At 35.2% G+C, this 288,358-nt stretch overlaps 2 protein-coding genes across 2 annotated transcripts; one reads left to right on the top strand and one right to left on the bottom strand.

Moving 5' to 3' along the window:
• Positions 1-712: 712 nt before the first annotated feature.
• Positions 713-164,128, bottom strand: LOC150098284 (uncharacterized). The gene is made up of 5 exons (XM_090406320.1): positions 163,263-164,128; positions 32,451-32,558; positions 21,271-21,364; positions 10,941-11,025; positions 713-7,078 (listed from the first exon to the last, which is right to left on the bottom strand). Exons 1-5 carry the CDS (start codon positions 163,917-163,919, stop codon positions 5,824-5,826), a joined length of 2,199 nt encoding a protein of 732 aa, XP_090262446.1. The 5' UTR covers positions 163,920-164,128; the 3' UTR covers positions 713-5,823.
• A 52,337-nt stretch (positions 164,129-216,465) lies between these two features.
• On the top strand, positions 216,466-269,112 carry LOC150098285 (cytochrome c oxidase subunit 6A2, mitochondrial-like). Its single transcript, XM_090405955.1, has 3 exons — positions 216,466-216,617; positions 255,303-255,457; positions 268,902-269,112. The coding sequence occupies exons 1-3, from the start codon at positions 216,527-216,529 to the stop codon at positions 268,986-268,988; spliced, it is 333 nt and encodes a 110-aa protein (XP_090262081.1). The 5' UTR covers positions 216,466-216,526; the 3' UTR covers positions 268,989-269,112.
• The last annotated feature ends 19,246 nt before the right edge of the window (positions 269,113-288,358 follow it).

Raw genomic sequence — 288,358 nt, forward strand, 5'->3', positions numbered from 1 at the left:
GGCTCCAACTGCTTCATCTGTTCATAAAACCGAAGAGCTTTTCGTTTAATTAAATAACCACTTATAGGAATTCTTCTTTGAGTCAATTCTTCAATCCAAATTACGAGCACTCGTTCCATGTTTTTTAATAAAGCATCTCTTGAGTACGATGATAATTTGGCACTTATTTTTGTGCCAGAAATGACAGATTTTCTTATTGCGACTTCATTCTTTTTAATTGCTCTTATAGTAGATTCGCCTAAATTTTGCTAAGCGATCTAAAATTGCAATTTTCATTTCCAAAGAAAAGCAATTTCTTTGGTGCTTTCTTTCTTCATTGGGCCAAATTTAATTATTAATAAAAAATCAGCTAAATTAACAATTAATTATTAATGAATACATTACAAAATAACCAAGGTGTTACATGAAAATTTCAGGATTTGTGAAGTGTTTCCGTCGTAGGAAGAAGTCGTTTGAGAAACTCTGGATTACCCTATTGTCGGAATGGATTCTCCTTCTGTTGACATGCGCAGAATTGTCGAAATCTGTGGGCGTGCATCGCATAACTTCAAATCCCCATAAAAAGAGACCCGAGTGTATATATATTATTTTAGCATATTAGTTATTTGCTTCTTTTCTTTGTAAAGAATGGAAACATCCATTTTAATTCCGACTATTCTTTATTTTCTTGTTGAATGAATGTGATTCAGTACTTACAAGAAACTAAACAAAACATATTTTTTTCTTTATTTCAGTATGTGCAATGAGATGTTACAGTAAGCCAAGGGACAAGTACGTACAACATATTTATACACTAGATAATTCATTAACAGTAACATTAAAAATATCGTAATTATGCAAATTACCCGAAAATATACGCAATTTTTTGACTAGGTGTCTGCCGACAGTCGGCATTACAAGAGCAAGTGCAAAATGCTGGATAGACCAGTGCGAATACCATTAAGGCGGATCATTGATGGACAGATTTGGATAGCACGTGTAAAAGGCGAATTGTTTACCTTTGAATTTCAGTTTTCAATGGACATTCCACATCCAACTAGAATACAAACGCATCAAAACTCTGTACTACAACAGTGTGGTAAAAATGCATCTTTACCGAGAAGACGATAACAACGAACTTTTTTTTTTTCTTTTCGTTAGTTTATTAATTTTTTTTAACCAAATAACGTTATGAAGTTTTTAGTATTAAGCCACAGTGATGTTTTTCATATTATCACTATCGCTATTTGTATCACATATTTCTTTTCGTTTACACAAAGCAAATGTCAATATTCCATCTTGCCCGATTAAATAACAACTTTTATGTAATAATCATCTATAAACGCAATAGAAACATCATCGTGTCTTTCTCAAAATACTACTTTTTGAGAGATTTTTTTTTTGCTTATCTATCTCAACTATTGGCATATGTTGCCGTTGTGCAGTCTCTCTCTCACTCTAATTCGCCCCCCCCCTTTATATTTTATATTTTTATTTTTCATGTTATCTAGGCATGCACAGCCATCATAATCCCCTCTTCTTTTCCCTTAAACACACACACACACACACACACACACACACACACACAGAGTTTCTTCTCATTTCACCCTTTAAAACTAGGACTAACACTTTTCACAATGATTTTCGTGATACCCTACTAGCACTTAAGGGAAAAAATTCACCTTAGGGGAATCATAAATAAAGTCAGTTTCCTTTCCCAAAACTTTAAGATTGATTTAAAATCGTTAAGATTTATTTATTTTTGATCAGTTATGCTGAATTGATTTCTTTTTGATTACTAATACTGCGAAAAATGATCTTCAAGAACGTGCTATGATTACTAACACCTCAATGGCAAAAGCAAGAAGTGAAATTATATAGCTGCGGAACAAAAGCGGGAAGTGTTTTTCATCTGTCTAAGAAACATTGTGGTGTGAAATCCTGCATTAAGATGCCGTACTTGATATTCAGGCGAGATTGCTATTTTTTCCCTCCATTTTCTGTCATACGAATGCACGCATATTACTTAGTTCAGTTGATACCGATGTCATTACGTGATGTGGCCAGATTTCTATTCCTTCTAGTCTTGGTGATATATCTATAGAGAAGAAAAACATATTTTCGAATAATTATCTTGCTAGAATGTACAAGGCGAAAGCAGACTTATTTTTGATATGTTCTACACTATTTAATGGAGATCTTTTCATATTCATGAATTACTTTCAGTAAGAAGTCTTCTTTATTCCTGATGCAAGTCTTTTATATATTATTGCTTATAATTTTCCTTTCAGAATTGAATACTCGAATTTCAAATTATTCAAATCTTCTATAGTAAGAATCGTCTGTATTACCCCTTGTTTGCTTGGTTGAAGAAATTGTGGCATAAATACTTGGCAGGAAAAAGGCAAATAAATGTGTGTGTGCGTGTGTGTGTGTGTGTGTGTGTGTGTGTCTAAGAGATCGGGGAACCTAGCAGACAGAATCAAAATAGTATTTTGAACCTAGGAAAGATGCTACGAGAATATTTTACAACCATTTAAAACTCAAGTATGTTTTAAATGGCTATTCACATACAGTACAATATCAAGATACAAGTCGACGTGTTTACCTGGGATACACCCATAAACGTCCCCAGAACAGGTAATAAGAACATTATCACAGTAAATATGCGAGTTTCAAGTGCTGTTCTATACTATATTGTATTAGCATATTCTTGTTTTTTCTGTTTATTAACAGGTAATTGATATGCAGTCGACTCTTATTATAGCAAACACCGTTATTGCAATTTCGATCACTATAACAAACTACTAAAAAATCCTGACGAAAGTCTGACAGACACAGTACTCTTACAGTCGACTCTCACTATAGAAAAACATCTATATCAAATTCGCTCACTATAACAAGCTACTGAAAAGTACCAACCACAGTCCATATGTACTATATCAAACTATTTCTGGACCCTGCAAGTTTGCTCTAGTGAGAGCAGGTTGTGTAAAGAAAATTCACTATAGCAAACTACCCGCTATGATAAATTACTGTAGGTCTACTGACTCTTCTATAGTAAGAAGTATTACCTCTGTATTACCTCTTGTTTGCTTGGTTGATGAAATTGTGACATGAATGCCGCGAAACGCGTGAGCTTATGTGGGTAGATATTATCATAGTAAATATCCGAGTTTCAGGTGCTGTTATATACTATACTGTATTAGCATATTCTTGTTTTTTCTGTTTATTAACATTAATTTTCAATTCTAAAAAAAATCAACTATTTATACTAGATAGAACTCCAATATTCACGAGTTTTGTTGCTCTTAATTTGACAAGTGTTACAACAAACTTAACAGTACCCTTTTTATACAGTAGACTCAGAATTAGCCGGAAGCAGATTATCCAGGGCCTTCGTTTAGAAAATGGACCTTGTACCCAATTTACAATGTCAATGTTAACTTCATGTGGAATTGCTTGAAAAACAAAAGAACAAATACAAAATAAGGAATTTTATTTCGCGTTTGAATATTTAATGGAAGAAACTCGAGAGGACTTTTTTCCCATTGCTTGTTAGGCTCAATGGACTGTCATAGTGTTGGCTTATTTGAAAAATTAATTCTCTAATAGGACAGTTTTTGTGGAATAAAAATCTACCGCCTCCTTATGAGACCGGCTACCTCACTTTCAGTTGAAAAGGTCCTGTTAAAGCTCTTCCCTCTCGACGCGAGATACGAACCAAGGTCTTTCGGACCAAAGTGTATGGAGAGTTGGGGGGGGGGGGGGTAAAAGTTCTGATAAACACGTCGATCGAGGTTCTACTTCAATTCCTATGTGGTTAACACAACTTTTCAGCACACCTTCGTATCATCGAAACCGATTGAGCTGTAGAGGGTCTGAGACGGCTACTCTGAGAAGCTAAAGAAACTAATGCTAATAGCGTTAGTCTTTTTTTCTACGTTTAGAAAGAAAAAAAAGTTATTTCAAATAAATAAAAACTTCGAGTGATTGATTACAGTGGAAAAGGTGACGAAACTATGCAAGGTGTAACTAACAAAGAAAGAACATTCAAATAAAAAAAAAAAGGGTAACAAACCAAATATGTTACAGTGCAGTTGCGCATCATTTGAATGCCTAATGGACTACATGGAAGAACAGGAAGAAGGAGCTCTCCAGGGGAAAAAAATGAAGCTTCGAAACTCAGGGAGGAGTATCCATAGGAAGGCCAATCAAGGGATCAAACGGATTTTTTTTACTTTAATTCTTTCAAAAACGAATACTGCATTTCCGTTTCTTTTTTTATTTTATTTATTAATCAAGGGTTACTACTACTACTACATGCATTATTGTTCTAATCTACACTTATAAATCTACGTGCCGTTCCATAAATCCAAATTCAGAAGTTATTTACATATTGCTTTTACTGCTTATTATTTGGAAGGGGTTCGGATTCTCCGCGGAAATTCATTTCCTGTTTCACATTTCACTACGGAAATGTTTAGGCTACAGAAAAAAGTGCACAAATAGGGAGAAGTGCAAAAAACTACTTTGCTAAATCATTTAGAATTTCCATACGGAAAATGCTATTGACAACATACACAGTCTTATAAAAAATTAAAATATTACATAAAAGCCCGTGAAGCTATTTTTTTTTATTCTTGTAATATTAACAGAAATTACTGTGCAATTCTAGGAAGTGGTAATTTTGAAGTTTCTTGTGAATAATGTTCATCGTTACTAATTTATTTTTCATCAATGCAATTAATTGTATTAATCTTCTTTAACTGTCATAGTAATTTTCGCTCAATCATTCTAGCAGCTTTGCTTTAAAAGAATTCATGTTGCTGTTATTACTTCGTTATGTACAACCCTCACGAGCATGGACTACACGGAGGCTCTCAATGTTTGACTGTATTCAGACATGACTTGCAAATTGAACCACAAATGAATCTGTTGTGTTTCGATACCAGTTCCAGATATCACATTAAGTACCTTGGGCTGTATAACTGTAAATCAAAGATATTCGTTTAAAATGTCTTATTCATACATTCAAGCGCGTTATAAAATATATTTTTCCTGTATAAGGAAATAAAAAAATAAACTTTTTAGGAAGTGTGAATTCTAATTATGAAACATTCTTAAGGAGTAAAAAGACAGTTGAAGACACGACTTAAATTAACGTAGCACAAAATACAGTCTCGAACAAGTATATTGACCTTTACATTTAACTCGAAGTACATTAACCGTACTTTAAATATATCATTATATGAACTGAAGCTAGAACCAAACACTGATGATCTGCTATAAAAACTTTAAAGAATTTGCTTTGAGGAAGAAAAGTAAAATTAAATACAGAACATGCGTCAGATATGGCTAGTTCAAATTTAGCCATTAATAATTCAGGTGACTAGCTTTACGAAATTTGAAAATTAAATTGTCTCACAACCTAAAAAATTTCTAATTTAAAGATTTTTTTCAACACTTTCTCCACTTTTATAACGTAATTAAGCAACGTAATTGCGTTCTTAAGTTAGAAAGGAGAACTTGGAATGCTAACATTCAATTTTATCACCTGAGTAACATACTCTTCAAGTCCTATGAGGGATGCAGTTTTTTCATACAATCCCCTTTTTTTCCCCCTGGTGTATTTGGCTGCAAGCAGATCACAGATATCAATGATGAATATCAGGGAAGTTAACTTTATAACTATAAGGATTTGATTTTGTCGAGGAGGCATCTGACAGCTGTAACCATTATTTTTCTAAATATATTTACATTTAAGTTTAGAAGTTTTTTTTTTCCACTACATAAACCATATTGTGCTAAAAGAAGCTCCGTGATTCCTCTGTTAATTCTATTTTAGTCTTTCCACTGTCTAGTTGGGATAGGTATTTTAGATGGAGAGCCACAATAAAAATCTTTCCTGAGTCGGTATTTTAAAGGACTGGAAGTAGTATCGGAAAAAGCTCCTGGCGAAGTAGGCCATGATCTATCTCCTCCCGAAGACTTCTGATTATTTGACTCATTGTTTAGTGAACAACGACGAGTTAGCGTATCCGCATATGGTACATTCCAATCTTCTTCTGGCAATGGATCGCTTATCACTGGCGACAAAGGCTGCCTATTTTTTTGGGAAGCGATATTAAGAGTCCTCGAAGGGGATCTTTCACTAGAATGTATCTTCAAGAGGTCATTTACATTTGCAGATATCCCTGAAGATTTAGGAGGACCTGACCAAGTGTGACTTCTTCCTCCTGATTTGCTCTTGCTTTCTTCTGTAAATGGTTTACAGTTTTCCGAATCGCTTGTGTAAATTGAAAATCGTTTATCATTAGTTTCGCAAGTTCGACTTCGACGCATTCCGGCTCTAGCCGATCGTTGTCCGCTTCTCCCAGCTGAAGGATTAGGCAGACTGAAGCGAGGACTGTAGTTTGAAAGATAAGCTTCCGATTTACTGGAGGACAGTTTGGAATTGGACAAGTCTTCCGTACTTCTTGTCGTCTTAATTCGGTCAAGCCTATTCAGATCAGCTAGCAACCTGGAGAATGGAATTCTACTACGAGTTGGTGGTGACATAACTCCTTCATGTCGATATCTCCTGATATCCTTTTGCAGATCACCTGAATCGCGCCTCTTTTCACCTTCCTTGTTCACTTCAAGACACAATGAGATATTCTGCTGATCATCACCATGAACAAAGCTTTCAAGTGAAGTAAATTCTTCTCCAGTTATCTCACTGTCTATAGAATGTAAAGGTGGAGGTGATATCATATAATCACTTTCTTCGGAATCTTCCCCTATCCTCATTACTTTACGCGGAGAAGGCCTTCTTTGACGACCAGTTCTAGACCCAGTCCTTATTTCACCTTCAGACATTTCTGAAGAACTATCTGCAGAGCTAGGGTGACCAGTTTTTGTAGGTGACTGGGATGGTCGTCTAGTCAAGTTTCCATCTACCAAAGAATCGTCACTAATTACAGAACACCTTGAGGGTCCCCTAGTGTCTTGTCCATCTGAGTTCATTCGTCCATAGTCCAAGGAACGCCGTCTTGACGGAGGTGATGTAGGAATACTGGACGATCGAGACGAAGCTGGAGTATCTGTTGATTGTGGTCTATAAAATAGAAATTAATTATCAGTCAAGGCTAAGACTCAAGAAATAATGCATTAATACAAATGACTAAAAATCATGTCTGCATTCTACAGTGAATTAAACTATAGAAGGGTATTTGATATGCAAATTGTATCAACAGGTATTTTTCCATTTTTATGGATCTGACTTAACCTAACAATGAGCAGCAGTAGCTAGTAGCAGCCTGTTCTGTGATGTTATAACATGTAAGCGTATCTAAGGATAAAATCCTTAGATAATCCTCCATACCTAGAAGCATTACTAATTCATCTTTTAAAACAATCATACACTTGCATTATAGAAAACGAAATGAAAGTGCATGCAATTTCACGATATTAGCTTATAAGTTATAGTGCGAATGGTGAGTGAATATTAACTACTATTCATTTTTCTTACCAAATCTTTTTTTCATTTTTTCTTTTCATTTTTTTTCTTCTTTTTGCTCAATCCTCATTACTTATACCGGTGGAGAAACTGCGCTTTCATGAAGTCATTTCATATATATATATATATATATATATATGCGCTTTTGATATACAGGGTGTTCGGGATAAATTTGACAGTTTCGTAAGGAAAAAGAAAATCTTCTTTGTATCTATTAAATTTAATGAATTGACAAAAAAACATTACAGGCAGAGTTAATTACAATACTATCAACAAGATTTACTCAAAATAACCACCATTAGCATCGATCACAGCTTCAATTCTGCTTCGGAACCTCGAACAAGCTGATGCTACAGTCTCCCTGGGAAGGGCCGCAAAAACTGTTTTAATTTTATCCATTAACTGGGCTTTTGTATTACTGGAAGTGCGATTGGTGTCTTTTTCAACTGCGCCCCATACAAAATAATCCATGGGGTTAAGGTCTGGGGAGTTTGGAGGCCAAACATTTGGACTGGTGAAGTCGTAGAAATTTTCAGACAACCATTTTTGACTTTTCCCAGAGGTGTGGCAAGGGGCCGAATCCTGCTGCCATACATACGGCCTACCATTGGCTACCCTTGTTATCCAGGGCTTGACTACAGTTAGCAACTCCACGAACAAAGCCCGAATTCCAATGCCAGGGTTCTTCAACACCTGTTCCTGCAGATTTGCGAGGAATTCTGCTGTACGAACGCAATCAGATCGTCTGCTAGGGATCTTTCTTCTTGCTACATCCTCGTAGTTACCATTGCAAGTCTCTAGTTCATGCCTGATTGTTTTTACTGTATTCAGGGAGCATTGGGCAGCAGTCGTAATATCCTTATTTTGATGGCGGGCACGAATCATCATGATACAAGTTATTCTCTTCCATGATTCAGGTGGGTTCCAGCTATCCATCCTTTCTGACATCTTGTATGTGAATGAAGAAGGGTCCAAACTTTTAAATGAAGAGAAGTGTGTGTTAATACATGTAACTTACGGAAAACTATAATTAATTATAAATATGTCAAATTTATCCCGAACACCCTGTATATTCAAAATTTGTTTGAATATATATCACTTGAATAATTGAACTCTCAATTATTCAAGTGATAATGCATGCAATTTAGTGTAGAAGGAAGTGTTCCTTCCTTCTATACTATTAATGATTACTTTATTGGCATTTGTTATTATTATTTGTTAATATTATTATTAAACATGTATACAGGATGCGGTGCGACTTTTGTCAATACCTCACGATATTTACTGATCAGGCTAATCATAGTTAGATCTATCATGTGAATATGGGCCTATAAATATTTGAAATGTACTTGACTGACTAATAAAAAACAGAATTACCTGTTGAAATGATTAGTTCAATAAATATTCAGAATGATTGCCTTCATTTTGAATGCATCCTGAGTAGTTGGATTGTGAAAGTATAACTTCACGAAGAGCTATGGCGTCATAAAAGCATCTTCCAGCATCAGAAATTCATTGAATTAGTTCGATATAATGTCGACCTTGCGTAAAATAACGTTTATGTACTCCATACATGGAACTCAAGCAGACGGAAATCCATTGAATGCAGTGAAAAATTTTGCATCTGAATGTTTAATTCCCCGACCAATTCATCGGTGAGGGAATTGCACATTCAGAGTGGCTCATTATTCTAGTAAAACATTTTTATTTCTTTCTTTAAGAAGATTGACAGTCCATTTACCAGATATCGATGTAAATATCACCTCTTAGACGTTGCGGGAGGGTGGATAGTGCAATGAGCTGGTCACCAACGTTATGACATTCTTTTACAGACAATCAGTGTCGAAAGTTACTTTCTACTGTTCTGTGTATATTATTATAAGTCTATCAATGGGTGTTTCTGGTAGTGTTAAATTCATCTCTGAAGTGTGCCTCGCAATGTACAAAATGTACTGATGCAACAGAATGTTCCACAAACCAACAGCAAAATTTCATTCTCCCACTCATGTCATTGGTTTCAATATGCTGAATTCGCTGGATATGTTGGGAATAGAACTCTTTATTGGATGTGTAACGTGCTTGGCCTTTAGAATGATACTTTCTTCATCGTCGACTGCTCAATGTCATATTAGACATTCAGCAGTCGACGACAAAAATAAGCCACTTTCTCCCAATTGCCAGTGAACAAACGCTGGCCTGAAATAATTCCAGGCCATTGACGAATATCAATCGTCATTTATATTCGTCAATGACAGCAGCCACGTTGATATTATAAAACATGTGTACACAAAATGTATATCAGTATTTGTTTAAATATGTAAATAGCATTGTCACAGTTACTTGCTGTAATTATGGAACATTCTAATATCGAACCCATGTTTAAATGACTAATATAAACGCAACTATTAAGACGACCTAGCAAAAGTAAATAGTGATTTTCAAGTGGATTAATGGAAACATCTTAAGTTAATAATGATTTAATTTGGTCTGAACTAGTTTATAAATTAATAATGATTTAATTTGGTCTGAACTAGTTTATAAATTAAAAAAGAAAACAAATCTTAGCTTTTCAGACAGACAACTAACTCTCAACTATATATAAATCCCAAATCCACCCATGTTTAGAACACTGCTCACATATTTGGGGGTGATGCACCTAAAATGTCTCTTAAAATCCTTGATGGCATCCAGAGGAGTGCAATTAGGCAAATAGATGATCCATCTCTTACAGACAAGACTTCAACCGCTATCTCACAGGCACAGTGTTTCAGTACTGCGTAAATTGTACGGGTACTTCCATGATCACTGCTACAGTAAATTGGCAACCATCATTCCTCCACTTTCTGTTGCCCTCTGTTAATACAAGAGTGCAGCTGTCTAGCATCCCTTTACTGTGCAACTGCAAACACACCGAACCTGTTTCTATTCATCCTCTTTTATTCCGTCCACCTTTATCCTCTGGAACAGCCTTCCTTAAGAAGCATTCCCAAACTACTACAACCTGCACTCTCCAAAAGAAAAAAAATCAAATTTCCTCATCTGCACCCCTACACTGCGCGGGTATGTACGGAATCAACATATTAAAAAAATCTTCTTCAAGTAGAATTTCAATTATCAATTTCCAACACTTTCAGTATTAGGGAATTGTATAATATTATGATGTTTATGCTATTTTGAGTGGTTTATGAAGAAAACCCGCCATTATTTTAAAAAAATACAAGTAAACAGAAATGAAATGAAATAAATAATAATAATGAAGATTCTTTAAAATTTATACATTCAATAAAAATACATTTAATTGACTAGAGAGCTTAGAAAAGAAAACGTAATCCTTCTTAGATTAAGATATTCATTAGAGAGGGGGGTATGAGTATAATGTAAAGCAGATATAAGGGGAAAATAGTATTTGTTCCACTTATAACTTATAAGTGGAACAAATACTTACCTAACAATTACTTACCTGTTATATGTCACTTGCATTTGTAGAGTTCCTCTTTTGGTAGACACCACAGACAACTTGGCTGAAGTGGAAGGTCGATGTCCCACTACAAAAACAATATTCTTTTATTATTATTATCTCAACACAGGAGACTTCAGAATGAAATTCATGTACAGCAAGACTTTCTTGAAGCAATACCAGAGTTATTTTATAAAAACGATATGTTGTAACTAGACATTTTTTAATGTATAGTTTTAAAGGATTAGATATTTTAAACTACGGAGTGTATATACTGTAGAGGAATGTTGCAAAAGTAAAATAGCTGAACGAATTATTTGAATGTTGAGAAACATGCTAAGAAGTTAAGATAAGGAAGTTATTATTCCTCTTTATAACGCAATGATTCGGTCACATCTTAACTGCGCACAGATTGGTCACCTGAGTTTCTTGAGTACCAGGAGGTTGTCGAGAGAATTCAGAGACGAGTGATCAAGATGGTGACAGGTCTGTGGAATACTCCCTACGAGGATAAGGTGAAGGTTTGTGGGTTACAAAGTTTAGTTGATAGTTGGAAAAGAGGGGACATTATAGAAACTTTTAAGTTATTACATGGGTTTTATAAAATTGATGCAAGTGAAATTTTTCAATATTATTATTATTATTATCTAAGACCTCCAGAGAGTCAAGAACTCATCGAGGGAGGCTGTAAATTACCCAACCCAGCTATCATACCTACCCTTGAATTCATTCACACTGGATGCACTCACTACCCGTAAGGGCAAATTATTCCACTCACTCACTGCTCTCTGGGAGAAAAACCTAGCTCTTAACCCTTTTTTCACTGAGAACAACCTTAACTTCCATGGATGCCCAGTGTTCTCTCCCCGCCTTCCATATAACGAAAAAATTCATCAGTTGAAATGCTATAACATCCATTCAAAAGTTTATAGACCTCTATCATATCACCCCTCTCTCTCTCCTGTTAATCAGAGTCTGTAATCCACATATTCGCAATCTGTCCTCATAATCTAAATCCCATAATCCTTGTAACTCTTCTTTGCACCCTTTCCACAGCTTCTTTATCCCCTTGGAACCCGGGAGACCAAATCTGTGCACAGTAATCCAAGTGTGGTCTTATCAAAGCCTTATAAAGAGGCAAAGTTACTTCTTTATCCTTACATGCCAAGGTTCGCTTCAACATACCAATTATCCGTTGTATCTGACCTTTGAACTTTAAATTCTTATCCATCAATACACCAAGACCCCTTGCTTCTTCAATTTCTTGTAGCATAACCCCGCTAATATATGACAGTCAGAGAACTAGGGGCCATCCGTAGAAGTTGTGTAAGAGTATGGACCAGATTTCTTGCATGGAGAGTGGTGAGTGATTGGAATGGATTACAGAATTAGTTGTGAGTTCCCTGATGGTGAATACATTCATGGAGATATATAGGATTTGAATGTATGATGGTTGATTTGGGTCTCCCGCGATGAGTCTCCGGACTCTATGGAGATGCCGTAAAAAATAACGCGCGCACACACACACACACACACACACACACACACACACACACACACACACACACACACACACACACACACACACACACACACACACACACACACACACACACACACACACACACACACACACACAGGAGAAGAAGTGTTCAGATCCCTGTAGCTAAAAAATGTATTCAACGAAATTCAACCATACTTGGTGTAAGGACACTCTGAAACATGGGTTTTTAATTTACAAAAAAAAAAAAGAAAAAAAAAAAAGAAAAAAAAGTACAAAATTCTGTCACCACCGGACAATTGACGCTAGAATTGCGTGATATTTTCGTAATCTCACTATTTCTACTGACGAGTTGGTGGATATAAGGAAGACCGAAATGGATTTGCGTCATTCTGATAAGACTGAAGTGCTGTGAATCTTACCTTATCGGAACCTGTGTCGCTAGTCAGGCTTTACTATCAACAACTCGGTAACGCTCGGTCGCGCTTCGAGATTTCCGGCGTTTGAAGGATAGGAGAAAAGGTCCAATGACAATAACAGATCTTAGAAAAATGATTTTACGATTTGAAAATAGCGAATTTTTTGTAGTGAAGCTAGAACGAGGGCGCAAACGGATTATTCCTCAACAAGTCGACGCAGTTACAACTGTCGTCGTGGAACACGGAATGAATAATGCATAAGGGTCTAGCAGTGCTCGGGCAATATCAAGGCAACTCTACATACCATATTCAACTGTGTGGAAAAATCTGCATCAAAAGCTAAGGTTTTTCCCCTACAAGATCCCCCATACTCAAACTTTGCTTCATGATGATGAGGAAACTCGACTGAAGTTTGCCCTGTTGTTCTTAGCTCGAATGGAGGTGGATAATGGCCGTGGAAAATCTTGTGGAGTGACAAGACACATTTTTATCTGAACGGTAGTGTTAGCTCACAATTGCGAATAGCTCTCATTGTATTCTCCTAACCTGATCATAATTTACTACTTTGTAGTTCAGCATTTAATATGTTCTAATGGGAACATCAATATAATTAGATACTTCCCAAGAAAGCACAGCATGATCACTCTCATCAAGTAGTGGTAAAATAGTCATATTCTTAACAGAAACCCCCTTCTGACACACTTTGACCTAACGTTCCTTCTTTCACATGCTGCTTGAGAAAGTTGTCTCGCAACAATTCAATAAATTCCTCTTCATTCTTATTATGCGATTTCTCTTCTACCCAATCAATGTTTGGATAATAAAAGTCACTCATAATGATTACTCGTTTAGTACCCGGAAGGCTAAATTGGCGATGCGTTTCTTCCTATCCTGCAACTGAGTCACCAGGTCTGTGTTCGAAGCCATTGTGATCATGTTCAAAGCCATTCTGTTAGCCTCCACTTCACACCAGAAAGCATCGAACTCACCGCTACATGGCACATTGTTATCATCATCATTGTTTTCTTGCTTTTCTACACTAACTGGACTTTAGTCATCTGATGACAGAAGAGATAGGAGAATGATTTCTAAAACTAGTGTATCCCTTACACTCGATCCTAGTTACCATATCTGATTCTCATTACCAGGTTTCACTGATGCCAACAATCGTCAGGCACATCGTATTCAATAAAGCAACGAACTTAACTCCTTTGTTTCTGATGCTCCTGGCATTTACGTATAGGGATAACAAATTACCACATAGCCTATTCATATAATTAGATGTGCACTCCGAAGGTACGAATACAAACAGTATATTTCCGCCCCTTCGCCAGATGCATAACCATGTTCGAAGCCATTCATATCTTTATCAATGGCTTCGACCAAAGATGAACTTTCACACATTGCTTCGTTCATGATCTAGTTTCCCTGACTGTCTGCATTAGGTCTCATCCCAATAAGTAATATTTCCAGGCTCTTGATGCCAAATGAATTCAAGTCTTTTCTGCCATCAAGCACAATCCACACATGTAAAAACTCGCATCCATTTCTTCTACGCAGCCTGCACAAAGAATCATTTGCTCTCATTGTCCTCCTCCTTAACTTGGTACTGCAGTAGCTGGGTAGCAAACCTAAAATTTTTACTCTCTCACATTTCTTTTTTGCTTCCTCCAACATACCTATCATATTCTCTCTCATACTATATTTGTCGTTACTTAAATTATTAGTTCCTACAAGAAACTCCACCTATTTTTTTTCTCTTTTCTGTTTTTTGATTACGTTTGTCATATCTTTAATTTTCGCACCCAGGAAACTAGAAGTAGTGACTCCCTCGGCAAGCGCAAATTTTATGATTGAATCACCATATCATATCACCTCTTTTTTCTTGATTTTAATTAACTTACCTTATTGTTATTATTATTCTGATTACCAAGTTCGGTGCGTTCCTGCCTCTTCTTGTTCTGATTCTTTTTCTTATCTTGTCTTAATTTCCTTAAACGTTTTTCCACTTTTTTTATTTCCTGATCGATTTTCTAATAATTTCTTTTAATCGGGATACTTCTAATGTCAGATTATCCTCGGATATATTATCATCAGTGCAACTATGCTTCTGCTCATCGGGACAAAGGTTCACCTAAGCAGTAACAACTTTAACTTGTGCTTTAGTCACTGTCCTGCTGTGTCGAGTTTTCGGCACCGTTCTTAGGAGTATAAAAACTAATAATATTTCTACAATTATGTTATTAGATGCTATAGTACAATAAATACACTAAATATACTAAAAATATAGAAATAATTCTAAGAAAACACTCAATAAATCAACAAAAAATCACCGATCTCTCAGTAGACTTCTAACAGCACGTGTTTTCATCAGATACCCAATTAAGTTTAGGACGCTCCCAGAGGAAGCTGCCAAATCACAGGAATTAAGTCTTTGAATGATTTTAAGCAAAAAAAAAAAAAGTTGACATATGGTTGCTTCGGGCCAGGTGGTTAGATGCCCTTTCACGATTCGGCCACTAGCAACTCTGAATGCAGGCATCGTGGTCGAAAACTGTTCCGTTCTGTATTATTATGCGGATGGATTAAACTGTGCTTGTGGAAACTGATAAGAGACAAGCTAAGTTTTCAAACAAGGAGTGAGATGATATTTAATCCATTTGCAGTTTTTGTAAAAGCAACGAGAGAGTTGCTATTGAGACAGCGATTTTCCCACTACATTGTTCCTGTGTCAACAGATTTTTCTTAAAGGAGATCTGCATCTCCGGAAACTGAATCATTTAGTGTTGTATTCTAACCTGACTAATCAGTAAGTGCAAAATAACGTACTTTGTATATGCAACTTAGTCCTGAAAGAATTGAAACTTCTTTCAGGAAGTTTCTAAAACTACTGTTTGTAGAATGCTAAGAAAAGAAGATTTATATCCCTTTATTTTGCAAGAAATATGACAATTTTAAGAGGCAGATTAAGAACATCAGGTGAGCCTTTGTAGTTTGGAACTCGCCACTCTGAAATGTGCTACTACGGTTTATTCATCGATAAAAAAACCATCAACTGCACATGGTGTAAATAATACTCGTAATGATCACTAATGGCTGATAAAAATCCTCAGATATATTTAAAATTAGTTTTCGATCGGTCTTCGGTAAATGTATGGTATAAAATTCTGAGAAATCCATTAACTAGACTAAAAATAACTGCACGAATGACTTGAAAGGTGATATTGTATGATAGTAGATGTGAAAGAGTTATTGGAAAAGTAAAAGAGAAGGGCGAGAAAAATGAGGATTGTAGCGTGCTATCACACTATGACAGAGGCAAATTGAGGAGAAGGGGAATGATTAAAAATAAATAATTTTGTGCATGTTGTGGAAAAAGGAATGGTGTGTGGAGTTGGTATATATATGGACTGAATTAGATGGATGGAAGGACTTATCTAATGCTGATAGACTGCACTTAACTGTATTCGGAGTTAGATGTCTAGAAAACGCTTGGGTGGATGAAGATGAGTTTGTGAGTGTGTGTGTGCAGGCCACGAGTGGAGGAGTGTGAGAATGGCGAAAAAAATATGGAACCTAGTGTCTCAAGATACATCATCGAAAGGAGTTGTCAATATAAGGTGTAAAAAGAAATAAGGGTCACAAGGGGATTCTACAGTTTATATATACCACTGCTAGACATATCAGGAATAAGAGTTAGGAGGTTTTGGCATTGTTAGTATATCCCCTCCAAAAGTTATAGGAATAAGGGAGCCTTGGCTGGAAGCAGATGGTGTAGTTATAGGAATATACTGTAATGCGAGGGATGTAGTATTTTCAGGGAGGGAAAAGATAGTACCGATACCTGACAAGAACAGATGAATTATAGTAAAAAAATAGGAGATCAGGAAGATAGGCCGGTGGATGGCAGTTGTTTTGAGACAATCTGGTGTGGGAGACAAGCCAATAGGACGAAGTTTGCAGCTGCTGCTATAAACCGGGGAGATATACGGAAGACATGCATCAGCAAATTAGCACCATGAGTGCAAGCCGAATAATTATGATGGGGGACTTTAACTACGGATACAAGAAGCAAGATCACATGGTCGAAAGGAAATGGAATTTCTTTACTTATTAAGAGATAATTACTTGTTGGATCTGGTCACAGCATCAGAAGATCTGTCCCAAACCAAGGCGGTCACATTGCCTCAGATTGAGGAGAAAGATCTTGCGAACATCTTGACTTGGGAGGTTGCGAAGCGTGAAATTTTTAGTTAAGAAGAATTACAAGTGGAACTACAGAAGAGGTGATCATGATAACCTAATAAGGAAGATTACTTAACTCTTCATACATCGCTTGCTTGATCACCAGTAAGCCATCCTCTCCCCTTCGTTCTGCATTTCATCCCAACTTTCAGCATTCTAATGCAGTGTCTCTGAGTTCATCTCTACACCTTCTCATTTCCCTGGTTTCTTGCATTCAACTTCTCTCACCATCTCTCGCAGTACTACTCTTTCCATTCAGTGTCATCCTTTCCACTTTTATGATCTCTCACCTCATATCATTGATTGCACTTTCTTCTAGCAACAATCGCTCTCTCTCTCTCTCTCTCCTCTCTTGGAAAAAGAAACCCTTGTGACTTCGCTCATTGAATACATCTCTAATAATGGAATCTTCATTTATCGCTATACTCGAGTCATTCATCATCTTTTTTTCTCTACTTTCCTTCCTATTTTTTGTACTCTTTCATTTCTTTTAATGTTTAATATCACTTACATATTCCAGATTTCGTTTCTCATTCTGAACAACTCGTTCTTCGAATATTGCATCCCCAAGATTTCACTCTTTGTCGCTCCCACAGTCTTACTTCCTCTCGTTGCTGATTATTTTAAAATCAGTTAGCGTGTTACGGTTTTGCTAGTGAGGAAGGCAGAAGGGAGTTAAACATTATGGTGCCTGGAATTACCGCCGAAGCAACTAAGGACAAATGAGGCCAGTGTGTTATATCAAAAACTGTGTGTTCTTTTGATCGGCTTACTGGTTTGCGAGATGAAAAACCCAAGTTTCCGAGTGGAAAAACACTGGCACCATACTATGAATGAGGTAGGCTACTCATCTGCAGATGAAAAAAAAAATAAAAACATGCAGTGGAGCAAATTTTATACATTCCATTTCATCTATTTGCTTATTTTTCTCTTCTGTAATAGTGTTAATATTATAAAAATATGAAAAGCATAACTAGTTACGTAACTTTTTCATAAAAGTATTTTAAATATTATACTTTTTTATTTTCGCAACGAAAACTACTTATTCTATAAAATTTTGTAAAATTTTTATTACATAAAATCTCGTAACATACTAACTGACATTTTTGAAAATTATGGAGATAACTACCGTGTTTGAATAAAAACTTTAGTTTAATATAACTAAAATCTACATTCGACGTTTCGACCTTTATGTCAAGGTCATTTTCTGGAGCATACAACTATACACAGAAAAAAAGCTACACTACAATCAAACTGGTTTGTTACAGACACTGACCAACCGCTACAATAATTGTTGGCCTGACCTCTGGTGAAAAAAAAATAAAAATAAAATATATACATCAACGCTAGAGTCCTATTATTGGTGTTATCTGTTGGTTGTAGAAATACATTGGGCACAACAACAAGTGTCTATCTATATACATATATTAACATCATGTACATTCCAGCCAGTTGGTATGGAATGGTGTCTAATACTAGCTGAAGAAGATTGGCTAGGGTCCTGACTTATGCTGGATCTTATATATTAGGTAGGCTGAATGTGTGCCATCCAGATCCTTGGAATTTTCATGCCATCTTTGTTTGATATTTGGGTGGTTTATCAGGATTTCGCAGGTTTCCTTAAATTTCCTTTCGTACCAGGTTTTTGTGCGGTGTAAAGAGCGGGTGCTTTTCCAGTTGATTTGGTGTAAGGTGGTGAGTGCGTGGTCTGAAAGGTCTGCTTCACCATAATGGTTATATTTAATGTGTTCTTTCATGCGTATAGGGATTGTCCGTCCTGTTTCACCACTGTACGGTAAGTTATCTACCACATTGAAAGAGGCATCAGGTCCCTACCTAACAATATAGCAGATAAAATACGACTAGAAACTAGTAATGTCCTGAACACTAAGAAAACCATACAGAACAATCTCACAAAAACAGAATTAGCAGCAATTAAGTCATTAAAAGCCAAACAAAACATAAAAATAACGAAAGCGGATAAAGGCAATGCCACTGTTGTCCTTGACAGGTCAACATACGTACTTCAAATGAATCAACTAGTAGCCGATAACAACATATATAAAATGGTAAATTATAACCCAACAAAAAGGATAAAGGATAAAACAGAGAAACTACTCAAGTCAGTCACTTCTTGGCCACCAGACACGGTTAAAAAACTCAAACCCCACTACGCTCCCCCCCCAGAATATATGGGGTTCCGAAAATACACAAACAAAATGTGCCCCTCCGACCAATCGTGGAAGGAATAGACAGTCCCAATTACTTACCACTTAGCTAAGAAATTAGCGGCAACACTCAAGGAGTTGGTAGGTCATTCCCCCTCCTACATAAAAAACACACAACACTTTATAAGCAAAATTAAAAACATAACACTCAACAAAGACGACGTGCCCTTTTCACTAATGTCCCCATCAATGATACAATTCTCCTATTACATAACAAATTTCCGCCCGACATTACGGCCCTCTTTGCCCAAGTACTACAGTCCGGTTACTTCGTGTGCAAAACAAATAATTTTACCTACAAAAAGAAGGTACAGCAATGGGCTCACCACTACCCCCCCCAATCGCTAACTTCTACATGGAAACTTCGAGCAAAGGACTCTTGATTCCGCCACGCTAAGACAGACAGTCTGGCTTAGATACGTTGACGACGTGTTCGCGATCTGGCCGCACGGGCGACATACGATAAACACATTCCTTAGCCACCTGAACAAACAACACGAACGCATACAATTTATTTACCATTGAAATCGAAAACCAAAATTCCCGTTCCTAGATCCACTAGTCACACGTCTTCCTTCAGGCAGTCTATCCTTCACGGTCTACCGAAAACCGACACACACCGGCCAATGCATACATGCTAATTCATACCACCACCCATCACAAAAATATGGAGTCATTAACACCCTTAAAAACAGAGCTACGACAATTTGCTCTAACCAGCAAGCCCTGAAACAAGAACTAAAAATCATCAGCGACACATTCATAAATAATGGCTATAACAAAAATACTATTAATAAAATACTTCATAAAACAACAACAAAAACGAATCTAGATTACAGTAAAACCATAGCCATCCCATACATTAAAGGGTTATCGGGAAAAAATCAACAGAATCCTACAACATTATAACCTCAATGCCACCTTTAAACCACCCACTAAACTTAAAACCATATTCAACTCCTCTAAGGATCCTCTCCTCCCATTAGCACATCCTGGAGTCTATTGCATCCGCTGCACCTGTAACTTACCGTACATTGGTGAAACAGGACGGACAGTCCCTATACGCAAGAAAGAACACATTAGACACATTAAATATAACCATTATGGTGAAGCAGGCCTCTCAGACCATGCACTTAACACCTTACACCAAATCAACTGGAAAAGCACCCGCTCTTTACACCGCACAAAAACCTGGTACGAAAGGAAATTTAAGGAAACCTGCGAAATCCTGATAAACCACCCAAATATCAAACAAAGATGGCATGAAAATTCCAAGGATCTGGATGGCACACATTCAGCCTACCTAATATATAAGATCCAGCATAAGTCAGGACTCTAGCCAATCTTCAGCTAGTATTAGAAACCATTCCATACCAACTGGCTGGAATGTACATGATGTTAATATATGTATATAGATAGACACTTGTTGTTGTGCCCAATGTATTTCTACAACCAACAGATAACACCAATAATAGGACTCTAGCGTTGATGTATATATATTATTTTTTTATTTTTATTTTTTTTTCACCAGAGGTCAGGCCAACAATTGTTGTAGCGGTTGGTCAGTGTCTGTAACAAACCAGTTTGATTGTAGCGTAGCTTTTTTTCTGTGTATAGTTGTATGCTCCAGAAGATGACCTTGACATAAAGGTCGAAACGTCGAATGTAGATTTTAGTTATATTAAACTAAAGTTTTTATTCAAACACGGTAGTTGTCTCCATAATTTTCAAAAATGCATTTGGATCACCGTGTAAGCTTAAGAGAGAGGATACTAACAGACAGTTTGTTTCGCATACAGTCTAAGTCAGCAAAGGTGCCGGTTACATTGATTTAATCTTTGAATACTCGATCGCAGATAAAAGTTACTTTATCTTTGCTTGGGATAACTACGTAGCACAATCAGGCATGCTACTGTTTGAAAATGAAAATCAATACTCACCAGATTTACATCGGCAGGGATCGTGTTTGTCCAAGTAGTGTTCGAGTGTATCCCATCCTCCACCTACTCGAACCATTACATGGTTTCGAAGAATCTGGAAAAAGACAGGAAAATTGTCTTATATTACGCGAAAAGGGATGCTTTACCAAGTAACAAATAAATGAAATGACACACACACACACACACACACACACACACACACACACACACACACACACACACACACACACACACACACACACACACACACACACACACACACACACACACACACACTCATAGGTTAGTCGGTTTCGTCTAAACTTTACCATTTGGTTGGAAAGATCTGGGTTCGAATCCCGTCTGAGACGTACAAAATCATTTTTCAGGATTGTCAAATAAAGGAACGGTTTTTCCTACCTGACATTCGGGTTTTTTCATGCGTCCATATAAATTGTATACAGGAGAACACGCGCAAAAGTATATATTTTTGAACATGATTAATCGCCTTATTCTAAATTTACGGTTAAGAAAGCCATTCCGGGCATGTTGTGGAGCTGTAAGTACCACAGAATGTTATTATTAATTAACGAATATATTCAAATTAATATGGCGATGCCGATACTCACTAAGTTTGACAGCATAAATACATCAACTTTATTTGTATATAAACCGAAATGTATATTTCAATGTTCAGATAATTAAGGTGTACAAAATTTGAAGCCTATTCTTCCTCTATTCTTCCACTCATATGTTCTGACAAAACTTTGTTCTCGAACCTACCCAAATGGCTTTGCAAGTACTTGTTTGAAGCTCTATAGGAAGTGCTATTGATCTGTAGTCTAAATATCCTATAATATGATGATACCATAAGTAATGTTTACTTAAAGATCACCGAAATTTTACCGTAATAATAATAATAATAATGAACTTTATGATTGAAATGAGGATAAAAATAAGATAAGTAAAGATGAAAATTTTCAGGCTTGATTGTTTGGTGTCTATAATGGTGCACTGATAGATAGCTGTAAAAATAAATCTCATATTTAACTGTAGAGAGCATTTTCACATTCTAGTCGCTGACTAGAATTAGAATTCTTTCGCAGGCAGGCAAGTTTTTTTTTTTAGTAAAAAATATCCAAATAAACAAACTGACATGTGGACCTACGCTGAGGCGGTTTTAAATGAAACGGCAAAACACTGAGGAACAACGACCTTCTTGCATATGAATGTGATAATATCCTGTCTTAGTGCAAAGGCTATAGCGATACGCTTAGAATAGGAGTACAGCAGTAATCACACGCAGCACAGAGACCCAATCTGTCCCTCATAGAGTTTCTTTCCTAAAAGTTAAACTTGGTTGAGAGCAAAACCAACATATCATTAAATGAAGTGCCATTTAGATGGAGGAATGACACAAAATAACCGTTTTTCTTCATTAACACTTAGTGGAAAGACGATCCAGTAAAGTAGTCTTAAACGAATTAGTCTAACGCTTTATTCAGGATCCAGGTTTGTGAAATAAGGGGTTTGCCAATGATTAGTTTTCAGAACATGGTGTGTACTGTACCCTATAAAATAATAAAGCTCTTCCGTGAAAATTCATAGCTGACAGCGATCCATGTGTCGCAGAAGCTCTTGTAGAATTGTTTGTAGTAAATATATCTCCAAATACAAATGCTCTAGGTGGGCGTCTGCAACTTATTTTGAGTACAGTAATTTTTGATGTAATTCACAAAATAAAATAAAATAAAATATCCGCATCTCAGCTCAATCTGGTAGGAAGAAGGGAGTGGGTAAGATTTTTAAGAAATGGAAGAGTGGGAAGGTATTTTATTAAAACTACGTACTTTTGAAATACTATTTATTAATGCTGAAAAAAACGTAACAACATTACATACGAATTAATGTGACTTTTGTTGCTGAGAGTTCTTCAGCATCAGGCGAGCATGACCCAATTTTCATCTTTAAATACATTGAGACCATTTTTAGATGGTTTCTTGATTGTTTTTTTAATATAGTTCATGTTCGAAAATATTTACTCGCAGAAATACGTCGAAACAAAAACTGAGAGAAGTTCAAACGCAAATATTTTCAAATTTATATACATGTCCCTTAAGCCACTCCACACATCGTAAACACGGATATTATTCGTTCCTGTGTATTTTATACTCGCTACCACCGCATCGATTAAGCTTCGATACTTGCAGTTCGTATGTTCTGCTTGCGATGCCCAGACAAACTAAAGTGAGAAGTCTTTGCTGTGTGCGCTTGTCGTAGTTGCATTCACTGAACATTTTCATGTTCAGTGAATGAAAATCTTCAATATCAACGATCTCAATCATTTATTTTTTGTCACGAATCAAAAATGCAAAATTTGGTTGAAGTAGTTCAGAAAACAGGAAGAAAAAAGAGAGAAATAATGAAAGAAGCTAAAAAAAAAATAAAAAATAAATAAAACGAAACATAACAACAAGAAATCGGAATTAAAATATAAAAAGAATAGAGGTAAATTCTATGCCCGTTCATTAATATGATTGCTTAAATAGCGTGGAACTTATCATGACCATCGCTTTGTATTTTTATTTATTTATTTCTGCAAAATCTTTCGGGAATTTCCAAGTATTTCTCAGGGTTTTTGTTGGCAGTGCAGTATCTACGCTATGGAATTTATTTAATTAATTTATTTTTTATCCTAACGAAACCAAGGACATATAATTTAAAAGGGGCTTGAGAGCATTAGCTGGTGTTGTAGACTTCGCCATGGCAGGATCTTCTTTCAGCCGTGTGGTTGAAAGCGTTTTTTTCTCTAATATTTAATACTTAGAGCACAACTAAAGAAATAGTTCATATTCCCTACGCCAGTCGAAAGCGATAAAATTAAGGGTTTCGAGTTTTTAAAGGGATTGTAGGTATAAACAGGATATTTTCCGTCACGCGTTATGACGTGGGGAAATACCTGGTAATAGTGAAGGACATCAAAACTGGAGTTAACTGCTTCAAAATATTGAAGCACTTAACTCCAGTTAGCTTCTTGCTGTTTGTACTGATTTTCATGTCTTTTTCATGAAAAGCTGACAATTCTTATTCCATAACCTTCAATTATGGGGCGGGGGGGGGCAGCATATGTTCAGGAAGTAGTAAGTATTGAGGGATAATGATTCTGTTTTCACTTTTCTGAGATGCTTTTATGGAGTCAGTCAATTAACAGCCAACACTGACAAAATGAAACTCAGAATTTATGGGAGATAGAATCTCAGATAATCTCTTAGGGGAAGGGGTTAGAATCTCTAACCTTCAAAGTGAAGCTTCTTACTATGTTTGGAATTTCTTTCACTACATGCCCAGTATTTCTGGTTCAAGAAGCCATTCAGATTGAAAACCTGGAGGATTGCAGAGTAATTTGCTTTCCTTATCCTCCAAAGCAGTAGTTTTAAAAATTAATTTCTCTTCACACTGCGTAACAATCCCACAAAAATTCCACCAAAGTTTTGGTGGGACAACCAATTTAAAGACATTAAGAAGATATTCCTGCACCTGCAAGGAAACAACGAAGTTCTTGGTTCAAAATTTGAAAATAATATTGTACTTTAATTAAGCGCCAAGTATTACAAAAAATCCACGTGTGGGGATATTCTCCATTGTTACCTATGCTTTCATCTTAGATGTTCGGAATTACAAACTGCAACGGTCCAAGCGATGAACATCCCAAAATACTGTAATGGTTTATGCCAAATCATGAAGCAATTCGTTTATTCTCGTACAGACATACCCAACATAAATAATAGTAAATCCTGGTAAAGTTGCTTTTTAATATTTTCCGCAATGAAGTTCCTGAATTGGACAATGACACTGACACGCGAACAGAGAGAACACCGGGTTGCATGTTGTCAAAATTTTATCCACGCAGTTGATTAAGATCGTGATGTTTTGCAAAGAAGTTTCACCGGTGATGATACTTGGTGTTTTCAGTTTGATTCGGAAACGAAACGCCAGAGCATCGAATGGTGCGGAACGTCTTCCTGGGCAAAGTAAGTCATGTTTAGAAAAATCACGTGTCAAGGCAATGGTCATTGTATTTTTCGACGCTGCTGGTATTATCCACCGCGAATTTATTCCTGAGGGCACCACAGGGAACAGTCAGCATTATTTAGGAGTAATGCAACGCCAGTACGCCCGCATGCGACGTATCAAGAAAGAACTGTTACATAACCATTGGTTTCTGCTGCACGATAACGTGCCAGCGTAATGCGCTGTCTGTGAAGACGTCTCTGGCTTCGAAATCGATCTGTGTGATCGAACATCCCCATCCATTCGCCAGATGTGGCTCCCGCAGACTTTTTTCAAAGATGAAGTGTGCCTTGAAAGGGTAGTGCTTCAGCGGCATTGAGGACAACTAACACGGTGTGAGCGACACACTGAAGTTCAGGTTGTGTAGAGTTGGAAGGAGATTATTTTGAATCTGTGTAATTGAAAATTCCAAATATAGTTCTTTATTTTGATATGATAATTGTTGTCTCATTACTTAACGGGTACACAGTGTATGTAGTATAGCAAGTGGTATTTGATTCATTTTTTTTTTTTGATTTCTTATGTATCGTAAAAGATTCCTTAGTTTCCTTTCTGTGATTCTATCGTTTTGCATAATGTTAAAATTACCCTGAACTGGTTTCTTTATAACACATCGTAATTGCTTTGGATAAAATATCAGGATTTAGCCTTAACAAAGTCGAGTTGAAATTTGCTTACGAGTTTTATTTCCATCTAAATATTTTTATAGGCTATTTTTAACTGTTGACTGTCATTTTTAAAATTAACACGGAACAGTTTCCGATGATGTTTTAAAGACTTGAATAACATTTGCACATTTACACTGAACCGAATTCTAACGAGGACTTCATAATTGAAGCTCTCGTTTTATTTCATGTCTTGTTTTAATCCTGCAGTGTTGCAGGATTAAAAAACACGAAATAAAACGAGGCGGAGGATACTATCAAGGAGGGGTGGATGGATGTTTCAGTTCTTTTGAATAAGCTGAAGAAACGAAGGTTTTGAGGCCAGTGCGATGTCTGTTAATTGGGTGTGTTATCCAACCATTTCTCTTTCATTTGAAAAGCCCTTATAAGTATATATCCGATTTCAAGGTATATTCACGCATATTTTCTTCTTTTCAACCTTTTAGTACTGAGCTGTCAAGGAGGACGAGGAAAATACTGGTCAAATGATTTCAATCACAATGACTTGCAGAATAGCACTGTGTGCATTCTTTATGGTATCTCTCTGATTCTGTAATTATTCACGAATACTATTAAATTAAACATATACTGATATTCATTTTCTCATTTTCTACTGAATATACCAATTGGAATATGAAAATCTTAAACTATTAAAATAATATTATTTTAGAAATATTAAACTAAAATAAATAGTAATAAAATCTTAAAATAAAAGTTGCATTGTGCATATGATTTATACGCAATGCCGAAAAAAAAAAAAGAGTGCGATTTGAAAAACTGCGAAAATCCAACGCAAATATTAATAAATTTTAAATTCAGTTATATAACAAAGGCCATTAATATTATTTTTTCTTCTTTTCTGCTAGTATCTATCCATCTTCTTCTTGGATTTCCTTTTAATCATTACTCTTGAATATTTAAATTGTTGTACTTGATCGATTTCAAGGTTCTCAATTATTACTCTTGTTAACTGATTATCCCGGTATTATTCAACTTTTAGTTTTTTGTCGATTATTTTTTCCCCTCTATCTCGTGTGCTAATTTATGCAATTACAGATATGTTTCTTCTGCTTTCTATATAGTTTTTGACATGATGTCAATGTCAACTGCATATTGGATAATATATTCTAGTGGTAAGTAAAAAGAACTAGAACTACTAGAACTAGACCATCTCCTTGTTTTAATCCTTGAATTATTGTAAACGAATCCGTTAAATCATTATGCATTTTACTATCTTATGTCTCATTTCAAAGTATATCATAATCTCAAATAATTTTTTAATCTATCAATGCTGTCATAAGCTGGTTAAAGATAAACAAAAATCGGATGAATATTTATATCCAATTTCCAAACGTTCTCCTTAGAGAAAGTCTAGAAATCATACTGTTATACTGTTTGGTTGTTTAACAGTATGTATTCGATCCATTGTCGATTTGTCTTTCTTGGAATTTGCTTGGTCGACAATAATTTTCTTCTCCATAAATGGTTTTAATTTGTTCTTCAAAACAGGAGTAAATACTTTGTATATAACACAGTAATACATATATAATTTTCAGAAACCGTTTTGTCATTAATTTTATATATTGGGCAGATTAGACTTTCTCCATTCCTTCGGCATTTCTTCTTTGGTATTCGTATGGTTTAAATAAATTCACGTATTTTATGTTATAGTTTCTTTTCTTCGGTTTTCAATAATTACAAGGATACTTTGGACTTTTTGTTTTAAATTATTTATTCCTAAATGAATGTAACTATATCGCTAAGTTCTTGCTTGATGGTAGCTCTACAGATTATTCCTCCAGCAGTTGATTTATAATTTTGAGTTGCAGAAGCGATGGTCTTATTCAATAATTCATGACATATTTTCTCCATTTTTTTTCTTTGTTAACATATTTCCTTATATATATATCTGCATATATCTAGCTTAGGCTTATATCTTCGTTTAATTTGGTTAATAATGTTATCTACGATTATCTTTGCTTTCATTTTTTTATTTTATTTTGACTATCATTGCATTAAAGGCAACTCTTTTCTTCCTTCCACAGATTTTATCTGTCTCTTTTGTCAGTTCTTTATATTCTCCTTCTTTAATCCTAGTTGGTGCTGCAGTAATTTATTTGCATGCTTCATTCGTTTCATTATTGCTAGAACACATTCTTCATCAAACCAATATCTCTTTTCTTTTGCTTATTTTTTATTCTAAAGTTTCTTCTACGGTATCTGGAATTTTTAATATATTATTATGATTAGCCCTCCAGGAAGTCAAGGACTCATCGAGGGAGGCCATACATCACCCACACCAGTTGGCCTACCCTTTCTTAAATTCACTCACAGTACTGCAGTCACTGCTTCAACAGGCAAATTGTTCCACTCCCTTACAGTTCTATGAGAGAAAAATCTAGCTCTTACCCCTTTCCTAACTGCACACAAACTTACCTTCCAGGGATGCTACCTTGTTCTCTCCCAAACTTCCATATAATGAAAATTGTATCAAACGATATCCTATAACGCCCTCTTAAAAGTTTATAGATATCTATCATATCGCCCATCTGTTCTGTCTACTAGTGTTTGCAGTCCACATGCTCTCAATCTGTCCTCATAATCTACATTCTATAATCCTGACATTAACTCTTGTTTGCAGCCTGTCCACAGCTTTTATCCCCTTTGAACCTAGGAAACCAAATCTGCACACAATAGTTCAGGCGAGGTCGTATCAAGGCCTTGTAACGAGGCAAATACTTCGATATCCTTACATGGCAATCGTTTCAAAATCGCAATTATCCTCTGAGTGTTATGCGACCTTTGAACTTTAACTTTCTATCCACCATAACTTCAAGATCTCTAGCCTCATCAGTTACTCCAAGCATTAACGCCGAAGTGCATAGCTTTACACTTACTAACATTGAATTGATAGCCATTATCGTTCGTCCACACTTCCAGCCTATTCAACTCCCTTCCTGAAAATTTATTGTCCTTGCGCCATTAAAACCATAAGTCATCATCACCTCCTGAAAATGATGTATATCAGTAGCATCTTTGATTGCCTTGCCTATTTTGTATCATTAGCAGACAACTGCAAATCTCCTTTCAGTCCCATTACAACATCATTAATGAATAGATGTTGGAAACACATCTTAGAACATATCTTTAGAATACATCTAGAACACATCTTTCTCGTTTCTTCCATCAAGTCCTTCATATCCTCTCTCATATTATATTTTTCACTACTTAAATGCTTTTGCATTTTTTTTGTTTTACAATTGCCTTTGTAACATCCTTTATTTTAGCTCCTGGAAGCTCGATCAAGTAATTCCTTCGTCGAGCGCAATTTAATTATCGAATCACTGTACCATTTGACGTCCTCCTCCTCATCATCGTCATAATCAACAACAAAAACAGCAACAACAATAATAACTATTATTGGAGCCTCCGTAGCTCAGTCAGTATAGATGAAGTCTAGAAGCGCTTCGGTCGGAAAGACCTGGTTTCGAATCCCGTCCCATGACACGAGGAACCTTTATCAGGTCTTTATGACTAAAGTGAGATAACCGGTCTCATACAGAAGTGAAGGGCTTCCTCCAGGCAACTCGGGTTTTTCATCCCTCAAAACAGGCAAACCAGTCCCGTGAACATATATCATAAATACTTATGGTATATGGCAAGGAGGGCAACGGAAGACCACCTTGCATTATAATCATCACCCTAGTATAGTAGCATATTGTTACCCCACCAACCATAAGGTTGCAGGGAAAATACACATACACATTATTATTATTATTATTATTATTATTATATTCATTGATAATTTACGACGTACTGTGCTTTCCTTTTTGTTATTTTTTCCTCAGTTCCCTTTTCCTATTACTGTGTTTGTGAACGTTTTTCTGCTTTCTCCTACTCCCTGGTCTATATTCGAAACCTTTTGATCTTGAAATTTCATATGTTAATTTTTCTTCATTTATATCACCAATATAAAAGATGCTATTTACTGGGTTCCACGCTATCGTTATCCTTAGCTTTCAACACTGATCTCTTGTTCTTCGGGATTCTACACACATAGTGCCATTTTTTTTAAAATTATCATCATTTAATAATATGTCTTAAAAGATATCAGAAACTGTTCTGAATACAATAAAAGCAGTGCAGGACACAATAATATAATAAAAATACACTAAGTATTTTTAAAATAAGAAAATAGAGCCAAAGCTTTTAACCAGTGTATCATCCCATTTATGATATGACCTATGGATTAGAGAAATGGCCAATAACCAAACAAATACTGAACATAATGAGGGAAAATGAGCGTAGAATGGGGAGAGCCATGCTAAATATCAAGCTGCAAGAAAAAATAAGGAATGAAGATATAAGGAGAAACAAAAGTGTTTGATATAGGGGAAGAGATTTTAAAACTGAAACAAAGATGGCAGGACATATGCATGGATAAAAAGTGATAGATGGACAAAGACAATCACCCAGTGGCATCTAAGAAGGATGCACCTGGTGGAGATGGCCGAAAATGCTGGCATAGGAAAGCCTTCAACAGAGAAAGATGTACACAAATGGGGAAGGCCTATAACTATAAATGGTTATAAAAAGGGGCTAGAAGAAGAAGATACTAAGTAATCTTAAAATACTCAATAAATCGAAAAAAAATCACATCACCTAATGAGTTTCAAATTACACACCTCCTTAGATGGAATAGCCTCGAACCAGACTCAAAATACGTCCAGCCTCTTTTCTTTAATTCTGTGTGGAAATTGGTTTTAACTTAATCTTCTGTAATTAAACTTTGGTACTTTTTCATTTCTTTCTTGTTTCTTCAGTGAGATTCTGCATCATCTATAATGAATTTTGACTAGATAATGATCTGAGTCACAGCAAGTTCCTTTACAAAAGCTTACATCCATAATGCTTGATGCAGATCTTTCATCTATAAGTACATGATCAGTCAGATAAGGTTGTACCATCTGGGTATATCCATATTTTATTTATTTATTTATTACTTTTTAAATGAGATAAACATGCAGAGGATACAATCATATTTTGACTCACAGCAAAACCTCTTTCTCTCTTCATTATTGGTGTGAATATGCAGGATAGTTTTCTGGCCATTCTTTATATTCTTCATCCAACTTTGGCAATACATCTCCTATAATGGCATTAGATGGATGGTGCTGAATCATACAGCTTCTTCATTTTACAGAAAAAAAATCCTTTCTTTCCATCTCATGCTTTTCTTCTGATGCTGCATGCGCATCATAATGTAGCATTAATAATCCATAAATTAATATAATCCACAGTATAATTCATAATATAATGAAATTAATATAATCCATAATTAATATAATCCAGCATAATCCATAAATTAAAAAAATGTTCTCATCATTATTGGGTATACTCTTTCGATCACTGGTGTAAAATAAAAAACAATCTCTTTATTATTTCTATATGCTACAACGCTAGTTCAAATTATGCTTCCCTTGTTCTTTTCCACTTGAAAAAAACAAACAAAATTTTTCGAATTTTGGATTTCTTTCCAATCAGTCTTGTTTTTGGTACTGCCACTAATTTAAATCTATATCGATGGATTTCTGATACGAGTACTGCTGTCCTATAATAATTTCCTTGTATTTCATGTCGCAAAATTCTAATCCAGGAGCCGTTTCTGTGTATCTTTTTGGTCTGTCCAGAGACTTTTTCTTTCCAGGTACCTTAACGAGTAATATTCCGGAAGTGGGTTCTCAGCCCATTGCCGAATCTCCCAACCGGGGACTAGATTTCTCTATTTATATATCTCAGAAATAGAGTGGGCTAACTCCACTGGCACTGAATCTACATGGTTATTGCTCCTTATTGAATATATTCAGAGTAACCCCTTTGAACAGGCAGATGGAGGAAACCCGGAGGGACGCGCCTGGTAGATTGTAGCCAGCCCAGACCATTCATAATACAGTTATACTATTCAAAATATGTGAAGTAAGAAAATATATAAATAAATAAAAATAATAAATTCATTAATGCCTTTTATCTCCTATAGGGAGTTGGCGAGGTCGTTTTAGCCCATCTATCTTTTCGAGACTGAGGGGCAGTTCAATCTTCACCGGAAGCCATTCATAGATAGCTACCCCAAGACTAATTATAAACTGCATTCCATGAAGTAAAAACATTATTCTTCTTATAAATACATGACCTTTAAATTTATGAATACATTTTACATAAACAGCTGTCTCAAAATTATTATAAGTATTCGTAAAAATTATTTCGATCAAAAGCAAAGTGAAAGCAATGAAAATTATTCTTAGGAGTGAGGGCAGAGTGAAAACGTTCCGAAATGTAAATATTAATCAACTAGAGTTTAATGTTATTTAAACTTAAAAACCTATCGATACTACTATTTAATTAAAGATTTTTCGCATGATTAACAACGCTATATAGAGAAATTCCACCGTTTATTCTGTTACTTACCCTAACAAAAATTAGAACCTGCGTGTCTCCAATTCTGTATTTGCCATCAGCAACTCGTATCATAGGGAACTGCGAAGGGCAAGAACATCGGTTCAATAGGTCGACAACCTGCGGGAGAATAAAATAAATATTACCTCGGGAGTAATTCAGAAATACGTATAAATAAGAACCCCAAGGTACGTAAAAAGTAATTAGCCAATCAGATGCAAGAGAGAGAGAGAGAGAGAGAGAGAGAGAGAGTAAATATATTACATATCCGAGTGTAACAGAGTAAATCACATGATGAAGAAATTTATGATGAAAACTGGCATTATCTATGACCAAAAAAAAAAAAAAAAAATGCAAATACCTACAGACGACAGGGTAAATGCAATAACAATCAAATTATTTGATATTCAAATTTACTGATTTATTATTATTATTATTATTATTATTATTTTACTGCTGAGAACAGCTGTTCATTACGCCAATCTAAAACTCCCTACTTGAAACATAGTTTGCGGATATATATAATGTAGATTAGATGACATAATGCCTAACAAATGAGATTCCAAGTATAATTAGTAATTATCTTTACGTTGATTGAACGAGTGTTTCAGGATTTAGCAAGGACTGAATGCTAGCAAATAGGATATGACGCTTTTTCTTTCAGGCTATTCTACTTTCCTCTCGGATACAAATATCGGCACGCATGTTAAAAGGCAGTGAGGTGGGGGGGGAGGAAGAAAGGCGGACATTTAAATCATCGAGTGTTCGAAAACATGTTGGAACATTATGGACTCTGAATAGTGTCACATTACCTGATGCAGTAGGTGACTACAGGTCACTTCACCGCCACGTAAAGGGTGTGGTGTGAATGCATCAAATCAATTGTGATTTTTTTTCTTTGTATATTTCGACATATCATGGGATGAACACACACACACTGTTATATTGAACGTCAGTGGCGAACTGTAAACGGAGAAAAATAAAACTACTCACGTCATGTGCGCGTGCCAGTCTCTTTAACCGACTTTAGAAGTGCCAGCCAAAGGACGTGACGGCTTCGCTTACCCATTTGTTTGTGACCCCATTATAGATCAGCATTCTTCGTTCACTCTCATTGTAGGTGGTGTGGGAATAAAAGTGGATAAACCACAGACGGGTCCGTTCGTATTTGGCTTTATCAAAAATCTCCAAGAAGTGTTTGCAATATTTACACTGGTACATAAACATTTGTAAATGTATTCATAAATGATAAAACCTTTAAAACATTTTAAAACTCGTTTAGCGTGTTGTAATTGTCTTTAATCGATATTATTGTTTTCACCCATTATATTTCGAAACGGCTTAAGTGTAACGAAGTTAAACTGTTCTTCTGATATGTAACTTTATCCATATTTTCGTTCGCTCTGGGATTCCCCCCCCCCTCCGAACCTTTCTTAATACAGTCGTATCTCGCTAATTCGAAGTAATAAAAGCCGTGCTCGTTCGGATTAGCGAATTTTCCCCCAAGAGATAACAATAACTAGCGTTTAAGACAAAAATAATGAGATTCTAATGGTACATCGATTTTAATTCTGTAAATAAATGAAGTAACTGATAGAATAAAAAAAGCTACTGTACTGTAATGTAAAACTTAATAAATAATACAGTAAACAAGTTTATTTTAGTAAAAAAATTAGTTTGTATGTACCTGTATTGTTGAGGATTCTGATTTAATAAACTTACATAGTTCAATAGATAACTTAATTTGCATAAAAAATATCACTTTCTTGTTAACACAAAAGTTTTTTTATTTCTTCATAAAAAAAGTCACTGACTTTCATTTGCTTCTTGGAAGCTAAACTTTTTTCGAATGCTTATTCTCGGAGCTGCATTAGCAATAAAATTTTGTGTAATGGAATACCATTCTGCTGAGCCCATCCTATACACATTAAAACTGTCAACTGACTTTTCATGTTTTACTTTTTTTTTTCTTCGAGTTCTTTATCGTCATCATCATCATCTTCTAATTCATTCTGTAGCGTCATATTTATAATTTGAGCATCTGATTTGATTTCGAATTCACTTTCGGTTTTACCTGTAATCCATTCCGTAACATCTCCTTGTGAAATTTACGCAGTATAAAAAAGTAAACGTGAACACACAATAAATCAAAATAGGCCTACAGTATAACCGTATAATCGACAGTATGAAAAAAATACCGTACTGTAATAATAATAGTTAAAATAATAATTATTAAATAAAAATAATAGCACACAAAATAATAATGCGTAATAAATAAAACTTCTTTCAAACCGCAGTTCGGATTACTGGAGGGTTAGGACTAAAGAGGTTCGGATTAGTGAGATACCATTGTATATCTATGTTATTCCATGCAACTGTCCAGTTGTTATACTGTAGGTAGTATGTGTTGCAGAGAATTTAAACCATAAAACAGTAAAACGAACACTAAAAAGCTACAAGAAGAACAAAAAAGTTTTTTTCTTGTAATTTTTTTTAATTTTTAATGTGGCTCTCATCCATGATGAAAGGTTTCTATAGTATACGAGCACCTTATATATTCGCACCTTGGGTGGGCTAAGGATTTTTTTTTCTATTTTTGCTAATTATATATATACACAGTATTTTTGTTTATGTTTTACATAGTCCAGAAACCCTTCTCTAGAGACCAAACGTAGAACTTTTTCAGGCCACTTGATGCTTCCAATAAGCAGGGCGGTGTTCTCAACACTGGGCGATGAAATTCATCACCTTCCTAAAGACAATTACAAACATCCATACCTAATGTGGGATTCGAGTCCGCAGCCTGTTGGTTGGAGAGCGGATACGCTAACCACAAGACTAAATAGGCTGACAAAAGAAGTTATTTCGAATGAAAAACTGATTATCTTCATAAACATCTTTTTTCTCTAAAACGGTCTCAAAGCAATCGAAAGCTCTGGTTCACTGACTTGCAATAATTAAACCTAAACAGTGTCATAGGGTCCACGCGGTTAGCCGAGTGGCTATGCGCTTCTCAACCATGCCTGGGGAAGGAGTGTCCTAGGTTCGATTCCCGACGACGACGACGACGTTAGGAGCTTAAGGATCTTTCTCAGTCGTAGTCAGGTTAGCCAGACGTGGACAGCAGGGTTTATTTCACCAGTTTATCTGGGGTTTTTCATCCCGCAAGCAGACAAACCGCCCCGTGAACACACAGGCTACAGTCATAGGATATAGTACGGCAAGGAAGGCAACGGTAAACCACTTGCTCATAATCATTTCCCTAGTATGGTAGAACATAGCTACCCCCACCAGCCGTAAGGGTGAGGGAATAGAATAGAATAGGTATTTGCCATAAGCTTATGACACCAGTTAAACTATGTACAGTTTCTCAGCTAAACTATGTATAGTTTGATTAAATATCCAATTATTGAAAAATAATTAGTTAATTTGCAAAAAACTCATTTATTAGTCTCCTGTTAAGAGCAGCAAATAGAAAATAGCTTTAAATATCACAACATATCTTTCCTTGTCTCCATATTAACTAACGTGTGTAAAATGATAGTTAATGATTATTTAAAGCCTACTGTGAGAAACATTTTTGAGTCTCCTATTTTCCTATCATCAGAAACAGAACAAAATTCTCCGTCCTGTTCCTGATGTTCTACTCCTCTAGTTTCAAAATCTGCCAGATTTCAACTAGTCATTCGTTATGTACACTCATGAACAATGACTAATGTGCCGAAGACATGACGCAGCTAATATCTGTACCTGATGAATTTGCAGCTATCAGTATTAATGTATGACACAGCATAACTGTCCAAAAACAAACAATCTAAATCTTTTTCTTTACTTCCTATTCCTTCCTTCCAGCTTCCCCAAACCATTGCCAAACCACTGATTGAAGCTAGGAATAGTTTCACGATTCCTAATTACGTTTAAATATTGTTGTACCAACGATGAATCAGGTAGTTTATCGTAATACTATTCAAACATTTTAAATTATGTTCTACTCCTCTAGTAGGATTTCATAACTGGGATCAAATTTTTAGAAGATTAATTTTCAAATCTATTACTTTCGATTTCAAACCTAATTTTCAAGTCTATGGATATGTGTGTCTCCATTAAGTGTAATTTTAATTATGCAGAGTCAACGCATCTTGCAAAAATTGTGAATCATGTGTCATAACTAAAATAAGCTACTGCGCAATGTGTGATGGTCTATGAATTAAAAGGTGAAAAAAGTTTAAATGGCAAAGCAAGAATGTTTGAGATTCTTTCTCATTTCTTCTACTTGTTTTCTTTCGTCACAAATAGTTTCCTGAAACACACTGTTCCTACACTGCAGGAACAAATAGTTTGTGTGTGTGTGTGTGTATGTTCCTGCAGTGTACTTATTATCTGTTATCATCTCACAGTAATATACGAGAGCACGTGAAGAGTGTATGAAAAGGTACTAGAGAGAGAAGAGTGAATAACCTTTGTTGTAAATAGAGGTTATTCACTGTTAATCTCTGATATGCAACACAATTCAGTAAAGGAAGTAATCAGTTTTGAAGAATTATGAAGAATAAGTGCACACCTTGAATTTAATGGAGAGTATATTAAGTTTAGGAACCGAATGATTAGTGCTTCGGTTTTAATTAAAGCATGTTTTAGTAACTCTGCTAAGGTTTCTTATCATGCGATTTTTGGGTTGTAAAATGGTACAAGGAAACTAAATCTACTGACGTACTCTGACTGAAGGTCATTTTACTAGTATGTCAAACCCGTCACAATTATATCGTATATGTATTGATATTCGTATTTTCAAACTAAAGGAGCAGAACATCAGGAACAGGACGGAGAATTTTATTCTGTTTCTGATGAGAAACAGGTACATTACATGGCATCTTAATCGTTTCGCTTTAAACAAGACCGAAGAGTACGAGAACGATTAACAGCCAATAGGGGTGAAGTTATATTTTTATAAATAATACGGATCAAAATTATTTATTTCGACAAAGATAGCGGAATACTAATAATAATAACGTATTACGTATGTGTATCCTTCAATTCAAAGAAGCCAAAGGTTCAAAACATCCAACAAGGGGGGGGGGTGATTTCATGATAATAACATAGAAATGGCTTCAAAATGCGTTTTTGTGAACATTATTATTATTATTATTATTATTATTATTATTATTATTATTATGTAAGCATACGACCGTCTGTACAGTGATATCGCTGCTCTCTTTTTTTAGTTTTAAAGTGATTCTAACTCCCGATTTTAATTTAAAAGTGTCATTATAATATATAATGTGATATATAATTCACAGAAATTGGCCAAGTAGAATCCTAATTTTGAGTACTGAAAATTGAACAGAGTTCACCGTGTCACCAACGAGCAAAGAACAAAGGACGTCATCATCTTTATAGTTGCTCAAGGGAAGAAAGGTGAGTCATGAAGTGCGACAAGTGCCTGAAGGATTTATCATCCGAAGGAAATCATATAACCTACAGGAAACGGCTTAGGAATCTTCACTTTACATGTTCCATAATTTCAGAAACAACATGGCAACGCAAATCCTATTCAAAACGAGAGGAATGGAAGTGCCTATACTGCATAGAGATCTGGTGTCATCGGATGCGCCACCCTCGGCGAAACCTATTACACCAGAGGCAGAATCAGACAATAATCTGAACAGACAAAAAAAATACAGGTGAGTGTTATAATTTGAATTCCGTAAATCTATTACTAGAAAAAACGTTTAGATAATATAAAAGCCAGCTTAGCAGATCTGTCCAAGAACTCTTTAATAAATAGAACGAACAAATAACAAAAAAACTGAGCGAATATGAGGATTTTGTTAAATATAATAATTCAACAGTCGAAGAAGTTTTACAAACGGTAAAAGACATTAAAATCAATATTAACGTACTAACTGACAGGCAACACAAATTGATGAAAGAGACATCCGAACTCCGTCAAGAACTTAATTCCCTAAAACTAAAATACGAACTTTTAAATGAGCAACAACATAAAGATCTTGTCATAAATTGTATTCCTGAAACTGCATCTACAGAAAATATTAGAGACGTACTTTTAAAGTTAGGCCATACAATTGACATCCCCTTACACCATAATGATATTAAAACCGTAAATCGGATGCCCAGAAAGAACAAGAAAGAAGGCTTGCCACGCACCAGTCATAGTCACGACCCGCACCAGTCAAGTTCAATTAACCAAGAGACAATCTCATAAAAGCAAGCAGACAGAAAAAACCAGATGTCAAGGACTTGAACAACACAAGACAATACACATCTTTCTATCTGAGTATTTAACACCATTCGACCAGAATCTGTTCTACCAAGCAAGAAAAGCAAAAACAGAAAAAAATTATCAATTTTTGTGGATCAAAGATATTCTTGAGAAAGTCACAAATATCAAAGTCGGTACAAATAAAAAGCTCGGAAGACATAGATAGGCTGCCAGAGTGAAACAAAAGACTCCTAACACCAGAATACATCAGCAAGCAACTGTACTTTTGACTCGCTCGATGCATGGAAACAACACACAGTACAAACATCCTGTATATTAAAATCAAAAACATCCGAAAACATTGGCCATTGTTACAGGCTTATCTAAGAAATTACACTGATATTATTGATATATTGGTCCTAACAGAAGTATCAATAACTAATGACGAAGCGACTGCTTTCCAAATTCCATGCTTCCAACAATATAGATCATGCCGCTAAATAAAAAGAGGGGGTGGAATACTAATATTTATCAAACATCAATTAATAGCAAAAGAAGCCGTTTACCAGTTTGAAAATGCTGCAACCCTTTGCATCGAAATCATTAATACCACCAATCGACAGCATCCCATAATAATAAATGCTATTTACAGGCCACCAAACTTAAACGTGATAAAATTCATACGCGAACTCAATTCTTGGCTTTCACGGCAAGAAATATGCTCAACCGAATACCGAATGATAATTGGCGACATAAACATAAATATTACAAACTAAAACCAGGACAACACTGTGCAGTACCAAAACCAGCTATTCATGTATATCCGAGCACAACCAAACAGTTACACTGCATCAGTCATAAAATGCAAAGTATCGGACCATTACTTCACGGCTCTAAACCTGCACACTAAGAAAATATCCATGCAATGTCCCAGAGAAGAAAAGCGACAGAAAACAATAATAGACGAAGAAATAGTCAAGCACGAAATAAGAAAAACCGACTGGGAACGCATGGCAACACCAAATTCAACAGATATTTTATAAAACAACATTAAACTCACACTGGAGGAAATATATAAGAAAGCTGCAAAGAAAGCCAGAATTCATTCAAGAACAACCGAATTTCCTTAGATAACAGGAAACTTAATCCTAGAAATACACAGAAACGACGCTTTATGGAAAGATTAAAGCGATATCCAAATAACGCAGCTTTAAAAACCGAATATAAGATAACAAGGAATCCCCTTACAACACGAAACAAAATGCAAAAACAAACTACAGAGAAAAATTAAGCTCTGCACAAAACAACATGAAACATTCTGGCATCTGATCAACGAGATGCTAGACTTTGTCCCCAACACCACCGCCTCCGAAACCATAAATACAGCTTCATGCAAGACGCAAAACCTATCCAACAACTAGCAAATGACTTTAACGAATACTTTGCAGACTCCATCCAAGAACTGCACCGAAATATTCCTCAATCACAAAACTTGATCCTCAACTTGGACCACAATCAAAACAGACATTATGGTTACCAACAATACAAGAAGCAGAACTTCTCTCTATAATACATCAAATCAAACCAAACAAAGGCATAGAAATTGATGGTATCAGACCTAAAGATATAAAGCAACTAGCTTAGGCACTATCCTACGAAAATTAGTAAATATAAAATTGAAAACAGGTCAGATACCAAGAATGTTAATGACTGTCATAATCACATCCATATACAAACAAGGAAAAAGAAATTTAATCAGCAATTACAGACCCATAGCAACATTACCAATTATCAATCAAATTATGGAGCGGATCGTACTAAAGAAACTCACAGCATATACAGAGAGCTTTCATATTATCCCCAAAACACAATACGGTTTTCAGAAAAATAAGGGAACAACATCTCTCTTGGAAGACTTTACGGACGTAAAATAGACCCATGAAATATCAACCTACTTCCCAACACAGCCAACAAACCAATAAGCTTCGAGGATGAAAGCTGAGAAATTACATCTGAACAAAGATCAACAAAAAAAAAAAAAAAAAAAAAATATATATATATATATATTACGTTTAAGTGCAGTAGTTGCAGCGCTTAAATATATTAAATGAAAATTGTAAATATATATAACTCATTGTTAATTGTATAAATGCTGTAAAAAAAAAAAACAATATTATTCAACGGCAGAAACAATAAATTACCAATTACAGTAACTATTGTTAATACATTATACAGAAAAAAAACCAGAACTAAACCTGTTGTGAATATGTAATCATAATTTTAATGAAAACAAAATATTGTGTGTATGTATGTAATTTATCTGAGAAATAATAAAAAGTTAAAAAAATTATTGGAGATATACATGACATTTGGAGGGTTTAGCGCACTAAAACCACTAATGTAATATTTCTCATATTAATGTTCCCCTTTTTCCCTTCCAGCTATATAACCTGAAAAATTGCGAGCACTAAATTAATTCACTTAAATACGAGTATCTACAAAAATTCATCACCGTTTTCATGAGTTCAAGCTATTGTACTATATAAATAGTTCTATACAAATTCTATACAAATATATCTCTGAAACTTGTTCACGTTAGCGTCAGTTCGCCCACACGCCGGCTAAAAGTAACTAAATTAGTTAGAGTATTCAGTTGGAATAGGTTCGAGTAATATTGGAGTGGTGACTTTTGGAGAAATTATTAAATGAACTAAGTAAAAAGTATAACTTATCACAGAATTAATTTTTATAGTATGTTCAAAAATTATTGATTGTAAATTATAAATTCTGAAAGCAAAAATTTTGTGTGCACAGTTACTAGGCGTGTGAGCTCTTCTTTTTTTTTTTGACCAGTACGCGCGAGCACACACTTTTGCTATTGTGAGCACGGTGAGCACATTGTCTAAGACTGGAAACTTGGGCACAAAATATTTTTCATGCGCAGTTGGGATGGTAAAAATTAGGTGGCATATTGATTGTAATGTACCTAAAGTAGAAATTATTTTGCAAGAAAGGATTAATTGAAATGGCAAATGATTTGGAAGCCAAATCCATAATTAATTCACGCTCTTATTAGTTCTTACTGTTTCAAACTAAAGGCCTGCTGCTCATTGGAATATATAAAGATACGTGAAATTAATATTTTTAATTGAAAACTACAGCATAACTATTTTTGTTTAACTTTTCCCAGTTCTTATCTTGTAGAAACTGGATTCAGTTCGATTCATATTAATAATTTACTGAGAAAAACAAGCAAAAGACTGAATATATCAGAATAAGGGCACCTATCGATAAAATGAGCAATCGGATACGGCAGATACAGCACACCTAATAACTCAGATAGATACGGTACAGCGTATTGTGAACAGAGGCGTAACTATCCCATTAAAGTGGATATGAAACGTCCTGCGTTTTTTACGAGACTAGCGTAAGAGTTAAGTGTAAATCAAATAATAAACAAAGTAATTGTAATTACGAACTCACTTTATAATAAGTATTTTATGTTTTTAATAAATAAATAAATACATGTATACGAATGAATTTGTTATAATCAGTCCATTAAAGTTAAATGTGTGTATTTTTTATGAGGGGGTCAGCGAGGGAGAAATGCTTTTATGAAGTAGTAGATAGCTAAAACCCCTGTTCTAGAGTCCTCGGATTAGGCTCGTGTTTATTTCAATGTGGTCCTCACAGCTGTTTCACTTCCTGCTACAGTTGTGTTTAATTTTCTCGAAATTTACTATTTCGAATTTAATGAGATAAAGGAAAAAAATGGAACAAAGGGGAATAAAACTGAACAGTGTAATTATATACATTTAATACAATTTTATACATTACTTACATTACATTAATTTTATATATTAAATACATGTAATACAATATATTAAATGTATATTGTGCTCAGTTTTGTGTACATGGGGTTAAATATAGAGAAACGTATACAAAACATTTCACTCATGATACCAGCACTTCATCTGATTATTTCAAGTTACAATGCTTATGATATAACACACCTAGTTTCAGAACAGTTTGACGTATGCTATATTGTTGTCATGTTATTTATGATAATAATATACATTGTAATAGACTAGTAATGCACTTTTTAGTGCAAATAGGTTGAATATTAAAACAATAATACTGCACAGATTTTTTTTAATTTTTTTTAAATTTAACGTTTTAAGCTTTGGAATTTACGTTTCAGAGGTTACTTTTACTTTATTTGCTATTTACTTTATTTTTTGAAAGCTAGTCTGAAGAAAATTCAAATTTCAAGTATTGAAATTTTTAATAAACGTTACAGAGAAATGCTGTATTCTGTTAGTTATACATCATATCCCTTCATACATTAATCAAATTCAAAATGCCGTTCAAATTAATTCAAAACTTCATAACTTATTTTAAACTCTCTCTTCCTGTAAATAAATAATTATTTAAGTAAAAAAGAAAAGCAATTTTACAGTAGAAGTACATGAAATTTTCGATATACTTAGTATGTAAAATGAGAGGTATTCCGATCTTTCACCATAGCTGGGGTCATCCACAAAACAAAATTATTAGAGTGAGCTGAAAGGATTAGATATTACGTTACCTATTCTCCTCGTTTGGTGTCATTCAGAACATAAAACAGACAATATGACACCTGCTAGGAGTTCACGTTGTACATACTTGCTAACAGCAAATGTTTTTTGAATTCCGTACAGTTATAACTCAGCTATAATTTACTCGGTTAGCCAGGTCAGTCATACTGAACTGGCTAACATAATTTATAATTCATCAGGAACCGTGCAATTTTCTACATGTGTGTGCTTTAGAAAGGTGACAGACCTCTTCAGGGTTACACCCGCATGGTGTAATAATCCCTCATCTATTTACAGTGCATTAGCAACATTCAGGAAACACACAGCTAACGTTCCGCTACACTATCCACTTTAAAGCACTCCACCCACCCACTTGGGTTATTGTAAAGCACCACGATGACTTAACACGAACAAAACCTACACGAAGTTTCTTATAATCAACACCAAGATCTGAATTTCGAAATCTAGGGCATCAAAGTTGTAGGTACCCCCTTCAAGAGGTCGCCTGAGCAACTAGATCCAGTTACTGGCCCATTGAAAGCGCAAACCTAGGAAGAGACAGAAACACATCCACTTCCTACACTCAAGAAGCAGGGGCATTCAAAAAGTGGAGTCTAATAGCAACGCGTTAAAGAGCGTTCACGGAACGAGCGTGATAGGAAACTCAATAAGAGATGTTTGGCCATTGACCGCAGTCGCCATTAGGGTTTAACGAGGTGAAGGACTTATCAAATACTGGCCATCTATAGTAATAATCTCCCTAGTGTAGTTCCGGTTCCCACCGTTAACATACTTTGGATATTACCGGGAAGTTCGTCAAACCTGTGTCCGTTAGCGGGAGATAGGTCATTATACACACTCTTGATGCTCTTACCCGTTCCGGTGGCACCTCACTGAGAAGCCAGCGGAATAGATATGCATGTTTTTGTTCCCTTTGCAACACTTGCCATTTGAGGTAACCTGCAAATGCGCTTCTTTTATGAAAATTCTCAAGCGTATAATATGTTGCTCAATAACAGCCAAAAGTGAAAAAAATAAAAATAACAAACTTTTTTTTTCATTTTTTTTAGAAAGGGAAAAACCGTTAGCAGATGATCTCTCTTTATTTTATTTAATGTACTAGGTAAAGTAAAGATCTCTTTACTTTATCTAGAAAGGGAGAAGAACTACTCCTGATAATTAGAATCCTTTTCTTTTCTGCATCACTGTTCCTTAAAGAATTAGATTATTATCGCGCAATGAAAGAAGTATTAATCTTCACAAATTATTAATGATTTTTTAAACGATAAGCGATGAAATTATAATTAAAAAATAAGGTAAAAAAGATGGGTCAAAAATAAATCCCACATTATCATATCCAGTTATTAGAAAAATATTACAATTTCTGAAAATCAAGATTCAGGAGTGAAATCTTGATTTATCTCATTATAAGCTGTACATATTACACGAAACTGACAAAACGTATATATACTTATATATATATACATATATATATATATCTATATTTTATTTATATATATATATATATATATATACCGAGGTAGTGACCCCACCCATAATGCATTGCAGTATCCATCTTCTAGTGAGATGTGCTTTACATTATGGGAAAATACTAAGAATGGTGATCAGAGCTTTATCCACCTTTACAATGAATTGCCCTGGTGTTGTACCATCTTTAGACTTGAACTTTGTTTCAGGCGAAAACTTAACTGTTTGCATACTTGGGATTAGGAGTTAAAATAACCAAGTTTATAAAATAACTTGGTTCTTGGTTATCCTAATATATATATATATATATATATATATATACTAAAGATACCAAGAAATTTTATACTTGGTTTTAATCCTTTTGCCAAGTAAGCAAAACAAAGTTTTGGCGTGAAATATATTCACGCCTGAGCTACTTGTATATAGAAGCTAATGACTTCATATCACTTGCCGTTGTGTCCACGCGGTTAACCGAGTGGCTATGCGTTTCGCAACCATATGCCTGGGAAAGGAGTGGCCTAGGTTCGATTCCCGTCCCTGACGTTAGGAGCTTAAGGATCTTGCTCAGACATAGCCAAGTTAGTCGGTCTTGGGAGTGGCAGCAGGGATTTTCTCCCCAGTTTAGCTGGGGTATAGCTGAATTGTCAGCTATGCTGGTCCCGAGCCCGAATAAAAATAGGGGGGAATGAGGTGGTGCCGTACCTCCCCGTAAAAGGGGCTCTCGACCGTTGAATCACCATACAAAATAAAAAAAACAAACATGCATTTATATATATATATATATACGAGTACAGTATATATGAGTATATATACATCCCACCAAACACTATATACAATAGTGTTTGGTTGGATGATGCAGAATTTTCCACTGAGGTGATTTCGTTGGACTGTTGTATTAGAGTTCTGTAGATTTTCCTTTTATAATGGGGTGTAAGTCTCTCCCATGCATTGTTGGTTTCTATCAAAAAGAGAGACACCAGATCTTCTGCGTCAGGAGGACTGAGCCCCTTCTTCCGTTATGCTATCAGACATAGCAGATTTCTCAGTGTGTATCTTCTGGGCTTGATCCCCATATTCCAAGTTCGTGAGTCATTTCAGAAAGTGCCAAGTGAAGCTCGGAGAAAGAATATGATCCAAGGCTCTCACTTCTCATCAGCTCCATGGAGGGAAAAAAAACTATCTCTGAGTGATGAGGGTTCCTTACCATCGTGTTGTTGAAGATGGGTTCCATGAGGTTTGTTAGGCAGTTTTGTCTTCACTGTGTGCTGTAGGTTTAACTTCTCCTTTGAAGGGCATATTTGTAGAAATTTATTAGGATCACTGGCACGTGCTCTCTTGTCATTCTTAAAGTTGTGGATAAACAGACTCCTAGTGTCAAAACTGAAAGTATACTCGTTTGTGTGCTATTTCCAGTTGTAGGGTATTAAGGAAAAAGCGTGTACCGGACGTTGTTATCCTGTGGTCGATAGTGGTCAAGTTTTGTTCTTGTTCTTTAAAAGAAGTACTTAGCAGGTAGTAAGAAAGACCGTTTGTTTGGTTCCATATGAATCGATAGAAGATTGGCTATATTTGTTTACCAAATTGCACTAATGTCGTGAGAAACTTTAGTATATGCCAAGGGACTCTGGTAGCTGTTTGGTTAACAATTATTGATCCTAATCTTGTGGAGGCAGAGGCTCGTATTACTGCCCAATATAGATAGACATACAGATAGATAGATAGCATTGAACACTGGATATCCTGAAAGAATTTTTTATTTATTTTTTAAATGGTGTTCTCTTTTTCGAAAAGAATCAAAGTCTTGGAATAATCAGTGAGACTTTGTGGTTTATTCACTGTGTCCAGTAAATACGTTAGATCCACATTCTCACATTTTGAACTCTCTCTCTCTCTTTCTCGAGAGAGAGAGAGAGAGAGAGAGAGGTGGAGGGAAATGTAAATTTTTTAGAGAAGAAGCATAAATTGTTATGCCTCTTTGTCAGAAAAGAATAGTCAGCTTCCTTTCATGCCACAAGTGCACAACAGCAGTAGCGCACTCATGATTTAATATTGGGGGGGGGGGGGAGGGCGAGTTGAGTAGACGATTTGAGAATACACACTACGAACCGCATACGACCTATGACTGCATCTGCAATGATCGCTAATTCATAAGTAGTATAGAAATAGAAGACACGACACAACATAAATAAAAAAAATCAATTTTAATTAGGGAAAGATTTTTGGAAAATTGTCTAGTGTTTAATATAATTAACGGCTATTTTAGCCTGTTTTTGTTTAGGAGTGTCCCTTATATTTAATACATTGACTAACATAACTCAAAAAGGGTATATATATATTTTAGGGCATTATGGGCGAGTATAGAAGGTAATTATGGCAGAAATAAAAAATGTGGAAAAATTATGTACATACCTTGTTTTTGGTTTAAAGATGCCTTCTAAATCCAAGCTCTTGTTGAAAGGTTGTATGTAAACGGGGGGAGGGGAGAGGGAAAGAACATGGGGATGTGTTTGAGACACGGGAAATAAGTTTGGGAACCCGGGTTACTATTAATAATATATATATAAATATATATTATTTTGTTGTGGGGAGAGGGGGGGGAGGAAAAGAAGGGGAAGGGTATCCTTATGTGGAAACTGGGGCAAGGGTTTACGGGGTGTGGACCGTTTCGGTCATCGTCTGACCATCGTCGGAACTTTGTGGGAATGACTGTAGGGCTATGTCAAGGCTGTCTAGTGTTTTTTTTTTCTTTTTCTTTTTTTTGGGGGGGGGGGGAAGAGAGGCCCCCTCTGGGTGCGCCAGTGCACCTCAGATCCGTGTCACTCTTTTCCTTTGTTTGCAGTTAAGTCAACGATATCTTTGGTGAAAAATAACCAGATGTTCGTATTTACATAAAACTTTACCATCTTTCAGAGCAGTTATAATGCTGTATAACTGAATTAAATACAATCCATTTATAAAAGTCGGATTCCTTTTGCTGAATTATGTGCAAGAACGTGACTATTAAGTTCACAAATACTTATTTATTTATTTTTTTACGATCGCTTTGCAATAGGATCAGTCTCATTTAATTTTTCTCAACTAAGAGCACGTCTACTCTGTGGACTTCTAATAGATTGACTTCTAAAGAAAATCCAAAAAGAGCGTTCCTCGAGACATTAAATATGAGGCATTAAAAAAAAAAAACACTATAAATTCTGTTCTCTTCTATGCAAAGAGTTTAATGAGTCAACATATGTGTTTTAATGCAAGCAATGATATGCGCGTAGCCCTTTCGAAAAAGGAACCTCGCTTTCAGAATAGTATTATGAAAAAGCAACAACAAATTAGTCATTAAAAATTGATATGTTATTTTGATTTTATGTTGATACATATATGTATATGTATTTTTCAATAAATTGTTTTGCAATAAATTTTCTTTTCTAACAAATAAATTTTATTTTCTAACAAATAAAAAACACATTTTTCAAGGGGATGCGATAATATAAATTGAAGTTCACTGGGGTAAGGGCCAGTGAAAAGGTTAAGAACCACTGATATAGAGGATCGTTATATAGTAATTCTCTAATTTGTGTCAATGTATTCATTTATCATGAACAATAGTTATTACACGATTCCTGTCATAATGAAACTATTTGGGGATTTAAATTGTAAACTCAGCAATGCCATTTCCTACATGGCAGACAATATGAACTGCATAATAATAATAATAATAATAATAATACATCCACGAAGTGATGTTGACCGGTTGTACCTACCGAGGAGAATAGGCGGACGGGGTCTGCTGCAGGTGAGACAGGTTGTGGAAGAAGAAGAAATTGGTTTATGAAATTACATCGACAATAGCTCTATGCCAATGCTTCAAGCAATTACACAAGCGGGCCTTCTAAAAGCAACAGGGAACAAATCCGATTACAAAAAGGAACAACAAAATATCCGATATGTGCGCTGGAAAAATAAACCCTTGCATGGCCAATTTCTTCGAGATACTGAGGACAAAATTGACGTGAACAAGACATGGCAATGGCTTCAACACGGATACATTAAAAAAAGAAACAGAAGGATTTATTCTAGCAGCTCAACAACAGGAATTACAAACTAATGCAATCAAAGCAAAAATTTTTAACATCAATAATAATAGAAAATGCAGATTATGCGATCAGAAAGATGAGACTGTAGAACATCTAATCAGTGCCTGCAGCAAAATAGCTCAAACTGACTATAAATAGCGACATGATCAAGTGGCCAAAATAGTTCATTGGCATGTATGCAAAAAATATGGCTTTCCTACTTCTAATAACTGGTGGCAGCATAAAATAGAAACAGTATTGGAAAACGAAACAGCAAAAATTCTCTGAGACATTAGAATACAAACTGATCGGCATTTGGAACACAATAGACCTGACATCACAATTATCGAACATCAACAGGTTTGGATTATCGATATTGCAGTACCCAGTGATAACAACATTAATAACAAAGAACTGGAAAAAAATAATAAATCTCGAGATCTGGCAATCGAAGTTGGCCGACTGTGGCTTAAACACACCAAAGTCATCCCAATAGTTATCGGTGCATTTGGTGCAACTTCAAAGATGCTGTCTATTTATTGCAATTAAAAATCAATGAAGTGACCCCATACGACCTACAAAAAACAGCATTACTTGGAACAATCCATATTTTACGACGCTACCTGACGGACTATTCTTAGATTCTTGGGTAGAATCTGAATTGTTCTGAATCACCAGTCAAATTGTTATTTATATGATATCTTGTTTTGACTGTGTATCAATAATAATAATAATAATAATAATAATAATAATAATAATAATAATAATAATAATAATAATAATAATAATAATAATAATAATATTATTATTATTATTATTATTATTATTATTGGATGGAGCTCACTTACATTTGACCAAACATTAACAAATATTCGCTAAATACTTGTCATACTTAATTAACTGCGCCATAAAAATCAATGTTATAAAATTCTTTGTTATGAATATCTATTCATAACAAAGAACTCACAACTGACTCCGTCAACCTTTTCGGTAATTCACTGGTCAACAAGCAAAATATCATTTAAACCATAAAATGAAGATGAGATGAGATGTCTTAATCATATGAAGCCAATTTTTGAAACCAATAAATGTTCAAGCTGTTCTCATAAGGAGACATTTCATAGACTTGCCATCATTAACAGGTCTTCTGCTGGACTCTGCTCCTTAAATCGTTTGCTTAAAATGAGTTTTTATTCCTTAAAAGACGCAAACCTCCAGAAGAAAACATGCAATTAACAATGTACATATATATATATATATATCAGTCGGAAAATATCGGACTTGTTCTTCCTTTGTAAGTCGATGCGGAACGGTATATGTCGCCTTGTTAGACCCTTTATTTCCATCTATCGGAAAATTGTTACGATAAATATGCAAATCGCCCATACTTCTAGCCAAGAAAGTTAATATTAGCCAAATCGTGACCTTATCTTCCAACCCCTTGGAATTGGACCCACATCAACCTTTTAAAATTAAAATAACAAAGAATTATCTCCTGAAGTTTGGCAGATTCTTTTTGGGAGGCACTTCATATTGACTACAACCATTTTCTTATATTAAAAACATCGAATTAATATTTGGAAGTTCCTGATAAAATTAATAATATATTAAATACAAAAATTATAACAATTACTATCACTAGTTTATCCTAGTGTCGTTCTAGGATCCAAACTTCAATACATATATTGAATAAGTAAATAAGCAATTTAAATCTAACCGTTGTTTTGCATAGGAGAAGAATTACATACTTTTATCTACTAGCAAAGTTCCCGCAAATTAATGAAATATTCTCATTTTGAGGTTCTGGCTGCTTTCTTTTGTTTAGAAAATACCGGCCAGAACAAGAGTTTTTCTCATGCCCATTTCTTTGTTAATTTTAACCATTTCGAGTTGATAACTTCTCAAATTTTGTTGGTTTACCTTTCTCCTCGGCAACTTGAGTTTTCATCCCTTAAAAGACGCAAACCTCCAGAATTAAAAATGCAGTTAACAAACAAACATAATCCTGGCCTCTCAGCATCACATGCTTTAGCCGTAATTCCAAAACAACAACCTTTCCTTTTATTAAATATAGAATATGTATATAATTCCATCTTTCGCTCTTTCGTCTTCTAGTCAAAGACATTCTGTTAAACTGAAGAAAGTTAATCTTAAGGTTTTTATTTTATTTTATTTCTTTAAAAAATTTAAAGCAGCGGATAAATAATATTAAAAATATTCAGAAATATCATTTCATTCGTTTTTCAGTTGGAATATTCTTATACTGCAATTTCAAAAACATTTCATGCAGCATAGTCGAACTTTCATTCAACACTGCTATTCTTCGATTTCTGGATCAACAGTTTTTTTTTTTAATTCATAGCCTTTGCGAAATTCTTTATTAAGGCAGTTTAAGTGTACTGCCAGGTAAACATTTTCTCCCACTGTCCATTTACAGTGGTCTTCACATCAGTAAATTTGTTGGCCTATGTACCAAGGATGACCGACTTCAGAGAAAAACATAAAAGCTGATCATTATCCACATACCCTAGAATTAATATATCCAAATAAATATATCAGTCTGTCACGCACAGAAATGTTTGGTATAATAGCAGCAGCAATAGTTCATAAATGCATTATTTGTCATTCTGTCGTGTCAGTTAAAGTAATCGCATTTATCTCACAATATTAAGTGTATTATGTTTGATCCGCTGAGCAATTCGACCTGAAAATATTCTGAAATAAAGGAAATGCGTGGTGTGAGATAAATAGCGTGCGGATACAACAGACGGTCAATGTAGGTTTAGGGAAGTTTATGAATGTTTACACTGTAATAATAATAATAAAAGTAATAACAAAGCCCGGCATATCACTGGTATGTTTCTATCGGTGACCTTATCCATTAATCTCGTTTTTTTTATTAATTACTTTTAACTATTATGATTACAATTCGCTTCTTTAATTCATGAGTCATAGTATACATCAATTCTGCCAGTAATGCAGGGCATGATAATCTAAAACACGAAAATAGCTCACTGCAGCTGCCCGGTAACATTACGTGCACTATCCTATCACGACAAACTTGAACAGCGGCTATTGTTTAAAACTGTTTCTGAATCCTTTATTTCCTGTACACTTCTTACTTTGGTTAAATGCCAGTATGATATTTCGAGATTATCGAGCGCACATCGTGATCTCTTTGCATTCTCAAATATTATATACCAAAACCCAGTATTTTTAACAGCTATATAAAACAACTAAGGAAATGATCGTAGACGTGTATTTCCTAATCCTCTTCTTGAATTCCCCTTCTATACATTATCACAATTGAAACCTAGAACTGCTTTTGGCATCGTGGCGTAATGTCATCTCAATTGTGCCATTAAAATAGCATCTCCGCTTTCCAATCGAATCCCACTCGAATCGAATTCGAATACCATCATAGGCATGGATATTTGTGAATGTCTTTAAGCCATTGCCTGGTGTGAAATCACAGCCCCACTGATTTGAGGTCTGAAACGACTTGAAAGAGTTCATGTTCAGTCTCTAAGAATTATTTAATAAAAGATTATTTTATTAAATTTAATTTTATTAAAAATTATTTAATAAAAATTAGAAGAAAAATAAAAATTCTTTTTCTTCTAATAAATTAAAAATCTGATTTGTCTTACACTTACAATAGATAATTCGAAATCCTCCCTTAGCGTGTGATGGTACAGTAGCCGTGAGTCCCCTTTTTACGGGGGGTACGGCACCATCTATTCCCCCTGGAAGAAACAAAATGTGAAACTGAACTGTAGAAGAACGAAGAAGCTATGAAATGTTTTTACAATCAAACAGAAAAACGGGGTTTTGGAAAGTGTATGCACATGATTTGGAAACAAAAATTTCCAGAATCTGCAATAACAGAACAAAGCAAAAGAATTTCATTCTCCGAAACAAAATATTTACTGAACTTGAGATGCAATATTTACTTAATAAAAACCAACAGCTCCAGTAACAAAAAAATCATCAGGAGGTAGCTATATCTAATTTCAAAATTCAACTCAGTGTGCAATAAGCTGACGATATACTTCAGAATGTTTGACAGAAGCACAGTGTAAAATGAAGTCGGGGATATTGGAGCATATGAATTCCATAAATGACCGTATAAGATTCCCAACAAGCTAAATCTTTAGCTTAAAATAGCTCCTCTTAGGCGCAAATGCTGTGATAAAAACCATCACCATCACAACCAACAGTATAAAGGAAACAAATCAGCTCATATACAACACTGCTTATATCATTACAATTAAGCTTAGTTACAAATCGTAAGAGCAAACGCCGAAGATGAAGCAATCTGTACTATGGAAAATGGTTTAAACGAAAAGTCAACACTATTAGAGCTGATCTGAACAACTTAAAAAGTCTTAAAGAAGGACGATTGAAAAATAATAGCATCAAAACTCATAAATGCATATAATTTGGCCAACAAACCAATTGCTGAAGTTACCGAAGAATAAAGCAAACGATTATAGCGACTACAGGGAAAATTGAAAGATATGAAGCAAGAATCAACCAATATGTACAAAATATGCATTTGCGCCTGAATTATCGTCACTTCTTTCAGTCTATCCAGAGATATACAAATGCAAATAATTATTCACTAGAAAAAGAAGAAGAAATGTTCGAATTTTGCAAGTCAGCCTGGGATAATCCTATTGAACATAATTAAAATTCCTCACATATTAAGGAAATAGAATTAGAATTGAAACAAAAATAAATGCAAAATGTCATTATTACTAAAGAAATGACCAGTATCCAAGCTAGAAAATTAAAAAAAAAAAAGAAATCTGGAACCCACCTGGAAAAGACGAACTACATGGATTTAGGTTGAAGCATCTGAACAGTTTACATGGTCGAATAGCAGAATAATTTAATTATTTGTTGCAGTCAGGCTCAGTGGAATACTGAATGATATTTGAGCGTAGTTTTCATGAAAAATAAGGATAAGAATGTACTTTAAATAAGTTTGACGATAGTTACCCAAGTAACTATCGTCGATTATCATGCCTACCAAATGAACAAAAAGGCAATTTTCAAAAATCTAGAGGAACAAAAGAGAAGATCCTGATTAATAAATTGATCCTCAGAAATTCAAAAAGATGAAAACTAACTTAAACCTGTCATGAATAGACAACATGAAAGTATTCGATTTCCTCTCACACTCCTGGATCTTAAAATCGCTACAAATATTTGGAATTAGCAAAAATATATGTTCGTTTCTGGCTGCTGCTATGAAATCATGGAAAACAACATTAATAGTGAATAATGAACGATTTGGAGATATCAGCATTAAACGTGGAATTTTCCAAATACTCTTTTAACATTTCTTTGATACTTTTGTTTATGATTTTAAAGAAAACAAAACTTAGATACGAAATTCCTAAATATAAAATTAAAATTTCCCGTCTACTCTATGTGGATGACTTGAAGTTATATGGAAAATCGCCACATCAAATAAACTCATTACTGAACACGGTTCGTATTTTCAGTCAGGTCATCAAAATGCAATTTGATTTGGAGAAATGTGCAATTTTATCCATTAAAGGAGGAAAAATTAATGATCCTAGCAATTTTGATCTTGACTAGGAGAAATATAGAAAAGCAATTTCAGCTAACGAACACTATAAATTAGAAGCCAGTGATTTTTCTACTCGAAATTTAAACAACAGGCAGCAACAGAATACACCAGAATACAAAAGAGTCAAAGTATTCTGAAAACAAAACTTAATGGATTAAACCCAATTAGTGCAATGAACTCTTGGACTATACCAGTGATCCGATACTCATCTGGCATAAAGACTGGACCAAAGAAGATCTGGACAAAAACTGGACCGCAAAACTAGAAAATTAATGACTATGCATCATGCATTCATGGACGAAGTGATGTTGACCCGCTGTACCTACCAAGGAGAATAGGTGGATAGGGATCTGCTGCAAATGAGACAAACTGTGGAAGAAGAAGAAATTAGTTTAAGAAGTTGCATCGACGATAGCTCTGAGCTAATGCTTCAAGGGATTACACAAGAGGGCATTCTAAAAGCAACAGGAAACAAATCAGATTACAAAAGGGAAGAGCAAAGCAACCGATTTGTGCGCTGGAAAAATAAACCCTTGCATGGCCAATGTCTTCGAGATACTGAGGACAAAATTGACCTGAACAAGACCTGGCAATGGCTACAGTATGAACATATTAAAAAAGAACAGAAGGATTTCGTCTAGCTGCACAAGAACAGGCATTACAAACTAATGCAATCAAAGATATTTATTAAAAATATATTTATAAAATATATTTTTTAAATCTCATGTTTACTCATGTTTTTCGACATTACATTTGTTCTGCGTTATTTTGCTGTGTGAATTTACATATTCTGTAATCCAGATGAGCTGTTCCACTTGGTTTATATAGGCATTATATTATACAATTTTTGTATTATTTTGAAAAATACAAATTTGAATTTGGTCATAAGGTCAAGTTTTCTCTGTACTTTCCCCTGATATTGGAGATCTTCAATCACCCTGATTGACAAGCGAGTCTTGTAAACAGCAAACAGTTCCAAAAATGAGATTAAAGTAGGCTATGCAGTTAAGTTTTTTTCTCTCCCGGTTGTTTCTGATGAAAATTGTTCTATAAGCTTGGGTTATTGTACTTTGCAACGATACGAGCTAGAAGTTGGAGTCAGAGGGGATTATGGTTTTTTGGTAAAAGGAGGTAGCACAAAAGTTATTATTATTTGTTTTGGTCGGCATCTTTTTATTAAAAATTCACAGTTAAACAAGATAATCTCACTAACCCACAATCGAACACTGTGTACAAGCTCTAGACTACGTAATTAACTAAATAAAACGAAACAATGTCTCTCTGACGGCCACTTGGCTGATCTACACATACCGGCCACTGAGTTAGAAACTTCGAAGAAATCAGTGGTATAGCGATATTCTTCAATCTCCCTGAGCATAGTTAGATAGAGCATAGAGCAGGAACAGCTTTCATTAAATACTTTGGTCAACTTCAGCACACAAGGTGTTCCATTTGTCCGGTTTCTAATTCAGTAACTAGTATGAGTATAGCCTGGAAGCTGTCAGTATCATAACTATAAAAACGAAATTATAGGACCGATGAAAAATAATTGTAATGTACAATTAATTTAAGATGAAGAAAGCATTACACATAAGGAATTTTCACCTTTGTCATAGATCTGTGTTGTCTATTAGCCGTATAAAAACAAATATTTGCTGTTTTGGTTTTCTATACCACATGCAAGTCATTTGGTGTCATAATTCACGAATTATTCGATAAACATTCCTTTCGTATACCGCTATTTTTTCAGCTTTATTTAGCGAAGAATTAAGATTGTTGGAACAAATTCGCAAGAAATTCATTCCTTATATTTAAAGATGAAATCGATGATTAGAGAAATTTTGATCCGAATAAGAAGATGAAAGAAAAAGTGAGAAAGTGACTTACTTCTTGTCTCTCAAGAAGAAGAATAAAACCAAATTAAACAAACAAACAAAAGCATGTCGATTAAACATGTTCTGTTTTAGGCGCATATTCAGAGAAGGACGAGTTAGGTACCAACCACATAATGCGTCATCCTTCAAAGCTTTTGTGTCTATTGTAATACTGTAGATCCAGTTTAAAAAAATCTGGTTCAGAAAAAAAAAAACTTCGTCAATCTAAAAAATCTAAATAAACTTTAAATAAATAAGTATTATATAAATAATTCGTAACTCCTTCACACAGATGTTTAGCATGTCTTCAGTCTATAATATTTTAATAGTTTTTCATTTATCTATAAAAAAAGAGAGAAATGTTTGATATTTGAGTGAAATACTTGAAGATTTTCGTAACTTGAGCGTAATGCTGAAGATGACTAGAATATTGCTAAAACATAAATCCTAGTGATTCCTTTCATTTATTACAGAATTCTAAATTTATCCAACTATGAACGTCCAAAGGTACGGAAACAACTCGTATCGTATTACTTGGATCATATGTTAGTGACTGTAGGAATTATTTTCCACGAATTCTTCATTGTCATAAATAACAAGGAAGAAACCATAACGACATCTAACTGCGTAATCCTTCTTTATAGAGGGTGATAATTTTTTTATTCACGCCAATCCGGGTAGTTAAAATCTTCTGATTGAAAAAAAAAAAAAAAAAAAAAAAAAAAATCATGTCAATTTCCATTTTGTTCTCGTTCATCTTGTTCATTGGAATTTTTTAGATGATCGTTAACTAACTCTTTGTCTGGCAACTCTCTTTCGTCAAAACATTTCCTTGAAAAAAAAAATAAATAAATAACGTCTCGTATCTTTCTAGTCAACCGCATGTTTTAATATATCCCATTTGAAGTGCTTCATCTAATAGAACTATTTCTCTGTAGTTTTAAATATCGCTGCAATCGGCGAAGTTCACGAATTGTTCAACAAACTATTATTTGTTTAATTGATTACTGTTCTATTAAGAACGTAAATACAAGACAAACATTAAGAACAAAATTCGCATTTTCAAATAATATTGCCGCCAATAGATGACGACAACTTAATTCAAAGGACGAATTATACAGCATTTTTATGAAAAAAAACGTCGTGTATAACATTGTTTTAGGTGAATGCAGGAGAACTGACATCTCGAACACTATCTCGTACGAACACTATCTCACAATTTTCGCATGAGATTTTTTTTTTTTTTTTTTTTGGTGGATGTCAGTTGCATTAAAAGAAAAGGAAAGGAAAGATTAAAAAAACAACCACCATTATTTAAAAGCAGTACCGAACGATAAAACGCTTTTGTAAGGCTTTTGCAATATATACGTATGATTATTGTGTTTCAAGTATATGGATTAACTACACTAAATTTTACCATTAACTTTAAAGAGGAAAATGTAACTAAGTAATGTAAAAAGAAAATCCTAACTAAGGCGGTTGCAAATATCATGATATAAATTTTACATTTTTAGAAATATTGAATATATCATATTTAAATATCAAATATTAAACATATAGGCAAAATATTACATTGTTAACTACTCTTTAAATAACCTCTAGAATCTACAACACCCCTCAGGTCTTATTAACCTCCGTTATCGCTAGTTTTCGTGTGGATATTATCACTAGCGTCTCATTACCCATTTCGACACGTCATCTAGTTAACGACTCACAGTACCGTGTGTCAACCGCTGTTGGCGACAGTAGGACTTTGCGTGAAATGCTAAAGTCCTACAGTACTTTCTAAACTTCTGAAGTAATGCACCGCGTAGATAATATACCCTTATAGAGGAAGGGTGACCAATTATACCTAATACATTGTCCCACTAGTAAATGTCCGGATTGCGAGTAGTCAATATCTGATTTTGCATACAGCTTCCGATCGTCCAAATATAAAAAAGTGAGATATCTTTGCACTTTTTTGCGCAGTTTGATAACCATGAGCAGTTTTATTTAAAATTCCAGTTAAGGGGATCAATGACAAGATAAAAAAATAGAGGAGATAACGAGTCTCCTTGAAAGATACCCTTTTTATGCTTACCTCCCGAATTTCTTCTCTATTCAGAACCAACGTTGTGTTTCCAATTTTTCATCCTGGTTTGCGAAACGTTTTGTACGTTTTTGCTAGAATAGTTCTGTGCATTTTAAAATCCAACTATGAGGTGCTGAATCAAACGCTTTTTTATAATCTATCCAAGCCATTCAGACTAGTTTTTCTACGTTTGCAAATTTTCAGAATCATTTTGTCACTTAGCAATTTGTTTTTTGTGCCTCTTGAATTTTTGCTGCTACCTTTTTGTTCAATTGGAAAAAGAGAATTTGCTTTAAGAGAGCTGTATATTTTGTCAACTAGTATGCCTGCGACTAGCTTAAAAGTTGTTGGCAGGCAAGTTATTGATCGGAAGTCTTCTGGCTTTGGACCTTTTTCTTTATCCTTTATGATCAAAAACGTTTTGACTGATGTGAGCCACTTATCTTTGCTTTGTCCTAAAACATCGTTAAATTGGTTAGCAAGTCTTTCGTGTAAGCCTGTCATATATTTCAACCAATAGCTATGTAATTCATCCTTCCCGGGTGATGACCAATTTTTTATCCTTTTAGCTTGCTTTTCAACCATTTCAGTTGTTATTTTCAGTTGGTCCATTTTTCGTTCTTGAGATTCGTTCATAATTTGTTCAATCCACTTTGCCTTATTATTGTGCCTCTTAGGGTTGTCCCATAGGTTTTACCAAAATTTAAGTGTATATGGTTCGAAACGTTTGGTAGATTTCCAATAGACGGCGATATAATTCGTTCATTCATACCAGTGTCGACACGTATCATCTTTTTCATGACCCCTGGCAAAATTTTAGCCAAGTGCAACGCGTAGTTCTTGTTTGGCAAACATTTAAAATGACCATGTTCATATTTTTCATAAAAAAGGCGAAAAGAGAGTTTCGTGCAGTTATAAAACACTTTTATTTGAAGAAGTGGACGGGCGCGCAGATCAAAGCAGAGTGAAATGTAGTTCATAGAGATTCTGAACCAGCATTAAACGCTATTTATTTTTCGATAAATGAGTTTAAACGTGGTCGTAAGTCCATCGAAGATGAAGCGAGCTCCGGTGGTCCGATTGAGGTCACTACGAACGAAGTCGAAATGATTGACAAAATCCATGGTATCGTTATGGAAGACCGTCGAGTGAAAGTGCGTGAGAACACTAAGATTGTATGTATCTCAATGGAAAGGGGTGTGTAATATCTCGCACGAAAAATTGTACATGAAAAAGCTGTGTGCGCGATGTGTGCCTCGATTGTTGACTGTCGATCAAAAACGAATGCGTAAAGACATTTCAACGCAGTGTTTTGGCGATGTTTAATCGCAATTCGCAGGATTTTTTACATCGATTTGTGACTGTAGACCAAACGTGGATCCATCGCTACACACCTGAGTCCGAGCAGCAGTCAAAACAGTGGACAATGACCCAGTGAAAGAACACCGAAAAAAGCGAAGACCATTTAGTCAGCGGGAAGGTGATAGACACAGTTGTTTGGGGGATTCTTGATGAATTATCATGCTAGGCTATTTGGAAAATGGTAAGACAATAACAGGAGTCCATTATGCGTCATTGTTGGGCCGTGTAAAAGAAGAACTGAAGAAAAAACAGCCAAGATTGGCGCACAAAAAAGTGCTCTTTCATGAAGATAATGCACCGTCCCACACATCGGCCGTCGCAATAGCAAAATTGCACGAATTGTGGTTCGAATTGGTTCCACATCCACCGTACGAGTACTCGAGTACCATTGAGTACTCGTATTCTCCGGACTTGGCCCCGTGTGACTTCGTGTTCCGAAACTTTGGCTAGGAGGGAATAAATTTTCTTCTAACGAGGATGACTATTTTGTACAATTTGACAAATCCTACTTTTTAGATGGGATGATAAACTTGGAAACTCGCTGGACCAAATGCATAGACCTCGATGGAGACTGTGTTGGGACATAAAGGTGATATTTTCAAAAAAATGTGTTTAACTTTTTTTTTACCAAACTTTTTACCCCTGATATTTTCTTTGTCTGTAGTATTTATATTTATATTGACATCCTTTAAGATTATCATTCCTACAGCAATCAGTTTTCTTGTAAAATTTGTAGTGATTCACTGCAACTATTTTTTGCTTTAGTTCTTCTAATACTTCATCAATAGGTCTTGTTCCAATATTATATGAGTTATTTCGGGTTTTCGGGTTTTTCAGTTTCTTTTTCTTAAGGTTTCTCAAATTGCTCACGTCTGCTCTGAGTTTATGAATTTTATTCTCCAGTCGATGCTTCCACTTTGGTTCCTGAGCCTTACTGCTTTTGGGTTCACTAATCTTATAGCCTAATTCAGATGTTACTATGTAGGCTATTGAGTACATAAGTTGATTCGTTTGTCCAATAGTTCCAATGGCAATAGCGTTGTAGCTTTATTGGCTATATTTACTGATTAATTATATAAACACAGATGTAGATAGATATCCCTCAAGCGGCGTTTAATTTGTTTTATTGTAAGCTGTAGAGTTGTATAAATGCATACTTGTACAGAAGCCTTCCACGGCGTGAGATTCTTTGCATTTCATTCGCCTAAATCCATGAATCTGCAAAGCTCTCGACTACAGTGTTACCCCTCGCATTCATGTAGTCTTATCCGTCTTTCTCAAAGGTAAACTGATAAATTAATTGCGAAATTCAGTTCTGTGAGCTGTTACTCTGATGAGTAATTCTCTCAACTATCAAGCATCAATGTTTTCCAAACTAAGAAGTTGATCATTTTGAAGAAGAAAAAGGAGAAAAGTAATAATACAGATATCGCATTTTACACATCCTATATATTTGTATCATTTTGAGTTTTAAACCAGAAGCCATTAGTGATTTTATATATCCGCTTTTTTTCCCACCTTACTGTATTTCAATGTCATAATTCCTCAATATACGAGGTTGGTCTGAAAAGTTCTCGGCCTCGACCATAGATGGCAACACTATCGGCAAAAACGTTTTTCTAAGTCGGTACATCTGTCATAAGAATCCGTGTGAAATTGCAAGTCATTCTATCAAGTAGTTTGTTTAATACAGCTGTCTGAAGCAATAGCGTTTCCTGTATCCCTTGAAATGGATAAAATTGAGTATCGTGCAGTTATAAAATTCTATGTAAAAGATGGTTTAATGCCAAAAGAAATTCATTCGAAGTACATAAAAATTTATGGGCACTCTTCTCCTTCGTTTTCGACAAGAAAGGGGCTGCCGAGTTTAAACGTGGCCGTACCACCCTTGAAGTTGATCCACGTGAAGGACATCCAAAAAGTGCAACAACACCAGAAATCATTGATCAAGTGCACGATATGGTATTGGATGTCTGGCGAGTCAAAATACGTGAAATTGCTGAGACTATAGGCATTACAAAAGAATGTGTAGGATATATTTTGCATGAAGAATTGCAAATGAAAAAGCTTTGCTCAAGATGGGTGCCGAGCTTGCTCACAGCAGATCAAAAACGCACTCGCATGAAAATATCTGAACAGTGCTTGGAGCGTTTTAACGAATAAAACTGATTTTGAGCGTCGATTTATTACTATGGATGAGAATTGGATTCACCCTTATACACAAAATACAAACAGCAGTCATAATAATATTATTATGTAATTTGTTGTTAACATATTATATATGTTAACAACAGTATTTGCACATCTAGTTCTGCTAAAAAATGCCTTTTAATTATATTTCTAGTGTCGAGTGGGGCTACTGCCTGAATGGCAGCACCTACTGTTCCTACTGTTCGGACATGCTTTGAACGTTGCAACAGGAACAGTCGTCCATTCCTTGCGCGAAGCTATCCCCATTGCTGATTGTGATGACGGATGCTGTGGTGTGGAGCGAAAATTCGGCGTTCTAATTCCTTCCAAACATCTTCGATGGGGTCTGGACTCTAACCCGGCCAGTCGAACATTTCAAAGCATTTTGGGCATCCTCCAATGGACCAAGCTCCCATCCAACTGAAACACCCCAAATACCATTACTGAGATTCCATCAAATTCCACAGTTGGAATGATGCAGTCGTGATAGAACTGTTTCCAGGGTGATCTCCAAATCCAAACACAACCACCAAAGTGAAACATTTGGAAATGTGATTCATCACTCCACAGAAATTTTTTCCAATTATATTTGGTCCAGGATTATGCATTAGATTGCCACTGCACTGCATTCCATGGTAACCGAAGGCATGCAGTTCTCTGCGAACAGTTTTGGTGCTAACAGATGTTCCTGCAGCATTTTCCAGGTTGACTGCGAGGTCTTCCGCTGATGGTGACGTGCGGGATGCTCGAACATTATGAGACAGAGCTCGTCAGTTTTGGTCAGTGAGTATCGCTGTCCTTGCAGGGCGTTTTCCTACTGTGATCACCATCAACTTTCCATCTACGGATGACACAAGCAATGGTGGATTTCAGTGGACACTCCCTGAATATTTGCATGTGGTAGAATCCGAAATCTGCATGGCAAGTAAGGTGTCCAAATACTTTGTCAACACAGTGTATATTTAAATGTCAGATTGAATTACAGACTTCTCTAAAAGATGATTAGCTTATCTTGAGCAGAAAAGCCATTGTGAATTTTAGACGATATGTTATTACTGAAGTTTTTCATGAAGCTTCTCTAATTTCAAATCAATAAGACAAAGTGTGCTTATTTTGTTTAGGAGCATATAAATGTTCCTGCAATTGTCTGTAATATAACCAAAGATATACTGTAAACTAATCCTCATTTTTGTGTCAAACACTAGATAATGAATTAATTAATATCTCATGAACGAATAATTCTAGTGTTATTTCTCCCCGTTCCCTTTATGAGAATTTTCACAGAAATATAGAAAACGAGACTCACGATTTTCAGGGTAAGAAGCCAGTTAATGATATAAATAGAGCGATCTTTGTGATGTGTTCTTTTTTTTTTTTTTGCAATAGCTATTCTAAATATTATTCTAAAAGTGATTTTCTGTTTGTTATTTTTAAATTGATAAGAAGGACTTTTTGTTCTGTATTGTGGGAGAACTGTTGTTGCATATTGTCGTTGAAGATCGTAAAATAGTGATCTTAAAATCTTCCTGATCTTATTATTATTATTATCATCATGTGACGTAATATCATCGATAACTCATACACTAGAAAAGAAATAGTCGAAAATAATATCAAGGCTTTTTACGCCGTCTAAATATGCGGCAACTACCAAACAGTTACATAGCAACAATCATAAAATACAAACTCGCAGATAATTCGTAGTCCTAAAGTTGCACAATAGAACACAAATTTTGCAATGTTCTGAATCTGAAAGATAGTACAAAAATTGATAAACTAGGAAGTAATTAACTAAGAAATAAGAAAATTGACTGGAAACGAATGGCATTACCGGATTCTACAGATAATTTATACTTAATATTAAATTTATATTAAAACTTATATTAAAAAACTTATATTAAAACTTACATTAAACTTAATATTTTACTTTATACTTAATATTAAACTCACACTAGAGAAAATATATATAAGAAAGATACAGAGAAAATCAAAATACGTATATAAATAAGCCAAAATGATGGGACAACACAAAACACAATTTTAGAAGTACAAAGAAAGGAAGCTTTATGGAAACACCTAAAACGACACCCAAATAACACAGCTTTACTAACTGAGAAGAAACAAGAACAATTAACAACCTTACAATGCAGATAAGCGATGCAAAACGAAACAATAGAGACAAATTAACCTTTGCACAAAAAACGATATAAAACAAATCTAACCTAGCGTCTAATTAATGAAATATTAGATTGTACTCCTCAAGCCGCTGCCCTTTTAAATAATAGAACACAATCTCATGAAAGAGGTCAAACCTTCCAACAGATGGCAAATGGCTTTAACCAGTATTTTGCAAACTCCATCCTAGGACTACAGACCACAGAAAATGATCTCATCACTCACATTGCTTCATTTGACCCACAAGCAAATCAGACATTATGGTTTCCTACCACAAGAGAAGTGGAACTGTTTTCTTCCATTTAATCAAATCAACCCAATCAAGGGCCAAGGAATCGATGGCATCAGATCCACAGATATTAAACAAAACTCAGCTTATCTAGGTTCGATCACATTACAACTACTAAATAATATACAGTTGACCATTGAAAAACGCAGGTTTCAACTGCGCTATTCCACGTGATTTTTTTTAAATAAAGAAATTGGAAAATATTTGGAGATTTGCGACAATTTAAAACATTTGCAGACGAACTGTAGCCTAGAAATATCGAAAAAATTAAGAAAAATGTATGTCATGAATGCATAAAATATATATAGAAACTAGTCTATTTTATCATTTATTAGCATAAAGTATATTGATACAAATCTATTATAAAAAGTTAAAATTTATCAAAACTTACGCACGCAAACACATACAGACTAATCATGGCAATTTGCAGTAGAAAGAAATGTAAACAAACATAAAGATGCAGTATTAAATCATAACTGTATAAAAGTAACTGTTATTAATAAGCATAAAATAAAAATTTTATAACGATTCATTCATTAGTGTATAACCTAGGCTACCGAGAAGCAATCATATCGATTGTACTAGGTTACCATAAAGCAATCGCATTGCTGCTTCTTCGTTATCAATGCATGAATCGCTATACCTGTAAATTAATATGAATTTCTTTTTCGCATTATCTTTCATTTTTGATGTCTAGTGTTGGTATCACGTATAACATCTACAGTGTTTTATACCATATGAGACAACATTGATATAAGTAATAACAGACATGATTCATCTTGTAAACAGACAACGTAAACTTATGATATCGATAAATACAGTACAGTACTGTAAATGTAATTTCACTTCCTTATGATTTTCTTTAATAACATTTTCTATTCTCTAGCTTATTTTATTGCAAAAATATAGAATATCATATATACATACCATACAAAATATGTTAATCGACTGTTTCCGGTCAACAGTAGGCTATTGGTAGTTAAGTTTTTGGGGAATCAAAAATTATACGCGAATTTAGAACAACACGGGAGGTCGGAACCCCTAACCCCACGTTGTTCAAGGGTCAAGCATATTTGAAACAGGACATATATTTAACAACACACAAAAACCACTCTAATCAAACCTGTATACAAACAAGGGAAAAGAAATTCGATACGCAACTACAGACCTGCTATACCAGTTATCAACTTATTAGCCAAATATCTATCTAACTATCTACAGATATACTACACGAGCATCACCACCACAGACAGAACAACACCTTAGATCTTTCCCACCAAGACTGGAATCCATGGAATCCAGTCTTGGTGGGATCATCCCCCCCTCCCAAAGAAAGGGGGAAGAAGGATATTTGTGTTTAACAGTGTGAATAATGATCATCTCTCACTCTCATGTAAATAGATAATAATGCCCTAGAGCAACTGCTATGTTCTTATACAGTATCATGTAAAAATAACTGTTAATGGCATGAAAAAATGTAATTCACCTTACAATAACTGATATTCCTATGTAATATACCTCAACAAAGAATGAGCATGTAACCTCTCTATAAAGTTTGATTCTCTGCCTGACTGCAGAAAAACCAAAAGCCGGTTAATCTTTTACATAAGATTGTTATGTTTAAAATAAAAAAATCTCTCTCTCTCTCTCTCTCTCTCTCTCTCTCTATATATATATATATATATGTAGAAAGTATTTTACCTTGGATATAATAAATGTTAAAAGATACCAAGCTATTTTAAACCTGGTTTTACTCCATTTCCCAAGTAAGCAAACAGACAAACAAGTCAAGTTTGTGCCTGCAAGTGTTGCAAGTCTATTATACTGTATATATATATATATATATATATATACAAACACACATTAGTTAGTTAGCGCGGCTGACCAACAGTGATGTAATCATAGGCATGGAAAGTGATGGTAATAGCATTTTAGGGCAGTAGAGCAAATACCGATGTGTGTGTGTGTGTGTGTGTGTGTGTGTGTGTGTGTGTGTGTGTGTGTGCGTGCGCGCGTGTGAGTATTACTGATGATATCAGATGAGTTTCAGCCTAAAAGGGTGCTGGTACAACAGGAAATCGGTAAAATGGAAAACAGTGCTTTGTAGATAGTTTTCGCATTTTAGTGTGGTGAGATATAAGCCAACATGAATAAAGTATTTGGTTGGATGCTGCTACGCCGGGGAATGCAAAAGATGATGTGGGTGATTGTATCAGAAAATAAATTCAATAAGTAGAGGAAGGGTAATTATTATGGGTGACTTTAATTATAGGGATATAGACTGGAAGGAGGAAATGTGATATAGGTGAAAGGAAATGGAATTTATGCAACATCTTAGGAATAATCACCTAAGGTAGCATGTAATGAAACGTACATCGGGCAACGAGAGCGCTGGAACTTGTAATTACGTATAACGATCTGTATTTATAAGATGGATATATTGCCGGGGGAGATCGATCATTCAATTTTGACCTGGGAGATGGGTAAACATGTGGAATTTTATGTCATTAATAAGGCCACATCTGGACAATTGCGCACAAATATGGTAGCTTGGATGCTTTGGTAATGAATAAGTGCTGGAGAGGATCCAGAGGCAAGTGACAAAGATTGTGGCAGGTCTGTGGAATGTTTCCTATGAGGATGATTTGAAGATCTGTGGACTCAAAAACTAGCTGATAGGCGTAAGAGAGGAGATATGATAGAAGCATATACGTTATTAAGGGGTGTTTATAGGATTGATTTTGATGACTTTTTTATGTGCAGGGTAGGAGGGAGAGAATCGAGAACAAGAGTTCATCCCTTAAAATTTTGTAAGAATGAGTAGAAAGGAGTGTAGTGCTATAATTTTTGCTTGGAGAGTAATGAATGGATGGAATGGTTTTCCAAAGTTGGTTGTTGAGTGCTTCCAGGGAATGAGTTTAAGGAGAGGTATGATAGATATTGTGTGAATAATGAGTAGTATGTGAACACTGGATCGCTGACGATGAATCTTCAGACTCCACGGTGATACCTAAATAAAAATAAAAATTTTTTTTTTTTTTTTATTATCCCATGGTATTATTACACCAGATCATAGAGGTCAAGTTCATGTATTTTATACAGCACCTTTTCTGGGTTGTTATAGAGTTCACATTTGGAAATATTCATACAGTTTAGCAAATGCATTGGTGATGCTTTCTCGATGTTACAGATTTTGCAGGTGGGGAAGACTTTTATGCCATTGCTAAACTTGATTGGTTTTGTGTGGCCGGTCTTGAGGCGAGAGATCATGGTAGTGGCACTGCGATTAAACTTGGAGTTGATGGTAGCTCCTGGATTTTCTGCTGAGTACCAGTGGGCGAGTCATGTCCTGAAGAATTTCTTTTTATGTTTTCTTTTTGGGTGGTTTTAAAAAGATCGAAATCTGTGGTATCACTTGATGTTGCGACGATTTTTGCTACTCCATCTGCAGTGTTGTTTCCCTTTAACCCCAGATGGGATGGGATCCATTGCAAGATTATTTCGGAATCTTTATGTAGTTTGTTTATGTTTTTGCTATGTCTCTAAGTATTTCTTGATGGCTAGTGTAGCAGTTCTTAATAGCCTGAAGGGCTGCTAAGGAATCTGTGAAAAATATAAACTCCTTCGGGTTTTGTTTGTTCCAAATATTGCAGTGCTGTGTTAATGGCTATTAATTCTGCATGGTATGAGTTGGATCCAATACTATTAGTTGTATTTAGTTCTATATTATGAGAGCCATAGATCAGTATGCCACTCCCAGAATTGCCATTTGGATTTTTGGAGCCATCTGTGTAGATCTTTAATGAGTCAGGTCCATATTCCATTAATTTTGAAAGGGATAATGATCTCAAGATTTCAGGGTTTTCTTGGTTTTTTTCCCCCTCATGTTTCCCTATTTCAGAGTTGATAACTATATTTTTCCTGTCTTGATTTGGAGAAAATGCTGAGTAGTCGGCTATTTTATTTGGACAAACCAAGGGAATTTTATTTTCCATGATTTCATGCATTGTTGATTTTTTCTTTATTCTGTTTGTTGGTTGCCAATTTTTAAAAAGTTCACTTGTTCTATGATGTGCAAGGTTGGTTCTTTTTTCTACAAATTTAGTAAGATTTTCTTGCCACCTAATTTTAAAAGGAACAAAGTTGGATTTCAATTCTGCTATTTTTCTAGCAGTTGTATTCCTTAGTCTACATATGATTTTAGCTGCATTTCTCTGAATTTTTATAAGCTTGTCTAAATGGTTTGTGATGTTTGCATCCAGATTGGCGAAGCATATTCCATTATGGGATGGATAATAGAGGTATATGTGACTTTTAAGGTTTTAGCATCGGCTCCCCACTCTTTACCTGAGATACTTTTCATGATATTTAGTCTTCTTTTTGCTTTGACTGCAATATTGCTGATATGTTTATCGATGGATATGCTTAGCGATGGATCCAGAGTAACTCCAAGGTATTTGAGGTTTTCATTAAATATAATTAGTTGACTGTTAGCTTAATCTTTGGTCTCCACTTTCTGAGGTGGTTATTAATAGTAAAAACACAGATTTCTGATTTAGTAGGGTTAATTTTGATTTTTTGGTTTTCACAGTATGCAGATAAACTTTCAATGGCTTTGTTTAAGTGACCTTATGCTGTTTCTAAATTGTTGTGAGCTGAGAATAGGACGAAATCATCAGCAAAGCTATCTTTGTTTTTTATTTATATTTTTATCAAAGTCATTTAAGTAGATGAAAAAAAAGGACTAGGCTCAAAATGCTACCTTGAGGGAGTCCCTGTCTTATTTTCACTTTATTGGAAAAGGTATTATTTATTCTAACTCGAATTGTTCTATTTCTTAGAAAGTCATAGATCCAGTTAAGAACTTTCTCTTCTATTCCAATATGACAAAGTTTGGAAAAGAGTTCCTGCCTCCACACCTCGTCAAAGGCATTGATAAAATCTATAAAAGCTGCAATGGTGGATTTGGTAGGTTTGGTCTGGAAGTTATCTTGAATTGTCTGGGTTAAGTAGAAAAGCTGATCAGTTGTTGAGTGATTTCCTCTAAAGGCAGCTTGAAAATGTGGTAGTATACTATTTTTGTTTAGATAGCAATTCAAACATTGGAGTATCATTTTTTCCATTAATTTGCCTGGAATTGAAGTCAGTGAAATTGGTCTATAACTTTCTGGTTGGTCTTGCGGTTTGTTAGGCTTTAAGATGGGTATGCTTATGGCAGTCTTCCGGTCTTTAGGAACTTTTCCTTGTTTTAGGCTATTGTTGTATAGGAGAAGTAGCCAATCTAGGGCTAGGGAAGGAAGATGTTTTATCATAATTCATAATGGTGAAAAGTAAGAAGAGATCCATACCAGATCAGTCGACGCCCGGGTCATCAAGGAGTGTGTCAGATGTTGGGGATCCTGGGCATCAGGCGACAAGTGGACTACAGGACCAAGCTCTCTTTGCTGGGCAATCAGGGCAAGAAGCTGAAAAGCGACTGGAAGAAACCAAACGTAAAAAATGGATTTTAGAAGAAAACAGAGAAGTTGTGAAATGTTTTTTACAGATCAACGCCAGAAAAACGAGGTTTTAGACAGTGTATGCATGTAATTTGGAAACAAAAATCCCCAGAATCTGCAATAACAGAACAAAGACTTATGGATCAAATAAATTTCATTTTCCGTAACAAAATATTTACTGAACTTGAGCTGCAAAGGTTACGTGATAAATCAACAACTCCAGTACCAGCAAATCATGGAGGTAGCTATATCTAATTTCGAAATTCAATTCAGTGTGCACTAAGCTGACGATATACCTCAGAATATTTTGACAGAAGCACAGTGTAAAATGAAGTCGGGGATATTGGAACATATGAACTTCATAAATGACTGTATAAGACTACCACCATTAAAAGCTTTACATAAATCTATGCTAAAACAGTTCCTCTTAGACGCAAGTACTGTGATTAAAATCATCACAACCAGCAGTATAAAGGAAACAAATCAGCTCCTGTACAGCACAGCCTATATCATTACAGTGTAGCTTCGTTGCAAACCGCAACAGCAAAAGCCGAGGATGAAACAATCTGCACCATGGAAAATGCGGTTGAAACGAAAAGTCAACAGACTTCCAGCTGATTTGAGCAACTTAAAGAGTTTTAAAGCACATATAATTTGGTCAACAAAACAATGCTGAAGAGCTAAAACAAAGAATTATAGCGACTGCACAGAAAATTAAAAGATATGATCCAAGAATAAACCAATATGTACAAAATATGCAATTTCGACAGAACCAACGTCAGTTAGTTTAGTCTCTCCAGAGAAATACAAATGCAAATCATCATTCAGAAAAGAAGAAACACTCAAATTTTGGAAGTCAATCTAGGATAATCCTATTGAACACAATAAAGATGCCTCATGGATTAAGGAAATAGAATCAGAAATGAAACAAAAACAAATGAATAATGTCATTATCACTAAAGAAATTGTCAGTGCACAAGGTAGAAAATTAAAAAAACTGGAGTACACCTGGCAAAGACGTGGATTTTGGTTAAAGAATCTAACCACTCTCATGACTGAATGGCAGAACAATTTAATTATTTGTTACAGACAGGCTCAGTGGAAGACTAGATGATATCTAGGCACACTTTTCTCTTCATGAAAGATAAGGATAACGGTGAAGACCCAAGTAACTATTGTCCAATAATATGCCTATCAACTATGCTTATGCTGTTCACTGCAATCGTAACAAATTCCATATACCACTACTTATCTAATAATCAGAATTATCCGATTGAACAAAAGGACAATCTTCAAAAATCTAGAGGAACAAAAGACCAGATCCTTTTGGGTAATATGATCCTCAGAAATTCAAAAAGGTGAAAACTAACTTAAACATGGCATGTATAGACTACAGGAAAGTATTCGATTTCCTCTCACACTACTGGATCCTAAAATCACTACAGATATTTGTAATTAGCAAAACCATATGTTCGTTTCTGGCTGCTGCCTTAAAATCATGGAAAACAAATTTAATAGTCAATAATGAACGATTTGGAGATATTAGCACTTTACGGACGTAATTAATATCGCCTTAGATAAAAACAAAATTGCCATGGTTGTCTTTATCTATTTAACTAAAGCATTTGAGACACTCGCACATCAAACCTTATTAGAAAAGCTGAGGCATGTTGGAAAAGACGGGCCTCAGCACAGGTGGTTTACAAACTACCTTCAAAATAGAAAGCATATCACGTATAGGGTCAAAAGGAAGTCGAGAACTACGAATTACCTGTGGAGTGCCACAGGGAGTTGTACTCTACCCAACTCTATTCAACACTTATATGCACGATATTAACCAGCTACCTCTCAAAGAAAAGATCTTCCAATACGTAGATGATACAGCTATAATATCAATCCATAATAACGCAAGCATAGCCCAAACAAATATGCAGCATGACATAAATATGCTCATAGACTGGCTCACCAAAAACTCCATACACCTAAACTCAGGTAAAACAAAATTAATGATATTCAGAAATCCACTGCCTCGATCAGTTGATAACAAATATATAACCATCCAACATCCACTCATCAACATAAAAAAACACACAGAACAGTAAAACCACTACAATCACTCAGGTTGAAACAATACGATACCTTGAAATTTACTTCGATGCAGATATGAACTGGAATAGACACATGAACCATCTACAAAACAAATTCCGAACAATAAGTGGCAAACTCTACAGGTTAAAAGACATAGTTCCCACACAGCTAAAAACACTAATATACAAAGCACTATGCCAAAATATACTAAGATACGATACAACAACGTTGCTTTCTGTGCACCCTACAAATTAAATAGATTAATGTCGTTACAGTACTTTGTTTCCAAAAGATCAGTTTATCACTGATCTTTTGGGAAGAAAGAGCCAATATCGACTTTATATACACTGCAATGTCAGAACACAAAATACTGACAGCAAAGAACTCATGTCATTATGCTATTTTGCTAAAACATTACTTCGATGCCAAGTACATCGAAGTAATGTTTTAGCAAAATAGCATAATGTCAGAAATACATACTGACAGTCAGAAATACATACTGTATAACAAGACCTCAGACTACTAATTATATCTCATATAAATACAATAATCATTACGGAAAGGCCACACGAAACTTCTACATCTCAGACATGCTAAATAAATTACCTTTTGAATACAGGACCCTTACAAAGTACAATAGCCTGAAAAGAGCATTAAAGACATATTATGAACAAGAAACACGCACCCTACACACCTTACGACTTAATGTTTCATTAAGTTCGTAACTGAATGTAAACATTAGTGCAGGCTTTCCAGTTCAGTGATGCGTCAAGACATTCCAAATTATCCTGTGTGTGTGTGTGTGTGTGTGTGTGTGTGTGTGTGTGTGTGTGTGTGTGTGTGTGTGTGTGTGTGTGTGTGTGTGTGTGTGTGTGTGTGTGTGTGTGCGTGCGTGTGCGCGTGCGTGCGCGCGCGCGCACGTGTGTGAATTTCTCAACCTATGGCTGTACTGGTAATCAAACCTATCAAACTTCAAGCTTACTTCCCTACACATCAAACAAACCAATAAATAATAACTACCCGGTGTCATCCTGAGATAAGTTTAACAAATAAGCTTCGAGGATGACAGCTGAGAAATTACATCTCAACCAAGATCAACAAAAAAAAGGAAAAAAAATCCATATATCACATTTAAGTGGTGTAGTGACAACACTTAAATATATTAAAATCAAAATTGTAAATATATATAACTCATTGTTAAATGTTTAAATGCTGTAAAAAAGTAATATTATTCAACTGCAGAAACAATAAAATCCCAACTTCAGTAACTATTGTTAATACACTATGGAGAAAAAAAATCCATACGACTTTCAATGTTAAAAAAAACAAAAAAAAAACGAATTAAACCTGTTGTAAATATGTAATCACGATATGTAATCATAATTCTAAGAATAAAAAGGGACTGAATTAAAAAAATATGTAATCAATATATGTATAGTGAAATGTATGTATGCAAAATAAAATTATTTCATAATATTATGTACCTGTAAATATCTGATATGCACATTTGTGTTCATGTAATGGATTATAAATATTATGTATAATAATGAAGATTGATCGAAAATAATAATTATTATTTTAATAATAATAATAATAATAATTTATTATTATTATTAAATATTGGTATAAGGAAACCAGTAATACATGAAAAATACCTTGGCCTTTACATAGATTGCCACCTTAAATAAACAAAACATATAGAATACCTACATACTAAACTCTGCCTCATTGAAACCAAACTTTTACAAGTAAAAGAAATGATGCTATATCAAGATATTTGCGAATCTCTACTCATGTACGGAATAACAGTATATACTCGTAGATACACACCAAACAGTCATCTAGCGAAAATAGAAACATTACATAGTAAAATAATTTCAACAGTGATTTGGAGGCTTCAGATACAACAGCCAATAATCGAACCCTTTATAGCAATGCGCAAAATCCTGAGTATTAAAAATCTGAAACAGTACATAATGTTACTAAGGAATTACTTCAACAACAGCTGTCATAACAACAGGAACACGTATCGCACATTACCCGCCACAACTCTTTATTCCCCTAGATCCTTCAACAAGTCAGCTCACAGTGAGATCACATCTCATAATCAAGTTACTTAACAACCTACCACAAAATTATAACTCGGTTAACATACATATTTTTTAAAAAGAATTGAATGACTAGAACCGAGATTTAAGTAAAAAGGTTTTAATATAAAAACACGACTAGTTTGGGCTTGTAACAGCCTTCATCAGATGACATTATAAAAGAAAGAAAAATGAAAAAACACTAAAACACTGAAGCTTAAATAAACTATGAACATCATAGAGAGTAATAACTTGAGCTACAACCTCCCAGATAATCATTCAGCTGTAATCAATCATGTACTGGCGTTTACGAGATGCTGCAAGTACGCACTCTTCCAACAATGCAACAAACGAAAGAACAGCTTTAAATACAACCACAACGAATTGTCAATTATGTATAGAGACTCTCTATGATGTTCATAGTTTATTTAAGCTTCAGTGTTTCAGTGTTTTTTTCTTTCTTTTATAATGTCACCTGATGAAGGCTGTTACAAGCGGACTCTAGTCGTGTATTTATATTAAAACCTTTTTACTTAAATCTCGGTTCTAATCATTCAATTCTTAAAAAAAAACTAAAAATAATATATATATATTATTCGGTTATATATTATTCTGTTGTATGATTAACTACATTATAAAAATATTAAGAATGAAAAGTTTGAAGTATGAATTTATAGCAATGTTGCCTAAATATTATAAAATATATGTTATTTCTCTTAGAGGTAATAAAAAAGTGAAAGTAAAGTGATTTAAAATTTCTAGCATGACTTCCGCACCCCCTATCCAAGCCTTTCCTCGGCAGCCATCCCACACCCACTCTACAAGACGCTACACTTTGTTCTCTCTAAATATAACTTGGCAGGCCAAGCAGTAAAAAATTCGCTAGTTCATCATCTGGAAGCTTCCAGAATAGTTAACTAGAGGTTCCATATATGCACTACCTGGATGCTGACTGCAAAAACCGCTTTACTGCTGAATCAGAGATTTTTTTTTTTTTTTTTTTATGTTGGGCCCATATACGAGAGGTTATCTGGTCAACCTATAGTACTTTAGTACAGTATATGGGTAACGGGATGGGAGAGGAGGAACTTGTTAACATTCGATTTAAAAGCCTGTATATTGTATTCCTTGGGAAATACTTCAGGGGAAAGATTGTCCCAGAGTACAGCAGTAGCAGGGTTGAAGGAGGAGGAAAAGAAACTTGTTCTGTGGGTTTCGAGGTGTACTGTGAAGAGGTGTTCCAATGGGTTTAGTAGAGAGTGGGGAAATTATTGATGTTGTTTCAGATGAGCATTTTCCATGAAAATATTTGGAGAATGTACAAATTGCAGAGACTAAGCATCTATGTGAGAGTGGGCGGGAGTGAGTCAGTATGAGATGGATCATTTATCAGTCTAATTGCTCTCCTCTGTATTGAGTCAAGCATTTTGAGGGAGCGTTTAGGAGCCCCACTCCAAATGTGAGAACAGTATTCGACAGCTGGGTGGATTTGCGATTTGTATAGAGTTAACAGTTGTTTTGAGGTGAAGTAGCATCTTGAACGAAATAGGAAGCCTAGTTTTTTGGAAGCTGAGGATGCAATTGTTGTGATGTGTTTATGCCAGGAGAGGCTTGATGTCATGGTAATTCCGAGAAGAGAGATTTCATCTTGTCTGGGAATTTGAGTGTTATCGAAAATAATACTGGGGGAAAAAGGTTCTTTTTTTCTGTGAAATAAGACAGAACTAGGTGTTAATAGCGTTGAAGTTGACGAGGTTATCTGAGCCCCATCGGAGGATGTTTTGGAGGTCTGCGTTGAGGAAAGTTGTGGTTGATGTTCTGTGGGTTGAAGTGAGTTGTACAATGTGAGGTTTATCAAATGAAAGGGAGGAGTGCAATGTGCTGTCATCTGCAAAACTGTGTGTTGGGTTGGAGGTCAACTGAAGTAGATCATTGATGTATAGAAGGAAGAGGGTCGGTGAGAGAACCGAACCTTGTGGGACCCCGGCATTTGTTGGATAGTAGGAGGATAGGGAGCTATCTACCATCACACATAGTGTTCGTCCAGACAGGAAGTTGGCAATCCATCTGCAGAAGTCCTGAGACAGTCCAAATGATGGGAGTTTGCTTAATAAGCCTTTCTGCCAGACCCGGTCAAAGGCTTTTGAGATATCAAGTGCGACTACTTGGGATTCACCAAATTTTTTCGTGGCATATGTCCAGAGATGGGTGATATATGACAGCAGGTCACCTGTTGATCGGCATCGACAGAATCCATACTGGCAGTCGTTTAATAGCTGGATGCCTTCAAGGTAGAGTAGGAGTTGAGAGTTAACGGTTTTCTCCATCACTTTAGATAGGATTGAGGTGAGTGAGATAGGGCGGTAGTTAGATGGCAGCGATTTGTCACCCTTCTTGGGAATGGGTTGAATATAGGCCAATTTCCAGGCTTTGGGATATATACCGGTGGAGTAGGAGAGTGTGTATAGACGGCATAGGATAGGAGTCAGTTCTGGTGCACAGACTTTCAGGACAATTGGAGGAATGCCATCAGGGCCAGGGGCTTTTTTATGTCTAATTTTGACAACAAGTTTATGATCTTTTCTTGGCAAAAGGATATATGGGGGCATTGTGTGTTGGGCAGTTGGAATGGGACATTTGCAATTGTCGGTTATGCGTGCATTGGAGGCGAAGTGTGAAGCCAGGAGATTAGCTTTTTCTGCGGGTGATGTTGCAATTGAGCCATTCGGGTATGATAGCGGGGAAGGCAGTGTAGGGCAAAAGTTTGGCGAGAGATCAAAAGGCATGGCTGCCGCTAGGACAGGCTGCAAGCTCCCTGCTTTTTGCCTGTTCAAATTCTGTTTGGGAATCATTGATACTTTTTTTTTTTCATCTGTTTCTGGCTTCAGTATAGGTACTGAAGGAGGTTGGTGTTCTTAATTTGAGCCAGTTGTGGTATGCCTGATTTTCTGTTTGCACAGCCTTGGTACATTTTTCGGAAAACCAGGGTTTGGATAGAGGACTGCAGTTCAGAGTGGTGTCGGAAATGTATGTTGTCATGCCAGTGAGGATTATTTTGGTGGTGTGTTCGGTGCATATGTTAGGATTGGAAGACTGCAAACGGTAGTCCAACCATGGGAATGAAGCATAATAGTCTCGGAGGCTGTCCCATTTAGCACTGTTGTAATGGCAGACTACTCTTGTGCAGGTGTGACTGTGTGAGCGTTGTTGCATTGGTCTGGAGTTGAGCACTAGGTTGTGGTCAGAATTACCCAGGGGGCTCACTACATTCACTGTATATTTGGAAGTCCGTTTGTAAGGAAGAGGTCTAGGGCATTTGGGGGAGTGATTTGGGTTATCTGGTATTCTGGTCGGCTTGTGAACAATTTGTGTAAGGTCAGTTTTCTGCGCAATGAAAAGTCTCAAGTTTGAGAAAAAGTCTCAGCAGGCTCATCGTAGTTTAGAAATTGGTTAAAGTACTTCTTTTTTTTAAAATTTTGTTTCGTTTCTAATTTCATAAAATTATATTTGGTATTTATTGTAAAATGTTTCTGGAATTTTTCTCTCTGTTCATGTAAAACTTTTTTTGCTGATTATTTTATTGATATTCTTGTGCTCGGTTGGAATCTCAGAGTAGCATGAAATATAAGAGATGGGTTATTAGGTCAATTCTTCCGTCTATCTTTCTTTTTTATTGCCATTTCACATTCTTCCTTAAACCATTTTATGCTGCAATTTACTCTGGATTTCAATTGAGTTTGCTACTGCTGCCATCCTTGATATGGTTACAGTACGTTTTCTAAAAGCTTGACAATATTATATCTCTGCTAGTTCGCATATATTAAAAATGTTTACTACAATGAACCTTACAATGGCGTCAATTATAAAAATGACCACTATCACTCAGCTTCTCAAAATATTGTAGATGGCATTTCTTCAATTTCTGATGTCTTTTATACAATACAATATAATATACCTTACAATATGGTCTGTTTGGTGATTTCGTGTCTATTTTCTATCAGGTGATTTCCATTAGGTGCATCATCATCATCATCAAACTCTCCAGGGAGTCAAGATCTTAGTGAGAGTGGTCGTAACAAAACAAGATAAACAAAACAAGATACCCTCTCTAAAATTCATTCATACTGGATGCACTCAACCCTTCTGTAAGCAAATTGTTCCATCCACTGTTCTCTGAGAGAAAATCTAACTCTCACCCCCTTTCTTAAGTGCACACAAACTTGTTAAGTGCACACACATTTTATTACTATTCTTTGCACCCTTTATACATATTCTTTATCCCCTCCGAGACAAGTCAAATCTGTACACAGTTCAGGCGCGGTCGCATCAAGGATTTGTAAAGAGACAAAATGACTTCCTTATCTTTATACATAAGTCAATGTTCGTTTCAACATCCCAATTATCCTCTGAGTTGTATTAAAATTTTTGCAGTGTGACCTTTGAACTTCAGTTTCCTATCTATCTATAACTCCAAGATCTCTATCCTCATCAGTTTCTTGTAACATAATACCGCCAACATAATATGCCGTTGATGATTTCATAGCGTTGAAGTGCACAACTTTACACTTACTAATATTGAAATGATAGCACTATCATTTTCCCGATGTTCCAGGTTATTGAAATCATTAAGTGCTGTATATCAGTAACATCCCTGATTTTCCAACTCATCTTTGAATCATTAGCAAATAATCGAACATATCCTATCAAATCCTTCCTCATATTATTAATCTATGCGCTAAACCACAACAGTGCAAGCACTGATCCCTGGGAAGGAACACTTGTCACTTTAAATCCGGTAGATCCACACCGATAAAATACTACTTCCTGATACCTACCCGTCAGCTATCCACTTATCGAAGTCAATAATTTATATCCCAAACCCACATTCTCCAGTTTTTGCAACAGGCTTTCATGTGATACCTATCGTATGTCTTACAAATGCTAACAGTACTGAAGTGTATCTATTATCTCCAGTTGAGCCGAAACAAACATCATTACTAAATATAAGCAAATTGCTAAAACATGACCTTCCTTTAGTAAATCCGTTTTGTTCTTAGCAAAGTATACATCTATTTGGGAAATGTTGAGCAAGTATCTGAGAAAAAACTATTTTAATACCAACTAGTTTCACCAACTTAAGCTGTTGGCATCTCAAGGGTACAGGACTGATGATAGGAACTAAAGCTAAAAAAAACATGTTACAGACTAGACATTAACAGAATTTTAATTATAAATTACAAAACAACACTGAACGTGTGCAATACACGTGTGGCGCGTACATGATTTCACTTGTTGTTGTTGTTTTATAGTTGGTACTAAAGTTAATTTCTTGTGTGTTTAGAGATCTAATTAGGGTCTTCCAGATCTCGGATAAGATTAAACCTTGGTTCCTATTAAGATTTTCTACAGAACGGGCGACTGTTGTGGCTTCTTTAAAAATACGAGAGCGGTAATCCTCTTCTATGTAAGGAGTACAGCTTTTATCCCACTCATTGACATGGTTGGTTCTGGAGAAATGGGAAGATAATCAGCACAGGACTGATGATAGGAATATCAGTTAAAATCATCAGTCCTGTACCCTGAATATGCCAACAGCTTAAGTTGGTGAAACTAGTTGGTATTAAAATAGTTTTTTCTCAGATACTTGATCAACATTTCCCAAATAGTCAATTTACATAGCTTCTGTGGTCAAGAAAAAAAATATTGTTTAATATGAAAGTATACATTGTCTGTCAAGACATTTCTGTATGCGAGTTCTTACCAACTTCTCTTTAATCCTCACTACCACTCCAGAAATACTGATAGTTTGATAGTTGAACACGTTGATTTTTGCAACCCCAAATATCCCCCCCTCTCTCTCTCTCTGTCTCTCCCCCCTCTCTCTCTCTCCACTAGTCTCTTGAATTACTGCTATATTCCTTTTTGATATCCATTTGATGCGCGAGTTCCTGAAATGCTCCAGCCCTATAGAAAATTCTCACATTTCATTACTATTCGAATTTCTTACTACAAGGCTCGGGTTGATAAAGCTACATGCATCTAAAGTACATTCAAATCGCCTTTGCATCTCTGATTTACCAAGTTGTATAAATAGTTTAAAAAGGGGTGCAAATATGAAAAAAGAAACTTTAATACCTGTAATAAAAATAAATTTTATTAAAAAATACCTCTATTTATGTATATTGTTTTTCAGCAGTACAACAGCGTGAAGACATGTTCGAAGAAAAGTAAACGATAATGTTCAGTCTGATAAAAGTTTTAGCTCACTAGAGAAATGCAAATATCGTCACTTCTTTTTCAGCCAGCTATCGGTGGGACAGCATGTACTAAATTAAAACAGCTTCCATAGTATAGGTGAGTTACAGGTATGCAAAGAGATAGCTGTGAGATTTCATAAAGATGAAATATTTCATTAATTAGCTATTTGCTATTAGTTAATAGCAAATTATTTCATAAAGATGAAATAATTTGCTATTAACAAATAGCAAATTATTTCATCTTCAAAGATCATTTTTAGTTCTCATTAAAACATTAAAATTCCGATTAAAATGAACTGTTAAAATTATTAAATCATTAATTATTAAAATATTGAAATATAATTTAGAGGTGATTTATTCTTTGTTGTTGTTGTGGTTTTATAGGCGGTTTTACATTTCTTGTAGTATGACGAAATCCTGTGATTTATTTTCGAAGTACAACAGAAATTACTAGTAGAAACATTTCTCTTCCTCGCTTCACTTGTCTCCTCCCTCGCAAATGATCCTAACAGGCTGCATGTTTCTCTTTCTCCAGTGAGATATAAACGTCGTGACAGAATTATAGTTTCTCCCCAAATACACCTGTCGTGCGTGATCATCTTATTGTAATATGACTGGAGTATTGACCCCCCACACGACCTTGACCAAGGTGATGCGAGGAATGAAAGTCTCCAAGTAGGTAGTGAAGTTTTCTTTGATGATGAGTCAGCCATGCATTATTGTTATGACAATTGCTAAAAATCTCACTGGTTTGAGATATATTTTCTCACAGAAATTTAAGATAGAAACTATTAAATTTGTTACACGTTTATTAGATATGAATATAGATAAAGTTCGCTATAATTAAAAATTTAACTTGCTTCTTGAAAGTAGTAATATGAATGTAATAATATGAAGGAAGAATGATCAGGGATCCAACGATATGTAAGGTAGAGAGGTGACTGACTGCTCCTTGGCTCCACTTGAAAAACGCGTCCATTTTTATAAATTGGAACATTATCTTATTATATGATGAACATTAGCCTCCATAGCTCAGTCAGTATAGACGAAGTACTTTGTTCGGAAAAAAATGGGTTCGATTCCTGTCAGTGACATGAGGAACCTTTATTGTCTCTTTCGACTAAAGGAGAGTTAGCCGGTCTCATACGGAGACCGGCTAACTCTACCTCATACGGAGGTAGTGATATCCCTATGAGGTAGTATGAGGTAGGGATTTTTTCACCAGGAAACTCCGATTTTTCGTCCCCCAGAACAGGCAAACCGGCACCGTGAACACACGCTTCTACAGACATAGGACACCTCCTGGAATAAGGAGTAACAAACGTATTCCGTAGGATTTAGGTTTCGAATACCTAAAATGTGTAGGTCTACACTTGAGCGTAAATTAGGATTAGGATGATGAACATAGTAAAAAGCAAAATTCGCTGAAGCGCTTAAAAGTGACAAACTGTTCCGGTTACGTCCTTGTTTAAAAATTTATTCATGGAATTCACAAGCTAGTGAAATAAGGAAGAACACTTATAGATTCACTAATAAGCTAGTGAAATAAAGAATAACCATAAGTTTTTTATGGTTATTAATTTTTCAAGGTTTCATTTATTTTGGAAAAACAAACAACGGGGCATTCTGGTTAACTTTTTTCAGTGTCCTGCTGTATGTGTTTAGCAGTTTTGAAATTTGATCAGCGTGTGTGTGCGTGCAAATTAATTGAGGAAGTATAAGAATTGTTAATTGTTTTGTAAGTTGTTTAGAATGTAAACTTAAAACAGCGACTAACTAATAATTAAATAACAGTAGAAATGATAAGAAAAAGCCAGCTATGATAAGTGCCCTCCCCCAAGAACAATTATTTCCTTTCAATTAATGTCTCATAGCGGAAAATACCATGCTAATATCCAATCCTTGAATTGAATATAATTTAGAAAGCAAACCGCTCTAGTTGTCTCTCCGAAATAATGACGCAGTGCTTAAAACAAGTGAGGGAATGGAGAATGAGGTGAATCTCGATTTCCAAACATAGAACAATTCATTGATTCACTGTTTGGAGACTGTGAACCAGCTATGCCCAATATGCGTTCACAGTTCTGCGTGTTTTTTTGAAGACGTCTTCTAGTTTGTTTTTTTTTAAATGAAGAATGAAAGGTATTTCTCACGACTCGCAGTGATAAATTAGAGAGAAAGTAGGCTACTCAATTACAGAAGGTGGAAGGTAGACCAAAGGAGAGCAATTTATTGAAGAGGCCATGATACTAAACTTAATCTACGCCTTTTGAAATGTCAATAACAGCAGTTTTCCACGTCAACTGTAGTGTTGAGTGATGTAAGCTAACAGATATGCTAGTTATAGAATGATGGAATTCACTTATGTCACTGATTAACTGGTGGGCTTATAGGTAGTGACTATATAAGTGGGACTATAGGTAGTACACACACACACACACGCTGATCAAATTTCAAAACTGCTAAACACATACAGCAGGACCACTAGCTTGTGAATTCCATTAATAATTTTTTAAACAAGGACGTAACACTATTTTCGAGCACTGAGGTGAGGGTGGGTAGGTAGTTTTGACAGGTGACGTATCTTACTTGTTTTTGGAATGGGTTGAATAAAGGGTGTGTAGAAAAGGTTGTAAAGATATACAACGGATGTTACTTTTATATACAACTGGGAAGAAACATCAGAGCCAGAAATCTTTTTTTTTCATCCTTGCTACATAAGACTATTTTATATATTTTGCAGCAAGACCACAGGAAGTATATGGTAGCATATGGCAGGAGGTACTTTGCCTTTATGTAGATGCAGTCTAGCGTGTATTCTGACGTAAAGTGCATACAGAAACAATATGCAAAAAACAGTAGGCAACAATGTGCAGGAGGAAATTTAAATTTTGTTTAGCTAAAAGTATTATACAGAATATAAAAATAATTAATTAGCAGTGTGATTTGGAATTTTGAAAACTTGTGAAAAGGAGAAAAAAAAGTTAAAATAAAGTCTGGATGGAACAGAAGGCAAAACAGAAATTGCTCTCAATGGTCTTTGCTGTTACCCCAGAATGCCTTTTGACAGTTTGAAGAGGAAGCCAGTTTTTCTCTGATAGCCAGTCTGATTTGGATTCGTAGATGGCTATTAGGCATTGGTTATGTGCTTCAGTGTAGACCAAGTATAGAGGGGTACGCGACAACTGGGCGATAGCCAAGTGGGCGACCGTCATGTGGGAGACAGAAACTTATAAATTTTGTCCGCTTAGCAGGGATACGATTTGGCGGATTTTTTTATTCTTTTTTTTTAATAAATATTGGTAAAATATATATAAATATAAATATGGTTAAGACTTATGAGGGCAGTTGATCAGTAGAAAATGGTACTCTGTGCCGATGAAATCAAGGTTCACCTGTTTCTAGTCCGATGGCAGGGTGCGGGTGTGGAGACAGCCTGGTGTGTTGCCACAGTGTGTTGTACATACAGTAACGTTTGGTGGTGGAGGAGGAATGGTGTGAAGCGCATTGAGCTGGTTTGGAGTGAGACTACTAGTCGTTGTCCGTGATTCCATGAAGACAACTCAGGTGTTGCCTATACTGTGGAGTTTTTATGGAATGGACTCGTGTTACTCTCAAGATGACAATGTCTCATGCCACAAAGCTACAGCTGTTATGGAATGGTATGAAAAGATGGGTGTTAAACGACTGCCCTGGCCTATGCAGAGTCCCGACCTCAACCCCATCGAACACCTGTGGAATGAATTGGAGCGGCGATTGCGATCCATAGCAGCACGTCCTCGATGTGTCGCTGAAATCAGTTCTGCTTTTATCGAGGAATGGAAACAAATTCCACGCTATAGGAGAAGTTTCATATATATATATATATATATATATACATATATATATATATATATATATATATATATATATATATATATATATATATATATATATATATATACATATATACATATATATACACATATATATATATATATATATACATATATACATATATATACACATATATACATATATACATATATATACACATATATATATATATATATACATATATATACATATATATATATATATATATATATATATATATATAGTCCCCGTCAGTCCCCGTGAGTCGTCTATTCCTATCTATCTCGCAGAGTCTCACTTATATATATATATATATATATATATATTAGGATAACCAAGCAATTTTATATATATATATATATATATATATATATATATATATATATATAAGTGAGACTCTGCGAGATAGATAGGAATAGACGACTCACGGGGACTGTACCCCAGGTTGGTAGCTCGGACGTATGTATTCAGCGCCTAAAAATTTCACTTAATCATTCGCTCTATAATTCCTAAAGTACACTTTAAATTCTGATATTCCTATTCAACATTTTCTTTCATTGTCGCACCATTTTGTTATTCCGGAACACTATCTGAAAACCACTAGAGCATAAAATCTACTGGATATTAACATTGTCAAAATAGTTTGTGCGACTTATAAGGGTTAATAATTAGATTCATGCTTAGTGAATTCTCAATAATTATAATCTGTGTAATTTACGAAGTAAAACCGTAACGTAACACTATCAATATTTTATTGTATTCTGTCACAGATATGCGACGACCCTTGACGCTCAAGCAAAGCCTGTCACAGTTGTACAAAATCGTGTTCATTGTTAGTACAGATCATGTTCGGTGAAGCGCTGCATTCACATTTCTAAAGAGCACATGCTCATAAGCAACAAACACGGAATTATTTTTATTCTTGGCTAAACTAGAATTGTTGGTATACCTATGGCAACGTCTGTGAATTTTAAATTTTAAAACACAAGTACAGCTTAGATCGACATTTCCCAACGGAAACCACACTGCAAACTAAGGATCTCGGACTACATACGTGCGACTTTTTTTTATAATAACATCCATAAAAATCGACAAATATAATAGCATATTGATTAGAGCATTAATATTTCTTAATATAATTAAGTTTCTACTACAAATTTGGGTTCGATTCTTGTTATGACGCGGTCATATAATAATAGCTTTTTCAACCGAAGACGACTTATTTGGTCTAATACAAAACTAGCAGGATAATTCCTCTCGCAAAACCCGAAAACCAATCGAAGAACGCAAGCAAATAATAGACCAAAATACATTTGACAGGCATGGATGGAGACCTCCGGCATCGCCTTCTAATGAAATGATAATAAAATTATTAATGACTAATGAAAGTAATAGAGCTCTTGTTTCAGAGTAATTTATCTTCAGAAGAGTTCTCCTCTTCTTAAATATGACTGAGGTAAAAACCAGTCGCTATGTAATGTTTGCAATGTTTGCAATAATGTATAATGCAGAGTGCATCGACCTGAATAAATCTGATCCAATTTACAACAATTTGCAGCAATAGACAATTAGGTTATATTAGGCTTCTTCGGGGGAAAATAAAATTGAGGAAAATACTTACATCTTAAGAGAAGAAAGCCGTTTACATTTTGAATGCTTGACAAATACTGATTTGCGAAACTTTGAAGGAAATATTCAAAACTCGCTCAATCCTCTGCCACAATTCCCTTTCGAATAGCAGTCATGCTTCAGTAAGAGGTAGACGGCTTCTTTCGTCCCCCCACCCCCACCCCACACAATACTTGAACATGCCTAGTACACAAAGTCATTTAGACTGTCTTATTATTAAGAATATTTACATTTCTATATAAGAACCTAAAAATCTATTCACTATGTCGAGTAAGAACACAAGTGTGTTATTTCTATATTAAATTTTTATCGTAAATCATTTGAGAATTTGATATATGCTAGAATACTCCACTACCAGCATTATGATCTATAAGTAAGGCTGACGTCTGGCATACGAATTGGTCTCACTAAAGGAAGTTAAAATATTTGTAAATTAAAACTAATTTAGAGAAATCAGACTTCATATGTCAAAATTAGCGTTTTTTGTGTTTTGTTTCGGAAACTTTTACAAGTTTCACTATTTTAAGGTAAATTTTACACTTTATACAAAATATGATTCTCTTAACTCTATTTAAAGCAATAATTTTTAAATAGGAGAGGTGTTATTTATTTATTCATAATTTGAATATCAAATGCACGGATTCTTTACTAATCCAAGTATAAAAATAATGTAACATTTAATTCGAATTTTATTTCTTGTGATCTTAACCACCACAGTGGTTTGTCGTCGAATTCAGTTGCAATCAAACATGCGCTCAGCTATTTCCCTTACAAACAGCATCATGATAATTATTAACTGTTTTGTGGCGGGGACGAAATACTAATCAAGCACCTCCATCATAATTTGCGAAGGAACACATTATTTATTCCCCCACATACATCAAATAATACTTTTTATTTTATAATATTTCTTCAAAAAGAAAAAAAAAACTTTAATATATAAAATAACGAAAAAAAAAACAACAATAAAAATACAACAATACAGCAAAACTGTACTGTTGTATTATTTTGCTACTATGACAGAGAAAAATTTACCAACTAGCAAAATATAGAAATAAAGCAGCAAAGGACATCTTACATGTGAGGCAGATCAAAGACACTGAAGGAAGAGTATTATGGAAGGGATGTGGACATAAGAAACAGATGGAGAATATACTTTGAGGGACTTTTGAATGAGGAAAATGCGAGGACTCACAGAGAAGATGGGAAGCCTTCTGAGGGGATGGTGCAGAACATCAGTAGAGTGGAAGTGAAGGAGGCCATGAAGAGGATGAAGAATGGAAAATCGGTGGGCCCAGACAGGATTCCAATGGAGGCATGGAAGGCACTGGGGGTAAGAGGGAATTGACCTGCTGTGGGACCTGTTCATGAAAGTTCTCCCAACAGGAAAATATACCCGAGGAATGGAGGGAAAGTACTCTTGTCTCCATCTGCAATGGTAAAGGGGATGTACAAGACTGTAAGAATTACAGAGGAATAACGTTGATGTCCCACACAATGAAAATCCTAAAAAGAGTTCTTGATGGAAGATTGAAGAAGGAGGTGGAGATTGCAAAGGAACAATTTGGCTTCATGCCTGGTAGATCAACGACAGATGATGGACAAGTTTCGAGAGAAACAACGGGAGCTACATCTGGTGTTCATTGATCTGGAGAAATCATACGATAGAGTGCCAAGGCAAGAAATCTGGAGGTGTCTGAGAGAGAAGAAGGTACCGGAGAAATATGTCAGGTTGGTGTAGGAGATGTACAGAAATGTGAAGACAAGAGTTCGGGACAGACAGAAAGTTTTCAAGTAACAGTTGGCTTGCATCAAGGGTCAGCATTAACTCCGTTTCTGTTTAATATTTTGATGGAGGTGGTGACGGAGGAGGTGAGATAAGACGCGCTTTGGACAATGTTGTATGCAGGTGACATCTTGCTGTGTGCAGATTCAAGAGAAGAAGTGGCAGCTAAACTGGAAAGTACTGGAAGAGAGAGGTATGAGACTGACGGCGGCCAGGAGACAGATCTGGAGCTGGAAGGAAATGTCATCAGGAAGGTGAGGGCCTTTAGATACTTAGGTTAAACAGTGGAAAAAGATGGAGGGACTGAGAAGGAATTGGATGCAGGATACAAGCGGGTTGGAGGAACTGGAGAGAGAGAGAGAGAGAGAGAGATGGCTGGAGTGCTATGCGATAAGAGGTGCCGATCAATCTGAAAGGCAAAATCTATAGGACAGTAGTGAGGCCAGCTATGATGTATGCTATGGAAACTGTGGCCCTGAGGAAAAATAACATCAACAGGATGGAGGTAGCAGATGTTTGATGAGAATGCTTAGGTGGATGTGCGGTGTGACCAGAAAGGATCGTCTGAGAAATGACTGTGTAAGGGGAACGGTGAAAGTTAAGAACTTAGCAGCAAAGATACAGGAGGCAAGGTTGAGATGGTTTGGTCATATGATGAGGAGGGAGGACGAATATGTGGGAAGAAAGGTCATGCAGATGGATGTGCAAGGAAGGAGGAAGCGTGGGCGGCCAAAGAAGAAATGGAGGGAGATGATAGAAGAGGACTTGAGGATGAAGAACTTGGATGTGGTGACAGCCCAAGACAGGGGGATGTGAAGGAGACTCATCATTAACAGCGACCCCACTTAAGTGGGACAAGCTGCAAAAGAAGAAGAAAAAGATAGCAAATGATTCCATGCGCAAGCGGTGTAGAAGAAATGATTGTGAGTTCATAAATAAGTGGAGAGTGTTTGATGGCAGAAAAGATTTGTATAAGAGGAACGGTCTGCACTTGAGCCTGGAGAAATTACTTATTGGGATGAGATATAATGCAAAGAGTCAGGGAAGCTAGATCATCAAGAGAGCCATGGGAAATTTTTGTGTGAAAGTAAAGCTATGGTATGCAATCGTGATAATGATATGAATGGCTTCGAGCATGGTTACGTATTTGGCGAAGCGGTGAAAATATATGCTTTGGGTTTGGAACTTTTGAGTATGTTTGAGGAGGGAAAAGAGACCAAGACCAAATAGATGGCATATCGAATTACAAGAATAGGCTGGGTGATAATTTATTATGTCTATACGCAAATGCCAGTGGCATCAGAAACAAAGGGGTTGAGTCAATTGCTTTATTCAATAAGATGTGGCCTAAGATTTGGCATTAGTGAAACCTGGCAATCAGAATCAGATATGGCAAATGGGATCGATTGTAAGGGGTACTACTAATGATATCAGACGACTTTAATCCTGTTAGGGTAGAAATGCAAGAAAACAGTGATAGTAACAATGCCCCATGTAGCGGTGAGTTTGAAGTCGTATGGCAGTGGTGTTCAACCTTTTTTACTACGCGAGCTACTGTTCTATAAAAAGTTATTCGGCGATCTACTCTCTTATATAGATCACGTTCCCCCAACCTGATATCTGATTACGCACAAATAAACAACTAAAAAAAAATACACAACTAAAAACTTTATTTGTGTATTTAAAAATTTATTTATCACTTTTAATTATTTTAATACAACAAATATCTTAATACAACAACAACAAAAAATAAATATATTGGAATAAAATATTTATTTCTCTATTTTGGAAAACCAAAAAAACAACAGGTTGATTACAAACTCACAAGTTACAGGAAATGCTGGTTGATTAAAAAAAAAAAAAAAGCTAATGTGAAATTTGGCATTGTCTGGACCACGCAATATTTTCATAGTCAAGTTGATATGAAGAAGTGTCCAATCGCAGACAATCATCCAAATGATTATTTGCAATTTGGTTTCTTAATTGATTTTTTATGACGGTCATATTTGAAACAGCGGATTCTGACAAGTATGTCGATCCGAAACACAACAGAATTTTTCGCGCAATATCAGTTAATACTGGGAATTTTTCATGGTCATACTTCCAAATGACTTCATTGTTTATTCATTTTAAATGTAAACTATTCTGAATGTTTATTATCTCAAGTTCTACTTCAGCTTGGTTTATATCAAACAGCCCACTAATTTTATTTGAAATTTCTGTGATGTTCAAGTTTTCTTGAAATGCATTATTGATAAAAGATACAATCATTTCAGTTTCATTAAAATCTTTAAATCCCGAATTTATTTCTTCCTCAACTAATTCTATTTCACGAATAAATTCTTTTAAATCATAGCGAAGCGTTTCTTGATTTTGTTCAAAAAATTTTAATAAATATGGGAGATGTCTAAATTCACGGTCATTTATATTTTTCTTTAATAAAAGTAAGTATTATTGGAAAGTTTTTATTGAACTTAACATGTCAATTAAATTTTTATCTCTACCTTGTAACTCTAAATTTAAATTGCTTAATTTCGTACAGAAATCTACTAAAAATGATAAGTGTAACAACCATCTTTTATCACTCAATGGACAAATATCTCCTTTTTCATCAAGAAAAATTTTTATATCATTAATTAATACAAGAAATCTTTCTAAAAATTTACTTTTGCTGAGCCAGCGAACATTATTGTACAACAGACGTTCCCTATCTTTAAATCATCCCTGTAATTCAAATAACCGCTGTTGCAGGGCTTTTCCTCGAACAGAATTTACGATTTTAAATGTAATATCCAAAACAACTTTTGTGTTTAATCTTTTACTACACAGTACTTGTTGGTGAATAATACAGTGGTACGTTAAAAATTCGGGATATTTGTCATCATTTTTACATAATGAAATGAAGCCTGATTTATTACCTATCATTGCAAGAGCACCATCAGTAGTAATAGACACAAGTGTAAAAAGCGGAAGTTTGTGTTGTTTCACAAATTCATCAAATGCCAAAAAAATGTCTTCTTCCCTAGTCCTTCCCAATAATGGTATAATTTTCAAAAGTTCTTTACTTGAATAATCTTGAAATACCATGCGAATAAATACCATTAACTGAGCAATATCAGTGAAGTCGTTTGATTCATTAAATTGTAATGAAAACGCAACACACTGGTGAATGTCTGACATTAACCTGGCCTGGAAACGTTTCTCTGGCAATTGGAACTCTTCCTTTCGGCAATTTGAAACCTTGTCTACGGCCTAGAAGTAGTCTCTCTCTCTAGCGACGTCTCGAACCGAGAAGCTCCTTTCTGGAAGTGGGAAACTCCTTTCTCTAGCGACGTCTCGAACCGAGAAGCTCCTTTCTGGAAGTGGGAAACTCCTCTCTCAAGCAACGTCGATCCGGACAGTCTCTCTGACGGCGACTCTGAACAGGGCGGTCTCCTCTCTGACAGCAATTCTGGAACCTTCTGCTTGCTTCAGTCCCTTTTTATTAGGCCTCCTCTGAGACCTCACATGAAGTTTCGCAACCGCCAAAGAATCGGTATGAGTCTTTCATATTAGGTTTCAAGTTCGGCACGCCTTTTGTTCTCCTCCTCTTTCTTTTGATTGTAAGTTGCCGGCAATCGGAAAGTTGTTTGAACTCTTTCTGATTGACTGACTTCGGAGATGTTTACACTTAGAGCCTGCAAGCCTTTCTCATACATACAAGTTTCAATAACAATCTTTCTAATGCCGCCATGTACAGCTTCGGCGACAAAAACATTGCCTTTGTTTTTAACACTCTAACATATTCTTAGTAAAGCAGTGTATACAGTTAGCTTCAAAAGAGTTATTTACAAAAACATCTAATACAAACTATACCGAGACAAACAAAGTTTATTTTTTATAATATTCACATGGGACTTAACCTAAGTAAAAAAATCGATGTATGTGCTTTGCAATATTTAATATTTAAGCTACAATCGAGTTTTTACACTTTGCTTATAATCGTATTCACTGGGCTCGCTGTTTGACTTCCACTGATCCAAATCAATTCATTTACCCGGACTTATAAGAAATTTACTGATTTGACAATTTTAACGAAAAATAAATAAACAATAGCAATCAACTTAAAGCGAATTAAAAATAATACCAAATAATGTTAAATAAAATATTATGTTTTCAGTTTTAATTAAATTTGTAAGTAAGGAGGAATACACAAGAGATCGACCAAAAATCGCTCCGCACCGGTCAATCGCGATCGACGGGTTGAACACCCCTGCCGCATGGTATGAAGTGGAGGCCAACAAAATGATATAAATGATAGGGTGTTGCTACACACCTGGCGGCTCAGTTGCAGCAGACGAAGAAATACATCGCCAATCTCATGGGGTACTAAAAGAGTGATAATTATGGGTGACTTTACTTATCTAAACGATTGAGTAGAAGAAAAAATCTAATCATAAGAATGAAGTGGAATTTATTGAATTGTAATTGTTGTGAGACAACTTTCTCAATCAGTATGTGAAAGAAGGAACTTGAAGTCAAACAGTATTAGATTTCTTCATAGCGACAGAAGGGGTATCACTTAAAAATATGACTATTTTACCACCAGTTTGTGACAGTGATCATGCTGTCACAAACTGGTGGTAAAAACATGCTGTTTTCTTGAGAGTTTTTTACTACCACTGTTTGAGCACTGTTTAACTTTTTTGCAATGGGAGTTGGATTTGGATATGGCGTGTTTGTGTCTTTGTAATGGTGATTGAGAGGAGTTGTTATAGTTTCTTTTTTTTTTTTTGTGTGTGTATATGAGAGAGAGAGAGAGAGAGAGAGAGAGAGAGAGAGAGAGAGAGAGAGTAATTTTTCTCTAATTTTTCAGTCTCGTTGTAATATTAATATAGCACCTGCTTCAGCTCTCTAAGGTCCCTAGGATTCTGTAGTCGAATGGCAGTTTCTTTATAATGTCAGGTACGTAGAAGTTTCGGGTAGCTTTACTGAAATATAGTCAAAATTTTACTTAAAAATCTTTCAAAGAAATTACATGAGTGTAGGGTACATTTTGTTACATGTTATTTTGTGCATCGCCATATGGGATTCGGTTATTGGCTGTTGTATGTGAGGCCTTCAAAATTATTATGATTACGACAATGTAATACTATAACTAATGCTTATAAGTGTTACTGTATATTAATGCTTAAAACTGTTACTGTAAAAACATTTTACAGTAATAGTTTTGCATTAAAACAGTTAAATAGCAAATTTTGCATTTTGTCATGTATATTTTAATTTTACAATTAATTTTAAATCACACTTCGTATTAACAATTATTTTTTTATTAACATGCAATAGGTAATGCTATATGCATTCATTTCATTTTTCACAATAATAATTAAAATTAAAAAAAATCGACAGCAACAATGTAGAATGACACTACAATTTTACAACTTCGGTACATCACTTTATTTTCACTTATCATTACCTCTCAGAGAATGACATATATTTTATAATATTTAGACAACAGTGCTATAATATCTTACGTTACACTTTTCACTCTTAATATCTTTATAACTGTATAATGTGGAATTCATGTAACAGAATACTAACGACCACAGCAGTCGTTTGCAAATATAGTTCACAATTACAAGTCACTTAATATGATTACATGCTGCATTTTACATTTTATTATATATATTTATATCCTTTATTTATTTGACAAGGCCTTTATCATATTACTATGTAAATTTTGACGATTCACATATTTATTTTGGATTAGTACAGAATGTTATATAATAATAATGACAATAACAATAATAATAATTATCATCGTCATTGTTATTATCGGTTAAGGTATTGTGACTTTGAAGTTAATTGTGGTGACTGGTAAATGAGAATTATTTGATTAAGCCGTGCAAATTCCACCTACTTCGAAGTTCGGATTAGCTTTTATGAAGATTTGGTATTTTAATGATTGGAAAGCAGGCGTTTGCGTTGGAGGCTGGTGGTTTGTGAAGTAAAAAATAGGTGTGAGTACTATATTAACTGTGTTAGTATAGCTTCCACAGTTCGTGTTTTAATGGTCAGGTAATTGCTTTCGTATTTTAAATTTTGTGGTAGGTTATTGAGTTGTATGGGTATGGTAAGGGAACTCACTGCAGAACCGTTTGAGTTGTTTTAGGATGCTGGGGTGTAAACAGTTGTGGCAGGTCGTGTTATGCGATACGTTGTTACCATAGGTGTCTCTCTTGTTACGATCGGTGTTGTTGAAGTAATTCGTTAGTAACTTTAAGTAGTGTTTCAGAGTTTTTATGTTCAGGATTTTGTGCATCGCCATATAGAATTCAGTTATTGGCTGTTGTGTGTGAAGCCTACAAATTACTGTTGAAAAAATTTTCCGATGTAATGTTTCTATTTTCTCTAGATGGCTGTGTGATGTGTTAGCATAAATTCTTTTCCCGTAACTGAGTAACGATTTGCAGATCCCATGATATAGGAGATTTCTTAAGGTATATAGAATCATGTCTTTTACTTGGTAACATTTTTTGCAATGAGGTGGAGTTTAGTATGTACGCATTCTATGTTTTGTCCTTTTACAGTAGTAATCTATGTAAAGGCCAAGGTATTTTGAATGCATGCGTTACGGGTGTGATTTTGTGACATTGGGAGTTATTTTCGTGTGCAATGCTGCAGTATATGTGACGGTGTAGCGATAATGGTGCGGAGTGCATGATTCTCAGATCATGTATAATTAATATCGCTTTCTGGTGCTATTCATTACAATTGAGTTTTGGAACAAGTAAGTTGTGATTTCATTTAGTTCCTGTGCTTTGGAAAGAGCAGTGTTGATGTCTTAGTGGACTGCTAGTAGCGCGGTGTCGTCTGCATATAGGTATATTTTACTTCGTGAGGTCAAGTTGTGAATATCGTTAATGTATACGTTGAACAGGATAGGTAATAATGTAACCAGTTGTGGGACTCCGTGTTTTATATGTATATCCCGGCTGTGGTGCGTGCCTATTTTAGTCACTTGTGTTCTGTTGGAGAGATAGTTCCTGAACCAGGTATGCAGTGTTCTTTTACTCCGATTGAACGTAGTTTGGTCAGCAGTATATCACGTTCACGTGTATCAAAAGCTATAGTTAAGTCAATAAGGATAAGGACAGCAAACTTGCTTTTATCGAGAGCTATGTTTATGGCGTCGGCAATATCTTAAAATAAGGTGATGGTGCTTTTTGTTTTTTGGAAGCCGTATTGGTTTTGTGATATAATGTTGTACTTTTGTAAATAGTTCTGTAATCTAGTTTGTGTTATTTTTTCGAGAATTTTGAAGACAACTGAGAGGTTAGCTAGTGGTCTATAGTTTTGTGTATCGTTTCTTTTGCCATGTTTGTAGATTTGAGTATTATCGCAGATTTTAGTTGTTGTGGAATGATTCCAGTGTCGAACATTATGTTCAGAGTCTCAGAAGTATAGGATTCATTCCATCAAAGTGTGATAAAAGGACTGTGAGTCTTATTTTGTCTATTCCTGGAGTGGTCTTTGTTTTTAGCTGTAAGAGCGCTTCCTCCAATTCCTGTTTTGTTACTGGTAAAAAATATATGGTTTGCTGTTCACTTTGTGCTGGTAATGTTTTGTTGACCGTTGGTAGATTATTTTTTTTTTTTGAGTTGTGTGAATTTTTGTGGTTAGTTGATGTCTTATATTTTTATGTAACGTTGTACTTGAGTGTTAGTGGGTGACTTTTCTAATGTTTTCAATAGATTTTCCTTTACATTAATACTATTTAGAATGTCGCCATTTGTCAATGAATTATTGATAAATTATTAACGGTTTGTCGCGTCGTTCGTGTAGGTTTTTTGCATTTTGGTATATTTCTGTGAACGTTAGTTGGAAATTCTCATAAAGAGTTACAGGGTCATTTATTTTTAAAAAAATAAAAAAACGCGTTTTTTTATTTTTTTTCCAAAAAAGTTTTCATAAAAAATGTGTTTTTTTCCTAAAAAGTTATCATAAAAAACCAGTTTTTTAAATTGTTTTTTTCCCAAAAAAGTTATCAGTATCAATTGGAGGTGACATCACTAAAAGATATCCGCAAATGATGAGCTCGCTCATCTCCACGAGGCTGAGCAGACATTTTCTGGAGGAGAGGGGGTTAGGGGAGTATTGCAGGGAAGACCTCAGTCACCCTCTTGACTACCTTTTCACTTTCACAACCTGATGCTATTTTTTTCCTCCAAAGTTATCAGTATCAGTTGGAGGTAACATCACTAAAAGATATCCGCAAATGATAAGCTCGCTCATCTCCGCTAGCCTGAGCAGACATCTGCTGGAGGAGAGAGGGATGATGGGTTAGAGTATGGGATGGGGGAGCATTTAGCATCAGTTGGAAGTGACATGACTAAAAGAAATCCGACAACGGCAAAATAGCTCATCTCCCTTAGATGAGCAAACATCTTCTGGAGGATAGGGAGGGTGGGGGAGCCTTGCAGGGAAGACTACTGTCAACCTCTTGACTACCCTTTCACACCCAACACATAATGCTATTTTTTTTTTTTTTCCATCCAAACAATTTCGGACATCCGCAATGGCGAGATCGTTCATCTCATTGGTTATCAGTTTGAGGTGACATCACTAAAAGATATCTACAAATGGGTAGCTCGCTCATCTTCCTTTGGATGAATTCGAGCCACAGAGATAAAGTTTGTACCATAATGTCACAAAGTAAGATAAACGCGCATAAACATCAATCCACCAGCATGCGAAAACATATCTGTGAGTCACCTGCGCGAAAGTTTCATTTGGAAGGAACGGTCAGGGTAAAGGGTCAGGTAAACAGTACTATAAAGAAAAACAATCGAGTCGAGTGTCTTTTCAGTTACTGCAATTCGTTCATCCAGTGCAGCTATCGTATTGTGTTGTGTTGTGGTGTTTAGGTCCAGTAAAGTAAAATAATGAGTGAACCACAAAAGTCTTTGAAATTTTCTTTCTTCAGGAAAATAGTGTAAACTAAATATTGTGAAATATTTTTAGGTAATTACAACTTTCGATTTTTTTTTTCGTTGTAAGTAATATTTCAGCAAAATAAAATAAGCATTTGAAAAACTTAAATGAACAAAGACGTGTGTTGCTGTTGTGTTTTCCACAGTGAAATTTTTACTCAGTTATTCAGTTTAGAATTTGATAATTAAATCCATAACTTTATACCTTAATGCAATTCTGTTTAATTATTGTAAAAAAATCACTAATGTGAAATTAATGCAAGGACCATGGGAAACCTGATATCCTGTAATTAAGTATTTAGAAATTTGTCTAATGCTACCTGTTGACATTTTTTTTTTTTTTTGAGTTATCTGTAAACATTTCGTTCGCATACTCGAAAATCCTACCTGTTAGAATTTGGTGATTTTACACAGAGAAAGCAGATAATTTTACCCAAAACATAACTTAAACTCTTAAAGTTTAGTATAGAAAAAAGGTTTATACTCTCCAGATAACACAAATACAAATTTTACCTTTCCCCACACAAAGTAAGATAAAAATTTGGTTATTTTACAGAGTGCAGATAGTTTAACTCATCACGTTACCAAACTCTTAAAAAAGCTTGATGTAAAAAAGAAAAGAAGGTACATTTTTCTTTTCTTTTAAGATATTTGTACATGATAAAAGTTTAAAAACATATCACTGCCAGTCGAAACTTTTTTTTTTCTTTTTTTTTTTTTTTCAAAACTTGACAACACATATTTGTAGTTTGGTGAATAAAGTACAAATGAACTGAAAAGTGACAATTTTGTTACTACATTTGTAGATACCTTCACCAGACTAGAAAAACAATCGTACCAAATTCAAACAATACGACTGTTAGAATTTGGTTATTTACAGAGACAACTGATATTTTAGTCTATCACGTTACTTAAACTCTAAAAACGTTTATTGTAGAAAATAAAAATGATATCGTAGCATGCAGATAACAAATGAATCAACATGTATATATCAAATAATAATCGCCTTTGGAAGAGAAAAATCAAAATCATTAACAAACTTAATACCCATACCCGTTCTTTATTTAAATAATACCAAATGATGAAAACAAAATGGGTATGAATTTTCAAACTTTGAAAAGCTGATGAATTTCTTGCTTGCTGTGATCATAAATAGTTATTTGAATGTAAACATTTTATTTTTCTTGGGAGTCGAAACTTATTTCAAAACTTTACCACCCGTACATTCTAGTAATGGGGGAATTAAAAACAGAGACCATACCAAATAACGGATTTGTAGTTTTGTGAATAAAGTAAAAATGAAGTGATAAGTGACAATTTGTTACTACATCTGAAGTAGATACCTTCACCAGACTAGAAAAAACAGTCGTACCAAATTCTAACAATACGACTGTTAGAATTTGATTATTTTACAGAGACAAACAGCTGATATTTTAGCCAATCACGTTACTTAAACTCAAAAAACGTTTGTTGTAGAAAATAAAAAGGTATATCGTAGCGTGCAGATAACAAGGAATCAGCATGAATGTATCAAAAAAAAAAAATTACAGCCATTGAAAGAGAAAAATCAATAACATTAACAAACTTTATAGCCAGAACCGTTCTTCATTTAAATGATACCAAATGATGAAAACAATATGGGTAGGAATTTAAAAACTGAAAAGGTGATGAATTTCTTGTTTGCTGTGATTCCAAAATAGTTATTTGAAGGTAAACATTTTTTTTTTCTTTACAATTTTCTTTCTTTCTTTCTGAGCTAATATTCATTTGAAATAAGAATACATAATTATTTATTTGTGTTGGAAAGAATATCTAATATAATAATTGTGTTAAAATATATAAATATCCCTACTGTGAAAAAAAAAAAAAAAGAGTCGGGCTGAGAGGACAACAGTCAAAATACAAATTTAAGTAAGACCACAACATTTTTTTTTTCTCCTTGTAAAATTTAATGCCACAACCTAACTAGATTTTTGTTATTTTATTTTATTTATTTAATTTTTTTTGAATCATTGAGTTAAAAGTCTTATTTGTTCATGGAAGCCCTCAAATATATCAAGAAACTGTCAACTCTTGGAAGCAAAAAAAAAAAAAAATCGAGTATTAAATTAATAACCAGAATTTTAGTGCAGAATATTTCACCTGAAATTACAATACTGCTAGAATTTGGTTATTTTACAGAGCCATTAGATATTTTAAACCAACACGTTACTACACACACACACACACACTATTTTTCACCTAGGTACAACAAGTTGGCGACCGGATAAGAGAGATATCTTTAAGATAAGACTTAGTGAGAAATCTACAGTTTTGGAAAATAAATTCACATTTTATTTATTCGTTAATTTTGCTCAGTTATTCTGTTAGAATATGTAATTAAACCGAATTTTAAAAGTAAAATACAGAAAATAGCCATTCAATTTGAAAAAAAAAAAATAATAATTTCACTTGTCAGTATTCCATACCTTAACAGCACTCGGAATTCGAAACAGGAAATTACACTTACCCTAAACAAAAAGGCACATAGACTTTCCCACAAGCTTAGGAAACATAGCATGAGCAACTGTGGGAAGGAATTAAACAGAGAACGAACTAATCGGATAGTAATCTAAATTAAATATTCAACTATAGAAAAACAGTCGTACTTCCCCGAACTGATAATACTGCGCAAAACATCAAAGGAAGAATATGAGTCATTTAAAAGGTGAATACTGCGATTTGACTTTACCGCTCGGTTCCGGATTATTACTCATGAACCACACACGACTTAGGATATGTGTGTCACAAGGAACGAATCATGTGAATACTAAAAACATATAGTCACATCACAAACATCGTATGACTCTATGCTAAGGAATTAACAGTGGAACCAGAAATCCAAGGAAGGAAAGTCAAATAGCTTTTCAGATTATTACAGAAATTTCGTTCTTCTTTCAAGATTGTGTTTTTCTGTGTTGTGGTGTGGATAAAAATTCAACTATTTTGGAATATCTATTTGCATTAGGAAGAATCATTCTGGAAAACTGTAAGTAAATTTAAATTATCATTAGAATTTCTAGACTACATACAAAAAAGTTATTGCAACCTTTAAAATCTCCGTTTATTTTAAAAATACTGTTTATTTTTTTCTCTTCATGTAAACTAAAAAAAAAACACCATTTCCCAAACATTTGTAAACAAGATAACGTAAATTCGAAAAAGATGTTGTCATTTGCCAATAATCTTTTAGTAATATCACCTCCAACTGATAATGAAAACTTCGGAGCAAAAAAGAAAAAAAAAAGAAAAAAGTGTATGTTTGAAGGACACCACCATATAATAAAATTATTCAGAAAAGCTCGAAACACAACCGCCACTAGCCTCAACTCTAAGAATTCCCACCCTTTAACAGGAAAGAAATACCCCAAAATGTATTGGAAATTAGTACGCCCATCTATAGAAGAAAAAAAAAATGTATGTTTGAGTGACATAGCATAGAATTAATTATTCAGAAAATCTAATCACACCCGCTATCACAACATACTCTAAGAATTCTCACAGACGACAATGACAGATGTGTCACCCTGGGTAAATTCAAAGATATCTTATCTCAAAACATAGCCCACAATTCCATAGCCAAACCAAAATACCACACAAAGACATAACGTCACGATTCTTATTTCTAAATATCACCCATCACACCACGTGATGTCCCGACAGACGAGGGCCCCAGCGAAATTCCAAACTCTATAACAACAAACTTTCACGTCACGATTCTTATCTTATCTTGATCTTGATCTTGTCAGAAGTGTCCACCAATGACAACACGATTACTTATACACTAATATATTTCCCTTTCCATTCAAAACAAAACGTCACTTATTTACAACTAACAAATGATGTCACTTATCTACATCTCATAACAAACATTCGCGTCACGATTCCTTATCTTATCTTGATCTTGATCTGGTCAGAAGTGTCCACCAATCACGACACGATTTCTTATCCACTAATATCATCCTTTCCATTCAAAACAACAACGTCACTTATTTACAAATGACGACATTTATTTACAAACAAACCAAAACACAAGAACTGAAGCCATTGACCACATATGCTCCAAGGGAAATTCCTGACTCATGAAGCCACACACAACGGAAGCATTTGGTTCAAAATGTCCCACCAATCACAACACGAATCCTTATCTCTATCATCACCCATAATCCCATACGCGAACCAAAACACAACAACTGAAGCCAGTGACACATATGCCCACAGGGAAATTCCAAACATTCCACACCCATGAAGCCATGCACACAATGACATCATCAACCAATCGCGTCACGATTCCTTATCTTATCTTGATCTTGATCTTGTTCAAACCGTCACCCATACTACTTCGGATGTTTTGGTGTTGGTAAGGTGGGGGTAGTTGACATAAGGACGTTTTGTGGAGACAAAATAGTGAATGGCAATTTTGATGTTAATTACTGATTATGTATATGTATAAATGGGAGCCCGTATATTGATACGGTCAAAGCATGAATGTTTTAGTGAATTGTTAAATGTTTCTTCTCCTATTGGTTTATTGTAGAGTTTATGATGTACTGACTTAGTATATCAAGGTGTCTGTTAGTGGTTGAAGAAGCATGGTCAATAGTATTTATGTGAATGTCTCCTATTAAAATGAGCCGATGTGATGTGATTAACGTAGCAAAAGACTGCTAAACTTCTGCTCAAATAATAGACTAACAATAACCAATACTCTATTTACACAACCAAAACCCCCCAAAAAATCACCATACACAAATCAAGAATATGATAGACTTTTTGTGGTGGTGGGAGGGGTGGTAAGTAACGTAATAAAACGAAGGTGAGACAAAGTAGTGATCAGCAATTTTGACGTTAATTACCGATGATGTATATGTATGGATGGGAGCCCGTATGTTGATATGATCAATGCATGATTGTGTTAGTGAGTTATTGAGTATTTCGTCTGTTGTTGGGGAGTTAATGCTAGGGTTTATGTTGTACTAACTTAGTTGTATTGAGCGTGGTCAAGAGTATTTCTGTTAATGTCTCCTATTAGGTTGAGCCTGTGTTGTACGGGGTTCGATGCCGCTTAGCCATGTTTCTAACTCGTGAAGAAAACTGAGTGGATTATTATCTGGGGTCTGTATATTGTGTTTATTGTGTATTTGACACTATTGTAGATATTTGTGATTTCTAAAATTAGTGTTTCCGCATGTTCGAAATGAGTTTGTTTTTCAGTCACATTGTATTTTTCTTTGATAAATGCCACAATGCCACCTACTCTTTTGTTTGGTCTACATAAGTTATAGGTTTAGTAATTATTTATGTTGTAAGCTTAAATTTCTGTGTCGTTTATTGCAACTTCGGCCAGTATTAGCGTATCTATGCTTATCATGGTATAATTGAGCGGTGTTAACAATGTAAGCCAGCGTTTTTTTTATAGTTCTTATGTTTGTGTGTATGATAGTGAAGTTGGTATTGGTGGAAATGTTGTTTGACCATTTCTTCAAAGCGTCAAATACCTTGAAGTTTATGTTGCCTGACTGGATATGTTTACCTATGTTTGAGGTCTCCATTATACAGGTTTTAAGTGATATCTAATCTTGTTCTTAAGGATGTGAAAAGTTAGGGTTTTATATTGGTAGGCTTTGTAAGTCGGATTCACTTGTAATTATGTATACTCGAGTGTTTTTATTCTTTCTCATAAATATCTGTGAATTCTTAGTCCACAGGAACTTGTAGATTTTCTCTGTTTTTGTCTTCCTTGCTTGATATAAAAGATTTTTGAGGTATGGAGTTCAGTGTTCCGTTATATAGATTGGCGTTGGGAGTTCTTATCAGTTAGGATCGTTGTTGTCGGACTTGTTTTCTTGCTTGCTGCAAGAATGGAGTCTTTCAGACTTCTGTAGGTAAAACGAGCGATGATTGGTGGCGGGCACTCTTTGTTTTTTTGTTTGCCTCCGTTAGTAGAGGTTATATGGTTGCAATTTGAATTACAATTTTGCTGCCGATCAGTTGCATTATGTTGCTTAAGTCTTCTGTATTTTCTTTTGTAATTCCCTCAATTTGAAGTTCTTTATTTCTTTCTTTTTGTAGCATGTGCTCCATTTGACACTTGAGTGTATTTACTTCTTTCCGCAGTTCTTGATTTTCGCGCTGGAGTGTTTCTTGCGTTTCTATCGCTACCGTTAATTTCGTCTTTATTTCTCTCACAGTTCCTAACATTTTTTCAGAGGTCTCGTTATTGAACTGTATGTAATGCTCATTCTCCTCAAATTTTTTGTTGATTTGTTCCATGTGTGTATGTAGCAAGTCTTTCACCATGAGTTTAAATGAATCAAAGTTATCTGTAATTTTAGGATTAGGAAGCGGCTTACCTTGATGTGCGTCGTTACTTTTCTTTGGTGCATGGTCTTTGTTCTTCATTTTCTCACGGCACTGTTGACATTACTATTCGGCCCGTTTCGCGGCTCCTTTTGCTTTCCACGTGCTTTCTGAGATCCCTGAACAGTGGAAGTGTTGCTTTTTGTTACATCCGGAACAATGCGGCTCGTCCCCTTCATCGCTGAATTGCATTTGTTAGAGCTCATTGTACTTGACCTCCGCTATCTCGGTGACCTTTAGCCTTTCTTCCCGTTAGCGACTATAGTGCGACTTTTAAAATGGCGACGTCCTTTGTTTTTATGATGCTTTGTATTAAAGGCAAGGAGCCACAACCCAGACCGATTTCGACCTTGCAAGCTCTTGACTTGACTTGTTTGTCTGTTTGCTTACTTGCGAAATGGAGTAAAACCAGGTTTAAAATAGCTTGGTATCTTTAACATTTATTATACCCAAGGTAAAAGAAAAATACTTTCTACATTTATATCTCCTCCTGATATTTTTATTTAATAAGGTTAAAACACCTTATGGTAACTTGTGGTGGTGAAATACTTATAAGCTCTGTATTACTAAAATCTTGGTATTTCTAGCCTGGCTCCCACTGATGAGACTTCAATAAAGATCGAAACCGGTCTGGGTAGTGGCCCCTTGCCTTTAATACAAAGCATCATACATCTCCTCCAGGAGAAGTGCTTTGCATTAAGGGTAAATATTAAGATTAGTGATCAGAGCTTATTCTACTTTTTACCGTGAGTTTCCTTGGTCTTGCACTACGTGCAGGGTCAGCTACACTTGCAACATTTGCAGGCGCAAACTTGACTTGTTTGTCTGTTTGCTTTCTTGGGAAATGGAGTAAAACCAGGTTTAAAATAGCTTGGTATCTTTAACATTTATTATATATATATATATATATATAATACATTACAAATGTGAATAACAGATACTTGCAATTAATAATATTTTTAAATAATAATGATAATTTTTTTAATAAATAATATTTTTGTTCATTGCTTAAATATTTACACACATATATACAATAGTTATCATTGTATCATATGTATTGTCCATTTACAACGCATGTTCTAATATTAACAGTGAATGTTATACACAATTTTTTTGAATCAATAACTAATATAATAATAATAGGTTGGGAGTCATTTCTAATTCCTTCCTCGAAGCTTTGCAGAGCTTATCTGAGGAAGATAATAGATGGCGGTGGTTTCGTGGTTATGTTCCTATACTGGTCGCAATCCAGCTGTTGATTTTAATCTTGGTTGGTACATGCTTGGAAGGCTTCAACTGCTATCTGCTATTACATACTTTTTTTTTTTGCAAGTAGGGTTGGATTTGGACATAATGTTTTTGTTTTTATTGTTGTAGTGGTGTTTTTTTGAGAGGTTTGTCATTGCTTTTGTGTGTGTGTGTGTGTGTGTGTGTGTGTGTGTGTGTGTGTGTGTGTGTGTGTGTGTGAGGGAGAGGAGAGGAGAGAGAGAGAAACTGGAATTTCTCTAAATTTCTTTCTCGCTATAAGATTTATACAGCGCCTGTTTCAGCTCTGTATATCCCTAGGTTTCTGTCGTCGAACGGCAGTTTGTTTATCATGTCAGGTATGTAAAGGTTTTGGGTGGCTTTGCAGTAGTCATTGTTGTACTTATATGTTATGTAGTTTGTTGACTGTGGTCTTGTTATCGGATATGTTGTTCTGGTTACTCTATAGGTTGGGCTGTAGTAGTGTTTTAACATGACTGTGTAGTGGCTTAACTGTTTCACCTTAAATATTTTGTGTTGTGTCCATGCTGCTGGCATAAGTGTGGGTTGTTCCCAGAATATCAGTTTTAACATTTTATCTTGCAACCATTGTAACCTGTTAAGCAGAATGCATGTGACGTGATTGAGTATCTTAAAATGTTTTAACATAATACTTTATAGATTTACTATACCGATTAAAAGGTACCCCTAATAATCGGTATACTTTGCTTGCTGTTATCCTAAGCTTGGTGTGTAGGTAGTTTACATGGCTTTTCCAACTTTGATCAGCATCGAAGAGTGAAGTCCGAGATAGCGTGTTGTTTTCACCTGTGTGATGGTTGTGGTTTTAGGTTCAGCGCTTTGTGTATAGGTGGGTGAATGTCGGATAGTAAGATAGTTTGTTTCTATGAGAAGGGTTTGGGGGTTTTTGAATAACATTAGCTTTGTTTTTCCAAGGTTTATATATATATATATTCCGTTTTCGGTTAACCAGTTAGTGATTTGATTGATCTCGTGTTGTAAATTCGTGTAAGCGATATTTGCGTTGTTGTGAATGGATACCATCACATTCACAACAAATGTGTGAATGTGATAGTATCCAGTACACAGACGAATGGCTGTGTCTTGTGTGTACTGGAAGATTTTACTTTTTAAGGGAAGATGGCTTGTGTGGTGTGTGTGCAGTTCCCTGCGGTACTCACAGATTACCGGTACCCCTTTGCTGTATGCTGATCCTATACGTGTGATATGCTTCCTGTTTTCCATTTATGGTTTAAACCACTGGTGTAGACGACTTCCGATTCCGATATGCATTAGCTTAGTTAATAAAGGTTTGTGTGATAATGCGTCAAACGCTTTTGTTAGTTCAATGAATACGACTGTTATTCTGTTTTTCTCCAATGCAGCGTTTATTAGGTCTGTGAAATCTTCCAGGATTGTTGCTGTTCCTTTATTTTTTCGAAAGCCATATTGTGTTTTGGGTATGATTTGAAATTTTTCCACGTATATGGATAGTTTGCAGTGCACAATGAGGTCCATGATTTGGATGATTACAGACAACGTGGCGATGGGTCTGTAATTACTTATAATATCTCTTTTCCATGTTTGTGTATGGGTGTAATTAATGCAGTATTTAGTGTTTCGGGTATGTGTCCCGTTTAGAAGATTTTATTGAACAGTTTTTGTATAACTGGACATAGGTTGGTTGAGTGTGTCTTGGTGTCTTTCGGTCTGATTCCATCTATCCCGAGTCCCTTTTTAGGCTTAATTTGTTGAATTGGCAGTGATAGTTCTTCTTTTGTATCTGTGGGGAACCACATCGACTGGGTTGCTCGTTGACCTAGTGGAGAATGTTCGTTTGTGTGAGGAAAGGTTGTTTTTTGTAGTTTTTGGACAGAGTTCACGAATTGCTGATTAAAGTTGTTTGCCAACTGTTTGAGGGATTTGGGGTAGCAAGGAAAACTGTGTTTTATTGTTTCTGAGGCAGTGATTCTGTATATATTGTCCAGCATTTCATTAATCAGGTGCCAGGTTTCCTTTATGTCGTTCTGCGCTGTTGGTAATTTGTTGCTGTAGTAGTTTCTTTTTACCGTTCTAATCTGTGTTGTTAGAAGATTGTGTTTTCTTTTGTATTCAGCATGTAAAGTGATTTTTTGGAGACTTCTTAAATTGTTTCCATAGGGAATCTTTTCTTTGTATGTCTGTTACTATGTTGTCTGTTATCCATGGATTCTGTTTCCTTTGGGAGCGTATTTTTATTTTTGTTAATGCTTTGTTATATATTTTATTAAATTCAAGTTTGCTTCAGCAGAGTCTCAAGATGGATGCTATCTGCATCATCCAGTCTGTTTTTCAGATTTTGTCGTTTACTATTGTTTCGTTTAGAATGCTATAATACTGTTTTGCAGTACTCCACAGGTTTATTACCGGTATACCACTTTGCTGTACGCTGATCCTATACGTGTGATGTGCTTCCTGTTCTCCATGTATGCTTTAAACCACTGGAGTAGACGACCTCCGATTCCGATATGCGTTAGTTTAGTTAATAATATTTTGTGTGTTAGTGTGATGATGATGATGATGATGATAATAATAATAATAATAATAATATTATTATTATTATTATTATTAACATAGGCAAGCCGAAGCACATATGCTGTTATCGCTACTCCCGTTTTTTAGGTTTAAAGTGGTTTTAATTCATGTTTTTAATTTGGAAGTGCTGCTATTTAATTCTACTTGTTATGCTTAAGACACGGACAATTAATTCATCAAAATCTGCGAAGTAATATCCAAATTTGTGTGCTGAAAGTTTCTTTCCTTTAACAACTGTAGTGTGACTTAAAATGGCGACGTACTTTGTTCTTTGCTGATTGGTAAAGGAAAGAAAGTTCAACGGTCACCGAGACATCGAAAGTCAAGCGCAAAGAGTTGTAACAAGTGCAATAAGCCATTAAGTGATGAAGGAGTCGGGCTGAATTGCTCTGGATGCGGTCAAAGACAACACTACTAATGCTCTGAGATCTCAGAACGCATGTGGAAAGCAAAAGGAACTGCGAAACGGACCGAATGGCGCTGTCTACAATGCAGCGAGAAAATTAAGAACAAAGAACAGACAACAAGCAAAAGCAACAACTCACATTAAGGTAAGCCACTTCCTAATTCTAAAATTACAGATAACTTAGAGTTATTCAAACCCATGGTTAAAGCTTTGCTAAATACACACATGGAACACATTAACAAAAACTTCTAGGAGTATGAACATTACATACAGTACAATAATGTGATATTTAAAGAAATGTTAGGAACTGTCCAAGACATAAGACAAAATTAACTGTAGCGATAGAAACACGACAAAACCTAAAGCGCAAAAATCAAGAATTGCAGAAAGAGGTAAACACCCTGAAATGCCAAATCGAACACATACCACAAAAAGAAAGAAAAAATGAATTTCAAATAGAGGGAATACCAAAAGAAAAGATGGAAGATTTAAGTAACATAGTGCAATTGATCGGCACCAAAATTGGCATTCCAGTCACAACCACAGAGACATCGCTTCTATTAACCGAGGCCCACAAAAAACAAAGAGAGATCACTACTATTCATTGCTTGGTTTTTCCAGCTGAAGTCTGAGAGACCACATTATTTCTAGCAAGCAAGAAAACACGGCCGACAATATCGATCCTAACTGACAAAAACTGCCAACACCAATCTATCTATCTATCTGAAAACTGGACTCCATACTTTAAAAATCTTTTATACCAAGCAAGGAAAACAAAAACAGAGAAAAACTACACTTTCCTGTAGACTAAGAATTCACAGATATTTATGAGATAGATTAAAAACACTCCAGTTTATATAATTGCTAAAGAATCCTATCTACACAGCCTACCAATACAAAACATTAATTCACCACAGCCTTAAGAACAAGAATAAAATCACCTTAAAAACTATATAATAGAAATCTCAAATCTAGGTGAACATATCCAGTAAGACAATATAAACTTTAAGGTCATTGATTCTTTAAAGAAATGGACAGACAACATTTCCACCAATACCGACCACTATCATTGACCAAGCATAAAACGTACAAAGAAACAACACTTCTCAACTACGCCTTGACAAACATAGATGCACGAATACTGACCAAAGTTGCAATAAACAGATCTTTACGCATACAACATTAATATTACCAAGCCTACAACTTATGTAGACGAAAGAAAAGAGCAGATGGCATCGTGGCATTTATCAAAGAAAAATACAGTGTGACCGAAAAACAAACTAATTTCGAACATTCGGAAACACTAATAAATCACAAATAGCGACAAACATAGAATCAAATACGCAATAATCATAATATACAGACCACTAGATAATAATCCACTCAGCTTTCTGCGTGAATTAAAATCATGGCTAAGTGTGCATTGAATCCCATACAATACATAGGCTCATCCCAATAGAAGACATAAATACTCTTGACCTACCTACTTCAACCACTAACACATATCTTGATATACTAAGTCAGTACAACATAAACCCAACCATTAACTCCCTAACAAGAGAAAAAATACTCAATAATTCACTAACACAATCATGCATTGATCATATCAATATACGAGCTCCCATCCATACATCATCAGTAATTAACATCAAAATTGAAGATTATTACTATGTCTCAACTTCGTTTTATTACGTTACATACACCCCTCCCACCACCACAAAAGTTGACAACACTCGATCATATTAAAGAGCATTGTCGACAAACTTGAAAAAAATACAGACTGGAATTGCCTACTTAAAATAGATGATCCTGTAACTTTATATGAGAACTTCCAAATAATGTTCACAGAACATTATTTGGAAATAATCCATGGTAAAATGGTGACATTCTAAATAGTATTACTGTAAAGAAAAATCTATAGAAAAGATTTAAAAATCACCCAGTAACACTCAACTACAAATATTATATAAAATCACAAGAAATCAACTTATAACAAAAATCCTTAGGGCAATAAGACACTACTACTTCCAAAAATTTACAGGATATAATGGCAGTATGAAGCAAACATGGGCTACATTTAACGAATTATTAATTCGTAAAAAGAACACTTCAGCACATGATTTTATTGCAGAAAGCTTCGGTCGGGATTCAAACCAAGAGGAACTAGCGACTCATTGAATCACGCCTTCACAAACAATATCACACGCCTCAAAAAAGATAATCTACCAACGATCAACAAAAAATTACCAACACAAAGTCAACAGCAAACTATGTATTTTCCAACTGCAACAAAACAGGAATTGAAAGAAGCACTCTTACAGCTAAAACCAAAGACGACCCAAGAATAGATAAAATAAGTCTCATAGATATTTTAATACACTTTGAACAAATAAATCCAATATTTTGAGAATCGTGAACATAATATTCGACATTGGCATTATTCCACGACAATTACGCCAATTTACAAACGGTGAAAAAAATGATACACAGGAGTACAGAATAGTAGCTAACCTACTTGTCATTTCAAAAATTCTAGAAAAAATAACATACACCAGACTACCGAACTATTAACAGAAGTACAATATTAACTCACGAAACCAACATGTCTTTCAGAAAACAAAAATCACCATTACGTTATTAGAAGACATTTCCGACGCCATAAACAAAGCTCTCGATAAAAACAACTACGCTGTCCCTATACTGACTGACTTATCCAAAGTATACTCAATCGGGATAAGAGGAACACTGCATAATCTCTCAAACAGAACAAAAGTAACAAAAATAGGCTCATGTTACAGCCGGAGAATACAATTAAAACACAGTATCCCACAAGGTGCCATATCATCACCTACTCTATTCAACATATACATTAACGTTGTTCGCAACCTGGCCACACGAAATCAAATATTTCAGTATGCTGATGACGCCTAGCTACTAGCAGTTCACAAAGATATCAACACGGCTCTCGCCAAAGCACAACAAGACCTAAATGAAATCACAACATACAACCAAAACTGTATTGTAATCAACTGCACCAAGACACAGATGTTAATAACACATAATCCGAGAATCATGCACCCAGAACCACTATCGCTACACTGTCACACATACCACTGCATTAACAACAAAAATACCTCCCAATGTCCTGAAATCAAACCCGTAGCACGTGCAAAATATCTTGGCCTTTACATAGATTGCTACTTTAAATGGACAAAACATAGATTACCTACATACAAAACTGCGCATCATCGCAGCAAAAACTCTTCAATAAAAGACATGCTTCCGTCTAACATAAAAAAACTGCTATATCACCGTATCTGTGAATCTCTACTCAGATACGGTATAACGGTCTATGCAAACATATCAAATAACCACCTAACAAAATTAGAAATATTACATAAGAAAATCGTGTCAACAGTGATTTGGAGACCTTTCACACAAGAGCCAATATCCGAACCGCTTATGTCGATGCACAGAATCCTGAGCATTAAAAATCGGAAACATTACATAATATTACGAAGAAATTACGTCAACATCACCTATCGAAACAACAGAGATACATATCGCATAACACGACCTACAACAACTATTTACATCCCTATACCCTTCAACACTCATACTGTTCTTTTGTCCCAAATTTGATACCCATGCTACTCAACAACCTACCAAGAAATTTAAAACACATTGACAACTACAGAACATTAAAACACGAACTCGAGAAACTATACCAACATAGTTAATATAATATTAATACTTATATATGCATGACAAATCACCAGCATCTACGCCTACATTCCATCCATAAACAGTACCAAACAACATAAACAGTGAAGGCTAATCCTACACTCTTCATAAAATTTAACCCTAGCTCCGAAGAAAGGGGAGGTTAGCCCTCCTCATTCAACTAAACCTCATAATCATAGTCTGCAAATTATTGTAATGTATATGTCAATACCGTGTATTGTAATAAATGATGATAATGATATGAAAAAAATGTGCATTTATATTTAAAGAAAAAAATATTAAAAAGAAATAAGGTACTTTAAACTGCGTACAGAATTTTGTACAGAGCAGAAAATGTAATACGTCTTAATTGTGCATATGTAAATACTCTGTATGATGAAAATAGAAAAAAAAATTATTATATAGAAAACTTATATCTACTGTTACTGTATATACAGAGTGTAAATATGCAAAAAAAATCTGTAATAATCATCATTATTAATATTATATTAATATAGGTTGTAAACAATTATTATTATTATTTCAAAAAATATTATACACGTGCAAGTATCTGTTATGCGCAGTTGTGTTCATGTAATGTAGAATAAATATGATATATATATATATATAAAATCATTATTATTATTATTATTATTATTATTATTATTACACTTCCAACAACACCAACACTGCAGACAAACTAAAGAGGAGGTGGTATAGTAATATTTACCAAAAATAAACTAGAAGTAACAGAAATAAACTATAAACTAGAATATGCAGAAAAGACATGCATCGAAATTATAAAAAATTAAACAAGAAAACTCCCTGATATTAAACGCAATATACAGACCACCCAACTTACGCACCACAAATTTTCTAGATGAACTAAACAGATGGCTTTCAACCACTAAGGAAGGCGCCTCAGAATACTTGATAATAATAAGAGACATTAATATAAACATTAGGAATTAGGAATAAATAACAACTCAGAACAATACCCAGACCTCTTATCAGCACATAACATAATCCCATCCATACAGTCGTATACACGAGAAGAGATAGTCGGAAATACAACTTCATCCTGTATTGACCATATAAATATACGTGCCCCTCCAAACAGCCACACAGCAGCCGTCATAACATGCAAACTGGCAGACAAATATTTCACAGCATTACAGTTACATACTGAACCAGAACCCATAAAACTCACTGAGACTACAAAACAGTATTATATCATACTAAACGAAACAATAGTAAACGACGAAATCAGAAAAACAGACTGGATGCAGATAGCATCTTTAGACTCAGCTGAAGCTGTATATAATAATCATAAACTTACATTTAATAAAATATATAATAAAGCATTCACAAAAATAAAACGCTTCCAAACAAAACAGAATCCATGGATAGCAGACAACATATTAACAGACATACAAAGAAAACATGCCCTGTGGAAACACCTTAAGAAGTTGCCAATATTACTATAATAATAATAATAATAATAATAATAATAATAATTTTTTTTTAATAATAATTTTTTTTATTGTTCTTTCAAATATTTACATATGTACAAAGATCATCTATTCAGTATATTATTTTACAAGGTACAGCACTTTGTGCTACATATATTGAGATTTAAATAGTAATGATGATAACAGTTTTTTTTTATATATAACAATCATAATAATAATTTACAATTATATTGTTCAGAGTTACATAAGTTGTATAATATTACATGTTGTGGTTTACTATTTTTTTTTCACATATTTGACATGCAATCTGAATATTATATGTCCATTTTTTCACAAACATACGGTGTAAACTCATGATTTACTTTTAAAATAATTTTTTTTTTTACATTGCATACATTTGTTACAGTTATTATATACATTACATACATTTGTTACAATTATTATATACATTACATTCATTTGTTTACATATGATCCATTACTTACATTTGTTTGCATGTGACATTTACATTACGTACATTGGTTTACATATAATATATACATTGGTTTTCTTGTGATACGTACATTACATGCATTTGGTTACATCTTGGATAGATAGATCTCATCCAAGATACATCTTGGATGAGAACTAATTTTTTTTCCTTTCATCCTCGAAGCTTATATGTAAGCTTATCTGAGGATGACACCAGTCGGTTATTATATATCGGTTTTTTCTGTGTTGGAAAGCTACGGAATCCATGATTGAGAAATTCGCGCGTGTGCACTCACAAGCACACGCACGCACGCACGCACGCACGCACACACACACACTCGCACACGCACCCCCCCCCCACAATAAATTGGAATGTACTGATGCGTCGCTGAACTGGAAGCCTGAGCGAATATATTGTGTTTCATTAAGTTTATATGGTATTTTGGGTGCGTGTTTCTTGTTCGTAGTATGTCCTTAGAGCGCTTTTCAGGCTATTGTAGTTTGTAAGGTTTCTGTATTCAAAAGGTAATTTGTTTATCATGTCTGGGATGTAGAAGTTTCGCGTGGCCTTTCCGTAGTGATTATTGTATTTATATGTGATATAATTAGTTGTCTGAGGTCTTGTTATATGGTATGTATTTCAGCTTGTCCTGGTTGGCATCGAAATAATGTTTTAGTAAGGCTGCATAGTGACATAAATGTTTTGCTGTCAGTATTTTGTGTTCTGCCATTGCAATATTTATAAGGTCGTGATTTTCTCTTTGTTCCCAAAAGATCAGTTTTGTCATTTTGCACTGTAGCGACATTAATCTATTTAATTTGTAGGGTGCACAGAAAGCATACGTTGTTATAGCGTATCTTAGTATATTTTGGCATAGTGCTTTGTATATTAGTGTTTTTAGGCGTATGGGAACTATGTCTTTTAATCTGTAGAGTTTGCCACTTATTGTTCGGAGTTTGTTGTGTAGATCTTTTATATGGCTATTCCAGTTCATATCTGCATCGAGGTAAATTCCAAGGTATCGTATTGTTTCAACCTGAGTGATAGTAGTGGTTTTGCTGTTCTGTGTGTTTTTTGTGTTGGAAAGTGGATGTTGGATGATTATATATTTGTTATCAACTGGTTTTTAAAGTTGTGTTATTTGGATATCGCTTTAATTCTTTCCATAAAGCGTCCTTTCTGTGTATTTCTAGGATTAAGTTTTGTGTTATCCAAGGATTTTGTGTTGTTTTTGACCGAATTCGGACTTTCTTTGTAGCTTTCTTATATATTTCCTCCAGTGTGAGTTTAATGTTGTTGTATAAGATATCTACTGAATATGATGCCAGGTGTTCCCAGTCTGTTTTTCTTATTTCGTGGCTGACTATTTCTTCGTCTATTATTGTTTTCTGTCGTTTTTCTTCTGTGGGACATTGCATGGGTATTGTCTTGGTGTGCATGTTTAGAGCGTTGAAGTAATGGTCTGCTACTTTGCACTTTATGACTGATGCCGTGTAACTGTTTGGTGATATTCGGACGTTTATATGGTCTATACAATACTACTACTACTACTACTACTACTACTACTACTACTAATAATAATAATAATAATTATTATTATTATTATTATTATTATTGTACAACAAAGCCTACACTAACGAGGTGACAAAAATACAATAATCCATGGATAAATGATGGTATTTTTGATAGTATTACTGCAAAGGAAAATATACGAAAAAAAAAAAAACTAAAACTAAAAAAAAGTCACCTAATAACACTCATTTAGAAACATCATACAAGAATTCAAATAACAACAAAAATTCGTTGGCAAAGAGATATTCTTACTTTTAAAAATACTCAAAAAAGATAATCTGCCAACGATCAATAAAAAATTACAAACACAAAGTCAACAGCAAACTACGTATTTTCCGCCTGTAAGAAAACAGGTACTGAAGTAAGCACACTACTCCGAGAAGAGACAAAATAAGACTCATGGGCCTTTTAACGCACTTTGAAGAAATAAATCCAATACGTTCTGTATTTTTTACGAGTGTAAAAATTACAAAAAAAAATCTGTAATAATTATCATTGTTAATGTTATAATATACGTTGTATACTATTATTATTATTATTATTATTTAAAAAATATTATGTACGTGCAATATCTGTTATGCACAAATGTGTTCATGTGATGCATTATAAATATTATATATTCTTCTTCTTCTTATTATTATTATTATTATTACTATTTATGTGTATTATGTATATTTTAGCAGGCATACGAACGGTTGCATGGTTGTATCTCTGGTCCCGTTTTTTATAGTTTTAATATGGTTCTAACTCCTGTTTTCAATTTAAAAGTGTCATAAAGTAACTCTACTTGTCACGCTGAAGACAGTGACATATAATTCATCAAAATCTGCCACGTGGAATCCAAAATCTGAGTGTGCTAAAAATTGAAGCGTAAACCAAGGTTGCTAACGAGTATAGAACAAAGGACGTTGCCATCTTTGCAGCTGTCCAAAGGAAAAAAGGCGAGTCATGAAGTGCAACAAGTGCCTAAAGGAATTACCGTCCGACGGATGTCATATAATCTGCAGGAAATGCCATAGGAATCTTGGCATTCCTATGGCATTTCCTCTTTACATGTTCCGGACTTTCAGAAACAACATCGCAACGCAAATCCAATGCCAAACGAGAAGAATGGAAGTGCCTAAATTGTAGAGACAACAAAGAAACGTCGTCACCTACGGCGTAACTGATTATGCCGGAGGCAGACTCGGACGATGAACTGAAGAGACAACAAAATACCGGTGAGTCTTTTAATTTGAGTTCCGTAAATTTATTACTAGAAAAAGGTTTAGAAAAATATAAAAGCCAGCTTGGTAGATCTTGTCCAAGAACTATTTGATAAACAGAATAAAGAAATAACAAAAAAAAAAAAAAAAATAGCGAATATGAAGAGTTTGTTAAATTTAATAATTCAAAAGTCGAAGAAGTCTTCGAAAACATTGGTTATTGTTACAGGCTTATCTGAGGAATTACACTGATATTATTGATATAATGATTCTTACAGAAGTATCCATAACTAATGACGAAGCGACTGCTTTCCAAATTCCAGGCTTCCAACAAAATAGATCATGCTGCCAAACAAAAAGAGGGGTGGAATATTAATATTTATCAAACAAAAATTAATAGCAAAAGAAACGGCCTATCAGTTTGAGCATGCTAAAACCCTTTGCCTCGAAATCACTAATACCACCAATATGCAGCATCCTATAATACTAAATGCTATTTACAGGAAACCAAACCTGAACATGATAAAATTCTTGCACGAACTCAATTGCTGGCTTTCAAGCCAAGAAATATGCTCAACCGAATACCTAATGATAATTGGCGACATAAAGATAAATATTGCAAACGAAAACCAAAATAACACTGTACAATATCATCATGTACTAGAGAAGAAATATTCGGAAATACTATCACTGCCTCCTGTCTAGATCATATAAACGTCCGAGCACCACCAAACAGTTACACTGCATCAGTCATAAAGTGCAAAGTGGCAGGCCATTACTTCACCGCTCTAAACCTGCACACCAAGACAATATCCATGCAATGTCCCGAAGAAGAAAAGCGACAGAAAACAATAATAGACGAAGAAATAACCCACGAAATAAGAAAAACAGACTGGGAACACCTGGCATAAGATTCAGCAGATATCTTATACAACAACATTAAACTCACACTGGAGGAAATATATAAGAAAGCTAGAATTCAGAATTCGTTCACAAAAAGTCAGAAGTCGTTCAAAAACAACACAAAATCATTGGATAACACAAAACTTAATCCTAGAAATACACAGAAAGGACGCTTTATGGAAAGAATTAAAGCGATATCCAAATAACACAGCTTTAAAAACTGAATATAAGATAACAAGGAATCGCCTTACAACACAAATCAGAAATGCAAAAAGAAGCTACTACAGAGACAAACCAACTTCTGCACAAAACAACATGAAACAAACCTGGCATCTGATTAACGAGATGCTAGATTTTGTTCCCAACACCACCGCCTCCGAAACCATAAAACACAGCTTCATGAAAGACACAAAACCTATCCAACAACTAGCAAATGACTTTATCCAATGCTTTGCAGACTCCATCCAAGAACTGCACAGAAATATTCCCCAAATCACAAAACGAGACCCACCACTTCGACCACAATCAAAACAGACATTATGGTTCCCAACCATAAAAGAAGCAGAACTTCTCTCTGCAATACATCAAATCAAACCAAACAAAGGCCCAGGAATTGATGGTATCAGACCTAAAGATATAAAGCAACATGCAACTAGTTTAAGTCCTATCCTACTAAAATTAATAAATAAAATACTTAAAACAGGACAAATACCAAATATGCTAAAGACCGCCATAATCACACCCATATGTAAACATGGAAAAAGAAATTTAATCAGCAATTACAGACCCATAGCAACATTACCGATTATCAATCAAATTATGGAGCGGATCATACTGAAGAAACTCACAGCATACACTGAGATCTTTCAAATTATCCCCAAAACACAATATGGTTTTCAGAAAAATAAGGGAACAACATCTCTCTTGGAAGACTTTACAGACGTAATTATTACCACGTTAGACAAAAACAAAATTGCCGTGGTAGTTTTATTGATCTAACTAAAGCATTCGATACACTTACACATCTAACCTTGTTAGAAAAGCTGAGGCTTGTTGGAATAGATGGGCATCTGCAGAGGTGGTTTACAAACTACCTTCAAAATAGAAAGCATATCACATGAATCAGGTCAAACCGAAACAGAGAGCTCCCAGTAACCTGTGGAGTACCACAGGGAGCGGTACTCTCCCCAACTCTATTCAACATTTACACGCAATTCCAATACGTAGATGATACAGCTATAATATCCATCCATAATAACGCAATCATAGCCCAAAAAAAATATGCAACATGGCATAAATCTGATCATAGACTGGCTCACGAAAAACTCCATACACCTAAACTCAGAAAAGACAAAATTAATGATATTCAGAAATCCACTGAGTCGATTATTTGATGATCGACTCAGTGGATTTCTGAATATCATTATTTCTGAATATCTTTGATTATGAACTGGAATAGCCACATAAACCATCTACACAACAAACTCCGAACAACAACTGGAAAACCCTACAGGTTAAAAGACATCGTTCCCATATGCCTAAAAACACTAATATACAAAGCACTATGCCAAAATATACTAATATACGCTATAACAACGTATGCTTTCTGTGCACCCTACAAATTAAATAGATTAATGTCTCTACAGTACAAAATGACAAAACTGATCTTTTGGGAACAAAGAGAAAATAACGACCTTATATACATTGCAATGTCAGAACACAAAATACTGACAGCAAAATATTTATGTCATTATGTAGCTTTGCTAAAACATTATTTCGATGCCAACTACAGGACAAGCTGAAATACATACCATATAACAAGACCTCAGACAACTAATTATATCACTTATAAATACAATAATCACTACGGAAAGGCCACGCAAAATTTCTACATCCTAGACATGATAAACAAATTACCTTTTGAATACAGAAACCTTACAAACTACAATAGCCTGAAAAGAGCTCTAAGGACATGCTATGAACAAGAAAAATGCACCCAAAATACCATACAAACTTAATGAAACACAATGTATTCGTTTTCAGACTTCCAGTTCAGTGACGCATCGATATATTCCAAGTTTGTGTGTGTGTGACTGCCTGCGCGCGCGAATTTCTCAATCATAGATTCCGTAGCTTCCCAACACAGCAAAAAAAAAAAAAAAACAATAAATAATAACCAACTGGTGTCATCCTCAGATAAGCTTACATATAAGCTTCGAGGATGAAAGCAGAGAAATTAGTTCTCATCCAAGATGCATCATATGTAACCAAATGCATGTAATGTACGTATCACATGTAAACCAAAGTATGTAATGTATGTATTATATGTAAACAAATGTATGTAATGTATGTAATAACTGTAACAAAAGAATGCAATATAGAGTGATTATATCCATTGATATTGTATATATAGAGTGTAAAATTGCAAAGAAACATCGGTAATAATCATCATTATGAATATTATAATAATATATGTTGTAAACATTTATTATTATTATTATTATTTAAAAAAAAACTTTATGTACGAGAAAGTATTTGTTATGCATAATTGTCTTCATATAATGTATGTAATTTATCTGAGAAATAATAATAATAATAATAAAAGGTATACACATTTTAATATAATTTATTAAATAATATTAATAAATTTATTAAATAATAAATAATATTTTAATATACACAGTTTAAATGAATCGAAGTTATACAGATAACTTTGGTTCATTTAAACTCATGGTGAAAGACTTGCTAAATACACACATGGAACAAATCAACAAAAAACTTGAGGAGTATGAACGTTACATACCGTTCAATAACGAGACCTCTGAAGAAATGTTAGGAACCGTGAGAGAAATAAAGACAAAATTAACGGTAGCAATAGAAACGCAAGAAACATTCCAGCGCGAAAATTCAAGAATAGCGGAAAGAAGTAAACACACTCAAGTGTCAAATGGAGCACATGCTACAAAAAGAAAGAAATACAGAATTTCAAATTGAGGGAATTACAAAATAAAATACAGAAGAGTTAAGCAACATAATGCAACTGATAGGAAGCAAAACTGGAATTCAAATTGCTAACATATAACCTCTTAACCAAGGCAAACAAAAAAACAAAGAGTGCCCGCCACCAATCATCGCTCGTTTTACCAACAGAAATCTGAAAGACTCCATTCTTGAATCAAGCAAGAAAACAAGTCCGACAACAACGATCCTAACTGATAATAACTCCCAATGCCAATCTATATAACGGAACACTGAACTCCATACCTCAAAAATCTTTTATATCAAGCAAGGAAGACAAAAACAGAGAAAATCTACAAGTTCCTGTGGACTAAGAAATCACAGATATTTATGAGAAAGAATAAAAACAGTCGAGTATACATAATTACAAGTGAATTCGACTTACAAAAGCTACCAATTAAAAACACTAACTTTTCACATCCTTAAGAACAAGATTAGATATCACTTAAAAACTGTATAATGGAGACCTCAAACATAGATGAACATATCCAGTCAGGCAATATAAACTTCAAGGTCTTTGACACTTTGAAGAAATGGTCAGACAACATTTCCACCAATACCAACTTCACTATCGTACACACAAACATAAGAACTATAAAAAAAACGCCGGCTTACATTGATAACACAGCTCAATTATACCATGATAAACATAGATGCGCTAATACTGAGTTTCAATAAAGGATACAGAAGTTTACGCATACAACATAAATAATTACCAAACCTACAACTTATGTAGAATAAACAAAAAAGGAGGTGGCGTTGTGGCATTTATCAAAGAAAATAAAATGTGACTGAAAAACAAGCTCATTTCGAACATGCGGAAACACTAATTTTGGAAATCACAAATAGCCACAATAGTATCAAATACACAATAAACACAATATACAGACCCCCAGATAATAATCCACTCAGTTTTCTTCACAGTTAGAATTATGGCTAATTGGCATCGAACCCCGTACAACACACAGGCTCATCCTAATAGGCGACATTAACATAAATACTATTGACCACGCTCTGACAACCAAGTCAGTACAACATAAACTCCCCATTAACTCCCCAACAAGAGAAGAAATACATAATAACTCACTAACACAATCATGCATTGATCATCCCATCCATACATATACATCATCAGTAATTAACGTCAAAATTGCCGATCACTACTTTGTCTCACCTTCGTTTTATTACGTTACCTACCACCCTTCCCACTACCACAAAAGTCGACAAAACTCGATCATACTAAAGAGTATTGTCAATAACCATGTAAAAATACAGACTGGAATTCCCTACTTAAAATAAACGATCCTGTAACATTATACGAGAATTTTCAATAAAGTTCACAGAAATGTACAAAAAAGCAACAAAACCTACGCAAACGAGGCGACAAACAGACAACAATCTATGGATAAATGACGATATACTAAATAGTATTACTCTAAAAGAAAATCGATGGAAAAAAATTAGATTTTCGATAGATTTTTTCTATGGCAAATTTAAGGAAATGTCTGGGTGACTTTTGTCCTTAAATGGACAAAAGTCACCCAGTAACACACATTTACAAACCTTATACAAAAACACAAGAAATCAACTAACAACAAAAATTCGTAGAACAAAAAGGCGCTACTACTTCAAAAATTCATGGTATATAACGACAACATTAAGCAAACATGGACCATACCCAATGAATTAATAACTCGAAAAAAGAGAACTTCAGCACAAGATTTTATTGCAAAAAGCTTCGGTCAGGACACAAACCAAGAGGAACTAGCAGAATCATTCAACCATCATTTCAAACCATATCACACAACTCAAAAAAGACAAACTTCCAACGATCAACAAAAAAATACCAACACAAAGTCAACAACAAGCGATGTATTTTCCACCCGTAACTAAACAGGAACTGAAAGAAGCACTCCTAAAACTAAAACCGAAGACCACTCCAGGAATAGACAAAATAAGACTCACAGGCCTTATAACACACTTTGAACAAATAAATCCAATACTTTTGAAACTCTTGAGCATAATATTCGACACAGGCATTATTACAGAACAACTAAAAACTGCAGTAATTACGCCAATATACAAACACGGCAAAAGAAACGATACTCAGAAATACAGACCAATAGCTACCCTACCAGTCATCTCAAAAATTCTAGAAAAAATAACACCCACAGGGATATTTATAGAAGTACAACATCATCTCACGAAACCAATGCGGCTTTCAGAAAACAAAAAGTACCATCAGTTTATGAGAAGACATCGCCGACAAAATAAACAACGCTCTCGACAAAAACAAGTACGCCGTCCTTATACTGCTGGACCTAACCAAAGCATTTGATACACTTGAACATGACATACTACTCACCAAACTATACCCAATAGGTATAAGAGGAACACTGCATACATGGTTCAAGAACTACCTCTCAAACAGAACAAAAGTAACAAAAATAGGTACATATTGCAGTTGGAGTATACGAATAGAACATCGTGTACCTCAAGGTGCCATATTATCACCCACTCTGATCAACATATTCAATAACGATGTTCATAACATATCCATAAGAAGTCAAATATTTCAGTACGCAGATGACACTGTACTACTATCAATCAACACAGACATCAACACGGTTCTCTGCAAAGCACAACAAGACCTAAATGAAATCACAACATACTTCCACCAAAAGGCAATTCTAATCAACGGCACTAAAACACAGATGTTGATAATACACATCCCAAGAATCATACGTCCCGCATCACTATCGATACACTGTGACAGATACCGTTGCATTAACAACAAAAATACCTGCGAATGTTCCAAAATCAAACCTGTAACACATGAAAAATACCGCGGTCTCTATATAGATTCCCATCTTAAATGGACAAAACATATAGAATACCTACTCACCAAACTCCGGATCATCGCAGCAAAACTCTTCCAAGTTAAGGACATTATTCCATCCAACATAAAAAAAACTCCTATATCACAGTATCTGCGAATCCCTACTCAGATACGATGTAACAGTCTATGCAAACACATCAAACAGCCACCTAACAAAATTAGAAACATTACATAGGAAAATCGTGTCAACAGTGATCTGAACACCTTACACGCAACAACCAATACCCGACAAGCACATGGCGATACACAGAATCCTGAGCATTAAAAACCTGAAACACTACATGGCTTAACATGGAATTACTTCAACATCACCTATCGAAACAACAGAGACACATATCGTATAACACGATCTACAACAGCTCTCTACATCCCTACACCCTTTAATAATTCATACAGTTCTTTTGTGAGATCACACTAGATACCGAAGCAACTCAACAACCTACCAAGAAATTTAGAACACGTAGATAACTACAGAACATTAAACAAACGAACTCTGGAAAATATACCAACAAAGTTACTATATCATTAACACTAATATACACATCACAAATCACCAGCATCCAATGACAACATTCCATACATAAACATTAGCAACAACATAAATAGTAAAGCCTAAATCCCACTCTCTTCACAAAAACTAACCCAAGCTTCGAAGTAGGTGGGATTAACTTGCCTCACTCAACCACATGTAATCCTTATAACCAAATAAGCAGATTATGTAATAAAACAGTTAGTAAAGTATACAACAATAAAGAAGATACTGAAGATACTGATTATTATGCGATAATATAATTAATATAATACTCTTATATAACATGAAAAAATAATATCATAAATTATTCTTATAATTAAAAAATTATATAAACAAAAAAAATTATTATACAAAAAATTCTGAATAATCTTCATTGTTACCATTAGAAGAACATGTGTTGCAAATGCATATTATAGAGGCAAAAAATACTATTAAAACTTTTAGTTGAAATCCAATGTAGAAATTGCAGCACTTAGTGCTGAATTCTGTAAAATTATAAGTTGCAATGTCACTCAAGATGTTTATTGTATGTGTAAATATTTTAGCAGTTAATAAAAAATATTATCATTATCATTATGTATGTAATTTATATGAGACATAACAAAATGTTATGTTATATTTAAAAAAAAATATTATTATTAAAATGTGTATCCTAATGCCACTCTCAATAAAATCTAACCCTTGATTCGAAGTTGGGATTAGCGGGCTTAATCAAATCCCATTAGCTAATCCCTAGAATTAACTTCAAAGTCGCGATACCTTAACCAATAATAATAAGGATGATTAGGATCATAATAGTAAAAAATATTGTTATTGTTATTATTATTATATAACATTCTGTGCTAAACCGAAAATACGATACGTGAGTAGTCAAAATGTAAATAGTCATATGATAAAGATAACACTTTATCAAATAAAAAACAGAAAATATATATATGTATGTAGAAAGTATTTTACCTTGGTTGTAATAAATGTTAAAGATACCAAGCTATTTTAAATCTGATTTTACTCCATTTCACAAGTAAGCAAACAGACAAATGAGTCAAGTTTGTGCCTGCAAGTGTTGCAAGTCTAGTCGACCCTGCACGTAGTGCAACACCAAGGCAACTCATGGTAAAAGTAGAATAAGCTCTGATCACTAATCTTAATATTAACCCATAATGCAAAGCACATCTCCTGGAGGAGATGTATGATGCTTTGTATTAAAGGCAAGGGGCCACTACCCATACCGGTTTCGACCTTTATTGAGGTCTCATCAGTGGGAGGCAGGCTAGAAATACCAAGATTTTAGTAATACAATATTTGGTATTTAATAATAACAGGTGTTGCCTTGGTCTTGCACTACGTGCAGGGTCAGCCAGACTTGCAACACTTGAAGGCGCAAACTTGACTTGTTTGTCTGTTTGCTTACTTGGGAATTGGAGCAATACCAGGTTTAAAATAGCTTGGTATCTTTAACATATATATATATATATGTAATAAATTTTTTAACTTGGGGATATTGTATATTAGGATAATCAAGTTATTTTATAAACTTGGTTATTTTAACTCCTAATCCCAAGCATGCAAACAATTAAGTTGCTCCTGAAACAAAGTTCAAGTCTAAAGATGATACAAAACCAGGGCAACTCATTGTAAAGGTGGGTAAAGCTCTTATCACTATTCTTAGTATTTTTCCATAATGTAAAGCACATCTCACTAGAAGATGTATACTGCAATGCATTATGGGTTGGGTCACTACCCAGACCAGTTTCAACTTTTTTTGAGGTCTCCTCAGTGAGTGGCTAGACCCTAAATATCAAGGTTATAGTAATACGGCGCCTTATCAACTTTACCTATAGAAGTTGCAACAAGGTTTTTTTTTTTTTTTTTACCAAGTTTATAAAATAACTCATCATCATCATCATCATCAAATTCCTGCCATGTACCCTCAAGGGGTGTACAGGATATGAAAGTACTACATGAAAAAATTACATCATTACTAACTTCCTATCTACAATTTTCAGTCAAATCAGTCTGTTACTTGTCAAGACTCCAACATTATCAGATCTTATATTTCTATCGTCTAAGGCACTTTGTACCGTATCAATCCACCTATATCTTGGTCTTCCCCTGGTTCGTTTTCCTGCCAACCTGGCAGAGAACACTTGTTTTGCTAATCTTTCCTCTCCCATTCTATTTAAGTGACCATACCACCTGAGATTAGCTCTGCTGACGCATTCCTGGATGCTGACAATGTCAAGTTCTTTCCTAATATCCTCATTTTTAATATGATATTGCCATTGATGTCATCTGTTCACGCATCTAATCTTTCTCAGGACTCTCATATCTGCGGTCTCTAGTCTTTGGTCAAGTGTTTTACTTCTGACCCAGCTCTCAGATCCATAAGTTAAAACTGGTTTGAACACTGTCTTGTATACAGCTAATTTAGTGTTCCGACTAATTTCTCTCTTATTCCATATGAATTTATTCAATTGACTTCCCACCATACCAGCTTTGCTGATTCTGTTGTCTATTTCCATATTTAATTTACCATCTTCAGTAAAAATCGTGCCTAAGTAGCTGAAATGTTTTACTTGTTCCACAGGTTCTCTATTCACAACACAGTTGACATTTTCAATGATTCTGCCTATTTTCATTGTCTTTGTCTTTTTATTGCTGACCTTCATACCATACCTATCACAACAGCTATTTAATTTATTCAGAGAATCTTGCAGACTTGTAGCGGATTTATTTAGAAGTATAACATCATCCGCATAAAGCAAAGAGCTGACATTAACATCTCCAATTTTCATATCATGTTTAATACCACTTTCCTTCATAATGTGATCCATATAGATAATAAATAACAGAGGGGATAATGTACATCCTTGTCTCACACCAGATTTAACATTAAACCATCTTCCTGTACTTCCTTCAATTCTAACTGCTGACTTACAACTCAAATAAAGACTAAGTATTGCTTGATATAATGCCGCATTGACATCATATAACTGCAGCGTATTGAAGAGCTTCTCTCTTGGCACCTTATCATATGCCTTTACCAAATCGACAAAACTTAAATACAGATCTTTGTTATATTCCCATGCTTTCTCGACGATTTGTCGTAAAGTGAAGATCTGATCCTGACAGCCTCTATTTGGCCTGAATCCAGCTTGTTCTTCACCAAGCTTTTCTTCCACAATTCTTCTCAACCGTTTCTCAAGTATACTTGCATAGAGCTTGCCAGGAACACTTAGTAGGGAAATACCTCTGTAATTCTCACATTCAGTTTTATTTCCCTTTTTATATATGGGTACTATGAGACCTCTACTCCAATCATCGGGAATTCGTCCCTCTGTCCTGGCTTTCTGAACTATGCAGTGCAGGCACTGTAAGACTTTTATACCACCATACTCCAGCATTTCTGGTGGAATATCATCTACTCCTGCTGCCTTTCCACATTTCAAGCCTTTGATGGCTTTTTCTACTTCAAGTATGGATATGTATTCCTGACTGCATGCCTGGTCAGTGTTTTTTTATCACTGTGCTGTCATCACTGCTTATTTCATTTAGCAGTTTTTCAAAGTAATTTCAAAGTAATTGGGAATAAATTCCCAATGATCACAAAATAAAAAATTAACTTTCAGATGAGAGTCACATTGTCAAAACCACATGATGGCAATTCCATAAGCACGGGAAGAACCTTTGATGTATTTTTAAATTTATTTATTTTCTGTATTGTTAGATTCAGTAAATAAAATTTGAAAATAATATTTCATTCAAATAAAATGTGTAAATTTAAATGAACAAATTGGGTATCGTTGATGTGTTATAAAAATTTAAGAAGGAGAATAACATTTTTTTTTCCTTGTGAAATTTCATGCCACAAAGTAACCAGAGACTTTTTTTTTTAATTCATTGAATTAAACGTCTTATTTGTTCATGCAAGTCTTGTCAAATCTTGGAAGCAAAAGGAATAATCGAGTATTAAATTAATAGCCAGAATTTTAGTGGAGAAGATTTCACCTGAAAAGTTACAATACTGTAAGAATTTTGCTATTTTACAGAGCCATTTGTTAATAATATTACAGTCAAATAAAAGGTAACATAGAAATTAACAAAGTATATATTACAGAGCTAATATTCGTTTGAAATACTAAGAAATAACTATTTATTTGTTGTGCTGGTAAAAGAAATTTCTGAAAAAATACGCAAGGTCGAGTTCAAAACCTTGATTATTGCAAATATCCGTTACTTAAAATTACTAATGCTAAAGAAAAAAATAAATAAAATAAATAAATTTCAGTGACAGAAATAGGTTAAGAGCACAAGGAATTGCAGGTAAAATTAATAGTCAATATTGGTTTTAAAAAAATAAATGTAAGCATTAATTTACTACAGCAATAATTTCCCATGGGAACGAAGAATGAATAATTTTAGTATGTGTCATCACAATCTTGTGAATGCTAAGCACTTAGTCATATGTAAGTATTCCAGAAACATCCAAATTTGAGAAAATGCTACCTTTTGAACAATACTGCAATTTACGGATGTGACTCATGTCATTTTCATGAAAGACCCCTTTGAAGAAACTGCTCGCTGGGGGATATTGCTCATGACGACAACATAACATCTACGGGCTGAAATCTAAAGGACAAAGTACTGAACTATTTTCAGGTTACAGTATTTACGGAAATTTCGTTCTTTGTGTGTTTGTGTTGTGGTGTGGATATAAAATTCAACTATTTTGGAATATTTTTTTTTGGAATATTCGTATTTAGAAGAGCCACTCTGGAAAGCTGTAAGTAATTTTAAATTATCATTAAAATTTCTAGAATACATACAAAAGGTTTTGTAATCCATTTAACTGTCCATTTCACAGTGAATATACACACGATTTGTTTATTTATTTATTTATTTATTGAACTTTAAGATCTTAATTTTAGACAAATCAAAATATTTGGATGAATTATGAATAAAATATGAACTTGATTAGAATATGAATATAGAAGAAAATACAGATGAGCTATGAAAAAAAAGTGTGTTTGAGTTATATTAGCATATAATTAAATTATTCAGAAAAACTCGAAACACGACCGCCATCACGACTTTCTCTAAGAATTCGCACCCTTTAACAGGAAAGAAATACCCCAAATGTATTGGAAAATGAGTAGAGCCATCTATAGAAGAAAAAAAAACTGTATCTTTGAGTGCCATTAGCATATAATTAAATTATTCAGAAAAGCTCAAAAGACTGCCGCCATCATGAGTTACTCTTCGAATTTCCCCCCCTCTAACAGGAAAGAAATACCCCATAATGTATTGGAAATTAGTACACCCATCTATAGACAACCAAACAAAAAATGACGACAATGACGGACGTGTGTCACCCTGGGAAAATTCCAAGTTATCTTATCTCAAAAACATCGTCCACAATTCCATAGCCAAACCAAAACACCATGTGATATCACAGAGAGAGACATATGTTCCCCAGAAATTTCCAAACACATAATGTCACGATTCTTATCGCTAAATATCACACCCACAATGCATTAAACGAACCAATAACACCACATGATGTTTCTGACAGAAGGGGGGCCCAGAGAAATACCAAACATTCCAAAATCAAAAACAACAAACATCCACGTCACGATTCCTTATCTTATCTTGATCTTGATCTTGTCAGAAGTGTCCCACCAATCACGACACGATTCCTTATCTTTAATATATCTTCCTTTCCATTCGAAACAATAACGTCGCTTATTTACAACTAACAAATGACGTCACTTATCTACATCTCATAACAACACACACACACGTCACGATTCCTTATCTTATCTTGATCTTGATCTTGTCAGAAGAGCACCACCAATCACAACAGGAATCCTTATCTCTACCATCACCCATAATTCCATACGCGAACCAAAACACAAGAACTGAAGCCATTGACACATATGCCCACAGGGAAATTCCAAATCAATGACGTCATCTTCTTATCAACCAATGACGCCACGATTCCTTATCTTATCTTGATCTTGATCTTGTCAGAAGGGGCTACCATACTACTCACTCTCTTCACAAAAACTAACCCAAGCTTCGAAGTAGGTGGGATTAACTCGCCTCAATCAACCACACGTAATCCTTATAACCAAAGAAGCAGATTATGTAATAAAACAGTTAGTAAAGTATGCAACAATAAAGAAGATACTGATTATTATGGGATATTATCATTAATATCCCATAATAATCATATACTCTTATGTAACATGAAAAAAATTTACATTAGAAAATATTAGAAGAACATTGCCTCTATATTATGTAAATACATAATATAGAGGCAAAAAAATATTATTAAAATTTTTAGTTGAAATCAATGTAGAAAATGCAGCACTTAGGGCTGATTTCTGTAAAATTATAGGTTGCAATGTCACTCAAGATGTCTATTGTATGTGTAAATATTTTAGCAATCAATAAATTACTATTACTAAAAAAAAAAAAAAAGAGAGCGGGTGATCTGGGTGAGGTAAGCATGTCCATTTGTAAAGGTGTTCTCTAGATTTGCCATGATTGGTGTGTATTCTGTTAAGGGCAGACCAAGTTTTCCGAGGTAGGTCAAAGCCCGAAGGCATCTGTGTTGGGTCCACTAATTCATGGAAGTCCCCTGTTGAAATGTTACACCAGGACTCTTTCCACTTCTTCATGTTAAAGCTTGTCTCTGCAAGATATTTCGCAGTTAAGCTTTTACTTTACTTTAGCCTATTTATTTCTTGGGGTGGGGTTTTCGTGGATTGAGAGATTTCGGATTTTCATGAATTTGTTGTATTCATGTAGAAGAAAGTTGGATCTGCGGAGGTGTGGAGGTTGGATGTTGCTTAGCACTGTATTACTAGAAAATAGATTACAAAACCTGAAAGAATGTTTAATCAACTATTTGAAAAACATTCCGCACAAATTATCGAAAAATTCAACCAATATGAGGAATTTATTAAATTTAATTGCAGTGCCGTTGAAGACATATTGCAGACCGTTAGAGAAATTAAAAACAGCGTTAAAGAGCTAATGGTAAGACAACATAACTTAATTAAAGTGACAACGGAGCTAGGGCAAGAACTAAATTCTTTAAAACAGCATTACGAATTACTAAACCAACAACAGTATAAAAATAATTTCCTCATAGATGGTCTACCAGAAATTGCTACTGAACATTTAAAAGACAGGATAATTCAAGTAAGCCAGAAAATTGGTGCTTTCATAGAATAAAAAGATATCCATTCAATATTTCGATTACCTGAAAAAAGGAAAAAAGAAGAAAAGGCTTTCCCACTGCCCCCCCCCCCCCCCATTGTGGTGAGACTCGCTAAACCGTCCAGCGAAAGTTAACCTCATATAAGCTAGCTGGATTAAAAACCAGTAGTCAAGGATCGGAATGAAACTCTCGACAATGTCCCAATATACTTCTCCGAATACCTAACGCCATATTATCAGAAACTATTCTACCATACAAGGTAAGTAAAAAGAGAAACAAATTACCAGTTTATATGGATAAGAGACAGCAAAATATTCCTTAAAAAGACACAAGATGCAAAGCCAATCCAAATAAAATCCGTAGAAGACCTGAATAGGCTGCCACATTAAACGAGACTCTGATGAGTCGTAAAGAAGTCGTAAAACAACATACCAACCTATATGAACGCAGAACACCAAGCAGATGTAATCACCTTGGAACATGTGATTGCCACATTCTAAACTCGATAACAGAATAGAAACAAGTGACTACCGCAAAAAAGGACTATATTCTCCATATCAACATCAGGAGCATTCAAAAATACTGGCTAACCTTACAAGCTTATCTGAAAGAAGTTATAGACAACATAGATAATTTTAATACTAACAGAAAACAGAATTATACCAAACAAAACATTTATAATAATGTTTTGTTTGGTATAATAATATTTACTAAACATAAATTATAAGTAATAGAAATAAACTATAAATTAGAAATTTCAGAAAACATATGCATCGAAGTTAAAAATATCAAGCAAAAGAACTCCTTGATATTAAACGCAATATATATACCACCCAAAATTTCTACATGAATTAAACAGATTTCTGCCACGGACGAAGGCGACTCAGAATACCTGATATCTGCTTAAGAAGAGAAATATGAATAAGAACTATAGAACTATTAAATTAATATCTCATCCAAGCGAGATTTTACAGAAGATTATTTTAAATAGGATTGAGGCCAAAGTTGAGGTAGAGATGCCTGAGGAACAAGAAGGTTTAGTAAGGTGCGGGTACCAGAGATCAGATCTTTTGCCTTAGACAAATATAAGAAAAACAGACTAGATGAAGATAGCATATTTACACTCTGCTGACATTGTATATCTTAAATCTTAAACTTACATTTAATAAAATATATAATAAAGCATTAACAAAAATAAAAATACTCTCCCAAACCTGACAGAATCCATGACTATAAAGTCATGTTAAAACATTATTTCAGTCCAACCCACAGAGGAACCAGAACAACATATCAGATAACAAGACCATAATCAACAAACTACATAACATATAAGTATAATAATCACTACGAGCCAGCCTGGTTGGCCGAGTGGTTAGCCTATCCCCTTTCCAGCTATGAGGCCGAATGTTCGAATTAATTAGGAGTTAATACAGGGGATGGAGGGATAAGAGTGTTCATAGACTGATTAGAAGGATATGGGAGACATGATCATGGCCTAGAGATTGGAAAAAGTCGGTTTTCATGCTACTACTACTTAAGAAGAGAAATATGAAGATGATGCTATTTGGGTAGATGACTTTGACGTTGCACACAAAGAAACTGTTCTCGATGCCAAAAGTAGTGATAGCGAGTAGGAGCTTCTTGGTAAGTCGCACGATTTTCGTTTTTTTTCTGAAAAACTTTAGTTTACAAAAATAAGAACTATAGATCTATTAAATTAATATCTCATCCAAGCAAGATTTTACAGAAGATTATTTTAAATAGGATTGAGGCCAAAGTTGAGGCAGAGATGCCTGAAGAACAAGAAGGTTTAGTAAAGGTACGGGTACCAGAGATCAGATCTTTGCCTTAGACAGATCACAGAAAAAGTATGAAGAATTTACTCTCCCTTTGGTAATGTGTTTCACAGACTACTCTAATCTTTTGACTGCGTTCAGCATGTTTCATTACTGTGGGAAGTAATGAAAAGAATGAGATTTCCTCAATACACTCTCATGCTGATAGCTAACTTGTATAACAAGCAAGAAGCATTGGCAAGAACAGATGTTGGGTTAACTGATTGCCTTGAGGTTGGAAAGGAAGTTAGGCAAGGGTGTCTACTTTCTCCTCACTTGTTTAGTATCTATGCTGAGAACATCATGCGTGAAGCATTGGAAGAACTCAAGACATGAATTAGGATAGATGGTAGGTTAATCAGTAATCTGAGGTATGCTGATGATACAGTACTCCCCTGTAATCACGGTATCCGGAGAGTTCATCGAAAAACAGTTTACCGAAAGACAATTCATCGAAGGTAATTCATCGAATAACAATTCATCGAAAAAGCAATTCACCGAATAAACAATTCATCGAAAATCAGTTTATCGAACAACAATTCCCCGAAAAAGCAATTCACCGATGAGCAGTTAATCGAAAAGACAATTCATCGAAACGCAATTGATCGAAAAACAACAATTCATCGAAAATAGAGTTCACCGAAAAATGAATTATAAGGCGTATGGGGGCGAAGATGTGTGTGTGCAATTTTTTTTGTTGTTTTGGATTATTTTGAGAGGTATATATCTTTTTATTATCCTACTATTTATAACTACTATTTATCCTACTTCGTTCGGAAAGCGATTTATTGGGGGGGCATACTGGTTGCAGTGAATGATATCCACTGAGGCGGGTATAGTTGAGATGTTAAAAGAACATTTCATAAAGGGATTTCATCCTCGTGAAATTTTTTAGCTCATATTCTAACCGTTGATGAAACATGGCTTCGTCACTATGACCCAGAGAACAAACAACAGTCAATGGAGTGGAGACACAAAGGTTCTCCATGGCCAAAGAAGTTTCGAACCAAACAGTCAGCAGGGAAAGTTCTTGCCATTGTCTTTTAGGATATGGATGGTGTAATCCTTACCTTACCTCGAGAAAGGTGAAACTGTTACAGCAGCTCTGAAGGAATTGAAGGAGGTACTGAAGGAAAATCGGTTCGAGAAACTAAGCAGAGGCGTGTTGCTTTTGCAGGACAATGCACCTGCTTATGAAATCCAACAGACAATATACGACTTGGGATTTCAATATCTACCTCAAACACCATATTCACCAGGACTGGCCCCAGGGCCAATCGTAGAAATTTTGTCGCCACGTGCAGTAGCATATTTTCCCGCCCTTGAATACCCCTTCCCCTTAAAAAAAAAACTCTTTTAATGACGTCTTAAAAGCCATGATATTAATCTAGGCTTCAACATCTCTGATCATAAATTCTAAATAGCAGCATTAGCTAATAAAAATTCATACGTTAATGAAAAAGGATTATAAACTATATTTTTTACAGAGAGAGAGAGAGAGAGAGAGATTTCCTCTTAATGTGCAGTGTAATAAAATGATTCGAAACGTGTTATTGTACTTCGGGATCTTTTAATTTTTAAAGGGGGGGGGGACACAAAAATTTTGCACTCAGGCGGCGCAAACCCACGGAACGGCCTGAAGATCAGTCACTAAGAGTTGTGTAGATTCTAGTTAATTGTTAAGAAAAGTTAATTGCTCTCCACATGTTTACTTGTGGCACCAAATAATGAATGAATGATTCCAGGAAAAAAAAATTTCTTTTCCAGGCATTAAAAAATACACAGCCTATATATTTACAAATGAATTGTAAGAATAAATTGCCGGTAGACAGTTTCATTTCCTGATCATGTTATCAGGAAATGAAAGTTTATGCTAAGAGAGAAGATATATATATATATTCAAGATACCAAGTAATTTTCTATTAACTTGGTTTTAATCCTATTTCCCAAGTAAGCAAACAGACAAGAAAGTCAAGTTTGCGCCTGTAAGTAGTGCAAGTCTAAGGCAACTCTTGGTAGTGCCAGTCGAGGCAACTCGTGGTAAAGGTGGATAAAGTTCTGATCACTTTTCTTAGTATACTTTATTAGTATATTACTTTTTATTAGTTATTATTTAGTTATATATTATATATATATATAGTTATATATATTATATATTAGTTAGTTAGTTATTAGTATATTAGTATTATACACACTAAGAAAAGTGATCAGAGTGATCAAAGTGACCAAGAGTTGCCTCGACTGGCACTACCAAGAGTTGTCTTGGACTTGCACTACTTGCAGGCGCAAACTTGACTTTCTTGTCCGTTTGCTTACTTGGGAAATAGGATTAAAACCAAGTTTATATAAAATTATTTGGTATCTTGAATACATAATATACCCAAGTTAAAAAAAGTTATATATATATATATAGTTCTGTAGTACGCAAGTTTACATTACTGAAATACATGAACTTAATTAAGAAAGGAATATTAGCCACATTTTTTTACATAGAGAAAGCAAAGCATTCACTATGAAATTTCTTCACGACCATGATGCACGGATGTCAAAAATAGACTGGACGTATAAATGCTTGTAATCTTTTTTTTTTTTTTTACTAAATTTAAAAAATTAAAATAAACATTGATATTTCTTAGGCAACCAAAACGAAACGAGAGAGAGTGTTCGCTATGAAATAGTAAATTGACGGAAAGAAGAATAAACATCGATATCGCCCTACCTAAGTAAACTCAAAGAGATCACACATAAAAATCAGAATTACATTAGTTGAGATGTCTTTCTAAATATAAAAAATGAATTCATTTACGGCGCCATACCATTTTTGCAGAAAAATGTTGTGATATTTTCAGCTATTTTGCCTAGTTAAAGTTATGTTTGCAGCTTAGCATCATTCTACATGTCTAGAAAGAGTGATATCTAGTGTTAAGGGAAAAAACAATAAATTGATCATTTCGACTGACTGCACAGGAGCCCTAAACTATCGCGAGAAAGTGCAGTTTCTGTGGACATCTGACCTACGGTTCAAATCTTTGACCGATAGTTGTTTCAGATGACGAATAAACTGTAGATTACTAAGTGTGTGTGTGTGTGTGTGTGTGTGTGTGTGTGTGTGTGTGTGTGTGATAACCAAGCAATTTTATATGCTTGGTTATTTTAGCTCCTAATCCCAAGTATGCAAACAATTAAGTAATAATCCTAATAATGCAAACAATAATCCTAATATACAATATACCCAAGTTAAAAATTTATTCCCATCAATATCTCCTCCAGAGATTTTTATTAAAGCTTAATACACCTTATTGCAACTTATATAGGTAAAGTTGATAACGCTCTGTATTACTAAAACCTTGGTATTTAGGGTCGAGCTACTCACTGAGGAGACCTCAAAAAAGGTTGAAACCGGTCTGGGTAGTGACCCCACCCATAATGCATTGCAGTATATACATCTTCTAGTGAGATGTGCTTTACATTATGGGAAAATACTAAGAATAGTGATCAGAGCTTTACCCACCTTTACAATGAGTTGCACAGGTGTTGTACCATCTTTAGACTTGAACTTTGTTTCAGGCGCAAACTTAATTGTTTGCATACTTGGGATTAGGAGCTAAAATAACCAAGCATATAAAATTGCTTGGTTATCCTAATATATATAATATATATATATATATATATATATATATATATATATATATATATATATATATATATATATATATATAACCAGGGCGAACAGCGAAAAGTCAGCTATGGAACAAATCTGAAAACAAACCCCAATTTGGGCTGGCAATTTGGGATTTAGTCAACCAAATTGTATTCTTATTGGTTAAACCAAAATAAAAAATGATGGTACAACATAACAAAATTTCATGCCGGCTGGGGCGTCGCCCGGTTAAACAAGGCCTCCGTTGTTTTCGCCAGGGAACCAGGGCGAACAGCGAAAAGTCAGCTATGGAACAAATCTGAAAACAAACCCCAAATGAACATCACCAGAGTTAAAGATCGGTACTATCAACGTAAGAAGCCTGAATGGCAAAGAAATGGAGCTAGCTGAGGAATTAGTTAAGTACCAGATCGACATAATAGGGGTGACTAAAACAAAAAAGACCAAAACTGGTGAGATCTTTCTGAGCAATAAATACAAATTGTTATACTTAGGCAATGACAATCAAGGAAAAGAAGGAGTAGCCATAGTATTCAACACAAAATACAAGGCTAATCTTCTTGAATGGCAGTCAGTCTCAAGTAGAGTAATGTGGGCAAATATGAAAATGGGGAACTGGACAATGAGACTTATTTGTGCCTATGGTCCAAAAGGTTCTACTAAGGTAGAAGTGGAGGAATTTTTTGAGGCTTTAGTAAAAGCAACTGATTCAATGAAAAAGGAAAAGTTGGCCCTTGTTGGGGATCTAAATAGCAGAGTAGGAAATGATTGTGAGACATACAAAAATATTTTGGGAAAATTTGGAGAAAAGAGCAAAGCTAATAATAATGGCAAATGGATTTTTGCTCAGGACATGGACTCGTTATTACTAACACCATATTCCAACATAAAATGTGCACAAATTCACATGGAGAGAAGAGGCTACGAATATGAAAAGTCTCATTGACTATGTTATTGTTGGTAGTGATGTTTTTTCCATGGTTCAGGACACCAGAGTGTACAGAGGATTTGAAATTGGAAGTGATCACTATTTAGTCTTGAGCAGGATAAAATTGAATTTCATATTGAAAAGAATAACATGTATGAAAGTTTTAAAGTGAATAAAAGTTGAGCAGCTCTCGGATGTGAACTGTAGACTAAAGTACACAAAGATTATTTGAAGAAAAAATGAAAGATTTAAGAACAGGAATCAAACCTTGGAGATTCAGTGGCAAACTCTGAAGAAAACATTGATTGATTCTGCCAGAGAGGCATGTGGTGAGGTTGTCTGCAAGGATAAAAAAATCAGAACTCTCTGGTCGACACAGGAAGTTAAAGGGGCAGTGAAGGAAAAGAAGAAAACATATCAAAAGCTCCTGGCATATAAGTCAGCTTGTGCTCTTAGAGAATATAGAGACAAATGCAAGAATGCTAAACACTGTGTAAAACTAGCTAAACAAAAGTCATGGGAGGACTTTGGCAAGAATATAGAAAATAAATATCAAGAAGGTGGCAAAATATTCTGGAGGTTGTTGAAGAAGCTTAGGAATGGAGGAAAGAGTGCTGTAAAAGGAGTTAGAGATGATGAAGGTGACATGAAAACTGGAGAAAAAGATATCCTTGAAGTATGGAGTAATTACTTTGAAAAACTTCTAAATGAAACAAGCAGTGATGACAGCATAGTGGTAAAAAACACTGACCAGGCATGCAGTCAGGAATACATATCCATACTTGAAGTAGAAAAAGCCATCAAAGGCTTGAAATGTGGAAAGGCATCAGGAGTAGATAATATTCGACCAGAAATGCTGAAGTATGGTGGTTTAAGAGTCTTACAGTGGCTGCACTACATAGTTCAGAAGGCTTGGACAGAGGGACGAATTCCCGATGATTGGAGTAGAGGTCTCATAGTACCCATATATAAAAAGGGAAATAAAACTGCTTGTGAGAATTACAGAGGTATTTCCCTACTGAGTGTTCCTGGCAAGACCTATGCAAGTATACTTGAGAAACGGTTGAGAAGAATTGTGGAAGAAAAGCCTGGTGAAGAACAAGGTGGATTCAGGCCAAATAGAGGCTGTCAGGATCAGATCTTCACTTTACGACAAATAATCGAGAAAGCATGGGAATATAACAAAGATCTGTATTTAAGTTTTATCGATTTGGAAAAGGCATATGATAAGGTGCCAAGAGAGAAGCTCTTCAATACGCTGCAGTTATATGGTGTCAATGCGGCATTATATCAAGCAATACTTAGTCTTTATTTGAGTTGTAAGTCAGCAGTTAGAATTGAAGGAAGTACAGGAAGATGGTTTAATGTTAAATCTGGTGTGAGACAAGGATGTACATTATCCCCTCTGTTATTCATTATTTATATGGATCACATTATGAAGGAAAGTGGTATTAAACATGATATGAAAATTGGAGATGTTAATGTCAGCTCTTTGCTTTATGCGGATGATGTTATACTTCTAAATAAATCTGCTACAAGTCTGCAAGATTCTCTGACTAAATTGAATAGCTGTTGTAATAGATATGGTATGAAGGTCAGCAATAAAAAGATAAAGATAATGAAAATAGGCAGAATCATTGAAAATGTCAACTGTGTTGTGAATGGAGAAAACCTGTTGAACAAGTAAAACATTTCAGCTACTTAGGCACGATTTTTACTGAAGATGGTAAATTAAATATAGAAATAGACAACAGAATCAGCAAAGCTGGTATGGTGGGAAGTCAATTGAATTCATATGGAATAAGAGAGAAATTAGTCGGAACACTAAATTAGCTGTATACAAGACAGTGTTCAAAACCAGTTTTAACTTATGGATCTGAGAGCTGGGTCAGAAGCAAAACACTTGACCAAAGACTAGAGACCGCAGATATGAGAGTCCTGAGATAGATTATAGGCGTGAACAGATGGCATCAATGGCAGTATCATATTAAAAACGAGGATATTAGAAAATAACTTGATATTGTCAGCATCCAGGAATGCGTTAGTAGAGCTAATCTCAGGTGGTATGGTCACCTAAACAGAATGGGCGAGGAAAGATTAGCAAAACAAGTGTTCTCTGCCAGGTTGGCAGCAAAATGACTCAGAGGAAGACCATGATATAGGTGGATTGGTACGGTACAAAGTGCCTTAGACGATAGGAATATAATCTGATAATTTTGGAGTCTTGAAAAGTAACAGACTGATTTGAGGAAAATTGCAGATAGGAAGTTAGTAATGATATAATTTTTTCATGTATTACTATCATATCCTGTACACCCCTTGTGGGTACATGGCAGTAATTTGATGATGATATATATATATATAATATATGTCACTGAATAATTGTATTTCATTACTAATTCTCATATGATTAATTTATTATCAGTATACGAAAGTTGCTGGTAATTGCAATTACATATGGAAAATAACGGAAATATAAAAGTAGGGCAAGTTTATTACATTATACATATTATAAAAGCAAGAGAAAATGCATCACTACCAGCCTAAGTGTAAATAAGTCACGTAAAGTAAATGAAAATGGAAAAGTTATTTTGAAAAAAAAAGTTCAGCAAAATCAGATAACATACATATAAACTATATGATCCATTTACAGTGTAATATCATATCACTGAAAGTCAGTCCGCGCGGTTAGCCTAGTGGCTATGCGCTTCGCAATCGTACTCCTGGGGAAGGAGTGTCCTAGGCTCGATTCCTGTCAATGATGTGAGGAGCTTAAAGATCTGCCATAGCCAAGTTATCCGGTCTTGAGCGTGAACAGCAGGGTTTTTTCCACCAGTTTATCTGGAGTTTTTCATCCCGCAAGCAGGCAAACCGGTCCAGTGAACATACACGGATTACAGCCAGGAATACTAACCCAGCCATAGGTCTGATTCGTCAACTGTTCCGGAGCCCGGAAAAAATTTTGGGGGGAATGAGATGGTACCGTACCTCCCCATGAAGGGGGCTCACGGCCGTGTATCATCATACGATTATTATTATTACTGAAAATCAATTAGTTTCAATACTTGATAAATAAATTTGTTGACAAAAATGATAAATTTGTTGGTAATAGGAATTTTTATCTACAATATTGGTCTTAGCATAAAGATGATAACTAAAATATTTAAATAACATAAAAAATATTTAAGATGCACATGCAAAAATCTTGTCTAATTTTAGTTCTTGGCTAATTCTCTACAAATGATATGTGTATGTATACTTGTAAATTAATAGTAAACAGTTATGTAAATTACATGAAAATGACAAAAAAAAAAAAAAAATAGAACAATTTCGGCTTACAGTAGAGGTCAATTTTTTTTTTTTTTTTTGCATATTCTAAAATAGTTTAAACACTTCCACATTGGGCAGGAATGAAGTCTGCTGACTTGGAAGGTAAGATACAAATTGAAGTACAGGTAACTCTTGTATAACGCGGATGTTAGGTTCCACAAAAATACCGCGTTATATAAATCGCGTTATGTGAGACTCAAATCACATAGAAAAAGTATATAAACAATGACATATTCAGGTAATTCATGTAAGTTAAGAATACATAAACTATGCAACAAATACATAGTAAAAAATTATAAAAATTATAAATTGTATGTATACTTCATAGATGTTCTTTATTTATATATGCAATAGTTCTTATTGCATACTTCGGTTGGTTTAGTTATGAATTCAAGAAAGTCAGTAATAAGACCTTGCTTAGCGCTATGCTACAATTTTTTATTAAGTTCATAATACTGAACTAAACAAATATCCAATTGTCTCGTAAATTTTCTGGAAAGCTCCATTGAGAGATCATTATCCATAAAATAACTTTCTTGCCAAGTCTAATTCTATTGCTAATTTCTGTAAACCGAATTCTTTAACGGACTCATCACTATCATAATCTTTGGCAGAACTTTCCCCGCCATTTGGTTCGACTATTAATTGTACCAGTTCCTCCTCGTTTACCCCTCCGCCCTCAACCGGGCAGGACGTGACGTCCAGATAAATCTGGATACGATGAATGCTATCTGTTGAAGTTATAAGAAGTGCAATTCGGCCAGCATGTCCATTAGAAGGTGTGATAAACCCTCCCGATGAAGAGACCAGTTAATCGGATTATCTCACGCTCATAGCTGCATTTCAGTTGTCTATAACAAGGAATGCAGTTCCTCGTTCTATGCTGGGTAATAACTGAATCCTAGTTATATTGGATAAACTAAAAATATAAAAATTATTTTTATTTTCTCTTTTTATTGTACATAGCAATTTTAATGCCTGGACAAAATAAAGGTTCTTGCATAGTTTCTTCATTTAAATATCGCCTTACCTTGGAACACTAATTTCATTTTTATTTATTTTTATTTTTTTCTAATTTTTTCTAATCGCTTACTCCACAAAACATTTTCTTTGTTCTCGAAAAAAATTAATTCACGATAATTATTTGAAATATTTGAATTATTTTTGAAAAAAAACAGGCTGCGGAGGTTCAAGATTATGTTATATTTTTGTTCAAAATCATGTTTCGAAGAATACTTCACAGATTTCCTGAAGGACCTGCTTGAGCGACTCTGTTTTATAGAGAATAAAATGAAATTCTTTAATCATATCACTATTTTTTTTCTTTATTTTCTTTATATTGTAATCTTCTTGGTTTCCCTGTATAATTGATCATTACAAAATGAAATTAACGGTTATGATTTAAATTGATATGTATATATTTTCTGCTAGTTCAGATATACTAATTGTATCAGATGTTATAATGGCAAAAATAGTAAGAAAATAATCATTTACACTTTCCATCCAAAACACAAAGAAAGGACATTGTAAATTCACCCAATAAAAAAGAAAATACTACATATTTTTCTTGTGTTATCTGATTTTTTTTTCTTGTAGTACAAAGAAGAAATCGCTGCCCATAAGATGGTAGAATACAAGAGGGCAAAAATCTGTAGATTGATTACATTATAACTAATAGAGATATGTCAGAAAAAAATTATTTATGTAAGAGTTCTAGCATCAGCAGATTTATATCTGCTGATGTTAGAACATCAGCAGATGTTATTACTCTTGTATAAATGTTATTACTCTTGTATAAATATTTTTTTTTTTTCAGTTTAGATACATGGCATTGTTGAAGTAGCTAAACATTTGCTACTATTTACACTAAAATGAATGGACATGTTTCCCCAAGTGATTTACGTTTGTAACAGTTGTCTTGCGAACGATTTATAAAATAAATTCTCTGAAATATCTGCAGATTGAATAGGTCTATAACCCCCCCCCCCTCCCCACCAAAAAATAAGATTATGCATATGTTCCTTTTCTTTCAAAAACAATTCAAATCTTCTTTTTCGAGATAATTGAAAGCAATAATTTATAATTTTTCGATAATAAAAATGAAACTGATCATTACAAATTAAGAACTTATTTTAGCATAAATACTGTATCAGCCTGTGAAAGAAATGTCTATATTTATTTCTATGTTAGGATGTCTACTAATCAACAATTGAAAACAAAACACGACATTCTTGATCTAATTCGCACTACAGCTTGAGGCACTTTAGTGTCCCTTCTGGCTAAGTGTCCTCTATTTTCTTTCTCAATGGCACCCAGAGTAATCTAAGCCTTTACCCTTTTCCTCCAGCTAAGAGGATTACTATCAAATATTTCTAAGACATAGTATTTCTAAGACGTAGATTACTTCAGAAATAGCAACCAGCATCAGAAGTAGAAGTAAAAATATTTAGATTATTTTAAGAAAAAGAAACAAAAATCTGAACTTTCTTTTGTGTGGTATGCATATAAGAAGTTTTACACGTTGAAAATATAGCATAGTGTTTCTAAAATTTCAACGCAAATATATATATATATATATATATATATATATATATATATATATATATATATATACTCTCATATAAATCCAGTATAAGTCTGCTTCCCTAAATAAACTGAATAAATGCTGTATTAAATTTGGTATGAAAATCAACAATAAAAAGACGAAATGTGAACTGCATCCTGAATGGAGAACTTACAGAAGAAGCACATTTCAGCTATTTAGGCACAATTTTTAGTAAAGTTGGCAAATTTAAAATTTTAAATATGGAAATAGACAACAGAATTAGCAAAACTGGTATGGTAGGAAGGAAAAAGAACAAAGTTTCATGGAATTAGAGAAATTATTCAAAACACTAAAACTAGCTGTATACAAGACAGTGTTCGAACCAATTTTAAAAAATTATGGATCTGAAAGCTGGTTTAGAAAAAAAAAAACACTATCAAAAGTCTAGAGACCGCAGATATTAGAGAGAAAGATTAGAAGAGTGAATAGAGGTCATCAATGGCAATATCATATTAAAAAACAACGATATGAGGAGAGAACTCAACATTGCTAGCATTGAACAATTTGTTAATCTCAATACATTAGGTTTTTTTTTTTTTTTACTGTCAGCAGCTCTTATGTCTTATCAATAATAGAAGATATCTCAAAAATGCTAATATTTTGTTGTAAATCAACTTCTTATAACACACAGAAGTATTCATTTTTATTCAGGAATTGATACATTTTTACTACTTCTGTTTTTGTCCGAAGACTGCAATGAAAATGCCCATGTACCATTAAAGAAACTTTCACTTCAACAGATGCTATAATGCACAGGCAAGAAAACAGGTGGCTTTGTTTAACACTGAATACAGTAAAAAGACAATTATGTATTGCGATGGCAAATAAGTTTGTTCAGTTTATGCGTTAGTAAAAGTTTACGCCTTTACGAAATTTATCTTGCACTGCATTTACTTTTCATATATCAGTATCAATGCAATATCATTTCAATTTTCTAGCGAATAACATTTTCAGCGAAATTTTTCTGCAATCAATAGTTCGCGAGATGAATTTTTCTGATTTTTCCTCGCGATGAATTGTTCGGACACTAACATAGCCATATGTAAAAATTGGAAAAAGTAATCATTTGGGAAAATAACTCTTTTACTTAATTATTTATACACAAATATAAATATACGCAAAAGAAGAAATCCAGAGGAATCAAATCGGCACTGCGCGGTGGCCACAAGTAGTGGAATACGGGCAGTCGCCATAATGTGAAGTTGCTCCATCATGTCGGAAAATGAGGCCCTACACATTCTCAATCTGGGAAAACACAAATTTCTCTAGCATATTTAGGTATACCACTCTCGTAATCATCTTCTCATGGAAAAAAATGGCTCAACAATGCGATCATGCATGATCGCATTGTTGAGCCATATTTTCGAACCAACTCGAAAATTCCAAAACAGAAAAATCAACTTTAAGAAACATCTCATCTCTGGAAAATGGAAGACTACAAAAAAACTTGGCGTGAATGTATAAAAAAAAAGTCATCCATCCTAAACTTATTTTCTACAAAACTGCAGAAACCGAAAAGAGAAAAATTCTACAGCTCATTTAATGAAACTGCTGAAAAGGACTTCAGCATCCTACGTTTATCAAGGATGTCAAGCACCTTTATCAGGGCGTTTAACCTGAAGGTGAGTTAGCCTGTCTCATACGAGGATGGAAGGTTTTTCTTCTCTGAAATTTTTTCTTTGTTTTTTTGTTGCCGAAAAACAAGCGAACCGAATTGGAAAAACACGCAGGGATTTAAGGCAAGTTGCGTCTTCCTTAATTCAAAACAGCTCAACCCAATTCCAATTTCCTTTAGTACTGTGTTTTCTAACTGTGATCTGCCGACCACTGGCATCCTTCAAAAGTCGAAGAAGACTTCCAACCGCTGCTCATCTAAATATAACACTAGATGAGTATGCTTCTAAAAGGTTTACAGGTTTGTCTTTTAAGACTCTTATTCATCATTCCTTATTTTATTATTTTCCTTTCCTAGAGAATATTTTAACCTTTTATTTTATTTTTTTAACAAACTGCACAGATCACATCCTCAAAACCCAGAAATTTACCCACACATATACTCATTAGTATTCTTAGCCTATTCCTTCCCTTATTAACTGCAATTACTTGCTTTCGAGGTTATTCCGGAGATAAGTGCATGTGGCACTCCTGTCGTTGAGGAATAACAGAAACAGGAGTAAATTAGTGAAACATGATTGAAAAATCTTCAGGAATGAATTTTTTCAAGTTTTCCAATATTTTTACTCTGAATTCCTGTATATTTTATTATTATATTGTGAAAAATATTTACATCAAAGAATCAATTTATTATTATTGTTAGTAGTAGTAGTAATATTAATGATTAATACTATTTTCCCTCATCCTCCTCAATATAATGATTGTTGGTATAGCAATGCTGCTTTACTAAGGAATAATTACAGAACAATATGGATTCTTATTGTCTTTCTTGTCCGATTTGCCTATTTCCAGGAGGAAAAGCCTAATCATCTCAGTATTAGGCTTACTAACTTACGTTCAGTAAGTTTATTTATTTATTACATTTATTAATGAAAAAATTTTATTTGGATTCCGTATTTGAAACTTTTACAAAAAAATGTCGAACCATTCCAGTTTTCAGTTCAGCTATATTCGGGACGACAAAGAAAAATGTTGAAATTATGTATTACAATAACTCGCTGACTTAGCAGAAGTTTTCAGTACAAGAAGCTGAATGCACGGTTCAGTTTTAGTTCGTAATGGATCACTTTTATCATGACATTTCAGTAAAGAAGTTCCTAAATGATATTAGCAATTTCGCTCTGGCTGGATGAACTTAATGAAATTTTTAATTTCAATCGACTAGACTTATTGTGACAAAATTTGGTAGAACGAATTTCTTAGCCTATTCCTTCCCTTATTAACTGCAATTACATGTTTTCGAGGTTATTCGGGAGATAAGTGCATGTGGTACTCCTGTCTTCCCTACAGATAAATCGCTAACTGTACAATGAAGCAGGATGTACACTTACATTAAATGCTCTAAAATGCAAGAAAATAATTATTACGTTTCAATGACCGCTTCCATATGTCGTCTGTATCATGAGTAACGTTCCGCATTGTTACTGAACATTTTCTAAACAATAGTTTGCAAGAAAAATGACTTTTCGATGAATTGTGAAAGAATTAATCGAAACATTTTCGGTGAATTGTTTTTTCGATGAATTGCATTTTCGACGAATTGTTGTTCGATGAATTGTCATTCGAGGAATTGGTCATTCGATGAATTGCCTTTTCGACGAATTGCCATTCGTTAAATTGTCGTTCGGCGAATTGTTTATTCGGCGAATTGCTTTTTCGATGAATTGCTGTTCGATGAATTTCATTCGGTGAATTGTCTTTCGATTAACTGTTTTTCGATGAATTTGCCTGTAACCTTAATCACATAAGGAAGAACTAGGAGAAATTCGTGAGAAAGTTAACAAGGTTAGTAATAACAGAGGACATCAGCTGAATCCTAGCAACAGAGAGATTATGGTTCTCAATGGAAATACATATAAGGAAGCTCCTGAGAAACAACTCTACCTTAATGGAAAAAGAATTGAGGAAGTCAGCAAGTTCGAGTGCTTGGGATGCATTATTAAGGTGAAAATTTGCTGTTCATAAGATGTCAGAAGAAGATTAGATCTCCACAAGAACAAAATTGAGGATTTTATATTCAGCTGATTTCCCAAACAGCAACTTATGGATGTGAGACATAGAAAGTCAGACAGAAAGAGGATAGCTGCTTTTGAGATGTGGTGTTACAGAAGGCTGTTGAAAATATGAATGGGTGTTAGAAAGGATCTGTAGAACTTTAAAGCTCCTTAAGGATATTGAAAAAAGTAAGTTGTAATACTTTGAACGAATTGTAAGGATGGAAGGAGGACTTCTCAGAACAACAATAGAAGATAAAGTTCCTGGAAAACGAGGAAGGGATAGACCGTCAATGAGATGGACAGTTGGTGTGTCTGAAGTGACTGATTTTAAGTGACTTTAAGCCTCCAGAAAAGCATACAACAGGACCACATGGTAGGGACTGGTGTGGCACATCACTGAGCATTTGAGCGACCATATGGCATCTGTGGATGTTCAATGAACAGATAGATGGATGGCATATTTACAAAAAATTAAGAAACTCGTACTTGTTAACAAGGAAAACAATCATAATGACCTATGCGATATAATCGATATATTACAGCTTTTCACTATTCATAGCTGGTCTGTGTATTCTCCACAGTAGCTACTTGAGCTATGCAGCATGGCATGCTAACTAATGAAAGGCTCCCCATATTTTAGTTGACTGCTTCTTTCCTAACAACTAATAACATATGGGTAAAAGATTTAGCACCCTTTTCTGATACCAAAGTTTAGATTAGACCAGTTGTGAAAACTTTGCGTTTTTGGTATTTAATATTATAATCGGAAGACACCACCATAAGACAGATTAGAAAGACGTTTGTTAGCATGCTGTCCACGATGAGAGGAATTTTTATTAGCGCTTTTTAACTAAAACTGTCTTTACTCTTCTCATATGAAGATGGCATGATTTTTCATTCCTAAAATTCTAGTAAAATTCATCTATTTTCTAGTAAATTCTAGAAAATAGACGCATTGATAAACAAATAACCAAATCCTCCAAGAGGAGTCAATAATTTCACTGACTACACGGCCTTTCGAGCCTGTTTGGATTCTTCTTAGTAGTCATGCAAAAGAAAGGCTGTATAAAGCATATACACATACGTTACTAGTCTTTCGTCTTGAAAGTAGGTGACAAAGTCCTAAACATTTAAAGATTCCCATCCTGACAAATATGGGAGAAAATTTTCATACCATATGGCCATAGGAAGTTTTCTTATAAATAACTTATTAAGTTCTTTATAAGAAAACTAAACTGCTAATCAGAAATAAAGTCAATCCATTGAAAATTGAATTTGGAAATAACAACCCAATAAAACAGGGAATTTCTCTAAATACCGTGGAAGTTTCATCAGGGAAGATGGAAAACGTCAATCGGATATAAAAAGAAAAAATAAGCTTGACCAAGAAGATTTCTGTAATAGAGGAAACACTTTTACTTAGTGTTATCATTGTCTGAATCGAGAGGCAATGATAACACAAATGTTATCATTGCCTCTCGATATATAACAAAGGACTGTTAGTAGAAATGTCTGAAGGCGGGTCCATGACCCACCTTCATACATTCATTGATGGTCTAAGGCAGTGTTTCTCAAAGTGTGGTACGCGTACCCTGGGGGTACGCGAAAGGTCGTTAGGGGATACGTGGCAATTTTCGGCTATGCATAATTAAAGGAGTCATTATTAATATAATTATGGCTATTATAGCCTGTTTTTGAGTCATTTGAGGAGTCATTATATTTTTCAACAAACCGTGCAAATTGAGACAACCGGGATAAAACGGCACAAACTAATAAATCACATCCCCTCTCCAACAGAAACTGCTGTATAGACCAAGCAAAACCATATGTTGCCGGTGGAGCATATGGTTTTGCTTGATACCACCCCGTCGTTAACAGTGAATGTGTCTCAGATATTATGGAATTCGGTTGAAGGGAATTAGTCAAGTTAGCCGGTCTTGGGCGCGGTCAGGTAGGGTTTTTTCCGCCAGTTTATCTGGCGTTTTTCATCCCGCAAACAGGCAAACCGGCCCCGTGAACATACACCTCTACTGTCAAAAATATATCCCCCCCCCCCAGCGGCAGACCAGGCGACGGGTCGGTTGGGAGTAGTACTAATAGTCGCTTCTAAGTAACACGCGGACCCTGCATAGGAAGCGGAAATAACGCGAAGAAGAAGAAGAAGTTGAAGGGAATTAGCATTTCAACTCAACTGTTGAAATGCTAATTTGCCTTTGGTTCTCGCGATCTTTTGTTAATACCGCACCAATCATATGCAGTTCTTCGCTGCTCTACGTATCTCAAGTCTTATAAATTACTGGTAATTTTTGCTTGAAATAATGGAAAAGAAGATGACGCTATTTGGGTAGATGACTTTGATGATGCACACAAAGAAACAAAGAAACAAAGAACTGAAAGAAACTCGATGCCAAAAGTAGTGATAGCGAATAGGAGCTTCTTAGTAAGATGCACCATTGTCAGTTTTTTTCTGAAAACTTTAGTTTCCGAAAATTCTCGCATGTATATTTTTTAGCTTTAATTTTGGGGAAAAAATTAGAGTTATATTCGAGTAAATACAGTATTTTTTTTTTTAGCTTTCAAATTCTTATGTATGGATCATTGGTTAAAGATTGGATTTGTAAAACCCCCAAAAGAGAGCAATATAGCAAATACAAGTAGCTGTAAGCAACAAGAAAACGTTTTCATATTGCATCTGGATCAAATGAAATTGATAAGAGTGTGTCGTCTGACATCTCTAGAGAACCAAAATTTTAAAATAAATCAAATTTTTTGTTTACATGAACATATAAATTCAAATAAAATAGATATTTAATTTCAATTAATAATTTAAATTAATTTATTATTTTAATTAATTGTTTTTTTTAATTATTTAATTTATTTATTTTTAATTAATTACTTTTTTTTGAATTAATTAATTAGGGGGTACTTGGTAATAATGAAACTTTCAGAAGGGGTATGCGGATATCTGAAGTTTGAGAAACACTGGGATAAGGGACATTTTCTAGACACGATGTGTCTGTCTAGCAAATGTCCCAACCGTTGTTTTCCAAGTTGACGAAGAACCTTTGCATGCGCTACGAAACCTGTCTCGAATGACAAGGTGCCCATTTCGAGCAACTTGTGTAATGTACTTTCTGTGTAATCTACCTTTTGTTAATTCTTTATTCGACCAAGATTTCACCGATAGTTGTGGATGTACATATCATCATGGGTAAACATATATTTCTTTGTTAATAAACCCGTTCACTCTATAACGGTGTATACACTGTAGTTATTCAGTGCTTTTTTTCCTCTCGCCATATTATACCTTAGAGAACTAGGAAGCCCTGCTCTAAAGCTCAAATATGGAACATGGAAGCCTTACAGTCACTTAAGGCTTCCAATAAGAGAGGTGGCGGTCTCAAATCGGGTGATGGCATTTATCTAATATCTAGAAATATCCATACGTCCATATCCCACGATTACAGCACATTGCCTGTTGGTTAGAGAATGGAATACACTGTCGGCTCATTTAACCAAGTGGTATCGATTTTCACAGCAAGTTCCTATTCTGTGATAAAAACCTTTTGGATTTTATTGTTTATTTTTTCCTTCCCACAAAAGGTGAATAGCTTCTATCACCATATCGTGGATGGGTTTGAAGATCGAATAATCCAGTTTAATCCTGAATGTGAGAACTAAGAGTGTTTTTTCAAGTCTCATCAGGCCTCCCATAAACAATGTTTTTGTCTCATACTAGGTGATGACAGAGACGGCCTCTGGAAAGAAAGACGCAAATTTCGAATTCTTTCGAATGCAAAGAAATTGTACAAGAGCTTTTCAACTGAAGGTGAATTGACCATCCTGGTATGGTGGCGAGGCAGTTTTAGCTTCACGATTAAACCTTTTCTGCCGTCGTACAAAATAGGCAAACCAGCAAGAACACATACAATTAACAGACTCAGTTTCTTCGACCGAATTCAAAATTTGAAGAACAATTCATCTCACTAAATTAGGTAACGACAATCATCTCTCACCGCAGACATTTACAGACATCACATCTTCAGGAGTGGAATTTGAACGTCTATCTACGCTGGCAACTGAAACTCTTTAATGCTTAAACTTCCTTAAAAGTTTTTTACTCTCTTTTTAATAAAATGTAATAGACAAGAAATAATATACTTGTTTTAATCATTTAAGTGGAAGCAAAGCTTGCGTGTAAACGATGAGTACAGTGGCTGTTGACTTAACATCAACTGCCTGTGTATCTCAATATACAGAGCACACTTCCTTTCGGAGGTGTATAGTGAAACTCGCTCTTCATGAGTTTAACTAGTGAGTCTTAGGGAGGATTTTATCTTTAACTAACTCCTACTGATAAACTAGTGAGTTTATCACTGGGAGTTTACCCACTGATAAAAACTCACTAATTACCTTAGTGGTGAGATAATCCTTTTCAGGGACTTCGACGTCCACAACATAAATTGGCTTCCATTCTCCTGTTTCACCAACCAAGCGGTCAGGGATGTCGAGGTATCTGCCATTACAACGGCCAAACACAGACAGTCAATCATTCTCCCAGAACCAGAATACCAGACAACTGCCAACACTTGACATCTTTTTAACAAGCTCCCCTTGCAAGTATACTGTAGAGGTCACTTTTCCTCCTGATAACTCAAGTTCACAAACTCACATGTCTTCTTCATTATGGAAGAAAATTCACCTAACATTTCTGTCTCATGTCCTCTAATTACACAGAGGTGCCAAATGGAATGACCTACATGACGTCTACTACTTTCCATTGCAGTACTCAGATCGAACGAACAACTGCTCAGACCGAATAACAGAATGACAAGAGGAATGATGCATCTTCATTTCTAATTCCTCCCAAAATTACCAACTATAATCAAAGCAATGATTCTCAGAATAAATCTACAGGGCGGCAGCACAAGAAAAAATCAACAAATCAAAATCAGATTTTGAAAGGGCCAAACGCTTCGAAATTTCCATCTGTCCAAATTGCACTCGAGTCCTCTAGTCCATCGCCAAGGCCACAGTGTGTAATTTTGCTCATACATATAACATCACTCTCACATTTTGATGGTGCTAAAGTAACATCACACAAAGACAAGACCGACTGACCAGCGTTACCTTTCTCTTCCAATTACTGCACTGATGACCAAGACAAAGTCCAATCTCCACTTTACCAAGAACTGCTCACTCAATGCTATCCTTAGTCTTCCACCAGAAAGAAATCAAAAGAATCCTTCATGACTTGGACACAAACAAGGCATCCGCTGCTGGTGGAATCACACCTATGTGCTCAAAACTCGTGCTCCAGAATTAATACATATCCTATATCGCTTCGTCAATCTATTCTATTCAACCGGCATCTCTCCTACAGCAAGGGCCCAATAGCACTGCCCCAATAGCATACCAAAAACACATCAAAAATACTACAAAAAATCAAAACGACGTACAGGAAAATAAATTAAAACACTATGTTTATTTTTGTAGTAAAACTGTAATTTCAATTCTAAAATGTTATTTTTCTTGCTTTTCTGTTAGCAAAATAGTCGATGACATTGGCGAAGTCTATTTCATAGTAATGTAGGTAATTCTTAATCAGTTTTAATTAGAAAAACTCCTCTCACAATTAGCAACACTTGTTGCTAATTGTGAGGAAAATTCGAAGTAGTATTACAATATTTGGAACTGAGTTCTCGAGACTGTATTTTAGAATTAATTGCAAAAGTTCAAAAAGTTTAAAGTGCGTTTAGGGCGTACATCATCCCCCCCCCCCCTAGCTACACCTCTGTCCTTTCCAATCACCAAATTTTGGGAGATGACATCTAGCACTTTCATAGGAAGTCACAACTAGTCTGAGTATCGGCCTTTGCCATAATGTTTTTGCATTATGGGAGCGTGAGGCAATTGATGAGAAGTCAATCGCCTCTGTATACAAGTAGACTAGTGCGAAGAAACTATCTGCTTACGCTTGAGTAAAGGATCAAACAAAATTACAGATTATGGTTATTATTATTATTATTATTATTATTATTATTATTATTATTATTATTATTCCATCAGAATGAACCATCAGATAGATGTAATTACACCAGTATACATTAGCAATTGTACTTTTGACTCACTTGATGCATGGAAACAACACACACACTACAAGCGAGAGGACTCTCAATCTTGCATATTAACATCAGAAGCATCCGAAAACGTTGGTTATTGTTACAGGCTTATCTGAGGAACTACACCGGTGTAGTTCCTCAAACATAGTTCCTCAAACCTGGAATTTGGAAATATATGTTGCTGGAAGCCTGGAATTTCCAAATTCCAGGCTTCCAACATGCTACCAAACAAAAAGAGGGAGGGGGTTGAATATTAATATTAATCGAACATAAATTAATGGCAAAAGAAACTGTCTATTAATTTGAGCATGCTGAAACCCTTCGCATCGAAATCACTAATACCACCAATCAGGGCCAATCCGAGAGTATCTGATACCTCTAGGCAAAGAAAATTTGGGCAACCTTATACATTGTCTCTCTCTCTATATATTTTTTCATACTCACACAAGCACGTGTACACCTATATTATAATAAATATTATAAAAATAATATCATTATGAACATTAAAAATGTATTAATCAAAATCAATACATTTGTATACATATATGATTACTCCTAATATCTGTATAGCAGGAAAATTATTACATCTTAAATACAAAAATTATGAAAAATTAATCTTTCGGGCTTTTGCTTTGGCAAAGGTTTGAATTAATTCATCTATATTGATTGTAGATGCAATTTCATGCTCTATAGATATTATTGCTAGACTAGTGAGTCGTTCCTGAGCCATCGTAGAGCGAGTGTAAGTTTTTGTATGTTTTAATCTAGAAACCCCTTTCTGAACTTGCTGCCGATACTGGCAATGTCGAAAAAATTCTCAGAGCAATATACACATTTGGAACACTATTTTCTCAATTATTTTTGCATATGTATGTCTAATGAGGCAGCACATCTAATGAGGAAGTATTTTCTGGAATTCGCCTTGCTATTATTTGTAATTCACTAGATAAATCTGTTCCGTATCTCTAGAATTATCATGTGTTAAATAATTTTACAAAAACAGGCAATCTAAAACCATCTTAATCTAAAATCAACAGAATTAAAGGGAATGAAGATAAGAATTGAGAACAGTCGGTTAGTCGCGACCACTGATTGTTTGAGGGATACCCCGAAACTTCTCCGCTCATCTTGGGAAGTTGAGCGGGGCTTTCCTCCTTCTGGCGTTCATATGCCAGAAGGAGGAAAAATCTTTGCACTGCAGGTTAAGTATACAAAGAGCAGGAGAGTAGAAGAAATTGAGAAAGGCGAAAATAATGAATGATCATCAGTGAACACCAGGACGGTTTGGCTTATTTCAGTTTTTTATTATATCAAGGTTTTACTAATTTTTTTCGAAGGTTTTAATTTTAACCCGAACTATGTAACAAAATCGGGCTCCCCGAAGTCTTAGCGTCCATAGGCGTTTGCCTAGGTTCACCTAAAGATAGAACCTGCCCTGCCACCAATAGACAGCATCCCATAATACCAAATGCAATTTACAGGCCACCAAACTTAAACATGATAAAATTTTTGCATGAACTCAATTGCTGGATTTCATGCCAAGATATATGCTCAACCGAATACCTAATGATAATCGGCAACATAAACATAAATATTGCAAACGAGAAACAGAACAACACTGTACAATACCTAGACACGCTATCCATGTATAATCTAATACCAACAATAACATCATGTACTAGTGAAGAAATATTCGGAAATACTATCACTGCTTCCTGCCTAGATCACATAAACATCCGAGCACCACCTAACAGTTACAGTGTATCAGTCATAAAGTGCAAAGTAGCAGACCATTACTTCACCGCTCTAAACCTGCACACCAAGACAATATCCATGCAATGTCCCACAGAAGAAAAACGACAGAAAACAATAATAGACGAAGAAATAGTCAACCACGAAATAAGAAAAACAGACTCGGAACACCTAGCATCAGATATCTTATATAACAATATTAAACTCACACTGAAGGAAATATATAAGAAAGCTGCAAAGAAAGTCAGAATTCGTTCAAGAACAACCGAAATTCCTTGGATAACAAGAAAGTTAATCCTAAAATACACAGAAAGGACGCCTTATGGAAAAAATTAAAGCGATACCCAAATAACACAGATTTTAAAACCGAATATAAGATAACAAGGAATCGCCTTACAAAATAAAAAAGAAATGCAAAAAGAAACTGCTACAGAGACAAATTAACCTGTGCACAAAACAACATGAAGCAAACCTAGCATCTGATTAACGAGATACTAGATTGTGTTCCCAATACCACCGTCTCCGAAACCATAAAACACAGCTTCATGAAAGACGCAAAACCTATCCAACAACTAGCAAATGACTTTAATCAATACTTTGCAGACTCATACAAGAACTGCACAGAAATATTCCCCCAATCACAAAACGTGATCCTCCACGTTCCCAACCATAAAAGAAGCAGAACTTCTCTCTGTAATACATCAAATCAAACCAAACAAAGGCCCAGGAATTTAAGGTATAAGAATATCAAGCATATCAAGCAACAGGCAACTAACGTAGGCCCTATCCTACAAAAATTAATAAATAAAATATTTAAAACAGGACAGATACCAAGTATGCTAAAGACCGCCATAATCACACCCATATACAAACATGGAAAAAGAAATTTAATCAGCAATTACAGACCCATAGCAACATTACCAATTATCAATCAAATTATGGAACGGATCATACTGAAGAAACTCAAAGCATTCACTGAGACCTTTCATATTATCGTCAAAACACAATATGGTTTTCAGAAAAATAAGGGAACACATCTCGCTTGGAAGACTTTACAGACGTAATTAACACCGCCTTAGACAAAAACAAAATTGCCATGGTAGTCTTTATTGATCTAACTAAAGCATTCGATACACTTACACTTCAAACCTTGTTAGAAAAGCTGAGGCATGTTGGAATAGACGGGACTCTGCACAGGTGGTTTACAAACTACCTTCAAAGTACAAAGCAGATCGTACGAATCAAGTCAAACCGAAGCAGAGAGTTACCAGTAACCTGTGGAGTACTACAGGGAGCTGTACTCTCCCCAACTCTATTCAACATTTACATCACGATATTCATCAGCTACCACTTAAAAGTAAGATCTTTCAATACGCAGACGATACAGTAATAATATCCATCCATAATAACGCAAGCATAGCCGAAACAAATATGCAACATGACATAAAACTGCTCATAGACTATGCTCACCAAAAACTCCATACCTAAACTCAGAAAAGACAAAATGGACGAAATTCAGAAATCCACTGACTCGACCAGTTGATAACAAATATATAACCATCCAACATCCACTCTCCAACATAAAAAAAACACACAAAACGGTAAAACCACTCCAGTCACTCAGGTTGAAACAATACGAAACCTTGGAATTTACTTCGATGCAGATATGAACTGGAATAGCCACATAAACCATCTACACAACAAACTCCGAACAATAAGTGGCAAACTCTACAGGTTAAGGGACATTGTTCCCACACGCCTTAAAACACTAATATACAAAGCATTATGCCAAAATATACTAAAATACGCTATAACAACGTATGCTTTTTGTGCACCCTACAAATTAAATAGATTAATGTCACTACACTATAAAATGATAAAATTTATATTTTCAGAACAAAGAGACAATAACGACTTTATATACAGTGCAATGTCAGAACACAAAATAATGACAGTAAAAAACTTAAGTCACTATTCAGATTTGCTAAAACATTACTTCGCTGCCAACTGACAGTCAGAAATACATCCCATTATAACAAGACCTCAGACAACTAATTATATCACATATAAATACAATAATCACTACGGAAAGGCCACACGAAATTTCTACAACCCAGACATGATAAACAAATTACCTTTTGAATTCAGAAATCTTACAAACTACAATAGCCTGAAAAGAGCTCTAAGGACATACTATGAACAAGAAACACGCACCCAAAGTACCATACAAACTTAATGAAACACAACATATTCCTTCAAGCTTCCAGTTCAGTGACGCATCAAGACATTGCAAGTTATCATATGTGTGTGCGTGGCGTGCGCGAATTTATCAATCAACAGCTTCAGTGAAAAATCAAACCTATTAAACACAGGTTTCATTTGTTAACTTCCCAATACAGCAAACAAACCAAAAAATAATAACTAACTGGTGTCATCGTCAGATAAGCTTACAAATAAGATTCGAGGATGAAAGCTGAGAAATTACATCTTATCCAAGATTAAAAAAAAAAAAAAAAAGAATAAATCCAAACCCATATATCACATTTCAATGCTGTAGTTACAGCGCTTAAATATACTAAAAAAAAAAAAAAAAAAAAAAAAAAATCAAAATTGTAAATATATATATAACGCATTCTTAAATGAATAAATGCTGTATTATTATTTCAAAAAATATTCTTCTTCTTCTTATTATTATTATTATAATAATGTTATTATCAAGTGTGATATACGAGGTGCTACCAAAATGTTTTGGGAATTTGACCATAAAAATAATACCCTAATTAGTTTCTGCCATCTGCCTTGAAGCAGTCCCCTTGGTCATGTATACCGCGAAGCGAACTATTTTTTCATGATTTCAGGCATCCCTGAGGGTCCACAATTTCACAATTCCAATTATCAATCAAATTATGGAACGGATCATATACTGAAGAAACTTAGAGCATACCCAAACACAATATGGTTTTCAGAAAAATCAGGGAACAACATTTCTCTTGGAAGACTTTACAAACGTAATTAATACCGCTTTAGACAAAAACAAAATTGCCATGGTAGTTAGTCTTTATTGATCTAACTAAAGCAATTGATACACTCACACATCAAACCTTGTTAGAAAAGCTGAGGCATGTTGGAATAGATGGGCCTCTGCAGAGGTGGTTTACAAACAACCTTCAAAGTAGAAAGCAGATCACACGTATCGGGTCAAAACGCAGCAGAGCGCTACCAGTAACCTGTGGAGTACCACAGGGAGGTGTACTCCCCTCAACTCTATTGAACATTTACACGCACGATATTAATCAGCTACCACTCAAAGGTAAGATATTCCAATACGCAGATGATATTATGGATGGATAAGATATCCATCCATAATAACGCAAGCATAGCCCAAACAAATATGCAACATGACATAAATCTGATCAGAGACTGGCTCACGAAAAACTCCATACACCTAAACACAGAAAAGACAAAATTAATGATATTCAGAAATCCACTGACTCGACCAGTTGATAACAAATATATAACCAGCCAACATATACTTTCCAACAAAAAAAAACACACACAACAGCAAAACCACTACAATCACTAAGGTTGAAACAATACGATACCTTGGAATTTACTTCGATGCAGATATGAACTTGAATAGCCACATAAACCATCTACACAACAAACTTCAAATAATAAGTGGCAAAATCTACAGGTTAAAAGACATAGTTCCCATACGCCTAAAAACACTAATACACAAAGCACTATGCCAAAATATACTAAGATACGCTATAACAACGTATGCTTTCGCTACAGTACAAAATGATAAAACTGATCTGTTGGGAAGAAAGAGAAAAGAATTACCTTATATACATTGCAATGTGAGAACACAAAATACTGACAGCGAAACATTTATGTCACTATGCAGCTTTGCTAAAACATTATTTCGATGCCAACCAGGACAAGCTGAAATACATACCATATAACAAGACCTCAGACAACTAATTATATCACATATAAATACAATAATCACTACGGAAAGGCCACGCGAAACTTCTACATCCCAGACATGATAAACAAATTACCTTTTGAATTCAGAAACCTTACAAACTATAATAGCCTGAAAAGAGCTCTAAGGACATATTATGAACAAGAAACACGCACCCAAAATACCATACAAACTTAATGAAACACAATGTATTCATTCAGGCTTCCAGTTCAGCGACACATCAATACATTCCAAATTAGTGTGTGTGTGTGTGTGTGTGTGTGTGTGTGTGTGTGTGTGTGTGTGTGTGTGTGTGTGTGTGTGTGTGTGTGTGTGTGTGTGTGTGCGTGCGTGCGTGCGCGCGCGCAGACGCGCGAATTTCTCAATCATAGATTTCGTAGCTTTCCAACACAGCATAAACCAATATATAATAACCGACTGGTGTCATACTCAGATAATCTTACATATAAGCTTCGAAGATGAATGCAGAGAAATTAGTTCTCATCCAAGATGTATCATGTAAACCAAAGTATGTAATGTATGTATTATATGTAAACAAAAGTATGTAATGTAAGTGTCATATGTAAAGAAATGTAAGTAATGTATCATATGTAATCAAATGTGTGTAATAACCGTAACAAAAGTATGCAATATATACTGATTATATCCATTGATATTGTATATGTAGAGTGTAAAATTGCAAAGAAACATCTGTAATAATCATCATTATGAATATTATAATAATATACGTTGTAAACAGTTATTGTTGTTATTATTATTTAAAAAGCCTTATGTATGAGAAAGTATTTGTTATGCATATTTGTGTTCATATAATGCATGCAATTTATCTGAGAAATAATAAAATATTTTAAAAAAAATTATATTATTATTATTATATTATTATATTGTTGTTGTCAAGTGAGATATACGAGGTGCTACCCAAAAGTTTTGGGAATTTCACCATAAAAACATGTCCCCATGTGTACAGCAAAGCCAACTATTTTTCCATGAGTTCATGCATCCCCGAGGGTCCACAAGTGTGACTGTGTTCTGCTGCAATTTTAATGGATCTCCTTAACTGCGTCAAAACGACTTCCTTCCAGTTGGAATATCATCTTGGAGAGCAGGAAATAGTTGCAGGAGATGAGCTCAGGCGAATGGGGAAATAACTGTCGCGTTTTTGGAAGCCAGGAACTTTCGATTAACGAGTGAGATGTGGGTCCAGTTGTTGTTCTTCTACTCGTCAGCAAAACATGCAGCTGACAGTTTGACCGTTGGAATTCCTTGTATACAGTGCCTTAAATGTCAAAAAAAAAAAAAAAAAAAATCAATTTTACATTGCAGCGAACTTGACGCACTTTTATTTTTCTGGCCTTTTAGCATTATCCAAACGCTTCCTATAGCATTCGATGGGTTTCTGCAGCAGTATTTCTGAGGTTGAAACAAAATTCGATGTAGATTCTTTGCTCATTAAAATCTGCCATTTCAGTTAGAGAAGAAAAAAAAATTCCGAATCACGACGTTACGAAAACGCGCGTAACCCAAAAACTCACCCTCTCAACTTGCTGGATGTTGGCGTACTGATTCACAAAAGGTGGAGGGTGTAGTGTGTGTAACCTCAACTGTAAGTGAAACTGCTGTGGACGACTCATCATACTCATCGAATGTGACGGTAGGGGTGCTAAGGAAGGTAATATGTAAAAGTCATTCGTCGGCCGATACGTTAAATGCGAAGTTTCGGACATCGACTGGAACACGAATCCTCACAAAAACATTGAGAACCGATGCTCCTGCAGTAGGGCAAAAGAGCGTGTACAGTAGGATTGGAAACTTGGGAAGCTGTGTCATGGAGCGACGAATCACACTACACCCTCCACCAAGCAGATGGAAGGGTGTAGGTGTGGAGGATGCCCTTTGAATGTCTCGTACCAAGATGTGTAACCCCAACTATGAAATTCGGAGGTGACTGTGTGACTTTCCTGGTTTGGCCTCGGACCTCTGTTTGTGCTGCCACGAACATTGAACTCCGAGAGATATCTGAACATTCTGAACAATGCAACGCCTCCTACTTTGGGTATTTCTACAGAATTGATCATTTTCTCTTTCAGCAAGCAAATGCATTGTCATAAGGCTGCTCTGCTGTAACTGCTGTTTGTGGACATGGACTTTACCACACTTGACTGGCCTCCACAGAGTACTGATCCCAACCCTATTGAACACATGTGGGGTGATCTGGAGTGTGGGGTGAAATCAAGGGACGTCTGCCCTACAACACTCCAGGAGCTCATTGCATGCCTATAGGAAGAATGGTCCAAAATTCCTGTTGATCGTTATTGTACTCTTACGAAAGCTATGCCTTGTATGATTGTTGCAGTCATCGCAGTGAAAGGAAGTCCTACATCCTATTAAGGTGACCTGGCTGTTTGTTCCTCACACATACTGTGATGTCTGTTGACTTCTTTCTAAGCAGTGTATATCTTTCCTATTCCTAATAGGAATTCCTACTCCGAATACTGGCACTTCATATTAATTAAAGTGCTGCTTGTCCTTTTCAAAATCAATTTCTGTTCGTTAATGGAATACTGCTTCAACATTTAATGCAGCTCTTTCAAAATATCCAAGAATTGAACAGAGCACAATGAGATTAATTTGCGAAAGCTTTCTTATTGCCACATAACCATTACTGTCCAGATCATTGCCATCATTACCCAAGGACAGTTTTGGGCACTGCCTATTGAGTAGTCGTATGCCATACTACCAAGTCTCCTCAAGATCTGTCAAAATCTTGAACAGCAGTCATTCTTACTCCAATTCGAACTTACTGCTAACTCTACTACCATGCTTATTTCTGCTCAGTGGCGCAGAGAAAGGGTAGAGAGCGAACAGCTTATCCAGGCCAATACCATCTTATCACTATTGAGTGATCGATTATTTCCTATTTTGAATATAAATGATCGGACAGCAAATTGTCTTTCCTACTGGACGCATGCCACCCTCTCTTTGCTAACTACTCTTCGAAGGAGACCCTACAAACCACAATGCACTTTATTTTTACTATTGTATAGAAAATACAATCCGCAATTCTTCAAGGTGATTGTCAATAATCTTCTCCTGTCTAGTTATCCAGCCCTTGATCTAATCCGTCCAAGGTTTTCAAACGTTCCTTGAAAACGAACAGAGACTTTTTAATAGCATTGTTTTTGAAAAAAATAAAAAATAAAATAAAAATAAAAATAAATAAGATATTTCAATGGAATATTTGGTTTGTATTATTTATTCATTGTTGTTTATTCAATTCTGTTTACATCAAGAATCAATTTAATCTGGAATTTTTGATTATTGACGTATCACAGGCGAATTCCTAGGATTTTAAATATTCTATTATATATTTATTTATTTTTAATAGAGTACAGTTTTGATTCTTATTTAATATAGGATTTTAAATTTACACAACTGCATTGGTATAACATAAAATAATATGCTAAAATAATAAATTTCGCTGAATGTTTATATTTATGAAACTTATTATAATATAATAATATAATAATAATATTATAATTAAAACGTGATAATTAAGTAAAGAATGATTTCAGATTATTGTTAATATATCCTAGAAGACAAAGTTATGTCTATATCAATCGAAATAAACAAAACTACGTAATAATAATTACAAACATAACGTCTTCTGGTCACCGTTTCGCATGACTTGCTTCATACTTTTCCGAGCATCGATCTTTGCACCATGTTAGCCGTTCTAACTCACGCCCACCTTTAGTGCACCGCTAACCTAAGTCACTAGCAGCGGTCGATATGGGTATGGAATGTACTGATAAACTAAAGCGAAAACAGACAAACAATGCGTTTAAGAAGATGGTTGTAGTCTACTAATGTGAAAAACATGCTTAAGGCGTGTGAAACAGTTCACATTGGTTTATGGTTAAATGGCTCAGTGCATTAAGAATACTGTAGTTGAAAAAGGTCGGACTGAAGAAAAACTAAACGGTGAAATGAAAACAACTGAGAACATGATCCGAGTTCATAATCACCAAAACAAAAGCAGAAAATTACATAAGTATAATTATAAGATGGCAAAGTCATGGTTTGGTTAAGTTTAGTAGTCGTTTAAACTACAAAGCTTAATCAAAAGATGTCGAAGACTACAAATTCCAATGGGTATTACAGCTAACTGAAACAGGAAATTATGCATGTTTTGTTGTATAAACGCTGATAAATGAATAAGTGAACATTCAACAGTTCATAAATATGAGAGCAGAGAGCTGAAGTTGTAGGATTCAATCTGTATGTGTCATTCTATTCCTTTGTAATACCTATAATACTCATTATAACATTTAATGCATCTTAAAATAATTGGGATATCCAAGAAATCTCTGAAAATCGAAAGTTAGTATTCACTAAATATTAGATCAACATGTTTCCAATACTCTTGCTATGGCAACAATATATATAGACTATAGGTTATACTGTAAATTTATGCGTGAAAATATCTAACAAAAAGAACTGCCAAAAAGAACTAGATACACGAATACCGCTGGAAATTATTGTCGATGAAATATCAAGCGTGTGTTTTCATAAAATGACATTGTGTGATCTAGAATGAACAGCACTAATGTCGGAGAGGTTTTAAATGTACTACCAAAATTGGCCTTTACTCACTTCTAATTTTTAAAAATTACAATAGCTGATTTTTTAAGCATATGCCAAAAAAAAAAAAAAAAAAGCCCGCATTCTGTTCAGTCACTTCGTATGCAAATATCCATCGTTTCTAAATATGTCACTTTATCATAGTATTTCAATATTGATATTTTGTCTTTCTCTAAGCAAGTGCAATCAGGCAAATGTGTCTGGGGCAAGTTCCTCCTCAGCGATGACTGGCTTATCGTGTATTGTGTTACAATTTAATCTGAGTACTGTACGCATGTTTATCATCGATATTGTTTTTTTAATTTACTACGAAGCATTTTCCCTTCAATTTTAATATAATATACGTTGTGAATGATTTCATTTACATTCTTCGTTTCAATGCATCTTAAAATTTTCTTCTTATACATTATTTAACTAATTTTATTATTAAAAATTTCTCAAATATTCGTTAGTTCTTCCTCTCCAGTAAACTGTTGTTAGAAAGAAACGAATGTCATAAATTTTGTTGAGAATACAAAATAATAGTTGCACTTACCCTTTCATGCAAACTACGAAGGTCGTTTGTAATTATCTGTGGACGAGGTTCTGACTGAGTATCAGAATCGTCATCTGCTTCATTGCCATCAGTATCGCTGCTATCTTTAGCTAGCTCTGCTTCGATTTCCTGTTCCATCTGGACTAGAAGCGGTGCTAACATTCCAAATTTCGCCCCCTTTCTAGCAACTTCCAAAAGACATAGAATAAAGCTTCTCTCGTTCTTTCTCATTACGAGGTCATCAGTTTCAAAGAGCAAACACTCTTTGATTGGTAAGCCACGACACCAAGTGATGAAATTAGACACGTTATCCCGCGCGTGGAACGTACCCGGTTGCACATGCGCCCGATAAATAACATCACGCTCTGGTATAGGCGTATTCAATCCATTAGAACCTGCTACTCGCCACTTCCGGGCCATCTGCAACACATTGTTAGCGTGTTGACAGAGGATAACTCCAGTTTCAAGACGTTCCATGAAGTTATCCGTCGTGATGTCTATTTCATACAAAGAGTTGAGCCATTCTGCCAAGTCCTCTTTCATGGCATATAAGTATTCCTCGCTGCTTCGGAAAGGACGGAACGGTCGAGGATCCAATTGCATCACCTGAAAATCTCCAACTCCCGTTAGATCGTCTTTGCTGTCTACGGCTGCCATCGCCGCACCTCCCGACGGCTACACAATGATCAATCAAACCTTCAACTTGTCACCGGTATTCGGATTGCTCCAAGCAGTAATTAGTAGTGCATAATACCCGCGCCCACACCCATCAGCAGGGAAAATGCAAAACGTCTCAAAAGAGATTCTCAGCTGTAGTCACTAGTCGAATTTCAGTGATAATAAGTAACGTGTGCGTGCTGCACACACTTAACGGGCAAACTCAGTAGATCATGTGATCACTGCAGTACTGACGTTTGCTAGATTCAGTATACTCAGCGACATCTAGTGACCGTATATGTTGAAAGTCGAAGTAAAACTGTGAGCTTACGGCACGCAAAACAGGTTATGATAGCCTTCTTGAACAAACCAGGTTTTCTAGAGGAGAGCCAAATAGAATCGCTCCTACTCTAAAAAATCAGAGCGAAGTATCGTCACCTTCCTTTTACATAATAATAAATAACGCACATCTATATATTTTTATTCGAATTCTAATGAAAAACACAATTTCTAAATAATTCTTTAAAGAATTAAAATAATTTACGTTAATAAAATAAGAAATGTCGAAACTCCGAAATCTGAAATCCAAAATCCGAAATACTAATAAGTATTTCTCAATTCTCATCCCCCCCCCCGCCTCTCAAAAATGAGAGTGGAGAGAGAGAGAGAGAGAGAGAGAGAGAGAGAGAGATCATAATATGCAATATATATTCATGATCATAATAAAACAGTGAAATATGAAATCTCATTAACAGAGCCTGTTGACCACCACTGGTAAGTTCCTCTCCTTTTGCATTGAATTAAGGAATTATTCAAATTTAAAAGTCGAGTCATCGAGGAAGATGGCTTGTCATTTGTATTTCCAAGTAGAATTTAGCGATGAGGTATAGAACCGATCAATGAGTTAATCAAAAAAGAAAGGTGAAAGATTGCATAAACAAGAATTTGAGGCAAAAATAATGCAAAAAAGAGTCAAACAAAAAAAAAAAAAAACCGCCAAAACTGATAGTGTGCTATCACTATTAGTTTTGGCGTTTACGAATGCTACAGAGATAAGAAAAATAAGAGCTGATTATAATAATATCCAGCAAACCAGAGCATGATTTACACACATAAGCTACACAGGCTACTGTTAGGGCCTCATACTAAATGTTATAAGGACTTCCTTCTCAGTATAGATAACTTGAAATTTACTCAGCAAATCGCTTCTTAAACGCTATAGTTTAGAGCCACAGCAACCTTGAACATGACCATGATCGAAAGCGAAACATATGTTGAACTATTTAGTAATCATCCTCAGTAAAAGATGATGGTGACGATTAGTAATTAAAGGGAATAATCAAAAAGTAACTGATTTTACTGTACTATTATGTTTTTTGTTTTAAGTTTTTCTATTTTATTTTTAAGTTTTGATGAGTATTTGAGATTTCCGAAATTGCATATTATTCAACAACGAAGAAATATTAATATTGCGAGAATGTCTTCTGTTTGCAGTTTTGAAGAAATAATTATTGAATGTCATTAGTAGTAATTTTTTTTTCAAAGAATGCTGAACGCCGCAGAAAATTTGAATAAATGTTGGTGAGTAATATGTATTTGTTCCAGACTTTTCACACCATTGTGATGCAGTAAAGACAAGTAGAGGCTGGAAAGGATCCGGTCACTGGAAATTTTAATCAAATTTTATACAGAATTATTGATATGCATGCTATATTTATAATTTAGAATTATTAATATGTACAATAATTCAGACAATAATAATGTCATATTTGAACAATGTCGTGCATTTTATATTAATGAAACGTCGTACTCCACAAAGAATTTCACTTTTAAAACTATCGAGTTCAGTCGATGTGAATTAGATAAACAGCAAAGGTAATCAGGAAGGAGGAGATATTATTCATTATATGGCAGTTGATGATAGAACAAGAGATCATCATTGAAAGTTGAAGAAAAGCTTAAGTTAGCAAGGACTGACGTGTGTAAAGTCTGTTTTTTTTTTTTTTTTGTTGCTATCAGAGTATTAAATAAAGGAAATGGGTTACTTGCGGTGGTTTTTAGCTCTTCATCGGTGGATCATTTTAAGGAGAGATATGGCAGGCGGAAGCTAACCATTATTCACAGTGTGAATAATGGTTAGCTTCCGCCTGCCATATCTCTCCTTAAAATGACTCACCGAACACATCACTTGGATGAAGGGTTAAACCAAGTATATAATTAAAGATACCAGGAAATTATATACTTGGTTTAACCCTTCATCCAAGTGTAATTTCACATTCGCGTTAATACCCCAGGTGTGCTTTCAAAATGCATACACCTTTGAGCCCTTTGAAAAGATGTAAACAGGGCACAGCTGGTCAAATTCTTAGCTTTCTAGTATTTTTTATAATAACAGCTGAGAAGGCGAGGCTGGGGAGCTCACATTGAGAGCTAACCCAGCACCTTCAGGTGCTGAGTTAGCTCAGATTGCCTTAATATCCCATAATGCATTGCTGGGATGCCTTAGTATCCCATAATGCAAAGCACATCTCCTTGTGGACATGTATAATGCTATGAATTAGTATCCCATAATGCATTCCTGGGTTGCCTTAGTATCCTAATGCATAGCATTATGGGAAAGGTCACTATACCGGTTTCCCATAACTTAAAAGATAACTTAAAACAGGGAAACCCATATTTCCCTGTTTTAAGTTACCTCTACGAAAACTCGTGCGATCACTCAAATCGCCCAACAATGAGCGACCTGAGTGATCATTTAACTCAGCGTTACCTCCCTCACTACCGAGCAGAGCCATAATCTCAGCGGTGGCCACTCTGAGACAGGCGAAACCCAATCCCAAGCAGAGCTGCTCATATTTCAGGGAAAGCACCGCCCCTTCTGCGTAAAAGCACATCAGTGAGAGCCAGACTCGGAAACAGTAATATCCGATCCTCAGTTAAAACTTCATTGGCTACTGCCTTGCCACAACCACTTCTGCACAAAAGCACATCAGTGGGAGCCAGACGTTGATACCAATGTTGAAGTAATGCAGAAGTCATATTTTTACACAGGAGTTGTCAAAAGTTGTCTCAAATCACCCAACAATGAGCCACCTGAGTGATAATTAAATTCAGCGTTGGCTCTCTCCCCCCACCGAGCAGAGCCATAATCTCAGCAGTGGCACCATTCAGATTCAGGCAAAACCCTACTCAGATCACCCAACAATGAACGACCTGAGTGATCATTTAACTCAGCGTTGGCTCCCTCCATATATATATGCGTTTAAATCACTATAACACTGAGATTAAAAAAGAATAAGGTTTAATCGTGAGACACTACTAGTTTCGCAGAAAAAATCAACTTCCTCAGGTGTCCAACACAGAGAATTATATAACAAATCGCAGAAACATTGTAAAATAACAACAGCAGATCTAATGTAAAAAACAGAAGTACAGTTTAAAAAAGAATACATGCTGAAATTCTAATTGAAGTAAGCTGCGTGATTGAGCTATCGCAAGTGCGCCTATATTGGACAGTAGAGATGTGCGCATCAGATAAATTGTAGCTGAGGCTGTTATTCATATGGGTTGAATCGAGGGATATTTCTTTAGATTCAAGTATCCTTCTTTCGAGTTTATCATAACAAGTATGTATATTGGGCGTTTGAGACCAGTCTATGAGATGTTGGAAGCCTTCGTCAGAGTTTATAGAAAAAAGGACGTGGCTTGAGACAGAAAGCGCTGGCTCGGGTCCTATTCCAGGATATGTCTCTTTTGTGTTCTTCAATACGTAAAAGCACAGATTTAGCAGTCTGACCATAATATGGTTTGCCCCATTCACAAATGATCTTGTAAACTCCAGGATACTGAAGAGGGAGATGTTTTACTTTAGGTCTACTAAGCATGGAGCGAAGTTTAGGCAACGTGGTGAAATAAGTTTTAATGTTGAACTTCTTTAGAATTTTGCCTGTTTGGGAGAGAGAGAGAGCTGATGTATGGCAAAGATATATATGCTCTTGTGGAAGAAGAATCTTCAATAGTAGGTAAACGACGGTGAGAGATAAATTTTTCAATGTTCTTCAGAGTGAAGTCATTGTTGAGAAAGGTCCTCTTTAGTAAATTAAGTTCATTTTTTATCTCCGTTTTGTCTATGAGAATATGTAGTTAAACTGAATTTTAAAAGTAAAATAGAGAAAAACAATCAATTAGTTTGGAAAAAAAAATACGAGTGCAAATACCAAATCTTAGTACAAACTGTCGCCCTACATTGTGAAATTAACAGAATAGGATAGCAGGGAGAAAAATCGTGATTCTGAAGTTGTAACAGAGGAATTAAGTTGAAAATTATAGTACCAAACCTAATATTCAGTTGAAATAAGAATAAATAATTATTTATTTGTGTTGGAAAAAACATAATATAATAAATGAGTTAAAATATATATATAAAAATCACTACTGTGGAATATATGCTGGGCTGAGAGGACAACAGTCAATTGGGCCTAACATGGTTATGCATAAAACTGAATTTTATGCATAACCATGTTTTATGCATAACGGAAATGAGTCAAACAATCGAGTTGACACCTTTCATTCTTTGCATTTACACATATTTGATGGTAAATTTCTGCTTCTCCTGTAAAATCATAGTTAAACTTGTTTTGAAATGTCACATGGAGAAAATCACGTGAATGTCGCTTAAACACACCCATGAAAAATCGTACCCTTTGAACACCAGCGCAAATGTTAAATAAGAAGAGTAAGAAGCGAAAAATAGTGTATTTTTCACTTTATTTAATTTCTGTATGCTAGATTCAGAAATACAATATTGTAAATAATATTTCAGTCAAATAAAAGTAACATAGAAATTAACAAAGTATACCACAGAGCTAATATTGATTTGAAATAATAAGAAATAACTATTTATTTGTTGTGGCAAAAGAAGTTTTCAATAAGAAATCGCTAATTAGAAATTCAATCCCAAACACAGGATGTCACATGTAGGCATGACAAAATTGCGACCGGAAATGGGACATCTCAACCATAACACAAATGAAAAATATACAGTGGGGGGGGGGGATAAATTCACACACAATTTATTTATTTATTTATTTGCTCAGTTATTCTGGTTAGCATATGTAGTAAAACTGAATTTTAAAAGTAAAATAGAGAAAAACAACCATGCAGATTGAAAAAAAAAAAAATTATGGGTCCCAATACCAAAGCTTTGTACAAACTGTCTCACTATTGTGAAATTAACAGAATAGGCAAGCGGTGCGTTACCTTTCTTCCCATGATGTCGTAAGTAGAGAACCTCCAGAAGCTTGGATAAAAACATAGCCATGAGCAAAGGAAATAAACGAAACGCACAGTAACCTATAAGGAGAAAGAGTCAACTACAATTTCAGACCTTGTGTTTGTGTGTTTTGTGCTGTGAACATATGGTTATAATTCAACAATATGGAATATCTATTGTTTTCAGAACCTCGCTAGTTCCAAGAAGACCCATTCTGGAAAGAAAGTAAGTTAAACTTTTTTGTGTAACTTAAACATAGCAAGTGATATTTGTAATTTCAAATGACCACTGCTCGTATGTGTTGGTAAGCGCAATTCTAATTCTAATACTGAATAGTTTTACATAAGAATAATCATAGGGTACATACATTAGAGAGTATCACCATGGGATACATTAGCGACTTTTCATGTGTAAGTTACTAATATATGGTTAAAAACTGTTAGGGCAATGGGAAAAGAAAGTGTGTTTGAGGGGACAACAATGATAGCCTATAATTAATTATTCAGAAAATGTCTAAATGCTGCTGCCAACCCTCTACTCTAAACTAAGAATTCCCATGCTCATCTATTGACAAGAAAAAAGAAATATACACACACACACACACACACACACGCGTGTGTGTGTGTATATTTTAGGGACAGCCATGATAACCTATATTAATTATTCAGAAAAGGTCTAAAAGATGCCATCATCTCTTAACTCTAAACTAATAATTCCCATACTCATCTATTGACAACAAAAACGTATGCGTGTGTGTTTGTTTATATGTGTTTGAGGGGACAGCATTGATAGCCTATAATTAGTTATTCAGAAAATGTCTAAATTCTGCCGCTATCTAAACTAAAATTAAAATTTCGTAAACTAAAATTCCTATTCTCAATAAGAGGAATGAAATACCTCATACCTATATTGGGAAATTCGAACTGCCAACTATAGACAACCAAATACAAAATGTGACATCAATGAGGGATGTGTGTCACCTTCGAAATTTCAAGATTCAGCATCTTATCTCTACCCATCACCCTCAATACGCCGAATAAAAACACAGTACGTGATGTTACTGACACATATGTTCCCCAGAAAAATTCCAAACTCAAAACGTCACGATTCCTTATTTCTAACCATCACCCACAATTTCTTTGCAAACCAAACACACCACATGATGTCCCTGACATATATTCCCCAGAAAATTCCAAACATTCCATACTCTATCTTATCTGTATTCATCACCCACAATTCGATACGCAAACCATTCACTTATCTACATATCACAACAACATGCATTAATGACACTGACATCGCTTTCCCCATTTACCCGACCCCCCTATTTGGTTTAAAATGTCCCACCACTTCAACTCAATGACGTCACTTATTTACAAGTAACAAAATACATCACTTTTCTACATCTGATAACAACACACATCCAGGACACTGACATCGCTTCCCCATTCATCCTACCCATGTTTGGTTTAAAGTGCCCCACCAATAACGACACGATTCCTTATCTCTAATCATCACCCACAATTCCTACGCGAACAAAACAAACATCGTGACGTCAATCACACATATGTTTCCCAGAAAAATTCCAAACATTCCACACTCATGACGTTATGCACCGCACCACACACAAAAACGTCACTGATCTTATCAGGCAATCTTGTCACGATTCCTTATCTTATCTTGATCTTGATCTGGTTATTAGTGTCCCATATACTACTCACATCTAAGAATGAATTCTGATTTACCTGGTCAGGAAATAGAACGTATTGTAACTGCACGGTGGAAGATTTTAGAGAGAGAGAATACGAGTTTTTGAAAGGAATGATTTTTGATGTCTGACGTGCGGGTTTTTGATAGTTGATATAAAATGTGATAAGGAATTTTGACTAGTAAATTTAATAGCAGTAAATAGTTTTACTACTATAATCAATCAATCAGTTCATTTTAAAGAGGTCCAAAGAATCAGCTAACTAGGTAAGTCAACAATTTTCACAACAAGGGCGATATGCTAGGCCTACTGCCATCAGTATCGCCATTGTTTCATTGCTTCATTTACTTCATTAGAAACTGTCTATTATTACTATTGTGGAAAGGGAAAGTCATGCCCTGCTCTACAGAACAAGACTTGGGTCTGACCATGGATGCACCGTACGAAGAACTTAATTTTAAACAGCTTCTAGCAATTTTTAAACACGTAGGAAATCTGCTTCACACAAAATGGCCAGGAACGGTAGTAGTTCATGAAATAAAAGAAGTTGATACAGATGACTCTGAACTCTTAGAACTTCTTCAAGACAGCGCTAGCGAAATAGCAACAACTGCTGAGGATAATCCCCTTACTGGCCACACTGATTATCAGGAGGTTCGCGCACGCAAAAAGCGCAAAACTGCGGCCTCTGATCCACCAAATGTGGATGTAATGGAAGAAGATGGCTCTTTCCCAGACTCTCCTACCTCCTCAAGGGGAAAAGATATCCCCAACTATTCTGCGTGAAAAGAATAAATGGATGTCCTTAAGGACTACGATGTACAACTTACAGATCTCATACAGCCAAGCAAAAAATGTCACAGACGGCATTAAAATCCAACCCAGAACAGTGATGGATTATCGACGGTTAACCTCTGAATTGAATACCAGAAGTATTCAGTACCACACCTTTTCACAGGGATCAGAAAAATAACCTCAAGTTAGTGAATAGAGGTGTATCTGAAGATGTTTCCACAGAAGAAATCACTGCACCAGCAAGATTTACCACCCGTAAAGGTCAGCAGAATGACCAGGAGAGACAGGACTCCAATGCCACTGGTGTTAATAGAGATTAGTCAAACCTACAAGCACATGTATGATCTGACGTCCATCTGTGGACTGAAAAATCACTATAAAACCATTAAGAAAAAGGGCTTAAACTGGGCAATGCCATAGATGTCAGAAGTTTGGTCATGTCCAGAAAATGTGTAGGGCTGAATTTAGATGCTTAAAATGTGGGGTCGGCCACCCAACAAATACATGCTCTAAGTCAAAATCCACCCCGACTAAATATGCCAACTGTGGCGGTCCTCACACTGCCAACTACAGAGGATGCACGTACAATCCAAGAAATAGAAAATTAGAAGCAGAAACATTTTCTTCCTCACCTATGTCAGAGACTACTTCACAGTTTCCTGTAGTTCAATATAAAAGCTCAGACGTCCTTCAGAAGAGGTCACAGGTTCCCAAAAGAGTAACTCCGCATCAACAATCTGGGACATATGCGGATGTAACTCGTCCTAAACAGTCATCCTGTGAATAGACAACACCACACATAAATCTGGCAACTATCATTACCTCTTCTCTCGCGAATATGCTGTTGGATTTTAGCATATCCAACCCATCACCTTCTTCTACCAAAAGCTTCCTAACGGATACCCAAACCATCATCTCAGCACTCACTAATGAATAGTAATAAACTAACACCAGAATCTCTAGAGATCATTGCGTGCAACGCGAACAACCCGCGGAGTAAGATATTAGAACTTCAAAATTTCGTCTAAAGACATCAGCCAGATGTCCTTTTACTAAATGAGACGCACCTAAGACCTTCAGACAACCCCAAAATTTGTGGATACCAACTGTACAGAGCTGATAGACTATCCCACAGAGGAGGAGGCACGGCAATTTTCATTAAAATTTTCATCTGTCATCACTCCATAAACATCCCTCCTACCACCAACCTCTAGGTCACTGGCATTGAGATTCTCACGAGTTCTGTCGGTAAATTAAAAATATTTGCAGCATATCATCCTCCACAAAAATCATTACTCTGCTCGGATTTGAACGCCTTATTCGATACCGGAGAGAGCCTATCATTGTAGCCAATACCATAAATGCCAAACATTCAGCCTGGAATAGCCATTCCATCAACAAAAATGGACAGATACTACCAAACTATGCTGGTTTCAACAACCTTCTTGTAATAGGTCCCCCTGATCCCACTCATCACAACACTAATGGTCGGGCTGATGTGCTGGATATAATCATATTGCAGCACATCAGACTCCAATACAATTTAATGACGATCAACGATCTATCATCAGACCATAACCCAATACGATTAAAATTGGGAAACCTTGAAAAATTATCTCCCACCCTCACTCATTCATTCCTTGGGAAAGGCTCTCCAAGGAACTTCCAAAATAAGGTACTTCCAATTGGTCCTGTTCCCATCATTAAATCAAAAGAGGAAATTGAAACAGCTGTTAAAAACTTAACAGAACAGATTAAAGCAGCCTGTGCAGCAGTTACTACCCCTGCAACTACCCGCAAGTCCATCAACTTGCCAGAAGATATTATGAATCTGACTAGAGAAAAAAATAAGCCAAGAAAAAGATATCACAACACCAGGGCGCCGCAAGACAAACGAATCTTGATCATGTTCAACTCTGCAGTGAGAGATGCCCTTGCAGCCCATAGAACCCAACTATGGGAAGAAAAACTAAACTCCATCTCTACTGATAACCACTCCATATGGAATCTCATCCGAAAGATTAAAAACAGAAATAAATCTCTTCCCCGCCTCCAAACAGATTCAGGTCTCATCCACACGGATGCTGATAAAGCTGAAGCAATAGCAAATCATCTTGAAAAACAATCTAAACCTGCATGTGATCACCTTGATTTTAACCACATATACAAGATCCTCAGAAATGTCAGATACTCAATTCTGCTTTCGCATATTACACTCAAATTGCACCCACCTCACCTGCTGAAATATATGCTATTATTAAACAGTTCAAGAACAAAAAGGCTCCTGGACCCGATGGTATCTCTAACAAAGTAATAAAGCTTCTACCACGTAGAGCTATTGTCCATCTGACAAATATAATTAACTCCATCCTTCACTACAAATATATCCCTTCCTACTAGAAACTGGCTGACATAATACCGATCCATAAACCTGGAAAAGATCCCAAATTGCCTGAAAATTACAGACTAATCAGCCTCATCTCAAATCTCGGCAAAATTGCCGAGAAGGTAATTCTTACCAGACTTCAAGATTCAATACTCCGATTAAATATCCTGCCTGAGGAGCAGTTTGGCTTCCGACAGTTGCATAGCACCACGCAGCAAATACACAGATTGGTGGACACACATCATCACGGGTTTTAACTGCCGTCAATGCACTGGGGCTGTTTTCCTTGCCATAGCCAGTGCATTTGACAAGGTTTGGCATTATGGTTTGCTATACAAACTGATATCATCTGGTGTACCAATCGGAATCATTCATCTTATAACGGCATACCTCTACGATAGGCGCATGCAAGTCAGGATATGTGGGGTAGTCTCGACACAAAAACGCATCTTGGCTGGAGTTCCACAAGGTTCCTTACTAGCACCAATCCTATTCTCCTTATACTTGTATGATACACCACACAACCCATTATCTTCAATTAAAGCCCTTTGCGCTGATGATACAGCGATATCAGTCAGATCTTTAAAGCCTCACCTCGCCATCAAGAAACTGCAAGAAAACCTACTGCTAACCGAACAATCACTTACGATCACTGCTTCCTAAAGAAGATATTCTCCTTTTCAACACTAAAATTCCGTGGAAAAATGAGATCAAATATCTTGGTGTAATACAGGACAGAAAACTGACTTTCAGCTCCCATATCAAGACTCTCTGTGCAAACATATCAAAATCCATAGCCCAGCTCTATCCGCTGATTAACAGAAATAGTAAGCTGAGCACCAAAATCAAACTTCTCATATACAAACTGATGATTCGTCCAATACTCACCTATGCTTCACCGGCCTGGAGTTATACTTCAAATTCTAATATTTTCAAACTACATCGTATCCAGAATAAATGTCTCAGAGTGATCATGGGCGCCCCATGGTTCATCCGAACTGTCCAGCTACATCGGGATACAGATGTCCCCCATATTTACACTTTCATGCAGACTATAGCAATCAAATTCTTCTCAAAAGCATCTGTGCACTCTAACAAACTGATCCAACTGGCTGCAGATTATGGCGCAATGGATTATTTCAAACACAGAAGGCCTAAAGCCATCCTAAACTTCAACACTGAGGACTAATCTCCTAGCCCACCCAGGGCGAGCAATTAGCTCATAAACTTTCTCCACTCACAGTTTTTCTCAAGATAGCCAGGAATATGAAAAGCTTTTGCTTCACCCCTTATGTCAGTAATGTTAATAGTTGATATACTCACGTCTAAAAATTCGCATCCATTTCTTCTACGTAGCCTGCGCGTGAAATCGTCCTCCTTAACTCGGTACTGTCAAATATGGGTAAATATCTTTAAATATTTCGCGATATTTTTTGCAACACGCACCCTACACGCCCAGTCAAAAAACCTAGTGAAGAATTACAGAAAAAGAAGCGAACAATTAATCTTGAAATGAAGTTGCAAGTTATAAAGCAACATGAAGCTGATAAGCCCGTCAGTCTGATCGAACATGACTTCGGATAGCCTCGTTCTACAGTGACAAGCATTTTGAACAATAAGAATAAAATCGTAGAAACTGAAAGGATCTGTTTCCATTAAATCGACGATAGGGACGAAGCAACGACAAGGCCCTATCGGTGATATGGAAAAGCTACTTGCATCATAGAGAGTATTTGAACTGAAAGCGCATACCCCTTAGCACTATGATCATAACCACTAAGGCACTAAGTCTCTTCAACATGTTGAAGGAGAAAGCACGTCCCGATTACGACTACGAATTCAACACTTGGTTCCTAAGAATCAAGTCCCGATCAAGTTCATGTCCCGATTACTTGGTTCATAAGAATCAAGCAACATTTTGCGCTGCATAATATGAAAACACAGTATATGGTAAATCTGCAAGTACCGATGAGAAGGCTGCTAAGGAGTTTGTGGAGAAATTGGATAAAATTATTTGCGCAGCAAATATTTTATATGAGACCTCCTTGTTTTGATAAAAAAGCCTGAGCGGACATTCATCAACAAAATGCTAAAATCTATACCTGGTTTCAAAGCTCTTAAAGACCATATTACGATTCTGAAATCATTTGTGATATGGCACCGACAGAATCCACGAACCTTCAAACACATTAGGAAGCATACTCCTCCAGTTCATTATCGGAGCAATAAGTCGTGGATGACTAAAAATTGCTTGGGGATACCTTAATCAACTGTTATGCGAGTGAAATGGAAAGTTACTGTGTGAAAAAAAATGTAGAATTTCTTTTTTTTAATTCTAGATAATGCTGTAGTTCACCTTACATCGTTGATCTCATCCCAAGATCAAGGTCATGTTTCTCCCTCCAAATACTACTTTATTGATCCAACCGATGAATCACGGAATTCTTGCAGTGTTTAAGGGTGTATATTATTTACGAAGACCTTTTCCAAAAATCATTTCTGCCACTGTAGGAAATGATCACACTCTCATGCAATTCTGTAAAGCATTCAATATTAATTATGATATTAAAAATATTACTGTGGCTTGGGACGAAGTGACCTCTCAATGTATGAATGGCATATGGAAAAAGACATTAAAAAAGTTTGTGCACGATTTTGGAAGTTTTGAAAAAAAAAAATGAAGATTTTTTTAAATTGAGTGAAGAAATAGTGGGCCTAGCAAACGATATGAATCTCAAAGTGAATGATGACGACACAATTAATTGTGTCGTCTTCATCTTTGTGTCATTACTCATAGAAAGTGCGCCTGAAGAGATGACCAAGGAAGAATTGGTCGAACTGGAGGAACAGTGTGCTGCGGAAGAGGAAGAAAGAGAAAAGGAAGAAGGAAAAGAGAAACAAGAAGGGCAGGTAAACATTTCACAGTGAAGGGTCTTACAGAAATGTTCTTTGCAGTTAGCGATGTTCTCAAAATGACTGAAAACAAAATGACTGAAAACCCAGATGTTGAACGCAACTTATTAGTAGAAAGGAAAGCACATTATGGAAAGGAAAGCACCTTACTATAAAGAAATTTATGATGAAGAGAAATAAGCAAAGCACATTGGACATTTTCAAAAAAAAAAAAAAAAACATTACAGCAGAAGAGAAGGACCAGCCGCCGACCAGGCTGCGGCTTGTCCTCACATAGGGAGGGTAATGAAGATGTGATTGTGAAGAAAGATTTGGGTGATTATTCTCCTGTCTTATAATAGCAGTAATGCACCGTGCAGTTTTATAAAGTTTAAAAAATTAAAATGACGGTATACTTATTACGGTTAAGTCCCTAACCCTATAACTTAGTTGATTTAATCTATCGACGTACTTCCTGCCGGAGAGAACGCAACCCAACGTAAGTCGATGGATAACTGTATATATATATATACTGTATATATATACAGGGTGTTCGGGATAAATTTGACATATTTATAATTAATTATATTTTTCCGTAAGTTACATGTATTAACACACACTTCTCTTCATTTAAAAGTTTGGACCCTTCTTCATTCATATACAAGATGTCAGAAAGGATGGATAGCTGGAACCCACCTGAATCATGGAAGAGAATAACTTGTATCATGATGATTCGTTCCCGCCATCAAAATAAGGATATTACGACTGCTGCCCAATGCTCCCTGAATACAGTAAAAACAATCAGGCATGAACTAGAGACTTGCAATGGTGACTACGAGGATGTAGCAAGAAGAAAGATCCCTAGCAGACGATCTGATTGCGTTCGTACAGCAGAATTCCTCGCAAATCTGCAGGAACAGGTGTTGAAGAACCCTGGCATTGGAATTCGGGCTTTGTTCGTGGAGTTGCTAACTGTAGTCAAGCCCTGGATAACAAGGGTAGCCAATGGTAGGCCGTATGTATGGCAGCAGGATTCGGCCCCTTGCCACACCTCTGGGAAAAGTCAAAAATGGTTGTCTGAAAATTTCTACGACTTCACCAGTCCAAATGTTTGGCCTCCAAACTCCTCAGACCTTAACCCCATGGATTATTTTGTATGGGGCGCAGTTGAAAAAGACACCAATCGCACTTCCAGTAATACAAAAGCCCAGTTAATGGATAAAATTAAAACAGTTTTTGCGGCCCTTCCCAGGGAGACTGTAGCATCAGCTTGTTCGAGGTTCCGAAGCAGAATTGAAGCTGTGATCGATGCTAATGGTGGTTATTTTGAGTAAATCTTGTTGATAGTATTGTAATTAACTCTGCCTGTAATGTTTTTTTGTCAATTCATTAAATTTAATAGATACAAAGAAGATTTTCTTTTTCCTTACGAAACTGTCAAATTTATCCCGAACACCCTGTAAATATGTCAAATATATCAAATATATTTGATATATATATCAAATATATCAAATAAATATATCAATATATAATCAATATATCAAATATATCAAGATAAATATATCAAATATATAATCAAAAACCAGGGAAACTCTTTGTAAAGGTAGGTAAAGATCTGATCACTATTCTTAGTATTTTCCATAATGTAAAGCACATCTCACTAAGAGATATATACTGCAATCTCACTGAGGAGACCTCAAAACAGGTTGAAACCGGTCTAGGTAGTGACCCCCTCCCATAATGTATCGTAGTATACATCTCTTGTAGTATACAAAGCAATTAAAATTGACATAAGTTTCTTTTAAATTTGTTCCGCTCTTGCGATTTCAATAACAAGTTATTTATTTCAAGTGAAATCAAACTTTTTAACCGGAACTTTTATTTATTTTTATTTATTTATTTATTTTTTTTTTTTTGTACCACTCTTCAAGACTAGAGAGCCGAAATTATGGTCTCTATAATGGTAGAAAAAATTTGGTATTCCAAAGTGTTGGTTATTAAATAGAAGATATATTGTGCTACTGACAGATTTAATTGCTCTTTGTGCACATGAGAAGGTTAGGTGGTGTCTCTTCAGTGAGACGTTTCAGAGTTTTACGATGTACTGAAAGTCCAACTGTTCATGATCCACAGACAAGAGAACATGTTTCCTTTGTCGTGTAGGGAGGGAATTTTTCTTACATCGTTTTAGCCTCGGAGGGGGTTTCCTTCTCACTGGCGGATGCATTTATTATTGTAGGGAGGTGGTGTATATTTGTGATCAGCTGACAGTTTTGTGTGTGGAGGTGCGATAAATTATTAGTGTACATTATTAGTGTAGATAATGTTGTTCTTTATCTTATGATCGGATTTGTGTGTGCGTGTGTGTGTGTGTGTGTGTGTGTGTTCTTCTCATCTTTTGTGTTTGTAGGTGGAGAAGGTGGAATGGTTTTGCCCTGTTCAAAATTAAATGTTGATGCTATAGATTACAGAATAACTAGTTTCTTGTATTGCACAGAAAGCTTTTTTTCCCTGTATATACAGTATATACATTTTTATATTTCTTTATTTGTTTAAACGCTAGGTTAGATTCCTTTCATGACTTGATAGACAAATACTATCCCTATGTTTGTAACACTTCGTAACTAATCCTAGTAGGTACCAAGAGGTGGCAGCACTTGTTTACTTGCGTCTTCATTAGTTGCCGCTTAAAATAAGTATAATCATCAGCCCTCTATCTTTAATTGGATACCAGTGAAGTCTGAACTGCCCACTGCCTTGCCTACTTCCTATAAGGGAATAAAATGCCTTAGCTGGCTATATATTTTTTATCGGAGGACAAACTTCCGCGACCTGAAGTCCCGATCGGAGCAAACCGCAAACGGCAGACGAAGACCTACGCAGATGTTGTCCGCTCAAGAAAGGCAACACAGGAACAATGCCATCCAAATTTAACAGCCATCATTGCAACCTCTCTCGCAAATATGCTGCAGGACTTTAGCAAATCCAACCCCTCGTCGGACTCCAGAAAAAGATTTCTACAAGAAACCCAATCCATCCTAACAGCTCTCATAAATGCATAGAAACAAACTTACCCCAAGTTCTCTACAGATCATCGCGTGGAAAGCAAATGGCCTTAAAAACAAGGTTCTGGAACTCCAGGAATTCACGGTGAGATACAACCCAGACATCATCCTCATAAATGAGTCTCACTTCAGACCAGCAGACAACCCCAAACTTAGAGAATACCTCCTTCACAGAAACGACAGACTAAACTACAGAGGCTGTGGCACCGCCATTTTCATAAAGAATTACATCAATCATCACTCTGTAACCAACCCCTCAACCAGAAATCTAGAGCTCACAGGAATAGAAGTACGTACAACAAGCTGGGACACTAAAACTTTATGCAGCCTACAACCCACTATCAAAGAATCTGCTACATTCAGATCTGGATGCCGTCTAGGACAATAGGGAGCAAGTCATCATTGCAATTGACCTAAATGCAAAACACTCTGCATGGAACAGTAAAACCACGAACAGAAACGGCCACATCCTCTTCAGCTACTCCAGTTCAAACCACGCGGTAGTGGCAGGTCCCACCGAACCAACACATCACAGTACCTAAGGCATAGCTAACATAGCTATCCTGCAAAATATTAAGCTACAACTCTTTAAACGAGCTGACATCTGATCACAACCCAATCTTGCTCCAGCTGGAAAGCAAGAACAACTGCCGCCTCCCTCCGATTTCTTCTGGAAAAAACTATAAAAAATACTACCAGAACATATTAGATCCGTCCCTCATATCAACTACAATAAAGAAATTGAAAATGCAGTCAATACTGTGACCCAGCAAATCAACCCAGCCTTAAAGGCTACTACAACCACCTTTAAGCCGAATCGACTATCTGAAGACATCATGAATTTAATTAGACACAGCAAGGAAAAAGTATCAAAACACATGGGCACCTCAAGACAAAAAGATCCTCAGGAAACTAATCAATGAAGTTATAGAAGCACTTAAATCTCACGGGAACGAAACATGGGAATCTAGCCTCTATATCACCTGGCGAACGCTTCATCAGGAAATTAAGAAACAAAAGCAAATCTCTTCCCCCACTCAAGTCAGATCAGGGCCTCATACACACAAACTCAGAAAAAGCAGAAGTGATAAACAAGTAATTTAGAAAAACAGTGTTACCCTGCATACAAGGACTTGTACATCAGTAGTAAGGATGCCACTAGTGACAAGATCAAGATCAAGATAAGATAAGGAATAGTGACGTGATTGGTTGGTCAGATGATAACGTCATTTTGTGTGATGTCACGTTGTTTGTTTTGATAGCGTATAGAATTGTGGGTGATGGTTCGAGAATAGGAATCGTGACGTTATTGGTTGTTAAGTGGATTGTAGTCATTGTGAGCGTGACGTCATGAGTTTGGAATTTTTCTGGGAAACAACTGTGTGTGTGACGTCATGTCGTTTGTTTTGTTCAAGTATGGAATTATGGATGATGGTTCGAGATTAGGATTCGTGTTGTGATTTGTGGGGCAATATGAACAAAATAGGGGTAAGGTGTATGGAGTAAGTGACATCCATGTTCTGGATGTGTGTTGTTATCAGATGCAGATATGTGACGTCATTTGTTAGTTGTAAATAAGTGTTGTTATGAAAATGGACAAGGAAGATATATTAATGGATAAGGATGCGTATCATGATTGGTGGGACACTTTAAACCAGACAGGGGTAGGATGAATGGGGAAAGTGATGTCTGTGTCCTGGATGTGTGTGTTATGAGATATAGATAAGTGAATGGTTTGTATATGGCATCTTGGATGATGTGGATAGCGATAAGATAGAGTTTGGAATGTCTGGAATTTCGCTTGGGGCCCCTTCTATCAAGGACATCATGTGGTGTGTTTGGGTTGTGCATAGCATTGTGGGTGTTATTTAGAGATAAGGAGTCGTGACGTTATGTGTTTGGAAATTTCTGGGGAACATTTGTCTCTGTGACATCACCTGATATTTCAGTTTGGGTATGAAATTGTGGGTGATGTTCAGAGATAAAGAATTTGACAAAGGCACGAGGCAAAGTCCATAGGCAAATCAAACAGATGGCCTTTATGGTTTGCCTATGGAATTGTGGGCATTGTTTTGAGATAAGATGTCTTGTAATTTCTCAGTGTCATACATGCACACCACACACACACACACACACACACACACACATGCAGGCATGCACGCATTTTTCTTTTCAATAGCTGAGTATGGAAATTTTCAGTTTAGAGTCGAGATGGCGGCAGCGTTTAGACCTTTTCAGAATAATTAATTATATGCATAACTCATCCAAATATTTTGATTTGTCAACATTTAAGATCTTAAACTTCATTACTTTTTCTAATTAACATTATCATTTTTACAAAATGTTTGGCTATTCGTATTTTTAGTTTACAGTCAAGAGAAAACCAAACTGCATTTTAAAAAAATAAATTAATTAAAATAAATGGAGACTTATTTGGATTACAACAACAATTATATGTAGTCTAGGAATTCTAATGATAATATAAATTACTCATAGTCTTTCCAGAATGGGTCTTCTTAATGCAAATAGATATTCCAAAATAGTTGAATTATATATCCACAGCACAACACACACACACACACACACACACACACACATGGGTTGAAAGAACGAAATTTCTGTAAATAACCAAAAATCTAGTTGACTATTTCTTCTTTTAGATTTATGTTTGTTTGTTAGTCTGGATTAATTGTATTTGCATGTTACCTCATGCTATGTTTTCCCACAGTTTCTGTCCAAAATGACATCATACGGTTATGCATATTTTATATTGCTGAAATATTCAATCAGCAAATGCTTACAGTCGCATTTTTATTCCAAACTGAAGAACAAATAGACTAGTCTTGGTGACATCTACAGTTTCCCACACTTCTGGACCTTCTCTAATACTGACAGCATTGGAAGGAAAGTAAACTCAGTGCTTGCCTTTCTGTTAATTTCAGAATATAGTGCAAAATTTTTACTTAGATTTCGTATTAGGAGTAATTTTTTTTTGCTGGTTGGTTTTATTTCTTCTATTTTTATTTAAAATTCAATTTACTACATATTCTAACAGAATAATTGAGAAAAAAATTGTGTTAATTTCTTTTCCCCACAGTAGATATTTCATATATGTTATCTTAAACGTGTCATTTCTGTTTGCCTATTTGTTATGCTTACTTGTGAACTTTTCTGACTGGGGCTTGGAATTCTCCTGGTCTTACTTGAGGCTTTGATAATGGTTCCCACACAACAATCCAAACTTCACATCTCATTTCTGCTTGCTAATTGTCGTATCTTTGTGTGACATTCTCTGATTGGTTTGGAAGTCTTCATTAGCTTTTCTTATATTTCAAATGAATATTAGCTGTGTAATATAGTTTGTTAATTTCTGTTACCTTTTATTTGACTGAAATATTATTTACAAATTGTATTTACTGAATCTAACATACAAAAATTAAATAAAGTGAAAAAGACACTGTTCTTTTTCTTATGATTTAACATTTGCAGTGATGTTCATTTATCTTGAAGATGACTGACTCATTTCTGCTCATTTGGTTTTCGCTCCTCTTTCAGTCTATGAGAACTTTAGTTTAGAGATTTGTAAATAATTAATCACATCTAGTCATAGATGTATCATGGTATTCTTCAAAGGTAAAATTTGCCCACGGTCGTGTGTTTCACATGACTTCTGAGGAGATTAAATGTTTTCGAGGTGATACATGAATTGTTTACACTAGTGTGGGTAACAAAGGTTTGGAATTTGACCTCATGTGATCGATGAGAACTACATTTATTTGAGGTCACGTGTTCTCGTTATTGGTTTTCCGTTGGTTCTGATTTTTTTATAAATAAACAGTAACGGGGTTCAGAGATTCCTGTTGTCTTTTCAAGTATTTGGAATATCTATATGTTGTCAGAAGTTCGTAGTTCCAAGATGAGTTATTCCGGAGAAAATGTAAGTTAATGTTTTTAACATGGCAATGTCATTTGAAAATATAAACATTAGTTTAGTTTTTCTTTTTTTAGTGAATACATTAGCGAATTTTGTCTAAGTTTTAATATATTAGGTTATAAGTTGGTATTGCAATGGAAAATTAAAAATCATGTTCATCAAAATATTTCAACCTGTTTTTGTGTTAAGTGAAAGGCCCATAAGTCATTTTATATATATATATATATATTGCTTGTTAGTAACTGGGGAAAGATATTGAAGGTAGATGTTTAGTAAAATTATATTAGTAAAAGCACCACGTAGTGTCGCAATTGCAAAATCACTTTAAGATGATTAACATTTATTTATTTATTTCTAAAAGAGATTTCTGAATCTAGAAAATAATTTTTTTAATAGCGATCATCCGTAATTCAGATTATTGATGGTGGCTGGATTGTGCATAACCACGCAGCTGTTTTTGTAGAGCTGGATTTGAAAGATTCATCTATAGGTAAAAATGAACAAAAACACACAGGTCATAGGGTTAGTCCTCATGTTACTGTCACTGGTATGGCTTTGGGGAGCCTGACCCCCCCTTAATGTTTCCATTCTGATTCTGTATTTGAAACTAAACTCTCTACTTCTACTACTACTGAGCTCTCACTCAACGGGTATTTTTATACTGTTTCTGTGGCCAATCATGTAATTCTATCAAATATCAAACCCTTTCAAATGGAGTACCAAATTAAATTTCTTGACCTTGAACTCCTCCCACCAGAGTCATTTTTCGGAATGTTTCGAGATATGCTTAATGAGATCATTCAGCATTTATTAAGTTTAGGAAGTTTTTCTCACGTTCGGTTGGGCATTAGCACATCCAGTTTGCAGAACAACATTAACCTACCCTTTATGTTGCTCACTGAATTAACTATCCAAAGGATAGTTGATGTATTTTATGCTATCACCCAATCGAAATGTGAATTTCTTTTGGCAAATGATCTTGCTATCAATGTCGTACTTATCAATATCAGTAACAATGGTGGTAGTAGAACCAATGTGAAAAGAAGAACGCTATTTAGCCTGGATGAATTTATGAAAATCAAAAGAGCTATGTGGAAATTACCAACAAATACAATCTTTGCATGGCCCGAGCACTTGTTCTTGGTGTTTCTGCACATACTGATGATGCGAAAACATACAGATAAGTGCGATTAGATTGTAAAAATATACAAACAAAGAGGGCTTTAGTTTTTCCATTTGGTATTCCAGAGTCAAAATCATTTGACTCCAGAATACCAAATCGTAATTTTTTTGGCAGATGCTGATTTTTCTGTGGTGTTTTGTCGGCCAAATGCAAGTAAACAGATCTGTCTTTTATATCGCTCATCTCATCATGATTTCATGCATAGTGTCACAGCTCTGTTTGGAAATAACTATTATTGCACTAGTTGCTTTCAGACATACAGTACCTCTATCAATTGCAAATGCACAAATGTAAAAATGTGAGCATCTGCTGCCGCACAAACGCCAATCATAGTGAACAGAAGCTTCTTTTGTGAGTCATGCAATAGAGTTTTCTCTGGCAATGAATGCCTGAATTTGCACATCCAAATAATATTCGTCCAAAAATTCATTTTTGCAGACAGTGCTTGGATACATTCTCTACACATAAAAGACACGTCTGTCCACCTGAAAATTATTGCTGCCATTACAAGTTAGTACACCCAAAACAGATGTGTTTTGTGCAAAAATCGGAGGTCTCAAATAAACAGGTTTCTATGATTTATTTTGACACAGAAACTATTGCTAAAAATCATTGTCATGTTCCAGTATTATGCATAGCTGATTTTGGTAGCCATGAACGCCAATTCTGGGATGAAAACTGTGTGGGTCAGTTCCAGAGTTGTTTTCTGTCAAGAATATCATGAAACAGGATCGAGATGGTAGGATCCTTAGGACTATCAAACCGAAATACGAAAATCGTGTGATTGCACACAATTTTTGTGGTTTTGATGGGCATTTTATTTTGGATTATCTTTTTGCCAAAAAATTCCAACCCCATGTAGTGTTTGACGGATCAAAGTTACTTCCTATCTATTTTGATCCATCATACATCATATTTCGTGATAGTTTTTCATACATTAGTGTCCCTCCTAGGAAACTACCAGCAATGTTCGATCTCCCAGAAGTTCGTAAGGTTTTCTTTCCTCATAAGTTCCATACATCCGATTCTCTGGAATATCGTGGAGTCATCCCCAAAAAATCATATTTCCAGCTGGAATTTATGAACAAAGAAACTCGTACAGAGTTCGAGGATTGTTACAAAAATTGGCTAGACACTGAATACTCTCTGAAAACTTAATTTTTGGCTTGTATGAAGGATGACAGTGTGTTTTGCATGACAGATGGAACACTTTTTGTACTCTCTTCATACAGCTCGCCCAGGTCGATCCGCTTCTTCATGACAGTACACTTGCAGGAGTATGTTTGAGAGTATTTCTCCAGAACTTTTAAAAACCTAACACTTTGGCCATACTTCCTGCTCAGGGTTACAGGGGAAAAACGTGCAAAATCGAAAGGCTTTGGCTAGGCTCAAATGGGAAGAACAACAAAACAACATAATCATACAACATTCAGGTTCTGTGGGGGAAGTCTGCAATCAACCTTATTTTGTCGATGGGAAATGTGGAAGCTTTTTATTTAAATACTATGGCTGCTTCCACCATGGATGTCAGGAATGTTACAAACCAAATACTTACCAACCATACAGAAACACAAACATGATCAACCTTTATGAGCAAACAAAGGATCGCGAAAACTATTTTCGTAGCAAAAGATTCGATGTGATCTAAATTTGGGAATGCCAATTTAATACAGAAATTTCTGACACAGCCATGAAAAAGATTATTGCTGCTCTTAAAATTCCAGATCCCATTTTCCCCTTAGAACTCTGCATGGTGGCAGAACTGTCTGCTACAAAATGTATCACAAAATTCACTGAGATGGGGAAGTTATTTGGACTTTAATAGCCTTTCTCCATGGGTAACGAAATACCAGGTAATTCCTATGGGGCATGCCGAAGTTATTCTCGATAATTTCGACTATTCTCATGGGGTATACTTTGGTATTTGCCATGCAAAATTGAAAGCACCTGCCGATTTCTTTTTACCAGTTTTGCCCATCGCAGTGAACGAAAAATTAATCCTCCCCCTGTGTGGGATATGTGCTTTTGAAATGGCCCCATTATGCTCTAATATGGACCAATCTTTTACAGGTTTTTGGTGCACTCCAGAATTTGATTTAGGATGTGTTCGCGATTATAAAGTTATAGAATTTTACAAGGTGTGGCATTTTCAAAAAAATGAAGGTGAAGAAAACGTCTTTGCATTGATACCTTTCTGAAGCTGAAACAGGAAGCATCTGGATGGCCTGAAGGTAAAAACTGACAGTCTTATCTGGATGAGTTTTTGCTGAGGGAAGGTATTATGCTAATTAGTGAACACATTAGTAAAAACTCTCTGCTAATCGTTTGCTTGCTAACCTTTCTTTGAATTCCCTATGAGGAAATCTTGGTATGAGAATGTTGAGAACTCAGACTCAGGTGATTTCCTCCTACAAAGATCTCATAGAACTATTCTTAGATAACAGTAAAATTATCCAATATGCCAAGCTTGTTTCAAAAGAGCAGATGATGGTTGCCTACTCTCCTATTGAAGGCACCTAGCCTGAAAATAGGAAAGGGAATGCTGTTATCTCTTCATTTGTAGCTGACTACAGTAGGATAAAGTTATGTGAGGTAATGGAACCTTTGCAAATGGTCTTTGTATACAGATACCGATTCTGTCATTTTCAGTGAAAAACCAGGTGATTACTCACTGTCCACTGGTGCGTAATCACCAGGTGTGTAACTTGGGGAGCTAAGCAATGAACTCGATGGTGACTTTATAGTTGATTTTGTTACCACAGGCCCCAAATCTTATTCCTAAAGAATGCAGGGGGAGGGGTAAGATTGTGACAAAATGCAAAGGCATTACTTTAAATTCTCATGTGGCTGCTGATATCAATCTGGAATCTATGATAAAAACATCCAAATTCCTGTACCCTATAGAGAAAAATGGAGCTGTCAACTCAAAACGACCTCCATAACAAAAAGATTTGGATACAGTTTTGCAAAGCGCATAGTGTCAACAGACATATGCACTTTTCCCTATGGGTATTTTAAAGGATAATTTGTTACACTCACATACCCCATAAGCGAAAGATGCCATCTATGGGACAGAAAACCAAACAATATTCAACCTGGTAGGTAAAAATCCATGATTGTGTCCCAACACGATAATTTGCAGTGTCGCTCTTCTCTTGTACAGTTTTCACATCACTGTTATTGTTACTACTGTTCCACAATAACTTTTTTTCTTAGAATTTAAAAAGAAAAAAAATTTGTCTTGGCATGATTACATGGTGACTGTGATAAAAAAATCTTGATGGGGAGATTTCTTTGATATTAAAAACAAGTACGTATCTGTTTTTACATGATCTCTGATTATATAAAAATAATCACAGTCTGATTATGTTATAATTTTCGCTATGTTCATACATTTATTTTACGTGCATTATTTCAGTTTGTCTCTCATAGAACATTGTAATCAACTAACCAAACCACCAATGGAGTGAATCGTTTAATGTTACAGATAAAATCAGGAAAAATTAAAAAATTTCGCAATGTAGAACTCATGAATGGTTTGAAGTTACCTGAAGTTGATTCCAATGTGAGAAATTTACTCATAATCGATGATTTGGTTCACCAAGCTAAGCACAGCATGGAAATAGCTGATGTTTTCATAAAAGGTTCACATCACCGTAACCTCAGCATCATTCTACCGACACAATATTTATTCTGTAAAGGAACACATTTTCGGACAATTTCTCTCAATAGCCATTATGTTATTGCATTTAAAAATCCCCGAGACTCTTTACAAATTTCTCATTTAGCTTCCCAAGTATTTCTAAGACAAACAGTCTTAGAAGTGTTAGTTCAGATCAGTGTTAAAATCAGTGTTAGTTCAGATTTATAAAGATGTAACATGGGAACCCCACTCATATTTAATTTTAAACTTTAGACAGGAAACACCTGATATTTTATGCTTACTGTCGCAGAACTTGCCAGGAGAACCCGGCACAGTGTTTATTCCTGAATGGCTGATAGACTCAAACTATATGAATATCTCATCAATTACTTATCTCATTCCTCTCCCAAGCAGGCAAATGATGCTTTAAAACACTGCACCTTCAGCCAAATCACGACTCTTTATGAAATCTGCAAATATGTTATATCTGGTGATATTCCACTAAATAACAACCAGAAGTCACGTCTACGAACACAAAAAAAGTATAAGAGCACTAAGCAACGAATAACTTCCCTTCATTACTAGAAGAAAACTGGTTTTACAACACCAGGAGAGCACTGTTCCCATTATTAGGCAATATCATTGTTCCTTCATTGAGTTCACTTATTAGAAAATTAATCATATGTTTAAAAAATTTACCCTCCTCCAATTACCAGAGGAGCGTGAACTGTACACCCTAGTTAATGAGATGAGTACCATTTTAAAAATAAGAAACATTCATACAGATGAAAAAGTAAAAGCATATTTAAGTACTTTACAGAAGTATTTAGGATTGAAAAACCAATTGGCTCACATAGAAGAAGAGCAACAGGAACATAGACTATCACATCCAGAACCTACGCTGAACAAACCGAATACCCAGACCCAGGGCCAGCAGAAGCAGGCATCCAGAGCATGCGGTGCATGCTCTGCATGCCTGCTACAAAGGGGGGCACCGCTGCCTGGGCACGGTTCATAAGTTTATTTTTAAGAAACAAAATTTTTATCAAAAAAACAAAAACTTCTTAGAATGATCAATATTAAAATAAATAAGGCTGGATACACCGAATAAAAATTTAAAAAAATTACATATTGCTGCCCCTTGATCAGCCGGCTGTTTATAATTTTGCAGCAGGAGCAGGCTAAGTTGTGTCTACTGCAGTGTATCTAAAGTGAAACAGTGAATGGTTTTTATGGGCAGAAAACGAATTTTCGTACAAAATATTTGTTGCTAATTAACCAGTCATATGGTATGCATCTCAGTAGGCTACTGGCAGTAGAGCAGTGCAGACTATTTTTTTGTCTCTGTGTCATGTTGTGTAATATGTTACTCATCTCAGTAGGCTAGTGACAGTAGCGCAGTGCAGACTATTATTTCGTCTCTGTGTCGTGTTGTGTAATAATTTCTTAATGGTATAAAATAGAAATGGAATCGAAAATTGAAAAAAAGTTAATCCAGTGCACAAAATCGTAAGCGTCAAGCTGCAAAAGAAGCAGATATTAAGAAACAAACTGGGGCCCTTAATAAATTTGTTAAAATATTAAAATATTCTGATGCAGATTGTCACCAACTCGATACATCAGAAATCAGAGTTGAAGAACCGTGCACATCATCCAGTTTTCATGAAAGTACTATTGCAACTATTGAACAAGATTACAAGAAGAATGATTTAAGTGAAAAACAGTTAGGAGAAGATTTAGTTGCAGTTGACCATGAAACTAACACAATGTTAGTCTCTGTAAATTTAGAAGATCTAGGTGAATGTGGAAATATTGATGAAAAATTACGAGTTATTTTAAATGAAATTTAAACTATGTGTGTATGTGTGTCACCCTGGGAAATTACAAGATATCTTATCTCAAAACATTGCTGACAATTCCATACCCAAACCGAAACATCATGTGGTGTCACAGAGACATGTTCCTCAGAAATTTCCAAACACATAATGTCATGACTCCTTATCTCTAAATATCACCCACAATGTATGCGAAACAAAGACACCACGTGATGTCCCCGACAGAAGGGGGCCCCAAACGAAATTCGAAACATTCCAAAATCTATCTTATCGCTATCCATCACCCATAATGCCATACCCAAACCATTCACTTATCTACATCTCAAAACACACATTCAGGACATAGACATCGCTTCTGCCATTCACCCTACCCCTGTTTGGTTTAAAGTGTCCCAGCAATCACGATACGAATCCTTATCTATTAATATATCTTCCTTTTCAATTGAAAACAATAACGTCACTTATTTACAACTAACAGATGACATTACTTATCTGCATCTGATAACAACACACATCCAGGACACGGACGTCTTTTCCTCCATACACCATACCCCTATTTTGTTCTTATTACTCCACCAATCACAATGCCCAAATCTCGAACCATCATCCATAATTCCATACGTGCACAGAAAAACAATGTGACGTCACACACACACAGATGTTCTCCAGAAAAATTCCAAACTCATGACGTCACGCACACAATGATAGCAATCATCTTAACAACCAAACACTTCAAGATTCCTTATTTAAAACCATCACCCACAATTCCATACGTGAACAAAACAAACATCGTGACGTCACACACACAATGACGTCATCGTTTGAATCACATCACTATTCCTTATCTTATCTTAATCTTGTCACTAGTGGCACCCATACTACTGACATCAATCATGTCTACAAAATCCACCGCCACATCAGATACGTACTGACACTGGCCTATACCCACAACAACAAACCTGCAACCACCTCACCAGTGGAAATCTATGAAGTCATAAAGAAGCTAAAGAATAAAAAAGCCCCTGGTCCTGATTGCATTACGAATAGAATTATTAAACTGGTGCCCCAAAGAGCAGTTGTACATCTCACCACAATAATTAACCTCATGCTCAGATTTAAATATTTTCTCTCCTACTGGAAAGTCGCAGATGTAATCCCAGTGCTTAAAGCTGGTAAAGATCCACACCTGCCTGAAAGCTGTTGACCCATCAGCCTAATCTCAAACTTAGGCAAAATTGCCGAAAAAATCATTCTCTCCAAATTCCAAGCCATAGTAAAAAATTAGTTAAATATCCTTCCAAAGGAACAGTTCAGCTTTTGACAACATCACAGCACTACTCAACAAATTCATAGACTAAGAGAGTACATCACCACGGGCTACAATTTGCATCAGCACAGTGGAGCAGTTTTCCTCGACATATCAAAAGCTTTTCATAAGATATGGCAATTCGGATTACTACATAAATCATCGCAAGGCAGACCATCAGGAATTGTCTACATAATGAAATCATATCTCCAGGACAGAGACACATACCAGCATAATAAATGGAACAGTTTCAAATCAGCGAATGATCTCAGCGGGAGTTCCCCGAGGGTCCCTACTGGCACTGATCCTATTCTAGATATATATGGTAGACATCCTACGCAACCCAATGTCATCCATCTTAGCACTCTATGAGGATGACACAGCAATATAAGCCAGATCTTTAGAGCCGCATATCTTCACCAAAAAACTGCAAGAAAATCTACTAAAACTAGAAAACAATGGTTCTCCAAATGGAGATTACAAGTGAATCCACAAAAGAGTGTTGCGATGCGTTTCACCAGAAGACCGATATCTTTCAAGGCGGACCTTTACCTATTCAACACCAAAGTTCCCTGGCAAACAGAAACAAAATATTTTGGGGTAATACTGGACAAAAGATTAACCTTCAATACACATATCAAAGCCTCATGCTCTAAGGTATCTAAAGTCAATGCACAGCTCAAACAGGAACAGCAAGCTAAATACTAGAATTAAAGTACTCATCTACCAGCTGACGATCCACCCCATAGTTACATATGCATCTCCAGCCTGGAGCCACGCATCCAATACTAACATGCTCAAGCTACAGAGAGTGCAAAACAAGTGTTTGCGCATGATCCCAGAAGCACCATGGATTGTAAGAAAAATCCAACTGCATACAACAAACATCATTTACATCTACTCCTTCCTGCAATCTACAGCGGCAAAATTCTTCTTAAAGATCTCTGTACACTCCAACGAACTAGTTAAACATGCCGCAAGCAATGACAAAACAGATCACTTCAAACACAAGAGGCCAAAAGCCATCCTAAATACTAGCAATGACGAGTAATCTCCGTGTTCCCCCAGGGCGAGCTTACAACTCATAAATTTTTCCTCTTCAATTTGTCCCTATCACACAACCGGGAATAAAAAAAGCATCTTGCTTCACCCTTCTGGCCGAAGATGTTATGGTTATGTTATATTTTTTATTCAAATAGGGTGAACTATGCGGTTAGAAATCTCCGATTAATTTCGTTCAATCTCTCCACTAAATTTACTCTATGGATATTGAATTCGTATAACATGAAATGTACTTCACAATTAAAAATGTTAAAAATGTTACTGTTTTTATCTATCAAAAACCATAATCGTTTTCCGCCAGTGAAAACGTTTGGGAAACATTGTACCAGAAAGCCATAAATTGCAAAAAACGTGTTAGAGAGGGAGAAAAATAACTTATTTCATTATGAAATTTATTTAAAAAACGAATTTTTACTAGAACCCCTAAATGACATCAGAATGCTCTCAGATTAAAAAATATTTTCGAACTTCGAAATTTTTGTCTATTTGATAAAAATAAGCTATATAAGAATGATCACAATTTATCATCTTTTTCATAAAATTTCTGACATATGCCATCAAAGGATATATGGGTATTATGATAGCACAATACGAAAAACCTACATAATTACTAAATTTCTATTAACAATACAGTTTTCCTCTAAATTAATCTGCTCTCCCTCAAGACTCCAGTATTATCAGATTTCATATTTCTGTCTTTTGTATCATATCAACTCACTGGCTTACAACACTTATCGAAATTTCATCCCTTTTGATGAAAAGTGAAACTGAAAATTTCATGGGAGCTTTTATTGTATACTTCCTCACCATTTCAGCAATGCTAATATGAAACTTCATTCATAAAAAAAAAATCATCATTATTCTTGTAAACCATTTTTCATTAATACCAACCAGTCTTTCATGCAACTATGGGTTGCTTGGATTGTGAAGCCACGAATGTTATGAATGGCTTAATATTTAAAAAAGAGAGAGTGGTATTGGTTGCTTGCTTGTTTTTCTTAAAAAAATTAAAGTCATTGGTGTTTTCTTGTATTGATTCAAGTTCTCTGCGTGTGTGTATGTGTGTGTGTGTCTCTGTGTGTGTGTGTGTATGTGTGTGTGTCTCTGTGTGTGTGTGTGTATTTGTTGCATTTTGTTAAACAAGATGAATTCCGAATATTCACATAAAGGATTGATATTTCCAATCAGTGGATTAAAACGTAATGGAATAGATTATTTATTATTATTCCCCCCCGTACAGTTTCTTCCCATGTAAATATTTTATTTCTGTTTCTGAATTCGAAATTAGGATTTCGCAAACAAACATTTCTTGAATTCTTGAATGTTGATACAGATTACTTTGCTTTTTTTTTACACGTTTCACATAGCTTTAGTTTTCTGAATGGAGACACTCTGAATAGCAATGTTCACTTGAAGAGTGTGTTTCATACTCAGAATCTCAATTTATGAAAGCGCTGAGTTATTTATATGGCATAATCAATTACATAATTTTTAGTCCTAAAGATATTATTTTCAACAGCTGTATTTTAAGAGGATTGTTTTTCTGATAAGATTTCCATTACAATCTGCATTCAATGACCGACACATTATCTTTCAGTTCAATATATTAAATTAAAGGTGATTCGTACTTTCAATAAAATATTTCGTGTGAAGAGGGGATTAAAGTTTTCAATGAGATAGAGTGATTAATAAGCAGGGGCGAATATTCCGGGTATGTGGTGCTCATCCACAAAATATCAATATCACCCATATTATATTTTTGAATTTATTCCCTGAAAGACTCCCCCATTTGTTTGCAGACTTCGTGCGATTCCTAAAATTGAACACAATATACTGTACTAAGGCTTCATTTTCCTTTTGACGATGGTAATAAAGCATTAGTGCTTCATGAAGAAGGCACTTTTGCCACATAAATATTGCGTCACATTCGCATTAATAGTCCGGGTGCACTTTCGAAATGCATTCACCTTTGTGCCCTTTGAAAAGATGTAATGAGGGTGCAGCAGGTCAAATTCTTAGCTTTCTAATATTTTTAAACCACTGAGCAGGAGGAGCTGGGCAAGCTAAAATTTTCAGCTCACTGAGCACCTAGTGGCTCTGATTGATTATTGTGTCAACCAATCCAATTGAATGTTGTCACTTGTCATGAATTGAGCAATTACTATATCCAATGGCTTTATTACAAACAACTGTTATTACACATGTTTTCTGGAACTGAAAATTGGAAAATGGTGTTAGGAGAAAAAAAACTATATGTTTCTCTTGCTATGCAGTATAGCATCTGTTGAGGTTGCAAAGTTTTTCAACAGTATAGAGATATTTTTATTATACTCTTCGGAAACAACAGACAGTAAAACAATATCTATTCCTGAATAAAAATGAATATTCTGTGTATTATAAATGAGTACATCACTACGGGCGGTATACTCACTTATTTATTGATGTACTCACTAGTAATATAGGATTCTTGAAAATGTAGATAATTCTGATAATGATCAGATGTTATGTATACTTAGTCTCAGTAAACAAAAGAAATTTCAAATGGAGCGAAATATACCCAAACCAGAGAAATACACATAACATAGGCAACATATTTTGTGAGATGATTTGCTGCGCTATCAAATGATATTTATTCCTGCCATTTTCTGTCTCCTCATAATTTTTTTTTAATTATGCCATCATAAATTCACTTATTCATGTCTAGACTTTATAGGATCGTACTATTTGCTCTACCCAGCAACTTATAGGACACACATATGTTAATTATTAATAATTCGTTCACCATTAATGAAAGTATTTCTACTCACTTATTTTTTCTTTTCATTTCCTATTCTAACATGTCTTATAAATGATGGTTCACATATATTCATCTTTGAGTATTTCAAATATACCAACCAAGTATAGCATTCTCCTTCATTGTTGTTTTCTAATAAATCTTAAAACAAACAGATTGTTCCCCCACTTTATGCAGAAGTATTCAAAGTTATCCTGCAATTAACTGCATTTTACCAATTAAGATGAGTGCTGATGCGCTATGCACTCTCAGTACTTTCATACATCGATAAAAATGCAATCATATGGTCATGGGCTCGAGTAAAAACTTCCACAAATTATAATCGTAAAAGTGACTGAGATATGTAACATTATGTCTTATAATCTTATATGTAAGCTTTGTCTGTCTTAAAATTTTATTATCAGTTGGCCTGTTTCAGCCCATGGCAGGATAGCCATAGAATATGTGTTTTATTGCAGCAATAAAACACGTGTTCCTGATTTTGGTTCATCTTTTCGTGAACAGCTAGACCAGTTCGTTTTCTCTCTGTGTCTAGTGAGTCACTGAGTGAGGTATAAATTGTAAATTTATAGTGAATTGTTAGTTTTATGATTTTTTTCCCTTTTAAACTGAAATAATTTAATTTAGGATTTTGGGATTAATTAATTAGTTGTCTTTTAATAAAATATGCGGTCATTTTTTTATATATATGAAATTGTGCTAAACCTGTATTAATTCTGAATACTTTTTTTCTCTAAGAATTAAAGATCATTAAAATCGATGTAAAATGAAAATAATGTACTGTATTTAAAGTTTACATCGATAAATAATTACATCAAAAATGCTAAAAGATGCTTATTGATGTAATTATTTAATTAAATCAATAATTATAAATATTTATTGAAGTAATTATTTGTCTCCAAGCTTCCCCCCCTCCTGAAAATTTCTGTGGATGCACGCCCTTGCATACGGTCAAAATGACCTGAAATTTGAAGCGCATATTGTATAACCAACATGACAGCACAGTCAACTGAAATGGGCAGCACTTGACGCCACTGCTGATAAGCATATTCCATTCGAATGACGAAATTTTCCTTTCAAAGAAAGTGCAGCAGCTATTCTAACAGACGTTTCATGAATACAGTTATGAAACACAATATACAGAACACAATTTCATAAACGTTAAATACATAATGATTCTTACAAGTGGCTTATCGTGTTTTGTCTTTTAGTAAAAAGCAAACAATTAGACATGTTACCACAGATTAGTTCATTCATGTATTTGTTTTGTTATTTTATTTTATCTTTGGAGCGTTTTTTTTTCTTTTTTTTAATGGACTCTCAAAACAGAAAAAGATTGAATAAATTACTTCTAATTGAAGAAATTACTGAAGAAATTAATTATTGTTTATGAAGAAGAGACAAGAAAGATTTAAAAAATGTTTTTTCATTGATACCTTTAAAAATCTCATATATCTTTTTTTTTTATATTATACACATATCATGCAAAGTTTTAATAATATTTTTCTTCTAATATACGTGCAGTGTGAATATTAATACTAAAATAAAAATCAGAATTCTCTAACTAAATCAAATGAAATCTGTAACAAATTTGGTATGAAAATCAACAATAAAAGGACCAAAACTCAGAAAATAGGCAGAAAGATTGAACACCTCATTGTATTCTTAATGGAGCGCCTATAGGACAAGTAAAATAGTTCAGCAATTTAGGCACATTTTTAGTGAAGATGGCAAGTTAAATCTGGAAATAGACAACAGAATAAAAAAATAGAAAACTCATAAACATGGAATAAAAGAGAAAACAGCAAACTAGCAGTATACAAGACAATGTTCAAACCAGTTTTAAATCATAGATATGAGAACTCGGCTAAAATAAAGAATTTGATCAAAGACTACAGATCACAGATATGAGGGTTCAATGGCACAATCATATTATAAATCAAGAAATTAGACTGTGGTAGAGCGAGGACGACCTCATAGCAAACGTCTGGAACATATTCCATTGGTTTGAAACGCTGCCTAGAGCATGGATACAATCGTATGTAAGATTCCAAACTCTCTGGCAATATCAGTAATTCTGTGGCCTTCTTCAAGATTTCCAATAATTCTTCCCCACGTGAACTCATTCAGAATTAAGATGATGTCTTTAGGAAAGTGATTTTCAACCTTTTTCATAATACGGCACACCATTATTAAAATTCTGGGGCACACTAGAAATATATTCCTTTAATTTTTTTGATGATCTGGCAAAAATAGGCATAATTTTGATTGATTTACACACACACGAAGATGGAAGACCAGGCACTAAATAAATGTGAAATTACGACATTATTTCTTTCATTTAATTTGTTTTCATAAATCGTGCGGCACAGCTGACGATTGCTCGCGGCACACCAATGTGCCGCTGCACACCGTTTGCAAATCGCTGCATTAGGACATTACAAGACATCCAAGTTTGCAAATTTATTCCGTACTTCTTTCAAGCACAATTCATTTGCTCAGCTTTTTGCCTTTTATCCTGTTGAGTAGTACCATATGACTCCTTTGCGCGCGAATCGAAAATTTGAATGTGTACCCGCTTTCTAATCGAAATCATCAGTTATACAAATTGCCATAAGTAGATTCGTCTGAATTTGAGGTTGTAATCGTCAAAAACAGTATTAGTCCTTAAATTTTGGACACCAGTATAGGAATTATAACGTGCTCCTAGTTCTCTCCAGATCAGACTCGGTGTTACTTCGTAAAACAAACTGGGACTCGTCTCTTGACAATATACGTGGTCTACCGGAATAGTAATGAGAAAAAATAAATCGTATAACATCGAATATTCAGCAAATGATCTTATACCTCGTGGAGTCCGTCAAAGTATCTCTACCTGCATGAAACGCATCGGTAACGACATGCTTACCAGGAAGTCCTCTTGTGCTAGCTCGTTTATGGCCACTGTTATGACTCTGTGGATTTTTTCTACAGTTTCAAAATGGGTATTTTTCTTTCTTTCTTTCTTTTTTTTTTTTTTTTTTGAGCTTGGCAAAAAAAGCAAAAAGTCACCCGGATGCAAAATGCTAGAGTATGACGACTCTTCTAAGGCTGGAATGCATTTTTTGGCTGAATTTTATACCAGCGAATTGACAGTGCAAAATGAGTAGGCACATTCTCTGGACGCACCCGTTTTCGCAATCTGCGGCAAATATCGATCTTCATGGATGCAGTGCATACTCTTCCCATGTTGTTGCTGGTTCTTGTTGTGATATACCACTCTGCAAGTTGTTCATTCCCCCCCCCTAAAAAAAGTCTCATTCCATTTAACCACTCGAGAACGTGATAAGGAATCTTCACCATAGAGCCACTTAATTTCATTGAACATTTTGGTAATATATAAATTAAAGATGCCAAAAAATTATATTCTTGGTTTAATCCTTTATCCAAGTGTAAGCAAACAAAGTTTGCACCTGATGATGCTTCAGGTGCAAACTTTATTTGCTTACACTTGGATAAAGGATTGAACTAAGAATATAATTTCTTGGCATCTTTAATTTATAGTATAACCAAGTGCACTTGGTTATACTATAAACTTTCAATGGTAAACTGCCCTTCATTTAATACAAAATTTTATCACACAACGTTGTTCAAGATGTCATTTCTCCAATTTGGTGAGGAACACACTAGACACACAAGGCGTGTTCAAAAAAAAAAAAAAAAAAAAAAAACCGAACGTTTGCCATAAAGACTTTATTGCTCACTTTACAATATTTGAAGCAGTAATCCCGTTGAAGTAGTCCCCCCCTCCACTAGCGATATATCGTTCCCAACGTTTCTTTCATTGTTGGAATGCTTCCTGGAACGCACTTTCTGTGATGGCGCGCAGTTTTCTTATTGCATTTTCCTGAATCTCCTCTATGGTTTGGAAACGACGTCTTTTCAAAGTCGTTTTAAGTTTGGGAAACAGGAAAAAGTCTGCTGGGGATAAGTCCGGAGAATAGGGTGGATGGGGCACAACGGATGTCTGATGTTTTGGTTCTCTTCCTGATCGTCAGTCAACAAACGCAGCACGAATTTTGCACTGATCCGACGCATCTGAAGTTTGTCAGTCAAAATTTAATGGCAAGATCCTATGCTGATGCCACTTCGTGAGCAACAGTTAAACGATGATTTCCACGAATCAGAGCACGAACTCCCTCGAAATGATCGTCATCTGTTAAGGTGGAAGGTCGTCCAGGTCTGGGATCTTCATTGACCGACGTCGATGATGATTCCAGCCTGGAGCTTGAAGAACACATACGTTGTTTTTAAGCTCTCTCATTGTTACTTTGTCACTAATCCCCACAAACAGCTTATGCATGAGCACACTTCAGCGGATGTAAGTCGACGACTAATGCTCATAGCAGAACGGAACAAATGCACATAGACTACCAATTTCCTAGCATACAGACCACATTTGTGAAGAACTCTCCACACAATGGAATCAGATACAATGTATCTGTAGAGGATACGAGGTCATATGATAGTTCGTTCGCTGTTGCGCTCTTGTTAATCGGGAGCAGTTAATTGTAGATATTAGTTATCCATTGCGGTTACAGCCAGTGGCTTTCTTTACTACATCGCTGGAATGCAGGAATACAGTAAAGTGTTTTACTGTTGGACTGTACCATAGTCTGTGAATCAAGGATCGATATTCAACCATGTAATCTGTCTGACTTTGCTTGACCTCTAGTCGTACACTGGATAGCCACTTGAATTCATCAGTTAAATGATGTCTTGAAGCCGCATCCAAGAATTTTGCTATCTCAAAATGCTTTGTTCCTCACTGAAAAAATGAAATGGAAACCATTTCAAAAGCCGGCCTTTATGATGTGGCCGATTTGTATATATCGCTAGCAGCGCCAAACATTTGTATACGATAATCAACCCCAGTGTCACTCAGTGGCGTTGCCTGCCCATTTCGGTTTTCGATGTGCTGTCGTGTGGCTTATGCAAACTGCACTACAAAATTCACGTCCGTTTAATCGTATGAGTACATTTTTATCGATGTATGAAAGTTTTAAGAGTGCATAGCTCATCAGTAGTTATTCTTCCAACGCAATTAATTGCAGGGTAACTTTGAATACTTTAATTTATCAATCAATTATAACCTAACCGGCATAGTGTGGAGGGCATTGTGTTTGTTTTAAGATATATTAGAAAACACTAATATTGTATTTTATATAATGTTAGAAATGTTATATTTTATTGGTGTATGTAAATTACTCAAAGGTGTAAATATAATATTAAATTTGAGAGTAGGAAGAGGCTTCCACTACAATCATACAAACCTGAAAAGCTCTGGCAGAAAAAACAGGATATTCAGTAGATCGTCAACACTGTTTACTATTGTAAGTATGGGTAAAAAAGTTATAAATCATTTATAGAAAATTGTATATTAAAAATTTGTCTATATTGGTGTCCTAAATACGTGAGTTGACACCTCACGCATGCAACACAGATAAAACTCAGAAACCAAAAACAGGCACCTCTTGACAAATAACAACATTCAGTTTAATTGGTGGACAGAATAACCAATCACAACTGCTGATTTCTGGGTGTTATTGGCTAAGTGCACACCTTGCCTCACTTTTTGGATGGTTTAAAAGCACTAGAATCTAAGAATTTGTCCTACTGTGCCATAAATATGTCTCTTCAAAGGGCTTCGAGGCGTTCGTATTTGTTACCCTACACCTGGTCTATTAACGCGTATGTGATGCAATGGTTACGCATCGAAAAGTGTACTCTTCATAAAGCCATAGTATATTGTGCTTATTTTTAGAAATCACGCAAAGCCAAGAAACAATTATGGGATTCTTTAAGAGGAATAAATGCAAGAATATAATATGATATTGCTATTTTGTGGGTGTGAAGAGTCCACATTGCGCAGCTTGAATATTCGTCCAGGTCACGGTTTAGAGAATACATCTGACTTTTGTATGTTTATCCTTGAGATAATTCTCCGTGAATTATCTCAAGTCGGTTCTGTCAGCAGGAAAGGTCATGGCTTCGACGTTTTGGGATGCCACGATAAAAGATTACTCTTTTATCCTTAATTTATGAAAACCTGTGTAGCTGGCCCAAATTATCAATTATTTTAATGGCAACCCCTTGAGGTCGGTGTACCAGAAAACTACCACCATCACGTAATCATTAACTGAATCATCTATATTACTGTCTGAAATATTATTATTATTACGTGACATTGATAGGGAGTCCAAGGACCTATCGCGGGAAGGTACACCACTCCACTACAACCAGCTCTCCTTCCTTAGCCAGTCCTCAAGTCCACACTTAGTAAGCACTCAAGTCTGTGCATGGTGCACCACCACCACCACAAATAATATTTCTCTCTGTAATTTATGTGTGTTCCCAGGGACGAATTGTCTATAATAATGGATGGAAACCCGTATTTTCTGGAAGATAAAAAACCCTACTACCTCCTTATAAGATCTGCTAACTCAACATAAATTGAAGAATTAAAATTTCCTCTCGTCGCAATGAGAATCGAACTTAAATCTTTTCAAGTCGATGAGCACAATGTCCCATTGTTTTCCCAACTACGCTTCAGAGGAATATGATATTGTGGATTCTACGGTTATTTTCTTAAAGAATATGGAGTATGAATTGAATGTTTACTAATTAAAATTTATACAAATTTATTTGGTTCAAAATATTTAAAAAACGAAAAAGTTTTTTCAGTCATAAAATAAAATAATTTTATGGATTTTCTTTTGATTCAATCAGCATGTCTTGAAATGCGGTAGTATGGGAGGCTCTTCTGACCAGATCAAGATCAAGATAAGATAAGGAATCGTGACGTGATTGGTTGAACCAGAACACAAGAACACAGTTCTTGTGTTCTGGTTCGCGTATGGGATTATGGATGATGGTAGAGATAAGGATTCGTGTTGTGATTGGTGGGACACTTTGAACCAGATGAAGATCAAGATAAGATAAGGAATGGTGACGTGGGTGTGGGTTGTTATGAGATGTAGATAAGTGACATCATTTGTTAGTTGTAAATAAGTGACGTTATTGTGTTGAACGGAAAGGATGATATATTAGTGGATAAGGAATCGTGTCGTGATTGGTTGGACACTTCTGACCAGATGAAGATCAAGATAAGATAAGGAATCGTGACGTCAATGTTTGTTGTTATGAGTTGTAAATAAGTGACGTTATTGTTTTGAATGGAAAAGGGATATATATTAGAGAAAAGGAATCGTGTCGTGATGGTGGACACTTCTGACCAGATCAAGATCAAGATCAAGATAAGATAAGGAATCGTGACGTGAAAGTTTGTTGTTATAGAGTTTGGAATTTCGCTGGGGCCCTCGTCTGTCGGGGACATCACGTGGTCTGATGGGTGATATTTAGAGATAAGAATCGTGACGTTATGTCTTTGTGTGGTATTTTGGTTTGGCTATGGAATTGTAGGCTCTGGCTATACGTTTACCTTCAAATAACTATTTGGAATCACAGCAAACAAGAAATTCATCACCTTTTCAAAGTTTGGAAATTCCTACCCATATTGTTTTCATCATTTGGTATCATTTAAATGAAGAACGGTTCTGGCTATAAAGTTTGTTAATGTTATTGATTTTTCTCTTCCAATGGCGGTAATTTTTTTTTTTGATACATTCATGCTGATTCCTTGTTATCTGCACGCTACGATACCTTTTTTATTTTCTACAACAAACGTTTTTAGAGTTTAAGTTACGTGATTGGCTAAAATATCAGCTGTTTGTCTCTGTAAAATAATCAAATTCTAACAGTCGTATTGTTAGAATTTGGTACGACTGTTTTTTCTAGTCTGGTGAAGGTATCTAAAGATGTAGTAACAAATTGTCACTTATCAGTTCATTTTTACTTTATTCACAAAACTACAAATACGTTATTTGGTATGGTCTATGTTTTTAATTCCCCATTACTAGAATGTACGGGTGGTAAAGTTTTGAAATAAGTTTCGACTCGCAAGAAAAATAAAATGTTTACATTCAAATAACTATTTATGATCACAGCAAGCAAGAAATTCATCAGCTTTTCAAAGTTTGGAAATTCATACCGATATTGTTTTCATCATTTGGTATCATTTAAATGAAGAACGGGTATGGCTATTAAGTTTGTTAATGATTTTGATTTTTCTCTTCCAAAGGCGATTATTTTTTGATATATAGATGTTGATTCATTTGTTATCTGCATGCTACGATATCATTTTTATTTTCTACAATAAAATTTTTTAGAGTTTAAGTAACGTGATAGACTAAAATATCAGTTGTCTCTCTGTAAATAACCAAATTCTAACAGTCGTATTGTTTGAATTTGGTACGATTGTTTTTCTAGTCTGGTGAAGGAATCTACAGATGTAGTGACAAAATTGTCACTTTTCAGTTCATTTATACTTTATTCACCAAACTACAAATATGTGTTGTCAAGATTTGAAAAAAAAAAAAGAAAAAAAGTTTCGACTGGCAGTGATATGTTTTTAAACTTTTATCATGTACAAATATCTTAAAAGAAAAGAAAAATGTACTTTCGTTTCTTTTTTGCATCAAGCTTTTTTAAGAGTTTGGTAATGTGATGAATTAAAATATCTGCACTCTGTAAAATAACCAAATTTTTATCTTACTTTGTGTGGGGAAAGGTAAAATTTGTATTTGTGTTATCTGGAGAGTAAAAACCTTTTTTCTATACTAAACTTTAAGAGTTTAAGTTATGTTTTGGGTAAAATTATCTTCTTTCTCTCTGTAAAATCACCAAATTCTAACAGGTAGGATTTTCGGGTATGCGAACGAAATGATTACAGATAATTCAAAAAAAAAAAAAATGTCAATAGGTAGCATTAGACAAATTTCTAAATACTTAATTACAGGATATCAGGTTTCCCATGGTCCTTGCATTAATTTCACAGTAGTGATTTTTTTTTACAATAATTAAACAGAATTGCATTAAGGTATAAAGTTATGGATTTAATTATCAAATTCTAAACTGAATAACTGAGTAAAAATGTGGAAAACACAACACGTTTTTTATGATAACTTTTTAGAAAAAAAACGTGTTTTGTGTGATAACTTTTTTGAAAAAAAAATAAAAAAACGCGTTTTTTTATTTTTTTTCCCAAAAAAGTTATCAGTATCATTTGGAGGTGACATCACTAAAAGATATCCGCAAATGATGAGCTCGCTCATCTCCACGAGGCTGAGCAGACATCTGCTGGAGGAGAGAGGGATGATGGATTAGAGTATGGGATGGGGGAGCATTTAGCATCAGTTAGAAGTGACATGACTAAAAGAAATCCGACAACGGCAAACTAGCTCATCTCCCTTAGATGAGCAGACATCTTCTGGAGGATAGAGAGGGTGGGGGAGCCTTGCAGGGAAGACCACTGTCAACCTCTTGACTACCCTTTCACACCCAACACATAATGCTATTTTTTTTTTTTCAATCCAAACAATTTCGGACATCCGCAATGGCGAGATCGTTCATCTCATTGGTTATAAGTTTGAGGTGACATCACTAAAAGATATCTACAAATGGGTAGCTCGCTCATCTTCCTTTGGATGAATTCGAGCCACAGAGATAAAGTTTGTACCATAATGTCACAAAGTAAGATAAACGCACATCAACATCAATCCACCAGCATGCGAAAACATGTCTGTGAGTCATCTGCGCGAAAGTTTCATTTTGGAAGGAACGGTCAGGGTAAAGGGTCAGGTAAACTCTACTATAAAGAAAAACAATCGAGTCGAGTGTCTTTTCGGTTACTACAATTCGTTCATCCAGTGCAGCTATCGTATTGTGTTGTGTTGTGGTGTTTAGGTCCAGTAAAGTAAAATAATGAGTGAACCACAAAAGTCTGAAATTTTCTTTCTTCAGGAAAATAGTGTAAACTAAATATTGTGAAATATTTTTAGGTAATTACAAGTTTCGATTTTTTTTTTCGTTGTAAGTAATATTTCAGCAAAATAAAATAAGCATTTGTAAAACTTAAATGAACAAAGATGTGTGTTGTTGTTCTGTTTTCCACAGTGAAATTTTTACTCAGTTATTCAGTTTAGAATTTGATAATTAAATCCATAACTTTATACCTTAATGCAATTCTGTTTAATTATTGTAAAAAAAAATCACTACTGTGAAATTAATGCAAGGACCATGGAAAACCTGATATCCTGTAATTAAGTATTTAGAAATTTGTCTAATGCTACCTATTGACATTTTTTTTTTTTTTTTGGAGTTATCTGTAAACATTCCGTTCGCATACTCGGAAAACCTACCTGTTAGAATTTGGTGATTTTACAGAGAGAAAGAAGATAATTTTACCCAAAACATAACTTAAACTCTTAAAGTTTAGTATAGAAAAAAGGTTTGTACTCTCCAGATAACACAAATACAAATTTTACCTTTCCCCACACAAAGTAAGATAAAAATTTGGTTATTTTACAGAGTGCAGATATTTTAACTCATCACGTTACCAAACTCTTAAAAAAGCTTGATGTAAAAAAGAAAAGAAGGTACATTTTTCTTTTCTTTTAAGATATTTGTACATGATAAAAGTTTAAAAACATATCACTGCCAGTCGAAACTTTTTTTCTTTTTTTTTTTTTTCAAAACTTGACAACACATATTTGTAGTTTGGTGAATAAAGTACAAATGAACTGAAAAGTGACAATTTTGTCACTACATCTGTAGATATCTTCACCAGACTAGGAAAACAATCGTACCAAATTCAAACAATACGACTGTTAGAATTTGGTTATTTACAGAGAGACAACTGATATTTTAGTCTATCACGTTACTTAAACTCTAAAATATTTTATTATAGAAAATAAAAATGATATCGTAGCATGCAGATAACAAATGAATCAACATCTATATATCAAATAATAATCGCCTTTGGAAGAGAAAAATCAAAATCATTAACAAACTTAATAGCCATACCCGTTCTTCATTTAAATGATACCAAATGATGAAAACAATATGGGTATGAATTTCCAAACTTTGAAAAGCTGATGAATTTCTTGCTTGCTGTGATCATAAATAGTTATTTGAATGTAAACATTTTATTTTTCTTGCGAGTCGAAACTTATTTCAAAACTTTACCACCCGTACATTCTAGTAATGGGGGAATTAAAAACATAGACCATACCAATTAACGTATTTGTAGTTTTGTGAATGAAGTAAAAATGAACTGATAAGTGACAATTTGTTACTACATCTGTAGATACCTTCACCAGACTAGAAAAAAACAGTCGTACCAAATTCTAACAATACGACTGTTAGAATTTGATAATTTTACAGAGACAAACAGCTGATATTTTAGCCAATCACGTAACTTAAACTCTAAAAACGTTTGTTGTAGAAAATAAAAAAGGTATCGTAGCGTGCAGATAACAAGGAATCAGCATGAATGTATCAAAAAAAAAAAAAATTACCGCCATTGGAAGAGAAAAATCAATAACATTAACAAACTTTATAGCCAGAACCGTTCTTCATTTAAATGATACCGAATGATGAAAACAATATGGGTAGGAATTTCCAAACTTTGAAAAGGTGATGAATTTCTTGTTTGCTGTGATTCCAAAATAGTTATTTGAAGGTAAACGTTGTTCTTCCAATAACAAAATAGTTATTGGAAGAACAACGGTACATTGCGCCCTTCGATTGGAATAGGCCTAAGTTCGATTCTCGTCGCGACGAGAGGAATCGTTATCTGGTCGATTTCAATCGATGGTGAATTAGCCGATCTCATACGGAGGTAGCAGGGTTTTTTCTCCCGGAAACTCGGGTTTTTCATCCCGCATACATACAAATCGGCCCTTCAGAACACACGCAATTTACAGACAAAAATTACTTGTTGTGGTGGTGTTGGAGGTGGGCGGTAGATGGCGTTGATTCGTAGTAGAGGTAAGGTGTAGAGACAGTTGAAGGTGTCCTCCCGCGATGAGTCTTCGGACTCCTTGGAGGTATCAGGAATAATAATAATAATAATAATAATAATAATAATAATAATAATAATAATAATAAACTTTTTTTTCTTTACAATTTTCTTTCTTTCTTTCTTTGCTAATATTCATTTGAAATAAGAATACATAATTATTTATTTGTGTTGGAAAGAATATCTAATATAATAATTGTGTTAAAATATATAAATATTCCTACTGTGAAAAAAAAAAAGAGTCATGCTGAGAGGACAACAGTCAAAATACAAATTTAAGAAAGGCCACAACAATTTTTTTTTCTCCTTGTAAAATTTAATGCCACAAACTAACCAGATTTTTGTTATTTTATTTTATTTATTTACTTTTTTTGACTCAGTGAATTAAAAGTCTTATTTGTTCATGCAAGCCCTCAAATATATCAAGAAACTGTCAACTCTTGGAAGCAAAAAAAAAAATCGAGTATTAAATTAATAACCAGAATTTTAGTGCAGAAGATTTCACCTGAAATTACAATACTGCTAGAATTTGGTTATTTTACAGAGCCATTAGATATTTTAAACCAACACGTTACTACACACACACCTAGGTACAACAATTTGGCGACCGGATAAGAGAGATATCTTTAAGATAAGACTTAGTGAGAAATCTACAGTGTTGGAAACTAAATTCACATTTTATTTATTCGTTAATTTTGCTCAGTTATTCTGTTAGAATATGTAATTAAACTGAATTTTAAAAGTAAAATACAGAAAATAGCCATTCAATTTGAAAAAAAAAAAAAAATCATTTCACTTGTCAGAATTCCATACATTAACAGCACTCGGAATTCGAAACAGGAAATTACACTTACCCTAAACAAAAAGGCGCATAGACTTTCCCACCAAGCTTAGGAAAACATAGCATGAGCAACTGTGGGAAGGAATTAAACAGAGAACGAACCAATCGGATAGCAATCTAAATTAAATATTCAACTATAGAAAAACAGTCGTACTTCCCCGAACCGATAATACCGCGCAAAACATTAAAGGAAGAATATGAGTCATTTAAAAGATGAATACTGCGATTTGACGTTACCGCTCGGCACATATCCTAAGTCGTGTGAAACACACACGATTTAGGCTATGTGTGTCACAAGGAACGAATCATGTGAATACTAAATACATATAGTCACATCACAAACATCGTATGACTCTATGCTAAGGAATTAACTGTGGAACCAGAAATCTAAGGAACGAAAGTCAAATAGCTTTTCAGATTATTACAGAAATTTCGTTCTTTCAAGATTGTGTTTTTGTGTGTTGTGGTGTGGATAAAAATTCAATTATTTTGGAATATCTATTTGCATTAAGAAGAATCATTCTGGAAAACTGTAAGTAAATTTAAATTATCATTAGAATTTCTAGACTACATACAAAAAAGTTATTGCAACCTTTTAAATCTCCGTTCATTTTAAAAATACCGTTTGGTTTTTTCTCTTCATGTAAACTAAAAAAAAAAAAACACCATTTCCTAAACATTTGTAAACAAGATAACGTTAATTCGAAAAAGATGTTGTCATTTGTCAATAATCTTTTAGTAATATCACCTCCAACTGATAATGAAAACTTCAGAGCAAAAAAAAAAAAAAGAAAAGAAAAAAGAAAAAAAAAGTATGTGTGTTTGAGTGACATCAGTATATAATTAATTATTCAGAAAAGCTCGAAAGACTGCCGCCATCACGACTTACTCTAAGAATTCCCACCCTTTAACAGGAAACAATTACCCCAAATGTATTGGAAAATTAGTACAACCATCTATATAAAAATAATAAAAAAAAAACATACCGTATGTTTGAGTGACACCAGTATATAATTAATTATTCAGAAAAATCTAATCACACCCACCATCACGACATACTCTAAGCATTCCCACAGACGACAATGACGGATGTGCGTCACCCTGGGAAAATTCAAAGATATCTTATCTCAAAACATAGCCCACAATTCCATAGCCAAACCAAAATACCACACAAAGACATAACGTCACGATTCTTATCTCTAAATATCACCCATCACACCACGTGATGTCCCCGACAGACGAGGGCCCCAGCGAAATTCCAAACTCTATAACAACAAACTTTCACGTCACGATTCCTTATGTTATCTTGATCTTGATCATGATCTGGTCAGAAGTGTCCACCAATCACGACACTATTCCTTTTCTCTAATATATATCCCTTTTCCATTCAAAACAATAACGTCACTTATTTACAACTCATAACAACAAACATTGACGTCACGATTCCTTATCTTATCTTGATCTTCATCTGATCAGAAGTGTCCCACCAATCACGACACGATTCCTTATCCACTAATATATCATCCTTTCCATTCAAACAATAACGTCACTTATTTACAACTAACAAATGATGTCACTTATCTACATCTCATAACAACCCACACCCACGTCACCATTCCTTATCTTATCTTGATCTTCATCTGGTTCAAAGTGTCCCACCAATCACAACACGAATCCTTATCTCTACCATCACCCATAATCCCATACGCGAACCAAAACACAAGAACTGAAGCCAGTGACACATATGCCCACAGGAAAATTCCAAACATTCCACACCCATGAAGCCACGCACACAATGACGTCATCAACCAATCACGTCACGATTCCTTATCTTATGTTGATCTTGATCTGGTCAGAAGAGCCTCCGATACTACTAACGCGACCTAACAGCATAGTTTGAAACGTTCTCGGAGTTGATTATAAATGGTAACACTATCGGCACGATTTTTTTTCAAAGTTGGTACATCTGTCATAAGTATCCATGTGGAATTGCAAGTCCTTCTATCAAGTAATTTGTTTTATACAGCTGCCTGGAGCAAAAGTGTTGTCTGTATTCCTTGAAATGGATAAAATTGAATATTGTGCGGTTATAAATTTTTTTTGTAAAAGAAGGCAAAAGGAATTCATTCGAAGTTCGTAGAAGTTTATGGACACTCTTCTACTTCATTTTCCGACAATTAAGAAATGGCCTGCCGAGTTTAAACGTGGCTGTACAAGCATTGAAGATGATCCACGTGAAGGATGTCCAAAAATGTGTGACAATACCAGAAATCAGTGATCAAGGTATTGGTATTGGATAACCGGCAAGTCAAACTCCGTGAAATTACTGAGACTATGGGCATTTCAAAAGAACCTGTAGGATATATATCGCATGAAAATTGCAAATGAAAAAGCTTTGCGCAAAATGGGTGCCACGCTTGCTCACAGTATATCAAAAATGCACTCGCATGAAAATCTCTTAACATTCCTTACAGCGTTTTAAAAAGAATAAAACTGATTTTGTGTGCCGATTTATTAATATGGATGAGAGTTGGATTCACCATTACACACCAGAATTCAAACAGCAATAAAAACAATGGATAGAAGACGGTTGTTCAGCGCAAAAGAAGACAAAGTCGGTTCCATCAGCAGGAGAGGTCATGGCTTCGGTGTTTTGGAATGCCCAAAACATTTTTTTTATTAATTATCTTGAGAAGGGTAAAGGCCCTGAGGAAAAATAACATCATCAGGATGGAATTAGCAGAGCTCAGAATGCTTAGGTGGATGTACGGTGTGACCAGAAACGATCGTCTGAGAAATGACTATGTGAGGGGAACAGTGAAAGTTACGAACTTAGGAGCGAAGATACAGGAGGCAAGGTTGAGATGGTTTGGTCATGTGATGAGAAGGGAGGACGAATATGTGGGAAGAAGTGTCATGCAGATGGATGTATAAGGAAGGAGAAAGCGTGGGCGGCCAAAGAAGAGATGGAAGGAGCTAGTAGAAGAGGACTTGAGGATGAAGAACTTGGATGTGGTGACAGCCCAAGACAGGAGGATGTAGAAGAGACTCATCATCAACAGTGACCCCACTTAAGTGGAAGAAGCTGCAGAAGAAGAAGAAGAAGAATCTTAAGAAGGGTAAAGCAATAACCGGGGAATATTATTCCGATCTTTTAATTAGACTACACGAAATAATTCGCCGCGAGAAAAGACCTGGTTTGCAGAAGAAAAAAAAATCATCTTTCATCAGGACAATGCACTTGGCCAACAAAGGTGTTTTGGTAATGGGAAAATTAAGGGATTTGCACTATGAATTGTTAGAACATCCACCCTATTCCAGGGATTTTGCTCCCTCTGACTTCCATCTTTTCCCAAAACTAAAACTCTTCATCGTTGGTCAGCATTTTTCTTCGGATGAAGAGATGAATGCAGCTGTAGAGGGGTATTTTGCAGATCTTACTGAGAACAACTACAAGGACAGGATAATGGTGCTGGAGCATCGCTGGAATAAATGTATTAGTCTTAAGGGAGATAATGTAGAGAAATAAAAATATTTTTCAAATTATAAATTCGTTTTTTCATTGTTAGGCCTAGAACTTTTCGGACCACTCTCGTATATCGTAGTGATTCTATTAAATGGAAAGAATTATCCACAGGTAACTTTTGCAATTATTTGAATTGATTGAATAACACGTATTCACTGAAAGTACTTCATATTACAATAACATGTTAGCGAGGTGAATGTATTTGAGCTTGAACACAGTGATGATTTTTCTCTCTGCATTATTACACCTAAAATATTATTCATAATATTAACTTTTTATCACATTCAATATTCTTTACTTATTTGACACTGCATCATAATACAAAACTATCTGTCTTCAAATATTTATCGATTGTTCCTATTTCAAAGGCTTTTTTCAACTGTGATCCCGTTGTACACTACATTAAATTTTTGAACTTGGAAACATATTTCTTAAAGTATACTAATTCTAACTGTCTGCCTAGCCACAAAGTTGCATTTGTTTTTTCTCGTAAAGTACCTCCACTTCTATATCTGTTCTTGTTCGATAAGGCTCTTATATCTATAAAACAAACTTAGTTTTGTAAACCCACTGCTCACCTTTTAAGACTTTTATTACTTTTATAATCCATCATGTATTGCTAGCCAATGGGTCGAAGACTACGACATCATTGTTTTCATCTGCTATATTTGCAATCAACCTTACACTTCCTTTGCAATACCAATTTGTTAATAAGGGATGAGCAACGATAAATGTATTTTTGATCAAATATTTTATGCTTTCAGTATTGCAAAGAGCAAATGCTTGGCCCATTTCAAGGATGACATTTTTCAACTGACCGAAATGATTAGTGCTCCAATTTCATTAAAGAGACGAAAGAAGTCCTCGGAAATTGTTCTTTTTAACTGAAGGTAAGCTGTTTGAAACTCATACAGTGGGGAGGGATTTCCGATTGAATACCAAGCAACAATCCATTGGATTAGCACAATTATGAAACCTTACACACTGGTCTCATAGCCTCATTAATTTGTTATAAACTAAGGACTCTTATTCCCATATATATATATATATATATATATATATATATATATATATATATATATATATATATATATATATATATATATATATATATCCATGGCTGTTTTATCCATGTTTAACTTTTGGACACAGAGTGGTGGAGTTTATTCTCCACCGATAGCCAGTTAGGGACAGTTCCCCAAGACTATCACTAATTATACAGGCATCTGGTGAAGCGAGGAGGATATCAAGTGTCGGCATCTCGTGATCCCTAATCCTAACATTGCAGTGCATGGAAAGATGTCAAAAGAAACAGTGTGAGGAACAAACAGTCATGGTGCTCACCTTAATAAGATATAGGAACTCTTTTCATTGCGATCACTGCCACCATCATACGGGGCATAATATCCACAAGCATACGATAACTATCAATGGGAATATTGGACCATTCTTCTTGTAGGCATCCAATGAGATCCCGGAGTGTTGTGAGGAAGATGCCTATTGACCATACCCAACACTCTAGTTCATCCTACAGATTTTCAATAGGGTAGAGATCAGGGCTCTGTGGACGCCAGTCAAGTGTTGTGAAATACATATCCACAAAAAATGCAGTTACAGCAGCAGCCTTACAAAACATGACCATCTTGTCTTGCTGAAAAAGGTGATGGTCATTTCCATATAAACGCCACAAAGTAAAATGCATTGCATTGTCCAGAATGATCAGACCTCATGAGTTCAGTATTCCTGGCATCACAGACAGTAATCCGAGGTCAAACCAGGAAAACTCGGATCATACTATCACACTTCTATCACCACATTTCATATTTGGGGTATGACCTCTGATTAGAGACGTCACCTGGCAACTGCCATATCGAAACCCATCAATCTGTACCGGTTTTGATATGGCGAAATCCGTCCAGATTGACAGATTAACAGAGTCTTGCAAGCTTACATGTCCCATTGTATATGCTCATTGCACCACTGACGACAATTGCATGTCGGGTCGGTAAAGTGGGGCTTTCATATTGCGATCAAACCCTGGAAACCAATGTTGTGACTTCTGAATATTTTTGTTTAGGACCGTACTTACACTTTTTCCAAGGTGGGAGGGCCCCGAGGCGCTACAGTGCTCCAGGACCCTTAAATTGGCTCTACGTTTTTGGATCCCTCAGATAGAGCCTCATGCGCCTTTGCATAAATACGGCCTTGCAGATTCATGTTCTAGTCGATGCGTGGAACTACGTACTCAGCGCGTCGCCTGACGAATGATGATTTCTACATATTATATTCAATAGCATCATACGATCCCGTTAAGTTAGTGCCCTAACAATTGGGATTGACTTTCTTTACTTCCATCTCAGCATTGTATCACTGATTGTTGAACTAGATGGCCCAATTTGTTAATAATTTGTCAAACAAATATGCTGCAACATTGCATCCTATCATAACACCTTCTTCACTCTCCGTCAGTTTACTTCTAACAGCCGTATCACCCGGACCAAATTACATGACCCGACAGCATCATATTCCTCGAATTAATACTGGTTACAAATACATGACTCGTTACATGGCACGAGGTATCTTGCCCATGCAGACCGTTGACTTCTTCCCAAGCGGTGTATATTTATTGTCTGAAATAGTGAGGATTCCCTAGTCAACTTTCCTGAGGTTACAGGATGAAAACTTGTTTTGCCTTTGCCAGAGATCGACTAATTCGTGAACCAGTCGAAGAAACTTCTAGTTGTCGTCTAGAAACAAAATTATCTATCTTCGAACTGCCTAATGCAGAGAATGAAAACACCACATTCCAGTGACCACACTGGCTCTTGGTGCAAAGAAATGAAAATGAAATGAAGCTTTCGAAAAATATTACGATTAGGCTGATATTATTAAAATATTAAATAAATTCGGTAATTACATAGGCAAAGCCGAATGTTTGTAGAAACTATGAACGTTTTGGCATGTCTTTTAAGTTGCACAAACCAAGGCAACTCAGGATGCTGAGGATTGTATTCTCATGGTTTCTACAAAGATGAGTCTCTGAAATAATGGTACACCTAGTAACCACTTTTCCTATGCAATTTTACATTGCTGAAACGAAGCCTTTGGCTATTTCCTTAGTAATTAATTGGTACTATTATTTACTAAGGACTCTATATTAATTAACTACTAAGTAGTTTTTAATTATTAAAAACTACTTAGTATGAAAAGTTCGACAACTTTTCTAAGTACTGAACGAGAATTTTTCCTGTTTTAAGGTTTCTGCTCTGAGGGAGCTGATGTGCATCTGCAGATTTGGGTCTGTTGGGGGGGGGGACCTCCTTTGTGCATGTTTTCTCTGGAATATGAGCAGCTCTACTCGGTGACAGAGTGATCCAGATGAAGAAAGATTTAGAAAAAGTTCCTCTAGTTAGCGACCAGTATCGAACTTAAGGATATCTTCGGTCAGTCTAGCGCATAGATGCAAACGCCACTTGCACTGAACTACGACTTCTAACAAAATTTACTATTGTGATATTAGCAGAATATTTGCAAATATAAATTTAAATTATTGTTATTATATTATCTGTTCAATATAAAGATCGATTCAGTAAAAATGCTAAGTGTGTATTTTTATATGAATATAGATGAAAAAAATTGTTAACTCCTTTTATTTCCTTGTAGGTATAGAGAGTTGGCGAGGCCATTTTAGCCCTATCTAACATTTGGAGACTGAGTGGGCAGTTCAACTGCTGTAAAATGTATTATAGCATTTGTCTTATTAATTTATAATTAGTATTAATTAAGAACCGTTCAGTATATAAACATTTAACAAAAATCTAGCGGATATTAAACCCAGCATTATTTCAAAGCTGAATACAGAAACTATAAAAGTTTCGTATGAAATTTGACCAGAGAGCTTACTGTAATACACTGGCCGGTATTTACGAGTAGCCCTAACAGCTTTTACTAACTGACTTGACAGCCAGCCACTTTGAAACAGCTGTTAGGACAGTGGAACTTATCAAAATGGACCAATAGGAGCCGAATATATGGACTCTGAGTGCACGTCTCCTATAAGGTCCGGCTATGGCTACGCGTAAATATCGGCGAGTATATTCAAGTAACCTCTCTGGTCATATTTCATACGAAACTTTTATTTTATTGTATTAAATTGTAGTTTCTGTATGCGGCTTTGAAATAATGCTGGATTTAATATTCACTTGATTCTTATAATTTTGCATCCCCTAAGTGAAGCCTTTTGGCCCTTTATTTTAGTAAACATTTAACATTTATGATTTCAAAAAAAAAAAAAAACTATAGCTTAAGTTCTGGTTAATAAAACTCCCTCTAGCGATAGAATAAAGTTATTTCTGGTATGCTACGTTGTTGAGAGCAAGTGTGAAAACATAGTAGTAAGAGAAGTTATGGCGTCTGTAGCAAGGGTACTATTTAGGCGTTTTCATTTATCGTCTCTTCGTGGAGCTCATAGTGGAAATGAGACAGGAGAGCTTGCAGGTAAATTGGTTTTGATGCATACTCAAGCACTACATCAATACTGTGTAATGATGTAGTGTTTATAATATATGGTAATCAGCTAACGCCTTTTTATTCCCGTTCCCGTAATATATGGTATAGAACATTTATTGATAAAGGATGGAGTAAATGGTCAAAAACAGGGAAATGGGATTTACTAGGAAGGCAGCTGTAAATATTATTAAGGTGATTAATCGCTGTGAATTTCGGATTAATTCTCAGAAAATTACCAGTATACAGTGTGAAGAATTTTTGTCGTTACTTAGTACAATTTGGCCAAAAGTTATAGGAATTAGTGAGACTTCGTTAACTAAGAATGATATAGTTATAGGGATTGAATGTAAGGGATACAGTATTTTCAGGCAGGACAGGATGGGGGGTGGGATTTACTAATGATAGACAAAGCGTTAAAGCCGAAGGATAAAAGTACCTCAGGATGACAGGTACATAGAGGGTAGTTCATTTGAGTCAGTTTAGTGTGAGATAGAGATCAACAGGGCAAAATATGTAATTGGTTGTTGCTATATAGCCAAGGGGTATAAGAGAGAATATAGATGGCAAATTAGCAAGATGAATGAAGTTTGAATAATTATTATGAGGGATTTTAACTTTGGGGACATAGATTGGGAGAAGGAATGTTCACAAGGAACAAAGGAAATGGAGTTTATACAGTTGTTAAGAGATAACTACCTGAAACAGCATGTAATGGAAGGGACAAGAGATTTGAGGGTGTTAGATCTGGTCATAGTATCAGAGAACATATCAATAAGTAATTTAATTACTGTCCCTGCTTGGGGAAAGCGATCATGTGGTCTTGACCTGGGAGATTGTAAGATGTGCTGAATATTCTACTAAGAAGGGGTATATGTGGAATTACAATGCTGGTGATTATGACAAGCTGAGAAGTCAGCTTTCAGCAGTGCTATGGCATGAGAATTTGGAGGAGAGATGTTGATGGTGCATGGGAGATTGTCGAGGAGTATTTAAAGAAAGCTGTATCAGACTGTATTCCCAGAATCAGAAGGAGAAATCAAATATGAGTAAGATGGAATGAATAATATCATTCAGCAGGAGTTGCAGATAAAGAAAAGGTTGTGGTGGAAGTATAAAAAAAAGGCGACCAGTGTTCCCATGAGCACTACGAAGTACAGGTAAAGAGAGTAACCTGTATGGTAAGGAAAGCCAAAACTAATTATTATTATTATTATTATTCAGGCCTCCATGGAGTCAAAAGACTCTCGTGGGAAGTGCTTCCTAAGAAACACAAAGTCTATCTAGCCTCATCGAGGGGAGGTCCCCCCTAAGAAACACAGTCTATCATACCACTCCTTAAACTCATTGACCGTTCTCGATCTCACCACTCCATCAGGCAATGCATTCCATGGTTCAACCACCCTCTTGCTCACAGATTCCTTTCGTAACTTCCAGGGATGGCCTCTTGTTATCACTCCTTCCCGCTGTTCAACCAAGCAAAAGGAAAACTTCCTCTCCTTATGAGAGGAAGGTAGCTGATGAGGCCAAAAGAAATCCTAAGGAGTTCTTTTGCTATGTGGTAAGTGAAAGGAAGAATATCATTATTATTACTTGACACCTCCGGGAGTTCAAGGACTCATTGAGGGAGGGCACCTACTCTACAACTCTCTCTCCACCAACTACAAAGAGCCGCAACTACACCAATGCCATCTACTGTCAACCACTACTATTTTCACAGACAATCACAAACATTCGTTTCCAAATTCGACTCATCAGAATTCAAGGAGAACTGGCCTACCAGTCCTGAACTTGGGGGGGGGGGTGCCAGAACCCCCCTATGTCACTCGGGTTAGCCCCTGAGTGTTGAGTCTTCGAAATTTGAATCATCAGAATTCAAGGAGAACCGGCCTACCAGTCCAGAACACGTGGGGGGTTTGGAGCCAGGGGGAAGAGCCCCCTAGTGTATATATATATAAATTAAATGATGAGCATAAAACAGAATGTGGTACCCAATCTGTTAACGGCTTTCATTTTTTGAGCCATTGCATCCATTACTCTGAATGGTCGTCTTTATAACTGAATTCATCATTCTTAATATCAACAGTAGTTGGTCATGTATTATTCTAACACTTGGTAAAATCTAGAAAATTCACTGTATACGTGTATCACCTCTTGTTCAATACAGCTGTAGCTAGATTCCAAGGTTCAGTTTGCTTTAATATCTTCACTGCCATATACACTTATACAAAGTCATCATTTGCCACCTTTAATTTGAATTCTCCTTTATGCAGTGGCACCATGTTGCCTTCCTCTGCCTGGTATATTAAGAGGGTATATTTCTGATTTCTGCTTTTCCTTTCCTAGTTGGATTATGGACACTTTCTTTCTTCTAGTCCCATAGTTGCTCTGAATACCCAACAAAATCTTTTTTTTATATATATACATCAATTATTCCTTTATTCATCATTAAAAATTAAAAAGGATTAGTCAATTCAGTATATTTGAATTATATTTTACATTTTTATCTGCTTAAATTTCTTTGCAAATATATTTACTAATTGTCTACCTTTGATTGCAACTTATTAACAGATGTATGTCTCATCATTTCACATTCTCCATCATGTCTGCTTAATTACTCTATAGGCTAACTGGATTACTTATTAACCCCTTAATGTACCAATTAAAAATCAGAAAGCGGTAATTTTTCTGCTAATTTTTTGGGTGAGTTTTAGGTGAGGGTGATTTTCTGGATCAAATTCATCGTTATTTGAAAAATAATGATGAATTTGTGCAAACGCAAATGAAATAGCTGATACACTCCGTTGGCAACTTTTCTCAGGTGAAAGGAAATAGGCACAAGATTGTCTTGCATCTATATTCGGTTGTATTTATATGTGAAACCAAAATTCAAAATCAGTTTTGGTGCAATAAACAAAAGACGTGTCACAGATGTCTTTGTATGTTAAGGGGTTAAACAGTAGTCATCAAAATAACAAAATTGGCCAAGCCTTCAAGATGTGAATTTCCTGTTAAACATGATCATAGTAACTTATTATTACAGGGCAAGCTTAACATGGTAAGCAGGCGATGCGTTGCATTGCATCTTCAAGGGACACTGAAGTGAGCAGAAAAAATAAACACATTTTGATATTAGCCTTTATTAAATGTAGATATGCACTAAATCTTCTTCTTCTGCAGCTTTTAGATATGCACTGAATATATTGTAATATATCTGGCCTGGTTGGCCGAGTGGTTAGCATATCCACTCTCCAGCTAAAATGCTGCGTGTTCGAATCCCATAGTGGGCATGGATGTTTGTGATTGTCTGCAAAAATACTAGTGGTGGTGATGGTGGGCAGTAGATGATGATGGTAGTTGCAGTTTGTGAAGTGAGTGGTAGAGATGGAGAGCTGTAGAGATACCCTCTCGATGAGGCTTTGGATTCCCTGGAGGTGTCACATGTAATAATAGATAATTTCGGCCCACCTAAAAATGAGAAGTGTTATTTTAATGTCTTGTTTTAAAATAAATTCAGAAATAATTATATTATGAAAAATCAAATCATCATTTTTCAAATCATGAATGAGAAAGCGTAAGAATGTATAATATGTGGATGGCAGAGTACATTTGCAGATATAAGGGAGCTGTATGCAGACAATGAATTACATTGGTGTAATTCATTCCCTGGAGAGACTCGTTTTCTGGGCAAATAAACATTAGGACAAGGAAACCAGAATGTGAGGATGGTGCATAGCAGTGATGCCTTATTATTATTACATGAAACCTCCAAGGACTTAGAGTTGAATACCCTTCCTCAATAACTCTGTCTTCACGATTTAATCCACAAGCTACATGCAATTGCCACCACCACCATCATCATCTATATACAACATCTACTGTCCACCACCAAGGGCATTTTTTTTTCTATAAATTGTGTGCATTTTCAAGAGTATGTACTGATCTTGTGAGGATTGCAGCTTTTGAAATGAGAGGGTGTATGCTACATTACAGAGATAATTGGGAGTAAAGAAGTAAAGAAGCTCTTTGAATGCTAGCAATGCAATGGGTTTTTCTGTATACAAAATACCAGGGACATAAGAATGAAGGGAATTAGTTTGTTTAGTTGATTGACTCAAAATGAATTATGCTCTCTCTCTTGGTAGAAAATCAAATTAGAATGACCCATATGGTGCAAGATAGACGTTTATAAGACAAGATTTTTAGTGGAATGTTGCTACAGATCAGTACACTGTAAAAGTATACTGATGTCTAAAAGCTAATGATGAACTACATTTTTATCTGTATATGAAACAATTTTCATGAGTACAGCTGAATGTGGACATAGATTTATCAATATACTAATAAATTATATTATAAAAATGTATTATAAATTTTGTACAAATTAAATTGCAATACATTTAAAAGTTACATTCTAAGGATGTAGTTAAGGAATTAATATGCAGTGATCACTTGCAGAGTGACATTTCAGTATGGAATGTCCACTCTGAACTGTGATGCAGTTCTCACAACCATGCTTAGTGCCAGGTGATTCAGTTGATTGCATTAAAGATGGGTATCATGTGTATAGGATAAGTAACGTCTGCTCACAATTCCGCTCACTATTGCCTTTACTTCCTAAGAGCCATGTTCAAGGCTGTTTTAGTTCAATTGTAACTTTTGTAGACTTCTGAGCAGGCATACTATACCTGTTAGCAAATCAAACATACTCTGGTTTATATAAATTAAGGTACAAAGTGAAAAAACGTAATGAATCCAAAAGTATATGATAAATTTTTGTGCATTTTATAGGAAAGCAGTACAGTATGAGATGTAAAAGGGGGGAAAAAAACACCTGATTTTAAATTGAAAATTGTAAATAATTACTATAATTAACAAAAGTGTATGTGAAGCAGTGGTCATAAACCAGACAATAAAATGAGACTGTAAAAATGTTTCAATGTGTAATGTTACCCTCAATGCAATGCAGCACTCACATCATTGATTCATAGTTTGTGATGGTGTCCAGATCTCGTTTTATATTAACAACCATTGCTTTTCCAAAGCGGTCCTAAATCCCTCGGTGTTTTGTTGATGGGTATTGAAAGCAGCAACCTCTCACTGTACATCCCAGTTTTACTAAATAGCATTAAAGATGGCAGGCCTGGTTACCAGCTGATATCTATGATAGTCTCTGCTTGAAGATATTAGTCAAAGAGCATTGCTCACTTAGGACAAGCATTATCGTCTTGTAGGATAAGTCTCTCTTATAGCACTTGCATATGGAGAAACATAGGGTCTAGGACCTGGAATGTATGTGTTCTAGCATTCATGTTTCTGCTAGGAAGCACATGCAAGTCATTGTGTCCACCTAATGAGATGCCAGCAAAATTAATCACAATACTTCCACCATAAGTGTATCCTTCACTGATATTATACACTGGTGTCCAAAAGCTAAGGACGAACTGCATTTATACCAAGAAAAAATTTTCAGCCATGTATGGACATAAATTTATTGCTATCATACTAATAAATTATATTACACAAAAATGTCATACAAATTAAATTACAGTGCATTTTTGGCCAAAGCCATAAATTTCCTAAGGAAGTGGTTAAGGAATTAATCTACAGTGCATACAGAAAACTATGCAGAGAAACATTTCAGTATAGAATATGTCTACCCTGAACTATGATGCAGCTCTCACGTTCTTATACCATGCTTAGAATCAAGTGATTCAGTAGTTCTTGATCCAAATAGATACAACACCATTGAAAACATGCTTTATGATGAGCTGTGGATAAAAGGATACAGATTATAGATCTTCAGGCATATAGGCAGAGGCGTAGTGAGGCTATGGCCAATGTGACCCCGGCCATAGGTGCTAATTTTACATAGGCGCAAAAATTGAGATTTTTCAAGGTTTTTTTTTTTTTTTTTTTTTTAGAACGGTGTAATTTTCTTTCCTGGCCATAGGTGCCAAAATTCCACACGACGTCTCTGCATATAGGCCTGCTTGTCACAAATGTCATGCCACAGTTTTGCGAGATTTCTGCATACCTGTGCTTGATTAGAGCCAACTTGCAAGGTGACCTGCTATGGTGTGTCAATTACATTTTGCATTTGTAGCAACTACAAATAACCAAACATCTGTCTTCATGCTCCATGGTAGAAATGTCTGGAACACATTCTCTTTGATTGAAATGCTGCCTCAACTGGATATAATGACTGTGAAGTTTATGAGGTGGTTTTGATTGGGTAAATGAATAGCAAGTAAGAGTGACTAACTTGCAGAGAGGGATAGATGAGCTGAAAGAGGAGGTGGAATATCATGAGAACGAGATGAGAAGTATGAAAGATGAGATTAGGAGAATGGAAGAGATGTATGCAAGGTGAATCAGGAGTGAGAGAAAGTTTTGGGAATGACACAGGAGGAGAGAATAGAAGCAGTAGGAGAGAGGGAATGAGAGAGAGGTTTGGAAATGATAGAAGCAGTAGGAGAGAGGGAATGACAGAAGAGGAGAGTATAGAAACAGTAGAAGAAGAGGGAATGAGAGAGAGGTGTGGGAATGATAGAAGAGGAGAGAATAGGAGAAGTAGGAGAGAGGGAATGAGAAGAATGCGAGGGAGCACTGGAACCAGGGATAGAGTGATGTCAGGAAGGCAGGTAAGTAGGGGAACACAGAGAGAAAGTGTTAGAGGAGAGAGAGTGAGGGATGCATGGGAGCAATAGGGTAATAAGAGGTGTAATGTACTTTAATGGGGACTCAATGATCCGTGGTGTGCAAGATAGGATGCGTGAGGAGTGTTTGCCTGGAGGAGCGATAGAAAGTGTGGCTATGGCAATTAAGAGGGGTGAGAGGGTGGATGAGATGATTGTGATGGTAGGAACAAATGACTTGAGAGGTAATGTAAATTGGGAAGCGAGATATATGAGATTCTTGCTTGAGGTAGTACGAAAGAAGATGCAGAGAGGAAAGTTAGGGTGTGTGTTGCCTAGGTATGATAGTATTCAATAACATAATAGCTAGGATGTGTCAGAAGAGAGGATTGGAATATGTGGATGCTTGCAGGGTGTTTAAGGACAGAGAAGAATTGTATGCAAGAGAGACTGCTTGCATTTGAATGAGGAAGGACATAGGCATCTGGAGAGATTACTGTTCTGAATGCTGTTCAACGCAGGGAAACTAGAATGCCGAAGGTGGATGGTAGCAGCGGTTGCCTCTTGTGGGAAAGGGTATTTGGGAAGGGGGGGTGACTTCAAGTAACGGCGAGCCCAGTGGAGTCTAGAGGGGGGATAATGTTGGTTATAGAAATAGTGGCATTTTTATGCTTTATGCTAATGCCAGGAGTATCCGGAATAAAGGAGAGAAATTGGTGGCACTGATAGGATCAGCCTGGCTAAAGATTATTGGGATCACTGAGACGTCGTTGACAGAAAACATTAATATTAACATTAATAGAAGTAGCAGGGTACAGTATTTTTTGGCAGGATAGGAAGGGAAAGCGTGGTGGTGCAGTACTGTTTATGATAAGTGATTACTTATGTCCTCTAAGTGTTGAGGCTTTGGAAAGCAGTGACACTAATGATTTTGAAAGTATATGGCGTTAGAGATAGACAAGATGGAATATTTAGTGGAGTTTTGCTACAAACCAAGGAGTACAGAGGGTGGGGACCTGGAGATGTTTTGACAGTTGAGCTTGGCAAGTGCAAGAAAAATGATTGTTATTGTAGATTTTAATTACAGCAGTATAAATTGGGGAGAGGAAGATGCAAGTAGCAATAAGGGAATGGAATTTCTAGAATTCTTGAGGAACAAATGTCTTAGGCAACATGTAATAGAGGGAAGAAGAGGTTTAAGAGTTTTGGATTTGGTCATAGCATCAGAAGAGTTGAAAATAACTGAGATGACATCTCTCCCACCATTTGGAGAGAGAGTGATCATGTGGTTTTTACTTGGAAGATGAATAAATATGCAGGAGTAAGAAAGAGATGGGAACATATGTGGAATTATAAGGCAGGTGATTATAATAGTCTTAAACATCAGCTTGGGGAAGTTTTTTTGGAGGGAGGAATTGGAAGGCTGGGATATCATTAGTGCTTGGGAAATTGTGAACAAATATTTGTTAGCAGCAATAGTAAGCTATATTCCAAAAGTGAAGAAGAGGACACAATTTGGTGTAAAGTGGATGACAAACAATAATAAACAGGAACTGCATGTGAAAAAGAGGCTATGGATGAGATATAAGGAGACAGGTGAAGAGCAGATGCATGAAGAATATAAGACACAGGCCAGCAGAGTGACTAGTATGGTAAGGAAGGCGAAACTGGAATATGAGAAGATTGGCCCTAAGATCCAAAGAAAATCCTAGTGAATTTTTTAGCTATGTGGCCAGTAGGAGGAGAAATGATTGTGGAAGAATGACATTGCTGGATAAAAATAGGAATAGAGTGACTGATGCAGAAAACATAGTGGAATTGTTCAATGAACATTTTATTGGTGTATTTCCTCCTGGAAGAACAAATTTTAATACTGGAAGGATAGGGAAGGTTTGAGGTTTAGAGGTGCAGGAGGAGAGCGTATTTCAAATACTGAGTACTGGAAGTCAGTAAAGCTATGGGATTGGATGGTATTTCACCACGAGTTTTGAGAGAATGTGCTAAAGAACTGACAGCTCCTTTGACCTGGCTTTTCAATGAAATATGAGAAGGCTACTGTAAATGTGCCCAGGGAATGGAAGGAAGATAAGATACTGCCATTGTATAAGGGCAGTAGCAGATGGGAAGTGTCTAATTATAGGCCAGTTTGTGTGTCATCAGTAGTTGCTAAGATGTTAGAGAAATTAGTTAGGAACCAGATACAACATCGAGCAGATGAGAGTAATGTTATCTGTGAGAGTCAACGTGGATTTGTGAAGGGGGCACTCTTGTTTTAGTAATATGCTGGTCTTTTATAATAAAGTTGCAAGAGCAGTAGATGATGGAAAGGCATATACTGCCATTTTCTTGGATTTAGCGAAGGCATTTGACAGGGTGCCACATGATATGCTGATATTCAAGTTTCAGCACATGGATCTGGATGTCAGATTGGTCAACTGGATTCAGGATTGGCTGTCCGATAGGTATCAGAGTTGTGTATGGTGGATAAATTAACTGTGGAAACGGTACAAGGGCGGATAACAGACAGTTTCAGGACTCTACAATGTTAGTTATGAGGAACGTCTGAGACATGTGGACTACAGAGTTTGGTGGATAGAAGAGGGAGAGGTGATATGATTGGACTTTTAAACTGTTGAGAGGTGGTTACAGGGTTGACATTGGGGAGTTCTTTTGCTTGGTTGAACAGTGGGAAGGAACGATGACAAGGGGCCATCCCTGGAAGTTACGAAAGGAAACTGTGAACAAGAGGGTGAAGAGTGGTTTCTTTGCATGGAGGGTGGTTGAACGGTGGAATGCATTGCCTGATGGAGTGGTGAGAGCGAGAACAGTCATTGAGTTTAAGGAGTGGTATGATAGACTTTGTGTTTCCTAGGAGGGACCTCCTAGGAAACACAAAGACTTGTGTTTCATAGGAAGGACCTCCCGCGATGAGTCTTTTGACTCCTTGGAGGCCTAAATAATAATAATGCTATGTGAGATTCCAAACTCAGGCAATATCAGTAATTCTGTTGCCTTCAAGTTCTCGAATAATTCTTCCCACTTGAAACCATCTAGATGATTTCTTTGAGACATACAGTACATCCAAAGGCAAAAGGGAGTGCTAAGCTAATTGTGTTTGAATGAAGAGCTTTTTTGCAACTTTATTCCTTCACAAAAAAGCTCTTCCTTCAAATACAATTTGATTAGCACTGCCTTTTGCCTTTAACCTCCCTTCTGGCCACTATGTCTATAGACGTCCAGCTAAATCTGGATACGAAGCTTTAAAACCCATTGAATAACATGAATAAGAAGTGCAATATGGTGTCATTATTTCATCCACATTTGCCGGTAAGGAGGTTAGTCCTGTTGAGTGCTGCCACGTGATCCTTTGCACATGATTTGAAAATTTAAATGTATACCCACTTTCTATTCGAAATGATCAGTTATACAAATTGCCTGAAGCTGATTTGGATGAATTTGCAGTTTTCTACAGAAATAGTGTTTGTTTGTAGTTTGTGGACACCAGTGTAGTTTAGCAAGTGCAAAGCCAGTGATTATCATGGTGGACTTCAACTATAGCATTGTAAACTGGGCAGAGTAAGCAACATACAAGAAGATATCTATAAAGAACTGGATTTCTTGAGAGTGGTGTCTTAGCTTATAAAGAAAGTGAATTATTGGCCTTGTTGTGAGACAGCTGTTTGAGCTTGAAGTGGGGGTAGAACACGACTGTTGATTTTGGACTTCGTTATTTCATCAGTAGATCTGATTGTGACACGTATGTCATACTAGTTCCCATTTGATGAGAGTAGACTTAGAAACCAGCTTTGAAAAGTGTAATAGATGAAAGAATTTGAAGTAAGAAAGGTCATTATTGAATGGGTTATACTTAAGAAAAAAAAACTCTTTGATAGCAATGACAGATTGTAGCAGTGACCGAAAAATTAAACAGGAATTGCAATTGAAAGATTATTCCATATAAAGAGAGAGAGAGTGATGGAGAACATTTGGATGAATATAAGGCTCAGGCTAGAAGGTGAGAAAGAAAAATGAGGATATGAGATGAGACTAGTGCTGTAATCCAAGTAGAATCCCAAGAAACTTTTTTCACTCTGTGGCCAGTAAGAGAAAAAATGATTGTTGATGGTTTGCTGTGCCGGATGGAAATGGGACTCAGGTAACCAAGGGCGATGTTACCTAGGTAAGAAATTTAAACATCACTTTATTAGTGTTCCATCCTGCTAAAGCAGGCTTTTTTTCCCTTAGAAGTAATAGGTTTGAATGTATTTTGAATGATAGGAGAGATTGAAGCATTAGAAGTGAATTAAGGGGATGCATTCTGAATGATAAGTATGCTTGATATCAGTAAAGCTGGGAGACGACTGAATTTTTCCATATGTTTTAAGAGAATATGCTATGGAACCTATAGTGCAATGTCTTGCATTGGGAAAGTTCCTGGAGATAAAATGGAGGCTAAGATGATGCACTAGGATTATAGTGGAGTGGGGTATCTAGCTATAGACCAATTTCCTTTGTGTGGTTTTAATATTTGAGAAATTGGTAAGAACTTGTATTCTGCATTGGGAAGATAAGGACATATTATTTATGGGGACCAGCATGGATTTGTTAAGGGACTCTCATATAATCTGTGGGCCTTTTACAATAGAGTAACAAGAGGATAAGGCACTACCATTTTTTTGTAAAATTGTTTTTGGATATCAGGTTGGTGGATCAGACTGGCATCTGGTTTTCTTGTAAGATATCAGAGTTGTATATGGAGGAGTGTAAAAAGAAGCAGTGTGAAAAGGATATCAACATATCCAGGAGCTGATATTGACTTAGAACATAATTTACTTGTTATGGAGTTAAGAATATGATTTAAGAAAATAAAGGTAAAAGCAAGAAAAGGTGGAACCTAGACGAACTCAAAGGAGATGCTGGTAAGAAATTCAGAGAAGAACTGGAGAATAAAATAAGAAACAAAGATATACCTGCAGAGACCATTGATGTTAATGCAAAATGGAATCAGCTGAAAAACTTGATATATGAAACAGCTGCTGATGAGATAGCGGAAGGGAAAAGAATAAAGAAGCCATGGATTACAAATGAAATAATAAGAAAAATGGAGGAAAGAAAAAGATGGAAAAATGTAAACATTGGTAAACACTGAAGAGGGAAGAGGAAAATGCAAAGTATTAAATAATGAACTGAGAAGAGAAACTGATAAAACAAGAGAAGAATGGTTAAAAGTAGAATGTAAACTACTTGAAGAAATGAATAAAAGGGGGAGATATGATAAAATGTTTGAAAAAAGCAAAAGAACTTACAAATATTAAAAAAAAAACATGAGAAATCTGCCATTAGGTGATAAGCAAGGAAAATTAAGTTATGATATTGAAATACAAGGCAAAAGATGGAAGGAATATGTCAAAGAACTTTATTTCGAAAAATGAAAGACCAATAGAACTAGAAGAGCAAAATGAAATCTGAACAAAAGAAAGAGATCCTGAAATACTAAATAGAGAAGTAGAAACAGCAATTAAGGAATTAAAAAGTAGAAAGATAGAAGGAGGATGGAATACCTAGTGAAATCCTAAAACAATTTCACGACAAACAGTAACAAACATGGAAAGTATGCAACCTCATTTACAAAACAGGAGAATGGCCTAAAGATTTCATAGAAAGTATTCTAATACCAGTTGAAAAGAAAAACAATCCTACTAAGTGCAGTGACTACAGAACTATAAACATACTTTCGCACTGCAAAGAATATTAAATTAAGAATTAGATAATAGAGTGGAGTATTTTCTGGGGAGATGATCAGTTTGGATTTAGAAAGAACAGAGGAACTAGAGATGCCATTGGAGTAATGAATTCGGCCATATTCAAAAGGAATATAGAAGTAAATAAAGAAATTTATATATGTTTCAGTGACCTAGAAAATTCGTTTGACATGGTGAAATGGGAAAATCTGATGGAAGTGTTATGCATAATAGGTTTAGATTGTAGAGACAGGAGGTTAATACCTGAATTATATATGAACTAGACTGCCATAAGAAAGACAAAAGTAGGAAAAACTAAAAAATGTGTTGATTGGCAGAGGTGTAAGACAAGGAGATGCTGGTAAGAAATTCAGAGAAGAACTGGAGAATAAAATAAGAAACAAAGATATACCTGCAGAGACCATTGATGTTAATGCAAAATGGAATCAACTGAAAAACTTGATATATGAAACAGCTGCTGATGAGATAGCGGAAGGGAAAAGAATAAAGAAGCCATGGATTACAAATGAAATAATAAGAAAAATGGAGGAAAGAAAAAGATGGAAAAATGTAAACATTGGTAAACACTGAAGAGGGAAGAGGAAAATGCAAAGTATTAAATAATGAACTGAGAAGAGAAACTGATAAAGTGTTGCCTGTCACCAACACTTCAATATATTTGCACAAGAAATGATGAAAGAAGCATTTGATGAAGAGAAAAGAGGAATCATTATTTGAGGAAGAACGATACAAAATATTAGATTCACAGATGAACAAGCAATATATTAACCACCTTATCGGCCGTTATGGATCAAATATGCATCCGCATACGCTTCGTATCCATCCTATATTTCATTGTTGTAACAATGGTATTATAATTTTAATAAGCACTTCGCATCCATGATAAAGTGAACGTCTTTAGACGTCTTGGCCGGTAGCATGGGTAACTAAAACTGAAGATGAACTATAGCACCTAATGCAAAAATTTCAAAGTATATGCAAGAAATATAATATGAAAATTAAAACAAGGAAAACCAAAGTGATGAAAGTCTCTAGGAAACCAGGAAGCATCAGGGTGATGATAAATGGAGAAAGTGTAGAGCAAATGAGACAAAAATACCTTGGTAGTATTTTACAAGAAAATGTGAAAAGGAAATAAAAGAAAGAATTAAAAAAGGAAAATATGCATTTTATAGCAAAAAAATTTATTTATTAATGAAATGAATAAAAATTTTAAGAAAAGGCTTATTAAGTTGTTATATTTGGAGTATGACCTTATTTGTGTCAGAAACATGGACAGTTGGGAAGAAAAGCTAAAACGTTGTAGGCATTTGAAATGTGGTTATGGAGAAGAATGGAGAAAATAAAATGGACTGAAAAAATTACAGTATTACAAAGAGTTAAAGAAGAAAGGAATTTAAAAAGGAACTAAAGACCATAAGACAAAGAATGCGTAACTGGATAGGATATGTATTAACCTTTTCTGCCCCAGTGATTCCAATTGGAATCACAAACTTTCCTGGCTTTCATAGCCCATATTACGTGGTGAATGATTCTAATTCTGAAATGATTCACTTTCAATGAATCATTTCAGAATTCCTATCCTGAAATGTATTTTTCAGAAAAATACTTGATGCTGTTGCGTTTTTAGACATAAAGACAAAAAAAAAAAAAGAAAGAAAAATTTTTTTTCACTTGGAAAAAAAAATTCTGGTCTGAAAGGGTTAATAGGAGACAGCCTACTGAAAAGAATGGTAGAAGGGAAAATTGAAGGAAAGCGACCAAGAGGAAGGAGATGACTAATGATGCTTGATCATATAATGGGCACAAGAGAAATGAAGTGAAATCAAGAAATGGAGGAAGCAAGAGACAGAGGAAATTGGAGGAAGAGAATTTATTGAGAAATACCATTGGACCTGTCAAGAGACAGAACACTAATGATGATGATATGGAGGAGTAGTATTAGGAAGTAAAAGGTTCCAAATGGACAGGGCACTAGAGTTCTAGTGCCCTGTCCATTTGGAACCAGGACCGATAGAGTTCTAGTGCCCTGTTGCAATTTTAAGTTAAGTGCCCTTTACCTTTTTTTTTAATATACAGGTATTCCTCAACTTACTACGGTGTTACGTTCCAACCTCTCTGTCGTAAGTTGATTCTGACATAAGTCGAGGACTTTTAATTCTTGATTTGCTTGATTTCTGTTATAATATTTTCATAAATTAGGTTTCTATATAACTTAAAATGGTGAAAAATGTATACACTTAGATAAACATTTATAAATTATTTATTAGCACTTACAAATACATAAATAGAAAATTAAGAAAGAAAAATTTAAGAAAAAAATACATAAACACATCAGAAATGGTGCACTTACTTTAATTTGAAATTCCTTTAAATATAAGTTAACATAAACAAAAAACTTATTAACAGTGTCTTTAACCACTTTTCTGATTAAAAAAGATAAACTTAATGTCTGGTGGGTTTTTGCTTTTTATTTTCATATATTTCGCAATAACATCTGACTGCTTCTCGAATTTGCTTTTCAACTTTGGCAAATCAATCAGTGTCTTGATCCATATTTTGAGTAACTGAAGTCCTTGATTTAGTTTAGAAAATACTTCAGCTAATCCTTTTACAGTAAATTTTTTTAACGATTTCTCTTCATCTTCCTCGTTATTCCTTTCTTCTTCTACAACTCTTTCAGTTTGGAAAATCAAGTCTTGATCAGTCAGTTCACCTTCTTTGTGATATGCTAATTCTTCTGTATCGGTAATATTGATTTCTAAATCCAGTTTTCTTGCAATTTCAATGATTTCTTCACCAATTTGTTTTAACATACTATGCTCATTGTACTCTTTGAGTGTCTCCTGCGGTAGTAACTTCTTCAAAATTCCTCGCATACATTGGTTAATATCGTAATTTTTCCAAAAATTGCATAATGTTATAGTATTGTTATCCATTGGTGTTATTGCTTGAGAAAATGTAGTTTTCAGTTAATGTCTTGAATGTAGCATTCGAACCTTGATCCATAGGTTGAATCACAGCTGTTGTATTGGGTGGTAGATACATCACATTTATATTTTCCCACAAATCGGCGATGTGAAGAGGATGTCCTGTAGCATTGTCAAGCAGCAATAGAATATTAAAAGGAATGATTTTTTCAAGGCGCTTGGCTGTTTGGTAGTATTGAAGCGGGAGTTAAGCCAGAAGGCAAAGCTGGCTGGCTTCAATACAGTCTATGTCCCCATCCTCACCTATGGTCATGAGAGTTGGGTAATGACCGAAAGAATGCGGACACGAATCCAAGTGGCTGAAATTAGGTTCCTTCGAGGTGTTGCGGGGCTGACAAAACTCGACAGAGTCAGAAGCTCTGCAATTCGGGAAACCGTCAATACTCAACCGCTGCTTCTCTGTGTTGAGAGGTCATAGTTACGTTGGTATGGGCAACCTCAGCAGGCCCTCTTTGCCAAACCAGAGGGTGGGAGGCCATGTCTAATTCCAAGGACTCGCTGGATAGATTATATCCAAAACCTTGGGTGGACGCGTTTGGGAATCCCACCAGAACACCTGAGCTTGGTGGCAGAGGATCGCGACCATTGGAAGTTCCTCTTGCAGCTGTTGCCCCCACAACCCAATTAGGAAGAGTGGGCCTTGAAGATGTATGTATGATTTTTTCAAGACAGTGGGCACGTACTTCTGTCTTGAATGTCTGCAATGCACATGGAATAAAACAATTTAAGAACCAGTCTTCAAATAAAACAATTGTCATCCAAGCCTTAGTATTACTCCTGTAGTAAACTGGCAATTTATTCTCATCAATATTTTTCAAGGCTCTGAGGTTTTGTGAATGGTAAACAAGAAATAAGTCATTTAATTTAAAACAGCAGCATTTCCTCCAAGAAGCGTAATCCTATCTTTAAATGCCTTAAAACCAGGTGGTGATGTAGCTTCTCCGTGAATGTAAGTTCGTTCTGGCATTCTTTTCCAGAACAGTCCAGTTTTACCTATGTTAAAAATCTGCTCATATGCTCTAGCAAATAGCCTTCATCTTTTATCATATCTTTCAGATTTTTCTTGAAAATTTTTGCACTTTCAAAATCGGAACTGGCAGCTTCTCTCGTTATTTGTATGTTATATAAATTAAATCGGCTTTTGAATCGATAAAGGTTGCGTTAAATGTATGCTCGCTGTATTTATCTTGTTTCCTTAAATTGTCAAATTGGCTGCATGCTTTTGTTTGAATCATAAATAAACTGAGAGAAATATTCTTGTTCATTTGATCATCTATCCATGTCATTAAAAGCTTCTCCATTTCATGAATTGGCCCTTCTCTTTTTTTCGTTAAAATTGTACATTTCATATTAACTGCCCATTTAGCTGCCTCCATTATTCTTGATTTATCTTTTATGATTGTTGAAAAGTTGAATGCGATAGTTTTTCTTCTCATGCTATTTCACTGACTTTCCTTTGTCATATGCTTTAATGACCTTCATTTTAACATCTAAACTTAAAGCTTTTCTTGCATTCTTTTTTATGTTGGAATTTTCATCAGTAGTTTTACTTCTCTTACTGGACATGATAGGATTATGACGAGATACAAATTTGCAGTGAGAGAAAAACAAAACTTCGACTGCTGATTAGCAACTAATGTGCCAACGACTGATAAGTTAGAAGTGGATGAATCACAGCAGCGGTTATTGCGTATTGGTGATAGGCTTTACTTGTCGACTAATGGCGATGTTGCAATGCATATAAAAAAGCAATGTGATGTATGTATATGCTGGCAGCAAAGTTAAATTAGAGAATTTTTACTAATATTTTTGGCCGTAGTAAGTGCGAATCGTAAGTCGAGGACTACCTGTACTTAAAATTTAAAGGTTAACAAAATCAAAACATGTGGTTGGTCTGAAAAGTGCTCAGCTTAAACTATAAACGGCAACACTGACGGCAAGAATTTTTTTTCAAAGATGTTACATTTGTCATAAGCATCGATGGGAAATTGAAAGTCATTTTATCAAGTAGTTTTTTTATACAGCTGTAGGAAGCCCAAATTGTTGTGTATATCCATTCAAATGGATAAAATTCTTTGTAAAAGAAGGATTAATGACAAAAGAAATTCATTCGAAGTTCATAAAAGTTTATGGGCACTCTTCTCTTTCATTTTCGACAATGGGCTGCCGAGTTTAAACACGGCTGTACCAACCTTGAAGATGATCCATGTGAAGGATGTCCAAAATGTGTAACAACACTAGAAATCATTGATCAGTGCACAATATGGTATTGGATGACTGGCTATTCAAAGTGCATCAAATTGCTGAGACTATAGGCATTTCTGAACAGTGTGTAGGATATATTTTGCATGAAGAATTCCAAATGAGAAAGCTTTGCACAACATGGGTGCCTCGCTTGCTTACAGCATATCAAAAATGCTCGCATGAAAATCTAAACAGTGCTTGGACCGTTGTTTGCTGCCAAAGATGACAAAAATCAGTTCCATCAGCAGGAAAGGTCATGCCATTAGTGTTTTGAGAGGCTAAAGGTATGTTGTTTATTAATTATCTTGAAAAGAGTAAAACAATAATGGGAATATTATTCCAATCTTTTAGCCAGACTAGACAAAAAAATTTCTGAGAAAAGACCCAGTTTGCAGAGGAACAAAGGTGTTTTGACAATGGGAAAATTACGGGATCTGCACTATGAATTGTTGGAACATCCATATACTCTTTTTCTACAATATCGCAAAAATGTGTGCGACGTTTATTATGCAACTTAGCTCGCCGTCCACCTCCAGTGGATGCCGAGCTAAGTCGTATTGATTAGTTTCAATTCAGAGTTTTTACGACAACTCCTGTTTTTTTCTCCATTTTTCAACTGATCCAAGATTTTAATTTTTTTCAAGAGAAACGAGTGTTCTTTTCAATGTTTGTTTTTTCCCTTTTGTTGCAGTTTTAGTGGCCACTATAAAAATAAATATTTTTACATAAAAAAATTGTAATAATTATTTGTTTGATTTGCACCTTTTGTAATAATTATGATGATATTAATTACGATTATTATTTTGAACTGTCGAACTGCTACCTTTGTTATATTCTAAGATTTTTTTATCTTATTCTCTTTCTTACGTCTTCCTTCTACTTGTTTAAATATTTCTGTTAAGTTCTCTTTGCCTTTTTCTATCTTAAGCCGATTAATTTAGTCGCTTGTAATCCTTTATACTACCTACAAGTGTTAGCCCTGTTAGTGAAAAGACCTCTAGAATAGGCAATTCACTGATACAGTGTTAACTATTTCCCACGCGAAATAATTCGGGGAAATTTTATTATATATATATTTTTTTTAGACTGCACCACTGTGAATTAAAGTTATGGCACAGGAAGAATAATTATAACACTTATAGATAACTTTCTAAAATAATACCTAAATAGTCAATCTTGGCAATTTCTCTAATTTAAGCACACAGGTTCAGTTATTTTTCTGAGACAGTGCATTGGTCAAAAATCAGGCGATAGTTTTTAAACAAACTAAACATGTTTATTTTATAATAAATTTAGTTTAATCCTTTATCCAAGTGTGAGCAAACAAAGTTTGTGCCTGAAAATATCTTCAGGACTGGAGTAAGGTAGTACAACATCGGGAAAATGGTAAGAGATATGTCTAGATTTTCATGTGAGTGCGTTTTTGATATATAAAAACTTAATGCATAACATTATACATATCCGCAAGGAGATGTGTTTTGCATTAGGGAGATACTGAGATAGGAGTGATGTTAGCTTGGTCCATCTTTGTTACGAGTTTCCCGGTGTTGTACTACCTTACCCCAGTCCTGAAGATATTTTCAGGCAAACTTTGTTTGCTCACACTTGGATAAAGGATTAATCTAAATTTATTATAGTCTAACCAAGTGAAAAATAAACTTTCAACATGTTTATTTTACTTTAAGCACAATACAATATTAAACAATTTCTCTATAATTCCTGCTTTAAACTTAAATTCCTTACAATATAGACCTGCAATTCACAATGCTAAGAAAAACTTGCTTTACCAACTCTAGACAATTTCTGGCTGTTACAATCAATATCACTGGCTAACATTCTTCTCAATAATAGATTAGCTAACTCTCAGCCTCAATTACTCTCAGCCTCAACTCCAATAGTGACTTGAAAAATTGAGGCCTAGGATTACCTGATCGCTTGTATCCGAGGTCTCAGGAAGGACTATCAGTTCGTGTGATAGACTCACATGAAAGCAAGGTAAAGGTATAGTGAGAATTATATTTACTTTCGCTGAAGTGTAGAGCTCAGTCTTTGCTATCCTTGTTATTCTAATTGGATTTGCTAATTTTACAATGTCATACGAGTTTAAACTCTGTTTTTGAAAACAGTCAGAGAAAAAAAGCAGAAATATGAGCTCCTGTATTAAACAGAACTTCACAGGGAAAATTTTCAATTAAGCCTTGCACAATTGTTAGGAGAATTTTACCCCTTCTATTTACTGCCACCACACTATGCATTTTATGTTTCAGGCTCTTCTGCATGGACCTGAATTCCCGGTGTCTCAGGGTGTTCAACAAGGTTTACGGGCATATGCTTCATTTCTGAACTGATTTCAACCTTCTCCCCTTTAAAGTTTCTATTTCTTGACCTGTTCCTATCTCTCACTATTTTGCCAGGATAGCTACCAGGGTTGCTTTTCATTCTATGCATCTTTGACATGTCAGATATATGATCCAGTTTTTTCAGCACTCCTTTCTGATGAATTTCTTTCCCTAATTTAATTATGCTCCTTAACTGCTCAGAACTGAAAAGTCCTTCAGATTTTACTTTAGGGTCCTCAGTTAGATCTCTGGATCTAACGCTATCGGAATCCCCTTTATTCTTTGCTTACCGGGAACCGGGGTTTATAACTTTCTCCTCTGTCCGTTAGTTATCCTTAGAGGAACTGACTCGTTCCATAAGACGCTCCGGTCCTGGGGCAGAAGAATGATAAATTTCTTCCAACCTCCTCTCCTTCTCTCTGGTCAATTTGTGACACTCATCCAGATTATTGGCCTGCCTTTTGTATGCTAAAACCCTTCTCAGTTCATTTCGTAAACTTGACCTAAATTGCTGGAATACCAACCAGTTCAGATGAGTCTTTTCATCATCAGACACTCCAAAGCCACTGGCTACATTTCATATCTTACTATAGTATTCCGACACACTCTCATTGCTTTCTTGCATGTATTTGCATAACCTCGACAGGGTTGGACTCGCATTTCTAACCTTCGAATATTGAGATATCAATGTATCCTTAAATATAGTATATTCCAAGGTATTCCTAAGTATGGGGGAAAAATAAATCGACAGTAGACAGTATATCCTTTGGATCTACTGTTGACACTGCATATCTGGTCCACGTTCCGCTACTGGAAATACATGTCCGAAGAATGACCTTCTTTTCCTGGGCTTTCTCTTTCGCAGGAGAACAAACTCCTAGAACAGCCTCCAACCTAAACCTCCGAAAAGCCAATCTCTCTCTCTCTCTAGGTTCTTAAGGCCTCTTATATGATTCAGAAGTTCCTTGTTTTTAGTGTCGGAGACCCCCGAATCTTCCGTAAATAACTTACGTCACTGTTGTTTGACCTTCAGAGTTGGCGCAACAATCTACATCTGAACAACCTTCAATACTTTTGTTTACTTTCAAGTTTTCAACATAATCCGGTCTAATCTCCTTAACTTAAAGAAATACTTTTAACATTCTCTTGCATCAGACCAGTATAATTCACAATTTTAACCTTTACAATATTTTTATAATTTGTGAACAATTTCTATAAAATTCTTTTTGTTGGTTAGCTTTAGAAGTTTACAATCAGTATTTCTTTAAAATATAGTAAGTTACAATTCTTTCTTTCCTCATGGTTTGTGACCTCAGTAAAATTGATGCTGAAAAATCGTTATATAAAATTTCACCGAATCGAATTTTACAAAGCATTACATATTGTATGTAACTCACCAGAAAATAAAGTGCTCAGCTTGATATTAATAGTTGCACGGTGAAAAATATATGAAAAGATGAGAAGATTGTACTTATACAATCTGCGTTATATAAGTACCGCATTGAACAAAGGTTACTACAATTTGTAAATCATGTTATATCGAAACCGCATTGTATAAGTACCGTGTTATACCAGGGTTACCTGTATATTTGTATAAGGTTTGTTGGCAAAACCTGCCACTAGGTGCAGCTCACTCTCTTTGCCGGTTGCCACGTTATTTAAAAGTTTTTTTTTTTTTTTTTTATGAACATGCTTTGTATATATACACGCATATATATCTTGAAAATAACCAAAATGCTGACTTGGAATTTCCTTTTGTAGGAAACTCCAGGTAACAGGTTCACTCTTCTAAGTCAAGAGGTCATAAACGTTGCATATCCACTACAGTTAGTCATTCCCATTACTTCCAATGTTCTTGACATCGGAAATGCACAAAAGTGAAAAACACACACACAAAGAAAGTAAATTATAAATCAAACTTCATTCTGAAATCTCCACTCGTTGACAAAGAAAAAACTACTTATTTTCTTCTTATCATCATTATGAGCATATTATTTTAGTACAAAAAGAAATCACCCCATATTTGGAAAAGACATTTACCACTAGTTTAAATTCGTGGCAAAGTAGGTATACTTTTACTATAATTTTACACTAAAATGTATGAGTATGCTTCCCAAGTGATTTACATTTGTAACAAATGTCTTGTGAATGGTTTTGAAAATAAATTATTTCAAACATCAGCAGGATGAATAGGTGGGTCTTCTTCTCCCCTCTCAAAAAAAAAAAAAAGCTGAATGTTTATGCAACACATATGCACCTATTTTTTTAAATTCAAATATTTCTTTCTTTCTTAAATAACTACATCAAGTAATTTTTAAGTTTTCGATAATAAAAGTGAAATTGTTATTACAGAAATTATTTTGAGATAAATATTGCATCAGGCTCTAAAAGAAATCTTGGTATTTCAATTTAGGAAATAATTGATGGTGTATTATGCACTGCTGTTTGAGGTTCTTTAGTGTGACTTCTGAAGAAGTGATCTTTCTTTCTCAGTAGCATTTGAGCAATCTTAGCTTTTAGCCGTTATCTCTAGCTGAGAAGATTATTGTCTAGCGTTTCTAAGACAAAAGTTATTTCCAGCAGCTGTAAAAGTCGTTGTTGGAAATTTTTAAAGAAAAACTTAAGAACTCTCTTTTCTGTCGCATACATGTAAACGGTTTTTATATGGTGGAAATATAGAATAGAATTTCTAAAACTTAGAGTAATATCAACAGACAGCTGAACAAATAATTGTAGAATACAATTATTTGTTCAGCTGTAAATGAAGTAATAGATATTGAATACTGTCTATGAAAACTTTTAAACCAGTAGAAAATTAGAGTAGTTATTTATAATTTGGTTCCAGGAGATCCATTCTGAAATAAAAAATTTATTGAGCAAAAAATTTGCTCAATAGATTTTTTTAAATCTACTTACCTCAGTGTGAATTAATTACACATTCACTGTGTGTTTAGCAATCAACAATTCTATAATTTACAAATAATGGCCAAATGTAATAGAGTTTAAGCCAGGTACACGTGTGCACCTCACATCCTAACTGGTGAATGCCTGCTGAGAAAAAAGAAAAGAAGAAAAAAAAGTCGGTATTGTAAAGGCCCTGTTGTAATGTGATACCCGGTTTGTCTGGTTCTTCTGCCATCTCTATACTACACATAGCGAAAAACAACTTGCAGTTTTTTCAAAATGTTATTAAAAGTCACAGTATTTCTTATGATATATTTAGTGCATATCCATATTTAATAAACACTAATATTAAAATGTGTTTTTATTCACTTGATCACCCCTTGAAGAAGGCGCTCTGATGCAATGCATCACCTGTTTACCTTGTTAAGCTGGTCCTGCAAATGGAGCTCATCACGGTTCACTACTGGGACCATTATTTAGTCTTTGTCAGTGATAATGATTTGGCTGTACAGGAAGATTTGAATAAGCTCGAAAGGTGAACAAATGAATGGGTATGGGTATGTCAGTTTAATGCAACTATAAGGTTTTGAAATTTGGGAACCGTGGAGTTCTTATGTTTCTATCCTTGCCACATGCTCCTCTGGCTGAATCAATGTTTTTTTAGTGCTTGCCACTGAATCTCCAAGGTTTGGTTCCTGTTCTCAAACTCTTTCATGCATTTTAGTCTACAGTTCACATCTGAGAGCTGCTCAACTTTTATTTGCTTTAAAACTTTCTTGCATATTCTTCTTTTCAATATGTAATTCAATTTTACTCTGTGCAAGACTAATTAGTGATCACTTCCAATTTCAAATCCTTTGTACATTCTAGTGTCCTGCACCAGCGAGAAAATACCAGTCAACAATAACATAACATTAATAAAATCACCAAGGATTGGTGGAATTAAAATGAAAGAAGTGAAGGAAGTAAAGGATCTTTGAGCGATTGCAAATAGAAATATGTTATATTGTGAAGGTTATGAAGACAACTCAGAGGATGTTTAATGAATATTTGTTGAAGTTTTGAGGAGAACATTGACCACAAGAGATAAAAGAATGGCAGTTCCATTCTTTTATCTCTTGTGGTCAATATAAAGCTTTGATCAGATTGTGTTTGGATTTCTGTGCTCAGATCTGGTCAACAGGAGTTGAAGGGGATGAAATAACATAACCTTGAACAGGATGCAGAGACAGATTAAAAAAAAAAATAGCACTGTACAATGTTAGTTATGAGGATAGACTGAATGTGTGCAAACTATGTAGTTCTATTGAAAGACGACGAGGGTGTGTGTGGGGGGGAGGGGGAGAATTATTCATATGGTAGAATGAGTGGAAGGAACAAGAGGATTATACCTGGAAGTTGTAGAAGGAAGTAGTGAGTAATAGTGTAAGAAGTAAGTTTTTTTTTTCATAGTGTGAGTAATAGGAGCATGGACTGAATTGCTTGATGTCGGAAGTTTTTCCACTTGGTTATACTATAAATTAAAGATACCAAGAAATTATATACTTGGTTTAATCCTTTGTCCAAGTGTAAGCAAACCAAGTTGCACCTGAAATATTTTCAGGACTGGAGCAACTCGTATATACAAGCTAATGACTTCACATCACTTGGCTTAGTATCCCATAATGCAAAGCACACATCCTTGTGGACCTGACGCTATGCATTATGGAAAGGGGTCACTGCCCACACCAGTTTCAAACTTTTTTGAGGTCTCATCAGTCAGAGCCAGGCTTAGATGTGATACTAAAGTTGAAGTAATGCAGAAGTCACATTTTCATATACGAATAGCCAAAAGGTATCACACATTATTAAAATACTCTGGCTTATTTGGAAGTTTTTCCACTTCATTATACTACAAATTAAAGATACCAAGAAATTATATATAATATATAAATTATATATTTTAATATGATATTTTATAATGTATTAATATTAAATTAAAATATAATATTTTAATTTAATATACTGGTAACTCCTGTATAACACGCCATTCCTACAACACGGTTTCACTCTAACATGGTTCGAGAATTGGGGAAAATCTCCATATAACACGGCATTTCTACAATGTCGTGTCATATTTCCATACAGAATTTTAGAATTTATTAGAATTTTAAATTCATTTTGTTCATGTAGTATTAAACATATTTTAAGACTGTCGCTGTTTTCTTTTTCGTACTATTCTTTGTATGTATTATTCATATGATTATTAAACAAATTCATATGTTTTTTTATGTATTATTGAACTTTTTTTTAAAGAAGTGTTAAATTTTTCTTTTTGTGAATTAATTTGTAGCACTTAATAATGCCTGCCCAAAGTAAAAAAGTATTCTTAAAAGACATTTCATTTTACTAGAATTAAAAATACATATTTTAGATCGTCTTAAAAAGATGGAAAAAGTATTCATATGTTGCAAAAACTTGGATTTAAATGAAGCAACAATCTGGACCATACAGAAAAATGAACAGAAAATTAGAGCTTCCATTGCTGCAGGTCGTTCTATCTCTGCAAATATGACAGCTCGTCCCAGAGTACCAATACTTGAAAAAATGGAAAAAGCTCTTAGTATTTGGATGTGACTGCTCAAAAAAAACAATCCCACTGGACACCAATGTTATTAAACATAAAGATTTAAAAAAGATTACACTACTTAAAAGAAAATGGAGAATCTGCTATTAACCCCGACGTTGTTGCTAGCAAAGGTTGGTTCAGCCGTTTTAGAAAACACTTTTCATTACAAAGCATAAAAATACAAGGGTAAAGTGCATCAGCTGATAATGAAACTGCCAAAACTTATCCAAAGGAATTGCAAAAAATTATTGAACAGGGTGGTAATACAACACATCAGGTTTTTAATGCCAACAAGATGAGCCATTGGTGGAAAAAAATGTCCAGGAGAACATTTATTTCATAAAATGAAAAAGTTGCACTAGGTTTTAAAGCATCAAAAGACCGTGTAACATTACTTATGTGCAGTAACGCTTCAGGCGATTAGATGGTAAAATCCATGCTAGTTTATAAATCCCTCAATCCTCGTGCAATGAAAAACCCCAAATAAGAGTGCTTTACCGGTATGTTGGACGGCAAATATAAAAGCTTGGGTAACTACTGATTTATTTAAAAAATGGTTTCTAAACTGTTTTGTACCGAGTGTGGAAAACTACTTAAAGCAGAAAAATTTAGATTTTAAAGTTCTACTGATATTGGATAATGCACCCAGCCATCCGAAAGATTTAAATTACCCAAATGTCAAAATAATTTTCTTACCACCAAATACAAGTTCATTACTTCAACCGTTAGATCAGGAAATTATAGCTATATTTGAAACTAATTACATCAGGAAATCATTGCAATGAGTTTTGAATAAAGTAGATTACAAATCTATCGAAGTCATGGAGGCATGGAAACTTTTTACAATTTTGGACTGTATTAATCTCATAACTTCATCCATCAAAGAAATAAAACGGACAATGTTAAATGCCTGTTGGAAAAATATATGGCCAGTTCAAAACGAAAATCTAATCGAGCCAAGGAGTACAGAGGGTGGGGACCTGGAGATGTTTAGACAGTTGAGCTTGGCAAGTGCAAGAAAAATTATTGTTATGGGAGATTTTAACTACATCAGTATAAATTGGGGGAGAGGAAGATGCAAGTAGCAATAAGGGAATGGAATTTCTAGAATTCTTGAGGGACAAATGTCTTAGGCAACATGTAATAGAGGGAAGAAGAGGTTTAAGAGTTTTGGATTTGGTCATAGCATCAGAAGAGTTGAAAATAACTGAGATGACATCTCTCCAACCATTTGGAGAGAGTGATCATGTGGTTTTTACTTGGAAGATGAATAAATATGCAGGAGTAAGAAAGAGATGGGAACATATGTGGAATTATAAGGCAGGTGATTATAATAGTCTTAAACATCAACTTGGTGAAGTTTCATGGAGGGAGGAATTGGAAGGCTGGGATATCATTAGTGCTTGGGAAATTGTGAAGAAATATTTGTTAGCAGCAATAGTAAGCTATATTCCACAAGTGAAGAAGAGGACACAATTTAGTGTAAAGTGGATAATAAACATTAATTGCATGTGAAAAAGCAGCTATGGAAGAGATATAAGGAGACAGGTGAAGAGCAGATGCATGAAGAATATAAGACACAGGTCAGCAGAGTGACTAGTATGGTAAGGAAGACAAAACTGAAATATGAGAAAAGATTGGTCCTTAGATCCAAGGAAAATTCTAGGGAATTTTTTAGCTATGTGGCCAGTAGGAGCAGAAATGACTATGGAAGAATGACATTGTGGGATAAAAATGGGAATAAAGTGACTGATACAGAGGGCATAGTGGAATTGTTCAATGAACACTGTTGGAGTATTTCATCCTGGAGAAATCAATTTGAATACTAGAGGGATAGGGCAGGTTTGAGGTTTAGAGGTGCAGGAGGAGAGTGTGTTCCAAATACTGAATACTTTTGATGTCAGTAAAGCTTTACAACTGGATGGTATTTCACCACGAGTTTTGAAGGAATATGCTAGGGAACTGACAGTGCCTTTTGACCTGGCTTTTCAATGAAAGTCTGCCTGCGGGAAAGGTGCCATGGAATGGAAGGAAGGTAAGATAGCCATTGCATAAGGGCGGTAGCAGACTGGAAGTGTCTAATTATATGGCAGTTTATAATAGATTTAGTTTAATCCTTTATCCAAGTGTAAGTAAACAAACTTTGCACCTGAATATATCTTCAGGACTGGGGTAAGGTAGTGCAACACCAGGGAACTCCGAGCAAAGGTGGACCAAGCTCTCCTCACGCCTTGTCTCATTATCTTCCATAATGCAAAGCACATCTCCTTGCGGACATGTGTACTGCTATGCATTAAGGGAAGGGCCACTACCCAGACCGGTTTCAACCTTTATTGAGGTCTTGTCAGTGGGAGGCAGACCCAAACGTGGAGATACTAAGGCAAAAGTAGTAGTAGGAGAGGTCATATTTACTTATAGGAGTTGCCAACAGGTGTACCACCTTATTATTGAATTACTCTGGATTTAGAGAAAGATGTTGGAAGTTTATTCTGCCTTAGTATCTTCATGTTTGGGTCTGCCTCCTGCTGACGAGACCTCAATAAAGGTTGAAACCGGTCTGGGTAATGGTCCTTCCCTTAATGCATAGCAGTATACATGTCTGCAAGGAGATGTACTTTGCATTATGGGAGATACTGAGACAAGAAGTGATGAGAGCATGGTCCACCTTTGCTTGGAGTTGCCTGGTGTTGCACTACCTTACCCCAGTCCTGAAGATATTTTCAGGCACAAACTTTGTTTTCTTACACTTGGATAAAGGGTTAAATTAAATTTATTATAGTCTAAGCAAGTAAAAAATAAACTTCCAATAGGCCAGTTTGTGTGTCATCAGTAGTTAGTAAGATCTTGCAGAAAGTAGTGAGGGACCGTATACAGCATGGGCAGATGAGGGTAATGTTATCTGTGAGAGTCAACATGGATTTGTGAAGGGACGCTCTTGTTTTAGCAATATGCTAGCCTTTTATAATAAAGTTACAAGAACATTAGATGAGGGAAAGGCATATACTGCCATTTTCCCTAGACTTAGCAAAGGCATTTGACAAGGTGCCACATGATAAGCTGGTATTCAAGTTTCGGCACATTGGTCAACTGGATTCAGGATTGGCTGTCCGATAGGTATCAGAATTGTGTATGGTAGAGCAATATCAAAGAGGCAGAAGGTTACAAGTGGGGTTCCACAGGGCTCAGTACTGGGACCTATATTATTTAACCTTTATATATATGACATTGTCTGTGGATTGCAAGGCGATATTCAGTTGTTTGCGAATGATGCGAAGCTGGGAAGGATTATTAGTAATAGTGCAGGGTTCAAATCAGCTTATTCAAATCCTCTTGCAGGGATACCACAAGAGGTTTGGGACACATCAACATAAACACTGCATACTCTATTGGAGGAGTTAAACTGGAGGAAGTAGGGGAGACGAGATCTGGGTGTTGATGATTGATAGAAACTAGAAATTTAGGGGACATATTGCAAAGGTAGCGAAAGTAACACAGAGGATTGCTGCAATAATGAGGACACTGACCTTCAGAGATAAAAGGGTTATCATTCCATTGTATAAGATTGATCAGACCACACTTAGACTATTGTTCTCAGAACTTGTCTCCAGGATTTGAAGGGGATAAATTAACTGTGAAAAGGGTACAGAGGCAGATAACAAAGATGGTTTCAGGACTGTACAATGTTAGTTATGAGGATTGGCTGAGGGAGTGTGGCCTGCAGAGTTTGGTGGATAGAAGAAAGAGAGGTGATATGATTGAGACTTTTAAACTGTCAAGAGATGGATTCAGGGTTGAGAAAGTGAGAAAGAGCGTGAGGAGTGGTTTCTTTGCATGGAGGGTGGTTGAACAATGGAATGCATTGCCTGATAGCGTGGTATGATAGACTTTGTGTTTCATAGGAGGGACCTCCCTCGATGAGTCTTGATAGACTTGTGTTTCTTAGGCGGGACCTCCCATGATGAGTCTTTTGATTCCATGGAGGCCTGAAGAATAATAACAACCCAGCTCTCAGATCCATAATTTAAAATTGGTTTGAATACTGTCATGTATACAGCTAATTTAGTGTTTTGACTATTTTCTCTCTTATTCCATATAAATTTATTGAGATGACTTCCTTCTATATCAGCTTTGTTGATTCTGTTGTCTATTTCCATATTTAATTTACAATCTTCACTAAAAATCGTGCCAAGTAGCTGAAATGTTTTAATTATTCTATAGGTTCTCCATTCAGTTGATATTTTCAATGTCTTTATCTTGTTATTACTGATTTTCATACCAAATTTATTACAACAGTTATTCAGTTTAGTCAAGGAATCTTACCCACTTGTACTTGATTTATTTAAAAGTGTAACATCATCTGCATAAAGTAAAGAGCTGAGATTAACATCTCCAGTTTTCATATCAGGTTTAATACTGCTTTGCTTCATAATGTGATCCATACAATGAATAAGAGAGAGGATAATGTACATCCTTGTCTGACACAAGATTTAATAACTGCTGATTTATAACTCAAACAAGAACTAAGTATTGCTTAATATAATGCCCGATTGACGCCGCAGAACTGTGACATTTTGAATAGATTTTCTCTTGGAAACTTGTGATGTGCCTATTGCAGGTCTACAAAACTTAAATACAGATCTTTGTTATATTCTCACGATTTCTCAACTATTTGACTTCCTACTATACCAGCTTTGTTGATTCTGTTGTCTATTTCCATATTTAATTTACTATCTTCACTAAAAATTGTGCCAAGTTGCTGAAATGTTTTAATTGTTCTATAGGTTCTCCATTCCGTTGATATTTTCAATGTTTCTACCTATTTCTCCTTTTTGTATATGGGAAGTATGAGAGCTCTACTCAAATCATCTGGAATTTGTCCCTCTGTCAGGCCTTCTGAACTATGCAGTGCAGCCACTGCAAGACTTTTATAAAACCTTCAATAAGCATTTCTGGTTGAACATCATCTACTCCTGCTGCCTTTCCACATTTGAGGCTTTTGATGGCATTTTCTACTTCAAGTACAGATATGTATTACTGATTGCATGCTTGAGTATTTTTTTTAGCAATTTTTCGAAGTAATTACTCCATACATCAAGGATATCTTTTTCTCCAGTTTTCATGTCACCTTTATCATCTTTAATCCCATGAGATCATGGAATTGAAAATAATGTATGCTTTTATCTCTTGAGAACCATTGTTGCCATAATTATAGCAAATGAGTAAAATATCTATATTTCAGCTTTATTCAAACACAACAGTGTTTAAAATCATTGTTGTGAATTACAATTACCAAAGCAAGTTGTTCTGTCTGTTAATTGCATGTTTTTTGGCTATTTTTCAGGATTAAAATCCAGTTTCTTATAGGAGAAACCCTGCCACCTCCATATGAGACTGACAAAGCAGAACTTTTTCAAGCCTCTTTGGTCTGCAGTAAGCAGGGCAGTGATCATGCACACTTGCTGATAAAGTTCTCCTGTCTAAGACATTCAACATCCATGCCCATAGTTGGATTCAAACCTTGAGACTGTTGGAGAGCTGGTGGGCTAACCATTTCACCAGACTAACCAAGAAGAGACCTTATGAGTTCATGTTTTAGAGGACTCTGTTTTCAACTAAAAGGAATTCTTGCTGGTATGAAAGTAAAATGCAGTTTGCATATTAGTCATTTCAGAAAGCTGACCAGTCTAATGTTAGATTAGCCCACTCCTCTGATGAGAGAGCTCAAATATTGAGCTCTCACATCACCTTTCTGTTTTCAACTGTTGATTCCATTTTATGTTTTATTTTTGTGAATTCTAATGAAAGGTTATATGTTAGTACATTGGGTGACAAAGAGTCATCTCTGGTGTTTGGTTTAAAAACCATACTCTGGACAAGGGGACCATTTTCAAACTACTTTGGGCAACCAGTGAAATTCATATTTCATGTGAAGATTCATATTCACATTCATATTCCTGGTTCAAGTGAATTTGGTTCACCAGGCCAGTAGATTTTATTTAATGAATATCTTATAATATATTTTTATCTTTGTCTCCCAGCATGAGACTATCATCTTGAGGATGGACTAACATATCGGTCAAGATGTGGTGGCAACATTCCCCGGAAAGGGCCAAACCTTTGTAGCGCAAGACATCACTAGTGTTAAAATTGATGTTTTATATCGTTATTTCTATTTTGTTATTATTTATTTTAATTAATTCTTGTTCAGCTGCGCATTTGTAAAATCTGCATTTTCTCGTTTGAAACTTATCTTCTTAACCTTCACTATACTTCCGACTTATCCTCAGTTATGTCACCTCTATCTTGTGGCCGCAATTAGTAAGGATCACGTGTGCAAGATGTCAAGAACAAAGAAAGTGCTTTGGACTGGAGCCAATCTCTTTGTCTGATTCATCTGTGTTTATTCTAAATTAAATTTTGGAAAATTTATTTGTTAGTCAGCTGTGTCACCAAAATTCTAGGATAAGAGTAGTATCTCCCTCTGAAGAATAGAGCACCCAGTATGACACACAGCTCCTTCCTTTCCTACTTATCTCTATACCAAATTACAAATATTTCTTACTCTGCAGTGGTGGTAATATCTACTTCAAGACATGTAGGTTCGATTTTATGAGTAGTGCATTGGATTTAGAAATCGGGCAAGTTATTTTGATAAGAAAACAATTTATTCATCACTGAGAAACAATTACACAACTGACACAAATTAATCTGACTTAAATCTAATATGTACGTAATATCTAACAACTCATCAACACGATCAATTCTCACAATCATCTGAATCTCAGCAAGACTACTTGTCTAGAATTTTACCTCCCTTTCTTAACTTTACATACACTCAGATCAGCAACATATAAAACTTCACCCTTAAGTAATGACTATAACAATTAGATACAAATAGATTCACAATACAATTCAGCCTAGGCTTTCTCTTACATAGAATAAATTAATTCAGTTGTTAGCTCAAGGACTAAAGTCCTGTAAGTCTAAAATTTAAAACAGTTCCATCAATTCAAACCTCCGTCACAATTTAAAAATCTCTTTTTGACAAAATAATGGAAAGTTCTTACGTTTCATGAAGTCTGGTCCTTTATAGTTGTTTGTCCTTTGTTTCCGTCAGACTTTGTCACTGCATCTGGACATCCCTTACATAATTTGCAAGAAACCTTTCTTACTATCGGTGAACAATCTAATTCCCACGGCTTGGAAGTTCAGCATCTGGTTCCTCCTAAAACGACATGCCTTGGTTGCATTGTTCTTCTGGCCTTTGCTTTGTGAATATAGGTCTCCGAATAGGATAGTGATTCATCCCGCGATTCTATTAAAGCTCAGCTGCCATTAACGATCATCGTACTTTCTTCCAAACTCCTCATGATGGTATAAAGGCTTGTTGGGAGCCTTTATACCATCATGAGTCTGAACTCCCTGTGACCTCCTAACTTCATGCTGATCCACGAATGGGAACTGCACACCGGATCAACTGGAATTCGAACTCCAAGAAAAACGGCTCCTGACAAGTCCCAGCAAACTGCTATTTATACGGTTTTGATGACCTTCATTTTTCTTACGTCATAGTCCCCTGGTTACTCTGATGTTCTGTACCCGTCACCCACATCGATCGGTGCACTCAGATGGGAAATCCCTGTGTAATGTTGACCTTTGTGTTTGCAGTAGCCTCAGGTCATGACTTAATCCCTTAATCTGTCTGGAATTTTTGTTGACTAGAGGTTTACTTAGATACAATTTACCTCACATGTATTTTTCTTCATTCTTATACAAAGCCCTTTGATTTTACATTATTCAATGAATTTAAAAAAGAAACATTATTCCCAATTTAATTTACATCAAATTTTCCCATTAAAACAAGTATTTTTAGTTTGGTTTAGCATACTTGTAAAATCTGCATAAAAGGTATTTTATTATAAAATTCCCTTTATTCACAATTTTACACTAGGAAGTAAATGTTTCATCACTATTAGATGAAGCGCTTTTAATGAAGAAATCAACAAATCATGTGATCTATGCATATATCACTTGCACAGCAAGTGATGTGATTGGTTTGTCATTATCTTCACTGAGGTGTTTTTTATATTTAGAATGGTATTTTGTTCATTTGCTGAAGGTGGTATTTTTCTTTAACTGGTAATTGGTCATATTGTTTCTAGTAAAGTGTTTGTTGCCATGTTGGTTTTTAAATTGGACACTAGCATTTGTGGTATGATTTTTTAATATTGATGTTTTTCTTTATGTATGGTAATATGTTGATTACACTTAAAGGCTAGAAATGTTCGGTTTGCAGTATTGGCTTTTTTGTGTGTGTGTGTGGGGGGGTATTTTAGCATGCAATTCTATGTTGGATTTTCTGAATTTAGTACAGTGGTTGTCACTTAATGTTTTTCCTCTGAGTTAATATTTTTAGTGTTTTCTCTATTATTTTGTTTTCCCCTTTTTCGTATTTATCATTGTTTGTTCACACTTTTTTGGTGCATAAGTATTTGTTTTTTTCTACACAGACATCATTGGAATGTTTACCAATTCAAGGATACAAAACCTCCAAGGTAATCATGAATTATTTTCATGAATTTAGAAGTTATTGTGCATAATATCACTAGAAATCTAAGGCTAATAATAGATGTCTTGAAAATAGGAAAATAATAGAGCATGCTTGTTCCCTTAATTTTTAAACTTGTATAATTTTTCTGTTTTTTTTTTTTTTTTTCCAAATTGTCTTTGCATTCTACTGAGTATTTCTGTTAATAAATAATATTACTATTGTTACATGACACCTCCAAAGACTCGTCATAGGAAGGCACTTTAGTCTGCTACACACCTCAGTGCCTTCCCTACTAAATTCTACAACTACATACAATGACACTACTACAATCAAGGCCATTTACTGCCCATCACCAACAGTATTTTTGGTCAGTAAATTGCATGTATTCTCATAGCCTATTTGTCTTTCTAGCAGGATGAAAAATCTAAGTTTCTGGGAGAATAAATCCTGTTATCTCTATATGAGATCGGCTGACTCATCTTCAATTGAAAAATCCTACATAATGGTTTCTCTTATCACAGCAAGAATTGAATGCAGGCTTGATATATTCTAATCAGCTACTTAGCAGAATTGCTAATTAAATGATAGTTTTTCTTCCTATTTTAGGTAATTTTTCTTCTCTTCTCCATGTCATTTGTATTGTGTATATGATTGTAAACTGTTTTCTTTTCAGGATTCAAAAAGTTCAATTTTTGATTTGTTTTTGAAGTCCATAATTGTTGTCTTTTAAACAGCTGAATGGTTCCCAACAATTTAAGATTATGGTTGTTTCTAGTGAAGTCCATTATTTTTAGATTTTTGTTTTTGTTTCTATTTTCTGCTAAGACTAGAAGATTTTTTTTCTCTCTCCTATTCTACCAAATATCTATTATTATATTATTATTAGATATCCAGTTTTTTTTTTTTTTTTTTTTTTTTGTGAAATGTCTTGGGTAGGATGATTAGTAATGATTCCATGATGTGTCTCTTCAGGATTTCATTAAGTGGAAAGATGGAAAAATGAGTACATATGAACAATTTAATATTGTCAAGTTCCAATGTTTCCTAGATGGAAGATGTATTCTGTTGGTGAAAGTAGGATGAACAAAGTGGAGAAAGATTTTGGAGTAATCAGTTAGCAGTTTGAAGTTCAGGGAACACACTGCAAAAGTGAAAAAGATAATTCACAGGATTGCTGCAATATCAAGGACACCAGCCAACCAAGATAAAGAAGTGATGGCTCTATTTTATAAGTTTGATGTTTTAAGGATACTTGTGTCATAAAGACTGAATAATATAATCACGTAAAAACAAGAAAGAAATTTAATTAACCAAATATTTCAGTCTGGAAATAGCAGACCATCTTCAGTGGCACTACAAGAACAGTTTTAAAAAATATATACAAGGTGGAATACTAACAAAAGATCATTTAAAAATAGAACAAGCTGCGTGATGTTATATCACTAAGTATTAAAGGGAATATTTTTAAGCAGAGATTTGCTGAGAAATTTGCTGAGTCTATAACTCACAATCACCTCATTATCACCAAAGCTGACAAGGGGAAAGCAACAGTAGTTATGGACTCAGCAAATTACAGAAGAAAACTTTCTCCTTTACTTCAAGATCACTCTGCATATCAAGAACTTGATTATAATCCAACCAACAGACAACTAAAGAAATTAAATTCTCTTTTAGATGAAGTCATCAGTTTAGATAGACACAACTGAAAGACTTAAAACTCATTTTGCAAGACCTCCTTCTTTGCAAGATCTTCCTAAAATACATAAGATTGACTTTCCTCTTCATCCAATAGTAGATTGTATTGATTCTCCTACTTACCGTATAGCCAAATATCTAGCTAAATTATTGAAATCTCACATAGGCAACTTTAGTTCCTTTCTAAAAAAATTCTTCAGATTTCTTAGAAAAATTGAAAAATGTCTCATTGCAACCTACAGATCTTATGGTGAGCTTTAATATAGAATCTTTATATACAAATGTACCTCTCAAGGAGACTAAAATTACTTGCTGACATCTTTCCAGAAGACATAAAACTATTTGATTTCGTAATACACTCTGGATATTTCTTATGTCAAAACAAATTTTACGGCCAAGTAGAAGGAACGGCCATGGGAAGTCCTCTCTCTACTGCTTTAGCCAACTTTTATTTAGAACATCTAGAAAAAGTTCTCTTCTCATCTATTTTCTCTCAACCGTCCTTTTAGGTAAGATATATAGATGACACCTTTACTGTATGGTTGCACAACAAAGACTCCTTACTTTCTTTTTTAAACAGTATCAGTTCCTTACATCATCGTATAAAGTTTACTATGGAAATGGAAGAAAACAACCAGTTATATTTTTTAGATGTTCTCCTCCTTCAGTCACCTTCAAATACTCTTACAACTACAGTTTACAGGAAACCAACATTCACAGGTCGTTATATTCTTAAAGAATCAGCCCATCATCCTTGTCAAAAAAACAGGAATCATAAAATGTCCAATCAGAAGAGCCAAAACTAATTATTCTACTTCTTATTTTCTACAGAAAGAACTTTCTACTATCCAACAACTCAATGGCTTTTCTGAAAAGAGCACTCAACATCTTCTCGATTCTTATAATCCACCTCAAAACAACTACATTTTCAATACGTCAAGTTCCAATTCCTTACATCTCTGGGATTTCAGAACCTATCGTAAGAATTCTGAAGAAATATGAGTTAGCAGCTACGTATTTGCCTATTAACAAATTATCTTCCCATTTTCCTTCTCCTAAAGACAAACGGTCAACTATGTCTCTTCCTGGAGTTTACCAAATTCCTTGCAACTGTGATCTCTCCTATTTTGGATAAACTGGACGTTCTCTTGAAAAAAGAATCCAAGAACATCAATCCTCCATTCATTACAACAAACCTGAAAAATCTGGATTGGCTCAGCACGGTATTGAAACTAACCACAACATCCTTTGGTCAAAAACTCTCCTCTTACATAGATCCCGTTATAAATTTGAACGTTTATTCAAAGAAAGCGTAGAGGCCTTACTCCATCGTCCTAACCTGAATCGGAATGACTGTATATCTATATCAAAAATCTGGGAAAGTCTAATCAGGATAACTAATTAATTCATATTAATTTTATGTTATTTAATATTATTAATTAATGTTTGTTGTTTCAAGGATACTTGCAAGATAAGACTGAATGATATAATCACGTAATCACAAGAAAGATATTTATTTAACCAAATATTTCGGTCTGTAAATTCTTGTAATACCACTGACGATTATCTGCTATTTCCAGACCGAAATATTTGGTTAAATAAATATCTTTCTTGTGATTACGTGATTATATCATTCAGTATTAATTAATATCTTTATTTCAATCATGTCTCTGCTTAAAAATATTCCCTTTAATACTTAGTGATATAAAATCACACAGCTTGTTCTATTTTTAAATGATCTTTTGTTAGTATTCCACCTTGTATATATTTTTTAAAATTGTTCTTGTGCCACTGAGATGGTCTGCTTTTTCCAGACCGAAATATTTGGTTAATTAAATATCTTTATGTTTACGTGATTATATTATTCTATTTTATAAAGTCCTTGATCACATGTCATTGCAATCAGTGTTAAATTATATTCTGTGGGACCTAGGGTTCCTTGAAAACTTGTTTGGGTTCCCCAGAGTGTACAGATATTTATAACTTGCATTAAATGGAATTTCTGAAAAAGAACTTTACTGAATGGGAAAAATGCTAATTTTTATTAAAGTGACTTATTTCTAGAACATATGATACATATTACAAATTAGTTTATTTGTAATATGTATCATAAGTTTTTTTTTTTTGATGAAAATATATTGCCAATGACGGTTCATTGTCATAATTCCTCAATATTTTTTTATGAAAAGTTTCAGAGGGATTCTGCAAAAAAAGCAATTTTTTTTATATAGATGCCACAGTCTCAAAAAAGTTACACTGATCTAGATTACTGTGATCAGATCTGGAATTTGCATGAGATAAAATATAGGTTGAAAAGATGGGCTACAAAAATATTAAGATTATTGTTATAATTAAAATTATATAAATATAAAAGAATTAAAATTATATGATGTATGCAGATAGCTTAAAAGCAGGTAATCTGCAGAGTTTGATGGAAAAAAAAATCAAGGGCTGTGATATAGATTGAAGCATTTAAGCCATTGGACACTGGAAAAATTAAAAGTTTTGTCTTCTCTCTTGTTCAAGACCATGGGCCATCCTTGAAATTTTTTTTATATTGTGAGTAGTAAATGCATGGAGTTCACTGTGTGCAGACAGTGAATTGAGTTTAAGGAGTAGTACGATAGACTTCTTGGTTCTTGAACTTTCTGCATGTAGTCTTGTGAACTCCCTTGGAGCACACACATTACACAGGATCTCTGTGTGGATGATGATAAAGAATATTGTATATTAGCAAGTGTTTCAATTACCAATAAGCTAGACTATGTTAGTTAATAGAGAACTTCTTTTTAGATTAGCTAAAGTGGAGACTTTCCACTGTTAAGTTAATGACATGCTTTGTTAATTTTATTGAAATTTTGTATAAATAGAACTTCGTGAGAACTTATAAAAATTTGATTTCAAAAATCTCTGGGATTTTCTTATCTGATTTTCTTTGTTTGTAGGCACTGTTAAGTTGTGGCGCAATCTTACATTCTTTGTGGCACTTCCAGCAGTTGGTCTCTGTATGATTAATGCATTTATGGCAGAGAAAGAACATATGGAGCATTTTCACAGACCAGAGTTTATCCCTTATGAGCATCTTCGTATCCGCAAAAAAGCAAGTAGTTTTTATATCGGAATACTTTGAGTATTTAATCAATGTTTTGTGTACATGCACATTATAATGCAGTGAAATCTTTGTTACATTAGTTTGAGACCTGTATTAGATCTTTTGATTTAATAATTTAACAAGGGGATAAACAGACTTGATATGTGCACAGACAAGACTACAATAAATTAAAATATTCTAATAAGTTGACTAATTTCTGCCTTCATTGAGTTTGTTACATAAGCACAACTTATGTCTCTCCAATATTCATTGGAATATAAGGCTTTTATATTAGATCTAGGAGTGTTTAAGTTGTCAGATTCATTGGTAAAGAGGAAAGTGGATTGCACTCTCAGCGTTTTAGTTTATAAGAATACGGCATTCGGCAGAAAATACAATTGTCAGAACTATATGCACTGCACTTCATGAAAACTTGGCATTGTCAAGACTCTTGTCTGCAGTGCACATCATCTGTTCCTCTGAGGATACACTTGGACAAGAATTACAATCTATAAGATTTTAATATAACCAGAAGATTTGGGAGGGGATATTCAGTTTGCCGATGATACAAAGCTAGAGAGGCCGATAGTTGATAAAGGTGATGTAGATATCTTACAGGATGATTTAAATGAATTGACATTGTAGACAAAGAACAATAGTTGGCCATTTAGTGTTTTAAAATGTAAAGTAATGCATTATGAAATGAAAATATTACACACTTCATATCATTGATGGTACTAGTTTACAGGAAATTGATGAAACTGGGGATGATGATGGATAGAGATTTGAAATTCAGAGGATATATTGCAAGAGTTGGCAAAATAACTCAAAGGATTACTTGGATGCTGAAGAACACATTTGATAAGTAAAGATAGGGAAATTGTTATCCCTCTTTATAGGGCTATGATTTGGCCACATGTTGACTACTGTGCACAGATTTGGTCAGAGGTGATGGAGAGAATTCAGAGACGAGTGATCAAGCTGTGGAATGTTCCCTATGAGGATAAATTGAGTGTGTGTTGCAGAGTTTAACTTGCAGTCGGAGGAGAGGGATATGATAGAAACTTATAAGTCACTAAAGGGATTGTATTAGATTGACTGAGAAGAAATTTTTCAATACATGGAGAGTAGAGGGGGGGGGTGACAAGGGTGTGCAGACTAGGTCCTTTACTTGGAGAGTATGAATGAGTGGAATGGATCGCCTGAAGTGGTTGTGAGTGCCTTAACAGTGAATAGATTTAAGATTTATGATAGGTATTGTGTTAATGGATAGTGTGGTCTCTCATGGTGAGTCTTTTGACTCCATGGATTGCCCATATGAATATTAATAATGATAAAAGACAATTCTGAATGGATTTTTTTTCCATTCAGTGGAGCACATCATGGACAGTTATTATCGTACTAATGGCCTACCATCGGATACTATGAGAAACACAACACCATTCCTTACTTAAAGGCATCTCTGAACACATCTGAATACTCCTAAAAAAAAAAATTCAAATTCCAGATAATCATCGAGACAATAAACAAGAATTCCTCGATCCTACATGCCCAGAAAGCAAACAACTTCACACTTGGCTCACCCAGGAGTGTACCAGATTCCTTGTTCTGCAATCAGGAACAAGAAAGTTGGCCAAACTAGTCATATCATAGAAAACTGATGATCAGAGCATATGGAATTCATCCATTTTTTCTGTTCTGAGAAATCTGATCTCGTGGAACATCTAGTTTTACTAGCCACAGTATCCTATGGAACAATGCAAAAATTCTTCAAGTTATTTCAAATTTAAGAGAGACTTCAAAGCATACTATAAAGCTCTTCAGAATCAGTCCAATCTTTTTGGAATGATAGAAGTGTTAGTGTAAAAATTTCTAAATTCTGGGAAATAGTGACTCTGAACTGTCACCAGTAATCATACATTCAAATTGTAATCAAATTTTTCTATGGATTAGTTGTATATATGTGTTGTGTGTGTATATATATTTGTGTTCTTCTTTTTTATATATTTGATTACATATATAATTAAATTCACTCCACCTCTTTTGTGTATGTTTAATATTTATATTTATATACAGGGTCTCCCAGAATTAACTATCTGTTTTTATGAAATTGGACAAATCTATTAAAAACTGGCATGATTTCATGTTTATTACCTTATTATCATTATTAAGAGAGACTTCCAGAAACTAATCGAGGGAGGCCACATACTACACACACCAGCTATCATACTTATTCTTGAATTCATTCACACTGCTTGCACTCACAACATCCAATGGCAATCCATTCCAATCACACACCACCCTCTGAGAGAAAAATCTAGCCCTCGCACCATTCTTGGCAGTCTTCATTCTCAGCTTCCAAGGATGCCCTCTTGTCCTTTCCCTACCCTCCATAAATTGAAAAATTCCATCAATTGAAATCCTGTATGATCCTTTTAGAAGTTTGTAAGTCTCAATCATATCACCCCTCTTTCTCCTGTTTGCTAGTATCTGCAGTCTACAAATTCTCAATCTGTCTTCATAATCAGCATGGCTCCTAAACTTCAACTTCCTATCTGTTAACACTCCAATAATACGACAATGGATATCTAATCATGCCTAAGTGAATAACTTTACATTTACTGACATTGAACTGACACTCATTTTCCCATGCCCACAATTCCAGCCTATTCAAATCATTCTGCAAAGACTGCATATTAGCAGCATTCCTGATTACCCTACCTATCTTTGCATCATCAGCAAATAACTGTATGTCACTGTCAAATCCTTCCCGATATCATCAATGTACAGATTGAATAACAGTGGACAAAGCACTGATCCTTGTGGTACACCACTTGTTACCTTAAACCTTGCAGGCTCAGATCCCCCATATACCACTTTTTGATATGTCAGTCAACTATCCTCTTATCCATGCTAATATTGTATAACCCAAACCCATTTTCTCCAATTTATGCAGCAGTCTGCATGCTGTATTCTGTCAAAGCCTTAGCAAAATCCAAAAGCATAATGGTGTAATAAATTTAGTTTAATCCTTTATCCAAGTATAAGCAAATAAACTTCCAGTATCATGGTATATCCATTCCCCTCTAGTTCAATGGTAACATTGTTAATAGAATGTGAGCAAGTTGCTAAAACATGAGTAAACTCATGTTGTTCATTGCAAAGTAGATATTCACTGTCAACCCATTTCTGAATGCTGGCCCTAACCATTCTTTCCAAAATCTTCACCACCACTCCTGAGATACTAATTCGTCGATAGTTGGATACATCGGTCTTTGCACCACGCTTGTGCAATGGAATTACCATACATTCCTGCAGAATCTTCCCTGTTGTGAGACTCATATTAAACATCCTGGTCAAAGAAATGGCCAGTTCAGCTGAACACTCTTTTAGCAGTTATTATACTGATATACTGATATTCCATCAGTCCCTATTGTGGAACACTTATTCAGTTTGTGCAATAGCTGTAATACCTCAGCCTCACACACCTGCTTTTCTTCATCTAGTGAAAAGGTAACAGTGAGCTGAATGTTGCGTTCACCATGTTGATAGCTTTTAACGAAATGGGCACTCATTAACTGAACAACCTCTTCTGCATCTGTAAACCTCATGCCATCTGGCTTTAGAAGAGTTATTCTTTCATATTCATTCTTTTTTTTACTCGCAGCATATCGATTGAATTCTTGTGGGTTGTCTTTAGCACGCAGAGCCAGTTTCTTTTCATAATCAGACTTTGCTTTCTGTTCGACAGTTGACTATTCTAACCTGCTGCTTATAACGTTCATAACGGACGTCATCCTTTTGCAAACTGTATTCCTTCCACATTGTCCTTTTCTTAAGAATCCCTTGCTTAATAAGATTACACATCATTTGACTCTTCGAACACATTCTGATATCGCATCATTTAAGTATTGTTTAAATTCTTCCCATGCACTGTCAATATTCTTTCCATCCATCAACTGATCCCATTCCACTGAACTCAATATACTCCTCAGTTGGTCATAATTTCCTGCTTTGTCATAATTATGGTACAATGACAGATTTATAAGTCATAAGTCAAATCTTTATTGAGAACTTTCAGCATGTGTTTTGTCTGTATCCCTGCAAATTTCAAATCTATCCTTAGCATTGCAAAACACATTTTGAAGTATTTCAAGAGTCAAATCTTTATTGGGAACTATCAACATGTGCTCGGTCTGTATCCCTGTAAATTTCAAATCTATCCTTAGGTATTCTAAACACATTTTGAAGCATTTCAGGAGTTATATCATGCAATGCCAACTGAGTACGTACTTTAAGTTCAGCTAAGCTATTGATCTTTTGGTGATAAATGTTTGTTTTTATGAAATCCCATGCAAAGAAATCCAGAGGATGAGAGACCAAGATCGAGGTCCTCCACGTCCAGTTCACTGATTCGGAAAGTGTCTATTAAGGTATTCTCAGACAATTAATGCATAATGGCATGGTGCTCCATCTTGTTAAAACACAACATTATCAAGAATGCCATCATCATGAAACTGGTGAAGCATATCAAGGTAGACACTACCTGTTACAGATGCCCAAAAGAAGAATGGGCCATAAATTTTGGATTTATTCATTCTAAGCCACACGTTAACTTTTGGGGAGTCTCTTTGCCATTCTGTGACTTCAGATGGTTTTTCATTGGGCCAGATACAACAATTGTGTCTATTAACTTTACCACACGTGGAAAGTCGCCTCATCACTGAATAAGATGCTATCCAATAAACCTTGGTTTTTGATCTGATCCGGAAATTCTGCACACCTTGTTGCTCGATTTGGATAAACCACTTCATTTAGGGCATGCAGCACCTGAATGTGATAGGCTTTTTTCACCAGTGTCGAACACAAGATTCTATAAATTGTTGGTTGTCTTGGATATGTTATTAGGGTTAGAGTTCTGAAAGGAGATGAAAATAAAATTATGAAATAATTTAGAAATTTTTACATTTATAACACATTAAATGTGATAAACATCAATAAACATAAATTTTAAAAAATTCGTCTAATTTCACTGAAATAGCTAATTCTGGTACACAATGTGTATATATTAATGTATGTACATGTATTCCCTAGTTGATTCATTTAGTATCTCATACACTTTTATTCATGGTGTGTGAATATCTGTTTATCTTGTATATGTCTATGAAATTTTAGATGCAAATATCTTCATTTAATATAGTGGAAATTTAATAATTTTCTTGTTAAATCTGCCCAGTTTGTGACTGTGTTAATGACCATGTTCACAGTTCGCATGGGTTCCTAATAGTACCACATGACTGGCTTTGTTCTTTCTTGCTTCATGTAGCTTCAGTTCTCACCATGTTTTTACTCCGATGTGATACTCATCACAAAATATTAGTGATTTATATTAAATTCTTAAATTCATTGTAATTTTACGTGTTATTATTTAATCATGTGCTATTACTTAATCAATATTGAATATATACAAAGATAATGAAATAAAAATAAATGAAAAATCTCTGAAAAACAATATATAAACCAAGGAGTAAGATAGGGTCTCCAACACTTTCAACATTTATATTAATGAAATATTAATTCACTGGAACACCTTAAACAATCCAGGTATAGAAATTTCCCAGAATAACAAAATAAATACACTATTATTTCTAGATGATCAGGTAATAATATCAGATAAGGAAGACAATTTACAATTTACAATATATAATTTAAACGTTATAGTAGAACAGTTTGGAACGAAAATTTCCACAGATAAAACTAAAACAATGGCATTTTGTGGACAAACTGCATTTAGAAGTAAAATAGTTATTAATAATAAAATAATAGAACAGATAAATATTTTCAGTTATCTGGATGTGAAATGTCATATGAAGGAGTAAATGACATAAAATTAAAATCTCCAAAATGTTTACAGATTATTTGCCTGATAGTACACAAAAAAACACGCTTGAAAATACACAATACGTTAGCAGTGCCCACATTATAATATGGCATTGTGAAATTTGGGCAATAAACGAACAATATAAACAAAGAATAAAAACAAACGAAATGAGATTTATGAGAAGAACTGCAAATTATACATTATTAGACCAAAAAAGGAATGAAGATATTTTAAAAGAACTAAAAACAAAATTAATAGAAGAAAAACTAAACAATTATAAACAAAAATGGATAGAACATGTAAACCGAATGGCCAACACCCGATATTCCAAACAAATTCTAAAATATAAACTAATTGGAAAGAGAACGCCGGGTAGACCTCAAAAAAGGATATTGGACGGATAACGAGACCGGAACAGACCAATATGGTCTATACCTGTAATTAGCGTTATGATGATGATATTACTTAATCATGTCACATTAGGGTAGCATTAACAAGCAAAAAAGAAATTAATTAATTAAACTGTTGTTTATTTCATTCCCTTTACTGTTTTCCATTAAACATTCAACATAGGTATGGTTGCATTAATTTACTTAAAATTTGGCAGACAGTCTTTCTATGATAAACTGTAAAGACTGTTTATCTAACATTATAGGATACCACCTTTTGTCCAATTTGAATTGTTTTTGAAGTATTGTTGCTTGTGCATCATGACAACAAATTGTTGCTCTAGTGCTGGTGTTTAAGATCCAACAAATATTAGCTGATTATCATATTTATTCTGTTGTTGTCTTGGTGTTAGTAATGATTGGTCCATGTCCTGGATTTAGAAGGTACAGGTAACCCTCGTTGCTTAAGGGTCAAAGCTGTATAACAGAGAGGAGACCTCCACATGGCCTTTAAAGCAATGCGGAGAACCGACCAGGGCTTCTGACCTAATGTCCAATCCTCACCTTCTCGTGGTGCACCCTGTTGGGTATCTACTTGGATACTGAACAGACGAGGATGGGCTGGGAATTTGGGATTTAGCCGACCAAATTGTATTCTTATTGGTTAAACCAAAATATAGAATGATGGTACAACATGACAAAATTTCATGCCGGCTGGGGCATCGCCCGGTTAAACAAGGCCCCCGTTGTTTTTGCCAGGGAACCAGGGCGAACAGCGAAAACTCTGCTACTAGAACAAATCTGAAAATAAACCCCAACTCAACATCACCAGAGTTAAAGATCGGTACTATCAACGTAAGAAGCCTGAATGGCAAAGAAATGGAGCTAGCTGAGGAATTAGATAAGTACCAGATCGACATAATAGGGGTGACCGAAACAAAAAATACCAAAACTTGTGAGATCGTTCTGAGCAATAAATACAAAATGTTATATTCAGGCAATGACAATCGAGGAAAAGGAGTAGCCATAGTATTCAACACAAAGTACGAGGCTAATCTTCTTGAATGGCAGTCAGTCTCAAGTAGAGTAATGTGGGCAAATATGAGAATGGGAAACTGGACAATGAGACTTATTTGTGCCTATGGTCCCACAGAAGGTTCTACTAAGGTAGAAGTGGAGGAATTTTTTGAGGATTTAGAGAAAGCATCCGACACAATGAAAAAGGAAAAGTTGGCCCTTGTTGGGGATCTAAATAGCAGAGTAGGAAATGATTGCCAGACATACAAAAATATATTGGGAAAATTTGGAGAAAAGAGCAAAGCTAATAATAATGGCAAATATCTGTTGGATTTCTGCTCAGGACATGGACTGGTTATTACTAACACCATATTCCAACATAAAAATGTGCACAAATTCACATGGAGAGAAGAGGCTAGGAATAAGAAAAGCCTCATTGACTTTGTTATTGTTGATAGTGATGTTTTCTCCCTGGTGCAGGACATCAGAGTGTACAGAGAATTTGAAATTTGAAGTGATCACTATTTAGTCTTGAGCAGGATAAAATTGAATTTCATATTGAAAAGAATGACATGTAAGAAAGTTTTAAAGTGAATAAAAGTTGAGCAGCTCTCAGATGTGAACTGTAGACTAAAATACACAAAGATTATTGAAGAAAAAATGAAAGAGTTTGAGAACAGGAATCAAACCTTGCAGATTCAGTGGCAAACTCTGAAGAAAATATTGATTGATTCTGCCAGAGAGGCATGTGGTGAGGTTGTGTGCAAGGATAAAAAAATCAGAACTCCCTGATGGACACAGGAAGTTAAAGAGGCAGTGAAGGAAAAGAAGAAAGCATACCAAAAGTTCCTGTCAAATAAGACAGCTTGTGCTCTTAGAGAATATAGAGACAAATGCAAGAATGCTAAACACTGTGTAAAACTAGCTAAACAAAAGTCATGGGAGGACTTTGGCAAGAATATAGAAAATAAATATCAAGAAGGTGGCAAAATATTCTGGAGGTTGTTGAAGAAGCTTAAGAATGGAGGATAGAGTGCTGTAAAAGGAATTAGAGATGAAAAATGTGAAATGAAAACGGGAGAAAAATATATCCTTGAAGTATGGAGTAATTACTTTGAAAAACTGCTAAATGAAACAAGCAATGATGACAGCACAGTGGTAAAAAACACTGACTAAGCATGCAGTCAGGAATACATATCCATACTTGAAGTAAAAAAAGCCATCAAAGGCTTGAAATGTGGAAAGGTGGCAGGAGTAGATGATATTCGACCAGAAATGCTGAAGTATGGTTTTATAAGAGTCTTACAGTGGCTGCACTGCATAGTTCAGAAAGCCTGGACAGAGGGACGAATTCCCGATGATTGGAGTAGAGCTCTCATAGTACCCATATATAAAAAGGGAAATAAAACTACATGTGAGAATTACGGAGGTATTTCCCTACTGAGTGTTCCTGGCAAGATCTATGCAAGTATACTTGAGAAACAGTTGAGAAGAATTGTGGAAGAAAAGCTTGGTGAAGAACAAGCTGGATTCAGGCCAAATAGAGGCTGTCAGGATCAGATCTTCACTTTACGAGAAATAGTCGAGAAAGCATGGGAGTATAACAAAGATCTGTATTTAAGTTTTGTCGATCTGGAAAAGGCATATGACAAGGAGCCAAGAGAGAAGCTATCCAATATGCTGCAGTTATATGGTGTCATTGGGGCATTATATCAAGCAATACTTAGTCTTTATTTGAGTTGTAAGTCAGCAGTTAGAATTGAAGGAAGTACAGGAAGATGGTTTAATGTTAAATCTGCTGTGAGACAAGGATGTACATTTCCCCTCTGTTATTCATTATCTATATGGATCAAATTACGAAGGAAAGTGGCATTAAACATGATATCAAAATTGGAGATGTTAATGTTAGCTCTTTGCTTTATGCGGATGATGTTATACTTCTAAATAAATCTGCTACAAGTCTGCAAGATTCTCTGAATAAATTGAATTGCTGTTGTAATAGATATAGTATGAAGGTCAGCAATAAAAATACAAAGACAATGAAAATAGACAGAATCATTGAAAATGTTAACTGTGTTGTGAATGGAGAATCTGTGGAACAAGTAAAACATTTCAGCTATTTAGGCACAATTTTTAGTGAAGATGGTAAATTAAATATAGAAATAGACAACAGAATCAGCAAAGCTGGTATGGTGGGAAGTCAATTGAATAAATTCATATGGAATAAGAGAGAAATTAGTCGGAACACTAAATTAGCTGTATACAAGACAGTGTTCAAACCAGTTTTAACTTATGGATCTGAGAGCTAGGTCAGAAGTAAAACACTTGACCAAAGACTAGAGACCACAGATATGAGAGTCCTGAGAAAGATTATAGGCATGAACAGATGGCATCAATGGCAATATCATATTAAAAATGAGGATATTAGGAAAGACCTTGACATTGTCAGCATCCAGGAATGCGTTAGCAGAGCTAATCTCAGGTGGTATGGTCACTTAAACAGAATGGGTGAGGAAAGATTAGCAAAACAATTGTTCTCTGCCAGGTTGGCAGGAAAACGACCCAGAGGAAGACCAAGATATAGGTGGATTGATACAGTACAAAGTGCCTTAGACGATAGAAATATAAGATCTGATAATGTTGGAGTCTTGACAAGCAACAGACTGATTTGGAGGAAAATTGTAGATAGGAAATTAATAATGATGTAATTTTTTTCATGTAGTACTATCATATCCTGTTCAAGGGGTGTACAGGATATGATATTACTATCATATCCTGTACACCCCTTGAGGGTACACAGGAGGAATTTGATGATGATGAGGTAACCCTCGTATAACGTGGATCTTAGGTTCCGCAGAAATGCTGCATTATATAAATTGCGTTATGCTAGTCTCAGATCACATAGAAAAAGTAGGGTTATGTTCTGAAATAGTTTTTTTTTTTTTTAAATTATAAACAATGACTTTTTTTTTTTTTTTCAATTAAGGGGATATTAAATCCCACATTGTTTTAAAGCTGAATAAGAAACTCAAAGATTGGAATCAGAGTTTCATGCTGAATAATGTTAATTTAAATAATGTTTATATCGCCGAAATGAAGCCTGTTGGCTATTTATATTCAAGTAACAATGACATCCAACACAAAAAATATTTTTATTTAATTCAGGTAATTCATGTAAGTTAAGAAAATGTATAAATTATGAAAAAATACATAGTATAAAAATTACAAATTGTACTTAAACTTCATTGCACATAATGTATAAATGCTTTAGGCAAAATAAAATAGTGCATATTTTAATCTTTCATAGCACGAGGATTTGAGGATTGGTAAATAAACACTGGTCTTGTCATGTAATTACCTGATGCATTACTACAAAACAGTAGAGTAATTCTATCTTTGGAAACTTTGAATCCAGGAGCTCTTTCATTTTTCGAAATATAGGTGTGTTTTTGCACTTTTTTCCAATATAACCCAGATTCATCTTCATTGAACACCTGGTCTGCACTATAAATATTTATAAAGTTTGAGAGCTTTTTGTTTAATAAGCTTTCATTCCACAGGAATTTTCTTTTGAGGTGCAATCTTCTATCAAAATCATTAGAGATTTTTCCATTAGAATATCGTGAACAATAAGTGCAAAGTGCGAGTAACGCACTTTGCACTTATTGTTGACCCAGCAATAAACACTTTCTCGGATTTTATGTTCATTTTGTTTGATTGTTCGAACTGATGATTCATTTAAATTCAAAGTCCTTGCAAAAACTCCTGGTTTTTCTCCATTTTTCAACCGATCCAAGATTTTGAATATTTTTCTTCGAGAGAAATTAATTTTGTTTTCAATGTTGGTTTTCCCCTTTCATTGCAGTTTGTGGCCATTACTATAAAAATAATTTTTTACACAAAAAAAGCAAGCATTACATATTGTATATAACTCACCAGAAAATAAAGTGCTCAGCTTGAGATGAACACACTTATGATTTTTAATGCACTTTCCTGGCAGAAACGATAACACTTTTCAACAATAAACGTTTTATACGGGAGACAATTGAGGTACATGTGTGCTAAAGGGTATTTCCCCTAATATAAATTTGCTACTTATAATTACATGCGGGATACAGGCAGACACAAATTTAACAAAGATAAAATTTGATTTTTAAGTCACATAGTGAAAAACATGAAAAGATAAAGGGTTACTACAATTTTTAGACCGTGATTTTATCGGAACTGTGTTGTGTAAGTACCGCATTCAACAAGGGTTACTACAATTTTAGACTGCGTCATATCAAGACTGCGTTGCATAAGTACCATGTTATACGAGGGTTACCTGTACTTATTAATAATAAAGGCTTTGCTCATTTCTCTAGATTTTCCAAAAAAAATTCTGTGTGATATGCATTTCTTGCTCTGCTTTTTTAAGTCTCCAACAATAACTTTTTTTTTCCTTTATGTTACCTGTACTTACTAATAATAAAGGCTTTGCTCATTTCTCTATATTTTCCAAAAAAAATTCTTTGTGATATTCATTTCTTGCTCTGCTTTTTTAAGTCTCCAACAATAACTTTTTTTTTCCTTTATGTTACCTGTACTTACTAATAATAAAGGCTTTGCTCATTTCTCTAGATTTTCCAAAAAAAATTCTGTGTGATATTCATTTCTTGCTCTGCTTTTTTAAGTCTCCAACAATAACTTTTTTTTTCCTTTATGCGAGCTCTACTTTTTCTGGCTTCTTCCATGTTAGAATCTTTAATTAGAAGATGTTCGAAGTTGGTTAAGAATATCCTGCTTGAAATTGCCTGGCATACATGAAATTTATCTTCATGTATAATGTTGTATACCACTGCTGATCTTTTCTTTCCTTGTTGTTTTCTTTGTCTTGTTAATACCAATTATGTCAGCATTCTATAATTTCTCTACTAGCTCCATCTCTTTTCCACTGATTTTTAAGATGGGCTTTATAAACTTGAGCTATTCAAGATCATCCAGAAGCTCTTATGAACATCAGTGCTTCATGATGCTGTAAAACGTGCTGTACTAGCTGTGATATCTGTGGTTGTACATTTTACTATTCTTAGTATTCTATTCAGCTGCACCTTTTGTAATACTTTCTACTTCCACTACTTGCTTTGTCTTTGCTTTCTCTTTATCATCAATGGTTGGCAATCTTAACTTCTGACTACTCCATATATATATACTTATACCATATCTTATCTCCCATGCTCTATAGCAGGGGTCTTCAACCTTTCAGACAGCACGGGCCGCATTAAAAATTTCACTGAAGTCCGCGGGCCACTAAGCTATACTTAGGGATCCCATTTTTTGAAAACAAAAAACCGGGACAGAATAAATTTTGTAGAATTAAGGGTTAAGAGAAATAAATTTCTCTTAACCCTTATCATCATAAAGCTATCATCACAATCACTGCTTTTTGTTATGAAAATGAAAGGGAAAAGATCCTTCAATTTTTCATTGAAATTACACTTTTGGGCATTTTGTTCCATCTCATATAATAGTTAAATCCAGAACTTCAAAGAAAAATACTGGAAATGATTCATTCATTCACACAGAGTAAGAATTTTAATACTTGAACATTCTGATTCTGTAAAACATTTGTTACTAGGCATCATCCAAATCAATTGCACTTGGGGTTGAAATCATATGTATTAAGTCTAATTGTATTTTACCAAAAGCTGTAACATTGTTTTACCTGCTGAACAATGTGGTTATTAATTCTCTATATACTTTTTAAGTCTATTTTTGTTATGTTAACATGATATAAGTTAATAGATTTGATATGATACTGTTAGTATGTCAACAGTATAATATCAAATCTATACCAACAGTATAGATTTTCTATATATACTAGATATATATGCTGTGTAATATTTAATGAAAATAAATTTATGGCTGGAGGACAACTGCAGTAAATTTGTCAGTATGCAGTAACAAGATTATGAAATTAACATTTTATTATCCTCTACAAACCTTGCTTGTATCCATAAAATGGATCTTTACTGTATACTATATTACTGCTATATATATATATATATATATATATATATATATATATATATATATTAGGGTTACCAAGTAATTTTAAAAGGTTGGTTATTTAACTTGGTTATATATATATATATATATATTTATTTATTTATTTATCTCATTACAGCCTTTTCCATGGGGTGATGGCAATCATTCTTTGTTCCACAATCCTCATGTTAATGCTTTGCCAACTGGCTATGAAGATGAGGAATGAATGCAAAACCATTTTTCAGTTTTAGTCTTGCTGAATATTGAAAAAAAAAAAAAAAAATTAAGGTGCATAGTGTATTGTAAGTGTATAGTAAAATAAAATAATAAATGTATATTGCCTTTCTTCAGAGGTTGTTATTGCATGCGACTTCCACAATTCAGCATTTCTGTGTATATACTAATGTATAGTTGGGCATGCAAAAATTATTCATTCTTTCTTGTTATAAGATAGCTGTTATTGCAAATGCAATATGTCACATTTGACAGAGTTGATTTCTGTTGTCTCAGTGTTGCCTTTCTTAGCAGAACATACAAGATACTAGTTTTAATGCTGAAAGATACCTGTGTACCTTGGTTAAGTATATGCATCACAGTTCATTTCTCTGTAAGCTTAGCTGTTTTTTATCAGGTAGTTCTTAGTTTATATGTATATAGTTTATTCAGGATGAGAATAGGGATATATATATATATATATATATATGGGGTGCTTAAGGGCTATAGCTGTATAACTGAGAGGAGCACTCCACATAGCCTTTAAAGGAATGCTGACAACCAACCAGGACTTCTGACCTAATGTCAATTCCTCACCTTCTCGTTAAGCACCTTGTTGGGTATCTAGCTGGATACTGAACGAACGAGGATAGGCTGGCAATTTGGGATTTAGCCGACCAAATTGTATTCTTATTGCTTTAAAACCAATATACAAAATGATGGTACAACATGACAAAAGTTCATGCCGGCTAGGGCGTCGCCCAGTTAAACAAGGCCCCTGTTGTTTTTGCCCGGGAACCAGGGCAAACAGCGAAAAGTCAGCTACTGGAACAAATCTGAAAGCACACACCCCAACTCAACATCACCAGAGTTAAAGATCAGTACTATCAACATAAGAAGCCTGAATGGCAAAGAAATGGAGCTAGCTGAAGAATTAGATAAGTACCAGATCGATATAATAGGGGTTACTGAAACTAACAAGACAAAAACTGGTGAGATCTTTTTGAGGAATAAATACAAAATGTTATATTCAGGAAATGACAATCAAGGAAAAGGAGTAGTCATAGTATTCAACACAAAATACGAGGCTAATCTTCTTGAATGGCAGGCAGTCTCAAGTTATCAGAATGGGGAATTGGACAATGAGACTTATTTGTGCCTATGGTCATACAGAAGGTTCTACTAAGGTAGAAGTGGAGGAATTTTTTGAGGATTTAGAGAAAGCATCTGACACAATGAAAAAGGAAAAGTTGGCCCATGTTGTTGATCTAAATAGCAGAGTAGGAAATGATTGCCAGACATACAAAAATATATTGGGAAAATTTGGAGAAAAGAGCAAAGCTAATAATAATGGCAAATATCTGTTGGATTTCTGCTCAGGACATGGACTGGTTATTACTAACACCATGTTCCAACATAAAAATGTGCACAAATTCACATGGAGAGAAGAGGCTAGGAATAAGAAAAGCCTCATTGACTTTGTTATTGTTGATAGTGATGTTCTCACTGGTGCAGGACACCAGAGTGTACAGAGGATTTGAAATTGGAAGTGATCACTACTTAGTCTTGAGCAAGATAAAACTGAATTTCATATTGAAAAGAATATCATGTAAGAAAGTTTTAAAGTGAATAAAAGTTGAGCAGCTCTCAGATGTGAACTGTAGAACTAAAATACACAAAGCTTATTGAAGAAAAAATGAAAGAGTTTGAGAACAGGAACCAAACCTTGGAGATTCAGTGGCAAGAAAACCCTGATTGATTCAGCCAGAGAGGCATGCAGTGAGGTTGTCTGCAAGGATAGAAAAATCAGAACTCCATGGTGGACACAGGAAATTAAAGAGGCAGTGAAGGAAAATAAGAAAGCATATGAAAAGTTCCTGGCAAATAAGTCAGCTTTTGCTCATAGAGAATACAGAAACAAATGTAAGAATATGAAACACTGTGTAAAACTAGCTAAACAAAGTCGTGGGCAGACTTTGGCAAGAACATGGAAAAATAAATATCAAAAAGGTGGTAAGATATTCTGGAGGTTGTTGAAGAAGCTTAGAAATGGAGGAAAGATTGTTGTAAAAGGAGTTAGAGATGGTAAAGGCGACATGAAAACTGGAGAAAAAGATATCCTTGAAGTATGGAGTAATTACTTTGAAAAATTGCTACATGAAACAAGCAGTGATAGCACGGTGGTTAAAAACACTTAACAGGTATACAGTCAAGAATACATATCCATACTTGAAGTAGAAAAAGCTATCAAAGGCTCGAAATGTGGAAAGGCAGCAGGGGTAGACGACATTTGACCAGAAAATGCTGAAGTATGGTGGTATAAAAGTCTTACAGTGACTGCACTGCATAGTTCAGAAAGCCTGGACAGAGGGACTAATTCCCGATGATTGGAGTAGAGCTCTAATAGTACCCGTACATAAAAAGGGAAATAAAGCTGAATGCAAGAATTAGAGGTATTTCTCTACTGAGTGTTCCTAGCAAGATCTATGCAAGTATACTTGAGAAACGGTTGAGAACAATTGTGAAAGAAAATCTTCATGAAGAACAAGGCCAAATAGAGGCTGTCAGGATCAGATCTTCACCTTACGACAAATAGTTGAGAAAGCATGGGAATATACCAAAGATCCGTATTTAAGTTTTGTCGATCTGGAAAAGGCATATGACAAGGTGCCAAGAGAGAAGCTATTCAATATGCTACAGTTATATGGGACATTATATCAAGTTTATTTCAAATAATTATATCATATTTTATCAAATAATATGACATTATATTATGTAAATGGACATTATATCAAGCAATACTTAGTCTTTATATGAGTGGTAAGTCAGCAGTTAGAATTGAAGAACGTGCAGGAAGATGGTTTACTGTTAAATCTGGTGTGAGACAAGGATGCATTATCTCCTCTGTTATTCATTATCTATATGGATCACATTATGAAGGAAAGTGGTATTAAACATATCAAAATTGGAGATGTTAATGTCAGCTCTTTGCTTTATGCAGACGATGTTATACTTCTAAATAAATCCGCTACAAGTTTACAAGATTCCCTGACTAAATTGAATACCTATTGTAATAGGTATGGTATGAAGGTGAGCATTAAAAAGACAAAAGACAATGAAAATAGGTAGAATTGTTGAAAATGTCAACTGTATTGTGGACGGGGAACCTGTGGAACAAGTAAAACATTTCAGCTACTTAGGCATGATTTTTAGTGAAGATGGTAAATTAAATATGGATATAGACAACAGAATCGACAAAGCTGGCATGGTAGGAAGTCAATTCAATAAATTCATATGGAATAAGAGAGAAATTAGTCGGAATACTAAATTAGCTGTACACAAGACTGTTCAAACCAGTTTTAATTTATGGATCTGAGAGCTGGGTCAGAAGTAAAATACTTGACCAAGACTAGAGACCACAGATATGAGAGTCCTGAGAAAGATTAGAGGCATGAACAGATAGCATCAATGGTAATATCATATTAAAAACGAGGATGTTAGGAAAGAACTTGACATTATCGGCATCCAGGAATGCGTTAGCAGAGCTAATCTCAGGTGGTATGGTCACTTAAACAGAATTTGGCAAGTAAAGATTAGCAAAACAAATGTTCTCTGCCAGGTTGGCAGGAAAACGACCCAGAGGAAGACCAAGATATAGGTGGATTGATATGGTACAAAGTGCCTTAGACGATAGAAATATAAAATCTGATAATGTTGGAGTCTTGACAAGTATCAGACTGATTTGGAGTGAAATTGTAGATAGGAAGTTAGTAATGATGTAAATTTTTCATGTAGTACCATCATATTCTGTACACCCCTTGAGGGTACATATCAGGAATTTGATGATGATGATGATATATATATGTCACTGAATAACTGTATTTCCTTACTAATTATATATATATATATATATATATATATATATATATAAAGGGTGTCCCAAAATTCACGCAAGATTTTAATTTAGTGCCATTTGTGCGGTAACATGTTGCCAATGAGAAAAAAAAGACAGCATGACAGCTGACAGTTTAGGGTTATTAAAAATGGAGCGCTACACGAAAGAACAACGCAATTTTCGTGCAAAATATGGTTGGAATAGTGATTTAACTTCATCAACTGTGAAAAGATTAATTAAAAAATTCAAGGAAACTGGATCAATTAGCGATCTTATACACTCTGGCCGTCCTTCAACAAGTCGTTCAAGAGAAAATATCGAAGCAGTTTGTGAGAGTGCTGCTGAGAGTCCAGGAACATCAATTCGGCACTGTGGGCTTGAATTGGGCAATTCGAGAAGCTCTCTACAGCGTATTCTCACGAAAGATTTGCATCTTTATGCTTACAAAGTTCAGTTGACTCAAGAACTGAAGAACTGTGACCACACACAGCGAAGAGAGTTCGTTGAATGGATTATGGAACAAGTGGATGCTTATTTTTCGAACAAAATCATCTTTAGCAATGAGGCTCGTTTTCATCTTGATGGCTTCGTTAATCGACAAAATTGTCGCATTTGGGGTTCAGAAAATCCACGAGTGATTGTGGAGAAACAAATGCATCCACAACATGTCACTGTTTAGTGCGGATTTTGGGCTGGAGGCATCATCGGTCCATTCTTCTTCGAAAATCCGGTTGGTGAGGCAATGACAGTTAATGGTGCTTGCTATTGCGACATGAGAATCCAGTTTTTTGTGCCTAAATTGCAAGATATGGATGTGGACGACATGTGGTTTCAACAAGACGGTGCGACATGCCATTCAGCTCAAGAAACAATTCAATTACTGCATGAGTCATTTCCTGGTCGTGTAATTTCCTGTTTTGGTGATCAGAATTGGTCGCCCAGATCATGTGACTTAACGCCGTTGGACTTATTTCTTTGGGGTTTTTTGAAGTCTAAGGTTTATGCCAACAAGCCCGCGACCACCCACACCTTGAAGGAGGAAATGAGCACTGTATCAACGAAATTCAGTCACATTTATGCAAAACAGTCATGGAAAATTTCGACAAAAGAGTGCGTATATGTGCCAGCAAAGCCGTGGAGGCGCTTTACCCGATATGCTATTCCATGCATAACCCTATGCTGTATACTTTATGAATGAATAAGAAATTACAATTTTTAATTAAAAACCTGTTTTCTATCAAAATTACTTCTTGCGTGAATTTTGGGACTTGTGTGTGTGTGTGTGTGTGTGTGTGTGTGTACATATAATATCTCTTTGATGTTCTTCAATGTGAAATTCTATGGATTTCTCCATGTGGCCAAAATAAGGTTTATCACAATTACACCAGATCTGGTAGTGTTAGAGTTCAGAACATGGTTGGACAGAACACTAGCTCTTGCATGTATATATGTATATGCATATTTTAAATAGCTAATGAAATTAAGGTTAACTCTATTGCTCTATTATGTGCACCCTAATGCCAACTTAAAATTACATTGGGGTGCCAGGACCACAGTGTTAATCTCGCTCTGTTCGATAAAGCTAACTCTATTGTCGAATTCAATGTCAATACTCTGGCTTGTCATCTTTTTACTTTCACTACTGATATTATTTGCATTATTTAACAACTCATTTCAATAAATTTATTTCCTTTACTTTATCCTATTTCATGTCATAATTCACAACACCCACAATATACTGTATTTTTCAGTGTATAAGACACACCCTAGAAATTTAATACAATTTTCTGGAAAAACCTAAACTTTAAAGTATAATTTTAAAAAAAAATGGATAAAATAATAGGTAATTTTTAATAGTAAACTAACCTTTCAGAAACGTACAAAACCTATGTCATTGTCATCTGACTCTTCTCTATCATTAATTTCTTATAATATAGAAATAATTTTGTCTTCATATTCATTTGGCATTTTTGACTGATTTTTGTTTTTGTACGCATAGAAAATCCACTGCGTTTCATGAAAACACCATGACGCACCACCTTCAAAATCTTCAATGTTACACTCACAGGCTACTTTGACTGTATGTGTACGAATCATTTTTGTTGAAATGGCAAGGCCATTTTGCCGATTTTCTTGCACCCATTTCAAAACTTCTGTCCCCAGTTCTGGCCACTTTACAATTTTTCTACGTTCTTTTCTTTATGCAAATTGTAGAAAATATCCTGACCATGCCAAGTTCTTAGCCAATGACACGCTAGAAGTCACGTGAGGGTCACGCATCAATTAGATTGCACCATTAACCACCTACAAAGATCTTGGAACATAAAAGGGAGTGCGTATGACTTTGAAAACAGGAAACAATCTTTACCTTCATTATATAAGATGCACCCCATTTTTAGGATGAATTTTTAAGGTAAAAAAATGTGTCTTACACACCAGAAAATACGGTACTATAAAGTTTTTAGAAAACAATCCTTTAGTATTATTTCATTCCTTCAAATCACTCAGCTGTTAATATCACGCAATTCGAAATGTGTCTAACATGTTTGCTCTTTGTCTCTTTCATAATATATAATTTTGGTGGTGATTGGTACTCTAATAACTACGAGGGTGATCTGAAAAGTTCTTGGCCTTGACCATACATGAGAAGACTTTTTTTTATGTTGGCACATCTGTCGTAATCATCCATGCGAAATTGCAAGTCATTCTATCAAGTAGTTCGTTTTATACAGCTGTCTGTATTCCATGAAATGGAGAAAATTGAGTATTGTGCAGTTATAAAATTCTTTGTAAAAAAGGCTAACGGCAAAAGAATTTCATAAAAGTTTATGGGCACTCTTCTCCTTCATTTTTGACAATTATTATTATTATTCCGGGCAACTCCAAGGAGTCAACAGACTCATCGAGGGAGGTCCTAACATCATGTCAAGAACAACTATTCGACACTCACACAGTATCTATCATACCTTGCCTTGAACTCATTCACGGTCGTAGCACCCACAACAGACTCTGGCAGCTAATTCCACTCATTCACCACTCGCCAAGTAAAAAACTTAGCTCTAACACCCTTGTCAACCACATTCTTGCCCAGCTTCCATGCATGGCCCCTAGTCCTCCCACCACCAGTCCTATTTTCAAAAATATCTTCTGGATTTATCTTATAGAAACCCTTCAGTAATTTGAATGTCTCAATCATATCACCCCTCCTTCGCCTATCAACCAATTTCTGCAACCCACAAATCTTCAACCTATTCTCATAAGGTTCATTCCACAGACCTATCATCTTGGTCACTCGTCTCTGGATCCTCTCCACTTCCTCCCCATCACGAAGAAACCCTGGTACCCATAACTGGGCACAGTAGTCCAGATGGGGTCTTATCAAGGCTCGATACAGAGGAACAACAACTTGTTTGTGTCTGCATGTTAAAGTATTTTTCAGAAGCCAAGTGATTTGGTGAGCTGTTTTAGTCACTTTTGCAATGTGCCCACTAAACTTCAATTCCCTATCCACCAACACTCCCAAATCCCTGGCCTCATCAATCTCCTGGGGTACGGTTTCACCAATGAGATATACTGCTGTTATTCTTTTCACCCCAAAGTGCATAACCTTACACTTTGGCACATTAAATTGACATCCATTTTTCCTAGCCCAGTCCTCCAAACTATCCAAATCATCCTGTAAAATTTTGACATCCTGTGCACTCATAATTGCTCTACCCAACTTTGCATCATCAGCAAACAAGTGAACATTTCCTCTGAAATCCTTTCCTATATCATTGATGAACAAATTGAAAAGCAGTGGTCCAAGAACAGAGCCCTGTGGCATTCCACTAGTCACAAGCCGTCTTAGACTCCGCTCCTGAATAAACCACTCTCTGGTATCTCTCCTTCAACCACCCTCCTATCCATCTCACCAACCCTATATCTATCCCCATCTGCTCCAGTTTACTAATTAGGGTTCTATGTGGTATCCTATCAAAAGCCTTGGCAAGGTCCAGTAGTATTACTGTAAACCCATTATCCCTATCCAGTTCAGCTGTCACTGTATTATAAAACGTGAGCAAGTTACTGAGGCATGATCTACCCTTCACAAAACCATGTCCCCCATACAATATCCCATTTTCATCTATCCAATCCTGCATTCTTTTCTTGACTAATTTCTCTAAGACCTTGACAATGATTCCTAATATGATAATTGGTCGGTAATTTACAACAGCAGTCTTGGAACCACCTTTATGCAGTGGAACTATTTTCCCTTCTTTCCACCCCCTCGGGACTAACCCAGACCCGAGACTCAAATTAAACAAAATGCTCAAGGGTACTGACAATTCTTTAGCTTCTCGTACAACATGACCCACAGATGTATTGACATTGAGGTTATGCAATAGACTACTCACCTCCACTTCATTCACCACAATTCCCGTATAATCTACTGGTACATTCGTTTCTGCAATGTCACCACCTGGATGATATATTCTTTCCAAGTGCTCACTCAGTAACTCAACTATATCAACTGATTCAGTTACCTCCCTACCATCGGCATTCTTTAAAATCATTCTGCCATGTACATTTTTCCTTTTACTTGCTACATATCTAACAAAACTGTTTAGGATTCTCTTTAGCCTGCATGGCCAATGTTCTTTCGTAATCCTTTTTTGCTTTTCTTGCCACACTCGTTACCCTTCTGGCCTGCGCTTTATACCATTCATGTGCCTGCCGGTCACCTTTCTGCTTAAATTCCCTCCATAGTTGTTTCTTTTTTTGCAGCTCAAGCTTAATGGTGTTATTCATCCATTAACCCCTAGTTGATTTATTATTCGGACTCTAGGTATACAGTCAGCCATTGCTTCACGCAAACACTTAATTACCTCCCATGCACTATCGACTTCTAGTCCTTGCAGTTGTACATGCCATGGCACTGAACCAATCAAACTCCTAAGCTTATCATACTTTCCAGCCTGATAATTCCACGTGTACCCTGTCTTAATTGTAAATTCCACACCTTTAGCCACCTCCCAAGTCAAGACCCTATGATCACTCTCACCAATTGGTGGCAATGTGGTCATATTTGTTACAGCCAAATCCTCAGATGTGATTACTAGGTCAAGCACTCTCTGACCCCTAGTATTTTCCATTACATGCTGTCACAGATAGTTATTCCTTAATAACCGCATAAAATCCAATTTCTTCCTGTGTGTTTTCTCCTCACTCCAATCAATGTGACCATAGTTGAAATTTCCCACAATAATCATCCTCCTTCCACTTATTTCTTCTATTTGCTTGTGCATACTGTCACCACCATCTTTTCCATCACCTGGTCTATAGCAGCGCCCAATTGTATATTTAGTTCTGCTAGCCACAATCTCACACCAAATGGCCTCAAATGTGCTCTTTTCTCTATCTTGCAATTCAACTTCTATTCTCCTTGGCTGCAGCTCATCAGCTATCGTCAACAATACTCCTCCCCCCATTTTATTCTCCCTGTCATTCCTGAACACACTATACCCATCACATTCAATCCCACTAGCTATATCATCTACAGTCAGCAATGTTTCACTAATACCAATAACCTGTGGTCTGGAAGTGTCAGCCATGGCCAAAAACCCTTCTTGTTCCTAATACTCCTAGCATTAGTGTACATGAATTTAAGACCCCCCATTAGCCCCAACCCTACCTTGATGCCTTATATTAACTATCCCACTCTGATTTGTTGTCCTTATTTGCTCTGGCATATTATATTCATTCTTACATTCAACTGCCTCCCTAAGGACTGTATATCTACCCCCCCTTAATAAATCTAGTTTCCCTGAATTTGCACATCCACTACATTCAGCAACACTTTCTCAAGTCTTCTTACACCATAACCAAATGCAAGCCATCCATCTTATATAGATCCTTTCGCCCATCGAACTCACTCCACACGTCCACAAATTCCACACCACTCGTCATACATAACCCACGCATAGTCATTTGCAATTATGGCCCTCTTTTTAAACATTTCACTGTCATACCGTGGCAAAAGACTAATCATTCTAACTCTCTTGCTCTTTTTTTTTTGCTACCTCAAACAATTCATTCAGGTCTTCTATCATTTCCATTTTGTCTCCTTTCAAATCATTCGTACCTGCCACAACAATCATTTTTTTCACCCTTTCCTTTTGCTCTCTAATAGACTCAGTTACATCCTTTATGGTCACACCAGGTTGGTACGATTTAGTCAAATCCTCTACTATCACACCTCGTACTAACGAGTCTCCATACAGCACTATCCTTCATTTTGTTCATGTTCACACTCATCTGTCTATTTTTCCTGTCATACTTTTTGTTATTGGCTGGTTCATTCAGTCAACTTTTGCTCATACGCTGTAGCTGCTGTTTTGCCCTTTGTATCGCACCATTCAACAACGTGATCTCACTCATTGCGTCTATCTCATCCTTTTTATTCTCAGTAAAACCATTAATACTATCATTCACATTCTCACAATTCTCTGGTACAACCTCGCTGTTTCTTGTCATATCCCTATTTTCTTCATTCTGAAATTTGACAAAAATATCACACTCACGATCCGAAATACTCTTCAATTTCTCATTCTCCCTACATTTTCTACCCACCCACGTTCACTCCTTTATTATCATCTAACCTCACTCTGACCGCACTCCACAAAGCGTACATTTCGCAGCTAGTACACTGAATCATCTGTTTTATGCTACCGTTCTTTGATAAAGATGGTGAACCATCATTACTGGCCGCCATTTTCCTTCGTACTGGAGCCATACTTACTTGCAACGTATTTTATCAAATTATAAATTATAACACACCAAAAACACAAAAAGATGCACTAAGAGACACAAGGCAAACAAAATTACGCAATATTAAATAAATTTATCAACGATAACTGAAAATAATATTTATCTTATCCGGATCTTTCACGAACACTACACACTACGAATCCGTCTAGCGGCGACAGCCCCAATAAAATATATTATAAAGACACAAAATACTCTAAAAACACGAAAATCGTTTTCATATACTATAAAACCAATTTTCTAAGGAAAAACACCAAAAATCACCAATTTTACATGAGCGCTAAATTACACCGAAATAGTAACATAATTATATAATTTTATTTATTTGTCTAATAAAAATTAAAACTTAATTTTTATCCACAAAATTTAATTTTTTATCTGTATATCCGGCCTGGTAGGCCGACTCTACAGCCAAAAGACTGCGAGTTCGAATCCCGCCGTGGGCATGGATGTTTGTGATTGTCTGTGAATATGGTAGTGGTCGGCGGTAGACAGCATTGGTGTAGATGATAATGATTGTAGTTGTGGTTGGTGAAGACAGAGAGTTAGAGTAGGTGCCCTTCCTCGATATGTCTTTGGACTACCTGGATATGTTATTTAATAATGATAATATCGACAAGCTTTATATGTTCATTGTGCATCACATGTTTGAATTTGACACTTGGAAATGCTATATCTGTGACAAATAAGAAATTGCATTGGCATAATTGAAAAGGTACACAATTTCTTCAATACCCCTAAGAGACAGGAAGCCTTGTTGTTTATAATATTAATACCTTTTAAGATTTATAATATCTTTATTTAACTTGCAAAAAATATTTGCATGCACCTTACCATTGTCTAAAATAATGCAAAAATCAGACAGTGACCTCTTAATTGCCCTAAATTTTGTTGATGTGGCTCAATTAAATATCATTCGTGAAACACCAGTCTTCATTTAAAGATATTTACGATGAAGCCTGTATAAAAACCAATAATTTTAATATTGACATTAAAAAGCCAAGGGCCTCATCAAAACAAACATTAAGGTCCAATGTTCCAGCTGATTCTGTAGAAGAGTATTTCAGGAGAACTATTTCATTCCATTTATTGACCAAATATTGACTCAACTTCATGAACGTTTCACTCGGCACCGCAACATTTTGAAATATATATATTTTTCTCTTCTGCCAAATAGAAAAGATGCTCCAGTAGCAAGTGCAATGGAAGATTTTCGTCAATTGTGTGAATTTTATGCCGGTGATTTGCCTTATACAAATCCAGCAATTTTGAACGCCGAATTCTAGTTGTGGTATAAGAAATTTGAAAAACCGTTTGCAATAGCTCCATGCAAAAATGCCGTTGATGCAGTTTTAAAGTGTGACAAACATCTATAACTTATTAAAAATGTTTGCAACGCTTCCGGTAACAACATGCGTCAGTGAAAGGTCATTTTCTAACTTTCACGAGTGAACGGACTTGCTTTGCTACACACACACACACACACACAGATTAATATAACCACGAGTGAAATAATTCAAGAGCTTTGTAAAAAAAAGAAAACTGGATTTTTGGATATTATTCTTTAAATAAATATAATTACCAAATGAATTTTATTGAATGAATGAAATTTAATGAATTTTAGTTGAACGGATAAAAATATTTTAATGCAAATTCATTGTATTAAAAATATTTTTATCCATTCAACTCGCCCCTCCCCCTCTCCAAGATAAATCCTGGATGCGCCACTGGCTATGGGAATTTTTGCATTTTGTAATACTTTACTTACTAAATTAACTTTTAACAAAAGCTCATACCAAATTACAAGGCTTAGTATAAATACAAATGAATCTATTTGTTCATATATTGAAACCACTTCTACTTTGATAGTATTATCTGATGCAGTTTTAAATAATTCTTTTAGTGCATTTAAAAATTCTGGAATTTGAAAACGTACAGCTCTAACTGATTCTATTCTACATTCCCATCTTGTATCACATAACGGTTTTGGAGTTAATTGTTTAACAAATTTCTTTAATATGTCCCAATGAAGTTGAGGCAGAAAATAATGTATATTTTTTTGTATAACATTAAAAAAATATATTGCTATAATTGATGATTTTGCGACATCCCCCTAAAATCAAATTTAAATTATGACAGGCACAAGGATAATTTAATTTATTTTATTCATTTTATTTAATTTAATTTATTCAAAAGTGTTTTATATTTTCATAATATACCTTTACCAGTAGTGTCATTAGTTGTTAAAAACGTCAAAAGTGTTCACGAATTTCAATATCTGCTTCAAATATATGTAAAAATCTAACAATTACTGAAATTTGGTGCTGATGACTAACATCAGGAGTACAATCGAGACTTATTGAATAGTACTTTGCCTGTCGCACATATTTACAATATTTTGTTGAATTTTGGTTCCCATATCAACAATTAATTCATTTTGCACAATTGGTGATAGATACTAATTTTGTTTCTTACCTGTAATTTATTTTTCCGAACATCGCATTGAATGATCTTTTAAAAGTGGATCAAATTCTGCAATTAATTCTATGATTCCAAAAAAAATTACCATTATGGGCTGTGTACAAAGTATCAAAATTACCTCTAAAAGCTAAATTATGTTCGGATAAATAAAGAATTGCTGCTACTATTCATCTTAAAACATTTCTTAACCGTTCTGCTTCAAATTTTATGACATTTTGATTTGCCTGATGTATTGTGATTTTTTAAATTACATTCCATTTGTGTCCATGAATATATGCATTTCATGTGCACTGAATTTCGTTCGTGCGACTTTAATCTTTCACTTACATGTCGCCAGTCAGAAAAGCCATTATTAAATAAAAATCTATCATCAGAAGAAAATAATTTGCAACAAAAAAAAAAAAATAGAGTTGGAAGAGTTTGAGTATACAAGCCATCTTCTGTTTTGCTTTTCTCCCCTTGCAATTGTCCTAACATAGTGAGCTGTGGAAAAACACCTTGTCATCTTTTGGAAAATCATTTTCAGTCAGAGGAGACGGTGGATCACGTTGTTCAAAATTTTGGGCCATGTTGCTGGATCATCAATAGTAAATAGTTCACCTTCTTCTGATGCCACAGTTTTAGGATCTTCAATACTCATTGTTTGACCAAACGCGTCATGTTCTCCGCTTCCTTTGAGTATTTTAGAACTCTAATTAATAATGTTGAAGCCAAAGAACTGTTTGTAGTTATTTCAGAACTCCCGTTATCAACTGATATATCTGAACAAATATGAGTTCAACTTCATAAATTTAAACAGTGAATTTCTTTGACGTTCCTCAGCTGCTTCTTTTTTCTTGTTTTCGCTTTCGTTTTTCATGCCCACTTGGGTATTTTCTTCCATAATAATCTCTCTCACCACTAGTCATACTCAAGAATTAAATACGATAGATTTAATTATAAAATAAGTTAATAAATTAAAACAAAATTACTTGATAAATAAAATGTATCTAAAATAGATATTAGAAAATAAATAAATCTAATATAGATTGAAAACTGCTATTGAAGAAAAATTCTGATGTCAGATAACATCAGTTTACAAAATATATTTTTTAAGATGTTTTGCAAGTAATGTCACATAAAAAATTGCCATGACAGTACGTTTATATACTTGTTAATAAAATCATAAACTAAAATAAAAAAAACTCCTTAAAATTATTAAAAACACTTGTTTTTATATGCACTTTTCCCTATTTAACACTGTTGTACGATGTTATTTATCTTAGAGTAGCTTCAAATATTAAAATATTACCGCTCTTACGCTACGATCTTATTTCGCTTAATAACAACAATAGTTGGTTGTAAAATGATATACATGTTTTTCTATATAATAATATTTTTATATAATAATTAAAAAAATTTATTTATTTTGTTTTCAATTTTTTGCGCTTTGCGGGGCCCTGTGACCAGGACTCGGAGCTATTACTCCCCACCCACCCCAATACCAGATTTATCTGCCAACAATGTATAGATGAAATATCTCATTATTAGAAAATGAAATGATAGATGTAAGGAAAGAAGGTACTTTACTTATATCTTGTATCGATTCCAAATTTTCCCATTACATCATGCATGTCTGAATATTGTTCAACTTTCATTAAAATGACCCATATTATAAGCAGATGTTTTGCTGTATGTTCTGTCAACCTGCTCTTGTAGTTGTTGACAGAAATCAATATGATGTTTTGGGTGTGAATAATTAGGTGCATATGCTTGTATTATTTTAATAAAAGTTCTTTCTTTTGCTTTTCATCAAAAGCATCTATGAGATGGGGTTTAACTTCTACAATGCTGTGGGAAAATTTTTCCATAGTCTTTATATATTCCAAGGTGATTTTGTGCATGAATTGATAATTAGGATTTTATATTGTGATTCATTCATTTTTTAATTAACTGCTTTGTGTAAGTCATGAGCATAAGTGTATGTTGTATTTGCACTTCGGTTGCGAAGACATTTATGAGGTGTACACAGTTTTTCTTTTATCTTGAATAAATTCATTGTGTTAGTAATGCACTTTCAGAGTGAGAATCATCAGGTTTCTTGCTGCTGAGGCAATTGTCTTAATATCATACTGTAGGATAATATTGTTCAACTTTTTAAAATCACCCATATTATAATTAGATCTTTTTCTGAATAGATGAATGAGATATAAAGTGCAAAAGTTGTAGGAAGTCTTGAGCAAAGATTATTTGCCTTTTTTTCTAAAAGAAAATGTCTTCTCCACTTCAGAGTGATAGAAAGATTGCCAGTGTTATGTTTTCAAAATTGTGTAATAAATACAAGGAAATTTATTCATATGGAGTTTCCTCCCTATGAATAAATGGCTCCACTCGCCCAGTTCCTATTGGGGCGAGTTGAGCCCCCCTCATGGGGGGTTGAGTATTTATGGCTGTAGATCCGTGTGTTCACGGGACCGGTTTGCCTGCTTGCAGCATGATAAACCCGAGATAAACGGGGAAAAAACCCTGCTGTCCATGCCCGAGACCGGCTAACTTGGCTATGACTGAGGAAGATTCTTAAGCGCCTCACATCCGCGACGGGAATCGAACCCAGGACACCTCTTCCCCAGGCATATAGTTGCGAAGCGCATAGCCACTAGGCTAACCACGCGGACAACAAGGAAATAGCTTCAATTAAAAGAAGTTTGTTATATTTTAAGTTAACATTCATCAATCACAATGGGATTAATGTACAAGACATGAATTTGTTCTGCTCCTTCCTTTTTCTGGTTCAATTTAACTGATACATGGCTTTTGACAGGGAAAAACAAGAGTTCTGGAGAAATGAGCTCCTGTCAATAAATAGATTACTGCAGTCTTATGATTTTCTTGCCTCCATAGTGCAGTTAGAAGAATAATGATACATTGTATGCTTTGATTGAAAAAGATATTAGGTAGAATCTTTATATGCACTTCAGTTCGGTAAAATTATGGAGACTGTTCTTTATTAAGAGTAACAATATGAATAAAAAGTTATCGGCAATACTTTCCTAAAAATTGGCTACAGCAAAAATGCTATCAACAAAATTCTTCAAGACTGGGAGGGAGCAGCATCCTAGGAGGTCACGTAGTGAACAAGAAAATTTAATTATTATTATTCAGGCCTCCATCGAGTCAAAAGACTCATAGTGAGAGGTCCTTCCTAAGAAACACAAAGTATCATACCACTCCTTAAACTCATTGACCATTCTCGCTCTCACCACTCCATCAGGCAATGCATTCCATGGTTCAACCAACCTCCATGCAAAGAAACCACTTCTCATCCCCTTGCTCACTTTCCTTTTGTACCTTCCAGGGATGGCCTCTTGTCATCACTCCTTCCTGCTGTTCAACCAAGCGAAGGAACTCCCCAATGTCAACCCTGTAACCACCTCTCAACAGTTTAAAAGTCTCAATCATATCACCTCTCCTATCCACCAAACTCTGCAGTCCACATTCCCTCAGCCGATCCTCATTACTATCATTATACAGTCCAAACAGTCTGTTATCCGCTTCTGTACCCTTTCCACAGTTAATTTATCCCCTTCAAATCCTGGGATTAATGCGATTCACCATACATTATGTGAAAAATAATATACAGATTGTATTAGTCTCATCAGATAGCTCAAAATACTATCCGATGGCCAAATAGTACATGTGGCATACTGTCAAATGGCGGCTGATGTTCAGATCACTACTGTGTATGAAGTACAATGGTTGTGCAAACATGACAATGGTGCAATTAAGTTTATATGGTGATATACAAATTAATAAACAATTGCAGCATGGTGTTCAATTGAGTTTAACAAAGCACCATCTAACATTTTAATGGGCGTTAGAAAGTTAATTTCCTGTATATATACATTGCATTTCTCTGTTTTGTTACAACCTGTATCAAAAATAATGAATCAACCAACAAAAATGCTGTATTAAGCACGACTTGTTCGCCTTGATAATATATTTTTGTGAAAAGTCAAAAATAACTCAAAACTGCATCCTAATGTTATAACAGTTTTCATGTTATGAAATGGGGAAAAAAATAATAAATGCATCTTGACGCGATGTGTGCCGTTTTTCACGAAGTAAACGAAAAATTTAGTTTCAGATCCCATTGTTGTAGCACAATATCCCATTCTCTTAAAACGGTTGCTAATGTTCAACACACTACACGGATTTTAATGTACAATGGCGCAATTAAGTTGATAGGGTGATATGCAAATTAATTAAAAATTGCATGGGCGCCATATACGGATATTAATGGACGTGACGTTAAAAATCTGCATTTATTTTGTTTCAACCGCTATCATAAATGAACTAAACAAGGAAAAATGCTGAAATAATCACTACTTAGTTGGAATCACGGCATATTGCAATAGGCGTTATTTCCCGTTTTAAGATGACTAAACTTGCATTCTGATGATGTCCACCGATGTTTCGTAGAAAACACGAATACAGTGGTACCTCGACTTACGAACTGTTCATTCCTGACCGCTGTTCGTATCCCGAAACCCAATTTTCCGTTATATCTTATGGGAAATCAATTAATCCGTTCCCAAATTCAAAAAAAAAAAAAAATATATATATATATAAATATATATATATATATACTCAACTAAATAAAGAAAATGCAAAGAGGAGTGAGGAGCATTTTTATACTATTTTTATTATTATTTGACACCTCCAGGGAGTCCTGTCTCATAAATATGCATTTGGTATACCATTACATATTAATTTTTATTTATGAAATCTTTGGGTTTACATGATTACTATGAAAATGATCTTCCATTAATTGTTTACAAAAATTAAAAAAAAATTTTCTTTTGGCTGATTTTGTGGTTCAGGAGTGTTTGATTTGTTGTCATCAGTTGCTTTTTGTCTTTTAGGCGAGGGAGGTTTAAAAAACCTGTCTAACATTGACTGAATCTGTCTTTTCCTTAACACCCTTCTAAAGTGATTAATGATATAGTCATTGAAGATATTAGTGGCTCTAGAAACAACACCTTGGTTTGAATGCCACTTGTTAACCAATTCTTGCAATTCGCCCCAGTGCTGCAAGATTTTTTTTTACATCACGTGGATTTGCTGTCTTCTTCGTCCTCTGAAGACATTTTCAGAGGACGAAGTTTGATTTTCCTCCTCATTCCTTTCTTCTTAGTCTTCAGTCGTCAGTTCAGCATTGTGCTTCTTTACATCTGCTTCAACTTCCAAATGCATGGTCTTCCCAGGGAGATAACTGTATCTTCAATGTCAATTTCACTTTCAGATCTTCCAATGCAGTTCCTCGGACAGACACGGGTCATAACTTTTTCCAGGCTGATTTTAGAGTTCTCACAGAAACATCTTCCCAGGCCTGACTAATAACATGCAAACAATGAAGAATATTGAAGTGATTCTTCCAGAATTCTCAGAGGGTTAATTCTGTGTTGGTGATAACTTCGAAAGAGCTTTGGTATAAAGCTTTTTGAAGTTGGAAATAACATATTGATCCATTGGTTGTAGGGGTGGTGTGGTATTAGGAGGCAAGAACTTAATTTTGATGAAATTAAACTCTTCATCCAGATCTTCCAACTGTAGTGGATCTGCTGGAGCATTGTCCACTATAAGATGAACTTTCTCAGGCAGACCGTTTTCTTGTAGATGCCATTTTACTGGGAACAAAGACCTCTGTTATCCACTCACAGAAAAATTGCCTGGTTATGCAGGCTCAGCTGTGATCTCTCCACATAACACTGAGTTTGTGCCTGTTAACTTTCTGCTTTTTAAAGACTAGGATTTTCAGAGCGGTAAACCAACAGGTTTTATCTTCAGGTCACCACTGGCATTGGCACAAAAAAGCAAAGTTAGTCTGTCTTTCATTGGCTTTTGTCCTGGCAATGCCATTTCCTCAGTGATGAACATTCTCTTATCCATTTTCTTCCAGAAAAGCCCAGTTTCATCGCAGTTGAAAAATTGTTCTGGTCTGTAACCTTCTCACTTCATCAGTTTCTGAAATTCCTTCACGAACCTTTCAGCGGATTCTTTCTCCATGTCTAACAACATTATGGATACTGGTTATATTCTTGAATTTCTCAAACTATCCTTTGCTAGCTTTAAACTCCTCGCCTGTTGTCTGCTACTGCTAGTGGATGGCAAGTTTGCGAAAGATCTTTGTAAATAGTTTGAGCTTAAACAGATCATGTTTT

This window comes from Typopeltis vanoorti, chromosome 16 (assembly GCF_054136105.1).
Source record: "Typopeltis vanoorti isolate ZY-2024b chromosome 16, IOZ_Tvanoo_1.0, whole genome shotgun sequence".
Taxonomy (NCBI): domain Eukaryota; kingdom Metazoa; phylum Arthropoda; class Arachnida; order Uropygi; family Thelyphonidae; genus Typopeltis; species Typopeltis vanoorti.

Excerpts from the sequence above, each read along its gene's own strand:
- LOC150098285 (XM_090405955.1), top strand. The coding sequence starts at position 216,527 with ATGGCGTCTGTAGCAAGGGTACTATTTAGGCGTTTTCATTTATCGTCT. Across the intron at positions 216,618-255,302 it reads TGAGACAGGAGAGCTTGCAG|GCACTGTTAAGTTGTGGCGC; the intron begins GTAAATTGGTTT and ends CTTTGTTTGTAG. Across the intron at positions 255,458-268,901 it reads ATCTTCGTATCCGCAAAAAA|CCTTTTCCATGGGGTGATGG; the intron begins GCAAGTAGTTTT and ends ATCTCATTACAG.
- LOC150098284 (XM_090406320.1), bottom strand. The coding sequence starts at position 163,919 with ATGGCAGCCGTAGACAGCAAAGACGATCTAACGGGAGTTGGAGATTTT. Across the intron at positions 32,559-163,262 it reads TTCGTAGTTTGCATGAAAGG|GTTGTCGACCTATTGAACCG; the intron begins GTAAGTGCAACT and ends ATTCTCCCGCAG. Across the intron at positions 21,365-32,450 it reads AGGTTCTAATTTTTGTTAGG|ATTCTTCGAAACCATGTAAT; the intron begins GTAAGTAACAGA and ends GTCTTTTTCCAG.